Raw genomic sequence first — 288,358 nt, 5'->3', positions numbered from 1 at the left:
GTCTCACTGATCAGACCCTCAGTGTTAGGGACAGTGTGCACTCATCTTCTGCTGATTTCAGCTGCTGTCGATCATCACCCATGAGACCTGATAAATCACTGGTGTCTGTACATGGTTGGCGGACATGCCACTTTCTCAAGTCTTTCTGCACATTAACATTAGAGAATACAGACCACATTCACAGCATCACAGCAGTCTGGAGTCTCAAGTGTCCTGGGGCAGTTAACTCTGTCCACTCTATGGTCTAAACCAATCACGGTCAACCATCAATCTCCATAAATCCCTCATGTTTTTCCGCTTCTGAATGTGCAAAGCTGTAAGCCGTAAGACTGACTGAGTCTCCAGCAGTTAAAACACTTCACAGAGTCCTGGACCAGAAAACAGCTGATCTGGAGAGAATATTCTGGATTATTTTCATCCTCCATGGTCCATGTTCATGCTGTGCTGTCAACAATAAATAGGACTCATAAGTCAGTTATCAGAAATGAAAAGGACACGTTTGCCCAATGCAAGTCTACAGGAGAAGTCTGTAGACAAGAGGTTTTTAAACTGTTTAAATGACAAGCCCCAACAAGGATGTGAGAGAAAAAAATGAAAATTAAAAAATCAGTATCAGTATTATCAATTATTAAACTATTCTCTGTAATATTTCGGTTAACAGTACATCTGTTTAAAGATACACTGTTGGATGTGTATTTATATAGCACTTTTCACAATAAATTATACAAAATTTTTAATGAAATTACTATTATGAGGTAAAATGTTATAGTTGTTTAATCCCATTTTTCACAGAGCCCAGGCTCACTTGCTGCCGATTGTTGAGTTGAGAAATCTCTCAAAGATCTGACATGTAAAGACTTGTCATGAGTTCTGTATCAGTGCCAGCAGAACTCAGAAGATACCTGTCATTCACCAAAGTCCACGCATCTCTTGTGCTTCATCTTTGCTTATTAAAAGACACAATCAAAATCAAAATTGATCTCATATGCACGATATCTAATACATAATGTAACTACCTGACAAATGCAGCCACTTTTCACTACTGAATAAACCAAGACCTCAGCCTGTTGTTCTCATTGAACATCCTCATTCTTTCAGGAAATATCTAATTATTAAAGACCATTATACCCAAACACATTTGACCACATGAATTCTTCACTCACAGAAATATTTCACCCAAAATTTAAGATTTATGTAATTTTATTACATAACAAATTCCCATTTATATTTTTTTCATAATTTTAACACAAATCTACCAAATAAACTTTATACGATTTATTTTCATTAGGATAATAAAACCTATTTATTTTAAATGCATAATCCTCAGGTTTATGTAATTAGTTTATGTAAAGTGTAATTATTCTTAATTAATAATAAAAAGTTTATTTATTTAAAATACATAAAGTTTATTGTATAAATTGCATAATAATTAAGAGAACTAAATCAGGATAATTAAAAAAGTTAAATAACATTTATTTGAATCATGTTTAATGTATGCTTATATACTAAACCAAATTAAACAATGCATCACATTTATCTTATAAAAAAAATAGAATTAGACAAACACAAAAACAACTCTATTAGGTTATTTGTGAACTTACCCACTGTGCAAAGTTACGTCTTGTGGACGTCTTTTTATGTCTTTGCAGACGTTGAAAAGACGTCCACTGAGGAGCCAGAATGAAAGTTTTTATGACGTCTTTTTTTGACGTCTTCTGTACGTCTGATTTAGACGTTCACAGAACCTCCTTACAAGGTTAAAAACTAGTTCAAAAGTGGTCAGCGGAAATATTTCAACATCATTTAAGGTTCATTTAGACATCATTTATACTGTTTCTGGACCAAATCAACACTCTCAGGATGCATTAGATTTAGACTCATGTTATTTCAATGTAATTTCCAGACACTGTGTTTGACCTAAAATCAAGAAAATAAAATAATCTTCATGAAATAATGAAATAACTGACGATTGAGCATGTGGTAAAATCAACTGCAAATCAAAGACATTAAATCTCTGAAGATCTCAGCAGAGGAGGATCAAACATCTTCACAAACAGCTTCACTCATTAGATTGACTTTATTTCTGTCAGACATCTAGAGAAGCTCTTATTGAGAACTAACAGAGGTTTAAATGTTAATATTTGATTCATTTGACGTCACCATTGTGGTGGACAGTGTTTGGTTTAGTTGGGATCTTGGTCTTCATACTTCTTGTGTTAGCTTGTCTCTGGCTGTTATAACTGTGTGTTTGTGAAACACTGTTGTTGTAGTAAAGAAAGACAAGTTTAAGAGAGCTCAGGTGTTATCAGCTCTTTGTTGGTGATGATAAAGTCATCACATTACAAGTATCTGAGGTCATGAAATAAGTGTTGTTATGATTGCATATATCTCCTAAACCTTTTAACTCTGCAGTACAGGCACCAAGAGCGAAATACTTATTTTGAAGTTGGACAAAATGCATGCGTTTGAAATATTTTGAGCTAAAGCATCATGTACTCACACACAGACATCAAGATTTAGCATATGCATCACAACAATGGTGACAATCAAAACACACAAAATCGCTTCATAGCACAAACTCATCCTTATTTTCCAGACCTTTTTAGTTTTAATTGTCACCATTGATGTGATGCATATCCACAATCTTGATGTCTGTGTGTGACTACATGATGTGTTTCTTAAAAATAAGTACATTCTTTTTTTCTACAACGTGTCTGTCCATGAAAATAAATACATAGTTGCAACAAAACATTAATTACTTATTGTGCTATAGTTTAATCAACATTAAAAGAAAGATATTAGCACTTGAGCTCACTGCTCTCTGCTACAATAAGAGTGTTTTATAACACAACGTTATAACAGCCAGAGACAAGCTAACGCAATAAGTATGAGGACCAAGATCCCAACTAAACCAAACACTGTCCACCACAATGGTGACGTCAAATGATGTTGATGTAAATGATGTAAATTGATCCTCCTCTGCTGAGATCTTCAGAGATTTAATGTCTTTGATTTGCAGTTGATTTTAATCTTAAATTTTGGGTGAAATATTTCTGTGAGTGTTCAGATTTCACCCAAAAGCAGTGCAGAAAATACTAAAGGAGTTTGCATATTGCCTCTGGGTCTGTTCATGAAGTCTCAACATCACCTCACCGCATTAGCTGAGAATGAGCCACGCCGCAACACTAACCGCCATCACAGTCTCAAAACCAGCAGACCAGCATCACAGCGACCAGACTGATGCATTAGATCCCTAAACATGCACGTCTGGGTTTCCCCACAGCAGCTGACAGATGCACGGATCTACTTACCATCCCACAGAAGGCTGATACACTCGCTTGGCTCAGCACAAGACGAATGAAGCCTAACACACACACACACACACACACACACACGCACGCACGCCGCAGCAGTGTGAGAGACCAAACGTGGCCAGCCCAGCACAATAGAGTTCAGGAAATACCAGCAGGAGAAGCAGATAAACGGAGGATATGGAAGCAGCCAAAAAAGATGAAGGGAGGCTCTCCAGCGGGAAAAACACCAAGAGAATCCGACTCAGCTTTTTACAATAAATACAGTACAAACAAGAAGTGAAATGCTCTTCCTTTCATCTGATGCACACAGAACTGGACAGCCCTTTCTCAGTCCAGGCTGGTTTTATTGGATTTCCAGGAGTTTGAAGGCATGGTTGTGTTTGCAGGGCACTTATTTATGAATCACACTATTGACTGGTCACTGTACATATTCCTCCTGTCTTTAATTTGTCTCTCAATCTTTAGAAAGGATCTACAGCACCAAACACGAACACTGCGGGAAACACTGTCAAGTCTCATCACAAAGGAATAATTTAATGTCAGCCTGTGTTGGCATGTACGCAAACATCTCGCTAATGTCCCTAAAGGACGTAGCACTATCTGATCACTTCTGTATTTTCTTTGATATATTGATCTCTGCTATCCCTGAATCTAGATCTCGGTCTCTGTCAGAAGGAGATGCATTAACGAGAACACAAGTGTACTATTTATGGAGGCTATATCTTTAACACCAAGCATTTCTGCAGACTCTGTTGATACTCTCCTTGATTCCTTCAACTCAAACGTTAAGAATGTAGCAGAGCGGATGTGGCGGAAGATGAAACTTGAAATTCACTATAGCATCTACAAAGACAGCCTTCATGCTTTTAATGTGAAACTAGCCACAGCTAGACAGAATTTCTTCTCAAACCTTATAAACAGTAACTTAAATAACACTCGTACTCTTTTTGCCACTGTTGAGAGACTGACAAACCCCCCAAGTCAGATTCCCAGTGAAATGCTCTCAGACAGCAAATGCAATGAGTTTGCTTCCTTCTTTTCTGAGAAGATCATCAATATCAGGAAGGCGATTAGCACATCCTCAAGTAATGCAGAGGTCAGACAGATTAGGCCACAATATCAAAAAGATACTATGTCGATTTTTGAAGCAGCACCTAAAATCATCAACCTGCTATCTTGACACACTTCCCACATCTTATTTCAAAAGTGTGCTTAACTGCTTAGAAGCAGATCTTTTAGAAGAGGTGAATGCCTCACTTCTTTCTGGGATATTTCCAAACTCCCTGAAAACTGCAGTTGTTAAGCCCCTCCTGAAAAAGAGCAATCTTGATAACACCATTTTGAGCAATTTTAGACCAATATCTAATCTTCCTTTTACAGGCAAAAATATTTTGGTTTTCGACCACATCACAGCACAGAGACAGCACTCATTAAGATAATAAATGATATTCGCTTAAATTGTGACTCTGGCAAAATATCGGTGCTGGTATTGCTAGATCTCAGTGCTGCGTTTGACACTGTCGATCATAACATACTACTAGAGAGACTGGAAAACTGGGTCGGGCTTTCTGGGATGGTACTCAAATGGTTCAGGTCATACTTAGAAGGGAGAGGTTATTATGTGAGTCTAGGAGAGCATAAGTCTAAGTGGACGTCCATGACATGCGGAGTCCCACAAGGGTCAATTCTTGCACCGCTCTTGTTTAGCCTGTATATGCTCCCACTAAGTCAAATAATGAGAAAGAACCAAATTGCCTATCACAGCTATGCTGATGATACCCAGATTTACCTAGCCTTATCTCCATATGACTACAGCCCCATTGACTCCCTCTGCCAATGCATTGATGAAATTAATAGTTGGATGTGCCAGAACTTTCTTCAGTTAAACAAGGAAAAAACTGAAGTCATTGCATTTGAAAACAAAGATGAAGTGTTCAAGGTGAATGCATACCTTAACTCTAGGGGTCAAACAACAAAAAATCAAGTCAGGAATCTTGGTGTGATTGTGGAGACAGACCTTATGGCGCTTTTCCACTACACAGTACCAGCTCGCCTCAGCTCGCCTCGACTTGGCTCTGTTTGGTTTTCCACTGTGTAAAAGTTGTACCTGTACCGGCTTCCAGGTACTTTTTTTCGTACCACCTCCGGCGAGGTTCCAAGCGAGCTGAGGCGATACTATAATGTGACGTGAAAACACAGCAGACTGCTGATTGGTCAGAGAGAATCGTCACTATTCACTGCATCATCATTACACGCGCCAGCAATAGTATGTGTGGGTAGCGGGTGTGTGTCGCGTAGAAGATTACGTCACGGCAGTTTCCTGCAGCGTCGCTATGACAACCAGGTACTATTGTGGAGGTACTATCTGCAATGGAGAATGGAGCGAAAAGCGAGCCGAGCTGAGTCGAGTCGAGCTGGTACTGGTAATGGAAAAGCGCCATTAGTTTCAGTAGTCATGTCAAAGTAGTAACTAAATCAGCATACTATCATTTAAAAAACATTGCAAGAATTAGATCTTTTGTTTCCAGCTAAGACTTGGAGAAACTTGTTCATGCCTTCATCACCAGCAGGGTGGACTATTGTAATGGGCTCCTCACCGGCCTTCCCAAAAAGACCATTAGACAGCTGCAGCTCATCCAGAACGCTGCTGCCAGGATTCTGACTAGAACCAGAAAATCTGAGCATATCACACCAGTCCTCAGGTCCTTACACTGGCTTCCAGTTACATTTAGGATTGATTTTAAAGTACTTTTACTCGTATACAAGTCACTAAATGACCTAGTACCGAAATATATTTCAGATATGCTCACTGAATATAAACCTAACAGAGCACTCAGATCATTAGGATCGAGTCAGTTAGAAATACCAAGGGTTCACACAAAACAAGGGGAGTCTGCCTTTAGTTACTATGCGGCCCGCAGCTGGAATCAGCTTCCAGAAGAGATCAGATGTGCTAAAACACTAGTCACATTTAAATCTAGACTCAAAACTCATCTGTTTAGCTGTGCATTTATTGAATGAGCACTGTGCAATGTCCAAACTGATTGCACTGTATTTTATGTAAAATCATTTTCTATTTTTAATGGTTTTAAATTCATTTTAAATAAGTCATTTTTTAAATAATTTCCAAAGTTTTAAAATTGCTTGTTTTATTATTTTTCTTCATTATTATTTTACTTTCTTTTATGTAAAGCACTTTGAATTACCATTGTGTACGAAATGTGCTATATAAATAAACTTGCCTTGCCTAAAGAGAAAGTGCTTTAAAAACAGGACGCCAGAGGCTACATTCATGTGCAGAGGTTTACATCTGACCCTGCTTTATAACCATTTAACACTTTACCTCAATCAAATCCAGTAATGATGCATACACGCAGATTGAACTCCAATCACAGCAATCCAGATGTGGAATCACAGTCTACAGGCTGCAGTCGTCAAATAATATACAAATAATGTAACATGTTTTATGAACACACCTGTCTTTATTTTGTTGAAACAAACAGAAAATTGGGACAGGGCATATTGAAAGGCTTGTCTTTCTTAATTGACTTAAATGCCACCAAACTCAGCTGGTCTTTAATACCCGTATTCTATCTCCACACACACAACAAACTGTCAGAGTCATTCATGTAAAAAGTACACACTTACAAATTGTAGCAACTGCTGGAAGGTCTTTTCTTGGGAATGGCCTTGACTAAACTATGTGTATCATTGTCAAACGCAATAGACATGATGCTAATCAGAGATCGGTGTCTTTATATGGAAAGAGCATTTAAAAGGACATTTGAGCACCAACAGGGCTTTAACCTTCTGTAAGGGCCAACCACTGAGTGACATTTCACTACCAGCTGCTTCACATGGCTGCCTCATTACAGGTTAAGAGGCTTCATCCAAGTTCATTAGCTCATAGGACACATCTTAACCTTGATTTCCAGAATATCTGAAAACATGAGGCGTGGGTAGTAACGAGTTACATTTATACCGTTACATTTACTTTACTTAGTACATTTTTTGGGTAACTAATACTTTTGGAGTATACAGTATTTAAACATGGGTACTTTTACTTAAAGTACATTTTTTGTGAAAAAACTCGTACTTTTATTTCGTTGTTGTGGTCGATACTTAATCTTGATGCAATAAATGTTATAAATACTTCAGTTTATTCTAAACCCACTGTCGACTTTTCTCTGGGCAATGAGCGATGCGATGCCCATTCGCGAATGATTCATTCTTTTGAGTCAATTCTGTTCAAAGGCTTGATCAAATCAGTTGGCAAACCAGTGAATTGCTTCGTGAATCACTTTGAATGATTTGTTCAGTTCCCTGCCACGCGCATCGAGTCGTCTGGAGCGGTTCTCACTCACAAAGTTTAAGAACATCAAGATCGTTGAAGACATGACTCTGGATCTACAGTCAGTTGAAAGCAAACCTGCAAAAACTATTGTTTGCTAGTGATGAAGATCATTTTTATTAGATTAACACTGTGTCTGCTGTCTACGGTTCAACAAGTATAGATAGGCTACATTTGATTACAGTACACAATACCACTATGACATTAGTTTGTTGTACAGGTACTTGTAACATTAAATACAATGTATAATTTTTACATAAAATAAGCTGTCACAGAGTATGAAATAAATAACCTCCAAACCCATTAGCTCTGTTCCTTTGCCTAGACTCAATTAATATTGAAATTTCCACAATATTTACGCTTGCAGAAATATACTTTTGTATATATATACATTTTGCGGAACAGACGGAAGAAGATCCATCAGTGCATTTGGTTCGTTATGTTCAGATGTTCGGTAACTTAGCGGTTATGTGAGGAGTTTTCACTCTTCTCTGTGTCAGAGGTTATTTATACATATATAATACTTTAAAATAGAATTTATTTCATTGATGCAAATCCGAATTTTCATCAGCTGTTACTCCAGTTTTCAGGTTTATGATCCTTCAAAAATAATTCTAATATATTGATTTATTACTAGTGCTGGAAACATTTTTTTTGCTTAATATTTTTTGGAACTGGTGACGTTTTGTTTAGGATTCTTTGATGAATATAAAGCTAAAAAGAAGATAATTGATAGTAGATCAACATATTGGAATGATTTCTGAAGGATTATGTGACACTGAAGACTGGTGTAAAGGCTGATGAATATATATATTCACACACACACATAATATTTTATCTAAATATCTAAATAAAAATAGACTATAGATATTCAGTATATGACCCAAAGTAACTAGTAACTAACTACTTTTTTTATCTGATACTTTTTTACTCTTACTCAAGTAAATATTCAGACTAGTACTTTAACTTTTACTTGAGGACAGTTTTTGGGTTCTCTACCCACCTCTGTGCATATTGTCCCAATCAAAAGAGAGTTCAAATAACACTGAAGCAGTGTTGATGTTAAGGAGCTAATTAAGTGATTCATTAAGTGCTGATTGGGCATTAATGATGGACAGCAGCTGTTAACAATCAGAATTAATAAATGAAAGAGAAACACTAGAACTACATCTGACTGTATCTACAGCCTTGGACGAAATCAACTGAAGAAAAAACAAAACAAAAAACAAAATGCCACCATACTTGTGGTCAATGTTTGGTTTAGGTAGTCTCTTGACCCTTTTGCTAAATTAAAATAATTTGTTTCTAAGCAATTGCAATATTGTTTCATAGCTAATGCTTGTGCAATACTGAATCAAACCTTGAAGTAGCAAGCTGAGTTTTCACTTTCTGTCTATAACTCATGACAAATGAACATCACTAAGTGGTCTGTCTTTTTGGTTTATTGTCTGACAGTCAGCTGTTAGTCCCGCTAAACAAATGTTATAATGCTTCAATATTGAAATACAAAAGAAAGCTGTATCAGCTCAGGCTTTTAGATATGAACACTTATCATATGACCCTCAACGGTGGTGACAATAACTTTTCATACTGCAGTGCATGATGGGAGTTTTTACTATGGTGTTACCCAGCATGCATTGCAGCATGAAGCATTTTGTTGATTGTCACCTTTGTTGAGTTACATTTGCTGGTTCTTAAAGTGTCTGTGTATGTGTAAATAATACTGGACTTTATATAAGCATTATATTTAATATTCCTTCACTATTAGACTAATAATAAACTATTAGAGCAATGCTTCACTTGTAAACTTTAGCTTTGCAAGACTGATTATGCAAAAGATACACATATAATTGAAAAACATTATTTTGACTTTAATCAGATCAGCTCATGGTGATTATCTGATCTTTCTGCTTTACAACACCTCATGCATTTTTACAGAGAGAGATCTAATGCAGGAGTCAAGTGTCAAGAGCCCAACTAAACCAAACACTGATCTCCATGATGGTGGTATCATTTTAACCAATAAAACATCAACATCTGATCCTCTGTAATTCTCAATAAAAGAAGGTGCTCATTACACATGCAAAATCTTAATTTCTTAAAATCTCTTAATTAACTCATTGTCTTTAATTCTTTGAGGACCTGGGATATGACTTCAAGACTTGAAAGTCCCACCTCTGGGCTGAAGTCAGATGTAGTTCTTGTGTTTGTCTTTTCTACAGTGATTCTGCTTGTTAACAGAAGCTATTCATCACTAACGCTCAATCAGCACTTAATTATCTCATGAACTTTAAGACTGCCTTAGTGTTATTTTTATCTCTGTAGATCGGGACAATATGCACTCTTGAGCCGAGATGATATAACGCTGGAAATTTTGCTGTATAGGTTTTGCCAGGCAGTTTCTATGAGGTTGCAGGGGTATTGTGGTCTTTGCTAGGGAGCATTGGCTGGTTTCCATGTTAGTTCTTACTACAGTGTTGGATACTTGGGCTTTGGGTCTTTGAAAATCCAGAATAATCCTGAGAAAGAGCAACAGAAACAGTTCTGCTCGCCTCAGCTGCCTTCTGTGTTTCAGCACTCATTCCTGGGCTTGACCTGTCGGTGCACCTATTGTACAATCACACATTTAATTGAGGAGCTGTACACTAAAATGACAACATTTCAGAAGGGAAACAATTTTAGATGAGTTGAGATGAACACTGGTAATTTACAAGCACTGAGTGTTGACAACTGATGTTTTTTCCATCCCAGAAATGAAATGTATAAGACTATTTTTGAGAATATTCGGCCGATTTCAGATGTCAGATAGACGGTGTGAAGGTCTCAACTGAACATGGAGAAGTGGAAGACGAGGTGAGCAGAAGTGAGAGTGAACGGGATAAAAACAACCGTGGGAGGAAATAAGAGCCCTTCTTCATGACAGACCTCAGTCCCGGACACCTTCATGAGGAGCTAGAGCTGAGCCATCAACCAACCAATCAACTGTCATCACATCTTCATCTGAGTGAACGTCTGCACATTCATAGAGAATGGCATTGAGAAGAGATAAATCATTGTCTTTGTCTGAATGAAAAAATCAGTCTAGGAAAATGAATTCAGGTTCAAACATTCACACAACAGACGGATTTGAACAGCACACTGGTAAATGCATCAGCAGCAGAAAATAAAATGATTTGAATCCACCACATCACAGGAGAATGTATTTCATGGCCACTTGGAAAGGCTGAACTTTTTGAGGTGACCTCTGCCTGAATTCTCAGGCTAACTCTAAAAATAAGCCAGAAATCTCCCAAGATGCAATGCCTCACTCTGACCTGTCTAGTTCAAAAGAAAACAATACTTTTTCTTCTCAATCGGTCCCATCACTTCTGCAAGCAGTCCATGCATTCAGGACCAGGTCTAGGCTCTGGATCGGCCACTCTCGGTTTCTTCCAAACACATCCAGTGATCCAGTGAAACATGAAGCACTTCTCCCTGAGAACTTCAAATAAATATTTCCCCTACCTTTCCTTTTAACTAAGGTCCCAAAGCGTTGCATGAAATCCAGAGCCAATTCACTCACTTCTGTGACATTATGAGTCAAACAATGTGAAGAGAAACTAGGCTTTCTTTCTTTGGTGTAAAGTTTGACAGCAGAACAGAGTCAGTTTGCCATCCCTGGATTGTAGGGGCTTCACTCACCTCCTGAAACACACGTTTGAAGAGGCTTCTTGATTGGTACATCAAGGCTAAAGATCAGTCTACCCACCAGAGGTCTCCACTTATCCCAGAGCTTTGTTATTATTGCCATAACCTTTAAGTTAACCAACATGAAATTAATGTTCTAGCTATTAGCAATATTTTCGAAAGGCTTCAAACACAAAATCATTGCAAAGATATAACATTTGGATACACGTTTCTAAAATTCTTTTTTTTATTGTGCACAATAACAAAAGGAATGTATAACAAATTATGTCTCTTACTGAAATATGTAGTAGAAACCCATGAAAGAGTTACGTTATTTAAACAAATCCACAATATTTTGTACATATTTTGGACGATGGGGTGGGGGGGGGGGGGGGTGCATTACTTGGATGATGTGAAATGGTTGCACTCGGTGAGCTACTACTACCTGTTGCTATTTTAATCACAACACAACTGCTACAAATGAAATACTACTACAATGCCCCACTGTGTGGCTTTTGGTTGTAATTTTCAAAGGCCAACAAGAGAAGCGGTGTAAGACTTCACTGCTTTCCTAACAATGAGATGAGGAAAAAAGATGCCTGAGGATGAATAAAAATTCATAAAGACCTGCGTCTTTGTGCTCTCTACTTTATTCCTGATGCCTTTGAGGCTTTTAGTAGATCACAGCTACTGAAAGAGCTTACAAACAGCAGTGACAAGAAGCACCAGATCCCGTCCTGGCAGGATGACATGATTTACATTATATTAAAAATTACAAGTCTAAATACCCGGGGTTCCCTTTAAATAAAAGCATTTCTACCTGCAGAAATGTGTGTGTGCTTCCAGTGGTGCATCTGAGCCTCACTTGAGCAAACAAATCATTTCATTCAGGACACACACATACAGACCAGTCTATCAATGCACCATACAGAAATATAATTGAAAAGAGAAATTTATTCTGAAATTAATTCAGAGAGAGAGAGAGAGAGAGAGAGAGAGATTCACCTGATAAGGTCATTAACTATAATTGTTACCAAGAGTAACGGAACAGGCAATGAATTCATCTGAACCTCAAAATCATGATCCTCCATATCTGAAACACACTTTACACACTGACATGCTGAAGTCATTCACTGTAACTCAAAACTCACCAACTGAAAAATAATGAAAACTCAAAAATGTTCATTCAAAATGTTTTGGCTGCAACAAGATGCTAATCAGCTAACGATGATCAAACACAAAAGCCTAGAGGGAATAAATACTGACTCTGTTCCTCACTTCAGCAGATGAAGGCTGATCTCGCGGCTCGTCTGACGGCTCCAGCATCATATGTCTGTCCCGGTGTGCTGCAGAGAGCTCAATAACTCCACTACACTCAGCTCAGATTTCAGAGCTTTCCTGCTGGTTACTGCTCACTCTACTCGAGCTGAGACAAGCTGATGTTTGTAAAGTAGCCTGTTAGCATGCAGTGCCACCCTCAGGATCAAACCTCACCCAACCAAATGATGACATCATCACGCCTGATAACACATTCCCACACACTGGAGCTTCAGTGCCTGCAATAGAGCATGGATTCAGAAAATGAGTTTATGAGCCTTTGCCAGGGTGCTGTTTCTAAAGTTCTCTGAAAGTTAGGGAGGAGTGTTCCGGTGATTTCTAGGGCGTCGTTAGGTGCTTCGCTGGAGTGTTCAGGTGGTTTCTAGGGCGTCGCTAGGTGCGCGCTGGAGTGTATCGGTGGATTCTACGGCATCGCTAGGTGCTCGCTGGAGTGTTCCGGTGTTTTCTAGGGCGTCGCTAGGTGCTCGCTGGAGTGTTCCGGTGGTTTCTAGGGTGTCGCTAGGTGCTCGCTGGAGTGTTTCGGTGGTTTCTAGGGCATCGCTGGAGTGTTCCGGTCTTTTTTTTTTTAAGGGTGTTGCTAGGTGCTCACTGGAGTGTTCCGGTGGTTTCTAGGGCATCGTTGGAGTGTTCCGGTGGTTTCTTGGGCATTGCTAGGTGTTCACTGGAGTGTTCCGGTGGTTTCTAGGGCGTTGCTTGAGTGTTCCAGTGTTTTCTAGGGCATCGCTAGGAGCTCGCTGGAGTGTTTCGGTGGTTTCTAGGGCGTCGCTAGGTGCGCGCTGGAGTGTATCGGTGGATTCTACAGCGTCGCTAGGTGCACGCTGGAGTGTTCCGGGGTTTTCTAGGGCGTCGCTAAGTGCTTGCTGGAGTGTTTCGGTGGTTTCTAGGGTGTCTCTAGGTGCTCGCTGGAGTGTTCTGGTGTTTTCTAGGGCATCGCTGGAGTGTTCCGGTGTTTTCTAGAGCATCGCTGGAGTGTTCCGGTGTTTTCTAGGGTGTTGCTAGGTGCTCGCTGGAGTGTTCCGGTGGTTTCTAGGGCGTTGCTGGAGTGTTCCGGTGGTTTCTATGGCATCGCTAGGTGCTCGCTGGAGTGTTCTGGTGGATTCTAGGACGTTGCTGGGTGCTCACTGGAGTGTTTCGGTGGTTTCTAGGGCGTCGCTAGGTGCTCACTGGTGTGTTCCGGTGGTTTCTAGGGCGTCGCTGGAGTGTTTCGGTGGTTTCTAGGGCGTCGCTAGGTGCTCACTGGTGTGTTCCGGTGGTTTCTAGGGCGTCGCTGGAGTGTTCTGGTGTTTTCTAGGGCGTCGCTAGGTGCGCGCTGGAGTGTTCCGGTGGTTTCTAGGGCATCGCTAGGTGCGTGCTGGAGTGTTCCGGTGCTTTCTAGGGCGTCGCTAGGTGCTCGCTGGAGTGTTCCGGTGGTTTCTAGGGCGTCGCTAGGTGCGTGCTGGAGTGTTCCGGTGCTTTCTAGGGCGTCGCTAGGTGCTCGCTGGAGTGTTCCGGTGGTTTCTAGGGCGTCATTAGGTGCTCGCTGGAGTGTTCTGGCGATTTCTAGGGCGTCTATGGAGTGTTCCGGGGGTTTCTAGGGCGTCGCTGGAGTGTTCCAGTGTTTTCTAGGGCGTCGCTAGGTTCTCGCTGGAGTGTTCCGGTCATTTCTAGGGCGTCGCTAGGTGCTCGCTGGAGTGTTCCGGTGGTTTCTAGGGTATCACTGGAGTGTTCCGGTGGTTTCTAGGGTGTCGCTAGGTGCTCGCTGGAGTGTTCTGGGTGGTTTCTAGGCCGTCGCTGGGTGCTCGCTGGAGTGTTCCGGTGGTTTCTAGGGTGTTGCTAGGTGCTCGCTGGAGTGTTCCGGTGGTTTCTAGGGTGTCGCTAAGTGCTCGCTGGAGTGTTCTGGGTGATTCCTAGGGCGTCGCTAGGTGCTCGCTGGAGTGTTCTGGGTGGTTTCTAGGGTGTTGCTAGATGCTCACTGGAGTGTTCTGAGTAATTAAGCTCTGGAGCTCGCTGTTCCGGTGGTTTCTAGGGTGTCGCTAAGGTCCAGGTCGAGTTCTGCATTAACTTCATATTCTTTGTGATCTACACAATAAAAAAAGTGTTTCTCTTCTAAACTGTATTTGCTTTCTTTTAAATGTCATTCTCTAAAATGTGCAGCTGACTATATTAAATTACGCAGGCATATTCACTGCTGCTTTTGCCAACACAACATAAAACCATTTCTACCACATGGTGGTGCCAGAATTGTGCTTTGAGAAGGCAGGCAAACCTCCGGAAACCGTCTCAGTTTAACAGAGATCTGCATTTAGGGTGCATTTAGGCATTGTCCAGTGACTGCAGGAGTGAATCTACAGGTCCTGAATGTTTAACACAAGCTGAGATGACTCAGGTAAGGTTTCAGCATACGCGTCTGCGTGTGTGTGTGTGTGTGTGTGTGTGTGTGTGTGTTTGTTTGGTGGCAAGAAGGGAAGGAAACACATATTAAGCACTTTGATGGCTGAATGACAAACACATGTTGGGCCTCTCACACACATTTCTGTCACATCTTTACCTCAATTATTTATATTGGATGCTTAGAGTTATGCTTATAAAGATGAAATAGCAGGAGATAATAACAGTACATCATCATTCATGAAATACTCTGCTGCTAGATTCAGTGTTTAAACCAAACTTTACTTTCAACAACAAACAAAGAAAATCTGACAACCTGAACTACAGTGCATGGGTCATATGATGATGGTTTGTGTGCTCCTGGTCACTGTACTGTATGGAAAAGAGCAGACTGAGTTAAAGCAAACCTCTGCTTCATCTCACTGGGGTTCAGAATGTCATGAGTGTGAATAAACAACTGACTGGAGCGGTTGTAGTTAGGAAGTGAATATCTAGTTTTTGTGAACATCCAAACAGATGTGAAGGTAATGTGAGTCAGCCAGAAGAAACACACTAAAGTGTCATGAATGTCTATGTTAAATTGATTGAGCACATCAGTGTGGCTCCACATTCCACACATAGGTCCTTTGTTTTATCTCACTGCTGTTGAGGACCTAGCAGTCTAGCAGCAGCTGCTGTTAACTGTGGTAAATCACTGTATAACACCGAGCACACTGCAGCAGCTCTTAGTGCGTGTGTCGCTAGTGTCTTCCAGGGCTGGGGTGTAGAATCCCAGGGCTGTCGTCCAGTGTCACATCCAGCACGTTTACTGCTTCCTGTCGCTGCCGGGCACATCTGGAGGCGTTTAGGGCACAGCTGCAGCTCCACACCCTGTCTGTCACCTCCACCAGTCCAACACAATGCCAATCCAGTCCAGTGTTATTCCAACAATACAATCAGTTATTTACTGGAAGAGCAGATCATCTACAACCAGTTTTACCTTTTGGTATTAAAGAGTGAAGAACCTGTCAAACTAGTCAAGCCGGATGTAGCAATAAACATATCCAACAGCAGTATGATGCCAAACTGAAGTCCAGTTTTCAACTTAACATCAAGAATAAAGAACTAAACCTTTAAAAGAATGACATGACTTCCGATTTATTCAGCACACTGTAAATCAAAGAGCTAATGGAGCTGATTGTGGGTTAAAGTCTCACAGGCAGTGTGCTCCACTCCGTACTGCACATGCAGCAGGTGGCTGACGGATGAAAAAATGAAAAAGTGTCATGGGACGATGCGTGTCTGATAGAAGAGGTCAGGATGGCTCCAGTACACTGGATACACTGTATACAGAACATCTGCATTCTGCAGAACAGTAGATCAGCAATATGCGGTTATGAAAATTCCCTTTATCACAGCACATCATTTGTAAGACAAGCATTTCTCAAATGAGACATTTGAAACTCCATTTTGTCTGATCGGTCACTTTCAAACCACATGCCAACAGCGCTTCGTTCCTGCCAGATCTCCTGGGTTCGCACAGGGCCATGAGAACCAGGCTGGGGTGTATTTATAGAAAAGCCTCTGTAAGGCAAGCGTATTTGGGTGTTCACAGGCATTCCAGAGTCATTCCAGACCACAAGACCCAGAATGAGCCAGATAAACCACAGACGGAGGATGGAGCCCTTCTGTGCGGCTGGAACAGGAAGTGAGTTCATCTGTGCAGAGACACACTCATGCATGTACAAGAAATAATCAGTTTTCATTATGATGCTGCAATATGTTAATAGTTCACATATTAAGCTGTAATATCTTAGAAACCCAATTGAAAGACAATAATTTTTAATGTATTGTTTAAAATGTAATACAAATTAAAAAAAGGAAAGACACGAGTTACTGGTGTTTGGAGTGACATGGCCAGCTGTGAAATGAAGGTTGTGGTTGTTTTGCATTGTGTCCATAATGTGATGAGAGTAACAGCATCCTCATTTGATGATGGCAGCACAAACTGGAGTGATGAAGAAGGACCATAAATAACATCATTCTGTCTACTCCTCATTGATCTCAGCTACAACAAAGTTCTTGTTCACCAGTTTCACTTGAATTTTAAGTTTCAAACATTTCATGGATAGAAAGCTAGAGTTCATCAGCTCTGTAATAAGCTCTGTAATTAGAAAGTTATATTGTAATATCCACAGATGTTACTCGTAACATAAGTTACATACTCAGCCTTGAGCCGGTGTTCTGATGATTCAGCAGTTCCCCTAAAGGTGTATAGTGTATACTACAATCCTCCATGCTCACTTAGGTCACAAAATTGTCAAAGAACCCAAACAAATCACCAATCACCATTCTGCTGTTCATTCACAGTCATTTGTAAGAAAATGACCCAGCATGCATTGATTTCACAGCAAATTTTGACTACAGTAATTTATTGTAAATTAATTCTCTTTAATCTTGTAAATTCCTGGCAATTGTTTTTTACAGTGTAGTGAAAGTCTTGAGGAGGGTGGAGAGATTCCATGAGGCGTGACGTCATCACTCATAAAGACTGCTCTATAGGTGCTTTTGTTGTGAGATATTTAAAGCTGTGACTGTACTGGGTACACAGGTTAGAGAGGTTCTGGGAGGAACCGCTGGGTGTTTCCAACACACCCGCTCAACTGAGAACACTTAAAGACAGAGAAACACAGACTGTAAGAGTCTGCGAGTCAACGTGCCAGTTAAAGGCCTAATGAAGCCCAAATATAGGCAGGAACTGCAGGCATCAAAAGACACACTCACGCGGTTGTACAGTAGGCACATATCTGCGGTCAGAAGGCGTCTGCAAGTCTAAAACTGGATGGGATGACATCACAACCTCAGAGTTGGCTTCACTGCAGTTCTGGGCCTTTTTCTGTGTTTACTGCACTAGAAGCACCACAGAGAGATCTCTTCCACACCCAAAACGATCACCAAGATCCATCGTGGAGAGAGAAGAGCACATACTAGACTGCGGATGCTACAAATAGCATGTTATTGTAGAGCGGTTTGTCATCAGTGGGTTCGGCTGTTCTATAGTGGGATGTGATTCCAGCCAGTGGATTGAAAACAAAAACTCCTGTCAGTCTTTCAGACACCCTCAGAACAGGCCGAATCCACAACATCCACTTCCACGGTGCTTTGTTTTCCATCAGAAATGCTAGTGAAAACATGATTTGAAGACAACCTAAACCAGAGCTTCATCAGTAGACACTTAACACAAATGAAAAGCCCTGATTTATTCATCCTCATTTCGATGTGGTGCTCCTCTCTATTCCACAGAATCTAAACGAACTGGGGCGGACTCAAAAATGGGATCTTTTGGGTCTGTTGCTCACACAAAGCCATTGTATGCTGGCTGACGTTTTATGAGGGTAACATTGTTACATAACATGGAGTGAACAGAACAACTTTCATGCTTCCATCTTTGCTTTACTAATGGAGCGGAAAATACAAATGAGGAAACATATAATATTATTTCAAGCAAAGACCAACGACAGCATAGTAACAAAAGATCAGAAAACTGTTTAATAGTTTAACTGTTTGTCCTACTGTTCCTCTAAGAGAAGAAGCCTGCTGGGAGTTTCAGAAGATCTCAATAGTTTCCCAAAGTGTGTGTCCGTCACAAGTCAAATGAGGATCTCAAAATGAGCTCAAACGTTTAACTCTTCCAGGACCAGATGATCTGAGCTGCTCTTCACAGCAGATTCAGGTCTAGCTCAGTGTCTACTAGGATGGCAGTACTTGTGTTTTAGGAGAAACATCTGAAACAGCAACTGCAGCGGGACGCATTAAAACTGCCAGCATGAACACGTGTAAAATTAACGAGATGCTCTTGACACCAACACACTGTTTGTCCACAGATCAACACATTCAAACAGAGCCATGTGTCCCTCAGTCACCAGAGCATGCTGGGAAACAGAGCAGCTCATCATGACAGGTATTGAACTGGTGTTAATGTGAGAGCTAACAGCGAGGTTTGTCTGTCCGGCTCATCATCACTGCACCTACCCTTCATCAGGCAGCATTCCTCAGGAACCCGACCGGACAAGAAAAACTGGGTTTGGTGAAACCAACGACCAAACCCTCTCTTGAGCAACAGCAGGAATGAGAAACTGCTCAGGGATTATTCACAGCAGGAGAACTCCTCTCTTGTCATAAGAATGGCCTGATAGTGGATAACCTTCAACCTCTGCCAGAGCTCATCCCATAATGCACTTATTTTCCTTTACTGTATTTATTTATTTGGGTGCCTGCAGCTGGACACCACTCACTGAATGAAGCAAGCAGTAGAAAAGGTCCAGTGACAACACTGTGGCACGTCTGAACAGAGGTCCTTCATCATGCGTAAGGCCACCGATCTGGTTACAGCATCACTATCTTAAACAGTCTGCAGTTTGAAGTACAGTATGAGCAGTACTGTGTGCTCCTACACACTGCAGTGAGAGATCTTAAGCACATTAACACTGGCTTACCTCATCCTCTGATCAACGGGTCAGTTTGGATCCCACAGCACGACCAACCCAGAGAGAAAGAGAGAAGAGAACAAGATCAACACACTTCAAAACCTATTAGAAATAATGAAAATATGATGTCAAAACAAGACACAATAAGACTGAGATTCATAATGAAGTGAACAGAATGAACGGAGCACTTTGTCTGGATTGCTGTGGTGTGATGTTGGACATGAAAACAGCAGCAGATCCTGAGTCTCCGCTCCGCAGGTAATGCCCTAAAGTGCTTTACGCTGTTAAACCCTCATGTACGGAGAACACATGCTCTTCTGGAGATAACAGACAGCCCTTCACACTGCTTCAGAAAAGGCCCATGCCAGAGTTTTAGATCATTGAGGAACTTTAATCGAACAAGAAAAGGAGAAAAGCATCTGCAAAAAGCACAGACACCTTACAGCTCACATTACGGTTTTGAAATTTGGTAGCACATTATTTAACAGCCCTGACAATACAATGACTGGCTAATAATAGGCTGGTACTAACCACAATCCTAATCTTAATCCACAGTAAAATCATGCAGTTACCTTAGGTTATTCTTTCTTGCATTAGTACACTGTACACAGTGCATGTGCTGTAAAATAAAGTGTAAAAAGTGTACACTTGGCCTAGAGCAGCGGTTTCAAACTCTGTTCCAGTCCTGCTCCAACACACACAACGTGTAGTTTTGACATAAACCTAAAGGACCTGATTAGCTGGATCAGGTGTGTTTAATTAGGGTTGAATGAAACTCTGCAGGGCTCCAGCGCTCCAGGAACTGAGTTTGACTCTAGAGAGTTTCTCTCTAAACATAATTCTACAAAGAATCAGAGTCATTTCTGTAAATATGTTCCTGCTATCGGAGCAGTGTGTGTATGAATCCAGAGTCACTCATCGACCTCACTGCGGCTGCCAGATCAAACCTGGGGCCTGTACCATGATGATAGCTGAACAAATTCAGAGTTACAGGATTAGTTTTGAGTTGACAAAACCAAACCTCTCCAATCCAGCTTTGTTGGTACCATGATGCTGTTCATCAGCTTTCTTTGTCAGCTCAGGCTTTGATCCTGAGTTTGTGGAGCACGTGCACATGAATATGTGACATCACTGGTGAACAGCCAATCACGAGCCTTGCAATTCAAAGCAAGTTTGATTTACTTCTCGCGAGAGACCCAGCGAGATTCAAAACTAAAGGTTTTTCTAAAGGTTAAGAGATTGAAGAATTTGACAAATTTAAAGGTCGTATGAAATATGAAGGATAAATAAAATAAATTATCTTGCTGAAGTCACAAGTGAAACCTTTCAACTTAGTTTATACATTTGAAAATATATAGTGATAGAGACTCGAACGTGTAAGGTCAGATTTTTTTTTTTTTTTAATAGTACAATCTTTTGATACTACAGCTTATATCTGTATCTTATCTGTATACATTAATATTTATTTATGTATTAGGGTTAGGGTTAGGGTTAGGGTAAAATTGCTTGTGTGTAAAAGATAAATAATAATATGAATCACAATAATTATATAAATCATAAGATGATTAATTATCATTAAAGCCAAACTACTATAATTTTTTTTAGCATTAGTGACCTTTGATTTGGAGCAAGATAAACTGGAGTGACTGTGTCAGAAGTGTCACTTTTCTCACATCTGATTGGTCCAGCTTCAGTTTGAGATCTCTAACCCAGAACATAGCCTGACCTGGAGCAGGTTAGCCCTGGAGTCTAAGTTACTATGTCACTAAACGCCGCTAAAAGCCAAGCCACTTACATGGTACCTGAAACCCAGGATTGGTGCAAACTAACCTGAAACTTACCTAGCTAGCCAGCTAATCCAGCTTCATGGTACATGCCCCAGAGCTCTCGCACCCGTTTAACACATTCCTCTATTTCTGCAGTTCAGCTGACATAAATCGAAGCAGAGATGTGTTTTCCGAGCACCGTCTGCCAAACACTAGCCCAGGAATGCTAGCCGCGAGCTCCTCTAAGTGATCTGGCATCTGACCGCAGACTGCAGCTCTCACAACCGTTGATTCAGCTGGACGTCCCCTGTCCACGAGAGGAATCACAGCGCTCGTGCAGGCTTGTGTGGTGGCTCATTCTGATCAGGTTTAGTGGAGCATCTAGTTGGGTGTGTTGGTTCTGTGTTGAGGGTTTGACTGCTATAAACAGCACTGGACCTGATGACTGTGTTCAGAAGAGAAGAGTGGCATGCTGCAATATACTCTCATCTCTGTTCAAATAGTATGTAAAATACTGTACACATTATGCAATCACAGAAACATTCAAACAGCAGTACAATGGCACTGCATTGTGGGATACAGCATCGCACATTCAGCTGAATAGTAGTAGGTCATTCACACAGAACATGGAGTAATGTAGTATCAGTAGTAAGATGTCAACAATCTGTTCTGATCAGACACTAAAGTGTGTGTTGTTCTCGCAGGAGCAGCGTGAGGCTTTATCAGAGGCATGGATCCTGCTGGACAGCAGCGGGACTGCAGATGGTCAACAGTCAGTGTGCTTCCTTCTTCCACTCTTCTCTCCACAGGATCGTGACGTAAACACTGCTGGTGCACGCTCTTCTACAGCATCGGATCATCCAGTGCCTCTGAAATCTCCTTCCTTTACACTGGGATTCCTCTGTGCAACATGGATGGAAAATGACAGCATATGATCAGAGATCCAGCTACAGAGTGCACACACCTGTCAGGGACCGAACACACTCTGTTAAGAGAGCATAGTGAGCGTCGATGCTCCTGCTTTAACGGTGCACTGCAGGAGCTTTTAGGGAGCAATGATTGCAGCACACTGGAAGCATACTGGAACTGAAATGGCCCTTAAAATCAGGGTTGCCAGGTCATCACAATAAAACCCGTCCAAAACCTTCTCAAAACTAGCACAATCGTGTTTCGAGGTTAAAAATCATTCTGGGGGTCAAAATACATGTTTTTTTTGGCAGGGCTGCCGGTTAACATTAACATCTCAGGGGCTAAATATGTCGATATTGGTGTCGCTTCAACCCACGGACATGAAAAACAACCCTCGGCTGCAGTGCCCAGTTCTGCAGGAAAACAGCGGACTTGGCCACACTGCTTAGAATGAGCCGTAGTTTCTGAAGTGTGCAGTCACTGAACACAGGAGAGAGAAAAGGGCAGAGCACTGAAAGCACAATGAAAGAACAACAGTGTTGTCACTCAGTACACACTCTCGACCAATCAGAGCGCTGCAGAGATCACTAGGGCAGATTATTTCATAACATCACGTTTTCTGAATATGGGTGTCATCAATACTTGTGTTATGTAGTAACTGTTTGATCAAAATAACCAGAATATGATTAATTGCCATGCCTAGCAATTGAAAGGTGATATACTACAGCACAGTTACTCATTGCGCGGCTCGTCAAGCTATAACTGGCGGCTCACATAGTAGCTTACGGTATCACACTGCCACTTGCCTTCAGAGCATGTGAGGGGGGAGCGAGCGGGGAGCGCGAGCGGGCGGATCTTGGACAGAGCGCAGAGCGGCAATTTCAATTCAAAAGGACGGTGGACGGAGCGGCGCATTTCCCGCTCCAATTTCGCTCTGCTCACACCACGAGTCTGAAGCATGCTCATTCAAGCCTGACCCTGAATCCATTAGTCTTGCACAGTCATCAACAGTAGACTATTTTCAAGCAAAACTCAAAAGTAAAAAAGCAAAAGTAAAATGAGAATTCATACAGGTGTAGCCTATCAAAGTCGCTCCGGAGTAGCCTATAAGGCGCATCAGTCAAAAAATGCGCCATGAAGAAGAAAAAACATATAGGCCTAGCCTCGCACTGGACTATAAGTCGCATTTATTTAGAAATGTATAAAAAAAAAAATAATTCTTATGGACTGGACAATTCTCCGTTACGGACGTGAGCGCTCTGACAGCGGCACTAAGACTGCTTTAAAACTTTCACTGAGACCTCAAACAGAAAGCACAAAGCCTGTCTTTAAATTTGATTTCGTTTTGTATTAATTGTATCTTAATTTTAATCAAGGTTTCATCAACCAATTGTCTGGATTAATAAGAATTAAATAGAAAATAGATAACCACTATACGAAGGAGCCGGTGTGAACCTGGAGTTTGTCTCACGAATGAACCGAAACTCAGCGTATAGCCTACTTGCCTCACAGACCCGACACATAGGCTACTATAAATATCTAAATATCTACTTTTAAACAAAACAATACAAAACGAAAGAAAACAGACTGCTCTCCCTCCCGTATGAAATGTGCATTTCTCTCAGGCGCGTTCACTACTGCGAAGATCACGAGTCAGCATCTTTCTAGCCGACAGACATAAAAAAAAGGTAAATATCTTCTGCTATATTTTACATATTCATAATCATTAATTTTGCCGGTTCGTTGTGACAGCTTTTAGGTGCCCTTAAATGTTACATGAATGCATCAGCACTGAAAACATAGAGATTTTTTTTCTTTTGGGGGCATTTTGTTTGACATGCATGCCAGCTTTCGCTCATCCCACTATTAAAGTAAATCTGTTCTTAAACGAAAATGTATTGGCCGTGTTATTTCTTTTATGTGGGATGTCCAATTTATATGTAGAAATGCACATTTGCAAAGGTGACTTAGTATGTTGTCGTAAAAGTGCCTCGCCTTTTGATTTTGCTCTGCCAATGTGGCTCTTGTGAAAAAAATAGTTAGGATCACTGTACTACACTGTAAAAAATGACTGTGATTTTAACTGGTTAATTTCCTGTAAACTTTACAGGGAAAAACCGTAAACTTACGTTCCCAGAATTCTCTGCGTTGCATTTCAAATTTTGTTTGAATTTGATGTTTTTTCTTTGAAATAACTATGTTTCTTCTTAATTGTTTCTCATCTGTTATGTTTATTAGGTTTGTATGTTACATAAAATGTTGTTAAATTAATGTTTATTGCATATTTCAGTTTAATGAGTCTCACCATGATGGTGTTTAGTGCTTGTGTGAATGACACCGTGCACCTTCTATGTATCTTATTATTTAAAAGCTGCTTGTGATGGGCTTTGTTTCACCACGTGACTCTCATCACCACCTGCTTTTGGTGGTTACCAGTGTAATACAAAGGTACAAAACAGATTTCAGTGCTTCAATAAGTTCGTATATTAATATTATATCAGTTAAATTATGGTATTAAACTGTAAATATAAAGTAAAACCTTTAAACCATACATTATACAGGATAAAACCGTTAAACCGTTAAAATGGGTTTACTGTATTTTTTACGGTATAATTCTGCCAACTACAGCTGCCGGTTTTTTACCGTATATTTTACGGAATATTTTTAACAGTGTACAGTGTTCTGGCTGGTTGCTGTGGTGTTGCCAAGCAGCTGTGAAATGCTGGCTGGTTGCCAGGTGGTAGCTAGGATGTTACCAGTGCATAGATGATTAGGACTGTTAAAATCAGCACTTGAGAGGGAAAACAATACATGATGATCTCTGAATAATTACAAACTCTGAATAACACAATGTCACAGTGAAGCAAACAGAGGCTGCAGTGAAACAGTGTGTCTCTGTAAGATTGAGTCTCTCGTGACAGCATGAACCAATGAGCTGTGTGACAATGCGATACTTCATGCTTCTTCAGAGAACGCACCAGAAAGCGTTCTTCCCCTGGTCTCAGTCTGTTCGGGTGGCTCTGTGAAGTGCCCTCAGCAGTGAGCAGCGCAGCTCGGCTCCTGCGCAGGGATCACACACAGTAACAGAGAGAGTAATCACTCACCGTGGCTGAAGAGCGCAGTCCTGAAGCGGTTGTTGACAGTCGAGTTTTCCATCGCTATCCTAAAGGTCCACTCGTTTCTCTAAATGCCTTTCTCTGACAAATACAATAGCTTCCTGAGCAAACAGACGGTTGTGTTAGTGCAATGAATGTCTGACTGACTGACCGCTTCCTCACTTCACTGAGCGCTTTAAATGCGGCTCCACGCCGCCGTGACGTCACGCACTGCCTCCCAGCTGACGTCACGCGCGCCATCAAAACAATCGCACATGGACGAGACAAAGCTTTATTTAGTATCCATAAATGTAAATATGGAGGATATAAGACTTTGTTTTTTTATTTTAAGGGCAGAAATTTTGCAATACCTAAATACAATATTGGGGCTGAAAAATAAGAAAGCTGTAAAATGCGTTTCAATCTGTTTCGCATCTTTGTTTTAACATTTAAATTTGTCACTGATTATGTTTATGTATTTTATTGTCTGTTTATTTTTTCTTTACTTTTTGTACCCCCTGACTGCTGTTGTAATTCCTAAAAGTCAAATAAAAAAAATAAAAAAAACATGGACTAGACAAAACGCATCTATGTTTTCAAGAAAATATCTTTTATTCCTCAAATTAAAAAAGCAAAACTAATATTTAACAATTATCTTCATAGACATCTATTCTTACTGGAAATAATTATTTAAGTAATAGCAGAAGGTCTGTTTGCATAATATGTACCCCAATAATGAGATTACACCAAAATTTGGTAATCCTCATCTGATTTGTAATTTCTGTCATTTCAGTATTGAGTCTATTGATTATCATTATTTCAAATATTATTAAGGAATTTTGGTTATTTGTTGACATTTTGTTGAAATGGTTATTTTTTTGTCACTGTAAACATAACATAGAATATAATAAAAGAAAAAAGTTATTTATAGTTTTTTACATGTAGCATTGCATTTAAAAGAAAATATGTTATATAGACAAGTAAATAGTAATAAATGAACAAATGACCATGATATCATGGTACTGTTCAAATTCTAGTCCTTACGCACAAAAGACATTAGCACAAACATGAGTACAAATTTGGACAAGTGGTGCTGCTGAAGGGTTTGAGTTAGAAACCCCAAACTAAGTTCAGAATGTCCTCTGTCTGTGTGAGAGATGAATCACTCTGTACCTCATGCTCCTGTGGGCTGCTATAGAAGAAGAAGACTAATGGATGCAATAGGTGCCTACCGTAACAGATATCCAGTTGTTTTTCTCTTCATTTAATTGTTACAGACTTTTAGTTTGTCTCTTATTAGTTTTCTTTTTCTTTTTTCTAGTTTGCGCCCTTCATTAGCTGTTGTTGATTATAGGATGAGTTATCCTGTGGAGCTGTGTTTCATTAATTAACCTGGTCTGTAGTAGTGCTGTAGGCACCGTGTTGGTAAATTAACCTGTTCTGTAGCGGTGCTGTAGGCGCCGTGTTGGTAAATTAACCTGGTCTGTAGCAGTGCTGTAGGCGCAGTGTTGGTAAATTAACCTGGTCTGTAGCGGTGCTGTAGGTGCTGTGTTGGTAAATTAACCTGGTCTGTAGCGGTGCTGTAGGTGCTGTGTTGGTAAATTAACCTGGTCTGTAGCGGTGCTGTAGGCGCCGTGTTGGTAAATTAACCTGTTCTGTAGCGATGCTGTAGGCGCTGTGTTGGTAAATTAACCTGGTCTGTAGCAGTGCTGTAGGCGCCGTGTTGGTAAATTAACCTGATCTGTAGCAGTGCTGTAGGCGCCATGTTGGTAAATTAACCTGATCTGTAGCGGTGCTGTAGGCGCAGTGTTGGTAAATTAACCTGGTCTGTAGCGGTGCTGTAGGCACTGTGTTGGTAAATTAACCTGATCTGTAGCGGTGCTGTAGGTGCTGTGTTGGTAAATTAACCTGGTCTGTAGCGGTGCTGTAGGTGCTGTGTTGGTAAATTAACCTGGTCTGTAGCGGTGCTGTAGGCGCCGTGTTGGTAAATTAACCTGTTCTGTAGCGATGCTGTAGGCGCTGTGTTGGTAAATTAACCTGGTCTGTAGCAGTGCTGTAGGCGCCGTGTTGGTAAATTAACCTGATCTGTAGCAGTGCTGTAGGCGCCATGTTGGTAAATTAACCTGATCTGTAGCGGTGCTGTAGGCGCAGTGTTGGTAAATTAACCTGGTCTGTAGCGGTGCTGTAGGCACTGTGTTGGTAAATTAACCTGATCTGTAGCGGTGCTGTAGGCGTCGTGTTGGTAAATTAACCTGATCTGTAGCGGTGCTGTAGGCGCCGTGTTGGTAAATTAACCTGATCTGTAGCAGTGCTGTAGGCGCCGTGTTGGTAAATTAACCTGATCTGTAGCAGTGCTGTAGGCGCCGTGTTGGTAAATTAACCTGATCTGTAGCAGTGCTGTAGGCGCCGTGTTGGTAAATTAACCTGATCTGTAGCGGTGCTGTAGGCACTGTGTTGGTAAATTAACCTGGTCTGTAGCAGTGCTGTAGGCGCCGTGTTGGTAAATTAACCTGATCTGTAGCAGTGCTGTAGGCGCCGTGTTGGTAAATTAACCTGATCTGTAGCGGTGCTGTAGGCGCCGTGTTGGTAAATTAACCTGATCTGTAGCGGTGCTGTAGGCGTCGTGTTGGTAAATTAACCTGATCTGTAGCAGTGCTGTAGGCGCCGTGTTGGTAAATTAACCTGGTCTGTAGCGGTGCTGTAGGCGCCGTGTTGGTAAATTAACCTGGTCTGTAGCAGTGCTGTAGGCGCCATGTTGGTAAATTAACCTGATCTGTAGCGGTGCTGTAGGCGCAGTGTTGGTAAATTAACCTGGTCTGTAGCGGTGCTGTAGGCACTGTGTTGGTAAATTAACCTGATCTGTAGCGGTGCTGTAGGCGCAGTGTTGGTAAATTAACCTGGTCTGTAGCGGTGCTGTAGGCACTGTGTTGGTAAATTAACCTGGTCTGTAGCAGTGCTGTAGGCGCCGTGTTGGTAAATTAACCTGGTCTGTAGCAGTGCTGTAGGCTCCGTGTTGGTAAATTAACCTGTTCTGTAGCGGTGCTGTAGGCGCTGTGTTGGTAAATTAACCTGGTCTGTAGCAGTGCTGTAGGCGCCGTGTTGGTAAATTAACCTGTTCTGTAGCGATGCTGTAGGCGCTGTGTTGGTAAATTAACCTGGTCTGTAGCGGTGCTGTAGGCGCCGTGTTGGTAAATTAACCTGGTCTGTAGAGGTGCTGTAGGCGCCGTGTTGGTAAATTAACCTGATCTGTAGCAGTGCTGTAGGCGCCGTGTTGGTAAATTAACCTGATCTGTAGCGGTGCTGTAGGCGCCGTGTTGGTAAATTAACCTGATCTGTAGTGGTGCTGTAGGCGCCGTGTTGGTAAATTAACCTGGTCTGTAGAGGTGCTGTAGGCGCCGTGTTGGTAAATTAACCTGATCTGTAGCGGTGCTGTAGGCGCCGTGTTGGTAAATTAACCTGTTCTGTAGCGATGCTGTAGGCGCTGTGTTGGTAAATTAACCTGGTCTGTAGCAGTGCTGTAGGCGCCGTGTTGGTAAATTAACCTGGACTGTAGTGGTGCTTTAGGCGCCGTGTTGGTAAATTAACCTGGTCTGTAGCAGTGCTGTAGGCGTCGTGTTGGTAAATTAACCTGATCTGTAGCAGTGCTGTAGGCGCCGTGTTGGTAAATTAACCTGATCTGTAGCAGTGCTGTAGGCGCCATGTTGGTAAATTAACCTGATCTGTAGCGGTGCTGTAGGCGCCGTGTTGGTAAATTAACCTGTTCTGTAGCGATGCTGTAGGCGCTGTGTTGGTAAATTAACCTGGTCTGTAGCAGTGCTGTAGGCGCCGTGTTGGTAAATTAACCTGATCTGTAGCAGTGCTGTAGGCGCCGTGTTGGTAAATTAACCTGATCTGTAGCAGTGCTGTAGGCGCCGTGTTGGTAAATTAACCTGATCTGTAGTGGTGCTGTAGACGCCGTGTTGGTAAATTAACCTGATCTGTAGCGGTGCTGTAGGCGCCGTGTTGGTAAATTAACCTGTTCTGTAGCGGTGCTGTAGGCGCTGTGTTGGTAAATTAACCTGGTCTGTATCGGTGATGAAGGTTATGTGTTGGTAAATTAATCTGATCTGTAGCGGTGCTGTAGGCGCCGTGTTGGTAAATTAACCTGTTCTGTAGCGGTGCTGTAGGCGCTGTGTTGGTAAATTAACCTGGTCTGTAGCGGTGATGAAGGTTATGTGTTGGTAAATTAACCTGGTCTGTAGTAGTGCTGTAGGCGCTGTGTTGGTAAATTAACCTGGTCTGTAGCAGTGCTGTAGGCGCTGTGTTGGTTAATTACCTGGTCTGTAGCGGTGCTGAAGGTTATGTGTTGGTAAATTAACCTGGTCTGTAGCAGTGCTGTAGGCGCTGTGTTGGTAAATTAACCTGGTCTGTAGCGGTGCTGTAGGCGCCGTGTTGGTAAATTAACCTGGTCTGTAGCGGTGCTGTAGGTGCCGTGTTGGAAAATAACCTGGTCTGTAGCAGTGCTGTAGGCGCCGTGTTGGTAAATTAACCTGGTCTGTAGCGCTGCTGTAGGCGCCGTGTTGGTAAATTAACCTGGTCTGTAGCAGTGCTGTAGGCGCCGTGTTGGTAAATTAACCTGGTCTGTAGCGTGCTGTAGGTGCTGTGTTGGTAAATTAACCTGGTCTGTAGCGGTGCTGTAGGCGCCGTGTTGGTAAATTAACCTGGTCTGTAGCGGTGCTGTAGGCGCCGTGTTGGTAAATTAACCTGGTCTGTAGCGGTGCTGTAGGTGCTGTGTTGGTAAATTAACCTGGTCTGTAGCGGAGCTGTAGGCGCTGTGTTGGTAAATTAGCCTGGTCTGTAGTGGTGCTGTAGGCGCTGTGTTGGTAAATTAACCTGGTCTGTAGTAGTGCTGAAGGTTATGTGTTGGTAAATTAACCTGGTCTGTAGCAGTGCTGTAGGCGCTGTGTTGGTAAATTAACCTGGTCTGTAGCAGTGCTGTAGGCGCCGTGTTGGTAAGTTAACCTGGTCTGTAGCGGTGCTGTAGGCGCCGTGTTGGTAAATTAACCTGGTCTGTAGCGGTGATGAAGGTTATGTGTTGGTAAATTAACCTGGTCTGTAGTGGTGCTGAAGGTTATGTGTTGGTAAACTAACCTGGTCTGTAGTGGTGCTGTAGGCGCAGTGTTGGTAAATTATCCTGGTCTGTAGCGGTGCTGTGTTGGTAAATTTACCTGGTCTGTAGTGGTGCTGAAGGTTATGTGTTGGTAAATTAACCTGGTCTGTAGAGGTGCTGTAGGCGCTGTGTTGGTAAATTAACCTGGTCTGTAGCAGTGCTGTAGGCGCCGTGTTGGTAAATTAACCTGGTCTGTAGTGGTGCTGAAGGTTATGTATTGGTAAATTAACCTGGTCTGTAGTGGTGCTGTAGGCGCCGTGTTGGTAAATTAACCTGGTCTGTAGCGGTGCTGTAGGCGCCATGTTGGTAAATTAACCTGGACTGTAGTAGTGCTGTAGGGGCAATTTTGGTAAATAAACCTGGTCTGTAGTGGTGCTGAAGGTTATGTGTTGGTAAATTAACCTGGTCTGTAGTAGTGCTGTAGGCGCTGTGTTGGTAAATTAACCTGGTCTGTAGCAGTGCTGTAGGCGCCGTGTTGGTAAATTAACCTGGTCTGTAGCGGTGCTGTAGGCGCCGTGTTGATAAATTAACCTGGTCTGTAGCGGTGCTGTAGGCGCCGTGTTGGTAAATTAACCTGGTCTGTAGCGGTGCTGTAGGCGCCATGTTGGTAAATTAACCTGGTCTGTAGCGGTGCTGTAGGCGCCGTGTTGGTAAATTAACCTGGTCTGTAGCGGTGCTGTAGGCGCCCTGTCGGTAAATTAACCTGGTCTGTAGCGGTGCTGTAGGCGTCGTGTTGGTAAATTAACCTGGTCTGTAGCGGTGCTGTAGGCGCCCTGTTGGTAAATTAACCTGGTCTGTAGTAGTGCTGTAGGCGCCGTGTTGGTAAATTAACCTGGTCTGTAGCGGTACTGTAGGCGCCGTGTTGGTAAATTAACCTGGTCTGTAGCGGTGCTGTAGGCGCCCTGTTGGTAAATTAACCTGGTCTGTAGTAGTGCTGTAGGCGCCGTGTTGGTAAATTAACCTGGTCTGTAGCGGTACTGTAGGCGCTGTGTTGGTAAATTAACCTGGTCTGTAGCAGTGCTGTAGGCGCCGTGTTGGTAAATTAACCTGGTCTGTAGCGGTGCTGTAGGTGCTGTGTTGGTAAATTAACCTGGTCTGTAGCGGTGCTGTAGGCGCCGTGTTGGTAAATTAACCTGGTCTGTAGCAGTGCTGTAGGCGCCGTGTTGGTAAATTAACCTGATCTGTAGCGGTGCTGTAGGCGCCGTGTTGGTAAATTAACCTGATCTGTAGTGGTGCTGTAGGCGCCGTGTTGGTAAATTAACCTGGTCTGTAGAGGTGCTGTAGGCGCCGTGTTGGTAAATTAACCTGATCTGTAGCGGTGCTGTAGGCGCCGTGTTGGTAAATTAACCTGTTCTGTAGCGATGCTGTAGGCGCTGTGTTGGTAAATTAACCTGGTCTGTAGCAGTGCTGTAGGCGCCGTGTTGGTAAATTAACCTGGACTGTAGTGGTGCTTTAGGCGCCGTGTTGGTAAATTAACCTGGTCTGTAGCAGTGCTGTAGGCGCCGTGTTGGTAAATTAACCTGATCTGTAGCAGTGCTGTAGGCGCCGTGTTGGTAAATTAACCTGATCTGTAGCAGTGCTGTAGGCGCCATGTTGGTAAATTAACCTGATCTGTAGCGGTGCTGTAGGCGCCGTGTTGGTAAATTAACCTGTTCTGTAGCGATGCTGTAGGCGCTGTGTTGGTAAATTAACCTGGTCTGTAGCAGTGCTGTAGGCGCCGTGTTGGTAAATTAACCTGATCTGTAGCAGTGCTGTAGGCGCCGTGTTGGTAAATTAACCTGATCTGTAGCAGTGCTGTAGGCGCCGTGTTGGTAAATTAACCTGATCTGTAGTGGTGCTGTAGACGCCGTGTTGGTAAATTAACCTGATCTGTAGCGGTGCTGTAGGCGCCGTGTTGGTAAATTAACCTGTTCTGTAGCGGTGCTGTAGGCGCTGTGTTGGTAAATTAACCTGGTCTGTAGCGGTGATGAAGGTTATGTGTTGGTAAATTAATCTGATCTGTAGCGGTGCTGTAGGCGCCGTGTTGGTAAATTAACCTGTTCTGTAGCGGTGCTGTAGGCGCTGTGTTGGTAAATTAACCTGGTCTGTAGCGGTGATGAAGGTTATGTGTTGGTAAATTAACCTGGTCTGTAGTAGTGCTGTAGGCGCTGTGTTGGTAAATTAACCTGGTCTGTAGCAGTGCTGTAGGCGCTGTGTTGGTTAATTACCTGGTCTGTAGCGGTGCTGAAGGTTATGTGTTGGTAAATTAACCTGGTCTGTAGCAGTGCTGTAGGCGCTGTGTTGGTAAATTAACCTGGTCTGTAGCGGTGCTGTAGGCGCCGTGTTGGTAAATTAACCTGGTCTGTAGCGGTGCTGTAGGTGCCGTGTTGGAAAATAACCTGGTCTGTAGCAGTGCTGTAGGCGCCGTGTTGGTAAATTAACCTGGTCTGTAGCGCTGCTGTAGGCGCCGTGTTGGTAAATTAACCTGTTCTGTAGCGGTGCTGTAGGCGCTGTGTTGGTAAATTAACCTGGTCTGTAGCAGTGCTGTAGGCGCCGTGTTGGTAAATTAACCTGGTCTGTAGCGGTGCTGTAGGTGCTGTGTTGGTAAATTAACCTGGTCTGTAGCGGTGCTGTAGGCGCCGTGTTGGTAAATTAACCTGGTCTGTAGCGGTGCTGTAGGCACCGTGTTGGTAAATTAACCTGGTCTGTAGCGGTGCTGTAGGTGCTGTGTTGGTAAATTAACCTGGTCTGTAGCGGTGCTGTAGGCGCTGTGTTGGTAAATTAGCCTGGTCTGTAGTGGTGCTGTAGGCGCTGTGTTGGTAAATTAACCTGGTCTGTAGTAGTGCTGAAGGTTATGTGTTGGTAAATTAACCTGGTCTGTAGCAGTGCTGTAGGCGCTGTGTTGGTAAATTAACCTGGTCTGTAGCAGTGCTGTAGGCGCCGTGTTGGTAAGTTAACCTGGTCTGTAGCGGTGCTGTAGGCGCCGCGTTGGTAAATTAACCTGGTCTGTAGCGGTGATGAAGGTTATGTGTTGGTAAATTAACCTGGTCTGTAGTGGTGCTGAAGGTTATGTGTTGGTAAACTAACCTGGTCTGTAGTGGTGCTGTAGGCGCAGTGTTGGTAAATTATCCTGGTCTGTAGCGGTGCTGTGTTGGTAAATTTACCTGGTCTGTAGTGGTGCTGAAGGTTATGTGTTGGTAAATTAACCTGGTCTTTAGAGGTGCTGTAGGCGCTGTGTTGGTAAATTAACCTGGTCTGTAGCAGTGCTGTAGGCGCCGTGTTGGTAAATTAACCTGGTCTGTAGTGGTGCTGAAGGTTATGTATTGGTAAATTAACCTGGTCTGTAGTGGTGCTGTAGGCGCCGTGTTGGTAAATTAACCTGGTCTGTAGCGGTGCTGTAGGCGCCATGTTGGTATATTAACCTGGACTGTAGTAGTGCTGTAGGGGCAATGTTGGTAAATAAACCTGGTCTGTAGTGGTGCTGAAGGTTATGTGTTGGTAAATTAACCTGGTCTGTAGTAGTGCTGTAGGCGCTGTGTTGGTAAATTAACCTGGTCTGTAGCAGTGCTGTAGGCGCCGTGTTGGTAAATTAACCTGGTCTGTAGCGGTGCTGTAGGCGCCGTGTTGATAAATTAACCTGGTCTGTAGCGGTGCTGTAGGCGCCGTGTTGGTAAATTAACCTGGTCTGTAGCGGTGCTGTAGGCGCCATGTTGGTAAATTAACCTGGTCTGTAGCGGTGCTGTAGGCGCCGTGTTGGTAAATTAACCTGGTCTGTAGCGGTGCTGTAGGCGCCCTGTCGGTAAATTAACCTGGTCTGTAGCGGTGCTGTAGGCGTCGTGTTGGTAAATTAACCTGGTCTGTAGCGGTGCTGTAGGCGCCCTGTTGGTAAATTAACCTGGTCTGTAGTAGTGCTGTAGGCGCCGTGTTGGTAAATTAACCTGGTCTGTAGCGGTACTGTAGGCGCCGTGTTGGTAAATTAACCTGGTCTGTAGCGGTACTGTAGGCGCCGTGTTGGTAAATTAACCTGGTCTGTAGCGGTGCTGTAGGCGCCCTGTTGGTAAATTAACCTGGTCTGTAGTAGTGCTGTAGGCGCCGTGTTGGTAAATTAACCTGGTCTGTAGCGGTACTGTAGGCGCTGTGTTGGTAAATTAACCTGGTCTGTAGCAGTGCTGTAGGCGCCGTGTTGGTAAATTAACCTGGTCTGTAGCGGTGCTGTAGGTGCTGTGTTGGTAAATTAACCTGGTCTGTAGCGGTGCTGTAGGCGCCGTGTTGGTAAATTAACCTGGTCTGTAGCAGTGCTGTAGGCGCCGTGTTGGTAAATTAACCTGATCTGTAGCGGTGCTGTAGGCGCCGTGTTGGTAAATTAACCTGATCTGTAGTGGTGCTGTAGGCGCCGTGTTGGTAAATTAACCTGGTCTGTAGAGGTGCTGTAGGCGCCGTGTTGGTAAATTAACCTGATCTGTAGCGGTGCTGTAGGCGCCGTGTTGGTAAATTAACCTGTTCTGTAGCGATGCTGTAGGCGCTGTGTTGGTAAATTAACCTGGTCTGTAGCAGTGCTGTAGGCGCCGTGTTGGTAAATTAACCTGGACTGTAGTGGTGCTTTAGGCGCCGTGTTGGTAAATTAACCTGGTCTGTAGCAGTGCTGTAGGCGCCGTGTTGGTAAATTAACCTGATCTGTAGCAGTGCTGTAGGCGCCGTGTTGGTAAATTAACCTGATCTGTAGCAGTGCTGTAGGCGCCATGTTGGTAAATTAACCTGATCTGTAGCGGTGCTGTAGGCGCCGTGTTGGTAAATTAACCTGTTCTGTAGCGATGCTGTAGGCGCTGTGTTGGTAAATTAACCTGGTCTGTAGCAGTGCTGTAGGCGCCGTGTTGGTAAATTAACCTGATCTGTAGCAGTGCTGTAGGCGCCGTGTTGGTAAATTAACCTGATCTGTAGCAGTGCTGTAGGCGCCGTGTTGGTAAATTAACCTGATCTGTAGTGGTGCTGTAGACGCCGTGTTGGTAAATTAACCTGATCTGTAGCGGTGCTGTAGGCGCCGTGTTGGTAAATTAACCTGTTCTGTAGCGGTGCTGTAGGCGCTGTGTTGGTAAATTAACCTGGTCTGTAGCGGTGATGAAGGTTATGTGTTGGTAAATTAATCTGATCTGTAGCGGTGCTGTAGGCGCCGTGTTGGTAAATTAACCTGTTCTGTAGCGGTGCTGTAGGCGCTGTGTTGGTAAATTAACCTGGTCTGTAGCGGTGATGAAGGTTATGTGTTGGTAAATTAACCTGGTCTGTAGTAGTGCTGTAGGCGCTGTGTTGGTAAATTAACCTGGTCTGTAGCAGTGCTGTAGGCGCTGTGTTGGTTAATTACCTGGTCTGTAGCGGTGCTGAAGGTTATGTGTTGGTAAATTAACCTGGTCTGTAGCAGTGCTGTAGGCGCTGTGTTGGTAAATTAACCTGGTCTGTAGCGGTGCTGTAGGCGCCGTGTTGGTAAATTAACCTGGTCTGTAGCGGTGCTGTAGGTGCCGTGTTGGAAAATAACCTGGTCTGTAGCAGTGCTGTAGGCGCCGTGTTGGTAAATTAACCTGGTCTGTAGCGCTGCTGTAGGCGCCGTGTTGGTAAATTAACCTGTTCTGTAGCGGTGCTGTAGGCGCTGTGTTGGTAAATTAACCTGGTCTGTAGCAGTGCTGTAGGCGCCGTGTTGGTAAATTAACCTGGTCTGTAGCGGTGCTGTAGGTGCTGTGTTGGTAAATTAACCTGGTCTGTAGCGGTGCTGTAGGCGCCGTGTTGGTAAATTAACCTGGTCTGTAGCGGTGCTGTAGGCACCGTGTTGGTAAATTAACCTGGTCTGTAGCGGTGCTGTAGGTGCTGTGTTGGTAAATTAACCTGGTCTGTAGCGGTGCTGTAGGCGCTGTGTTGGTAAATTAGCCTGGTCTGTAGTGGTGCTGTAGGCGCTGTGTTGGTAAATTAACCTGGTCTGTAGTAGTGCTGAAGGTTATGTGTTGGTAAATTAACCTGGTCTGTAGCAGTGCTGTAGGCGCTGTGTTGGTAAATTAACCTGGTCTGTAGCAGTGCTGTAGGCGCCGTGTTGGTAAGTTAACCTGGTCTGTAGCGGTGCTGTAGGCGCCGCGTTGGTAAATTAACCTGGTCTGTAGCGGTGATGAAGGTTATGTGTTGGTAAATTAACCTGGTCTGTAGTGGTGCTGAAGGTTATGTGTTGGTAAACTAACCTGGTCTGTAGTGGTGCTGTAGGCGCAGTGTTGGTAAATTATCCTGGTCTGTAGCGGTGCTGTGTTGGTAAATTTACCTGGTCTGTAGTGGTGCTGAAGGTTATGTGTTGGTAAATTAACCTGGTCTGTAGAGGTGCTGTAGGCGCTGTGTTGGTAAATTAACCTGGTCTGTAGCAGTGCTGTAGGCGCCGTGTTGGTAAATTAACCTGGTCTGTAGTGGTGCTGAAGGTTATGTATTGGTAAATTAACCTGGTCTGTAGTGGTGCTGTAGGCGCCGTGTTGGTAAATTAACCTGGTCTGTAGCGGTGCTGTAGGCGCCATGTTGGTAAATTAACCTGGACTGTAGTAGTGCTGTAGGGGCAATGTTGGTAAATAAACCTGGTCTGTAGTGGTGCTGAAGGTTATGTGTTGGTAAATTAACCTGGTCTGTAGTAGTGCTGTAGGCGCTGTGTTGGTAAATTAACCTGGTCTGTAGCAGTGCTGTAGGCGCCGTGTTGGTAAATTAACCTGGTCTGTAGCGGTGCTGTAGGCGCCGTGTTGATAAATTAACCTGGTCTGTAGCGGTGCTGTAGGCGCCGTGTTGGTAAATTAACCTGGTCTGTAGCGGTGCTGTAGGCGCCATGTTGGTAAATTAACCTGGTCTGTAGCGGTGCTGTAGGCGCCGTGTTGGTAAATTAACCTGGTCTGTAGCGGTGCTGTAGGCGCCCTGTCGGTAAATTAACCTGGTCTGTAGCGGTGCTGTAGGCGTTGTGTTGGTAAATTAACCTGGTCTGTAGCGGTGCTGTAGGCGCCCTGTTGGTAAATTAACCTGGTCTGTAGTAGTGCTGTAGGCGCCGTGTTGGTAAATTAACCTGGTCTGTAGCGGTACTGTAGGCGCCGTGTTGGTAAATTAACCTGGTCTGTAGCGGTGCTGTAGGCGCCCTGTTGGTAAATTAACCTGGTCTGTAGTAGTGCTGTAGGCGCCGTGTTGGTAAATTAACCTGGTCTGTAGCGGTACTGTAGGCGCTGTGTTGGTAAATTAACCTGGTCTGTAGCAGTGCTGTAGGCGCCGTGTTGGTAAATTAACCTGGTCTGTAGTAGTGCTGTAGGCGCCGTGTTGGTAAATTAACCTGGTGTGTAGCGGTACTGTAGGCGCCGTGTTGGTAAATTAACCTGGTCTGTAGCGGTGCTGTAGGCGCCGTGTTGGTAAATTAACCTGATCTGTAGCGGTGCTTTAGGCGCCATGTTGGTAAATTAACCTGGTCTGTAGCGGTGCTGTAGGCGCCGTGTTGGTAAATTAACCTGATCTGTAGCGGTGCTGTAGGCGCCGTGTTGGTAAATTAACCTGGTCTGTAGCGGTGCTGTAGGCGCCGTGTTGGTAAATTAACCTGGTCTGTAGCGGTGCTGTAGGCGCCGTGTTGGTAAATTAACCTGGTCTGTAGCGGTGCTGTAGGCGCCGTGTTGGTAAATTAACCTGGTCTGTAGCGGTATTGTAGGCACCGTGTTGGTAAATTAACCTGGTCTGTAGCAGTGCTGTAGGCGCCGTGTTGGTAAATTAACCTGGTCTGTAGCAGTGCTGTAGGCGCCGTGTTGGTAAATTAACCTGGTCTGTAGCAGTGCTGTAGGCGCCGTGTTGGTAAATTAACCTGGTCTGTAGCAGTGCTGTAGGCGCCGTGTTGGTAAATTAACCTGTTCTGTAGCGGTGCTGTAGGCGCTGTGTTGGTAAATTAACCTGGTCTGTAGCAGTGCTGTAGGCGCCGTGTTGGTAAATTAACCTGATCTGTAGCAGTGCTGTAGGCGCCATGTTGGTAAATTAACCTGATCTGTAGCGGTGCTGTAGGCGCCGTGTTGGTAAATTAACCTGTTCTGTAGCGATGCTGTAGGCGCTGTGTTGGTAAATTAACCTGGTCTGTAGCAGTGCTGTAGGCGCCGTGTTGGTAAATTAACCTGGACTGTAGTGGTGCTTTAGGCGCCGTGTTGGTAAATTAACCTGGTCTGTAGCAGTGCTGTAGGCGCCGTGTTGGTAAATTAACCTGTTCTGTAGCGATGCTGTAGGCGCTGTGTTGGTAAATTAACCTGATCTGTAGCAGTGCTGTAGGCGCCGTGTTGGTAAATTAACCTGATCTGTAGCAGTGCTGTAGGCGCCATGTTGGTAAATTAACCTGATCTGTAGCGGTGCTGTAGGCGCCGTGTTGGTAAATTAACCTGTTCTGTAGCGATGCTGTAGGCGCTGTGTTGGTAAATTAACCTGGTCTGTAGCAGTGCTGTAGGCGCCGTGTTGGTAAATTAACCTGATCTGTAGCAGTGCTGTAGGCCCCGTGTTGGTAAATTAACCTGATCTGTAGCAGTGCTGTAGGCGCCGTGTTGGTAAATTAACCTGATCTGTAGTGGTGCTGTAGACGCCGTGTTGGTAAATTAACCTGATCTGTAGCGGTGCTGTAGGCGCCGTGTTGGTAAATTAACCTGTTCTGTAGCGGTGCTGTAGGCGCTGTGTTGGTAAATTAACCTGGTCTGTAGCGGTGATGAAGGTTATGTGTTGGTAAATTAATCTGATCTGTAGCGGTGCTGTAGGCGCCGTGTTGGTAAATTAACCTGTTCTGTAGCGGTGCTGTAGGCGCCGTGTTGGTAAATTAACCTGGTCTGTAGCGGTGATGAAGGTTATGTGTTGGTAAATTAACCTGGTCTGTAGTAGTGCTGTAGGCGCTGTGTTGGTAAATTAACCTGGTCTGTAGCAGTGCTGTAGGCGCTGTGTTGGTTAATTACCTGGTCTGTAGCGGTGCTGAAGGTTATGTGTTGGTAAATTAACCTGGTCTGTAGCAGTGCTGTAGGCGCTGTGTTGGTAAATTAACCTGGTCTGTAGCGGTGCTGTAGGCGCCGTGTTGGTAAATTAACCTGGTCTGTAGCGGTGCTGTAGGTGCCGTGTTGGAAAATAATCTGGTCTGTAGCAGTGCTGTAGGCGCCGTGTTGGTAAATTAACCTGGTCTGTAGCGCTGCTGTAGGCGCCGTGTTGGTAAATTAACCTGTTCTGTAGCGGTGCTGTAGGCGCTGTGTTGGTAAATTAACCTGGTCTGTAGCAGTGCTGTAGGCGCTGTGTTGGTAAATTAACCTGGTCTGTAGCGGTGCTGTAGGCGCCGTGTTGATAAATTAACCTGGTCTGTAGCGGTGCTGTAGGCGCCATGTTGGTAAATTAACCTGGACTGTAGTAGTGCTGTAGGGGCAATGTTGGTAAATAAACCTGGTCTGTAGTGGTGCTGAAGGTTATGTGTTGGTAAATTAACCTGGTCTGTAGTAGTGCTGTAGGCGCTGTGTTGGTAAATTAACCTGGTCTGTAGCAGTGCTGTAGGCGCCGTGTTGGTAAATTAACCTGGTCTGTAGCGGTGCTGTAGGCGCCGTGTTGATAAATTAACCTGGTCTGTAGCGGTGCTGTAGGCGCCGTGTTGGTAAATTAACCTGGTCTGTAGCGGTGCTGTAGGCGCCATGTTGGTAAATTAACCTGGTCTGTAGTGGTGCTGTAGGCGCCGTGTTGGTAAATTAACCTGGTCTGTAGCGGTGCTGTAGGCGCCCTGTCGGTAAATTAACCTGGTCTGTAGCGGTGCTGTAGGCGCCTTGTTGGTAAATTAACCTGGTCTGTAGCGGTGCTGTAGGCGCCCTGTTGGTAAATTAACCTGGTCTGTAGTAGTGCTGTAGGCGCCGTGTTGGTAAATTAACCTGGTCTGTAGCGGTACTGTAGGCGCTGTGTTGGTAAATTAACCTGGTCTGTAACAGTGCTGTAGGCGCCGTGTTGGTAAATTAACCTGGTCTGTAGTAGTGCTGTAGGCGCCGTGTTGGTAAATTAACCTGGTGTGTAGCGGTGCTGTAGGCGCCGTGTTGGTAAATTAACCTGATCTGTAGCGGTGCTTTACGCGCCATGTTGGTAAATTAACCTGATCTGTAGCGGTGCTTTACGCGCCATGTTGGTAAATTAACCTGATCTGTAGCGGTGCTGTAGGCGCCGTGTTGGTAAATTAACCTGGTCTGTAGCGGTGCTGTAGGCGCCGTGTTGGTAAATTAACCTGGTCTGTAGCGGTGCTGTAGGCGCCGTGTTGGTAAATTAACCTGGTCTGTAGTGGTGCTGTAGGCGCCGTGTTGGTAAATTAACCTGGTCTGTAGCAGTGCTGTAGGCGCTGTGTTGGTAAATTAACCTGGTCTGTAGAGGTGCTGTAGGCGCCGTGTTGGTAAATTAACCTGGTCTGTAGCAGTGCTGTAGGCGCCGTGTTGGTAAATTAACCTGGTCTGTAGCGGTGCTGTAGGCGCCGTGTTGGTAAATTAACCTGGTCTGTAGCGGTGCTGTAGGCGCCGTGTTGATAAATTAACCTGGTCTGTAGCGGTGCTGTAGGCGCCGTGTTGGTAAATTAACCTGGTCTGTAGCAGTGCTGTAGGCGCCGTGTTGGTAAATTAACCTGGTCTGTAGCAGTGCTGTTTGCGCCGTGTTGGTAAATTAACCTGGTCTGTAGTAGTGCTTTAGGCGCTGTGTTGGTCAAATAACCTGGTCTGTAGAGGTGCTGTAGGCGCCGTGTTGGTAAATTAACCTGGTCTGTAGCGGTGCTGAAGGTTATGCGTTGGTAATTAACCTGGACTGTAGTGGTGCTTTATGCGCCGTGTTGGTAAATTAACCTGATCTGTAGCGGTGCTGTAGGCGCCATGTTGGTAAATTAACCTGGTCTGTAGCGGTGCTGTAGGCGCCGTGTTGGTAAATTAACCTGGTCTGTAGCGGTGCTGTAGGCGCCGTGTTGGTAAATTAACCTGGTCTGTAGCGGTGCTGTAGGCGCCGTGTTGGTAAATTAACCTGGTCTGTAGCAGTGCTGTAGGCGCCGTGTTGGTAAATTAACCTGGTCTGTAGCGGTGCTGTAGGCGCCGTGTTGGTAAATTAACCTGGTCTGTAGCAGTGCTGTAGGCGCCGTGTTGGTAAATTAACCTGGTCTGTAGCGGTGCTGTAGGCGCCGTGTTGGTAAATTAACCTGGTCTGTAGCAGTGCTGTAGGCGCCGTGTTGGTAAATTAACTTTGTCTGTAGAGGTGCTGTAGGCGCCGTGTTGGTAAATTAACCTGGTCTGTAGCAGTGCTGTAGGCGCTGTGATGGTAAATTAACCTGGTCTGTAGTAGTGCTTTAGGCGCCGTGTTGGTAAATTAATCTGGTCTGTAGCAGTGCTGTAGGCGCCGTGTTGGTAAATTAACCTGGTTTGTAGAGGTGCTGTAGGCGCCGTGTTGGTAAATTAACCTGGTCTGTAGAGGTGCTGTAGGCGCCGTGTTGGTAAATTAACCTGGTCTGTAGCGGTGCTGTAGGCGCCGTGTTGGTAAATTAACCTGGTCTGTAGCGGTGCTGTAGGCGCCGTGTTGGTAAATTAACCTGGTCTGTAGCAGTGCTGTAGGCGCCGTGTTGGTAAATTAACCTGGTCTGTAGGCGCCGTGTTGGTAAATTAACCTGGTCTGTAGAGGTGCTGTAGGCGCCGTGTTGGTAAATTAACCAGTTCTGTAGCGATGCTGTAGAAGCTGTGTTGGTAAAATAACCTGGTCTGTAGCAGTGCTGTAGGCGCCGTGTTGGTAAATTAACCTGGACTGTAGTGGTGCTTTAGGCGCCGTGTTGGTAAATTAACCTGGTCTGTAGCAGTGCTGTAGGCGCCGTGTTGGTAAATTAACCTGATCTGTAGCAGTGCTGTAGGCGCCGTGTTGGTAAATTAACCTGATCTGTAGCAGTGCTGTAGGCGCCATGTTGGTAAATTAACCTGATCTGTAGCGGTGCTGTAGGCGCCGTGTTGGTAAATTAACCTGTTCTGTAGCGATGCTGTAGGCGCTGTGTTGGTAAATTAACCTGGTCTGTAGCAGTGCTGTAGGCGCCGTGTTGGTAAATTAACCTGATCTGTAGCAGTGCTGTAGGCGCCGTGTTGGTAAATTAACCTGATCTGTAGCAGTGCTGTAGGCGCCGTGTTGGTAAATTAACCTGATCTGTAGTGGTGCTGTAGACGCCGTGTTGGTAAATTAACCTGATCTGTAGCGGTGCTGTAGGCGCCGTGTTGGTAAATTAACCTGTTCTGTAGCGGTGCTGTAGGCGCTGTGTTGGTAAATTAACCTGGTCTGTAGCGGTGATGAAGGTTATGTGTTGGTAAATTAATCTGATCTGTAGCGGTGCTGTAGGCGCCGTGTTGGTAAACTAACCTGTTCTGTAGCGGTGCTGTAGGCGCTGTGTTGGTAAATTAACCTGGTCTGTAGCGGTGATGAAGGTTATGTGTTGGTAAATTAACCTGGTCTGTAGTAGTGCTGTAGGCGCTGTGTTGGTAAATTAACCTGGTCTGTAGCAGTGCTGTAGGCGCTGTGTTGGTTAATTACCTGGTCTGTAGCGGTGCTGAAGGTTATGTGTTGGTAAATTAACCTGGTCTGTAGCAGTGCTGTAGGCGCTGTGTTGGTAAATTAACCTGGTCTGTAGCGGTGCTGTAGGCGCCGTGTTGGTAAATTAACCTGGTCTGTAGCGGTGCTGTAGGTGCCGTGTTGGAAAATAACCTGGTCTGTAGCAGTGCTGTAGGCGCCGTGTTGGTAAATTAACCTGGTCTGTAGCGCTGCTGTAGGCGCCGTGTTGGTAAATTAACCTGTTCTGTAGCGGTGCTGTAGGCGCTGTGTTGGTAAATTAACCTGGTCTGTAGCAGTGCTGTAGGCGCCGTGTTGGTAAATTAACCTGGTCTGTAGCGGTGCTGTAGGTGCTGTGTTGGTAAATTAACCTGGTCTGTAGCGGTGCTGTAGGCGCCGTGTTGGTAAATTAACCTGGTCTGTAGCGGTGCTGTAGGCGCCGTGTTGGTAAATTAACCTGGTCTGTAGCGGTGCTGTAGGTGCTGTGTTGGTAAATTAACCTGGTCTGTAGCGGTGCTGTAGGCGCTGTGTTGGTAAATTAGCCTGGTCTGTAGTGGTGCTGTAGGCGCTGTGTTGGTAAATTAACCTGGTCTGTAGTAGTGCTGAAGGTTATGTGTTGGTAAATTAACCTGGTCTGTAGCAGTGCTGTAGGCGCTGTGTTGGTAAATTAACCTGGTCTGTAGCAGTGCTGTAGGCGCCGTGTTGGTAAGTTAACCTGGTCTGTAGCGGTGCTGTAGGCGCCGTGTTGGTAAATTAACCTGGTCTGTAGCGGTGATGAAGGTTATGTGTTGGTAAATTAACCTGGTCTGTAGTGGTGCTGAAGGTTATGTGTTGGTAAACTAACCTGGTCTGTAGTGGTGCTGTAGGCGCAGTGTTGGTAAATTATCCTGGTCTGTAGCGGTGCTGTGTTGGTAAATTTACCTGGTCTGTAGTGGTGCTGAAGGTTATGTGTTGGTAAATTAACCTGGTCTGTAGAGGTGCTGTAGGCGCTGTGTTGGTAAATTAACCTGGTCTGTAGCAGTGCTGTAGGCGCCGTGTTGGTAAATTAACCTGGTCTGTAGTGGTGCTGAAGGTTATGTATTGGTAAATTAACCTGGTCTGTAGTGGTGCTGTAGGCGCCGTGTTGGTAAATTAACCTGGTCTGTAGCGGTGCTGTAGGCGCCATGTTGGTAAATTAACCTGGACTGTAGTAGTGCTGTAGGGGCAATGTTGGTAAATAAACCTGGTCTGTAGTGGTGCTGAAGGTTATGTGTTGGTAAATTAACCTGGTCTGTAGTAGTGCTGTAGGCGCTGTGTTGGTAAATTAACCTGGTCTGTAGCAGTGCTGTAGGCGCCGTGTTGGTAAATTAACCTGGTCTGTAGCGGTGCTGTAGGCGCCGTGTTGATAAATTAACCTGGTCTGTAGCGGTGCTGTAGGCGCCGTGTTGGTAAATTAACCTGGTCTGTAGCGGTGCTGTAGGCGCCATGTTGGTAAATTAACCTGGTCTGTAGCGGTGCTGTAGGCGCCGTGTTGGTAAATTAACCTGGTCTGTAGCGGTGCTGTAGGCGCCCTGTCGGTAAATTAACCTGGTCTGTAGCGGTGCTGTAGGCGTCGTGTTGGTAAATTAACCTGGTCTGTAGCGGTGCTGTAGGCGCCCTGTTGGTAAATTAACCTGGTCTGTAGTAGTGCTGTAGGCGCCGTGTTGGTAAATTAACCTGGTCTGTAGCGGTACTGTAGGCGCCGTGTTGGTAAATTAACCTGGTCTGTAGCGGTGCTGTAGGCGCCCTGTTGGTAAATTAACCTGGTCTGTAGTAGTGCTGTAGGCGCCGTGTTGGTAAATTAACCTGGTCTGTAGCGGTACTGTAGGCGCTGTGTTGGTAAATTAACCTGGTCTGTAGCAGTGCTGTAGGCGCCGTGTTGGTAAATTAACCTGGTCTGTAGTAGTGCTGTAGGCGCCGTGTTGGTAAATTAACCTGGTGTGAAGCGGTACTGTAGGCGCCGTGTTGGTAAATTAACCTGGTCTGTAGCGGTGCTGTAGGCGCCGTGTTGGTAAATTAACCTGATCTGTAGCGGTGCTTTAGGCGCCATGTTGGTAAATTAACCTGGTCTGTAGCGGTGCTGTAGGCGCCGTGTTGGTAAATTAACCTGATCTGTAGCGGTGCTGTAGGCGCCGTGTTGGTAAATTAACCTGGTCTGTAGCGGTGCTGTAGGCGCCGTGTTGGTAAATTAACCTGGTCTGTAGCGGTGCTGTAGGCGCCGTGTTGGTAAATTAACCTGGTCTGTAGTGGTGCTGTAGGCGCCGTGTTGGTAAATTAACCTGGTCTGTAGCGGTGCTGTAGGCGCCGTGTTGGTAAATTAACCTGGTCTGTAGCAGTGCTGTAGGCGCCGTGTTGGTAAATTAACCTGGTCTGTAGCAGTGCTGTAGGCGCCGTGTTGGTAAATTAACCTGGTCTGTAGCAGTGCTGTAGGCGCCGTGTTGGTAAATTAACCTGGTCTGTAGCAGTGCTGTAGGCGCCGTGTTGGTAAATTAACCTGGTCTGTAGCAGTGCTGTAGGCGCCGTGTTGGTAAATTAACCTGTTCTGTAGCGGTGCTGTAGGCGCTGTGTTGGTAAATTAACCTGGTCTGTAGCAGTGCTGTAGGCGCCGTGTTGGTAAATTAACCTGTTCTGTAGCGATGCTGTAGGCGCTGTGTTGGTAAATTAACCTGGTCTGTAGCAGTGCTGTAGGCGCCGTGTTGGTAAATTAACCTGATCTGTAGCAGTGCTGTAGGCGCCATGTTGGTAAATTAACCTGATCTGTAGCGGTGCTGTAGGCGCCGTGTTGGTAAATTAACCTGTTCTGTAGCGATGCTGTAGGCGCTGTGTTGGTAAATTAACCTGGTCTGTAGCAGTGCTGTATGCGCCGTGTTGGTAAATTAACCTGGACTGTAGTGGTGCTTTAGGCGCCGTGTTGGTAAATTAACCTGGTCTGTAGCAGTGCTGTAGGCGACGTGTTGGTAAATTAACCTGTTCTGTAGCGATGCTGTAGGCGCTGTGTTGGTAAATTAACCTGATCTGTAGCAGTGCTGTAGGCGCCGTGTTGGTAAATTAACCTGATCTGTAGCAGTGCTGTAGGCGCCATGTTGGTAAATTAACCTGATCTGTAGCGGTGCTGTAGGCGCCGTGTTGGTAAATTAACCTGTTCTGTAGCGATGCTGTAGGCGCTGTGTTGGTAAATTAACCTGGTCTGTAGCAGTGCTGTAGGCGCCGTGTTGGTAAATTAACCTGATCTGTAGCAGTGCTGTAGGCCCCGTGTTGGTAAATTAACCTGATCTGTAGCAGTGCTGTAGGTGCCGTGTTGGTAAATTAACCTGATCTGTAGTGGTGCTGTAGACGCCGTGTTGGTAAATTAACCTGATCTGTAGCGGTGCTGTAGGCGCCGTGTTGGTAAATTAACCTGTTCTGTAGCGGTGCTGTAGGCGCTGTGTTGGTAAATTAACCTGGTCTGTAGCGGTGATGAAGGTTATGTGTTGGTAAATTAATCTGATCTGTAGCGGTGCTGTAGGCGCCGTGTTGGTAAATTAACCTGTTCTGTAGCGGTGCTGTAGGCGCCGTGTTGGTAAATTAACCTGGTCTGTAGCGGTGATGAAGGTTATGTGTTGGTAAATTAACCTGGTCTGTAGTAGTGCTGTAGGCGCTGTGTTGGTAAATTAACCTGGTCTGTAGCAGTGCTGTAGGCGCTGTGTTGGTTAATTACCTGGTCTGTAGCGGTGCTGAAGGTTATGTGTTGGTAAATTAACCTGGTCTGTAGCAGTGCTGTAGGCGCTGTGTTGGTAAATTAACCTGGTCTGTAGCGGTGCTGTAGGCGCCGTGTTGGTAAATTAACCTGGTCTGTAGCGGTGCTGTAGGTGCCGTGTTGGAAAATAATCTGGTCTGTAGCAGTGCTGTAGGCGCCGTGTTGGTAAATTAACCTGGTCTGTAGCGCTGCTGTAGGCGCCGTGTTGGTAAATTAACCTGTTCTGTAGCGGTGCTGTAGGCGCTGTGTTGGTAAATTAACCTGGTCTGTAGCAGTGCTGTAGGCGCCGTGTTGGTAAATTAACCTGGTCTGTAGCGGTGCTGTAGGCGCCGTGTTGATAAATTAACCTGGTCTGTAGCGGTGCTGTAGGCGCCATGTTGGTAAATTAACCTGGACTGTAGTAGTGCTGTAGGGGCAATGTTGGTAAATAAACCTGGTCTGTAGTGGTGCTGAAGGTTATGTGTTGGTAAATTAACCTGGTCTGTAGTAGTGCTGTAGGCGCTGTGTTGGTAAATTAACCTGGTCTGTAGCAGTGCTGTAGGCGCCGTGTTGGTAAATTAACCTGGTCTGTAGCGGTGCTGTAGGCGCCATGTTGGTAAATTAACCTGGTCTGTAGCGGTGCTGTAGGCGCCGTGTTGGTAAATTAACCTGATCTGTAGCGGTGCTGTAGGCGCCGTGTTGGTAATTTAACCTGGTCTGTAGCGGTGCTGTAGGCGCCGTGTTGGTAAATTAACCTGGTCTGTAGCGGTGCTGTAGGCGCCGTGTTGGTAAATTAACCTGGTCTGTAGTGGTGCTGTAGGCGCCGTGTTGGTAAATTAACCTGGTCTGTAGCAGTGCTGTAGGCGCTGTGTTGGTAAATTAACCTGGTCTGTAGAGGTGCTGTAGGCGCCGTGTTGGTAAATTAACCTGGTCTGTAGCGGTGCTGTAGGCGCCGTGTTGGTAAATTAACCTGGTCTGTAGAGGTGCTGTAGGCGCCGTGTTGGTAAATTAACCTGGTCTGTAGCAGTTCTGTAGGCGCCGTGTTGGTAAATTAACCTGGTCTGTATCGGTGCTGTAGGCGCCGTGTTGGTAAATTAACCTGGTCTGTAGAGGTGCTGTAGGCGCCGTGTTGGTAAATTAACCTGGTCTGTAGCGGTGCTGTATGCGCTGTGTTGGTAAATTAACCTGGTCTGTAGCGGTGCTGTAGGCGCCGTGTTGGTAAATTAACCTGGTCTGTAGCAGTGCTGTAGGCGCCGTGTTGGTAAATTAACCTGGTCTGTAGCGGTGCTGTAGACGCCGTGTTGGTAAATTAACCTGGTCTGTAGTAGTGCTTTAGGCGCCGTGTTGGTAAATTAACCTGGTCTGTAGCGGTGCTGTAGGCGCTGTGTTGGTAAATTAACCTGATCTGTAGCGGTGATGAAGGTTACGTGTTGGTAAATTAACCTGGTCTGTAGCGGTGCTGTAGGCGTCGTGTTGGTAAATTAACCTGGTCTGTAGCGGTGCTGTAGGCGCCGTGTTGGTAAATTAACCTGGTCTGTAGAGGTGCTGTAGGCGCCGTGTTGGTAAATTAACCTGGTCTGTAGCAGTTCTGTAGGCGCCGTGTTGGTAAATTAACCTGGTCTGTATCGGTGCTGTAGGCGCCGTGTTGGTAAATTAACCTGGTCTGTAGAGGTGCTGTAGGCGCCGTGTTGGTAAATTAACCTGGTCTGTAGCGGTGCTGTATGCGCTGTGTTGGTAAATTAACCTGGTCTGTAGCGGTGCTGTAGGCGCCGTGTTGGTAAATTAACCTGGTCTGTAGCAGTGCTGTAGGCGCCGTGTTGGTAAATTAACCTGGTCTGTAGCGGTGCTGTAGGCGCCGTGTGGGTAAATTAACCTGGTCTGTAGCGGTGCTGTAGGCGCTGAGTTGGTAAATTAACCTGGTCTGTAGCAGTGCTGTTTGCGCCGTGTTGGTAAATTAACCTGGTCTGTAGCAGTGCTGTAGGCGCCGTGTTGGTAAATTAACCTGGTCTGTAGCAGTGCTGTAGGCGCCGTGTTGGTAAATTAACCTGGTCTGTAGCAGTGCTGTAGGCGCTGTGATAGTAAATTAACCTGGTCTGTAGCGGTGCTGTAGGCGCCGTGTTGGTAAATTAACCTGGTCTGTAGCGGTGCTGTAGGCGCTGTGTTGGTAAATTTACCTGGTCTGTAGCGGTGCTGTAGGCGCCGTGTTGGTAAATTAACCTGGTCTGTAGCAGTGCTGTAGGCGCCGTGTTGGTAAATTAACCTGGTCTGTAGTAGTGCTGTAGGCGCTGTGATGGTAAATTAACCTGGTCTGTAGCAGTGCTGTTTGCGCCATGTTGGTAAATTAACCTGGTCTGTAGTAGTGCTTAGGCGCCGTGTTGGTAAATTAACCTGGTCTGTAGTAGTGCTTTAGGTGCTGTGTTGGTAAATTAACCTGGTCTGTAGCAGTGCTGTTTGCGCCGTTTTGGTAAATTAACCTGATCTGTAGCGGTGCTGTAGGCGCTGTGTTGGTAAATTAACCTGGTCTGTATCGGTGCTGTAGGCGCCGTGTTGGTAAATTAACCTGGTCTGTAGCAGTGCTGTTTGCGCCGTGTTGGTAAATTAACCTGGTCTGTAGTAGTGCTTTAGGCGCCGTGTTGGTAAATTAACCTGGTCTGTAGTAGTGCTTTAGGCGCTGTGTTGGTAAATTAACCTGGTCTGTAGCAGTGCTGTTTGCGCCGTGTTGGTAAATTAACCTGGTCTGTAGTAGTGCTTTAGGCGCAGTGTTGGTAAATTAACCTGGTCTGTAGTAGTGCTTTAGGAGCTGTGTTGGTAAATTAACCTGGTCTGTAGCAGTGCTGTTTGCGCCGTTTTGGTAAATTAACCTGGTCTGTAGTAGTGCTTTAGGCGCCGTGTTGGTAAATTAACCTGGTCTGTAGTAGTGCTTTAGGCGCCGTGTTGGTAAATTAACCTGGTCTGTAGCGGTGCTGTAGGCGCTGTGTTGGTAAATTAACCTGGTCTGTAGCGGTGCTGTAGGCGCCGTGTTGGTAAATTAACCTGGTCTGTAGAGGTGCTGTAGGCGCCGTGTTGGTAAATTAACCTGGTCTGTTGCAGTGCTGTTTGCGCCGTGTTGGTAAATTAACCTGGTCTGTAGCAGTGCTGTAGGCGCCGTGTTGGTAAATTAACCTGGTCTGTTGCAGTGCTGTTTGCGCCGTGTTGGTAAATTAACCTGGTCTGTAGCGGTGCTGTAGGCGCCGTGTTGGTAAATTAACCTGTTCTGTAGCGGTGCTGTAGGCGCCGTGTTGGTAAATTAACCTGGTCTGTTGCAGTGCTGTTTGCGCCGTGTTGGTAAATTAACCTGGTCTGTAGTAGTGCTTTAGGCGCTGTGTTGGTTAATTAACCTGGTCTGTAGCGGTGCTGTAGGCGCCGTGTTGGTAAATTAACCTGGTCTGTAGCGGTGCTGTAGGCGCCGTGTTGGTAAATTAACCTGGTCTGTAGTAGTGCTTTAGGCGCCGTGTTGGTAAATTAACCTGGTCTGTAGTAGTGCTTTAGGCGCTGTGTTGGTTAATTAACCTGGTCTGTAGCGGTGCTGAAGGTTATGTGTTGGTAATTAACCAGGACTGTAGTGGTGCTGTAGGCGCTGTGTTGGTTAATTAACCTGGTCTGTAGCTGTGCTGAAGGTTATGTGTTGGTAATTAACCTGGTCTGTACTAGTGCTGTAGGCGTCGTATTGGTAAATTAACCCTCGTTTTTTAGTATTGCTGCCTTCTGGCAGTTTTCCTCTTGGATTATTATTATACTCGTTGTATGCTATGTGTGACACCTACAGACCTTTAATGCCCGGCCCGATTAACTCTTTCACAACCGTTCTGTTTTTGCCAATGTACAGTAAATGTAAGACTGTAAATGACCTGTATTGTCAGTCGGTCTCTTCAGATATATGTATTATATATTGAACTGTCATTGTTTTCATGTCATGATTATGAGTCATCAGCTAAATATGCATGGAGAGAGGACACTGAACACAGCAGCAATGAGGAGTCGACAGACAGCAGTGGAACATCAGGAGCGTACTTTATTCTGTCCTGATTTACAGGCGCCTCCATTCACGGCCAGTACGTTTAAAGTGCAGAGTCATTTCACAGCTTCAGTAAAAACATTAAATTACAGGAAACCATAAACCTAAAATATCAAACTGAACAATGGAAACGTGGAGAATATAAATATCAAGAGAACAAAAGGAACCCTCATTGAAACAGGTAAGTGATGACGACACAAACTCATCCGGCTCCAAACACACGACGAGTTGTTGGCAAGGCTAGCGTAAAACAAAGGCACAGCGATGTGGAGAGGTAAAAGCATCGCTCCAGAAGGAAAGCTGCAGCATTCTGTCACCAGATCAAGCTCTGGATTCCTCAGCACTTTCTCATTGATGCGTATGAGTTTGACAGATATGAACGATGACATGACAGCAGCGGGAGCCTGGGTTGGACTCCAGTGTTTAAGTGCTCTGTCTGTGTGTAGGCCAGCAGTGGTCCAGACACACATGGGAATGATGGAGGTGCTACAGGACTCTCAGTACGGCCCCGGGCCCGGCCCCGAGCAGCAGATCACACTCACACAACTCCTTTATACAGCACTGCTTTGGCTCACAGGATACAGGATTTCTGGTCAATTTTTGGTTACAGGAACTATGGACTCTAATTCTCTAAAATGGCTTTCATAGTAATATGGCTTTTTGTTACTGGCAGTAATGATGTTATTGATATCTGATATGATCAACGGGGCTTCATTAAAGGAAAATTAAGCCTATTTTTTGTCTTGATAAACCAAGCCAGACTTGACAACAGTTCTTCTGTCTGGTTGACATCAGCTACTCTAGGGCAGGATACAGATTCATCTCAAACAACAGCCAAATATATATATAGAATCGGTCAAATTGGTTCTGATAGTGAACGCAGTCATTTAATTGCAGCTATATATTAGTAAGTGCACTGGGATCAGATGTTGTCTCTGTCCGTGACACATCTGCTGCTCAGGACCAAAGGCTCCATCAGAGACCACATTCGTACAATAACCAAACGGCTCAAGTTCTGAGTAAACCAGAGAAACAAAAGCTCGAGCGGCAGCCGCTTTCACAAATAGTGCAAATCAAATCATTTCAACATTTTAGAAAAGAGAAAATAGTGGTTCTATTCAAAAAGAGAGAAGAAAAGGCTGTGTTTTTACTTTTCCCCGTCTGTACAAGTGCTTTCCTGGTGAATCCTCCTTCATGTTTTCACAATAACATCTGTTGATCTTTACGAGAACAGCTGGATCAGTAGTGGAGGACGTGACAGTGACACATGCAGCGTGACGGCAGGAGAGACATCGAGAGAAGCCTTTCTGTCAAGTATTTACACCAGCAGTGTTGTGTAAAGCTGAGGCTCCCATGGGGAGTCATACACACACACACACACACACACACACACGGGCTCTCGGCGAGCTGATTCGCACCCGTGCAGTCGTGAGGATCCACCCTGAGACACACCGTCCCACATGAGGGTCTAACATCAGTGTGTGCAACAGTACCGAGCGCTTCGATTGGGACAGGAAATCCTGCCCACTCAGCACAATTTGAACCATTAGTTAATAACGAGTCCACAACATCATTCACCCCGAAATCTAAAGAAACAGATTAGAAACTCGATTTTGCACAAGAACATGAAGCCTGTGAAGATCTTTGATTTTCTTTTAGATCACCATAAAATACATTCATTACAACAAATACTAACGTGATGCAAATTTACTTAACAATTTTAAATAACAAATCATTATAAAAAAAATAGGCTTCATTGTTTTCTGCAAAACACATATATACATATATTTTGGATTTGGGGGTTAGAAGACAGTATTAAGTTAAGAGTTGACGTGTATGACGTTTTATGTGTTGGACACGCACAGGAAGCCTCTCTAGAGTTCATCATTTTCATGATCTTCTCGTGAGGACTGGACTTGCAAATTACAGCAAACATCCAGATGAAAGTACGCCAATGTGCAATCACTATACAAAATAATGTCTGCACATATACAATATGTCAAACATTTACTGTGTGTGTACTGTAACTCTGTTTACACTGCGGGGAGTGTAGCTAAGGAGCAAGAGGACACTGATGATGTGTGAGTCTGGTGTGTTCTGGTGCGTTCATATCTCATCACCAGATCAACCCAAACATCAGTCAGTCAGAGCTTCATCACAGAAGTGGTGTGGACGAGACCTGAACGCACCATCAGTAGCGTATGAAGAATATCACACTGTAAGCCACAGCAGACATGCATGAGTGTGTCAGACTCAAACATCTGTCCAGATGTGTTATGTTGTGAGGTTGCTTGGATTTGCAGAAGCGTGGTGTGTTGGGACGTCCTGTGGTGGAGCTGCTCCTCCGTCTGCAGCGATCGGCTCTGATCTCTGCTCTCACTCGGGCTGCTCTGGGTGCGTGTGAAGCCCGTTCTTGCTGCTCGAGTGTTTCTGCCAGAAGTCTTGATGAATGACTTCCAGCTCGGACATCAGATGAAGTCCCATCTCCATGTGCATCTTCAGGTTCTCCAGCCACGACTCCAGCTTAGCAAACGCAGGCCTGCACAGAGAGCACACACATCTCTAACTAACAGCACAATTTCACAATGTCATTATTTTAGCTTTCTCAGAACTATAGTAATTGCTTCAGAATAACTTTATTGTTATTTATAGACTGTTTATGGGGCTGTGGATTTAACCGATTCAGTTGGTGCAATTAATAATAGAATCTCATGCAGAATGTAGTTATATGAGCTTAAAATTCAAGAAATGAGCACAAAAAATGTCCCTTTTACATTAGTTTAGAGTGCCGCTTTTCAAAAATATTAGCTATAAAGTCACAGAAGAGCTGTTGAGCATCTCTGATTAACACACAGCGTGATTCCTTACAATATGAATCCATGGTCGTTAACCAATCAAGTGAATCAATGATTCAGTGATTCAGTCATGTGCTCCATTTCTGAATCAGTTGTTTGAATGAATCATTTGAATGAATGACTCACTCATTAAGTGACTCCTCGCCACCTATTGGCAGTTTTATTTTGAAATTGAGATGATCTTTTCATTTTTTTTAAACAATTTCATATTTCTTTTTTTTTTTAAATACCCTATTGATATACATTTATTATCATTATTTATGCACTGCTGAATCAGAATATTTCTTTCTCAAGCCACCTTTTTATAATGTCTATTCAGTGCTTTTCCCATTTAACACAACGATTTGAAATCATCTTTTGACTGTAATTTCAAATTATTTGGTTTATTAATCAGCACATTATGTAATAAAACAGACCAAAAATGTGAATCACGTGACCGCCCTAATTGTTTATATTTATGTTCTGTGTAAATATGATGGTCTTTACTAACCGTTTCTCAGCGTCCAGATCGCAGCAGAGTGCAGCCATGGGGAAGAAAGCGGGTGGGCATTCAGGCGGACAGTGATCGTCCAAAAACTCTTTCACGTTCAGCCCGAAATCCATGGCACGTGGCAAGAAGTCGGGATCAGCGTTGACTCGCCCTATGATCTGAGTCAGAGAGGAGAGACGCATTCAGCTTTCTCTAAACCACTGCTGCTTCTCCAGCTGAAGCTGTAACAACACTCACCTCACACAGCATGATGCCGAACGAGAAGATGTCCACCTTCTCATCATAGCTCTTCCCTGAGGAGCAGACGGAGAAACGCCAAACATCAGACTCACGTGTCTACGATATCACCAACTCTTACCAACATTCATAAGCTTATAGAACAGTTTACATTGAGTAACAATATTGTGGGCTGGATTCTAGATTTATTAACTAATCAGACACTAATCCCATCTAGGCCTATATTTGTATTTCTGTATTGTAGAACTAAGACAGGTCTTAGCAATATTATAAAAAAAAATGTTGATGCTAGGAACCTTAAAGCACTTTTATCATATATGTTGTTTAATGTTTGTGGTGTCTGTAAAATGTGGAAGATGTGAGAACTCCTAACACTCCATACTTCGTTTACCTTTGGGTACAAATGAAGTGAACCTGAACCTGAGAGTCTGCTTTGACATTTGAGCATTGTTTTGTGTCTGCATGTGTCGACCTACATGTTCAGATTCAGCAGATGGAATAAATACAGTTTTCAAAAACTTGGCTCTTTTAATAAATCTTCTCTAAAATGAGATTTTTCTTAAAACAGGACAAGAGCATTTTGTAAGAACATTATGATTAACACAGATAATAATTCATTAATAACACATTTGCAGACATGACGGATGCTGAAGCCAGTGGTCTCTGACCGTGGATCATCTCGGGGGCCATCCAGTAGGGGTTTCCCACCACGGTGTATCTCTTTCTCCTGTCGGGTTTCCTCACGCCCGAGATCTGTCCTGACGCCAGCTTGTCCTGGGTCTTGTCCTCCACCATGAGTCGAGACAGTCCGAAATCAGCCACCACAACACTGTTATTCTGCCAAGAGAAGGAAACTACTCACAGATCTGCAGACAAAACACCACACAGCAACAAAAATACAAAACAAAAAGAGAAAACACAACACAAAAATAATAAAATAAAACACACACTGACTGACCTCTCTGACCAGACAGTTGTGTGAGTTGAGATCTCGATGGATGATGTTCATGGAGTGCAGATACGTCTGAGTCAAAGCAGGAGAGAAACTGATGTGAAACACTGCCATCTGCAGGCCACACACTTCATTCACCACAGAGTTCTTGTTTTCAGTTGAATTCATTTTGTTCTTCAGCATTTTAATCAATGGCTGTTTTTTCTTTTCTTTTTGTTTTTGTTTTCTGTTTTTTTGTTTGTTTTTAGTTGGAAATATTTTTCACTGTGTTTAACTAAAGCAAAACAAAAAAAATAATATAGTTTTTTTTAAATAATTTATTTTGGTTTTGGAGTGAAAATTAGTTAATTAGGTTATGATCTTTTTCAACTTCATAAAATAGGAATGTAAAATGGTTTAGTAGTGATGTGATCCTGCAGTCACACAGTAATGTGAAGTGTCCAGATGAGGGCAGCACTGAGAGACACTCACCATTCCAGAGGAAATGTCCTTCGCAAAACTCACTCTCTGTTTCCATGAATAATCACTGTCCTGCACAGAGCACACATTCGGTCAGAAAGAGGAAACCACACACAACCGTACAGCTGTTATACTGATGATGAAGACTGCCCTGAACATCTGACATGCTTTATATGGGCATTTACACACTCATGTTTAATTAAGGGTTATTATACTGTACAAACTGTATTCTCTATCACCCTTCACTAACCATACACCTACATCTGATTTATTTTTATACCAGTTTTATAAATTTATAAAAGGACATCCCCAAAGGGAGGTTTTTGGAGATTTTGTTAGGTTAAGCTCACTTTTGGGTACAAATTTGTCCCCAAAACACACACACACACACACACACACACACACACACACACCATATTCTTGATGATGTCTCTCAGCGTTCCTCCTTTGATGTACTCAGCGATGAAGTTGAGCCGCTTGTCTTTGTAGAGGACACCGATGAACTTGAGCACGTTGGGATGATCCAAACATCTCATGACCTTCACCTGAACACACAGCGACACCACCGCGTCACACACAGCAACGATCACATCCAGACGAGAGCCTAAACTAAACACTAAACACTGAAGAAGTGTCTCAGAGGCTGTAGTCCACACTAGATGTGTGAGTGTGTAGTGAGCAGGCATCACCTCTTTCAGGAAGGTCCTCTGTGTTTCCGCATCGAATCGAATGAGTTCCTTCATCACCATCACCTCTCCTGTCTCTCTGTGAGTCACCTGACAATCACACACACACACACACACACACACCGACAGAGCAGCATGTTACTACAGTACTCACACTAGTACACTCTTACTGAATCTACCACAGACTGCTGCGTGTGTGTGTGTGTGTGTGTGTGTGTGTGCGCTCACCTTTATGGCCTGTCCGAAGCAGCCTGTACCCAGCACCTCTCCGTGGATCAGGTCCGAGGCTCTGAATATTCGGTGTGTGCGGCTGGACACGACTCGCAGCGACTCGGAGCGGCCGATGTCTTTCTTCAGAGACACTGGAGACGGAGTGTTACTGGAGCACGGAGACTTATCGATACTGTAGCTGCGCCTGCACACACACACACACACACACACACACACACACACTGACTGTTAAAATCACACTGCTATCATTAACTCAGACAGCACAACATGCATCAGAACTGCTGATAACGATTACATCTGATCCAGCACAACAGATTGAGCAGGTGCATGCAGTAGCTGATGAATGTTTGGATGTTTGCTGAAACACTAATTACTGTATGAGCAATAGCAATCGATTACAACACTAATAATTCAGAGGAATAATCCAATCCAATCTTCTCAGAAATACAGCGCATCACAGAAGTTAATCACAGAAGCAGATGATATGTGACGCTGTGTTTGTGTTCAGTGTTGTCACAGATGTGCGGTGTGTTCACTGACGTGATGATCCGCGAGCGCAGGTTGTTAATGTCCTGGCTGGGGGGCCGTGTGATGGGCGTGATGGGACTGGGTCCCTCAGACGGGGGTGTCGGCCCGTCCACCTGGTCCTCCGAGGGACTGTGGTCATGAGGGTCGTGTTCAATGGTCAGCTGCAGCAGACGACTGGTCTCCTGGATCAGCAGATCAATCTGACACACACACACACACACACATGAATGAATGCTTGAACTGACGGAGAGTCCGTTTGCAGTCACGCCGACTGAGGCTCAACAGTGAGTGTGAATCCTTTATTCACCTCGTCCAGAGGAACGTTCTGGATTGGGGTTCCATTGATCTCCAGGATCCGGTCTCCAACATGAATGGAGTTCTTGAGGTCTGGACTGACACACTCTGGGTTCACCCTGAACACACACACACACCACAGAGATACATGAAGCCCAGCGCATGACATCAGGAACACACACATGACTTCTAATGGAAACACATCTCTGATCATCTTGACAGCAGATCATCAGTCTTTATTTTGCCCATTCAAATGGTTTTTCTACAAGACACTAAATTCTAAACACAATATCAAACAGACGTGATATGAGTTCTGTTCTGTTCGCACCCATGCATCTGTACATTCAGCATGTTTAACACTCACTCGGAGACCCTGACGGTGTGTGTGTGCTCGGGGCTGAAGCTGTTGGGACTGGAGCCCTGGCCGATGGACACAGAAAAGCCTCGTTTCCCGTCGGTGGAGGCAGGAATGGACACTAGCGTGACCGTGTGAGGAATCCTGGAGCAGGGCGAGTCGGGCAGGGTGACCGGGGTCAGGATGGTCTGGTGATAACAGTGTCCACTAGAGGGAGACACAGCAGATCATCAGCACACTACACACTTCACAACAGTCTACAACAGTATAACATGGACACTTCCCACTGGACGTTTAAGATACAAGTAAGAGAACATGATTTCAGAAGTTCAGGAAACCTTTCAAAGGCAAGAAGCACTCATTATATCATGGCTTCTGGATGATATGGTGACATTTTACTTCTGTTACTGACATTAGCAAACATGTACCTCAAATGCTTAACATAAGAAACTAGTCAAACTGTTCAAATATACGAGCTGTCATGCAATCATTATAACTTTTGGTTATGATTATGAAAGTAAGTTAATAAGGTGCACTAATCATTCTGGGATGTGCAGAGATGTTCTTGGTGATGCTTTATATTAGGAAACACATATTCACTATTAACTAAGAGTTTTCCCTCAATTAACCCTTAATTTGCTGCTTACTGATAGTTAGTAAGGTAGTTGTGGGAGTAGTTATGTTTAGATGTGGTGTGGATTACTAATAAACAGCCAGTCTGCTAGTGATATGCATGCTAATCAGCAACTAGTTAATATTGAACAGTGTTCAGTGTTTTCACAGGGTCTGTTAGTGATTTATTCATGTGTTGTTCTGGCTCAAATCATACACATTCATCATGCTATCAATATATTACAGTAACTGAAATGTAAAAATGCAGTATAGTTTGTTCAGCTGGTTTGCAGAATTGCCTGTTAGTAAAAACAAACCCATTTATTGACTAACTTCTAGACTTCTCATGATTAAAGCTTACTCTAACACACTAATAATCCTGTCAAGAGCAGGTTTCATCTGAATTCACACGTGTGCGGGTGTAAGAGTCACTCACCAGTAGAGTTTGGATCGCTCCACCAGAGCATACGTGTCTCCATCACCGATGAACGCCCGGCAGCTCAGACAGGTGAAGCATTCTGGGTGATACTTCTGTTCTCCGGCGACCTGGAGCACACAGAGGTCAGAGGTCAGAGGTCAGCATCCACCACCAGCTCTGTCACACACTGCTTTAGTTACATCCAGGCTCAATCACACACTCTGGCCTGCACTACAGAGAGATTTACCAGGACATTCCTGTAAGAGAGACAGGTTCTCTCCTGCTGAACTAAAGGTGAATCAAGAAACACATAGCTAAAGGTTCACATATCAGGCCGGTCAGTGTAGTGACGTCACTGGATCAGCCAGAGGAACAGAGAAAAAACAAGCAAAAGAACATTTCACTATGTAATGCGATGATCAGAGTCTGTACGCATTTTAGCAATACATCTCCATAGCTTTTCCATGACTTAAAACCATATTCATGTGCTAATGTTCCATTATTACACAATAAGAATAAAAAACCTTTCACATTTCATGTGAGAATGACATCTTCAGGGGGGAAATGTGACGCCGCTGCCCACCGCTTCCTCAATTCAGTAGCTGCTTCACAAACACTCAACCAACACGGAAAACAGAGCTGAAAATACACATCTCCACCCACAGCTACAGCTCCACTGTTTCCAATGCCAGACATCTACACCACACTCCTGCCCGTAGAGTCCCTCATTAGCATGTGTCACTTATGAGTTTAACACTCAACAGCTGCCTGACGTCAACTATAGACACCCAAATCCCCCATCTCTCCCCATGCTGTAACTGAGCTTTCAGATAAGGACGTTTCCAGAAGATTCCCCAGTGCTTGAGATCTTCTGTTGTGTAATTGATGGATGATCACAATGAGCCATGCACGATTCACTTCAGGACAGAAGACATGGATACAGAAAACCTTGTTCTGAGTCAGTGCCTGGAAACATTTCCAGATCTGAACCAGTCACTTTGATTGTAGACGATGGATCAATGAGTGTGAACGTCATACACCTGCTCTGATGTCCTGTGGTTTTAACCTTTCATTACACAAACCATCACTGTCCTCAAATAAACAGAGACCTGTGGTTTAGACGGGCTGACTCATCCTGTATGTGGCCTGTGTTCATTTAAGTTTGGAAACAACCGGGTTAAAAACAGATGTGGGAAGTGTGATTTCAAAAGTGATATTTAAAATGAGAATGACTGGATTCATCACCTGAAGGTCACACTCACTTCTTATTGTCAGCTGTTCATCTATTCATCGACACGAGTTTGATTAATGCCATGGTTTGAGTCTGAAACACTGTCTTTGAGGAGCTGGACACAAACTACAGCTCACGGGGAAATCCTGAGCATCCTATCCTCGGGGAGGAACGTTTTTCCTGTTGATGTAACACAACAATTGAGCGCAGCACGCGATGATTGATGAATGACAATAAAGATAGATCCGCTCTCGACATTAGACAATAACAAACTACTAAACTGTCTGTACTTCTGTACCTCATTCACATGTATTCCTTTATCCAAAGAGACTTACAAATAATGAAGCTATTTAACCTACTGTGTGCCTGTCCTCACAGCACGGTTTTAAATAGCATCCCATTAAATAAGCGGTCTACCCTGCATAGTAGTTCTACAGATGCACAGTTTATGGTTTTATATATATATATATATATATATATATATATATAAATATCACCAATTCAAACAGCATAGTTTAACTCAAAAGTACCAAAGAATCTCCAGCAGATTAACAGGTTTGATCCTCATAGAGCATGTTTAGCTGAGTCTGTGCTGAATGAATAAATGTGAGTTAGGACCTGTGTAGCTGTGCTGTTAGTGCCTCAGACACTGTGACGTGATGCAGGACCTGACCCAGTTAACTACCCAAGGATGGGATCCAAAGATGAAAGATGCTGTATCTATTCCATTTAAACTGAACCATTTGTCTTACGTTTTTCTCAAGAATTAGAAGGCTTTGTGAACGTTCTTTTAGGTCATGAATTTCCCATATCATGTGGTGTCAGAAGACACGGATTGAACCCTTACAGAAAATAATGTGAGAATGATCATTTGATCTGAGTGTGATCAGATAAACCAGAATAAACCAGCTCATCACGTCTGTGAACATCGATTAAGATGAAAACTGTAATGGGAATTGCTGAGATGCATCTTCTCATCTACACGTGCTTGAATGATATTAAATGATAATGTTTGTTAAATCAGCGTCAAACTGAATGTGCCTTTTACATTATATACTGGCACAACATTATCCTCTAAACTGAACATGAATGAAATGCAGGTCTGCGCTGTCCTTATAAACGACACAGACATGTGTAAACTCCCATCTGGCTTACCTTCTTCTCTCTCTTCCAGAGTCTCAGACAGCAGAAGCCCCAGTAAAACACATCGCCAAACATGACCACCAGCTACAGTGTGTAGATCATTCTAGCGAAAGCGGTATGAAAACATAACACAGACACACACCCAGCACTGAGCTCATCCAGAAAGCTCTGTGTCACTCCCTCTCTCTCTCTCTCTCTCTGAGCGGGTGACTTCATCACTTCCTGCCAAGCGCGCGCACACACACACACACTCCTCCCCCACTCGACCCAACCCTCTCTCTGACACACACAACCTCTCAGAGGAGCTTCAGCCATGTTACTACAGTTGCAGCAAAGCTCAACTCATCTGATGGGCCTTCACCAAAACCCTTGAGCATTTCTCTTTCTGGCAAAGCAGGCTGGTATGACCCTGATCAGTCAATCAGACCAAAACTGCCATTCTCAGTCAGCTCTCAGAACATCCAATGTACTTCCCCAGCTAGAAATATTTCATGTTCTGGTTCAAACTCCAGCGTAAATACTCCAATAACAGTATTAGCAATTTCAGTTATTATAAACAAGATTGACTTTATTTCTGTCATAAATGTGAAAAAGTTCTTATAGAGATTAACAGAGATGTTGATGGTTTATTGAAAACAATAGTTTATTTTGACGTCACCATTATGGTGATCAGTACAGAGGCAGTATGACTCTTTTCGGTGTTACTTTTTGTTTAACTGCTGTAACTATATTTGTTACGGTGAAAGCAGTGATTACAAAAATCATCAGGTGACGTGGGTTACTTGCTGATGTTTCATCATGTAACAATCTGATCAACTGCTTTCATATGGAGTCTAGTCTATGCTATTATTTTACTGTTACTGACTACAACAAATGTGTTGCAATGCATAAGATCCCGCAGATTTATATTGTATATATTTTTTTCTATTCTTTTTAAATTACTTTGTTCATGAACCTTTTTGTAACACAGAATGCTTAGACACACAGAGACCTCAAGATTTAGTGTACGAATCTCAACAATGGTGACATGCTTCAGCCGTAATGCATTCTGGGTGCCATGGATGAGTTTTGTATGAAGTACCCAGAATACATTGCTGCATAAACCATGTCACCATTGTTGAGAGTCATACACTGAATCTTGATGTTTGTGTGACAAAGATTTTTTTTTTTTTTTTTTTAATTCTTGAAATTATATGCTTTATATTCAGCTGGGTCTCAGGCTGTTGACCCTTTGAGTCACTTTAATAAATAATACGCAAGTGAAGCCATACATTAGGTTGGGTGAACCCATGTAACCAGACCACATATGTGGTGATGTCCTATTCATCAGCAAGCAACCAGCGTCATGCACATGTCCCCTTGCTGTTTTTGCCATAATAAAGATAACAGCAACTAAAAAACAACACTGACAAGCCAAGTGTCAAATTGCACAACTAAAGCCAACACTTACCACCATTATGGTGACATCAAACCAGACTATTACTTTGAAACAGACATCAACATCTAAACATCTGCCTAAATCTTAATTAGAATGTTAGGGGATAATGTTCTAATAATGTTATTAATAAACATTTTTAGAATGTTTTTAGAGAACGCTATCCTATCTTTTGAGAGAACGTTCTGGGAACAAAAATAAAACTACCCACTAAAAAACATTGTTAGTACAATGGTAATGTTCTTAGACATTTTTAGAACAAACAAATTCTAGCTGGGTCAGAACTGTGCGTCGAGACTAGGCTGCTACAGACCAACACATGAGGAGGAACAGGTCAGGTAACAGACACAAAACAATGCATTTCCCACAAACAGAACCTTATTCTATAGAATTTTACAGCAACAATGTTCCCAGGAATCAAGATATTACCAACAGTGGCTCTGTGATAAGACTTGTGAGGAATGAGGAAACGCAACAGCACACACATCCAACACTTGAGTTCTTACTACAGATGACTGAAATCAGTCACGGTAGTCAAACTAACAGGGGGGTCCAGATCAGCTGGTGGTAAATAAAGGCAGATCCGGACAGATACGTTTATGAACCTTTATCACTGAGCTCACAGAGCCATGAGTAAATGAGAAACCGATAATATTGAGCAACGGCTGATGGGATCATGCTCTAGATGGCTGTGAATGAGAAAGAAGCACGCACAGGCCTGTTGTGTGTCAGCGGTGGGAGGAGAAATTTCCACAGAATGACCTTGAGTGAAGATTTGCTCATGTGGGATGCATCTCAGTGTCATGTGAAGGGAGTGAGAGTGATTTCATTACAGAACCTCACTCAGGGTAAGTAACTATACTCACAGAGAAAGAGACTATAAGCCAGGAGTCTGTCTGGTGAAGCAGGCTAGCTTTTAAGCCAAATGCAACCTCGTAAGTGAATGATTTGAAACGCACTTCATGGGCAGAATCTCCATTAATGGTCACTCAACCACACCACACAAACAGCACAAGAGCTTGCACTAATGCTCTGTCTGACATTAACATGCTGCTAGCAATTCAATAGTTTTGTAGGCACAAAAACACATAACAAACAAGAGTTGGTTGAAATGGTCAGTGTGTAATTTGATTAACAGTTCCTATCAACACATTTCATAATTTAATTTAATATATTTATAAGTCAACATTTAAGCAAAAAAATCTGCCGACCATCTCAGAAATAAAAAAAATTCTGACCTAGTTGCAATGCATTCTGGGATTGTCTGAGAATCTTATAGAGTCTGGTTTCTCCCAAGGTTCTTTCTCCATTTCTGTCACCGATGGAGTTTGGGCTCCTTTATCTTGCTTAGTTGGGGACGCTTGACTGATTGCACAGAAACTACTGGAAGAGAGTTTAACTGGATGATGACATCACTGAATCATCAATGAACTGACTTTAGCTGAATATTTACCAATTGTTATTGTCTTCTGGCATCATTGACAATCTATTTCCATGTTTAACACTATAAAGCTGCTTTGATCATTCTGCTAATGCAATATCTTAAAACTTCTCAATGTCACATCCTCATTTCTGTTCCTATCAAATGAAACGTGCTGTATACTAAGGTCCTAATCATTAATGTTTTATTGTTTAAGCATCCTTTCTCAAATTCTAAACTGCTAACAAGTAAAATGTATAGCTTAATGCTCTCTTTCTAGGTCTCTGCAGCAAAAACCTTCTCTTTTTCTTCACAGGAGCTGACGCACAGTCTACAGACCTGACCTTCATCTACAGATGGGTCCTCAGAGACCTAATGAAGATGTGTGTCTGTCAGTCAAATGCAGGAAGTGCATGCTGAGCCATCTTTAATTCACTTATGCCGAGCTCAGGGAGTCTGATTATTGGACTGCACAGCCTGAGGTGGTCTGTGTGCCACTAAATCACTCAGTGGGTGAGCAATGCAGCTACAGCAAACCAGATGCTTTAAATATAAAAACACAGACCACAGACTCTGCGTTCTGCTTTATAGATCCATAAGGGGCACATTCAAAGGGTCAAACTTTGGTTTTCATGACTATCATCCCAGAGCAAGGGTCAACGTCCCACCGAGCAACAGAGGAAACACGCTGTTAGTGCAAACAGACAACAGCGTGCCATGTGTGTGACAGGTAACGGATGCGTGAGAGGTTTTATCATTCCTGTGAGTCGTCCTGACAGCTGCACCTGCACTTTATGAGCCAAGTGTGTGGGCTGAACGCTGGCTATAAATGTGTTGATGAGAGATCGCTGACAGACGGACCAACCACAGAGTGGATTTTTGCATATGTGTCTCAGACATGGATGTAATTTATCGATCACAAATTAAACTCTTAACCTAGTAAATGAATGTGAAGAGTGCTGTTGTCACAACCTCATTACTCAGGTGGGTTGTAATGGTTCTAAGATGTTTTGCATCAATTAAGGCCCTGTTCACACACATGTGTTTTTGTTTGTTTTGTTTCAGAAATGCTCTCCGTCCACACTACCAAACGCAGGTCACATGACCATTCATGCAGATACGACCATGAGCATGATGTTACTGTTTACACGGTCATCAAGGATACGCAGACCGGATGTGGGCAGCCATGCCATCATTTTCAAAAGTATCAGTTTTGGTCCATTTACACTGAAACACAACCCCGTCTGCAGCGTTTTCAAAAGTGTCTGTTTTCAAAGGTCAAAAATTTCGGGGTAGTATCAACCACAGGCGTAACCCTGGAAAAAGTTATGTGTTTAAAAACAAAAACGCACAAGTGTATATGTAGCCTAATTGTGGAAATCAAAAGACCTTGTTCAAATAATCATATCATCCTCTATCACAATCTTCACCCACTTCCAGTTCATTAGATATTATTTGAACTCTGAATTTAAAACCTAGGAACAAAGGAGAAACACGCCGTCTCATTTTGTGTAACTTGTCAGGCTCTATAACAACCACTTGTGCTCTATTTCGATCAACAAAAAGATAGAACCGAAGGAACTAAAACTAGGTTACGGTTCAATCTGTATGAATGGTTTTCTTGAGAAGAAATGATATAAATCTGCCACCCCTCGCCCTTAGGAGGAAACGCTGGTCATGGTATCTTTTCATATTTGCAGAAAATATGGTAATATTCATCCTCATATGCAGTTTCTTTTTAAAAATCCAAAACAACAGAGAAGGTTTTGAATTCATACAAAATTGCATACCATTAAAGGAATGTTGTGCTGCAAAAATAGAAAGTAAAAAATACAAATATGCTCACTAACCAGCAAACACAAAATATTTGAGCATAAACAATATCTGCAAAGTTGCAGCGCTGAAGGTTCACTGCAAACGGGGATATCATCTTTTAAAATTCTGGCAGTATAATGCCTACAAAAACGGCTGGTAAGGAACTACAACGAGCTTCGTACCAGGTCCATTACCAGGTTCACCCATAAATTAAAATTAGCCCATAAATTACTCACCCTCAAGTCATCCTAGGTGTATATGACTTTCTTCTTTGAGACGAATCCATTCAGAGTTATATTAAAAAAAGTCTTTGATCTCTCAAGTTGTTTGATGGCACTAAGTGGGTGTTGCAGTGCTTCGGTCCAAAAGGTCTATCCTTAATAGAAAGTGTCTCACACAGCTCCAGGAGGTGAACAAAGGCCTCCCGTAGTGAATCGATGTGTTTTTGTAAAAATAATAATAAAAAAAATCCTTATTGAAATTGTAATAATCACTTTAATGTAGCTTCCACCAACAGTTGTACACTGAATCCTCCGACATTCTTCTTTACAAATCCTCGTTTTGTACTTCTAATTAGTGATTAGTGTTTTGATCTCCCCTATGCTTTTGCGTTCATCACTTCTGAGTGGCGCATGTGCAAAGATGACCTCATACACAGCAAAAAAATCTGAGTGAAATCAACTCTGCTGGGAGTACATGTGAGACCACACTCAAGAGTGTGAAAGTGTTAAAATAGGAGTGTTAAATTAACACTGAAGCTGAGTTAAAGTTAATGAGATAATTAAGTGATTAATTGAGGGATGATTGACCATTATTGATGAGACCTGATGTTAACATGCAGAATCAACAAAGACGAAAATCACTATTTTTATGTCACCATTATAGTGGTCAATGTTTGCTTTAGTTGGGCTCTTGAGCCTTACATTTTTAAAGTCAGATTTGGTTTGGCTGTTACAACTGAATTGTAACAAACAGACAAGAAAAAAATCAAAACATGGGCATTTGACCTGAATCACCAAACTCAATTAACCCTCTCAGGCTCAAATTAAGTTTTAGTAACTTAGTAAATTTAGTAACCTTTAGTAAAGTTTTTAGTACTATGATCTGTATGTATCTGGAGTAATAAGGTTTTTAGTTTTTAACTGTTGCAAATCAGCAACGCCTGCCTTGAGAGGATTAAAGCCTAAACCGATTTGATTGACCTCATTGATTATAACAACCCGGTTATTGTACAGTACCCACTAATTAAAACAATTTCTTGAAAGTTGTTCTGATCATAAGAAAAGCTTGCTTTAGGCACACACATACATCAAAAATTAGTGTAGGAATCTCAACAACGGTGACAAACAGCATATTCAGAAAAATAGAACAACTCTAAACATTAGAAAACAAACTACTAAAAGAAACATAAAACACTAAAATAGAATAGTAAGAATAAAGGAAATTACTGAAACAATTCAGCTAATAATTTATTCATGCCGCAATGCATCATGGGAGCCATGGATGAATTTTGATAGGTGGCACCCAGAATGCACTGCAACATGCTTTTTGGATTTTCACCATTGTTGAGATTGACAGGATGATTCTTGATGTTTGCATGTATAACTGAAAGACTCTTTTGAAAGATTTTTGACCAAACAACTTTTAAGAAATTCCTCAGATTGTATTTAAAATGCTGGAAATACTTTGTTGAACAGTCATAGGGCTGCAATAATCAACGATCTAACTTTAACTCAGTAATTCAAGAATAACAATAGTCTTTGCTTGTCCATCAGTTTTATAACTCAGTTATAACAGCCAATTAAAATCTGACTTTAACACTTTAGGGGTCAAGAGCCCAACTAAAGCAAATATTGACCACTATAATGGTGACATTAAAATAGTGATTTTCGTCTTTGTTGATTCTGTATGTTAACATCAGGTCTCGTCAATAATGGTCAATCATCACTCAATTAATCACTTAATTATCTCATTAACTTTAACTCAGCTTCAGTGTTAATTTAACACTCCTATTTTAACACTTTCACACTCTTGAGTGTGGTCTCACATGTACTCCCAGCAGAGTTAATTTCACTCAGATTTTTTTGCTGTGTACGTCATTCCCCAGAACTGCTTCTGTTTATAACAGTAGTGCAAGCGCAAGTGATTATTATGTTTTAAATTGGTTATTTATTTATTTTTTTGCAAAAATGCATCAGTTCGCTACAGGAGGCTTTTGATCACCCCTGGAGCCGTGTGAGACACTTTTTATTAAGGATGGGCATTTTATTTCACTTCTTTTGGACTGATGCATACCACACCTGCTGAGTGCCATTAAACAGCTTGAAAGATTAGACATTTTGTAATATAACTCTGACTGGATTTGTCTGAAAGAAGAAAGTTATATACACCTAGGATGACTTCAGGGTGAGTAATTTATGGGCTAATTTTCATTTTTGGGTGAACTAACCTTTTAGTGAAAACACATATGTAAATGATTCCTGTCAAATAAACAGCAGTGAATGCATTAAAACAAGAGGCCACACAAACGTGCCCTTCTTGAGCTCTGTGTCTGAATTATAGATGGCAGCTCTTTCATGAATGTAAACAGGAGTGCTGTTGATTTGCTCATGTGTGATACGGCAGCAGTAATGAATGTGTGAATGGAGAATCGCTCAGCAGGACCATGTAACTGGAGCGGCTGTGAGAAACCGCAGGATGGACAGCAGGACTGTGGGGTGAGGAGAGACACACAGATTAAGTTTCTGACCATTTGGACTCACCATGATGAGTCCAGTGGTGATGGGCTCTGAGCAACCATGACACAACTCCCCAAATTTAGCCCAGTAGTCCTTCTTACAGAAGAGACGGCCGTCCTTCTCATAGTACCAGTGTGAGAGAGACGCGCCGCACTCACAGCACCTGCAGAACAAACACAAGGGCAAAGGTCATAATTCGGATCAAATTCATGTACTAATAACATTCTGCTGTCCTCATTCAATGAAAATATGTTATCTATTTTCCCTGATCATTGAAACTTTGTCTCTGCCTGTTTTACTACTTCTTTAATATCAGACCTGAGATTGGACAAAAAGATCTCAACTGAAATGACTGTCATCCTGTGAAATTCTGAGGTTTGTTTGGTAACAGCTTCATTTAACTAGAATAAGGCAATATGGTATGAGAGGTTGTGTTTCAATGGGATTACAGTCATGATACGCAACAGATTCACAATACAGCACAGCTTCAAGAGCCTTAAGCGCTTTTAAAAAAATATCAAGGATGACAATCATCATGAAGACATTAAAAAAATCAAATCGATTGGTGCCGTTCTAACAAAAGAGGATCTAGAGGTGTTATTGAAATGTACATTGTCATGTACAGTCCTGTTACGGATGGATAGACCGGTCAGCATCCGCAGCTTCAACTATGTTTAATAATCTAATGAATAAGACCAGCAAAGAACGTGCTGATACAGCTATAACTCTGTAACATGTTTGAGATGAGCTGACTGAAACACACAAGCATTGGCATGATGTCAGATCACCCATGGTGTGTGTGTGTGTGTGTCATAACAGCAGCCAGACGCAGATACCACACTATCCTCTGTGTGTGAACGAGGATTGATCTGATGAGAGCCTGAGGGAGTCCAGCTCATTAATGACCATCTGCCGCTCAATGACCTCTGAACCTCCGTCACAACCTCTGAATGGAGGCCAAACACCTGACCGAAGCCTCCAACTCACGCCTGCGCACATGGATTTAACTCATTATTACAAAAAGTGCTGAGTGAGCTGTTAATCTGTACAACTACTAGTCCTAGTAGAGAGTATCTATTATGTGCATCATATCATCACATCACAGTGAAGAAGAGGCTTTACCTTCTCGCATACACACCACACGACTTATTTGAGAACACAATGAACTCAAGCAAGGCAAAATAGAAATGCTATCCACCAGATCTCACCTCTGAACTTTGACACATTACAGAAGTATTTTTTTAAGTAGAAATTTTCAATAATACTGCATCTATGCACTTGCGGGTTGTTTTAGCCAAAGAGAATGAAGTGTGGAGTATTTGCTGTAGTTCCTCTGACCCTTCAGACAGACGGATCTCTCCCTGATCTAGTGTGCATTATTCTGGATGATGCTGAAATCACTTCTTGTATTCCTCATTCCTCAAAACACTTTGGATAAAAGCATCTGCTGAAGGAATACATGTAAAAGCAAATGTATTCAAGCTCATATTTTGCCTTGTTACCCTGTCAATAAGGAAGTACTGTAAACTGAACTTGAAGCGTCACTGTATTCATGTGAGACAAGGAAACGCATTTGTCCTGATAACAATGGCTCTATAGACTGTTGAGTAACCACGTTAAAAGGCTTTAGTAAACTAATTCCTGTTTACCAGGCGACAGCTAATGTATGTGTCCTCACAGAATGCAAATAAAGCGGATTATTTTAGAAGAAGAAGGAAGAACTGCAGCGTTCCTATTGTACTGAACTGGGAAGGCCAAAGAATACTGATGTGTGCCATAATGCACCAGTCTTTAGGGAGAGAAGCAGCCTGTTTCAGTGGGTTCATACTTCTTTATAATCGCAGATGCAGTGCTGAAAATAACAGCAAGAGTTTGACAAACCACAGCCGCAGAACACGGTTTCCCCTCACAAACTACAGATATAGAAAGTGTCACAGCAGTCAAACCAAGACATCATCTTCAGAAAGAGTGCAGTTTGCTGTGAGCTTGTTCAATGTAAGCCAAGGCCCAAATCTGCTGTGTAAAATGGAAGTAAAATAAAATAAATCAAGTCAATGTAAGGAATCATTCATGTCTGGAGCACAAACGTTGTGGGTGGTAGTTTAACACTTTGTGTTCAGGTTTGGTTGAATCACTAAGCAACAGTAAAAAAAGTCAAGCTTCCCTCAGCTAACGCACATAAAGCATGGTTCTGAATGAGAGTGATGTATTTGTCAATGAGGGCCTCTCCATTAGACCGTTGAGAACAGGAAAGCGTTTGGTAGGTGCGGGGGATGCCGGGTAATCCATGCCTTGATCCCCAGGGCTCTCTTATCGGCCGCAAATGATGAAAGCGAAGAAAGACCGGATGCTGTGAATCGCTCCTCGATCTGTCTGACTTCACCGGCTCAGATCTCTCCATTAGAGCCGGAGTGAGGAAGTCAACCTCTCTATCGCTTCATCACAGCACATCTCCTACATGAGATGAGCACTTCATTCAGCGCTCTTCTACTGATCCGGGGTAAGAACACCAGAACACTTGACTTCAGCTTGCTGTTTGGACATGCTCCCATCCCTGAGGATTTTCTTTTTGGGATAGTCCAGCGTAGGGATATGCCAGTATCAAATTTTCCTGATGCGATTAATTGCTCATGCTTTCATCACGGTAAACGGTATTATCACGGTATTGAAATTTTGTTTTAAAAAGTGCTCAAAATATAGTATATATAAATTCTGAATAATTTGTAATATATAATTATTTGCGGTAATTATAAGTGCCCACGATAACAATATCGTGCATATTCATTACTGTAATATATTGCGCTTTACCGAATACCGGCACAAGTCTAGTCCAGCGTATAAAGAATTAGAACAAAAGCATGTGTAACTCTTTCAAGATCTTTGGGGGATAGAAAACACTTTACTCTAGATATAAGTTTCACTTGACTTAAACTTTTATTCACCAGATTATTTACATTCAGTTTAATGTAAGAGTGAAGATTTGCAACATTAACAGTAGTTTCCTTACCCACAGAGGGCCCAAACACAATTGCTGCCGTTTTACTCGCACTTAGATCGTAATAAATTTGAGGACATCCAAGACCATATATTGTTTAGACAAGCAGAAGAGTCAGAGAAGATTTGAGTGTCACACTCCATGCCTCCTAAGAAATCGAATCTAGAGGTAACAATAGAGTGAAAAAAAAGTCGGGCCCAAGATGGAACCTTGGGGAACGCCACATGTAAGCGGAGCTACAGTTGAGACCTGAAATATATTCTATACTAATTTCTGCAGATTGGTTATTGGACATATAAACACAAATAATCAGTGATGGTTATAAATAAATATTGATTGATTTCTAGACATAATCATTACGTTAGGGTCAGGAATATGAACATGGTTAATAAAATGTGTTTCATTCCATGGGTCTCCTTCACATTTACCATAGTAAGCAAAGTTTACATTCATTGTTACTAAAGTAAAAGCATAGACAATACAGTGGTGAGTAATGTCCCATCCCCGCAGGTTTACTCTAGTCACAATGACTGCAGTTCCTACAGTGTTTTGGTGTAACTATGGTAATGTTGAGTAAGGGATGCAGTAAAAAGCGAAAGGCTTAGATAAGGCAAGCAGCCCTCTAGATAAACTGCTGTTTCCTCATTCCTTCACACTCAAACACCAGGTCTGTTTATAGCTGTACTTGAGCTTCACAGCTCTGTGAGGGGTTCAGTGTTACTCCATCAACACACACTTCCCTCAAAACCTCAAAACCGTCCATTGGCCTGTCCTGATGAGTTTCCGACATCAGCCGGGTCCTCAGTGAGAGCAGCAGGTCCCGTAACAGCATGAAAAGACCAACTGTGTTGAGTATCAGTTTCACTTCGACTCACCAGTAACCACAAACACAGAGCTGTCCCACCAGGGAAAGTTGTCTATTTGTCATGAAAGCTCATACGACTCAGGGGAGCTGGAAAAAAAACACCCATTTACAGTAAGTGCTCCACAAAACAACCAGATTTTGACATTCTCTGAAGACCAACTGAGTGACGTTTGCTAGAGGGATGTCACTTTTGTGTTTTTATTATGTTGTATTATTTGGCTATGTGAAAATGCATGTTGAAACCCACTCAAACAGAATTCCCCCAAAGGTACTATTACTAGCAACACCAAAAAAATGACATCATCAGAAAATGTTCATTTGTATGAGAATAAAAAAGTGACTCAATACTGCTGGTCTACAAAACAAACCCAGTCATTTCTGACATACCTAAAACACCTCTAAAACACCAAGACATGAAACGAAATCTCATTAGTGCAAAACAGCACATTATTGGACGGTTTTTAGCATGTGAAGCTCAGTTTCCTATAAAAGTCTTATAAAAACATTAAACATTTTTAACATTAAAAAAATGAAACCAAGTAGTTCTGTGTCATTCTAACATGTTCAGGGATAAAAAAATTAGTATTTCCCTTCTTTTTTATGTAACTTAATTGGTATAAACCCTATGTTCAGATTCCTCTCATCAAACAAATGATAAACCAGACTTCAAGCTTCACTGTAAGAGCAGCATGAATGGTGATTTGCCTGCTGTTTTCTCACATTGTGTGCTGGTCTCTGGGTCTCTTTAACACCATTAGATGTGTTTTGCATTTTGAGGGTGTCATGTGGGAATGGTTTTGCATGCCAGCGCTTTCTTTGTGCTTACTAAGCACTTCCCAGAATGCATTGCCCTGGTTCTCATTCCATCAGTATGGAGCAAGAATGACCTGCCCTCACAGTTCAACCAAGATCTGGATCTGATCCCACAGAAGACAAATGAGCCGCTGCACAACACTGACCTTTATTTAGAGATTCAGTGTATTTCTGTTTATATCTAAACAGCAGCATCTAGTGTACAGAGATGAGACTCAGTGAAATATATCTACACTGTTTCAGAAGTGCTCTGGTTTCGTCACTCCTCTTGGTTCCAGTGTAGACGTGATGTAATACAGTTCGGCTTGATGATCACTGGCTTTCAGTGTACACATGGTGTAAATGACATGATGTAACGATTAAAGCAGAACACTTATATTACACAAACCATCCACCATCAAGACATGCAAACATGGTAATCACTGATTGGTGTGTAGAGATGGATATTTGCATATTCATATTCTAACAGTGCCTGCGATCACAGCGAACATCAAACGCTCGACAGACTACAAGAGCAGCCCAGCATGCTACAGTACGATCTAAAAACCAAACAAAGACACAGCATCAGAAGAAAGAAAAACTGATTTTTAGGTCTCTCCAAAAATAAGACTCAAAGGCCAAGATATAAAAGTGCTTCTTCAAGAAGCAGCATTTTGAACAAGCTGTGACTGATTCACCAATGACTGAGAAATTCCTACATGCACAACATTACAACCTGATATAATGATGATAAAACCATAGATGATCGTCTCTAAAACACTACATGAGAGCATTAACCTTAAGTAGTAGAAACTAGTTTTCACCACTATTAACTTGTTTTGTAAAATCCCAATCAAAAATACACCCAGATTTCTCCAAGACGTGAGCTGTGGATTTTATAATGAAGGGTTGTGTAGTTTTAAACCGATGTGTCAGACGTAAGCAGATCCATCTCTGTTGATAAGGACACATCACGACTCTACACTAAAAATACTACTAATAATACAGTTTGACTGGACAGGTTCTGTAATCAAGACTGACTACAACAAGTCATTCCACATGTATAGTGTGATGTTTGCACCACTGTGCTTCATCATGGATCTGATGTTGTTTGGGTGACAAACAGCCTTGTTTTTGTGCCAAATGTACCTCTTAAATTTTAATCAGATCTCTAAACATTTTGCCCATTGACCAGAAACTAAAATTAGATGCGTTTAGATTTTTTTGAGGAATGGCACTCATCCCCAGCACAGATCAGTACAATCACGTAGTTAAACATAACTGTGCTGCTGTGGTTCACTGAAATATAAAGAAAAAAAAGGTGACGCTGTGTGTTGTGATGGTTTGCACATGTCCTGGTCCCAGGGCCTCCATAAGGGGTGGGGGGGGGATGAGGGTTGGGGGTTGATTCTGATTGGTTGGCAATGTTTTTATCGTTCATCAGAAAAAAAAATTGTTCTGAAAGTGATTCCAACGTATCGTTTCTCTTTGCCTTTATCGTTATAGTTGTGGTGTGGACTTCGCTATTCTTTAATATTGAGAACGATTTTTAGAACTATATCTTTATCGTTATCTTTATAGTTATCGTGCTTGGTGTGAATGGCCTTAAGTGTCTCTCAACAACAGCGATTCAGGTGGGAATTACCACACAACTCTGGTGTTTGTCAGAAAAATCTGGAATTTTCTCCAGGATGGAGAAAAGAAAAACATGCATAGCAATCACAGCCTGAAATGACCTCACATTAGCATGGGAAACTACTGAAATATTATTTCAACTAACTACACAGGCAGCACGAGACTCTCTAACTACATGTGTACTCCCATCAAATCTGTGTGTGCAGAGAAAACTATCAGTCATTGTTCATCATAAACACATCCTGAATGGTTATGAATAATGTGAATAATGAAATCAAAAACCAAATCTTTGCATTGCTAAGATCTGCAACAAGCACTCTGTGCTCACGCATCTCAACACACACACACACACTCCTGCTGCTGTTTCTTTAATTATGCCTGCATTTTCATTCCTACTAGCACATAATGATGCATGTTTATTGACCATACTTGTTTCAGACCACACACACACACACACACACACACAAACACACACACTTGTGCAATAAAAAAGTGTCACAGCATGCAAAAAGACTCTCCACTTAACAAAACACATTTTTAAGGAGAATTCAAGATGAATATGTATCTATCCTTGCATATTACAATATTATGATGCCTAGATTCACTTGTAGCATGTACAATCTTATTGTTTAGTCAATTTTATCAGTATTCATGTGTTACTGCTCCTAATTTGAAAGTCTCCTAATAACCCCATCAGTTATACTAGCACATTCCTACAATGCAAAACACCAGAAATGAAGAGTGGTCCAGATGTTGGCAGAAACTATAAGTGATTGCTGCATGTCCGTCTACTGTATGTCTCACAGCCCTGATGCTGTGTCACAAAGCAAAGCTTCTGTTCTGAAAGACTGCAGCAGTAAAAACGACACTGTCACACCAGTCACAATGCAGTCCTGTATCAAAAACTATACAAGGTTTAAGAGACAGTCATCACACACAACCACATCCGACTGAAACACTGTTTGCTGGAAAAAATGGAAGTGAAACTACCGGTTACACACACCCTTCTTAACTGATCATGAGACGCAACGGTCATTCGAAAACGACTTCAACAGAAAGATTGCCTCTCAATGACTGATAAAATGAAATAATAGAGTTCATTACTTTAATAATTCCACACAATCCGAATCACACGGGCAGCTCTACTCCATGCACACACAAATCTGAAGGTCTTACTCTGTGCCTATAACGCGGCGGTAGCGCTGGTTTCTGCAGGAGATCATGTGTCCCCGGAGCGCTCGCACCTTCTGATGGACTGCTGGAGGACCGCTCATGTCTGAACGCTCAGGACTCTGCTCATCTCTACAGCAAGCCACACGGGTCCGTTGCTGAGTGTGCATGTGTGTGTGTGAGAGAGAGAGAGCACTTCCTGTGCTGTGTTCAATCTGTGACCTCATGACCTCTCCTCCCTTCCCCTCAAACAAACACACACTTCCTGTCTGACTGATGCTCAACACACAGCACCAAGGGCACTTTTTTATGGGACAGTACCATGCTTTGTTTTATTTTGTTTTATTTTATTAGATTTTTTTTTTTGAAGATATTAGATGAAGATCTCATTCTTTGAAGGTCTTTACAGTGCCAAGATCACCAGTGTTTTTCAGCCACAAGTGCACAGACACTGAAAAACACAATACTTACACTTCGACAGCATCGAAAACCTAAATCATTTGTGTATGAACAAGATTCATCGTCTTAACAGATGAACTAATCTACTACTGCTGTACTCACAGCTGAATATGACTTCACCAAATTATTTCTGCTAATTCAAGAGCCTTAAAGCCCAACTGAGCCAAATAAGGCAAAAGACACTGATCAAGCAAGTAAATATGATAAAAATTTGAATAAAATATAGCTGCAATCAGCAATTTTGGGGCCAAGCACTCCAGCGGCAAATTGAGGAGCTAAGCATGGCATGGAGCATAAGACAAAATGCAACGATTAATAAAAGCAACTTTAGGATGATTGTAATTTAAATGGCTGAAAAATCATAATTACGACCACTAGTAATATGATTAAATGGCTAATCTCTTTTGACCAACCGGTGGCGCTGTAATCAAATCATTTGGTGTGTTCTGTGTGAGGTGACAATGGCACACACAAAGTTTGTTGTCATTATGTCAAAGCTTTGAAGAGATATAGCCTTAGAATCATTTTGTCACCATGCCTAAAATGTGTAGCAGCGCTGTACAAAAACAGTTCCATCTATCCACACGAAATCAATCATATTTTGTCAGCACAGTCTGAAGATGATTTGACTCGATTTAGGTGAAGATCGGACCAACAGTTAATGGGGTGCAAAAAATATAACGGAATAAATCAAAATGGCCGACAGGAAGTTTGGCTTATTATGACATAATTTATATGTATGTTGTCACCATGACCAAAGGAATATTTTGAGAGCAGTTTCATTACAATAGGTCAATACAATCAAAGGTTATTAGAATTTTAGCATAATTAAGAATTAATAAATAGTTTATTACTCCAGACCAACAGGTGGCGCTGTTAGCAAATTGATGTGGCGTGACCAGTTTGAGGTGACAATGGCACATGCAAAGTTTGGTGTAAATATGTCCAAGCTTTGCAGAGATACAACCTCAGATGTATTTTGGCATACTTACAACAAATTTGTTGATGTGCTAAATGAGAACTGTTTCATATATCAACACGAAATCCATAACTTATTTTGCCAGGGGGGTATGAAGATGATCCGCGTCAAATTTGGTAAATTTGGAAATCGGAAAACGGTCTAGGAGGAGTTTTCAACATGAATCAAAATGGCGGACAGGAAGTTACATTTACATTTATTCATTTAGCTGACGCTTTTATCTAAAGTGACTTACAATTGCTATATATGTCAGAGGTCACACGCCTCTGGAGCAACTAGGGGTTAAGTGTCTTGCTCAGGGACACATTGGGGTCTCACAGTGGATTCAAACCCGGGTCTCTCACACCAAAGGCATCTATCTGTCTTATCCACTGCGCCAACACCACCCCAAGTTCGGTCAAGTATGGCAAAATTGGTATCGATGTTGTCGGCATGATCCAAGGAATCTATCAACATCAGTAACGGAAGAAGAAGAAGAATAACGGCAACGGATACAATAGGTGCCTACATACCTTCGGTGCTTGGCCCCTAAATAAAATTACTTTTTTCTTAATACTGCTTATATCTTTGAGAAATGGATATGGTTACACTATAGTGCACCAATGAGTTACTGTCACTGCACATTCTTTGTTTAGTGATCTAAAATATATATCTGGGGCTGGGATAAACGATTATTTTTTAAACGATTAATCTAGCGATTATTTTTAAACGATTAATCTAGCGATTATTTTTTCGATGCATCGATTAATCTAACGATTAATTTTTCAGACCGATTTGATTTTGATTATCTCCCCATTAATTGACTACTAACAATTTTACTAACAATTGTTGATTTACATATCTGAATGAAAAAAACATCAATTCCTTAACATTGCAATATATGTTTATTGCTCTTAAAATTACAAAATAAAAGACTGACTAAGAATGCATTACTTTGCACTTGTATAGAGATAGCATTCAATAAAACCTTGAAACCTTGAAAACACATAGCTTACTGAAACAAGCTTACTGAACACATAGGGCCTAGCTTACTGAAAAAAGTTCTTCTTTCAAATGAAAATAACAACTTGATTTCTAGCATTCAATAAAAAAGGTCACCCAAAATACTTGTTTAGAGCAATTGAAAGAATACAGTATGTAAATGTAAACTTGAGGGCTTTAAGCTAATACAGAGAGTGCTTTTACAAAAAATAAAAAATAAAAATTAACAGTGGGAGCCAGCAGCCTGTCATGGAGAAAAAAAAATCTCCGAATGCTCCACGTGAAACTTTGGCGTTCTGCCCTTTTCTATCGTGTTTAATGATTTTGGTTAATATGCACGAGGGAGGGAGGGAGAGAGAGAGAGAGCAAGACAGCGCTCATGTAGTTTGAAGGCTGTGAGTGCGCGAGCACGCTTGAAACTTTGGTGTTTCGCCCTTTTTCTATCGTGTCTAATGATTTTGGTTAATATGCACAAGATAGAGAGAGCAAGAAGCGCTCGTGTAGTTTGAAGACTGTGAGTGCGCGAGCACGCGTGAAACTTTGGCGTTCCGCCCTTTTTCTATCGTGTTTAATGATTTTGATTAATATGCACAAGAGAGAGAGAGCAAGAAGCGCTCGTGTAGTTTGAAGACTGTGAGTGCGCGCGCAGCCGGGGCTCTCTCTCTCGTACGCGCCCTGTCACTGTCACTGTCACTCACCGATCAAATAACGCTTTGACAGCCGCCAAAAAAAAAGATAAATGCAGAAAAACCCCTGGATTGGTTATATAACGTTGGACAGAATGTTGATCCGGCCATCGCGTATATTCAGCGCACATAAGGTAAACGTTTTGCAAACTTTTTTTAGAGAAATAAAAACAGGTCGACGAATCGATGCGCATATTTTGCGTTGACGTATTTTTTGCGTCGACGTCATCGATGACCTCGACGCGTTGTCCCAGCCCTATATATATCTATTTAAGGGTAAAAATCTAACTTTATTATAGGGGTGCACAATATATATCGGGCGATAATTAATGCGCATCTCATCAGTAAAGCTGGTTCTGTAATCAGTGGTAAATACCATCAAGTGTGTGATTTCACATAGAGCAGCTGTTACTACACAGAGCTGTTGTTTACTGACAAGCTACGCAAATCCACTTTCATTATCAGCTTGGATTTGCGCAGCTTATTGAAAATAATAATGATAGGATTCCTACATATTTTATGTTTCTAAAGCTTTTAAATAAGTGATGAAATAAAAACACTGCATCAGCAAAATATCAACCACATGAAATACTTTAAATAAATATAGCACTTTTTAAAGGAAGGCACTTGATAAAAAGAAGTATGATACTTTTAAAAGATAAAACAACAGATAAACTGTTCAGACAAATCTGAGAGCAGAAGTACTGTGCTGCTCATATATCCACTAAAATCATCAGTTTTAATGCAATAACAGTCACACATTTTTAAGTATGGCTTAAGCATCCAAAACCTTTTAACCGTATATATCAACGAACCATATGACAGCGTTACTGCCACAGAGCCATATTTAGTGCTGTACATATTGGAGTTGTTGTGTTTATTCAGTCAAACTCCCTTACCTTCCTCTGCGATACTGGAACGCCATCAGAGCTGCTTTGTGTGATCTTTCTGACTGTTGAACGTGATGTGTGTGAATGACAGTGAAGCAGCACATGTAGTTCCTCAGACGGGTTTCGGGTCAGCTGATCTGACCTGTGCTGAAACACAAAGCACCAGCCCATCATTTCCTCCTGTACTTCCCCAGCCAGACATCAGACATTACCGTATGTTAGGATCGGGAATCGAGCACTTCCATCAACTCTTGACTCTTGACAATGTTTCCTGCGCCCCTACTGAATCTCCGAACCCAGTCTCTTGCTGAATCAAATGTGATAAGAAAGAAAGGCAGGACAGTGCATAATCATGAAAGAGAAATATACATAGCTCCTGTGACCATGCATCGTAGTCCATCTGACAAATGAGAGACTGGTGTGAGCAGAGTCTTTTTAATTCATCTTAAAAGCCAAAAACAAGCTTTGAACTCATGATGAATCGATTTCGAAGGCCTGTCTGAGTCATTCTTGACTTCCATCATCATCATCCAACTATGATGACTTTAGGGTTTCAATCCTGATGCTTTATTTCTAGTGTTGAGGCCTGACCTCCTGCGATGATGATAAACCACTAACTTACTGAACACAACACAAGAAACATCTCCATTTGACTGATGGATTGATTCTCCCGGGTCCCTGAGATTCTCACAACACTTTTCCAGCAGCATGGGTGCAAACTCAATTCATTTACATGCTGTTGTTTTTAACTATGGCAATTACCACAGAGCAGCATTACAGAGCAGATTTGAGCTGAAACCCTTTTGGGAACAAAAACAAGGCAACGACGGCAGGGAAAAACTCCCTGAACGTAAGAAAGAAAGCTCAGGAGGAAGCAGGGCTCCGAGGGGATCGCCGCTGTCAGAAAGCTCATTATGTCATTGGAAAACACTGGAAGTATTCTAGCTGCAATGCGTTTAACACCTACAACATGGAGCTGATTTAAGGTGAGAGGTTATTGCTGGAAATAATGAACTGGGCTGGGCTGGTATCATTTTTTAGGGGGAAATGACATGGTGTCTGTGTAGTACAGATGCTCTAATAAAGCCAGCTGTAAGACTGTATTACTGGTGTTGTCTAAGTCCGGCATCATCTTTATTATAGCTCATTCTAGCATTAGAACAAAACTCCAATCCTGAATATCAGCTGGCAGCCAAGCCGCATTGATCAGTCGCCCAATATCAGTCACTCTAGTAACTACTCAGAAAGCTTTATTATATTTCTCATCTGATGTTTTCAGCGTGATGAATGCTGTTTTAAACCACGTTATAAAAGTCTAGGTTTTCTTCATCAGCTCTGATTAGTTTCTCATGGGAAGTCGAGTGATTTTGACCCCTGCTGATAGTTGGGGAACTCAGCATTCTTCATTAGAGATATTTTCCCATGAAATTAAAGCTCTGTTTATGTCTTCCACGGAAAACTGTGTTTTCCCACCCAAGGGACAACTCACAGCCCTCCAAATAAAGCAGGGCGTAAAGCTGTTTTCCACCAGCATTCTTCACTCACTGTCACTCGCGTTTGTCTGGATCGCAGTAGACAATGAATTCTTTAACCATTTAGACTGCAATGACAGCCCATGACTTACAATCCCACCAGAACTATACCTCAGAGAAAAAAAAATTAACTGAAAAAACTGAAACCCCCACAGTCCTCTCTTTCCCTCGGACCGGATGTCCTTCCCAAATGTCCTTCGTCTCGGCAGCTCAGACTCGGCACTGAGACGGTTCACTATCGTGCCAATTTCCAAAGCCAATGGAAATGCTTTTGCTGACTTTGCAGAACAAAGGATGTGCCAATGAAAACACTGACCGTTATTCCGCCCAGCAGGATGGGTGTGTCTCTGGATATAAACTGTTTTATTGGTCCTGGGACAACATTCATGTTCTCTATACCTTACATTTCTTAACCAACCCCTAACCATTAACCAAGTGACCTCATAAATCAGAGGGAGATGGCACATCCTCAGACACTGTCAGACACTGTAATATGCTCTGGTCCCCTCCCTGCTTACCGTGGTGATGAGATGCATAGCAGATTGTCATCACTCAATGGCTGGATGTCTAAGTGGTGCCCACAGAATAACATAGGTTTCATAGACAATTGGACGAGCTTTTGGGGCAGACCTGACCTGTTTAAAAGAGATGGTCTTCATCCCTCCTGGGGTGGCGCCACTCTTCTCTCTAGAAATATGGCAAATAGTCTTAGTGTTTATACTTGACTAACTGGGGCCCAGGTCAGGAAGCAGACAGACTGGCTAAACCGACCGTCTGCTAGCTGCCTCCCATCACAGAGGTCAGTTAATTCTCAGCACATAGAGACTCTTTCACCTAGATATCACACTATAGAGACTGTGTCTGTTCCCCGAACTAGAAAAAACAAAAAACGTCCAAACCAAGTTAAGATTAATAATTTAATTGAGGTTCAACAAATAAAAAACAGAAGCAATATGGATAAACAAATGATAAAGCTTGGCTTATTGAATATCAGATCCCTTTCTACGAAAACACTTTTTGTAAATAATATGATCACTGATCATAATATAGATGTACTCTGTTTGACAGAAACCTGGCTAAAACCTGATGATTACATTATTTTAAATGAGTCCACCCCCCAAGATTACTGTTATAAACATGAGCCGCGTCTAAAAGGCAAAGGTGGAGGTGTTGCTTCAATTTATAACAACGTTTTCAGGATTTCTCAGAGGGCAGGCTTCAAGTATAACTCGTTTGAAGTAATGGTACTTCATATAACATTATCCAGAGAAACAAATGTTAATGATAAATCCCCTGTTATATTTGTACTGGCTACTGTATACAGGCCACCAGGGCACCATACAGACTTTATTAAAGAGTTTGGTGATTTTACATCCGAGTTAGTTCTGGCTGCAGATAAAGTTTTAATAGTTGGTGATTTTAATATCCATGTTGATAATGAAAACGATGCATTGGGATCAGCATTTATAGACATTCTGAACTCTATTGGTGTTAGACAACACGTTTCAGGACCTACTCATTGTCGAAATCATACTCTAGATTTAATACTGTCACATGGAATTGATGTTGATGGTGTTGAAATTATTCAGCCAAGTGATGATATCTCAGATCATTATTTAGTTCTTTGCAAACTTCATATAGCCAAAATTGTAAATTCTACTTCTTGTTACAAGTATGGAAGAACCATCACTTCTAACACAAAAGACTGCTTTTTAAGTTATCTTCCTGATGTATCCAAATTCCTTAGCATATCCAAAACCTCAGAACAACTTGATGATGTAACAGAAACTATGGACTCTCTCTTTTCTAGCACTTTAAATAAAGTTGCTCCTTTACGCTTAAGGAAGGTTAAGGAAAACAGTTTGACACCATGGTATAATGAGCATACTCGCACCCTAAAGAGAGCAGCCCGAAAAATGGAGCGCAGCTGGAGGAAAACAAAACTACAGGTATTTCGTATTGCTTGGCGGGAAAGTAACATATCCTACAGAAAAGCATTAAAAACTGCTAGATCCGATTACTTTTCTTCTCTTTTAGAAGAAAACAAACATAACCCCAGGTATTTATTCAATACAGTGGCTAAATTAACGAAAAATAAAGCCTCAACAAGTGTTGACATTTCCCAACACCACAGCAGTAATGACTTTATGAACTACTTTACTTCTAAAATCGATACTATTAGAGATAAAATTGCAACCATTCAGCCGTCAGCTACAGTATCGCATAAGACAGTGCACTATAGACCCCCTGAGGAACAGTTCCACTCATTCTCTACTATAGGAGAGGAAGAATTGTATAAACTTGTTAAATCATCTAAACCAACAACATGTATGTTAGACCCTATACCATCTAAGCTCCTGAAAGAGGTGCTTCCAGAAGTCATAGATCCTCTTCTGACTATTATTAATTCCTCATTGTCATTAGGACATGTCCCCAAAACCTTCAAACTGGCTGATATTAAGCCTCTCATCAAAAAAACACAACTTGACCCCAAAGAACTAGTTAATTATAGACCAATCTCGAATCTCCCTTTTCTGTCCAAGATACTAGAAAAGGTGGTATCCACACAATTATATTCCTTCTTAGAGAAAAATGGTATATGTGAGGATTTCCAGTCAGGATTTAGACCGTATCATAGTACTGAGACTGCTCTTCTTAGAGTTACAAATGATCTGCTCTTATCATCTGATCGTGGGTGTATCTCTCTATTAGTTTTATTGGATCTTAGTGCTGCGTTTGACACAATTGACCACAATATTCTTTTGCATAGACTTGAATACTTTGTTGGCATCAGTGGAAGTGCATTAGCATGGTTTAAATCGTACTTATATGACCGCCATCAGTTCGTAGCAGTGAATGAAGATGTATCCTATCGATCACAAGTGCAGTATGGAGTACCTCAAGGCTCAGTACTAGGGCCGCTACTCTTCACGCTTTATATGTTACCCTTGGGAGATATCATCAGAAAACATGGTGTTAGCTTTCACTGTTATGCTGATGATACTCAGCTCTATATTTCTTCGCAGCCCGGTGAAACACACCAATTTGAAAAACTAATGGATTGCATAGTCGATATAAAAAACTGGATGACGAGTAATTTCTTACTGCTAAATTCTGAAAAAACAGAGGTGTTAATTATAGGACCTAAAAACTCTGCTTGTAATAACCTAGAACACTGTCTAAGACTTGATGGTTGCTCTGTCAATTCTTCGTCATCAGTTAGGAACCTAGGTGTGCTATTTGATCGCAATCTTTCCTTAGAAAGCCACGTTTCTAGCATTTGTAAAACTGCATTTTTCCATCTCAAAAATATATCTAAATTACGGCCTATGCTCTCAATGTCAAATGCAGAAATGTTAATCCATGCATTTATGACCTCAAGGTTAGATTATTGTAATGCTTTATTGGGTGGTTGTTCTGCACGCTTAGTAAACAAACTACAGCTAGTCCAAAATGCAGCAGCAAGAGTTCTTACTAGAACCAGGAAGTATGACCATATTAGCCCGGTCCTGTCAACACTGCACTGGCTCCCTATCAAGCATCGCATAGATTTTAAAATATTGCTTATTACTTATAAAGCCCTGAATGGTTTAGCACCTCAGTATTTGAATGAGCTCCTTTTACATTATAATCCTCTACGTCGGCTACGTTCTCAAAACTCAGGCAATTTGATAATACCTAGAATATCAAAATCAACTGCAGGCGGCAGATCCTTTTCCTATTTGGCGCCCAAACTCTGGAATAACCTACCTAACATTGTTCGGGAGGCAGACACACTCTTGCAGTTTAAATCTAGATTAAAGACCCATCTCTTTAACCTGGCTTACACATAACATACTAATATGCTTTTATTATCCAAATCCGTTAAAGGATTTTTAGGCTGCATTAATTAGGTAAACCGGAACCGGAAACACTTCCCATAACAACCTATGTACTTGCTACATCATTAGAAGAATGGCATCTACGCTAATATTTGTCTGTTTCTCTCTTGTTCCGAGGTCACCGTGGCCACCAGATCCAGTCTGTGTCCAGATCAGAGGGTCACTGCAGTCACCCGGATCCAGTACGTATCCAGACCAGATGCTGGATCAGCACCTAGAAAGGACCTCTACATCCCTGAAAGACAGCGGAGACCAGGACAACTAGAGCCCCAGATACAGATCCCCTGTAAAGACCTTGTCTCAGAGGAGCACCAGGACAAGACCACAGGAAACAGATGATTCTTCTGCACAATCTGACTTTGCTGCAGCCTGGAATTGAACTACTGGTTTCGTCTGGTCAGAGGAGAACTGGCCCCCCAACTGAGCCTGGTTTCTCCCAAGGTTTTTTTCCTCCATTCTGTCACCGATGGAGTTTCGGTTCCTTGCCGCTGTCGCCTCTGGCTTGCTTAGTTGGGGACACTTCATCTACAGCGATATCGTTGACTTGATTGCAAATAAATGCACAGACACTATTTAACTGAACAGAGATGACATAACTGAATCCAATGATGAACTGCCTTTAACTCTCATTTTTGCATTATTGACACTGTTTTCCTAATGAATGTTGTTCAGTTGCTTTGACGCAATGTATTTTGTTTAAAGCGCTATATAAATAAAGGTGACATTGACATTGACATTGACATCCTCAGGGATGCTGTTCAAGCCCTCAAATCCCTCCCTAATATATAACAAACAGAAATGTTTTACCAGGGCTACAAAGCTTTGTTCCTGATAGTGGAGTTGTGTTATGAATCCATATTTAGCTGACAGTCACATGAGTGATTCGTTATGATGTCAATTAAATCCCCAACCCTAATATCAACAATCACTAAAATCACTGAAGAATCACCAAAAATATTTTACAAGCCTCCAGCTTTAACTTTCACTAAGCCTGGTGTTGAAGCTCTTGTCCAACACATATTTTGATCCAGGAACAATTCCTACTTGGTGCAATATTAAACATCATAACACAAGTGCACAAAGTCAGGCAAAATCACACAAATGGATTATAAACATTCAAGACTCAAGTACTCTGATGTCTTTAACTGCTGTTTGAATCAGACATTTGCCTCAAACATTTGGTATTTGCAAGAACTCTGACAGAATGATATCAAAAGAGCAAATGAAAGTGTTAAACCCAAAATGTTGGGTAATTTCCACAGGTCTCTCAACTGACACAGGCTGCATGCAAACCGCAAGAATCGCCTCACATAAAACACAACGCAGCTAATCACCTCACACTGATGCAATTATTAGCTCGTGATCAGAGCTGATGATTAGACTGCCTAATGCTCACGGCAGCTGCGCTAACAGATCTGACCATTCGCTCAATCACGGGGCACCTAAGCAGATCTGGACTGTTCTGAGGAAGCAAATAAGAACTGATCCTTCATCCGCTAGATTAAAGTGTGCTTGGACAATGACAGACGTGATGGAAAATCACCGGCTCTCAGTCTCACACATGACCTCAGGTCTGCAGATCTCAGTTTCAGCACAATAGGGAAGTTCAGCTTCTGCATTTGGTTAAAGCTTTGTGACTCAGTGACCGACTACAATGTGACACACCAGAAAACAAGAGCAAATCCGCTGTTGTCAGGGAAGAGATGACGCGGTGAGGCATTTCACACACAGACCTCTGACTGTCTGCTTGAGCTCTGGTCCAGGCAAACATGACCAGTGCTCTTCATAAACGGCTGGAAAACACTTTATTCAAAATAACTGATTTCAAAGACACCTGTACTTTGATACAAATTAAAAACGCAAGCCGTTACCCGTTGATAAGCAGCTGCTTTCAAACGCTCCCATGTGTATTTGTGTGAAGGCCATCAACGGTTTCTATTTACAAAATGTTTCTGCAGCGTCCAATCACAGACATGTTTGTGGAGCGCGTGAATGTAATGAGCAGTCAGAAGTGTTTAAGTCAGAATCCACTCAATACACCAGAGTTTGTTCTGTGTCAGCTCTGCTTTGCACTCACGAATCATTTCAGTTTAAACACAATGTAAATATAAGATTAATAGTGCAGCATAGACAGATTTTTGATTATAATGGAAGTTGTCAATCAGTCTACAATTTTCAAAGTATCTGTACTTCACTGGAGTATTTTTATTTTGGGAAACTTTTACTTCACTACATTCCAAATCATAACATTGTACTTTTTACTCCACTACATTTCATAAAATCATTGTTATTCGTTGAGAAATTGTCACACACGAGATTTACGTGTATTATCACGGTATTGAAATTTAGTTTAAAAAAGTGGTCATAAGACAGTCTAGCAGGTTTAATAACTTATATAAAAAAAACACTTAATATTGAAATACAATAAAGCCAAATAAAAAAATATAAAGTTAAATTTTTACACAGATTAAAGTGCAGAAGAACTATAAAGACCCATGGGTATCACTTTACAATAAGACCTCATTAGTTAACCTTAATTAATGCATTAACATTCACAATGAGCAAGAGCTACATTTGCTACAGAAGTTATTAATCTGTGTTAAAAAATACAACTTTCGATTTTAACAACAGGTTATTAAATATCAGAATACCTAAGATTAATGAATGTTCAGAAGAATTTTTCATTGGCAGTTTATGTCAACTAATTAATGAACTAATGTTAACTAATGAAGCCCTAATGTAAAGTGAATAACAATAAAGAATGAACAATAATGAATTAAAAACTTTCAAACAATATCTAGGGCATGCTGAAGTCCAGATTAAAATGTAAAAAAAAAAAAAGTTTGAAAATAAATAGCCTATTAAGTCTAAATATTTAAGTATTTGGCACTGTGATGAACACCATAGCAAATCCGCAAATCAAAGCTATTTAAATACATTTTAGAAAGTAGTTATATTTATGGAGTTTCCAGGGTAACGGCTGTATTTTCTGCAGTTTAGCGCCATCTGCTGTCAGAGAGTGAATGTGCTTTCATTCAGAGTCTCTCACGTATTCATCATGTGCTTCTCATGCTTGTTTACATCAGAGGGCACTCTTTCAATCAGCATACCGCGGTGTTGTGCATTTTGACTAATTGATGGGAAAAGTATTCTTAAAATGTATCCCAAATTCGGAATAATTTATAATGTATAATTATTCACGTTATTTAGAAGTGCCCACGATAATAATATCTTGCATATTCATTACCGTGATACATCGCATTACCGAATACCGGCACGTGTCTAGAACAAACTGAATCTTTTCAATGAGCCTAGTAAATAGGTTCACGAATAACACTGAATGAATCATTCGCAAACTGAACTGAGCGGATTGCAGGTGTTCTCCAGTAAAAACTCACTGATTCAACTGATTAGGTCAGAGCGAGTCTCTTTAGCTGCGTTTACATGGACACTACTAATCCGATCATAATAGGACTAGAAGAACAATCAGAATAAAAAAATTCACATGTAAACACGTCAATCGGATTGAATCGGTTCGATCCGACTAAAATTTCGATCAGATTGTAAGGGGTGGCTAATCTCTTTTGTAATCCGAGCAAGAGGACATGTAAACACTTTATCGGATTGAGAACCGAAAATGGAAAGTACTGCGCATGCGCAGTGACGTAGACATAGCGTAATGATGTATGACGCGTGGAACAAGCTGTTCTTCCTGGAGAATAAAGTGTCATAAATAAGTGTCCTGTCATTATAAATCTCCCCTTTCACTCAGTGTATGTGAAGTTGCACAGGACCACGTTCCACCAGTCCTTGTTTAAGACTCTCTTCAACAGACGACTAGTTTTGGGTGCGGGAAGGGACACTTTTACACCTTTTTTTTAAGTAACGTTAAGCAGCACAACAGTTCATGTGCTGGTCGTCGCCTAATTAGGACCCAAAGTAGATAAATATCATGTGTGCTTTTTAAAACAGCATGCGACAGCTGCGGGAAACTGTATATTTATGCAGTGTGCGCATGTGAAAAGAGTGAATCCGATCAGAAGCTTGTGACATATAAACGCGCGTATAAACCCGATCACTTTATTCAGCGTTCATGTAAACACTACATTTGGATTCGTCAATCAGAATGAATTAAATCCGATGGAAGCAAAAAGTGTCCATGTAAACACACCTAGTGAATTCACAAGAACAGGAGATCCTCGGAGCTCGAGTATGCACATGAATGAAGGTGGTTACTAATGCTGAATTTTAGCATTTATTTTTGAAAATGAATATCATATGTAGGTAATGATTGTCCATTGTTTAAGAACTAAAGCTGCATTAAAAGGGCAGTTTAAGCCTATGAAATGCTTGAACGTGTCCATTTTTGTGCATTATCATCTGAATGGGCTAGGTTTTATTTGAAAACTAAACATAATGTTAATGAATCTTCCCCGCTGCCGTAGCACTTTAAACAATGTAAATGCTAACACATTTTGCCCAATGTGACCTCTGTTTTTATATTGTATATTTCTATTTGGCAACACACTTGTTTGCATACTTGAATTATCAGCAATTATCAGTAGTTTAATCAGTGTATGACATACACAAAGGGTTAGTTCAACCAAATATTAAAATTATGTAATTAATAACTTACCCTCATGTCGTTCCAAACCCGTAAGACCTCTGTTTATCTTCTGAACACAGTTTAAGATATTTTAGATTTAGTCCGAGAGCTCTCAGTCCCTCCATTGAAGCTGTGTGTACGGTCTACTGTCCATGTCCAGAAAGGTAAGAAAAACATCATCAAAGTAGTCCATGTGACATCAGAGGGTCAGTTAGAATATTTTGAAGCAACAAAAATACATTTTGGTCCAAAAATAGCAAAAACTATGTTGATGTGAATGTGCTCAAAAAAGACACGGAAGAGAAGACAATGCTGAATAAAGTCATATTTATTTGCTATTTTTCGACCAAAATGTATTTTTGATGCTTCAAAATATTCTAACTGACCCTCTGATGTCACATGGACTACTTTGATGATGTTTTTCTTACCTTTCTGGACATGGACAGTAGACCGTACACACAGCTTCAATGGAGGGACTGAGAGCTCTCAGACTAAATCTAAAATATCTTAAACTGTGTTCAGAAGATAAACAGAGGTCTTACGGGTTTGGAACGACATGAGGATGAGTTATTAATTTTTGGGTGAACTAACCCTTTAAGGACATTAAAAATCAAGTACACTCAAAAAATGTTTCAGTCTAAATTAAAATTGTATGTAATTCAATTACATAACAAATTTTCATCCATTTAGATTACATAGTTTTATCATAAAAGAAATCAATAAATTTAATCTGATTCATATGCGTCAGTCATACGTGAATGAAACAGGTAAGATTTATGTAATAGTTCACAGCAAAGTTTAGCATTGTAGCATTGAAGCAGTGCTGGAGTTAAGAAGATAATTATGTGCTGATTGAGCATTAATGATGAACAGCTGCTGTGAACCAGCAGAATCACTGAAGAAAAGAGAAACACAAGAACTACAACTGACTTCAGACACAGACGAAGATGAAATCAACCGAAATAAAAGATATCACATTTCTCAAGATCTGATTAAATAACTCATAAAACAGCTTTACCAGTTTCTCATCATTAGCCTTTATGATCTTTGACTTTATTTCTGTCAGACGTCTAGAGAAGCTCTTATTGAGAATTAACAGAGGTTTAGATGTTATGCTGTTTAACTTGAAATCACCATCATTGAGATCAGTGTTTCATTTTGTTGGGCTATTGACCCTTGATGTTTTGGTGGTAACGTTAAATTGGTTGTTTTAACTGTGTTTGAGCGGTTCATCATTAAAGCTCAATCATCACAATTATGTTCATAACCCCAGCACTGCTTCAATGCTACTTTAACACTCTGTAGTGTGAAAACACATGAACACTGAGCTGTGTGGGGGCTTTTAACAGTCATCTCTACTCACAGAAATACCACTAGATCCCACACACGCTTGTTCAGAGTCACACAATGAGCTATTATGAGTGTTTTCCTCCACTGCCACTGATGATGAAACGGCCTTATACACTGTTGTTGAAAAGAATTGTGCAACTCAGTGTTTTTCCCAATCTCAGATCGATTGCATTAACCTGAGCACATTTTGACAAAAAGCTTCCAGTTATAATCAATCACTATCATGTGCTGAAATGTGTTGGGATTCTCCCCATCAGCACGGACAAACAGCTGACCAAACAATTGCCTGACGGATTATTGGGAAAGAAGCAATTATAAAGAAAAAACCCAAAACAAGAGGTGAACTTAGCAAACAAAGACAAAAGCAGCTCTGTTCAATACTGAGAGCCGCTTATCTGTCCTGTAAGCGTCTTACTCCTTCTGCTAGGGCAAGAATGAGTCCCTCAGCATTAGTCTGACTCTGAGGACCTTTCAGCTTCAATGTCCATACTGTACCTGAGTAACTGAGGGATTTGAGAATGGTTTAATAAAAAACACATGCAGAGCAAAAGAACACACTAGTGCGGTTTCAAATCGCTGTGTGCTGCCTACATAGTGAGTGAAGAAAAAAAAATGACAGGAAACTCAAATTAGCTAGCAATGTCTTAAAACTCTAATAAGAACACAAACATTCGGGTTATTAGAACAAACCAAGTTATATTTATTTATTTTGTTCATTTTATTGATAAACATGGTATCAAATGAAATGTATTTCCTATTGAATGGCATTTATAATCAACATTTCTCTGGACTTGCCCACCATCCCGGATGTTTTTATCAGCATGTAAACATGTACTGCTCTGATGGAGTCAGTGAGTCAGTGACAAGCAAGACAAGGTTTGTACCCTTATGTTGTGGTACAGAGTTTTTTATTTTATTTTATTCTTTTTTAATCTTATCATTTGGACTCTAAATTCACAAGTCTTGTCAAAGTCGTGTAGATTGTGTAGAAGCAGCCCTACTGAAAAGCGGTTCAGGAAGCAATGCAAACAGCTTCGGTGATATGCAAACTCAGAAAGATGAGCTCCAGGTCAGAACAACAGTGTCCTGTCACGCTCACGGCTGGCTCCTCCAGACACACGAGAGAGAGAGAGCTCTTACCTGAAACACAGCGTGTGCCAGTCCGTGTCCAGGGCCTGTAGGTACTGCTCATCACAGATGTGCTGTCTGCAGCCCGCACACTCCGGCAACCTGCCACCGGCTGCACACACAGACACAACACACTCACGTCAGCTCACACATGTGCAACATATACTTCTTATCAAAAACACAAATTGTGCATTATCCACAGGAAAGACTGCTCTCAGGTTTCAGGGCTGTTAACCATTGCTGATCATCTCAAAATCTGGGAGTCAGTTGGAACAAGTTACTGTTTAGTGACTGACATGACTTTAGGGGCAGTCGTGGCCTAATGGTTAGTGAGTCAGACTTATAACCCACAGGTTTGAGTCTCAGGTCCGGCAGGGATTGTTGTGGGGGGGGGGGTGTATGACCAGCGCTCTCTTCCATGTTCAACACCACAACTGAAGTGAGACCCTTGAGCAAGAACTGGACCCCATATGTCCACTGCATGTGTGTGTGTTCACTGCTGTGTGTGTCCACTGCATGTGTGTGTGTTCACTGCTGTGTGTGTCCACTGCATGTGTATGTGTTCACTGTTGTGTGTATCCACTGCATGTGTGTGTGTTCACTGCTGTGTGTGTCCACTGCATGTGTGTGTGTGTTCACTGCTGTGTGTGTCCACTGCATGTGTGTGTGTTCACTGTTGTGTGTGTCCACTGCATGTGTGTGTGTTCACTGCTGTGTGTGTCCACTGCATGTGTGTGTGTTCACTGCTGTGTGTGTCCACTGCATGTGTGTGTGTTCACTGCTGTGTGTGTCCACTGCATGTGTGTGTGTTCACTGCTGTGTGTGTCCACTGCATGTGTGTGTGTTCACTGCTGTGTGTCCACTGCATGTGTGTGTGTTCACTGTTGTGTGTGTGTTCACTGTTGTGTGTGTCCACTGCATGTGTGTGTGTTCACTGCTGTGTGTGTCCACTGCATGTGTGTGTTTTCACTGTTGTGTGTGTGTTCACTGTTGTGTGTGTCCACTGCATGTGTGTGTGTTCACTGCATGTGTGTGTGTTCACTGCATGTGTGTGTGTTCACTGCTGTGTGTGTCCACTGCATGTGTGTGTGTTCACTGCTGTGTGTGTCCACTGCATGTGTGTGTGTTCACTGCTGTGTGTGTCCACTGCATGTGTGTGTGTTCACTGCATGTGTGTGTGTCCACTGCATGTGTGTGTGTGTTCACTGCATGTGTGTGTGTCCACTGCATGTGTGTGTGTTCACTGGTGTGTGTGTCCACTGCATGTGTGTGTGTTCACTGTTGTGTGTGTGTTCACTGCTGTGTGTGTCCACTGCATGTGTGTGTGTTCACTGTTGTGTGTGTGTTCACTGCTGTGTGTGTGTTCACTGCTGTGTGTGTCCACTGCATGTGTGTGTGTTCACTGCTGTGTGTGTCCACTGCATGTGTGTGTGTTCACTGTTGTGTGTGTGTTCACTGCTGTGTGTGTCCACTGCATGTGTGTGTGTTCACTGTTGTGTGTGTGTTCACTGTTGTGTGTGTCCACTGCATGTGTGTGTGTTCACTGCATGTGTGTGTGTTCACTGCTGTGTGTGTCCACTGCATGTGTGTGTGTCCACTGCTGTGTGTGTTCACTGCATGTGTGTGTGTTCACTGCTGTGTGTCCACTGCATGTGTGTGTGTCCACTGCATGTGTGTGTGTTCACTGCATGTGTGTGTGTTCACTGCTGTGTGTGTCCACTGCATGTGTGTGTGTTCACTGCTGTGTGTGTCCACTGCATGTGTATGTGTTCACTGTTGTGTGTATCCACTGCATGTGTGTGTGTTCACTGCTGTGTGTGTCCACTGCATGTGTGTGTGTGTTCACTGCTGTGTGTGTCCACTGCATGTGTGTGTGTTCACTGTTGTGTGTGTCCACTGCATGTGTGTGTGTTCACTGCTGTGTGTGTCCACTGCATGTGTGTGTGTTCACTGCTGTGTGTGTCCACTGCATGTGTGTGTGTTCACTGCTGTGTGTGTCCACTGCATGTGTGTGTGTTCACTGCTGTGTGTGTCCACTGCATGTGTGTGTGTTCACTGCTGTGTGTCCACTGCATGTGTGTGTGTTCACTGTTGTGTGTGTGTTCACTGTTGTGTGTGTCCACTGCATGTGTGTGTGTTCACTGCTGTGTGTGTCCACTGCATGTGTGTGTTTTCACTGTTGTGTGTGTGTTCACTGTTGTGTGTGTCCACTGCATGTGTGTGTGTTCACTGCATGTGTGTGTGTTCACTGCATGTGTGTGTGTTCACTGCTGTGTGTGTCCACTGCATGTGTGTGTGTTCACTGCTGTGTGTGTCCACTGCATGTGTGTGTGTTCACTGCTGTGTGTGTCCACTGCATGTGTGTGTGTTCACTGCATGTGTGTGTGTCCACTGCATGTGTGTGTGTGTTCACTGCATGTGTGTGTGTCCACTGCATGTGTGTGTGTTCACTGGTGTGTGTGTCCACTGCATGTGTGTGTGTTCACTGTTGTGTGTGTGTTCACTGCTGTGTGTGTCCACTGCATGTGTGTGTGTTCACTGTTGTGTGTGTGTTCACTGCTGTGTGTGTGTTCACTGCTGTGTGTGTCCACTGCATGTGTGTGTGTTCACTGCTGTGTGTGTCCACTGCATGTGTGTGTGTTCACTGTTGTGTGTGTGTTCACTGCTGTGTGTGTCCACTGCATGTGTGTGTGTTCACTGTTGTGTGTGTGTTCACTGTTGTGTGTGTCCACTGCATGTGTGTGTGTTCACTGCATGTGTGTGTGTTCACTGCTGTGTGTGTCCACTGCATGTGTGTGTGTCCACTGCTGTGTGTGTTCACTGCATGTGTGTGTGTTCACTGCTGTGTGTCCACTGCATGTGTGTGTGTCCACTGCATGTGTGTGTGTTCACTGCATGTGTGTGTGTTCACTGCTGTGTGTGTCCACTGCATGTGTGTGTGTGTTCACTGTTGTGTGTGTTCACTGCATGTGTGTGTGTTCACTGCATGTGCGTGTGTTCACTGCTGTGTGTGTTCACTGCATGTGTGTGTGTTCACTGCTGTGTGTGTTAACTGCATGTGTGTGTGTCCACTGCTGTGTGTGTCCACTGCATGTGTGTGTGTTCACTGTTGTGTGTGTTCACTGCATGTGTGTGTGTTCACTGCTGTGTGTGTCCACTGCATGTGTGTGTGTTCACTGCTGTGTGTGTGCACTTGGATGTGTGTGTGTTCGCTGCTGTGTGTGTGTTGTGTCTGTGTGTGTCCACTGCATGTGTGTGTTCACTGCTGTGTGTGTGCACTTGGATGTGTGTGTGTTCACTGCTGTGTGTGTTCACTGCTGTGTGTGTGCACTTGGATGTGTGTGTGTTCGCTGCTGTGTGTGTGTTGTGTCTGTGTGTGTCCACTGCATGTGTGTGTGTTCACTGTTGTGTGTGTTCACTGCATGTGTGTGTGTTCACTGCTGTGTGTGTCCACTGCATGTGTGTGTGTTCACTGCTGTGTGTGTGCACTTGGATGTGTGTGTGTTCGCTGCTGTGTGTGTGTTGCGTCTGTGTGTGTCCACTGCATGTGTGTGTGTTCACTGCTGTTTGTCCACTGCATGTGTGTGTGTTCACTGCTGTGTGTGTGTTGTGTCTGTGTGTGTCCACTGCATGTGTGTGTGTTCACTGCTGTGTGTGTGCACTTGGATGTGTGTGTGTTCACTGCTGTGTGTGTGTTCACCGCTGTGTGTGTGCACTTGGATGGGTGTGTGTTCACTGCTGTGTGTATGCACTTGGATGGGTGTGTGTTCACCGCTGTGTGTGTGTTCACCGCTGTGTGTGTGCACTTGGATGTGTGTGTGTTCACTGCTGTGTGTGTGTTCACCGCTGTGTGTGTGCACTTGGATGGGTGTGTGTTTGCTGCTGTGTGTGTGTTGTGTCTGTGTGTGTCCACTGCATGTGTGTGTGTTCACTGCTGTGTGTGTGCACTTGGATGGGTGTGTGTTCACCGCTGTGTGTGTGTTCACCGCTGTGTGTGTGCACTTGGATGGGTGTGTGTTCACTGCTGTGTGTATGCACTTGGATGGGTGTGTGTTCACCACTGTGTGTGTGTTCACCGCTGTGTGTGTGCACTTGGATGGGTGTGTGTTCACTGCTGTGTGTATGCACTTGGATGGGTGTGTGTTCACTGCTGTGTGTGTGCACTTGGATGGGTGTGTGTTCACTGCTGTGTGTGTGCACTTGGATGGGTGTGTGTTCACCGCTGTGTGTGTGCACTTGGATGGGTGTGTGTTCACCGCTGTGTGTGTGCACTTGGATGGGTGTGTGTTCACTGCTGTTTGTATGCACTTGGATGGGTGTGTGTTCACTGCTGTGTGTGTGCACTTGGATGGGTGTGTGTTCACTGCTCTGTGTGTATGCACTTGGATGGGTGTGTGTTCACCGCTGTGTGTGTGTTCACCGCTGTGTGTGTGTTCACTGCTGTGTGTGTGTTGTGTCTGTGTGTGTCCACTGCATGTGTGTGTTCACTGCTGTGTGTATGCACTTGGATGGGTGTGTGTTCACCGCTGTGTGTGTGTTCACCGCTGTGTGTGTGCACTTGGATGTGTGTGTGTTCACTGCTGTGTGTGTGCACTTGGATGTGTGTGTGTGTGTGTTCACTGCTGTGTGTGTGCACTTGGATGTGTGTGTGTTCACTGCTGTGTGTGTGCACTTGGATGGGTTAAATACAGAGCACAAATTCTGAGTAAGGGTCACCATACTTGGCCACACATTACTTCACTTCAACTCACACACATTCTTCAAAATATATTTTGTGTTCAACAGAAACAGGAAATCATCATACAGGTTTGGAGCAACTCTAGGGTGAGTGAATGATTCCTCATGTTGGGTGAGCGATCCCTTTAACAGTGTTTCATTCGCGAGAGACCTTCATCCCTGTTGGTAAAAGAGCAGATGCTGGTTAGGGTTGTTTTGAAGCATGGCAGCTGGTTGATCTGGTTATAAGGTGGTTATGAGCTGGAGCTAGTTTCTTAGGACCAGTTTAAACCAGCTGCCATGCTCCAAAACATCCCTAACCAGCTCTTTTTCCAACAGGGATATGCTTCTGATTTTGCCATTTATGTTTGGACTGCTGTAGTTCTTGTCTTTGGGGTCTCCTGTGCCAGTTTGTAGTAATTTTGTAGTTTGTTTTTCTTATTGGTTGCCCTTGATTGTCTCCAGGTGTCCCTTGTTTCCTTGTCATCTCTTGTGTTTTTAAGCCCTGATTTCCCTGTGTTTTATTATCAGCTGCTAGATTTATGTATTCTGGTTCCCCGTAACCTGTTGAGCTTCAATGAAATTCTACCTTACAACAATTGCAATGACTTTACTTGTGTTAAATGTCACATATAAATTCAGTTTATAAATAAAATCTCTGTTCTTTTACTATGACTAAAGGTGTTTTTGCACAACAACAATGCATTAAAAAGATTTGGTTTTCCTTCACCTTTTTGAAAAGTTACTGAATACTGTCAGAAATCACACAGATGAACTGATGAGGAGGAGATGAGGCTCTGACGTTTCCCTGACAAACTCAACTTTTAATAAAAAAAATAACTGTAATATTGGACAGGTCACTGTAGCAGAGCTTCTGAAACCCAGTCAAACAAACACTCAAGACTTTGCTAAAAATCAGCTTTCTGCACTATAAATAAATAAATGATATAATAACAATAAAGGGAAGTTGTGGGAAGTCATGGCCTATTGGTTAGAGAGTTTGACTCCTAACCCTAGGGTTGTGGGTTTGAGTCTCGGGCCGGTAATACCATGATAGAGCTGCCCTTGAGCAAGACACTGAACCCCCAACTGCTCCCCGGGTGCTGCAGCATAAATGATGAACACTGCTCCGTGTGTGTGTGTGTGTGTGTGTGTGTGTGTGTGTGTGTGTGTGTGTGTGTGTGTGTGTGTGTGTGTGTGTGTGTGTGTGTGTGTGTGTGTGTGTGTGTGTGTGCACTTCGGATGGGTTAAATGCAGAGCACAAATTCTGAGTATGGGTCGCCATACTTGGCTGAATGTCACATCACTTTTGTCAAATGTACTTAGGCTTTGAGCATCTGTTCTCTTGTGTGAGATTCTGGACAGCATCTACCAGAGTCAAACAAACACTCGGTTTGAGGTTACTGGGTTGTCCTGAGTAGACAAACTGTCCTGTATTCATCTCTATATTCATCTCTGTGTGATTCATGGATAAACTGGAGGAATGTCTGGACTGTGGCAGAGAGCGAGTCGATGACAGGTGTGTGACAGATCAAACCTCATTCACACATCCATGGGTGAGTGTCTCTCACACACACACACACACACACACACACACACACACACACACACACACACACACACACACACACACACACACACAGGTGTTAGCCGGCTGCAGCTCTCTCACACACACACACACACACACACACACACACACACACACACACACACACACACACACACACACACACACACACACATTCAGCCCAGTTTCCTGTAATACCGCACACACATTTACTTCACATGAGGGCAGATGAACACAGGAAGAGCCGTTTGTCATTTTCCAAGATAACATCACATAAAATATGCAAAATATAAACAAAAACACTTACCATGGCACTCTGGACCTAACAAAGAGTGCTCTGGAATAGCATGTGAACAGGTGTATCTGTAAGTACTGGAGCATTACTGAACCACTGCACATTCCCAGACTTTCTGGCTACTTCAAATTTTACAAGTTGATTACGAGTTGATTTTCATTGGAATTTCAGGTACTAATAGATTTAAATGATTTCTGGTGTCCTCAATATGACCCTTTATGGACAGACTGAAGTTTCAACAAGTTATTATTATTATTATTATTATTATTACCTAAAAATATTAACAATACTTCATCACGCGCTAAAAACCATAGTAGACAAACATAAACATGGTAATGGTACGTTTGAGAACCAATATCAACAAACCCAGACCTTGAAATCTAACAGCTGCCGTGACGTGAGTCAGAAATGAACACAAGTGAACGGGACAGTTTACAGTTGAGCCCTAATGAGCGCATGTTTCCCGCACGCGTGTGCGCGCACTACTGCAGCAGGACAGCGCGCGAGCTACAGTAACACATCACGCAGCCTCACGGCGGATATTAAGTGTCATCAATCAAAAGCAGGTGCTGTTGTTGTGCGCAGAGCAGACAGACCGCATCAGAGAGGCGCAGCATCCTCACGACGTCTGATGAAGATGCGCTTCATACACATACTCTATTAACGCGATCCAGAAGACAGACTAACCTTCCTCCTCTCCCATGCGTTCGGCCTTCCAGGTGCAGCAGAGCAGCATCAACCTCATTCAAGCCTCAGACCGGGAGCGCCGCAACAGAAGCCCTTCCGCGGTAAGACACACTGGAGAAATGCGGCCGATGGAATCAGACCTACTATGGCGAGGGCTCGCCTCATGAATATTACACACGCACCGTTACTCTGCTGTCTCATTAGCTGAGCCTCGGAGTCGGTTGGTGGGCGGGAATGCGCAGGAGAGGTGCGGGAGCGCGAAGCTTTCCTCACAGGTCGCGCGCCTGGGCGCTTCCCGACGAACCTCTGAGCGCGCGCAGCCTTCGCCATAGTAGCATTCCTGCTGGACAGACACCGGGAAAACGGGCAACCGAACACTATCCCTGGAATCATAGCGGGAGCGCGGTGATGTGTGCGCGCATGATGTATCCATCTGGACTTTTAAATTGCTTTTATCTTGGAAAATGTCATATTTTTAAGAACAAACAACAGAGTCTTGTTTCATTGAAATATAAAGCACCTGTTTAAAGATGTCACAGATTATTTTTTTTAGATGTTTTTAGTTAGTTAGTTTGCTTGTTTGTTGTGAATATAGAATATTGGATTTATGAGTCATACACTCAGACTGCTGGATCTAATTCTGTAAATTGTTTTATAAAAGCTCCCGCACTTGATTTTGAATGCCTGGGCCTCTTTGGACAAAATACTCTGCAAACCCATGCCTGGGACCTCATTACTTTAATAAGCAGTTGCTGTTTTTATTTTTTTAAATTTATGTGGGTAAAGTGTTTTACTAAGGGAATAAGCCACATGAAGCTGTGCTTCACAGTGATCTGATCTCAGAACAGCTAAGGGCGTTTTAGACATGACCCAACATTCATAATCACAGTGTGTGTTTATCATTTTACACAATCATGCACACCAATAAATGCGTGTTGGGGGTATATTTTATTTCTTTTTTTTCACTAGAGCAGGTAAAAGCCGGGACTTCCGGGAACTAGTCAGGATATAGGTTGTGGAAAAGTGCAACAGCCCCGCCCCTTTATTTAAATAAGATGGAAATCCCACGGCACAATAGAGAAGACCTGGTAGGGCTCACAGGCAGGTCAAATACAGCACCAGGTACACTGAGACATGATAAAGTGTCTCCAGATGGATCCAAAAACAGTATCAACTGAGTATTGTAAAAACTGACACATTATATGTTTGATAATACATTGGCTGGGGAGGCTCTCTGGACACACACACACACACACACACACGTTGAGGGGATTTACATACATCGCCTTCACACACAGAGACACATCTTAAAATAGCACACACAGTTCCACAATGACTACAATGCTGAAGCTATTTAAAGCAAAGAAGTTACTGTCATATGATGTGTACAAACTCGATAATTGGTCAACATGTCAAGTTCAAATGGTTCACAACAACATAAGGCAAAGTAACCTCTTGTTAAATGATCCAATCCACTGTAAGTGTATGATATATATTAAAGATTAAATAAACACATTCTTGGTCAAACAGGGAAAAACATAAGCACATCTTTTAATCTTACAGCTTTAAACATACATAATGTACTAGTCAGAACTATGCTTACTATTTTACAGAGTTACTTTCAGTTTGACGGATCCAAAACAGATGATTGATATTAGACGTAAGGCATCATTCACTTCTGCTTGTTCTCAGCATAATCAGAGCAGAGCTCTTCATACTTCACACAGTGTGTAAGAATGAATGCTGCGATCGAGCCGCACACTGTCCCTGTCAGACCTTCTGTCGTTCACAAAGCTCTCTTAGCCTAATATGTATTTCTATGCTAGTAACATGCATATTATCATGGCATGTTTACAAAAGCACCCTTTCTAAAGTGTCTCAAATCAGGAGATGACATTCAAACTGAAGACACTCACTGATGCTTCATGAAAGCCTAAGTCCTCCAGAGGGGGTGAATCTCACAAAATGTGGCAAGAACATGTCACGGGCCACATTTCATCGCAAAATTACAAGAAATTATATTTTCATGAAGAAAATGAAAATAATGTTAGAAATGAAAATAAGTTTATTATAAAAGTATTTATACATACTTTTAAATAAGACACTTTTTTAGCATACTGTTTTACAGTAATGAAACTAAAATATTGTCACAGAGAACAATTAATAATTACAAATAATTGAAGTACCAGATATCTTTAAATTTTAGCTGAATATGTGTTTAACTGCCTACATAAAACAGGCTGAAGTTTCTTCATGCAAAATATAACTAGCGTGTGTGAGAGTGACACCCATAAAGGACTGTAATCGTAAAGCTGCTGGAAGGTGAGAAGCATAGTAAGATGTGAAGTATTTAATCAGCAGTCTGACGCGTTCACTTACTCTAAACCTGCACCGCTGATGTGTTGAGAGGACGCTGGATGATGATGTGCAGGCAAGAAATGGCATTACTTTAAGAGTCTAGAGTGTGAGATCATGACTGCAACTGAGCAAAAGAGCTTCGGATGGTCTCGGGAACATCCACAAATTAGAGGTCGTGGTTAAAACGTTGACAGTTACACAACAGCAGTGCCAGCTAATCAACCCGGTTATAATAGGAAACAGTAACAAGATGGAATGTGCCATAAGGATTGGAATTATTTTCACAAAACACTAGATGTTTCAGGGATCTTGGATTTGTTACAGATATTTACGATTAGTACAAAACATAACACTTGTGCATGTTGGGATTGATTGTTTGAGTATCAAAAGTACATTCTGGAGCATGCAGTAGCACCACGTTTCTTGAGGTCACTTCACATCTCAAGAGATCCTTTACTTTCTCCTCCTCCCGCAGTATTTTCCTTGGCAGCCGGCTCCTCCTGCAGAACAACACCACAGACAACACCTGATCACACATGAAACACTGCAGAACAAACATCTCCAGCTGGGTCAGAGAAGGGTGGGTTTGAATGAGGATGATGACAGTTTTCATTCTTGGGTGAATTATCCCTTGTATCGATATCATTTCTTGATATATAACAAGAAAAAAATGTAAACAAATTTCATCCATCAGAAATGTGCCTGACCCATATCCGAACGCAGAGTGATCCTCTGGGGAATCTCGACTACTTTAAGATGTCCAGCCGTGAGGATCCGCTGTATAAACTCACATATGTTCAGCGAATCATGTAAATGCAAACTTCAGAAGTAGGCTGGTGTTTGGTGGGATTTAGGATCAGGACATTTAGTTGAGGACATCAGAAATGCGAGCAGTGATTATGTGGTGGCAGGATTAATTCTGTCTCATCGGTTCACCTCAGACTCTCGTACCTTGATAACCTGCTCCCAGGAATCCCGTCAGTCCACCTCCGTATTTGGCTGCTTTGGCTGAGGAAAGAAGCACACATGAAATACATATTAAACAAGTACTGCTGAAATCTGCACCTTGATTGCAATGCAAGTTGAACTGGTTAAGAAAAAGTCTGCCATATGCATCAATGTAAGTATAACGCTGGATGTGCTAACACTGCTAATCGTACTCTTTCTTCACACGTACTGTCAAGAAAGTTTGCATTAACTGAAAAGTTTCAGAACTGATGTACAGGCTTTTCTCCTGTTGAAGCTCCATATTTGAAATTAATGCACTAAGCTATTGTATGAGTTCAAAGGGTTTGGAAAATAGTGCCTGAGTTGTATGGATGAATTTTATGATACTTTGTTTTACTTTCATTTAGCAGCTTACTTTCATTCTGCTGAATCTTCCAGTGATCTTTTAAGGCTTGTAAGAGTTTTTACCTTGTTGTAGTGACAGTCCTGCTCCATATCCTCCTATAAACACAAGAAATCACTGATTTATTATTATGAGCTTTTCTAATCACATGAGCCACTAAGAGAAATGTGGCATTGTGTCTAATTATGTAAGAAATAGATGCCTACAGGAACTGTGAGTAAACCAACAGACAGCATCAGTTCCAGCAGGAGATTTACGACCAGCTGTGACTAACAGCATCTGGACGGAAATAATAATAAAGCCACCATGCGCCTCTATGTTGTGATTATATAATAGCTAAGACATAACAGCATGTATTATGACAGCAGCTTGGGTGTGAGTATTAGCAAACGGTGGGACTGGCATTATGGTCAGAAAGCAAATACACTTTGTATGATATTTGTACTTCAAGTCAACGCTTTTAATAGCGAGCAGATTTCAGCAGTCAACATGTCCTTCTGCAATGTTCAATGACTTTTTTCAGCTTATTATGTGTCAGGACATTTTGTTAAAAGAGGTCCTATTATGCTTTTTTGCCTACAATTTCAAAACTTCCTTACTGTTTAACGGTGCTGTGAATTCATGAAAAAGATCTGCAAAGTAAAAGCCCAAATTGTCTTTTTTGAGAATGTACACATTGTCACGGTCATGGACTTTTTGTTCCTTTTGTGTTTCCCTATTTTGTTCATGTTCCATTCCTTGTTTTGACATCCTCCTGTTTCCATTCCCATTATTACTTTCCTTGTGTTTAAAAACCGGTTTAGTTCCTCCTTGTCCGCTATTAATGTGATGTATTGATGTTAAGTTCTGATGTTTCGAGATTTGTGTTGGATGTGCCCTTATTCTCCCTTGAGCATTAAAAGAACTCTTTTGATATATCTTCCTCGTGCTCCTCAATAGATATGATGGGTTTGTTGTTGCTGGAGTAACTGAGGAACAGTCCCCACCCTCTTCTCTCTTATGAAAAATAACCATGGTTTTACTACAAATGAAGCCAAAAAAGCCATGGTTATTGTAGTTTACTAACCATAGTCTAACCATGGTATTTGTAGAAAACTGTGGTTGTACAAATATGGTAATCAATGCCTGCGATGTAGCCACAGACCCATTGCTGTATCAGAACAGCAGTGAACGTACTGTGATTATCAGCCTTATGTGAATAGCTGTGATAGTATGTGTGTGAATAAAACTATATTTTCTTCCTGTTCCTGTTCATAATCTATTCCACATCTTCTGATCCTCTGTTATAAACAGCTCATTACTTGGAGCTAAAGACTACTGAGACCTTTATGAAACAAGCAATGGCTCTTGAAACTTGAAATATTTGTCTACTAGTCTGATACAGAGGCGCTGAATGTCAAATGGAGATAAAATAGGAATTAAGATTATTTCAATAAAATGCTACCTGGATATGTTTGTGGATATCCTCCATATCTTCCTGGAGCTACACCACCTGTAGGAAGAAAAGCCAAAATGATTTAGTGCTGTGACTCAACTGATCTAAAACACAGTACTTAATCGATAGAAAATATTAGTAGACATTATAACTTCCAATCTCATAGAAATTGTAAAGACTTTAGTATCTTGGTCAATTTAAGCACATACTGAAATCATGTAGATCTCTTCTGAACTAACAGTGGAGACAAATGTAAGAGTTTCTCAGTATATTTCTCAGGAGAAACACCTGTCTGTGAAGTATTGTGAATACGGCAAGTATTCTAGCAGATGGTTATGGCTGGGTTTGCTATCTTTTATTAAGATCTGTGTGAAGCAATCATTTTTTGTCCAGTTAATGTTGGGCCTCACCTGGCTGTGCTAATCCTGTACCCAAAGAGCCGTAGCCTGTTGATAGAATTAGATGGGAAACACTCAGGACAATCATAACTCACTCATTTAATATTTTGAATTGTTAGATCCTTTACAATTCCCCAGCAGAGAAGATGTGCAGTTAAACAAAGCTTCTGTGTCAATCTATGGTCATGGGGAGTACATTTGTTCTTGGGTAAAAACTTTGAAAATGAATTTAGTGATGCTTCTAAAATGCTGTGTGGAGTTGTGACTTGTGTTGCAATTTTGTATGCTTTATTTTGGTACCTGGTTTAGGTGGTTTAGCACCAGCTCCCACACCCACACCTACTGGAAACCCTCCACCTGCAACAAGATGGTCGCATGGTCTTTAACAACAGTCCAGTAACATAACAAAAGCTAATTCAACCATATGTTCAGTATTTTGAGAGAAACTGTGCGTGTCATGTTACAGAATCAAGACTGTCCCTGCAGAGGATGTCACAACTGATGTAATGTCCTAGATTATCATCACTTTCAGTCTGGAGTTTAGATTACTGAAACACATACAGTACCATTAGTTTGATGCTATAGCAGTCACTGAGCTGTTGAAAGACATATTTTCGTACAGTGTCATCTGTTAGGTGAACTTTGATATCAAATTTGCTAATTGTGGTAAGAAATTGTAATGATGAAGCTTATACAACATCATGTTGATAATACACAGGATAATCCCGTCTATCCTCGACACTCTGCATAATATGATCTGCACTCCACACTATCCTTTGGAGTATCTTGAAGGGCAGTCTTAAATTACATCGATTATACATTACGACTGGGGTACTTCAGGGCTCGATGCTTGGCCCCCTTCTCTTCGTGATATACACAACATCTCAGAGACCTATTACTATCCTCATAGAAAATTTTGTCTTAGCACTGCAACATTGATGACATGCAGTTCAACTTTTCTCACCAGTCTTACCATTCTAATATGGGTGTTTGGATCTCAGCTTACCATCATCCTGGGTGGAAAAAACATGGTCCAGCAAAGATAGAGCTCTTTCCAGGTCAGTACATCAATTTAACGCAACATCAATGAAAATGCCAAAAGTTTTAAAACTTTGCATTCAAGTAATTAAGTGATTAACTAAGTGCTGATTGTTAATTAGTGATGAACAGCTGCTGTTAACAAACAGAATCACTGAAGAAAAGAGAAACACAAGAACTACTACAACTGACTTCAGACACAGCCTTAGATGAAATCAACTGAAATAAAATACATGAAATCTCTCAAGATCTGATTAAACAACCCCACAAACAGCATCACCAGCTCCACTTATTAATAACCAGACTGACTTTATTTCTGTCAGACGTCTACAGAAGATCTTATTGAGAATGAACTAAGGTTTAGATGTTGATTTATTGTTTCATTTGAAGTAACCATGTTAGAGATCAGTGTTTGCTTTAGTTGGGCTCTTGACCCTTGACTTCTGTCTTAGTGTTTTCTCTGCAGAGCATGCTGGGAGCCATGGATGAGTTTTGTACTACAGTAGTACCCAGCATGCATTGCAGCATGTTTTTTTATGGTCACCATTGTAGAGGTTCATATTCTGATTATTGATGTCTGTGTGTGACTGTTTGACACCGTAGAAGACCACACTTTTTAAAAGTCATTCAGATTAACTGATTATCACAGAACCACTGGCTCTCAGAATCACTTTTACTATAATCAATCAAATTACACAACACCTATTTCATCAGAGATTAGACTCCGTACAATTCAATAATTGATGATTATCATCTCCAATATAAAGTATAACAACCTACACCTAGATACAGGGTAACACCTGATGGCATTTCTTCTGGGCTTTTGAGATGCAAGAAACATGTTTCAGAAACACACAGTTATAACAGCCAGAGAAAACACAAAGACTGAAGTCACGGGTCAAGAGCCCAACTAAAGCAAACACTGATCTCTAACATGGTTACTTCAAATGAAACAATAAATCAACATCTAAACCTTAGTTCATTCTCAATAAGATCTTCTGTAGACGTCTGACAGAAATAAAGTCAGTCTGGTTATTAATAAGTGGAGCTGGTGATGCTGTTTGTGGGGTTGTTTAATCAGATCTTGAGAGATTTCATGTATTTTATTTCAGTTGATTTCATCTAAGGCTGTGTCTGAAGTCAGTTGTAGTAGTTCTTGTGTTTCTCTTTTCTTCAGTGATTCTGTTTGTTAACAGCAGCTGTTCATCACTAATGCTCAATCAGCACTTAGTTAATCACTTAATTACTTAATTTCAATGTATATCTTCTTTCAATGAACTCAACTGAATTAAGTTCAGAGTACTCATAACTGTTAGTTTTTTCAACTTAAATGGTTTAAGGCAATCGGTTTCCTCAAATGGTTTGAGTTAACATAACTTAAGGATATCTGTTTACTCAAACCGTTTGAGTTAAGATTACTTGTCGGGTTTTACAGTGCACTAAAATATCAGAAATATCACAATCTTCCTAACTGAGCACAAAGGACATTATCCAGACTTTTGTATGCAAATGTACCAGAATGCTGTTCAGTCTTACACCTCTGTGTAAAACATCACATCCAAGCCACTGATGCTCCGATCAGTTTCTGGAGCACCCTCCTCCTTTCACTAACTAACTGCAAATCCTCCATCAGAAGTCTACGGTTGGACAGCTAAGTGCCTCCGTACCTTCAAGAAAAGTGTAAAAACCTTGGACTGTTAATGCACTTGGCATGCATTTTTATTCAAAGAAGGGCCATAGGTTTGATTTTGACATTGGTGAGGACATAACAGCAGACAACTCCCCCCCCACACACACACAGACCACCATCCAACTACCCCAACATTTATAATTATATATACTGTATATATATATATTAGGGCTGGTCAAGTTAATGCTTTATAATTCCGTTAACGCATTAATTTATTAATGCCGATAATTATTTTATTGCGCGTTAACACAGTTTTTGTAATTATATAAGTCTGTTGCACATTGGCTTTGAATAAACAGACAAATCATGGGTCATAAAAGCTCCCGATCAAATTATTTAGGCTAAGCATCAGCATTCACAAACCACTAACGGAAAAGAATGCCACGAGCTTGTAATCAAAACTTCATAAATGGGAAAGCGATAGCACGTAAAGACAGCAGAGAAGCATTTGCTCAGCACAGTGGACTGCATTGTTTTATTAACTTTGTGGTTTGTTATTTTGAGTCGTATGATGCGGTAACACACGGCCCTCTCACAATATATTGCTGTACACATCTATCGCTTTTGCCGCTCATAAATATTCACCCAATCATGCACCACATATCAGAAGATCTGTGTTCCAGCATGGTTAACGCTCACTCACTGTCAGGGACAGTCAGGGACTGCTAAACGTAACGATCACACTAGTCAAACGAATCAGGCTTTTGGGGCCAAATGCGCTTTGGCACGGTTAAGATTGTCTAGTGTGAGCACACACTAATTATTCTCCCGCATCCCGCACACATGAGTCTCTACCCGCACATCAAGTGTTGTCCCGCGGTGCACTCTGCTGCAATGTTTCCTGCGATCCTGCAGGTCTTTAATAGGAAGATGCCTGTTATAATGTTATAATCGAGGCTCTGGACTCTGGAGCATAACTTGTTTTTCTAGAACAAACTATTAAATATTTTCTATAAAAACGTTAATGTCCTGGCATTGACAAAAATCTTGTTTTATATTTAATTTAATTACAATAATGTTATAAGTTAAGATTTGAAAAAAGAACCTTATTTGTTTAAAGTGTTTGCAAACCATATTGCACTTTTGTTCATATAGCAATACTTTTAAATGAAAATAAAGTGCACAATACACTACTTTTGAATGCATTATTAGTTTTGTGCATAACAGTGCGATTAATCGTAGACAATCATGCGATTTAAAAAAACTACAAAATTGTACCAAATACTGTATATATACACAGCAAAATACCCAGTGTTAATTTAACACTCTGAGTGTGGACTCATATAAACTCTGAAGCAGTGTTAAAAGTAACACTGAAGCAGAGTTGAAATTAATGAGATAATTAAGAAATTAATTGAGTTATGATTGACTATTATTGAAGACACCTGATGTTAACAAGCAGAATCACCAAACGAGAAAATCACAATTTGTGTGCACCAATCAGAATCTATTTGCACGCACATGAGCAGCTTCATCTCGGAGACACATTCTGTCTTTGCGCTTGCCAAATTCCGCCATGTAAATAGCAAATCCGTCACGAGTGCAACTGCCTCTTAAAGGGAATGGAAGATGAGAATCTGAGTGGTTTATTGCACGTTATGCCCAAAAAACACCCATTACTCATTAAGAGAATAGGGACAACCCGTTTAGACCATGCGCCCGGGCGCGCAAACCATTTTTCCGTCATTAAAATAGCAAAAGTGGATTTGGACACGCCCTGAGTGCACCTGCGCCGTGCTCTTTACACTTTGTGTTTCGTTAAAATAGGGCCCTAAATGTGAAATTGCATTAATTCATCCCACTCGCAAAAAAACAGATTTAGTATTCATCCAAATGAATTTTGAATTATGAATATGACGCAAACCTACAATAATTAAATATGTTAAATAACACAAATGTATCTAATCCCATTTTATTCAACCATACCAATAAGCACAAAGGCCTTTAGATAAACGAACAATTGTGCTTCATTGTTTTTTGTTTTATTTTTGTTTTTTCATTGTTGAAGAGTGTTGAACCTTCTTCTCATGGGTTCTATTGTACAGATGTGAATTTACTTTTCCTTCAGCCTGAGGTTTATTCATGACACTTTTTGGTCTGAAAGGGCTTTTACATTTGCTATAAAAAGAACTTATCAAAATCGTAATTACTTTTTTTAGGGAGTAACACAATATTGTAATGCATTATTTTTAAAGGTAACTTTCCCCAACACTGTATATATATATATATATATATATATATATATATATATATATATATATATATATATATATAAATGTTACACCCTTTGTTCAAAGTGATAGTGATATATACTGTATTGCTTTAAAAACATGGATTTCATCAGTTCATGTATTCCCTGGGAGACGCAGGAACATAGTATTGTTAGTTCCATGCACTACTTTTTAAACCACAGGAACACTGCTAAATGATCAAATATCAAGTAATGTGGATTTGAATGGCATCTCACCTGTACCAGGTACGAGTCCACCTGGGACACTGCCTGCTCCTGCAATACCTGTACCAAACACAGTAGGGCACTTATGGGATCAGAATCCAGCAAAAATGTATTGCAGTCACAGATTGAAAAATAATAAGCATAAATCTAATATTTTAAAACACATGTAAAATAATAACGCAAAAAAAAGCGGAAAAAAAAAATGCAATTTAAAAAAAATAATAATAAACAGCGCGGTCATGGATCGAAAATTAATAAGCATGAATCAAAAACGTAAACACATTTAAAATTGTATTGCATAAAACTGAAACATGAATTTAAAATTTTCCAAATCGCAAACTAAAACAGGTTTCCTGCTCATATGTTACTTTTTTGTGTGCTTACGGTCTTTTCCCCTTTGCTCTTGTTTCCACGTTCTGTGACTGCAAGAGACACCCCTCGCTGCAGACTGTAGCCTGTCACGTCATGTATGTGTTTACCACGCATGCGCTTGTAATTTGCATTGCGTGATGACGTTAGCTGTTTTCGCGTAGTGCGTGCATTAAAACGATGCGCATACTTAACAGAAAACTCTAATAAAATGTTAAAGTATTAAAGAACATTAAGTTGTAAAAAAAGACGGGAAAAACAACCATGTTTAACCATGTTTCATCTGAGGTAAAATTATACGGAATTAAAGTTTATTCTGTAATATCTGTGTAGTATCTTACAATATATTAACATTGCACTTTACTTCACTGTGTATATTGTAATATTACACTTTAATGGCACCTTATATTTCTTATTGAGCTAGTCAAAATTACAACAGATAAAGTACAGTAGTCGGCTCTAATAGTGCAGATGGTAAAAAGTCAGTTGTTCACAATTTGATGCAATCGATCCGGGTCCGAATCTGCCTTTTGACAGTTTTTTTCACCCTTTTCAAATTTCAAATCACATCAGGAAAGCATTTATTTTAAATAAAAACGAAGGAAATAATCAAACAGTTTTGAGGGAGGGCTTTATTGTCCTAATATGCTGGCATCCATTTAATAATTAGAATTAAAATTATAATTTACACTCAGTCATTATTGCTTACTGTTTTATAATGTACTACAATACTGAGGTGCAGATAATTGCCACTATTTGCAATAAGTAATATAAATAGCAGAAAATCCTGCTATTTTAACATAGTATAAATAAAATCTATAGCCATTTGCTCTAAGTGTAAACCACTGCCTTTCTTATTTTAATCTTTCCTTTGCTATGGTTCTTGTTTATCTATTTTTTAACTAGAAATTTGGACATTTTTCTTTTGCTTTAGCAATACTGCATGTGAAACATTTAAGCCAGTAAAGTAGTTTTAAGTTCAGTTGACTACATACAGTATATTTTCACTGTCTGCATCCCATTTTATGCAAGGTGCCTCCAAAAAAAACAAACTAATGACAGTGATCTTTTTTTATTTATTTCAAAGAACAAAACAGAAAATATAATTGTATATACAAATATAGATTAAGACTATAGACATGACACGAGAAAAACATATCTGAAATTCACCTCCATCACTGATAAAACAATAAGTCAAGCAGTATCCTTTGAATGAATCAAACCCACACAGGACGCTCCTCCTGCGACTCCTCACACACAGGTGGACAGTCTTTAAATATCTCACTGCACCGGAGGCACTGGGTCAGAGAACATGACGCCCGGACACTCAGGTTGTATTGTTCAGACAATGCACTCCAGTTCACCTAATTTACATAAAATAACAAACAATACCTAAGCAATATTAAATCATTTTAAAGAAAGGCAGAAGAGCCATACAAGGAAAATATTCTAAATGTATTTTTAAATATATTATAGCATGGTGTTAGAAAAAGTGTTATTTGCTTTGTCTGTAAACTACCTAAGAGATTTAATTTATAACCAGCATTAACATCAACTAAATTAATAAAGTTTGTCAAGTCAAAATTTAGGTTGGCTTGGCTTGAGAAAGCATGGCCTGAAAGTTTGAAGTTTTTGTCAATTTGAAAATGTTAGAGTTGAGGGCTATACAGTGTGTCAGAGAAAGAAAAACAGATAATTACAGGACTCTAGCCACATGAAGTGGGTCTCTTCTCTGAATTTCTTCTCACTGACAATGTCCCCAAAAAGTCATATTAAAGACATACGAAGGTCAGTTTAAGAGGTAACACTTTACAATAAGGTGTCATTGGTAAACACTAGTTAATGTATTAATTAACATGAACTAACAATGAACAATACATGTGTTACAGTATCTATTAATCTTTGATAATGTTAATGAAAAAGTATTGAAAAGATTGTATTGAAGAATTACAAATATTATATTTTTTTGCAATGCTTGCAACCATCAATGGCATTACTTACATTAATAAAGTATTTCTGCTCTATTTTAATACATCTTTAATGGTTCATTTAAGGTGAAATAAGACTTTGAAAGACCAGCATTCGACAACTATATCATAAAACTTGTCATAAATGTTTGAAATCGCACACATTTGCAATGACACTCTCTATGATTATGACCAAAGCATTCTTACAATTAAAAGCAATTTAAATGCAATTTTTTTAGAAAACAAAATATCTCATATCCACCATACCTTACGAACATCCGGAAGTGAATGAACCTGGATATGCGCATTAATGACAGTCAGTACGGCGCACAATCGTATTTACGGTAAATAAATATACGTTACTGCGCATGCACGGTAAACACATACGTGACGTCACCGCGCTACAGTCTGCAGCGAGGAGTACTTGGATTGCAATTCTAAAAGTTGCAGTTAGAGTTTCATGTAAATCAGGGCAGGCTTCAGCCTTCATTGGAGTGACGTCAACTCCCCCTTGGACTGATTGGATAGGGGGCAGCTGTCAATCTAGAACTTGTGGGCCAATGGTGATGCTGAAGCCTGCCCTGATTTACATGAAACTCTAACTGCAACTTTTAGAAACGCAAGCGCAGAACGTGGAAACGAGCAAAGGGGAAAAAGACCACAAGCACACACAAAGTAACATATGAGCAGGAAACCTGTTTTTGTTTTCATATTTGGAAAATTTTAAATTAATGTTTAAGTTTTGTGCAATATAATTTTAAATGTGTTTACATTTTTTATTCACACTTATTATTTTTCGACCCATGACCGCGTTGTTTGTTATTTAAAAAAAAATTGCATTTGTTTTTCGGTTTTGTGCGTTATTATTTTACATTTTACATTTTGGATTTATGCTTATTATTTTTCGATCTGTGACTACAATATATTTGGCAGGATTCTGATCCTACACAGCAAAAAAATCTGAGTGAAATCAACTCTGCTGGGAGTACATGTGAGACAACACTCAAGAGTGTGAAAGTGTTAAAATAGGAGTGTTAAATTAACACTGAAGCTGAGTTAAAGTTAATGAGATAATTAAGTGATTAATTGAGGGATGATTGACCATTATTGACGAGACCTGATGTTAACATGCAGAATCAACAAAGATGAAAATCACTATTTTAATGGTGTCACCATTATAGTGGTCAGTGTTTGCTTTAGTTGGGCTCTTGAACATTACATTTTTAAAGTCAGATTTGGTTTGGCTGTTACAACTGAATTGTAACAAACAGACAAGAAAAAAATCTAAACATGGGCATTTGACCTGAATCACCAAACTCAATTAATCTTCTCAGGCTCAAATTAAGTTTTAGTAACTTAGTAAATTTAGTAACCTTTAGTAAAGTTTTTAGTACTCCAGATACATAAAATATGTATCTGGAGTAATAAGGTTTTAGTTTTTAACTGTTGCAAATCAGCAATGCCTGCCTTGAGAGGGTTAAAGCCTAATCAGATTTGATTGACCTCATTGATTATAACAACCCTGTTATTGTACAGTACCCACTAATTTAAATGATTTCTTGAAAGTTGTTCTGATCATAAGAAAAGCTTGCTTTAGGCACACACATACATCAAAAATTAGTGTAGGAATCTCAACAACAGTGACAAACAGCATATTCTGAAAAATAGAACAACTCTAAACATTAGAAAACAAACTACTAAAAGAAACATAAAAAACAAAAATAGAATAGAAAGAATAAAAGAAATTACTGAAACAATTCAGCTAATAATTTATTCATGCCGCACTGCATCATGGGAGCCATGGATGAATTTTGATAGATGGCACCCAGAATGCACTGCAACATGCTTTTTGGATTTTCACCATTGTTGAGATTGACAGGTTGATTCTTGATGTTTGCATGTATAACTGAAAGACTCTTTTCAAAGATTTTTGACCAAACAACTTTTAAGAAATTCCTCAGATTGTATTTAAAATGCTGGAAATACTTTGTTGAACAGTCATAGGGCTGCAATAATCAACGATCTAACTTTAACTCAGTAATTCAAGAATAACAATAGTCTTTGCTTGTCCATCAGTTTTAAAACTCTGTTATAACAGCCAATTAAAATCTGACTTTAACACTTTAGGGGTCAAGAGCCCAACTAAAGCAAATATTGACCACTATAATGGTGACATTAAAATAGTGATTTTCGTCTTTGTTGATTCTGCATGTTAACATCAGGTCTCGTCAATAATGGTCAATCATCACTCAATTAATCACTTAATTATCTCATTAACTTAAACTCAGCTTCAGTGTTAATTTAACACTCCTATTTTAACACTTTCACACTCTTGAGTGTGGTCTCACATGTACTCCCAGCAGAGTTGATTTCACTCAGATTTTTTTGCTGTGTATAGGCACTGAGTCAGCATAAAGTCAGACCCAGTTTTGATAATTATTCTATGCCTGCATGAACATGACTTTACTAATAATGTCTAGGTTGAGACATTATTCCATAAAGTCTTACATTTACATGTATACCAGAAATTCCTTTCCATATGGTAATCAGCATTTTCTGATTAAACTAAAACATGCATGTTTACATGCACATTCTTTTACAATGGATCTCGGAAATTCTGAAGATGTTTAAATGAACTTAGAATTTCACTAGGTTTAATGCAACTGCATTTCACATATTTGACATCTGGGATATTGTTTTAATTTGCTTATAGCAGTCAAGATTTGATCAAGATTTTGACCAATTAATTCCAATATCTGAATATCCTTGTTCATGTAAACTTTGTTACTGATGCCTGAGTAATCTTTAGCAAATATATGTTGTATGAGTTTATATCTGATCTTACCAGGGGCTTTTAGAGGTTTGGCTCCAGGTAACACACCAGTTCCAATCCCAGTGCCTCCAGAAAATGGGCCTAAAACAAAAGGAGGAAGAAATATTTAGCACGATTTTGACTTTGGTCAGTCTTTTATGTTTTTGTCTTTAACGATAGACTAATAAAATTTACCATAGCCATAGGGGTAAACCCCACCAGGACCTGTAAACACAGAAGTGTACTTTACACTGAAGTCAAGGGCAATGGTAATATTTCAGCATATTTACTCAAAATTTGTGTTTGTTGTTAGCTTTGGGAGCGTTTGTATATTTACTGCCCTTTTCATATGTCAGAAGTTATACTTCCTGAGTTTTACCTAGGGGAAGATTGTATATATTTCTGTTTTGACACACAACTATATTTATCTGTTGCTACAGCAAAACTATGTTTGCTGAGTGTATATATCAGCTTTTGATTTGCTTTGATTTGAAAGTGCTTTGGAGGATTAAACATAATATCAGATGTATCATGGCACTCCATGAGACCGTAGAACTGAAAGATTAATTTATTTAAATGGTACACAAAATTGTCCAAAAATAAATAGATTAAAAATAATTATATATATATATATATATATATATATATATATATATATATATATATATATATATATATCTGATCTCTCATTAAATGCAACTTAAACTTCACCACTGTGTGTGTGTGTGTGTGTGTTTGTGTGTGTGTGTGTGTGTGTGTGTTTTAATATTTCCCTGAAATCATAAATATTATGAGGACAGAGAATTTTATCACAAATGATTTTGCCCTGCACCCTAGTGGTACAACTAAGTAATGCACACATAAAAAAAATACAAAATTATTTCCTGAACATTTCCCCTGTAGAGACTGTAATACAACTATACATCTATGGACTGTGAATTTGGTCTTTGATTGTTTTTGTTCATAGCATGATTACAAGTAAAGGGGTAAATTTAAAGTTAAAAAAAGGCAATGACTGGGCTAATTCAACCTTTCTCACTGCTCAGGATGAATGGTGTATCTGCACCCTCGGACACATAATTCTAGGTAAGTCACACCTCCATTGTCTAATGTTGTATACTGAGGACTTACCCACTCCATGTTTAGGTTTAGAGACACCTGAATTCAAAGAGAGAACACAGATGTGTGAGCTATTGAACACATACTTACTGATGCTGGTAAAACTGCATGCACACTCTCTATTTATACTCACCAGCACTAGGCACTCTTTGTGCTCCACCTGAGTAACAGAACAAGCCATGATTATACTCATACATCAACAGTCAGATGAATGCACGAACACAAGCTACAGCCCAACAATGTTCACAAACCCTAGTGTCTCCAACAGTGACCCCCATCTGGGTCATTCTCAGGAAGCAGCATCCTCTGAGCCCCAGTGACTGACTGATAGAATAACATTGCAGATGCTAATCAATTGATAGATTTAACCCCATTCGTGACCACTGGCATTTAGTTTGTTACATTTAAATTAAATTCAACAAATTTCACCTAAATTGTACATTTACTGAAAGGAAATTATCCCTGTGTCTTTATTAAATCCATTTTTGAGCAAATACAGAATTGGTCTTTGTATATGCACTTTTTGTTCAACCCTGTTATGCTGCAATATTTACCATTTAAAAATTATGACATTTAAAAATAGTCTTAAAGTCTTTTAACAGCATGGATCAAATAAAAGTAAATGTCTCTTACAGTCTTTATCAGTGTGTCCTTATGGTTACACTTAGATTGGCCTGGTCGAGCTCCCCAGTTTAACACTGTGACTGGGATCATGTTGAATAATTATTGTTCTTATCTCAAAGAATACTGAGTGTAAAAATAAAGGTGTGCTGAAAATATATTTGGTAGCTCAGGCTGTTATTAATCACTCCAACACTGACTATTAACCACATGACAAGGTTGGCATGAAAAATAAAAATTTCACAGGTGTTCTGTCACAGATGGTGTTTAAAAAGCACCTGCACAAATAGCACAGCATCCTGAGAATGACCCATCCACAGCTGATGAACAACAGATTCTGAATACGTCTCAACAAACGCCTAATTTAATACAGAGAAGACTTGCAATCAGGGTCAAAATTAACTTTTAGCTTCATCCACCAATGGAGGGTGAAGTAAGAAAAATATCAGCCAATGAAACTGCATTTTGCATTCAATTTGTCTGAATGGCAGTGGGAGTATTTCATGTTTTTGTATTTGTCTGTATTTGCATATTCGTGTCACTCGCATTGCCATATTTAAGATGATCACACGTCTATCTCAGATTTTGTGTCACTCAGATGTCACCACATGGAGTTCTGGAAACTAACTGATGCAAGATACAGTACATGTGTGTGATATTTCCACTGGGTTGTTCATGACAGATATGTTCATCTTTGAGTTGAATAATATTTTAAACTAAACAGTATATCATGTTGCAATTACTAATAAAGACACTTGCCAACTCTATAGAGTTCAGTTCCAGCCCTGCTTCAACACACCTGTCTGTAGTTACAAAGTCCATTTTGCAGTATAGCATAGTAGGTATACAGTTCCTAATGGTGTCAACAGGGAACATCCTGGATATGTATATGTCACCACATGGGGTGGTGTTGGCGCAGTGGATAAGACACATGGCTTTGGTGTGAGAGACCCGGGTTTGAATCCACTGTGAGACACCAGTGTGTCCCTGAGCAAGACACTTAACCCCTAGTTGCTCCAGAGGTGTGTGACCTCTGACATAATTAGCAATTGTAAGTCGCTTTGGATAAAAGCGTCAGCTAAATGAATAAATGTAAATGTAAATGTATATAATCCTGGTTCCCTGAGTAGGGAATGAGACACTTCATCTCATTGCCATACATCAGGTAGACCTACTTGTCTTCCTTCAGACAATCAGAATTTGAGGATGTGATGATGCAGAAGGCCTTTTATGGTCTAGATGATGCAGAGCACTATGTCAGCTGACCTCTCTGTCCGCCAGTGGTGTGATTGCACACATGCATCAGACACTGTCATGCAGAGGGCATTCCCCATAATGTCATCTCATGATGCAGCATCTTGTTCCCTACTCAGGTTTACATATTTAACCTTTTTACTTTTGTACATACGCAACCATGGCCTAGTGGTTAGAGAGTTTGACTTCCAACCCTAGGGTTGTGGGTTCGAATCTCGGGCCAGCAATACCATGACTGAGGTGCCCTTGAGCAAAGCATCATACCCCCAACTGCTTCCCAGCGCCGCAGCATAAATGGCTGCCCACTGCTCCGTGTGCGTGCACTTTGGATGGCTTAAATGCAGAGCACGAATTCTGAGTATGGGTCACCATACTTGGCTGAATGTCACGTCACTATTATTCTGACCCCAGTTCACCATAATTTGTATATATGATTCTTTGCAGAAAATCGTTGCAAACAGTTACATTATTTTAATGAACTACTTTCTTTGGCAACAAACTGAATTGTAATTAACAGTGCATAGAGATTGCCCATTTATCAAACAGAATCAGTTTATTTATTTATTTATTTATTTTACCTGGTACAGCAGTCCCTTCAGGGGCCAGGGTTGGAAGCTTTGCTGTGGAACAAACACATTAGTTCAAATCAAACATGACATACTATGTGCTTCACGGCGTTTCACAAGTTCACCCTTACATCTAATCTGAAGGCGAATAGTAGGTATATTTTGGCGTGCTGTCCTGGGGGAGGGGTCTGGGCCCGGAGCAAAGCCCGAACCCAAATAACTCCCCCTATCCCTAATTTGGGATAAATAGATTAGAAGTGAGGAGTTGGGGTGGAGGAGGGATGACGAAAAACTGTCGTGGGACAGGAGGTAGGAAGACTGAATATATACACGCTTGTGTGGTAGTTAAAATTATTAGCTAAACGAGATGCACCTGTGCCAAATTGCATGATTATCTGATCGTGCTCCTCCCGAACTTTGTTAATAAAACCACATTTGGTGGAGTTAGGCTATTTGTCATACCTGGTTTTCCATTTGGTGCAACGGGGAGACCAGTACCACCAGGAACACCAATGCCTGTGCCACCCGGTACGACCACTACATCACCACCAGGTGTTGCACCAGGAGCTGCTATACCAGTTCCAGTGATCCCAGCGCCTAGCAGACAATGGGAAAAAGTGTTTCAGGTGGTATCCATTATGTTGCATTACAATAGGCATGACAAAGGGCAGATAAACACAGGTTTAGATGGAGCAGCTTATAAAGAAATATATGAACTACTTTACCAGTTTTAGGAGGTTTGACTCCACCAGGATATCCTACAAACATTAAAATAAGTCTTATTGATTGCTAGTGATTATAATTTCACATTACTAGTGACCTGATCATGGGTCTGTTGAATCAAGTACGTCCAACCCAGTGTTCGAACTATACCGTGTTCTTTGGGGGAGCCCACTTTTTTTTATTTCTGGGGGGGGGGGGGGGGGACTTACAAAGATACATGACAGCTACAATTGTATATGCACTATTATACTTTATCGACACAAATTGATAGGTCAAACAGCAAACAAACAGCCACCCACAAAAAGCCTATGTGTTTATATATAATTTTTCGCAACTAGTTCTGAGCGCTGCTTATTTCCCCTTATTTATATTCCCCTTATTTATATTTTCAGCTCTTCCAGTCTCTCCACTGTTGGCTGTTCCAGTTTAATGGAAGAGAGGACTCGTAGTGATGGAAATTATGATTCTTTCAAGAGATTCGTTCATTTTCAGTTCGTTCACCAAAATGATTCATTCAGTGATCATTTCTTCGTATTACACAAAATATGCCAGCAGGTGTCAAAAAAGAGTGTATTATCGTCAACATATTCACTTGTGACAAAAAACTGATCTGGCTTTATTAAAATGTGTGCATAATCGCATTCAATATAAAAAGTCTTAGTTGTTCAGATGAACAAAGCACAAGGTTTTCTTGCCTAATTAGCATTTTAATTCTTTGACAGGATGAAACAGTTCAAATAGCTACCCGGTTCACCGAGCTGCGCATGCGCTGCTAATAGCGCCGTGCTGCTGTGGAGGGAGGAACTTCAGTGAACAAGAAATATGAGTCAGTGGATTGCGTGAACGAGAACGATTTGTTCACCTAACAGATTCGTTCAAAAATAACGATTCGTTCACGAACGACAGATCTAACGCGGAGCAAGAGGGGTTAGGATCGTGACCGGCCTCTGACGAGCTGTTACCATCTTCAGCCAGAGATGACTTTTCTTCAGCTTCTTGCATTGTCACAGTGGGCGCGGCGGGAGGTCTAATAGTGTTTGCGCAGCAGGTGTATCAGTCATGCTATTAACTTCATCACTACACAATTTCTTAATAAAACCAAAATTAATTAAACTGACTTGTTTTCTTTTTACCATTGCTATGATGCTATAACTGCAGAATGAATTAAGGACTTTGCGCGTGATAAATGGCCTCCAACGTTTATTTTTTTCTACGAATATATGACGTACTAACATATGTGGATTTTGCAGCGCAGCGTCCCCACACCTTGATGCTCATTACAAGAATAGCATTTATAGCAATCTTTATTGAAGTAAATTAGGTTTTAATCGCCCTCATGCATGAATGAAGAATATTTTAGCTATTTTACACTTAATAATCCATCATGATCAGATTAGAAAACTGAAATTGCACTTCAAAATATTCACATTGTCAATATTTTTTGAGACCCCCCAAAATTTCACATTTCTCGTTTTCAGGGGAGCCCATGTCTTATTAAGGGGAGCCGAGCCCCCCCCCAGCTCCCCCGTAGTTCGCACTATGCTCCAACCCCAACACCTGGTGTCAGTCCTGTCCCAGTTCCAGGCAGTGGTGCTCCTGCTGCACCTCCTGCAACTCCTGCAGGCCAACCATGCCACCATGCAAATTCAGTTAGCTTTTATTAGGCTATTGACATGTTAGGAACCTAGAGTAAATATATATGATTTGAATTTTTTTTAAATGTGCTATTCATTTGTTTTTGTGTAAACACTTAAAGCTGCAGTCGGTAACTTTTGACGCTCTAGTGGTAAATAAACAGAACTACTTGCGTGTTGCGGAAGGACATTGTAGCCGGAGCTACTTCTCTCTGTTTATGTCTATGAAGAATCACAAAGGTACATATATATACATTTTTTATACTTTGAACACAAAAAAAAGTTACGGACCGCAGCTCTGATTGGTTGTTTCTTACCGCTCCCGGTAAAGAAACAACCAATCAGAGCTGCGGTCCGTAACTTTTTATTGTATTCAAAGTATACAAAATGTATATAATAAGTGAGTACACCATGAATCCATTTTCCAAACCATGTTTTTTTTAGCCTGTCCTGAATCACTAGGGTACACCTATAATAAGTGTTTATATTCGGACTATTTTAGATTGCTTCAGGGGTACCGCGGCGGAGTAACCCAGTACCGTTGTGATTCTTCATAGACATAAACAGAGAGAAGTAGCTCCGGCTACAATGTCCTTCCGCAACACGCAAGCAGTTCTGTTTATTAACCGCTAGAGCGTCAAAAGTTACAGACTGCAGCTTTAATAAGTATATACAACCTAAATATACAATCTTAAAATACCTTTTTAGATAAACATACAAAATGTTCATGTCTCTCACCATATTTCGGAGGTTTAACTCCTGCTGGATACCCTGCAATAGCATAAATCCATTTTAGAAAAATCATCTGTTACATCACAATTAATGTTATGTGATGCTTGCTTAACATGAGAATTCAGTTAAATTTAAATATTTGAAATGTAAGACTTTTAGGATTTAAGCACAAGTGAACCATGATTTTAAATGACAAATAGACTGAATAAATGATGCAACAGTATGTATAATAAAAATGAATGGAGACTTCCAGGAACTCCACCTGGTACTCCACCTGGAACACCTGCCCATGGATAAGATTTGTAATAAACTCCGCTCCTGAAAGCTAACACTCATCTGCATTGAAAGCCACACCCACATCTCAACATCCAATCAACAACCAAGGCATAGAACCAAACCACACACAACCCCCCCCCACCCCCACAAACACACTTGGATGTGAATTATGGTGAGTGAGTGGGGGGGGGTCTACAAAATAAAGAAATGCATGAAAATGAAATGCATATTCAGCAGTAAAATGAATTAATATCACCAACAGCAATGTCTATGAAAGGTTAATATTTGTGTTGTTAATCAAAAAATTTATCCCACATTTTCTGTAATTAATCGTACTAATATATTGTCATAATTTCACACTGAACCTCCAAATGATTTCAGGAACAACATAAAGAGGGTATATTTATATTGACATCTTTTTACAAAGTCTCATTATTAAATTTTTTTTTTTATAATACTGCTGATGAATTCTCTATTAAACGCATCTTCCTCTCAGTTTTATCCATTAATTATAGTAATTCAACATTGCAGTGTAATTTTTTTTTCATTTATGTTCTGAAAAATATAACAACTTTTAATTTAATTGAATGCAAAACAATCTTTACATAAACTATAAATTCTTTATGCATAAACTGTATAGATTAATCTTTATTCAAGCAACAAAAGTTGATTTCTGAAGAGTGATTTCCATCAATTAAACTTCAGCAAGATTAACTTTAAAAGCAATGCTGTCTCTTTAAAATCTGACATGCGTGAGGTATTTCTGACACATATCAGGTTTCTCCCAGCTCTTTATGATTATTTTGGACTTTATAACTCATTTAAGGCCGTGTTTTGTCATTTGAAGTGTTACTGGCACGCTTGTCTGAAGCAACTATAGCCAGCATATGTTCAGCCGAACGCGCAGACTTTTAAACTATCAATTTAAACTGCAATCACCTTCATCCAGTCTGCGCTATTTCTGCATATAACACTGTCTTTATACTCATTTTAAACTAGAGTTGTGGATATCTCATAACTCCCTCACACAAGCCTTTGTCAACGTCGCTGTTAGATTGTAGTTGCCATGTTTTCACAAGAAAATCCGCCCAATGCTACTCAAAATAAGCCAAAAACTAGCCCAATCGCGTTTCGATGGGGTTCCCAGTTAAAATATATACATATATATATTTTTAAAATATATACATATATATATTTTAAACCTGTGTGACATGAAAAAACAACCCTTGGCAACATTGTTAAAGTAGCCGCGGATTTGGCGCTGTTGCGTCTCTGCCTTTTCTTTTTCGGCTGGCCCAGGCCAGTGTTGCCACCTTGTGGACAAACTACCTTAGGTGAAAACACAATTCAAGGCATATATGCGATCTGCACGTACTGTTCTCACGGGCCGGATAAAGATGATTGGCGGGCCGAATTGAATAGCCCTGCCTTAGAGGTAAGAGGTAAGGTAAGAACAGTCGAGCTACAGAGAAGGACAGCAGCTTGTGAGTGTTTTGCCTTGTTTTCTCATCAGACTAGTGTGTGATCGTCATTGCTAGGAAAGTTTTTGGTTTAAATTGTGTGTGTCTTACCCTGGTTAATACGTGCTGAAAGTGGCGCTTGGTTTTGCGTTTGCCTATCGCGGGACTGCCTGGTTTCGATCTGCTAAATAGTGAGGCGTGGCCAGCTGACTTCAATCACAGGTAATCAGGCTAATACAAAAGCGCTATGTTTCACCGCGGCAGCGGTCGCGGCAGCCCTCGTGTGAGCCCTCCTCGTGTGAAGACGGACAAGTGTAAAGACTATCGACTCTACCTGCACGACTGCACCGAGCAAGGACACCGACAGGGCACTTGAGTATTGCTTTTCTCCTCTTTCGTTACTTTTTGTATACCTTGTTCTCAAATATCTTACACTTACAGTTACAGTAGTCACTATGTGCTTTCAGATCTCTACTATCACTACTAACACTCGGAGAGCACGCTATGTACGTCGCAGGAAGGCCTGTCTGACAAACCTACAGCCTGTCCCTCTGACCTCTACTACTACGCTCTCTATTCCAGTTGGTCTCTGGAACTGCCAGTCTGCAGTTAACAAAGCAGACTTCATTTCTTCTCTTGCTACTCATTCCGGTCTCAACCTCATGGCACTGACAGAGACTTGGATCAAACCTGAAGATACTGCCACCCCTGCAGCCCTCTCCACTAATTTCACTTGTTCCCACACTCCTCGTACCACTGGGAGGGGTGGAGGGACAGGTCTCCTTATATCAAAAGAATGGAAATTTGATCTTTAGCCATCACCTACAGGTACTGGTTCATTTGAATCACATGCCATTACTGTAACCCACCCTGTTAAAATCCACTTTGTGGTCATTTATCGTCCCCCAGGTCAATTGGGAAACTTCTTGGAGGAGTTGGATGTGCTGCTATCAAACTTTCCTGAAGATGGTACTCCTCTGGTACTGCTTGGTGACTTCAACATCCACCTAGATAAACCCCAGGCTGCTGACTTCAAAACTCTGCTCGCCTCATTTGATCTCAAGCTAGTGTCTACTACAGCGACTCACAAATCAGGCAACCAACTGGACCTCATCTACACGCGCTGTTGCTCTGTGGACAACTCTTCAGTTGCTCCACTGCACACCTCAGACCACTTCCTCATTACTGCTAACCTAGCACTTACTCCTGAAGTGCCTCACACTCCAACGCAGGTCACCTTTCGACGGAACCTACACTCACTCTCTCCATCTCGCCTATCTTCTGTGGTTTCATCCTCGCTTCCTGCACTCTCTCAGTTCTCTGCTCTGGACACGAACAGCGCTACGGACACTCTTTGCTCCACTTTAACATCTTGCTTGGACAACTTTTGCCCACTGTTGTCTAGACCAGCACGCACTGCCCCATCTGCCCCCTGGCTGTCTGAGGTTCTCCGTGAACATCGCTCTAAACTCAGGGCTGCAGAGAGGAAATGGCAGAAATCAAGAAACTCTACAGACCTCAGTGTGTATCAGTCTCTCCTCTCTTCCTTCTCTGCAAATGTCTTCGCGGCTAAAACATCCTACTACCACAACAAAATTAACAGCTGTTGTGACGCTCGGACACTCTTCAAGACTTTCTCTTCTCTTCTTAAGCCGCCGCTACTACTTCCTCCATCGACTCTTACAGCGGACGACTTTGCAGTTTTCTTCACAAATAAGACGAGATCCATCAGCGGCCAATTCTCCACACCGCAGACTGAGGACAACTTCACAATGACCGATGCACACTCTTTCTCCTCCTTCTCCCCACTCTCAGAGATGGACGTCTCCGAACTTCTCCTGTCCAGTCATCGTACTACTTGTCCACTTGATCCGATCCCCACTCACCTCCTTCAAGCGATCTCTTCTTCAGTCATACCTTCGCTTACTCGCGTTATCAACTCCTCTCTTCACTCTGGAACATTTCCCTCAGCATTCAAGCAGGCTCGGGTAAGCCCACTGCTCAAGAAACCATCTCTAAATCCAGCGCTGCTTGAAAACTACAGACCAGTATCCCTTCTTCCATTCATTGCAAAGACACTTGAGCGAGCTGTGTTCAACCAGTTTTCTATGTTCCTTGTACAGAACAACCTCCTGGACAGCAACCAATCTGGCTTCAAAAGTGGCCACTCAACTGAGACTGCTCTGCTCCCGGTTACTGAAGCCCTGCAACTAGCAAGAGCAGCTTCAAAATCCTCGGTACTCATCTTACTGGACCTTTCTGCTGCTTTTGACACTGTTAATCACCAGATTCTCCTGTCCACCCTCAGAAAGATGGGCATCTCTGGAACCGCACTCCTGTGGGTGAAGTCCTACCTCTCTGACAGATCCTTCAGTGTGTCTTGGAGGGGTGATGTTTCAAAGTCACACCACCTTGCTACTGGGGTTCCTCAAGGCTCAGTACTTGGACCACTTCTCTTCTCAATCTACATGACATCATTAGGATCTGTCATTCAGAAGCATGGCTTTTCTTATCACTGCTACGCTGATGACACCCAACTCTACCTCTCATTCCAACCAGATGACCCGACGGTAGCTGCTCGCATTTCAGCCTGTCTGAGTGACATCTCTAGCTGGATGAATGACCATCACCTTCAGCTTAACCTTACGAAGACAGAACTCCTGGTGATTCCAGCTAACCCATTGCTTCATCACAACTTCTTTATACAGCTGGGCTCATCAACCATTACTCCTTCGAGGACAGCTAGAAACCTAGGAGTTGTGATGGATCATCAGTTAAGCTTCACAGACCACATTGCTACAACTACCCGGTCCTGCAGGTTTGCCTTATACAACATTAGGAAGATTAGACCCTTCCTGTCAGAGCAAGCAACCCAACTTCTTGTCCAAGCTCTTGTTCTCTCCAGACTGGACTATTGTAATGCTCTCCTGGCTCTTCCTGCAGTTACTGTCAAGCCTCTGCAATTGATCCAGAATGCAGCAGCGAGGGTTGTCTTCAATGAGCCAAAGAAAGCTCACGTTACTCCGCTCCTCATCAGGTTACACTGGCTACCAGTAGCTGCTCGCATCAAATTCAAGGTACTGATGCTAGCCTACAAGACGACCACTGGCACGGCACCAACTTACCTAAACTCATTGGTTAAATCTTATGTGCCCTCCAGAAGTTTGCACTCTGCAAGTGATCGACGCCTTGTGGTACCATCCCAAAGAAGTTCAAAATCACTCTCAAGGACCTTTTCCTAGACTGTCCCCAGCTGCTGGAATCACCTCCCAATCTCAATTCTTACAGCTGAGTCTTTACTCATTTTCAAGAAACAGCTAAAGACTCATCTTTTTCGCCTGCACTTAACCAACTAATACTAGCACTTTTCCTTTTCTTGTCTTTTAATTAAAAAAAAAAAAAAAAAAAACCTACCTATGCGTTCTATACTAGACTAACTGAGACTTGTCATGGCACTTGTATACTGTTGTTGTTCTCTTGTTGACCTGACTGCTTCTATTGTTCTCATTTGTAAGTCGCTTTGGATAAAAGCGTCTGCTAAATGATTAAATGTAAATGTAAATGTAAATGTAAGGGATGTCTAGGTCATCCCAGTTACCTACTGGCATACCTCAGGGTTTGGTTCTTGGCCCTATCCACTTCTTGATATTGTGACAGATCAGCTGCCTTCCCCTTAATTATAATCATCACACCCCCTTAGTCCCTTAGTCCCTTAATCTCCACCCTTCACCGGGTTTCTGAGAGCGGAGGTGCGCAAAAACAGCCAGGTCTGGCAGCGTGTGATGAGGCACACCTGTAGTGGATGAAGCTTCGTCACTGCTGCTGTTGAAACCAGAGTGTGCCTCTCCTCAAGAGACTGGTCTCTTCCCCCTGTGCATGCACGCTGATGTCCTTGTGGGTCCAGAGAGGGAAGCGTGTGCGGTGCCAGATCCCCTGTTTATTTTGGACACTATTACCACTTTGGACACTTTATTCCCATTTTTGACATTTTATGTTTATTTTCTGTTAAACAAAATCCTCTTAGAGAACTGATGCCACATCCACTGTGTCTGCCGTTTGCTTCTCCCGCCACAATATACACAACTACACTGACACCTATCATCAAGTTAGATGGTTTTTCCTTCCACTCCACATTCTGAAATGCAGTCTTATGATCACATTGACTTTATATTAACTTGCCTCAGCCTGGATGCAACTTCACCATCACCAACTAGTGCTCCAACTACACCAAATCCAACTACTAGTGAAGAATGAGCTCCTTGTCTTCCTGGACAGTCCAATGCAACACACCATCATCATTCATCTAGGCTTGTCAACAATATAAGGTAACTTTACAACAAAGGGAATATCAGACTCTCAGACTCTTCCTATCTGAAAATACCTTCCTACCTACCCTTCTTATGCAGTGGTACATTTGGTGTTCAGTGAACTCAAGAGAGAGACAACGCTACACCTCTTTTGTCTCATTCCATGGGGTGCCAGTCTCTGCCTGCATTGAGTGAAAGGTCTGATGCTTAGCTACTTGCTTGTACATTTCTGAGCAGGTTTATAAGCACATCATGTTGTTGTCTTATGAGGATTAATGTTGTAGCATATTGGCTGAATATTTGGAAATGTAATAATTTACCTCCATATCCAGTTCCTGTTCCAACTCCACCTGGGAGTCCACCAGCTCCACCCAAACCTAATGACAGCAATGACACAAGGAAGGACATTTAATCATAACTTGTACAGTATACTGTATTCTAGAGAAATTAAATATATAATTAAAAGTTGTGGATAATTAAAGTCACGTTTTAGTAAAAGCAGATAAGAGTTGAAAAGAAAATGTTCAGGAAAATTCTCTGCTTTAAAATTTTATACATAAAATAAAAAATGGGTATTGAAAAAATTTAGTAAACATACATTGTATAAACCAAAATAAAAGATCAATCATTTCCAAATCTCAAGTCTACAGTATGTAACTGCTCTTTAGGTAGTCTATAATTAATAATGTCTATTACAAGCCACAAACATGCCACAGAACTAAACAAATAGTGCTGATTTCCATGCCTGTATAGTTTGAAAGTCAATTTGTTACACCTGAGGATAATAATCCACGTCTGTTTTTATCTTACTTGGGACTTTTAATTGTGCTCCAGCCAAAGGTTCCATTCCCACAGCCCACAAAACAAAATGGTGCAAGTACTTTCAAAGCAGAAAGCTTAATTTGAGTGAAGCCATGTATAAATAAGAAAAATATGCTCGGTCATGGTTTCAGTCCATTGAACATCAGATATATTTTTTTAATTTTTCAAACATTTAAAATAAATCAAGACCAAACTGTTTCAGGGAATACATTTACAGTACAAAAATGGATTTATGTTTTCAAATATGAAATAAATTTAACAGGCTATTTGATTTGGAGTTGCAACATACTACTCGAATATATAAAAAAAAAAAAAAAATAAAAAAAAAAAAAAATATATATATATATATATATATATATATATATATATATAATGTTTGTACAGTGCAAACCAGGTAAAATAAAATTACTAAATAAAAAATTTTATCCAAGCATTCTCTAAATGAAAACACTGTTAATCACCTCAATTTCAAACTCAATAACGTCTTTTGTCACTTGTTTTAATTACCATATTTACTCACATTATAAACAGTTGTTATAGTCATAGTAACTCTGCTCAATGAGGGCCATTTTTGCTTACCTGGTCTCTGGAGTCCAGACACAACACCAGTCCCTCCTGGTAAACCACCACCAACACCCAAACCTAGAAAAATATTTTTTATTATTTTTTATTTAGAGCTAAATTCAAGATTCCTAAGATCGGATTTACAGTATATTTATAATCATCTAATATAAATACCATATTTAAGAGCCTTTGCTCCAACAGGGAATCCTTAAACACAGACATATGAACAGTTGAGTATAAAATAGCTGAGGTCCATGCACTTTAACCCCCATCCCACATGTCTGCTAATTCTTTTGACTTTTATATTTCATCATGCTTTTATGCGTAATAAAGGCGTGATACCTCCTGCTCCAGTTATTTGTACTCCTCCAGGCACTCCTAAGGTAACAATAACATGACCATTGACCAAACAATACTCTACTGACAATCCTGTATATACAGTACGTACAGGATTATAGCTTAAATATTAAATATTATAATGTCAACACAATTTATTAAAATTGGCAAATGGGAAGAATAAATAAAAATAAAATACACAAACAATTTGATTTATCTTACATAGCATTGCCAATGCACTTAAATCAGTGTCTTAGAATATAGTCAGACCATACCATATTTAGGAGGTTTGGCTCCAGCTCCTAGCCCTGAAAACATGTATCACTATTACTGAACATCAACAAAAAATAAACTACCATGAGAAACAAAATTAGATTAACTGACAAACAACAGTAGTGAAAAACTGAGATAGTTGAACATATACAGACCTCCAGACCCAGGCACAGCTCCAGGAACTCCTCCGAACCCAGCAACAGAACCATAGCCTGGGACAACACCGGCCCCTCCTGCTCCTCCTACAGACATGACATGTAGAGCCATGCAGTTTCAATTTATTTCTTTCGATTTTTTTTATAACGTACAAGATGTGTAGTAACAGTATTTTGAAACTGCTATTTCAGAATAATAGCACTTTCTACTTACTACCAACTATCCCAAGTGCTCCACTTTTGCTGATTCATTTTTGAAAAATATACTTCCCTTATCTTACTCCATCTTTCAAAAGTAGCATGACAAACCATGTTTGTTATTTGTTTTCATATATAATATAAGTCATTTTACGATTGCCTTATTCATGTACCATTGAATTTATATGATTCTTCAGGGTACTTCAAAGAACATTATACTAAGATTGAAGCACTAGCATCCCACAACACCAAGCTCTTGCTATGGTCCAGGCTCCTCAGTCTACCCAAGCCTGTACTGTACATGCAATACCTGAATCAAGCTACAGTATGCACATATAAACTATAACTGGAAGATAATTAGATAATTAAAGATAATTAGATTATTATTACTAGATTATTAAATTAAATATACATGTTTAAAAGCTCTAACCATATTTAGGAGGCTTCACTCCACCTAGATAAAAAAAAAGGAATTTGTAAAGCCATTTCTAAAATTATAATTTAATTGATTTTAACACTTCATTATTAACAAAATTTTAACCTGATGACATGAATTGTAGGTTTCATCAGATGAAATATTAATGTAGTGGAAAACTCACCTCCAGCCCCTGTTGCTGTTCCAGGAATTCCTCCAGCTCCCCCCACTACTCCACCAACTGGTGCACCTTTTCAAAATATTTTAATAAAATAAGCAGTGAACCAATCTACTACTTAGGGATATTAAAATCTATTCAGTAACTTTTGAGTGACCGGATCTTAAGAGCATCTAGTATGTGTGTATGTATAATGGCCAATTTTGGAACCATCATAGACAGAAAGAGATTGCATGACCAAAATGTAAAGCTTTTAAAGTGATATTTTTTATGTGATGTTTAGGGGTATGTACATGTGAAATCAGATACATCTGAGATATGAAGGCAAAGCACAGTATACAGGTGCATCTAAAAAAATTAGAATATCATGGAAAATGTCTTTATTTTTTAATTCAATTTTAAAAAAGCAAACTTTCTTATATTCTAGATTTATTTCACACAAACTGAATATTTCAAGAGGTTTTTTTTTTTTTTTTAATTCTGATTGCTACGACTTTCAGCTTAGGAAAAAAAATCAGTATCTCAAAAAATTAGAATATTCAATTTTGAGCTTGATTTGTTTGATTAATTTTGAGTATACTTCTTGGGCTAGTTTAGAACATGCAACTGTCACGGTTCATGAATTCACTCTCTCTCTTTCGTCTAGCGTGCTGTTGTGTGTGTGTGTGTGTGTGTGGGCGTGGTCACTGATCAGCGATGATCAGCAGCGCCAGCTGGTTTCAATTGTTTGTCCCTATATAAGTTCAGTAACTGGTGTTTCATGTTGTCAGATCGTTGTTTATCCCCGGTGTGCTCCCGTGCTGTTCCTGCGTCCTTGTTCCTGCCTAGTCTTCCTGTCTTCGTCGTTCATTCCTGGATCGTCACGCAACACTGGATTACAGCTACTTCACGTGGATTACTCACTCACCGGGATTCAAGGGATCGTCACTGGATCGAGCACCACCACCACCAGTTGTCCACCGAAGTCCCTGCGTCATCTGACCATCAGCCTTGTGTCCGCCCGCCTGTGTCTCCTGTGATCGTGCTCATTTACCTGACCTTCTTGCTGTTTGTCAATAAATACGCCTTGCATTTACATCCTGTGTCTGTCATACGTTACAGCAACCACAATCATGTGAAAGACTACTGACTTGCTATTTGTCCAGAAGACAATCGTTGACACCCTCCACAAGTACTGTAAGCCACAGAAGGTCATTGCTGAAAGGGTTGGCTGTTCACAGAGTGCTGTATCAAAATATATTCATAAAAAGTTGACTGGAAGGAAAAAGTGTGGTAGGAAAAGTTGCAACACGGATGACCACAGCCTTGGCAAGATTGTCAGGAAAAGCCGATTCAAGAACTTGGGAGAGCTTCACAAGGAGTGGACTGAAGCTGGAGTCAGCACATCAAGAGTCACCACACTCAAACGTCTTCAGGAGAAGGGCTACAGCTGTCACATTCCTAGAACCAAGCCACTCCTGAAGTTTCTGAAGTCAGTGTTGATTTGGGATGCCGTGGCGTCTGCTGATGTTGGTCCATTGTGTTTTATCAAATCCAACGTCAATGCAGCCATCTATCAGGAGATTTTGGAGCACTTTATGCTTCCATCTGTTGACAAGCTTTATGGAGATAATGATTTAATTTTGCAGCAGGACTTTAGCTCCTGCTCACAGTGCATAAAACACTTCCAAGTGGTTTGCTGACCATGATATTATTGTGCTTGATTGGCCAGCCAACTCACCTGACCTGAACCTCACAGAGAATCTATGGGGTATTGTGAAGAGGAAGATAAGTAACATCTGACAAACAATATAGGAGCTGAAGGCCACTATCAACGCAACCTGGCCTTCAATAATGCCTCAGCAGAGTAATTGAAGCAGTAATTTGTGCAAAAGGAGCCCCAACCAAGTATTGAATGCATAATTAAACCTCCTTTGGAGATCTTGAACATTTCTGTTTTGTAAATATTTTTTTGTTTGATCTTTGAGAAAATATTCAAATTTTCCTAAGCTGTAAGTCATTACCATTAGAATTAAAACGAAAAAACTATTGAAATATTGTAGTTTGTGTGCAATGAATCTACAATATAAGAAAGTTTGCTTTTTTTATTAAATTACAAAAAAAATAAAGCACTTTTCCATGATATTGTAATTTATTGAGATGCACATGTACAGTTGTATTAATAGATATTTTGTTTAGTGGTACCTCAGTTGAATGTCTCAAAAAGCATTTCAGTTGTTTGTTCCCACTCACCTCCAGCTCCAGGGTACAGTACTCCAATACCAGGTACAAAACCAGTACCAGCTGCCCCACCCAAACCTAGAAGATCAAGGGGCAATCCATTAAACGTTGCTTTTGACAGCATCTATGGTGTAATAAACTATACAAATCTCTGTGAAGTTTCACCACATAAAAATAACTGTTACCGTATTTTGCAGCTTTTGCTTGAGCAGGAGTAAGACCTTAGAAAGAAATGGATGGTTTTGAGACCATATAACCATTATAATATTTTTATATTCTTCAAGATATTTTGCATAGACAGATTTTATGTTTTTACCTCCCGTTCCAGGATAGACCCCTCCAGCTCCTGGCACAATCCCAGCAGCACCAGGAACTACTCCTGCACCTGGAAAAAGGCAGGACAATGATCTCTCAGTTTGACATTTCCAAAACTCTGCAGGACAGTGGTCCTCCAGAAGCAGAATTGAAGAACCATGCTATAAATCTGAATAAGAAGGATCCTAAATATGGTTACATGATTACCGTATTTAGCAGCTTTTGCTTGAGCAGGAGTAAGACCTTAGAAAGAAAGAAATTGTTATGAGACTCTATAACCATATAATGTTTTAATATTCTTCAAGATATTTTTTATAGACAGATTTTATGTTTTTACCCCCCGTTCCAGGATAGACCCCTCCAGCTCCTGGCACAATCCCAGCACCACCAGGAACTGCTCCTGCACCTGTAACAAAGCAGACCCTGATCTCTCAGTTTGACATTTCCAATGCTATATCTCAGGGTTCTTCAGTTCGGCTTCTGGAGGAACACTGTCCTGTAGAGTTTAGTTCAGTTCCAACCCTGCCTGTACTTTTCTAGTAATCATAAAGGCATTGTTTGGCTTTTTTGGGGTGTTTGATTTGGGTTGAAGCTACAGTACTTGGGTTGAAACTCTGCAGGACAGTGGTCCTCCAGAAGCAGAATTGAAGAACCATGCTATAAATCTGAATAAGAAGGATCCTAAAAATGGGTACATGATTACCGTATTTAGCAGCTTTTGCTTGAGCAGGAGTAAGACCTTAGATAGAAATAAAGTGTTATGAGACTCTATAACCATATAATGTTTTAATATTCTTCAAGATATTTTTTATAGACAGACAGATTTTATGTTTTTTTACCTCCCGTTCCAGGATAGACCCCTCCAGCTCCTGGCACAATCCCAGCACCACCAGGACCAATCCCAACCGCACCAGGAACTGCTCCTGCACCTGGAACAAGGCAGGCAATGATCTGTCAGTTTGACATTTCCAATGCTATATCTCAGGGTTCTTCAATCAGGCTTCTGGAGGAACACTGTCCTGTAGAGATTGGTTCCGACCCTGCCTGTAATTTTTTTTTATTAATCATGAAGGTATTGGTTGGCTTTGTTTGGGTGTTTGATTTGGGTTGAAGCTACAGTAATTGGGTTAAAACTCTGCAGGACAGTGGTCCTCCAGAAGCAGAATAGAAGAACCATGCTATAAATCTGAATAAGAAGGATCCTAAGTATGGGTATTTGATTACCGTATTTAGCAGCTTTTGCTTGAGCAGGAGTAAGACCTTAGAAAGAAAGAAATTGTTTTGAGACTCTATGATGACCATTATAATGTTTTAATATTCTTCAATAAATTTTGTACAGACAGACAGATTTATTTATTTATTTTTATTTTTACCTCCCGTTCCAGGATAGACCCCTCCAGCTCCTGGCACAATCCCAGCACCACCAGGAACTGCTCCTGCACCTGTAACAAAGCAGACCCTGATCCCTCAGTTTGACATTTCCAATGCTATATCTCAGGGTTCTTTAATCCGGCTTCTGGAGGAACACTGTCCTGTAGAGTTTAGTTCAGTTCCAACCCTGCCTGTACTTTTCTAGTAATCATAAAGACATTGATTGGCTTTTTGGGTGTTTTATTTGGGTTAAAGCTTCAGTAATTGGGTTAAAACTCTGCAGGACAGTGGTCCTCCAGAAGCAGAATAGAAGAACCATGCTATAAATCTGAATAAGAAGGATCCTAAATATGGGTATTTGATTACCGTATTTAGCAGCTTTTGCTTGAGCAGGAGTAAGACCTTAGAAAGAAAGAAATTGTTTTGAGACTCTATGATGACCATTATAATGTTTTAATATTCTTCAATAAATTTTGTACAGACAGACAGATTTAATTATTTATTTTTATTTTTACCTCCCGTTCCAGGATAGACCCCTCCAGCTCCTGGCACAATCCCAGCACCACCAGGAACTGCTCCTGCACCTGTAACAAAGCAGACCCTGATCCCTCAGTTTGACATTTCCAATGCTATATCTCAGGGTTCTTCAGTTCGGCTTCTGGAGGAACACTGTCCTGTAGAGTTTAGTTCAGTTCCAACCCTGCCTGTACTTTTCTAGTAATCATAAAGACATTGATTGGCTTTTTGGGTATTTTATTTGGGTTAAAGCTTCAGTAATTGGGTTAAAACTCTGCAGGACAGTGGTCCTCCAGAAGCAGAATAGAAGAACCATGCTATAAATCTGAATAAGAAGGATCCTAAGTATGGGTATATGACTACCGTATTTAGCAGCTTTTGCTTGAGCAGGAGTAAGACCTTAGAAAGAAAGAAATGGTTTTGAGACTCTATAACCATTATTAATTTCTAACATTCTTCAAGATATTTTGCACAGACTGACAGATTTTTATTTATTATTTTTTCACCTCCCATTCCAGGATAGACCCCTCCAGCTCCTGGCACAATCCCAGCCGCACCAGGAACTACTCCTGCACCTGGAAAAAGGCAGGACAATGATCTGTCAGTTTGACATTTTTTTTGGTCAAAAACAGCACTTAAATCGTTAATTTAATAACTCTGAGTATGCAATTATTACACGTTTTTAATACTTGAGGACCAAACAATCAGTGACAGCAACTTTTTTAAATTGTCACTGCATCTGATTGCAATGAAATTTCAGAGACTACACACAGAGCTACTTTAATACGACATAGAGGTGGCTACAATATGATAACCACATACACAAAGACCATAATATTAACATACAAACATAAGACCAAAACAGTGGCACATGCACATCACGGGGCTCAGTGTCTCTCCAGGTTTTGCAATATTGAAGTATTTTTCCTGCTCATCTCGGGCCTCCATCCAACTCCAACATCAAGTTTGTAGATGACACCCCGGTGACTGGCCTCATCAGAGACAACAACGAGACTGCCTACAGGGCTCCTCACCGTGGTGTCATCTGCAAACTTGGATGGAGTTGGATCCATGCACAGGCTTGCAGTTGTGGGTGTAGAGGGAGTAGAGGAATGGGCTCAGCACAACGCCATATGGTACGCCAGTGTTGAGTGTGATGAATAAGTTTGAAATGTATAAGACTATGAGCCAAGTTTTTAAAAGTTAAACTCAGGTTAGACTAGGGCTTTGCAATTTATTGAAAAAACGGTTTGATTTAGATTTTGGCCTCCAACGATCATGAAAATACAATAATCGAGATAAAATGATTATTACGCCCCATTCTGCCCCCTTTTTGCAGCGCTGCGCTTTCGTTCATCCATAAAAGCCCAGTTTCCCGTGCAAATTAGTAAAATCATGTTACATGACATTTGCATAATGAGACATGCTTTATTTATAAAAGTATATTTATTCATGTTTTTAAAAGCGTGAAAGAGAACCTTCGGTGCTCCTCAGGAAGAGATATGCGCTTAGAGACAGAGCAGAACACGGACATGTAAAGTCATCTTTTAGCTCAAGGTGCATGCCTAAAGACTCAAATACACGTAAAAATTTGTCAAAATGCTGCGCTTAATGAATATTAATGTATACCTTCATCAGTCATGTAATAAATGAACGTAAAGAGTTGAGAATGAAAATACGTGTGTTACGGTAATTTGGATCTGTGCGGCTCTTAAAGTAACAGCGGGCTATTTTCCTGCTGCGACTGTGTGGTTATTAATCAGACAACAAAAGACAAATTTATAATCACAAACTGCTCTTGAGTGAAGGACTTCTGCTGCTTTAAGAAACAAAAAAAGTTTAATTCTTACAGGGAAGACTGCTGTTTATTTTACATTTGATTATTAATTTCTTTAGTAGGTTGTAAACTGCTTGAGACTTGCATAAAATAAACATTAAAGCACAGTTTGTTTCATTTGTATCTTTTTAGTCTATTGTATTTGTCCTTTGCTTTTTTTATACAGTTTAATTATTTTCAGTAATTTTCAATAATTTTTTGGATTTTTTGTTTGTTTGTTTGAAATTTCCCTGGTCTCTACAATGTCATAGCAACTGTATTTACAGAAAATACATATTTGATATGTATCACTTTCTTTAAATAAATCACTCATATTAAGTTTTGGTCATATGGCCCCCTCATAATCGTGTTAAATAATCGTGATTACAATATGGACCAAATTAATTGTGATTATGATTTTTGTCATAATCGAGCAGCCCTAGGTTAGACTACACTCTCTCTCCCAGTTGACAGATAAATGAAGGTCAGATAGCTCCTGATTCCAAACAGATTTGATAGAAGGAGGTTTTTAAATATGATCAATAATTTTACTATATATTAAGGAAACAGTTGGTCGACCAGAAGATGATGCAATCCATTCTTGCATAGGATGATAGGAAATAGCTCAAAAAAATGCTCAAGGAACTCCATATGATTTGAAATTTTACTTGTATTTTAATTCTGGGGTGCTTACCATTTCCCATAAAACATGAAACTATAGAATTTATCTCCTTAAAAGTAAACTGAAGGGGGAGAAAGTGCCAGCATAGAGAAAAGAAAGTTAAGCCAAATTAATAGATCCATTTTAACTGTGGAGATTTTACCTTGAAGAGAAACTTTAAGAGTATTCCTTCAGTGAATGTAACTTTTTGATCTTAACTAGTATTATAATCTTATGTATGTTTTTATATATGGTAATGCCCATATAAGTGAAAGAATCCTTAATAGAAATAAATGGGAGACTAGAAGAATTTAACTTAACATTGTTAATTGGCATTAATGCAGATTTGGTCGCATTTACAGTATCTTGTATCCTGATAAACACTAAAATGATCAAATTCCTTAATTATATCAGAAACTGAAATATCAGAGTGATCTAAATACAAAATAATGTCATCTGTGTACAATGAAATAATTTGATTGTGATCATGAATCTTAAATCGATGCTACTTCAGACTTCCTGATAAACAAAACAATAAGGGGGAAAGTGGACATCCCTGCCTCATTCCCTGTTGTAAAAGGAACGGGAAATAAATAATATTGCCATTTCTAGAATTACATGTAAAGCCATTTCTAGAATTATAATTTAATTGATTTTAACACTTCATTATTAACAAAATTTTAACCTGATGACATGAATTGTAGGTTTCATCAGATGAAATATTAATGTAGTGGAAAACTCACCTCCAGCCCCTGTTGCTGTTCCAGGAATTCCTCCAGCTCCCCCCACTACTCCACCAACTGGTGCACCTTTTCAAAATATTTTAATAAAATAAGCAGTGAACCAATCTACTACTTAGGGATATTAAAATCTATTCAGTAACTTTTGAGTGACCGGATCTTAAGAGCATCTAGTATGTGTGTATGTATAGTGGCCAATTTTGGAACCATCATAGACAGAAAGAGATTGCATGACCAAAATGTAAAGCTTTTAATGTGATATTTTTTATGTGATGTTTAGGGGTATGTACATGTGAAATCAGATACATCTGAGATATGAAGGCAAAGCACAGTATACAGGTGCATCTAAAAAAATTAGAATATCATGGAACATGTCTTTATTTTTTAATTCAATTTTAAAAAAGCAAACTTTCTTATATTCTAGATTTATTTCACACAAACTGAATATTTCAAGAGGTTTTTTTTTTTTAATTCTGATGGCTACGACTTTCAGCTTAGGAAAAAAAATCAGTATCTCAAAAAATTAGAATATTCAATTTTGAGCTTGATTTGTTTGATTAATTTTGAGTATACTTCTTGGGCTAGTTTAGAACATGCAACTGTCACGGTTCATGAATTCACTCTCTCTCTTTCGTCTAGCGTGCTGTTGTGTGTGTGTGTGTGTGTGTGGGCGTGGTCACTGATCAGCGATGATCAGCAGCGCCAGCTGGTTTCAATTGTTTGTCCCTATATAAGTTCAGTAACTGGTGTTTCATGTTGTCAGATCATTGTTTATCCCCGGTGTGCTCCCGTGCTGTTCCTGCGTCCTTGTTCCTGCCTAGTCTTCCTGTCTTCGTCGTTCATTCCTGGATCGTCACGCAACACTGGATTACAGCTACTTCACGTGGATTACTCACTCACCGGGATTCAAGGGATCGTCACTGGATCGAGCACCACCACCACCAGTTGTCCACCGAAGTCCCTGCGTCATCTGACCATCAGCCTTGTGTCCGCCCGCCTGTGTCTCCTGTGATCGTGCTCATTTACCTGACCTTCTTGCTGTTTGTCAATAAATACGCCTTGCATTTACATCCTGTGTCTGTCATACGTTACAGCAACCACAATCATGTGAAAGACTACTGACTTGCTATTTGTCCAGAAGACAATCGTTGACACCCTCCACAAGTACGGTAAGCCACAGAAGGTCATTGCTGAAAGGGTTGGCTGTTCACAGAGTGCTGTATCAAAATATATTCATAAAAAGTTGACTGGAAGGAAAAAGTGTGGTAGGAAAAGTTGCAACACGGATGACCACATCCTTGGCAAGATTGTCAGGAAAAGCCGATTCAAGAACTTGGGAGAGCTTCACAAGGAGTGGACTGAAGCTGGAGTCAGCACATCAAGAGTCACCACACTCAAACGTCTTCAGGAGAAGGGCTACAGCTGTCACATTCCTAGAACCAAGCCACTCCTGAAGTTTCTGAAGTCAGTGTTGATTTGGGGTGCCGTGGCGTCTGCTGATGTTGGTCCATTGTGTTTTATCAAATCCAACGTCAATGCAGCCATCTATCAGGAGATTTTGGAGCACTTTATGCTTCCATCTGTTGACAAGCTTTATGGAGATAATGATTTAATTTTGCAGCAGGACTTTAGCTCCTGCTCACAGTGCATAAAACACTTCCAAGTGGTTTGCTGACCATGATATTATTGTGCTTGATTGGCCAGCCAACTCACCTGACCTGAACCTCACAGAGAATCTATGGGGTATTGTGAAGAGGAAGATAAGTAACATCTGACAAACAATATAGGAGCTGAAGGCCACTATCAACGCAACCTGGCCTTCAATAATGCCTCAGCAGAGTAATTGAAGCAGTAATTTGTGCAAAAGGAGCCCCAACCAAGTATTGAATGCATAATTAAACCTCCTTTGGAGATCTTGAACATTTCTGTTTTGTAAATATTTTTTTGTTTGATCTTTGAGAAAATATTCAAATTTTCCTAAGCTGTAAGTCATTACCATTAGAATTAAAACGAAAAAACTATTGAAATATTGTAGTTTGTGTGCAATGAATCTACAATATAAGAAAGTTTGCTTTTTTTTATTAAATTACAAAAAAAATAAAGCACTTTTCCATGATATTGTAATTTATTGAGATGCACATGTACAGTTGTATTAATAGATATTTTGTTTAGTGGTACCTCAGTTGAATGTCTCAAAAAGCATTTCAGTTGTTTGTTCCCACTCACCTCCAGCTCCAGGGTACAGTACTCCAATACCAGGTACAAAACCAGTACCAGCTGCCCCACCCAAACCTAGAAGATCAAGGGGCAATCCATTAAACGTTGCTTTTGACAGCATCTATGGTGTAATAAACTATACAAATCTCTGTGAAGTTTCACCACATAAAAATAACTGTTACCGTATTTTGCAGCTTTTGCTTGAGCAGGAGTAAGACCTTAGAAAGAAATGGATGGTTTTGAGACCATATAACCATTATAATATTTTTATATTCTTCAAGATATTTTGCATAGACAGATTTTATGTTTTTACCTCCCGTTCCAGGATAGACCCCTCCAGCTCCTGGCACAATCCCAGCATCACCAGGACCAATCCCAACCGCACCAGGAACTGCTCCTGCACCTGGAACAAGGCAGCACCATGATCTCTCAGTTTGACATTTCCAATACTATATCTCAGGGTTCTTCAGTCCGGCTTCTGGAGGAACACTGTCCTGTAGAGATTGGTTCCGACCCTGCCTGTAATTTTTTTTTATTAATCATGAAGGTATTGGTTGGCTTTGTTTGGGTGTTTGATTTGGGTTGAAGCTACAGTAATTGGGTTAAAACTCTGCAGGACAGTGGTCCTCCAGAAGCAGAATAGAAGAACCATGCTATAAATCTGAATAAGAAGGATCCTAAGTATGGGTATTTGATTACCGTATTTAGCAGCTTTTGCTTGAGCAGGAGTTAGACCTTAGAAAGAAAGAAATTGTTTTGAGACTCTATGATGACCATTATAATGTTTTAATATTCTTCAATAAATTTTGTACAGACAGACAGATTTATTTATTTATTTTTATTTTTACCTCCCGTTCCAGGATAGACCCCTCCAGCTCCTGGCACAATCCCAGCACCACCAGGAACTGCTCCTGCACCTGTAACAAAGCAGACCCTGATCCCTCAGTTTGACATTTCCAATGCTATATCTCAGGGTTCTTTAATCCGGCTTCTGGAGGAACACTGTCCTGTAGAGTTTAGTTCAGTTCCAACCCTGCCTGTACTTTTCTAGTAATCATAAAGACATTGATTGGCTTTTTGGGTGTTTTATTTGGGTTAAAGCTTCAGTAATTGGGTTAAAACTCTGCAGGACAGTGGTCCTCCAGAAGCAGAATAGAAGAACCATGCTATATATCTGAATAAGAAGGATCCTAAGTATGGGTATATGACTACCGTATTTAGCAGCTTTTGCTTGAGCAGGAGTAAGACCTTAGAAAGAAAGAAATGGTTTTGAGACTCTATAACCATTATTAATTTCTAACATTCTTCAAGATATTTTGCACAGACTGACAGATTTTTATTTATTATTTTTTCACCTCCCATTCCAGGATAGACCCCTCCAGCTCCTGGCACAATCCCAGCCGCACCAGGAACTACTCCTGCACCTGGAAAAAGGCAGGACAATGATCTGTCAGTTTGACATTTTTTTTGGTCAAAAACAGCACTTAAATCGTTAATTTAATAACTCTGAGTATGCAATTATTACACGTTTTTAATACTTGAGGACCAAACAATCAGTGACAGCAACTTTTTTAAATTGTCACTGCATCTGATTGCAATGAAATTTCAGAGACTACACACAGAGCTACTTTAATACGACATAGAGGTGGCTACAATATGATAACCACATACACAAAGACCATAATATTAACATACAAACATAAGACCAAAACAGTGGCACATGCACATCACGGGGCTCAGTGTCTCTCCAGGTTTTGCAATATTGAAGTATTTTTCCTGCTCATCTCGGGCCTCCATCCAACTCCAACATCAAGTTTGTAGATGACACCCCGGTGACTGGCCTCATCAGAGACAACAACGAGACTGCCTACAGGGCTCCTCACCGTGGTGTCATCTGCAAACTTGGATGGAGTTGGATCCATGCACAGGCTTGCAGTTGTGGGTGTAGAGGGAGTAGAGGAATGGGCTCAGCACAACGCCATATGGTACGCCAGTGTTGAGTGTGATGAATAAGTTTGAAATGTATAAGACTATGAGCCAAGTTTTTAAAAGTTAAACTCAGGTTAGACTAGGGCTTTGCAATTTATTGAAAAAACGGTTTGATTTAGATTTTGGCCTCCAACGATCATGAAAATACAATAATCGAGATAAAATGATTATTACGCCCCATTCTGCCCCCTTTTTGCAGCGCTGCGCTTTCGTTCATCCATAAAAGCCCAGTTTCCCTTGCAAATTAGTAAAATCATGTTACATGACATTTGCATAATGAGACATGCTTTATTTATAAAAGTATATTTATTCATGTTTTTAAAAGCGTGAAAGAGAACCTTCGGTGCTCCTCAGGAAGAGATATGCGCTTAGAGACAGAGCAGAACACGGACATGTAAAGTCATCTTTTAGCTCAAGGTGCATGCCTAAAGACTCAAATACACGTAAAAATTTGTCAAAATGCTGCGCTTAATGAATATTAATGTATACCTTCATCAGTCATGTAATAAATGAACGTAAATAGTTGAGAATGAAAATACGTCTGTTACGGTAATTTGGATCTGTGCGGCTCTTAAAGTAACAGCGGGCTATTTTCCTGCTGCGACTGTGTGGTTATTAATCAGACAACAAAAGACAAATTTATAATCACAAACTGCTCTTGAGTGAAGGACTTCTGCTGCTTTAAGAAACAAAAAAAGTTTAATTCTTACAGGGAAGACTGCTGTTTATTTTACATTTGATTATTAATTTCTTTAGTAGGTTGTAAACTGCTTGAGACTTGCATAAAATAAACATTAAAGCACAGTTTGTTTCATTTGTATCTTTTTAGTCTATTGTATTTGTCCTTTGCTTTTTTTATACAGTTTAATTATTTTCAGTAATTTTCAATAATTTTTTGGATTTTTTGTTTGTTTGTTTGAAATTTCCCTGGTCTCTACAATGTCATAGCAACTGTATTTACAGAAAATACATATTTGATATGTATCACTTTCTTTAAATAAATCACTCATATTAAGTTTTGGTCATATGGCCCCCTCATAATCGTGTTAAATAATCGTGATTACAATATGGACCAAATTAATTGTGATTATGATTTTTGTCATAATCGAGCAGCCCTAGGTTAGACTACACTCTCTCTCCCAGTTGACAGATAAATGAAGGTCAGATAGCTCCTGATTCCAAACAGATTTGATAGAAGGAGGTTTTTAAATATGATCAATAATTTTACTATATATTAAGGAAACAGTTGGTCGACCAGAAGATGATGCAATCCATTCTTGCATAGGATGATAGGAAATAGCTCAAAAAAATGCTCAAGGAACTCCATATGATTTGAAATTTTACTTGTATTTTAATTCTGGGGTGCTTACCATTTCCCATAAAACATGAAACTATAGAATTTATCTCCTTAAAAGTAAACTGAAGGGGGAGAAAGTGCCAGCATAGAGAAAAGAAAGTTAAGCCAAATTAATAGATCCATTTTAACTGTGGAGATTTTACCTTGAAGAGAAACTTTAAGAGTATTCCTTCAGTGAATGTAACTTTTTGATCTTAACTAGTATTATAATCTTATGTATGTTTTTATATATGGTAATGCCCATATAAGTGAAAGAATCCTTAATAGAAATAAATGGGAGACTAGAAGAATTTAACTTAACATTGTTAATTGGCATTAATGCAGATTTGGTCGCATTTACAGTATCTTGTATCCTGATAAACACTAAAATGATCAAATTCCTTAATTATATCAGAAACTGAAATATCAGAGTGATCTAAATACAAAATAATGTCATCTGTGTACAATGAAATAATTTGATTGTGATCATGAATCTTAAATCGATGCTACTTCAGACTTCCTGATGGGTTGTGCTAGTGGATCAAGAGATAAACAAAACAATAAGGGGGAAAGTGGACATCCCTGCCTCATTCCCTGTTGTAAAAGGAACGGGAAATAAATAATATTGCCAGTCAAGACTTATGCCGCAGATGAGTGGTATAAAGTCTTAATCATAGAAATGAAATGTTCACCGAAGCCAAAACATTACAGAACTGCCCACATATAATTCCACTCTAGCATATCAAAGGCTTTTTCTGCATCAAGTGAAAAAACTGCACATGGGTTCTGATAAGAGTCTGCAAAATCAAGTATATGGAAGAGTCGACACATATTGTAAGATGTGTGGTGCCCCTTTATAAAACCAGTTTGATCCTCCTTGATCAAACCTTGAATTACCTTCTTCATGTGAAAGGCAAGAGCTTTAGTGTAAACTTTTTAGATTACACATCACTATGATCTTTATCATGCAGACCAGACCAGAAACTGACCTTCAAAATTACTAGAGGACTACATGTAAAACACACAAAGGTCTGGCGATCTAAACAGCTCAATTATTCAGTTTTAACCTTCCTAAAGCAACTAAAGTTGTTCTCTCGTTGGTCTGATTTCTTCTATTGTTCTCATTTGTAAGTCACTTTGGATAAATGATTAAATGTAAATATAAATGTTTAATATGTTTTTGACTCACATTCCCTCAGCCTGAGAGTCAATAAGTGACTAGGTCTTTCTAATTCAAAATTATATTTTTGCCTAGTCCTATGCAAGATAAACTGTCTTTGAACGTGCAAGTAAATCATGTTCTTCTTTCAAGGGGGGCAATTGTGTGTCCCGTTTATCAGTAAAATGTGGCTTTTGTAGGTTTTGTAATGATTGGATTTTACTTTCTAATTGTGTAAGCTGATGAATTTTCACTTTTGCAAGAGTGGAAGAAAAAGCTATGCAGAATCCTTGTATTGCAGACTTGTATTGCAGACATTATTTGAAGATCTACATCACATTTCGTATTAATTTCAAGAAATTCCTTTGTATGTTCTTTTAGTGAATTGATGAAAGTCTAATTGCTAAATAATGATATGTTACAAGCACCATCAAGAGGCTTTGGCTCTAAAAAGATCAATTTTACACAGCAGAATGATCAGACAATAAGATTGGTAATATAGAGATGGAATAATTAGTTGAAATTAGAGATGGACTGAGAAATATTTTATGTATCCTAGAGAAGTATTATGCCTATTAGAAAAAAAATTAAAAATAAATTCCTTAGAGGTGGTTTTCTGAATTCATCAAAGATCAGTTATATTGAGTTTAGTGACAAATTTATTAAGCAGCTTAGAAGACGAACTGGCTGTTGAGTCAAAGTGAGATTTATCCAAAACAGGATGTATGACAGCATTAAAATCACCACCCACCACTAATGGGCAATAAGTCTGCTCAAGGAACGTAATGGAAGTCATGGCCTAGTGGTTAGAGAGTTTGACACCTAACCCTAGGGTTGTGGGTTCAAATCTCAGGCTGGCACTGACACGACTTAGGTGCCCTTGAGCAAGGCATCGAAGCCCCAACTGCTCCCCAGGCACTGCAGCATAAATGATGAACACTGCTCTGGGTGTGTGTGTGTGTGTGTGTGTGTTCACTGCTCTGTGTGTGTGCACTTCTGATGGGTTAAATGCAGAGCATGAATTCTGAGTATGGGTCACTATACTTGGCTGAATGTTACGTCACTCACTTTGATTTACATTTTTGTAAAAAATGCCTCATTCAGACCATAAATAGAAACCAATGCTATCCTGTTATTATATATTTTGCAACAGATATAAACAAATCTCCCACATCATCACTTCCGGAGTGATGGAGCACAGGAGAAGGTTGCCAATTTTTAATAGTTGTTCTGGAAACATACCACGTCAGATTGTTTTAGATTGTTTTAGATGTGTCTCTTGTATCAGTGCACAGGGAATCGATGTACGGTGTAAATATTCTAATATACGGGTATGTTTAATAGAATAATTTAGGCCATTTACATTCAATGATAGAATATTCAGAACATAAATTGTATATTTGTAATCCCAAAATTGAATCTTGTAAATTAAGAAAAGCAATTCCATACTGTAAATGATATGTAAATGATGAAACATACTCTATATACCAAACCATCTGAATGATTAATCATTTAGAAAATAAAATAAAATAAAGGTCTGTTGTAGAAAATAAAAGTAACCCATAAGAAGGAACGACATACAACTTTGAACAAGAACCAAAACAGGCCGTACATTATAGAGAATATAGGTCTGACTAAAGAACAGATAAATGTTTTGATACATGACCAGCCCACATTGTCAAGAACTATTAATCAAACCTTCTCTCCATTAGCCCCAAGAAAAGATTTTAAAGCACTAGACAAGTTTACAGGATAAAGAGTACAAGATAACAGTAGAAACTTATCAAGTGTCCATGTCCAGCTTGTTATTCTCCTCTCCTGGGCAGTTAAGATCACCACCACCATGGTCATTAAGTTCCCCCTCGCTGGGAAGAGGAGATGAGACGGTATCTGTTGCCTTCTCATTGCTCTGCAAAGCTGTAGCATATGTCTTCTTCTGTGGCAGTGAGCTGATATAATCCTCCGCATTCTGAGGATAGTTGAATATCAGTATAGTTGTAAATTAATTGCCGCCGGATATTTGAGTCAATTGTCATCATCTTCTTCAGGATTGGGCTGAAGCTCTTTCTCTTGACTGTTGTGATTTGACTAAAATTAAGAAAAAACAGAAGACGAATGACGTTGTCCTGCATGTATTTCACAGGGTACGCCTGCTGTGCACCCTTCTAGATCGCTGACCTGTCTTGCCATCTTAGTGTACCAAAGATGAGAGTACCCAGCCGATCAGAGTTACTTTTACTTCCATCATAAATGCGGAGAGCATGATCAATTTCAATGTTGCAGTCTGTCAGTGCAGAAATCCACTTTGTTAGCAAGTTTAGCTCCGAGAAAGCTGACTGTGTCAGAGCCCTCCGCCTCCCTCTGGTAATCCCACAAGTCATACGTTGTTTCTCCTGTTTCTGTCCTCTGTAACTTATCTGAAAGTTACTCTAGCTGTTTTCTCAAGTTTGCGTCTGTCCTATCCTCACATGCAGCTGCCTAAATGGAATCTACCCGGTCACGTGTCTGTTTTGTCGCGCTAGCTAACTTTTCAAGCTCTGCTCTTAGGTCTTTAACAGAATTGTTGGTTGCTTGTATGTCCGCATGTAGGTCATATAATGCTGAGGTCAGTACAGAGTCTATCGCATCTCTTACTGTTGAGGCCACAACTGAATACAAAGCACTCTGTTGTTCTTTCAGTGCAAGCTTGAAGTATTAGTAACCATTAGTAATGGGGCCGTCGAGGTCCTCTTGGCAGATGATGGAACCATTGAATTTTTCTTTATTGTTGATTGCTCAATATCTCTTTTCTGATTGTTGTTGACTGTTGAAGTACTCATGATGGGTTAGATAGAGAGTGGTTTGAATATTACCTTCAGGATTATAGAATATTTGACAGAGTGAGCAGAGAGAAGGACTATGCATGCATCGCCGTCGAAGGGTCACGTGATCCCCTCGCCACCAGTAGTTTTGACACAGATGGTTTTTCTTTAGGACTAACAGGAAGTGCAGACTTTTTAACAGCCGCTGTTGTATTTGTGGACCAGGAGAGACTGTAACATAAATAGATTCAAATAGAAATTTGAAACTGCAACATCTTTCATAATAGTCTCCGTTTATAATGATGACAAGGGGGTCAGTTTTGCACTTCCTGAAGTCCACGATGACTTCTTTAGTTTTCCTTGTGTTTATCACCCGGTGGCTGTTTCATAAAAAATACCAAATACACCAGGCTTATTTAATTTAGTATGACTTATTTTCACTTGACCTGGTTTCATAAAGCAAAATGACCATCGCTCAAGGTCAGTCACTGTGGCAACTTGTGCTGTGAAACTAACCTGGTCGAGAGCAGGCTAACCGTCAGGCTAAGCTGAGCTCCTCTAACACTGACCAATAGGAACGCATTAATATTGTAATGAACCAGAACTCGACATGGGATCCATAATGCAGGCTTTATTGTAAAGGCTCGTAGTCGTACAGGCAATGGTCAGAACCAGCAATATCAACAGCGTGGGAAGAACAGAGAATCAAAATCCAGTAACAAGCAAGGGGTCGGTAGGTAGGCAGCAAAGGTACATAGAGGATATCAAGCAGGATCGGTAACAGGAAATCAAACACGGGTAATAACGCTCAGAAATGGCAGACACAGCAAATCAAGACTTCGCGTTTGAACTCTTGTGGAAGACCAGCTTATATGCACAGTCCTGATGAGTGGCACCTGTGTAGGTGATCAGAGTCCAAGGACGGGGCTTATGGGAAATGTAGTGTCGTCAGTGTAAGTGAATGAATGGATGCGTGTGTGTCAATATTCAGGTGAGGGTGGTCTCTGCTGGCCAGCAGAGGGAATTACGGGGTTCGTCTATTAAGGCAATGACTTTCTCACATACGATTATTTGACGTTATACAGAAAGTGCAAATCAAATCAATCAAATAAAATAACTAAAAAGGCTACATGTGCATTCAGTTGATCAGCAGTTTCTAGCCATGCAGCCTTTCTCTCTGGTTTTATGACAGTTGTGCTTTATAGTTATTAGTAAAACATTTAAATTTCACAATATAAAATTGCTTTTTAAAGCATTAAAAAAATCACTCAATTAAAAATGAAAGTAAATAATATAAAAAATATTTTATTTTATATAATAAGAGGAATACACATTAACTCATTTGAGCTAGTAATTAGGGCTGTATTAGCAAGCTTACATTTGATTTACAGTTACTGCTATCATAAAAATGCACTTATATGTAGAATTAAAATTCTGCATGTGTCACATTTAATGTACAACAACAAATATTTTAGCAGAATGCATAATTTATTCAGAATTATTACGCAATTATTCTATTTAGTTGCATCTGTTTAGGCTGTATGTGAGCAGCAGTGCTCATTCACTCAGCCTTGCCCACTCCTGACAGCAAAATTGATATATTTGCATGACTTTCTAACATTTTCAGATGAAAAATATACCTGAGGCGTGTCAGTTATGCACTGAGAAAAACAAAATGTCTCAAATGCATTAAATGGCACAAATATTTGCTGTTTGTCGTGGTGGATTGATTTGTAAAAGTGAAAGTCATGACATTTGCCAAGTATGGTAACCCATACTCAGAATTGGTGCTCTGCATTTAACCCATCCAAAGTGCGCACACACAGCATTGAACACACACCCGGAGCAGTGGACAGCTATAGATCCAGCGCCCAGGGAGCAACTGGGGGTTCAGTGCCTTGCTCAAGGGCACTTCAGTTATGGGTATTAAGGGTGGAAGAGAGCACTGTTCATTCACACCCTCCCACCTACAACTCCTGGCAGCACAGAGACTCAAACCTGTGACCTTCATGTTACAATGCCAACTCTCTAACCCAGTGGTTTTCAACCTAGTGGGTCGCGGCGGTATTGCAGGTGGGCCGCCAATTACTATTAAAATAAATAATAATTTTGTTAATATATGTAAAAATGTCTAAGTAATAACATAAATAATTTCATATATAAAATTAAATAACAAAAAAATAATATTAAACTGTAACTATGCTTTCACTATTCGAGCTTGGTGATTAGTTTAAGAATAAACCACCAATTAAAATTTTTGCTGCATATGCTACAGAACAACAAATTCAAACATGCATATATAGCTGTCAACATGTTCCCTCCTGACTGCTTGCTCCGCTGTCTGTCTACCCGCTGCCGAGCTCTGGCTGGATCTGGTTTTCCCGTTTTGCTGAGCGGTGCCAGCCCAAGTTATTTTCGGTTATTTGCCAGTTCATTCTAGGGCTGTGCGATTAATAGAAATCGTCACAAAATTGGCGATTTCTAAATTTATAGCACGATTTTCTGGGGCCCTGACCTCCCGCAGTATGCTATCCGATCCAATCAATCAGTATGCAACATGCCTAGCGCGAGAACAGAACAGACCGGGCATATGCCTAACTCCAGTTTCACACACTGTCTGTGATGCGCCTTTTTTCCGAGCCCATATTAACGGATCAGAGCGTTCACTCTCCACGTGGTAAAAGGCTAGAAATAAAAACGTGCGAAAATAATTCATATCTAACACATGCACATAGAGAGAGTTGTGAGTGCACAGGACGCAGTTTAAGTGAGAGGAGACATGCGAGAGCAGTGTGTATCGGAGCAACCACGTCTGGTTTTGTGACAGAGCAAAGGAAATCTGTAAACAGAGATTCGCACTCGTGCATTATTTTAATGTGCTTTCGCGTTACATTAATGCACTCTATCTGCTGCTTCTGCACCGCTTACACATACTGTATACTAGTGTTGTCAAAAGACCCGGTACTTCGGTACCAAGTCGGTACTAAAAAAAATGTAAATGTGGCGGTACCAGGTTTCTTTAAGTACCGGTAGTACCGAGGTCCCGTTCAAACCCGGTTCAGCGATATGATTTCCGCGAAGCAGAAAACGAGGACGGAATCTCAAAATCCAGTCATGAAAATGAAACTTACATTTTAATATGGACAGTCATGGAATTTGTCAAAGTTAGCATAAATTAATCCAATCAAATCTCCATATGGACCAGTATCTGTAAATGTTAAGCCACAAAAGTTGTTTGAAATATGAATCCATGTTCTGCATGTCTCTGTGAATTAATGAATGGCAGAGACGTGCGGGTTTGTTTACTACATATAGACTGAAGCACATGACGCTTGCATTAATTTCAGCATCTGAACTTCAGAGTTCTCTCTCCATCAAGCGATCTGAACTTTTCAGTTCATCTCAATGGACGCACAGCGCATCTGTATTTGATGCTCTGTAAACTCTTTGTGAAGGCACACGACTCACCGTCGCTTTACTGATAGCGCTGTTTCTCGCACATGCAAAGAGAGAGAGAGAGAGTCTTACCACACTGAATCGACACGCTATATGTAAACTATTCTTTGTTGTCTTCTCCTGTCAAAATAATGGAGTTCATTTAGAATTATTCATATTCATTTTCGAACAAGCAGAAGACACAGAGCCGTTAAATATGAGAGTTGCGACACTCTTTGATCTCGCCTCCACGCTGTCACATGGTTCATGTAGCTCTCAATAGTTCCAAACAACGGCTCTGAGAAGACATACCGGTTTCTCCGGTAGTGGGCGGAGCTAATGCGCAAATGACAATTTCATTGGCTGGCGCTGATCTATTTCAGCAAATCAGTTTGACCGAACGCAGACAACGTCATTAATATTCATAAACCCAGCAGCTCATCAATTCATAGTGCATTGTATTTACATTAGTATGATAGTAGAATTAGTAGTAGTATTATCTTTTAATAATAATTAATATTATCTATTACTATTTTTTTTAAAGAAACCCTCAATGACCAAAAATATCTTAAGCATCACCACCAGTCTTAAGTTCAGTTAAAATGACAAATATGCATTCATTAGGCCTAAAAGTAAATTGTTACATAAAGGCATTGTGCTAGAAATATTACTATTATGTAGTAAAATGTATGTGATACTGCTACTACTGTTGAAAAAATTTATAAAATTTATTTTTTAAAGAAATAAATCACAATATTTCTTCCATGTTTTAATTTTAATAGCAAATCCCCTTTATTTACCAAAAATAAAATGTTTAAATTTCATAAATTAAAAGACAAATTAAATTTGGGTGAAACCTGTTTACTGTTTTTCATAATTATATAACTTGTAGAAAAACTTTAAACACAATTGTAAATAAGTATAAAGAATGGCATTGGTTTTATTTTTAGTGCTAAAAAGTTATTTTTTTTAATTAGCATATTTTTGTGTTTTGCTTTGGTTCAGAAATTGGTACCGAGAACCGTGAATTTTCACTGGTATCGGTACCGAATACTGAAATTTTGGTACCGTGACAACACTACTGTATACGCACTGCAAACGGAGTACATGTGAACCTGTATAATGTATAACAAATCTATTTCAACACCTGAGGAACAACTACAATTAATGAGCAAAAAAGAAAAAAATCGAATTTGCAAAATTGATCAAAGAAAGCGCGATAGATTATTATTTTTTTTTTGCAGTGGGCCGCGCAAACATATGTGTTTGGTTGTGTGGGCCGCGAGTTGAAAAAGGTTGGGAACTACTGCTCTAACCATTAGGTCACAGCTGCCCCTGATTCATGATTGACATTATGGGCTGCTTCAAATGCACTTCAAATTATCCTTAATCATTGAACCTGGATCGAATGAGATTGTGTGAACTTAAATAGTCATTTATGAAACCGCTTTAGTCACAATTGATTTTTTAGGGTTTTTCAAAACAGGTTTTGGGCTTTAATCCATGCTTTTCTTGGCGTCTTTTATGAAACAACCCCCAGGTTTTTTTCATAGCACCACAACGTCAATTTCCTAACTTCATTATGATGAAGATTCATCATTTCCAGATTCATCACTTCCAGAAATTAGTCCAATCACTGTGGTGTCATATTCAAATTTTATAATGTGATCGGAGGAGTGTATGGAGGTGCAGTCATAGGTATAGTGGCAAAAAAGTAGTGGGCTCAGCATACATCCATATGGTAAACCGCTGCTGAGAGTTAGAGTGGAGGAATGGTGAAGACCGAGCTTAACACACTGAGGACGTTTAGTAAGAAAGTCCATAATCCAGGTACAAAGGTGAGCAGAAAAGCCCAGGTGAAGGAGTTTCCTGATAAGAATGTCCGGTATGATGCTATTGAGCGCAGTACTGTAATAGATAAAGAGCATCCGGACATATGTACCTCTGTGTTCCATGTGCTCTTGAGCTTTGTGGAGTGCTGTAGCAATGGCATCCTCTTTAGAACTGTTGTCCCTATAAGCATATTGGTAGTGGTCAAAAGTGGAAGGGAGGCTGGCTTTAATGTGCTTCAAAACCAGTCTCTCTAGACACTTTGCAACAACAGATGTAAGTGCAATTGGTCTGTAGTAATTTAAACTATCTGCAGCAGCCTTCTTAGGGACGGGAATGATAATGGCTTATTTAAGGCAGGCAGGTACGATGGCTTGTGACAGGGACAGATTAAAAATGTCTCTAAAGACAGCAGTATGTTCGTAGGCACAGGCCTTGAGTACCTTTCCAAGCACTCCATCAGGGCCTGCAGCCGTTCTTGTATTTACTGACCTGAACACCTGTCTCACCTCATATTCCTGTACAGCCAGTGTCAGGGTGCCTGTAGCACAAGATGTATGTTGGAGTTTAGACAAAACGGGCAAAGAAATTCCTAGCTCCTGTGCCAGTGATGTGCTGGTGTTACAGCTAGTGGTGGCACTGCCCTTGAAGTTCATAATGTGCTGAACTCCTTGCAACACCTGCCTTGTGTTGTTGCCAGAAAGAAGGTGTCACGCATTTCAAAACCTTTTAAAAATGGCACGAAAACAGCAAAAATCAACAAAATTATAAAATACATCCATCGGCATGCTCACAGCTGTTAAACAACAACAGAGAACAAAACAGTACTGATGAAGTGGATATTCACAATATACTTAAAATAGCCTACACAGCAAAATCACCAGTGTTAATTTAACACTCTGAGTGTGGACTCATATAAACACTGAAGCAGTGTTAAAAGTTACACTGAAGCAGAGTTGAAGTTAATGAGATAATTAAGCAGTTAATTGAGTTATGATTGACCATTATTGAAGACACCTGATGTTAACAAGCAGACTCACCAAAAAAGAAAACCACAATTTGTGTGTCACCATTATAGTGGTCAGTGTTTTCTTTAGTTGGGATCTTGACCCTTCAGTTATTTACTTTAGACTTTGTGGGCTGTGGTAACTGAATTATAACATACAGACCAGAGCAAAGGCAACCATGTGTGCTATTGATTGTGGTTTGAGCTATTTGTCATGGAGTGACCTGAATGTGTGAGTTCAGGTTTCTTTACTGTATACATAAAGTGGAAAAAAAAGAGATAGCAATTCAGCATTTTTGGCATAATATGACATGTTTTTAAAAGTAAGTTCTACATAAAGAAAAAATTATTTAGTTTAGACACACAGACATCAAAAACCAGCGTGACCATCAAAAAAGCATGTTGTAGCCAATAAAAACACATTCATGGCTCCCATCATCCATTGCTGCATGAATAAATTATGAGCTGAACTGTCTTTTTAACTTTTTATTCTAACTATATTTCATTTTTGCTGTTTTTATGTGAATTTTTAGTATCTAGTTTTGTGATGTTCAGAGTAGATCTGTATGAGATTCATACGCTGATTCTTGTTATCTGTGTGTGCCTAAAATAAAGACTCTTTAATTAAAAAAATAAATAAAATCAGAATCACTTGCAAGAGATGGCTACAAAATGTATAGAAAATGCAGACATTGTGCTTTCATTGTGGAATCAAAGCGTTTACAATCAATAATGGAAGTTTTATTTAGAGAAAACACTGTAAATTAGTTAAGTAATTCAGGTCAAACAACGATTACATTAAAACATAATCATCACCACCCGATGACTCTTGCTCTTGGCTTGTCAAACAAATTTTAAAAGTAAAAAGCCACAAGCCAAGATCACAACTAAAGCAAACACTGACCACTATAATGGTGACACACAAATTGTGATTTTCTCGTTTGGTGAGTCTGCTTGTTAACATCAGGTGTCTTCAATAATGGTCAATCATAACTCAATTAACTTCTTAATTATCTCATTAACTTCAACTCTGCTTCAGTGTTACTTTTAATACTGCTTCATACTGTTTATATGAGTCCACACTCAGAGTGTTAAATTAACACTGGGGATTTTGCTGTGTACTGTTTGTGCGAATGCTTATTCATTTCACTGCATTTTTTTTTCAGATAGCCTCTCAATAAGTAGCATTTTGTTTCAGTTATTTGTAGGTGTTGCTATGGAGTTATTAAAGAGATAGGGAGGAAGAGAAAGAGCATGTTTTATTATTTTAGTCGCTTGCGTTTAAATTTAAATAAAAAGACTTTAAAAAGTCTTGTGTGTGAGAGAAATGTGCTGTCCACAGATCAGAGGTTTTTCAAAAAGTTTGATGCCAAGGGTCCGCAAATATAATAATTCCCTTCAGGTCTGGTTTTATGGAGGTGCTAAAGATAAAGCTGTAATACTAACATTGGCAAAACAGATCTACCCAACTACCCAGTGAATATTTGTGTTTGCATTCTAGAGAGAGTAAAAAGTTTTCATTTACAAGGTTTTTCCTGCCGTTTAGAGTTTAATTTAATTCATTCAACGCTATTAGTTATGCAATCTTAGGTATTTTGATACTGTTTGTTTTACTGATGGAGGAACACAATATATGATTCATATGGCTCAAAATAATGATTAATCCATTATTAGTGGCATGGCTAGTTCACTTGACAGAAATACGGTACAGACATCTTAATTGCTGAAATATTTGCAGGGCAAATGGACAGCTCATATCAGCCGAAGCACTCATGGTGTGCACACTGCATACAGCCATACACCTGCAGGCATCACTGTCTCAGGGTTCTTCAATCCTGCTTCTGGAGGACCACTGACCTGCAGAGTTTAGTTCCAACCCTACCTATACATTTCTAGCAATCATAAAGGTATTGATTGACATTTTTGGGTGTTTGATTTGGGTTGAAGCTACAGCACTTGGGTTGAAACTCTGCAGGACAGTGGTCCTCAAGGAGCAGAATTGAAGAACCATGCTATATCTGAATAAGAAGGATCCTAAATATGGGTATATGGTTACCGCATTTAGCAGCTTTTGCTTGAGCAGGGGAGATCACAACAGGATCTTGACACATAGGAAAATACAAAAGATTTATCAGTGTTGGGTCATTCCAATAAAGTGACCATCATTTAACACTACTACATACAATTTTATCTCACCCCCTGCCTCAGGAAAGAGTCCACCTGCGCCTGGTACACCACCAGTACCAGTAACACCAGGACCAGCACATAGTCAAACCACGAATAAAAACACATTTACAAGTCAAAAAAGTGTGCCATCAGCTTTGCTTTCTTTGAGATTATTGGTTGACTGTGTAATACAGTATGGAAGCCTCAATTACCCATCAGTCAATTATTAGCCTGATAAAAAATCAAGGTAATCAGTCAATGCACTCACCATATTTCACTGCTTTAGCTTGAGCTGGTGTAAAAACACCCACACCTGCTCAGAGAGAACAATTACAAAAGTTGCTTCAAATTTAGGAAACAGAAAACATGTCATAGTATTGAGTTCCATCTCATGCCCCATGTAAGGATACATGCCCCATGTGCATTGACCTCAGACCTATTGCAAGGTGTCTTGACATGCAATATTTGAAAGAACAAAAAAGTACACTTTGAAATGACATATGGGTGAGTGAATTATTTCTTTAAAAGCTAAATTATTTAGCAAAATGATTTTTCACCTCCTGCCCCTGGATAAAGTCCAACAGCACCACCTGCTCCAACACCACCTAAACCAGCTCCAACACCCAAGAAAATATGTAAACACTAAACTATCCACTTGAGGAAATGGCTTGCATTTCAATACAGACTATTTCTTTAATATAAAAATGTTTATTGTGGTTTTAGGATATTGCAAATTAAATGTATCCTTACCTCCTGCACCAGGGTAAAGTCCCCCAGCACCACCCGGAAAAGCTCCGGCCGCACCAAAACCAGCTCCAGTACCCGACGAGTAGACAAATAATGAACTGTTAATATTAGCTCTTGCAAAAGAACACAATTGTGTACAAATGACTGAAGCCCCATCTCAATTTCTTTGCTCCATGGATAAAGCTTTGGGCATGTGGCCTTTAAAATAATTTAATAAATTATTATTACCATATTTAGCAGCTTTGGCCTGTGCAGCAGACACCCCTAAAGTCCCAACACCTGCATACAGAGACAGCAGATCAGCTACTGGTCATGCATTTGCAGTGCAGGTGTGCATTTGCAGCCATAGAAAACACAATTTTAGTAGCTTGTCTAGGGTGAATCTCATGAAGTCAAGATCATGTGTGGGTATTATTTAAACACACAATCTGGTTAAGTATATCCCATCACATTAATGGTTTTGAGTAAAAATATGACATGTTCTTTACAGATTCGCCCTCTAGTGTACAGTATTACAGTTATTCATTCATAACAAACCAGTCCCAGTCGGATAACCCGGCTTAGATCCAGCTCCTCCTTTCCCACCAGGGAGCCCAGTACCTCCACCAAAACCACCATAACCTTTGGCATAGCAGGTGAGAATCATCATGCAAGCTCGTACATTTCATAGACAAGGTATTCAGCACATGCTTGTAATGGAGGTCGGCACTGCAGCCTACCGTATGGAAGTTTACCACCAGTATAGGGTAACCCAGCACCTGTGGAGACGAGTCATGATGTAAGACTTGTATTTATCAAGCTGTTATGTATGCATGCAAACTTAGTTCAATTTAAATCTTTAACAAATATCCTCCTCTTTAAACAAGCCTTTTGCTTGCCTCCCCCTCTATGTTATGTTCGTAAATGTAACAGAAGAAATACTAAAGATATACAGAAAATACTGTGTCATGAAATGTGATGTACAGTATACATAGCAAAGCTATCAACGACAGTAGTGCTAGGGGAGAACTAACACCTGGTCAGTGTTTGACCAAAGATTACATAGATTAAATACTACAGATAAAACTGCAAAAAGTTAGATGATAAAGAAGAATCTAAATTATTTCCATTGATGTATGAACTCACTTTGTGAAGCGCTAAACCATTGAAGTTGACCACACATTTTTATCAACATTGTATCCTGTTTTTATCAGAACAAATGTGAAAGTTTGGAAAAGCTATGTTCCACTAGAGGCTCACATATTAATACTGCAATCAATTTCTCCTAATTTCACTGGATGTATTCCTAGTCCATGATTAAGGTTGATAACGCGCCGATAAGAGAGACGTGAAAATATGTACTTTACTTCAAGCTACAAATGGAAAAATGGATGAAAATATTTGTTTGTGAAGACTGATAAAAATAATAAAATGTTCCACCTGGGGCTTTGGGAGATTTGAGAGGGTATCCATGAAATACTCCTTGTTTCAGTGGTCCATATCCACGCCCACCTACAGCAAAAAGATCACTTGTTTGTATGTCAATAGACAACGTCAACTTTTTAAACACAGCTTTTGTTCAGTTTTGCTTCCACACTATCCAGATATTATTATTAATATCCGGTTGCTCTATGCTCATGTACAGTCATGGCCAAACGTTTTGAGAATTACATAAATATTGGAAATTGGAAAAGTTGCTGCTTAAGTTTTTATAATAGCAATTTGCATATACTCCAGAATGTTATGAAGAGTGATCAGATGATTTGCATAGTCCTTCTTTGCCATGAAAATTAACTTAATACCAAAAAAACCTTTCCCCTGCATTTCATTGCTGTCATTAAAGGACCTGTTGAGATCATTTCAGTAATCGTCTTGTTAACTCAGGTGAGAATATTGACGAGCACAAGGCTGGAGATCATTATGTCAGGCTGATTGGGTTAGAATGGCAGACTTGACATGTTAAAAGGAGGGTGATGCTTGAAATCATTGTTCTTCCATTGTTAACCATGGTGACCTGCAAAGAAACGTGTGCAGCCATCATTGCGTTGCATAAAAATGGCTTCACAGGCAAGGATATTGTGGTTACTAAGATTGCACCTAAATCAACAATTTATAGGATCATCAAGAACTTCAAGGAAAGAGGTTCAATTCTTGTAAAGAAGGCTTCAGGGCATCCAAGAAAGTCCAGCAAGCGCCAGGATCGTCTCCTAAAGAGGATTGAGCTGCGGGATCGGAGTGCCACCAGTGCAGAGCTTGCTCAGGAATGGCAGCAGGAAGGTGTGAGCGCATCTGCACGCACAGTGAGGCGAAGACTTTTGGAAGATGGCCTGTTGTCAAGAAGGGCAGCAAAGAAGCCACTTCTCTCCAAAAAAAAAAACCTCAGGGACAGATTGATCTTCTGCAGAAAGTATAATGAATGGACTGCTGAGGACTGGGGCAGAGTCATATTCTCCGATGAAGCCCCTTTCCGATTGTTTGGGGCATCTGGAAAAAGGCTTGTCCGGAGAAGAAAAGGTGAGCGCTACCATCAGTCCTGTGTCATGCCAACAGTATAGCATCCTGACACCATTCATGTGTGGGGTTGCTTCTCATCCAAGGGAGTGGGCTCACTCACAATTCTGCCCAAAAACACAGCCATGAATAAAGAATGGTACCAAAACATCCCCCAACAGCAACTTCTTCCAACAATCCAACAACAGTTTGGTGAAGAACAATGCATTTTCCAGCACGATGGAGCACCGTGCCATAAGGCAAAAGTGATAACTAAGTGACGCGGGGACCAGAATGTTGAAATTTTGGGTCCATGGCCTGGAAACTCCCCAGATCTTAATCCCATTGAGAACTTGTGGTCAATCCTCAAGAGGCGGGTGGACAAACAAAAACCCACTAATTCAGACAAACTTCAAGAAGTGATTATGAAAGAATGGGTTGCTATCAGTCAGGATTTGGCCCAGAAGTTGATTGAGAGCATGCCCAGTCGAATTGCAGAGGTCCTGAAAAAGAAGGGCCAACACTGCAAATACTGACTCTTTGCATAAATGTCATGTAATTGTCGATAAAAGCCTTTGAAACATATGAAGTGCTTGTAATTATATTTCAGTACATCACAGAAACAACTGAAACAAGGATCTAAAAGCAGTTTAGCAGCAAACTTTTTGAAAACTAATATTTATGTAATTCTCAAAACGTTTGGCCACAACTGTACTAACCACCACCCAGTACCAGAACCTGCCCTCCACCAGCAGCTATGGGAAAAATTCAGTCAGTCATAAAGGTACAGTATGGTATATAATTTATTTCACTGCAATGACTGATGCCATTTTCATTGAGACTTCACCTGATTTAGGTTTGACTCCAGTTCCTGTGGCTACACCAGGAAGAACACCCCGCCCATTGAATCCTGTAATCATTTAAATCCAAGTGATCAAGACCAAATGAAGGATATGTGTGCAATTTTAATTTGGTGTTTTATACAAATGACTGATTAGCAGGCCTGCTCTAAATATGTGAACACAGAAAACTCCACAGATGTATGCAGAAATCATTTAATTTCTACACATGCCTTTGTTCATGAGATGTTTTGGCTAATTTGATAATGGCCAAAATATATTCTATGCACCAATGCACAATATACATTTCATGTGTTATTGCTGTCTGTTTCTATGCCAGTATTGTAGTCTTCTACATTGTGTTTCTTCATTTAGGTCAACTGCGTTTATGGAGGAGCAAAACTCTGAGGTAAACCTTGCTGAGCAAGACAAAGAAATTAAAGTGAAGTTAAACAATGCTCAGCTAGCTACCCGAATAATCCATTGCACAATGTGAAGGTAACTCTATCGCCCCTTTGAGTGTACCAAGAATTTGTAGGTTTGACTAATTGCATACAATATGTTTCTGGCCTAAGTGTGTAGCATCCTCAGCTCTGTTGAATATGTTTTGCCAAGTGTAGATCCATTTCACAGAATCCAGCATATGTTCCCCACAATCCACACAATAAATGTGAAAAATGTTTCCAGATTCCTTGTGGGCCTTGTGGCCATATTAAAGTATATAAACAGAGGGAAATAACAAACCTTGTCCAGGAACAAGACCTCCTTGATATGGTCCAGGCACTCCCACTCCTGCAAAAAAAAAAAAGATTAAAAAGTAGATCTATAATCATTTCCATTTTTACATGCAAATTAAAAACCCCACATTTACCTGGCACTGGAGCTTTTCCAGCCTTTGCTGCTTTTCCGCCAGGTCCAACCACACCAGGACCCAGTCCTTGTCCCCCAGTCTGAGGAATCACAAGACCTAACAAACAATTGAAAGATGAGACTATCTTAGACCGGACTATCACTGCTTGTTAATTAGGCGAATTTACTCAAGCCAGTATTTGCTAAATATACAGTATACATTCACTGCACCTGGAAGACCAGTACCAGTTCCTCCTGCACCTGGCCCTGAACGGACACAAACACACACATTCAGTCACATCACTAAACAAATGGGTGCAAATCTAAACTGCATATATTCCATGTGTCTCCTCAGTGATTTAGTTTGCCTCACTTGCTCCATTCCTCTGATATGAAACAAATCATCTTATCTGATTTCAGTGCCTGGAAACTGAGGTTTCAGACTGTTCATTCATTTGTTTAACCCTTTTCCAACCGATATCAAACACAGAAGAACAGACATTGCATGCTGCTTTTAGATTCTGCCAAGGACACACTGAAGTAATATGCTGGCTTTCAGTACATGAACACCACCAGGGTCCCAGAGGGGATACATTTGTTGAATTGGCTCATGATCTAAGGCTCCTTAATTCAACTTCAAGCCAACTGGAGTACAATGAAAAGTCATAGCCACATGAACAATAAAAGAGCAACTTATTTGTTAAGGTGTTAAAAAGGGACTTGTATGATCTCACTGTATGAATGTTTCCTCTGTAAATGAGGTCCCCACCTACAGTACTTTTTCCATTTAAATTCTTCCCAAAAGATGTTTAATTTACAATGTGTTTGTAAACTGGAAATTATGGACTCCGAAAAAATTTATATTACCTTTAGCAGGCTTTCCACCAGCACCTGAAGCAAGAGAATTAGACTTAGAAGAGAGCTGTGTAGTTTTTGTTACTTAGCCACTTAGAAAATCCAAATCATCAATACACTTGTTGAATAAATGGCACCTCCAGGAAGACCTCCTCCAGGTAGACCTCCTCCAGGTAGCCCAGTGCCTAAATGAAAGACTAATGGTTATATGGAATTACTCCACTGCACTTTAACCATTGCTGTCTATTCATTGGATGGTAAGCACCTGATTTAGCCGGTTTCAGACCTCCAGACACTGGGTAAAATCTTCCAGCACCACCATATGTGCCATAAACCCCATAACCACCTACAATAGAAGAGACAGCAACGAATACAAACTGTATTAACATGATTCATTTTCATTGGAATATTTTGGGTTCAGTACAACTTTTCAACTATTTGGTAACACTTTATTTTGAAAGTCCACTTTATTATTTTACTACCTATTAGTAACTTTGCAACTACATGTCAAGTGGCAGTTATAAGAGTATTAGTGGACTGTCTGTATAGTATTTGTTAACATTTGGTTTCAGTTGTCCACCAAGAGACATTCTACTGACTACATGTGATTTTGCAAGTGTTTTTTTTACTAATCCTAATGAAGAGTAGAGAGAGGACAATGGCATTATAGGGAGCAGCATGGAGGCTAGCACATATCTAGCAATGTAGCAAATGTTTGTCTATATATACAGGTGCACTTAAAAAAATTTGAATATCATGGAAAAGGTCTTTATTTTTTTTTTTTATATATCCATTGCACACAAACTTTTTTATTATTTTTTATTATGATGGTTATGACAGCATAGGGGGGGGAATTAATTATCTCAAAAAATTAGAATATTCCATTTTTAGCTTGATTAATTTGATTAATTTCAGAATAAATACTGGGTACCTCTTGGGCTAGTTTAGAACATTCAACCACAATTATGTGAAAGACTACTGACTTGACAGTTGTCCAGAAGACGATCCTCAATACCCTCCACAAGGAGGGTAAGCCACAGAAGGTCATTGCTGAAATGGCTGGCTGTTCACAGAGTGCTGTATCACAATATATTCATAGAAAGTTGACTGGAATTAAAAAGTGTGGAAGGAAAAGGTGCATAAGCAACAGGGATGACTGCGGCCTTGGGAAGATTGTCAGGAAAAGCCAGTTCAAGAACTTGGGACAGCTTCACAAGCCGGAGTCCATGCATCAAGAGTCACCACACTCAGACATCTTCAGTAAATGGGCTACAGCTGTCACATTCCTAGAACCAAGCCACTCCTGAACCAGAAAAAAAAAAAAAAAACCTTCAGAAGCATTTCACCTGGGGTAAAGAGAAAAAGAACTGGACTGTTGCTCAGTGGTCCACAGTCTTCTTTTCAGATAAAAGTAAATTTAGCATTTCATTTGGAAATCAAGGTCTGGAGTCTGGAGGAAGACTGGAGAGGCACAGAATCCAAAGTCCAATGTGAAGTTTCTGAAGTCAGTGATGATTTGGGGTGCTGTGGCGTCTGCTGGTGTTGGTCCATTGTGTTATATCAAGTCCAAAGTCAATGCAGCCATCTACCAGGAGATTTTGGAGCACTTTATGCTTCCATCTACAGACAAGCTTAATGGATAAGCTGATTTAATTTTGCAGTAGGACTTTAGCACCTGCCCACAGTGCCAAAACAACTTCCAAGTGGTTTGCTGACCATGATATTACTGTTCTTGATTGGCCAGACAATTTGCCTGACCTGAACTTTACAGAAAATCTATGGGGTATTGTGAAGAGAAAGTTAAGTAACATATGAGAAACAAAAAATAAAGGATGAAGGCCGCTACCAAATCAACCTGGGTTTCAATAATGCCTCAGCAGTGCCACAGTCTGATCACCTCCATGCCACACTGCACTGAAGCAATCATTTGTGCAAAAGGAGTCCCAACCAAGTTTTAAGTGTATAATTTAACCTGCTTTTGGAGATCTTGAACATTTCTGTTTTGTAAACCTTTTTTTTTTGATTGATCTTTGGGAAAATATTCAAATTTTTTGAGAGACTCAATTTTTTTATTTTCCTTAGCTGTAAATCATAACCATCAGAATTAAAACCAATTTTTAAATTTTTAGTTTGTGTGTAATGAATCTAGAATATAAAAAAGTTTGCCTTTTGAATTAAATTACAAAAAATAAAGCACTTTTCCATATTACATTTTTTTGAGATGCACCTGTAGTGACTATTGTGACCACTAGTATGCCTCTCTATAGAGCATGTGAATTCATAACTTTGGATAGTGGAATAACAAGTTAAGAGTGGTATCTAATGGGAAGGATATCACAAATTAATCATTATGAATTATGAAGATGATCTGCCCCAATCCCCAAATGGCTTGGATGGTAAACACTATGGAGTGATTTAGCAATGATACTGGGAAGGGCTGGATGGGAAAGAATGAAGAGAGGGAGAGAGAGAGAGAGAGAGAGAGAGAGAGAGAGAGAGAAGAAAATATTTTTTGAAAGGAGATTGAAAGTAAGGGCTCAGAGACTACAGTGGAACTTTTTGGCTAAGGAGTTAGCGTGATTAAAAATTATTGCTACTTTGTGTCCTCCTTCAACACGGAAACCCTAAACAAATGAGGTCATGAAGTTTGCATCCGTATTTTATGGTAGAGGGAGGAATACAGGAATGGAAAGGATGTGCAGTAAAATGCTTTCCTTGTGAGTCTTTCTGTTGCCTTGTTGCCATTATAAATCTGAGAGTGGCTTTAAAAGGCCTCTAAATCTGGATGTTTGAACTTCTGACACAAGAGAAAAAGATGAAACTTTTCACAGTGGCTGATGGCAAAAGGAAGCTACACACTCCCAGAAAACAGATCATTAACTTAGGAAAAATCCACATTGCTCTGCGGAACAATGCCACAACTGTACAGAGCTGAAGATGTAACAATATTTTGGCTTGTTATAGACTTGGCTACATTTGGCTCCAACCTTTTGGATCAGTTAAATGTCTAGTATTGACTAAAGAAAGATCTCTGCTGATCTCAGTCTCAAGCCACATACCCATAGACAACTTCAACTCACTGAAATCATTGAGACCTAATGCTGCACTAAAACAGAGTGAATGTGTTTTTCTTTTGTATCTGGTGTGAGCCACTTGATTATCACTACTTCTTTGACTTGGCCATCAGGAATCATTTAATTTCTTCTGCTTTAACTTTTGAGTAGTAGACCTACTTGAGTGTGTTTATGGACACCCTAAAGACATTCTCCTGAAAACGTTCTGATATAACACAGAATACATAGTTTCATTAATAAAGGCAAGCTGTCCTGGTCCAAAGACAGCAAATCAGCCCCAAAACATTATACTGCCCAACTGTGCTGCACAGTTGGGATGGGGTGAATGCAGTTTTGTTGTAATCAAATCCGACGGTTCTCATTTAAATTCAAAGTTCAATCTACTAATCGGTCCACAAAACATTCTTTCTCATCCACATGGTCTTAGGCAAAGAGGTTGGTAGAATTGTTCTTCTTATTGAGCTGTGACTTCCTCTGTGCTGTACTGCCTGATTGTGAAGAAATGACTTCTAACTTTACTGCCAGTTTACGAGAGGCCTCTAGATTGATCCTTAAATGCTGTGCTCTGGGGTTTTACGACTTCCTCTACCTGCTCTTGGAGTTATTTTTCTTTGGATAAGCATGCCTAGGCAGAGAAACTGGTGGTAAATTTATAAAATGTTTCCATTTGAACAGTATCTGCCTGATTGGTGGACATTAAACTCTTTTTTCACTTTGAAAAGCATCAAACACTTTTTTTCTGGAAATCAATATTGTGGTGACAGGATTTTATGATGATGTCATTACTACCATGCTTTTCAGTGCATGCAGAGTGCTTCCATATGCGTTACATATTTGTCTCTTGGCTGTTTACCCTCATGCAGTTGGCTGTTGTGCAATTGATCAGGTTCAACATTCATCTCTCCTTAATACCAATGCAATATATCATCATCATCATCATGTGACTCACAACAGCATTTTCCCTTCAGGAACTCGAGCTGCAACGATAAATGCTTTGGGATTGCCCCTACTTGACCACATTATGAAGTACGTGTAAAATCAGCCCAATAAAGCAGCAAGACATCATGAGGAGGGTGACGTGAGCAACCATGAAGTGCAAGTTAGTTTCTGCTCTTCAGTAGCACTCTGTGTATGTGTCAGTCCTATTTACTGTTGTCTGTCAGTCCACAAGCACTTCATTCAGTATTTCTAAAGCAAAGTCAAAATCTTTGGGGGGCCCCAGTGTTCAGTGTGATGGTGTTGGATGTGTTGCTGCCGAAACGTACTGAGTTCTTCCAGTCAGAAAAATTCTAACGGTCAGTTGCACAGTGAAGTGTTGAGCTCCAGCTGGACCAGATTGTTAAAAAGCTGTTGAGGGATGATTGTGTTGAATGCTGAACCGAAATCTATGAACAGCATTCTGATATTTGAGTCTTTGTTCTCTAGATGTGTGAGTGCTGAGTGAAGGGTAGGGGCAATGGCATCATCAGTCAAGCGGTTGGTACACATAGATTGGATATCTATGTGTACAAGGCTGCACATTTATGAGACTTGATTGGCGTCGCAATTTTGGGATATGGATAGGGAGCCAGTGCAGTGTTGACAGGACCGGGCTAAAATGGTCATACTTCCTGGTTCTAGTAAGAACTCTTGCTGCTGCATGTTGTACTAGCTGTAGTTTGTTTACTAAGCGTGCAGAACAACCACCCAATAAAGCATTACAATAATCTAACCTTGAGGTCATAAATGCATGGATTAACATTCCTGCATTTGACATTGAGAGCATAGGCCATAATTTAGATATATTTTTGAGATGGAAAAATGCAGTTTTACAAATGCTAGAAACGTGGCTTTCTAAGGAAAGATTGCGATCAAATAGCACACCTAGGTTCCTAACTAATGACGAAGAATTGACAGAGCAGCCATCAAGTCTTAGACAGTGTATTAGGTTATTACAAGCAGAGGTTTTAGGTCCTATAATTAACACCTCTGTTTTTTCAGAAATAGCAGTAAGAAATTACTTGCCAATCAGGTTTTTATATAGACTATGCATTCCATTAGTTTTTCAAATTGGTGTGTTTCACTGGGCCGTGAAAAAATATAGAGCTGCGTATCATCAGCATAACAGTGAAAGCTAACACTGTTTCCTGATGATATCACCCAAGGGTAACATATAAAGCGTGAAGAGTAGCAGCCCTAGTACTGAGCCTTGAGGTACTCCATACTGCACTTGTGATCAATATGATACATCTTCATTCACTGCTACGAACTGATGGCAGTCATATAAGTATGATGTAACCATGCTAATGCACTTCCATTAATGCCAACAAAGTGTTCAAGTCTATGCAAAAGAATGTTGTGGTCAATTGTGTCAAACGCAGCACTAAGATGCAATAAAACTAATAGAGAGATACAACCACGATCACATGATAAGAGCAGGTCATTTGTAACTCTAAGGAGAGCAGTCTCAGTACTATGATACGGTCTAAATCCTGACTGGAAATCCTCACATATACCATTTTTCTCTAAGAATGAATATATTTGTTAGATATGTAACCAAGGTTCCCTGAAGGAATGAGATGCTGCGTCTCTTTGCCATACTCCCTGTTTCCCTGCAGGCCCTACTTCATCGAAGCTAACTTGTGCCCTGCCGGATGCGCTTTTATACTTCCTGGTTGCTCACATCACCCTGCTCGTGACATCTCGCTGCTCCATTGGGCATTGGGCTCCATTGGGCTGCTCCATTTTACATGTACTTCAAAATGCAGTCACACAGGGGATTTCCCAAAGTGTTTCTTGATGCAGGGTTTCATTCCCTTAGGGAACAATGGTTACATACGTAACCTGGAGAAATTATGCTTTATATTTATTTTTTATTATAAGCATTATTAAACGCATTAACTGAATTATGATTAAATATTTTGATTCTCGCTTTTATAGATTATGTTGCTCTATAGTTGGCAATGGTCAAAGTAACCTAATAATGCAATCTATATTAACTATGCATAAAAACCTTTCTGTTTACTCAATGAACAGTTGTGGGTGTCATGCCATAACATACAGTATTTTTAATAGAACTGATTTTAAATTTAATTAGATTTCAACATTTAAATTTAATATGAATAAAATATTGCAATATTAGACTACTAATGGGAAGTCATGGCCTAGTCGTTAGAGAGTTTGACTCCTAACCCTAAGGTGTGGGTTTGAGTTTCGGGCTGGCAATACCACCATGACTGAGGTGCACTTGAGCAAGGCACAGAACACCCAACTGCTCCCTGGGTGCCGCAGCATAAATGGCTGCCCACTGCTCCAGGCGTGCGCGTGTGTGCGCGTGAGTGCGCGTGTGTGCGGATGGGTTAAATGCAGAGCACGAAATCTGAGTATCGGTCACCATACTTGGTTATATGTCACGTGACACGTCACTTTTTTTTCACTAAGATTCATAACACATTCATTGTACAGAAAGAGAGGAAAGAACATTTAAATTATCAAAGAACATTTTCACTGACAGTCTAGTTCAAGCACTCTCAAAAACTCCCATTGAAATCACTGAAGCTGTTTACACTATGAAATTAATATCTTACAGATTCATACACAGATTTGCACTTTGTTTCTGATGAGACAATCACCAGAAAGAGGTATTCAGTCAGCAAGTGACTGAATACCCGTATTTTAGTGATGACTCATCTGAACATCTGATTGGTCATTGCATTCATAAGCTCAACAGCATCTTATGTGATTGGTTATAATATGCAGTGCTGTAAAAACATTTCTATCTCTTGCTTAGCGCCAGCCAGCAAATGCAGATTTGAATTTAGCAGCTGATGGTATGAAGCACTGAACGTTCTATATAGAAAATACAGAAAATATGAATTGCCTATTTTTTGTCTTTTGGAAGTTGCATTCAAAATCCATTTGGCTTATAGAACTTTGAATGCGCATGATGCCGCTGATCTTGTCTATACAGTAATACATATTTATATATTATAGGGCTGCCCCCTAATAATTCACTAACTGTTAGTCAAACAAAAGAGGCTTGCTCGACCACATTTTTTTTCAACCTGTCCTCCAACCAATACGCTCGTATAGGTCGTTTGTCCAAATCCTTGAAATACGACCCATCAGAGCGTATACTACAATTGCGCCCCTATCGGCAAGAAGTCATTTTCATATAAATGTTTTGTACTGTTTTATTTGCACTCTGATTTGCATTTCGTGTAGTTCAGTTGGTAGATTATTGCGTTATACCTTGATATGTAATCATGCTATCGTGGGTTCGATCCCAGGGAACAGATGTGCACGAAAATGTATATGCTCAATAAATCATAATTTAGCATGATTTCTGCAAGGGTTAGATTTAGGGGTGGGGTTGGGTGTGGTCATTCGAATGAATAAGCCACCTAGTAAAATATGTACAAATTACTGTGAGATCAGTGTAAAAAGTCCACACATTGCATTTAAATAAACGTGTGATTTGATTTGTAATGACGTTATACGTCATTTCATGACGGCAGACACAACGCGATACTGTCATTATTTTTACGCCCGCTAGAGGCCGCTTAACTTTAAAACGTAAATATAGGTCATACTATGGTGCTTGCACAAACGACCTATATGGTCGTTTTTTGTTGGAGGACAGGCTCTTTTTTTTAGTCTCTAGGTCGCAAAAAACTCACAATAAAAACTTCCAATCTTATTAGGATGTAGGCAATTATAGGCTCATTATAATGATTTAAATGGTTTATTAACGTGCGATTAGTCAACTAATGCTTTAAATGAAAGACTTCTAGTCGACCAGAAATATCCTTTCTCCAGGACAGCCCTACCATATAAATAAGTATTTGATGCATATTGTGTTTTTTACACCGTGAAACCTGCATTGGTTTGTCTGAAATTCTAGAATTGTCAGTGTAGCAACGTGGTGTTACCCAACGAAACTACTGTAGAAACGACTATGCCACCCTACACAGCAAAATCCCCAGTGTTAATTTAACACTCTGAGTGTGGACTCATATAAACACTGAAGCAGTGTTAAAAGTAACACTGAAGCAGAGTTGAAGTTAATGAGATAATTAAGAAGTTAATTGAGTTATGATTGACCATTATTGAAGACACCTGATGTTAACAAGCAGACTCACCAAACGAGAAAATCACAATTTGTGTGTCACCATTGTAGTGGTCAGTGTTTGCTTTAGTTGGGATCTTGATCCTTCAGTTATTTACTTTAGACTTTGTGGGCTGTGGTAACTGAATTATAACATACAGACCAGAGCAAAGGCAATGATGTGTGCTATTGATTGTGGTTTGAGCTAATTGTCATGGAGTGACCTGAATGCCTGAGTTCAGGTTTCTTTACTGTATACATAAATTAAGTGAAAAAAGTAAGCAGTCCAGCATTTTTGGCATATTATGACATGTTTTTAAAAGTTAGTTCTAGATAAAAAAAATAAAAAAATTAATTAGTTTAGACACATAGACATCAAAATTCAGCGTGAGCATCACTACAATGGTGACCATCAAAAAAGCATGTTGTAGCCAATAAAAACTCATCCATGGCTCCCATCATGCATTGCGGCATGAATAAATTATGTCACCAATAAATAAAGTCTTTTTAACTTTTTATTCTAACTATATTTCATTTTTGCTGTTTTTATGTGAATTTTTAGTATCTAGTTTTGTGATTTTCAGAGTAGATCGGTTTATCTGAAAATGCTGTTTGTCACCGTTGTTGAGATTCATACGCTGATTCTTGTTATTTTTGTGTGCCTAAAATCAAAAATTTTAATAAAAAAAAGATCAGAATCACTTGCAAAAGATGCCTACAAAACAGCCAGTATAGAGAATACAGACTCTTTCATTGTGGAATCAAAGCTGTTACAATCAATAATGGAAGTTTTACTTTGAGAAAAGAGTTTAAATGAGTTTAGTAACTCAGGTCAAACAACGATTACATTAAAACATAATCATCACCACCCGATGACTTTTGCTCTTGGCTTGCCAAACAAATTTTAAAAGTAAAAAGTCACAAGCCAAGATCTAAAGCAAACACTGACCACTATAATGGTGACACACAAATTGTGATTTTCTCGTTTGGTGAGTCTGCTTGTTAACATCAGGTGTCTTCAATAATGCTCAATCATAACTCAATTAATTTCTTAATTATCTCATTAATTTCAACTCTGCTTCAGTGTTACTTTTAACACTGCTTCAGTGTTTATATGAGTCCACACTCAGAGTGTTAAATTAACACTGGTGATGTGGTAACTTTGCTGTGTATGGCTTACACCCAGGGAAATACCATGCACCTTCAGGTGCTACTCAAGGAACAGGTTTGAGACTACTAAAGAGAGCAAGAGACGGGACAGGACCCAGATAAAACATTTAATTTTACAGTCATTAATCCTTAAACACTCAAGAATGGTCTCATCAACAGTTTACCAGTTAAATACCCACAGTCACAAAGAGAAAATAGTAAAGCTTTACCATTTAACAGAAGGGACAAACCCCACAGCAAATTAGTGCATACAAATCCTGAAGCAAGTGACAAACCAAAAAGAAACTAAAGTAAAAGAAACACATACACTTCCCTTCTGTTAAGCTTCAGTATCACAGCTCATCAACACATTCACCTGTGGATATAAATGCGCAGAACACTCAGGGGAGCACCAGTCTGGTACCATGGTGGCCCACTGTTAGCTGCATGCAAAGGACAATGAAACTGTAGGATCAGATAGTATTCTTCAAAACAGCCATAGATGAAGCCAGTGTGAGAAACAGCCGTAGATACAGGCTTATGAAACAACAGCTAATGCTCAGGCTACACCTAAATACAAATAAAAACACAGACATCCACTTTAAACAATCTCCTCCCTTTAAAAGGAAGGAAGCCCACAAGAAAAGGTATTGCTTTTCCTCATTCTTAGACCACAGTAAGCTTTATGCTACCTGTGCTCATCACTTCGGACACACACGCGCACACACACACACAGACACACACACACACACAAGGGAAAGCAACAGGACATAAACCCCTGGACTCATACACACTCACTCAATGGATGGACGATCTTACAGGAGTGGCCTGACACAGCTAACAGATAGAGAAACCGAGGGTGTATAGTAAATATAAACTGAGGGCATATAAATCTTTAGATGCCTATAACTATGTACTAACAGTGGCAATTGTAAGAAAATGCAACTACTATTTTTTTTTTTTTTGACACATAACATGGGCCTTTACTGCTCCCTCGCTCTACAACTGCACTTATGGCAATTGTAGAAAGCGAGACGACACAAACAGTTTCCTTTAAGTCATTAGTTAATTTCTCAAGTTCTGATTACGTGGGCATGCATGAGAAATCTTTAGACTTGTAACCAAACCATAATCCATTAAAGACAAGACTTTATTTAACCTTAACTGATATTAAGTGCGTGCTGCAAATGCAAGCATTTTTGATGGTCGCTTCTGTCCAGTCTCCTTGTTTTATTATTATTTTTGTTTGGCAAAAGTAGCAGGTATGTGATAAAACTTCGAATTGGAGCCTGTACTCCATCAATTCTGACACTCAAAGATGACATTTTAAGCTCGTAATGTAGCCAACTCTATGCTGGTTTGTACTGGCCACCTCCAGTTATTCCTTTGTTTTGCCTCAAGCTAATGCTGTGACGCAATTGTGACATCGGCACAAAAGGGTCTATACTGTGGTATCAGTTATTTCCAGCATAGGCTCATTGGAAAATCATGTTTTCTCTAAGAATGTACTATACTGTATATATAATTCAGTGCAGTTTCCCACTAGTGGCAGTAAAACACCAATAACTTTTATTCCTTTTCACAAAAATTATGATTAAAGTGGGAGATTATCCATTAATAACACTTATTTTTGCACAGTATGACCTCAAATCCCTTTTAACTAAAAAAACAATAATAATAATAATTGCTTGATTGTATAATATAACCAGTTCCATATGTATGGCTTTTATGATGTAGTAAGCATGCTCAGTAACTCATCTGGTATAGCATTGCACTTGCGATATTGAGCACTGGGGTATGAGCCCCATGAAACGCAAGTCAAGATAAAACAGCTCAAAGACTTGTAGAAGCAGGATAAAGGTATGTGGCTGCTTTAGCAATTGCATGTTAAAATAACATTCATGTTTTGGAGATAATCGAACACTCTTTTAGTGCCATCCACTGGGCATTTCGCTCTGAGTTACACAAAATGTGCAAGAAGCAACGTAATTTCATGAGATTTCGTCACATAAATGTTTTTCAAATTGAGTGGCTGCTTTATTTGTTGGTCAGCCGGACATGCCTAAGTGGACATTTCTGGGCCAGAATAAGCTGTAAAATGGGCCAGACTTTATACTAAACGTTTGGTTTATGTGACACTTACCAAAAGTCCCTGCTAGCACATCTGAACTCACAGAGGCTCAAGAAATAATGTGGAATGCTCTTGGACTAATTGTGGCTAATTTCCTTTTGTTTATCATGAACTCAAATCTTTAGATGGACCTGTTAATCCATTAGTTTCTCAGTACATATAATCTTAACTAATATATCAATTAAAGTGACTCTCAGACCTGTGGATCAGACACCCAGACAGGTGAATCTGCCATTAGTTAATGATTTACTCCCCTGGTTTCCCGGTGTCAGAAAGCAAACTTCCCTCAAGAACTGTAAGTACTGCTCAGGCAACACAGCTATTCCTGATGAATGTGAAGACAGTCCAAGTACAGCTGGAATATATTACTGTAATCTTATTCTCCCACTTTTCCAAAAAGCCCTGAGTGCATGAAGGTTATCGAAACATAACTCTACCCACTCACAAAAACAAAAAGAGGATGACAGAAGAAGAAACATAAACTTTTTTTTTTTGAATGGATGTTTGAGAAGGTGAAAATGTAAGATGAGAGAGAATTTGAAGAACTTAAAGTTCAGTTATTTAGAAGTTATCACTGCTGTTGTGAATTATTGCCCAGTGTTTTTGAGTATTTCTACCAAAAATGGTAATGTCATGGTACTGGTAAAGTCTGAAAAAAAAAGTGAAACAAAATGATTAGTACGTTAGGATCAGGTTTCCAAGTTTTCATCTGATTCACTAATTGATCATGCACCACACTGATCTTTTCTCATTATGTTACTTGCCAAATGACCATCAATTGTGCATACAAACAAAAAACCTGTACGAAATGTTAACATGCCACAGTTAAAGCTATTATACTAATCTAAAACAGGGAACCTGGATAAATTACAGCTAATCTGCAAATGGATTTTCACCAACCAGTGCAACAATACTAGTCAAAATGAAAGGAATGGCAGAACTTTGTATGGATGCATTTGGATGATGAATGTGAACACATTTTCACTGGTTTCTGAACATGTTGAAAAGTAATCTGATATATAGGACAGGTTGTTAGATACTAGGGATGCACCGAAATGAAAATTCTTGGCCGAAACCGAAAAAGAGAAAACCAAGGCCGAAAACCGAAACCGAAACACCGAAAGAAATTATGCCAATTATTAGTACCATTGCATTTAGTGCTATGACCGTGTACTAACTTTACTAAAATTAAGACATTGCAATTGCATAAATTAATATTAAAGTTTCAAAGATAATTACAATTACATAAATTATTAAAAAAAAAAAACATAAAAAAACATAATTACAAATTATGCAAATATTTATTAAGCACATTGCAACAATGCACAGTATTAAAATAAAATTCAAACAAAAACATTATCCCACTCATGTGTATATTAAATAATAATGTACAGGCCTACTGGCCTGCAGAAAGGTTTTAAAATTAACTGTTCTCTCATAAAAACAAAGTGCATTTAGGTGAAGTGCATTTTAAATTTTTCTCTGTAGGACTAGAAAGTGCATTACTTCTCCAGTAGGCAAGACTGTTATCACTTCTGCGGATGGGGACTTCAGACAGATAACCATCTAGCTGTTGAGCAGTTGAGCTTGTCATCTGCCTGACATTTGAGAAATATTTGAGAGAGTGTATTTAAATAGGGCCAGGCATAAATAAACATTTTTATCAAATTAATTATATATATATATATATATATATATATATATATATATATATATATAATGTCACATATATAGTAGCCTAAGAATAAAATAGCCAACGTATTATTATTATTTGAGGCACTTTCTTGCAGAATTTCTCTGAACATATCAGACAACGAGGGTGCATGCCCCTCATCTGTTGCAGAGACGAGTCGTTTTTTCTGTGCTCTGATCTCAGTCTCCTGCGCTTGGCGCTTCTCCGTCTCCACGCGGGTTCTGCGCATCCAGCGCGGCCTGGATCATTTCTCGTGCGAAGTGAATGTCGCGGGGAGCTCGTGGTCTGCGCTATGCAGGTGCACGTGCAGGTCGCGGTTTCTGTTTGCGTCATCACAACATTTCGGCCGTGTTGTTTCGGTGATAAAAGTCTATCGGCCGAAAACCGAAAATGCCATTTTCAGCCGAAGATTTTCGGTGGCCGAATATTCGGTGCATCCCTATTAGATACCATAGATTTCACCAGTCTATAGCAGATAGTGGAAAGATGCCGCCTCTTTGTCATCATAAAACACGAAAAAAGTAATTCAGTTCTCTCTCCCGTGATGTCTGAATTTTTTTTTAAGCAAGACTTAGGTACTAACAACTAAGCATAGTAACATTTGGAGATTCTAACAGATTTATCAAGTATGAAATGATCAAGACAGCAACAAGCCTTCGATTTTCAAAGCTTGTGGCTATCCAATCCATTTTGTGCTAAAGCATGTGTTTGTACAGCTGGGTGCCAATTATGTGAATGACTGGTTTACACATTCCATATTTGAAAGAACCATTCATCAATGATATCTTTTTGAATAAAAAACATTTGAGCAGAGTCCAGATGAGAGCTGGATTGTTAAAAGCATCAGATAGAGGGAGTCTGGAGTAAGGAGCAGAAGCAAAGCTTAATCCACACCCACACATCCCCTCAAATCCTCTAAGAGTCCTTTCTGGAGCAGCTGGACAAGCCTGAAGATTTAATTTAAGAGAGCAGAGAATTCTGTGGCCCTCGTCCATGTAACTGACTGCAACTGCAGTGAACCAACTGCAGCATCCTGGAATTCAAATAGCACGGAATTCCTGTGAGATTATTGGAAGGATCTCAAGCCCAGTCATTTCCACTGACCTGTGAGTTTGATATACCTTGTGAACCCTACAGCAAGTAAATGGCTTGCTACTAAATCAAAGAAAAATAAAAACATGCATAGTCTTTTCCTTTTCACATGGCAAAAAAGACAGTTCTTCTGTAAGATGGTCCAAAGATGACATCAACAGCTGCACACTGGCTCATTCACTCTAGGCCTCGGTGCTCAGTTAAGTAGCCAACATAAAATTTGTGTTCAATCTGTTTCAGCTTCAGAAAGATGTTTATTGTTGGCTGGTAGAGGGTCTCCAGATCTTATTGTTCATTTAAGTTTGCATTCTGGGTGCATTCTTATACTGCTAACATAAGTAAAAATATTGCTATCTCTCTTCAGCCGTTTCAATTTCTGAAGGAATTCTTCAACTCCATTACACATTCTGTAGATATCATATGCTTTGGAAAAGCTGTGATTGGATCTGGTTCATTTAGCCATCCAAGGTAACATAAAGAGAGCAATTTATACTTTGCAACCAGTGTTTTTAATAAAAAAAAATTAATACCGTGTGGTGTTGTGTTGATACACAAGCATTTCATCTGAGATTCCATTCTTTACACTTCCAGCCTTTGGAATCCAATGTAAAAGAAGCATAATAAGGATGCCATGTATGAGCAGCATATTGAAATATAAAACACTCACCCCTGTGTAGTGACAACAGAACTGCTTTCTTCAGACCTTTATGTTGGTATTTCCCTTGGAACATGGAATGCTGTATTTGATAAACCTCCAATATATATTTTTCTCCTTCTGCAGAATTTCCTGCAATCAATTCAGCTTGACGGTTTAAACTACAGACTCCGTTTTCACTTTGTTTTGAAGATAAATTTAGTGGTAGATGTGCTATCTGCTCTGAAAATCTCAGCTTGACTTAAACTCTTTGACTCTTTGCTATTCTAGCCTACAATTGTTTGCTTTCTGAGTTGTGAATGATCCGTTAAACCACCTATAACCAATGTTGCATTGTGTATTAATTTTCAAGTAAATTCAACGAAAAAGAGACAAGAGTCATGATAACAGCAAAACGCGCTGATGCCGGATTTAATTATGGGAAGACTTACTTTAGACTCCAATGCTGTTCTACAAGCACTGCTGTTTCCTCAGGAAAGGCAAATCCTCAGACATCCCATCTAAGGAGCGGTTACCAGACGCTCCACCAGATATCAAAAAAGTTGTGGAGGGAGATGAAAAGGAGGCAGATCAGAGAGAGAGATGGCGAGTCAAGGCCCGTGTAGCAGAAGATGGCAGAAGAAGTAGACAAGGGTGCCAGGGCGGGGCTGACAGGGCAGGATGCCAGGGCAGGTCGGGCAGAGCAGGAGGCAAGGGTGGGGCCAGCAGGACTAGGAGCTTGGGCAGCACCGGGATGACCTTCTGGCTGGCAGCTAGCTCTGTAATGGACTGTGAGGACTCTCGGACTGGAGTGGACTCTAAAGGCTCCTGCACTGGAGTGGACTCTGGAGTGGACTCTGAGAGCTCCCGGACCAGAGCAGGCTCTGGAGTGTACTCTGAGAGCTCCCAGACTGGAGTGGGCTCTGGAGTGGAGTCTGAAGGCTCCTGGGCTGGATCGAGTTCATGAGTGGACTCTGAGGGCTCACTGACTGGAGAGGGCTCTTGAGTGGATTCTGAGGGCTCCTGGACTGGAGCAGATTCTAGAGTGGACTTGGAAGGCTCCCAGACTTGAACAGGATCTGGAGTGAACTCTGAGGTCTTTTTGACTGGAGCAGGATCTGGGTAAGACAAAGAGAATGGGCTGCTCAGTAACTTTTGGGACCACGAGAGTTGAGTCCTCCAAGACCCCCAGACTTTGGACCACCAGAGTCGGGTCCTCCAGGAACACCTGACTTGGGACAGCGGAGTCGAGTCCTCAAGGACCACCTGACTTGTGACCACAGGAGATGGGTCCTCCAGGACCACTTGACCTGGGACCACTGGAGTCGGGCCATCCAGGACCACTGGACATGAGACCACCAGAGTCTTTGCTGCCCCCTTTCTTCTTGACCTCTGCTTGAGCATGGGAATCAATGAAGGATCCTGGTCTTGACTAGATGAAGGAAGTGGGGATAGAAAAGCCCCTGCAGGTGGACTCTGGTGGTGGTGGTAAATTACCTTTCCCTCCTTTCGGAGATGCAGGTACCTGGAGAAGTTCCAAATATCCAGTGACTTCATCAGTTCCATCTCCCAGTGCGGTAAGGATTCATCCAGACAGTAAAAAAAATATTTAATGGTCTCACCCTGACAAACTAGCCTCTCTGCCCTTGTCAAGAACTTCAGGGCAAAGGCCCCTACCTCCATTCCCTTTTGTTGAAGTTTCTCCAGACCTTGGATGGATTTGTCTTTCTAGGAGCAGATCTTTGTCCTTCATGCTGCTGGTTCCATAATGGCTGCAATATTCTGTCACGGAATCTCAGGGACAAAATAATAGATCCAAGTGCAGCTTTATTCCTTGTCACACATAGATCCAAAAACAAGAAGGGCAAAAACACAAGGTAATCCACAAAAGTAGTCCACAAAGCAAACTCCAAGAATACAATGAAACATAAAAACAAAACGTAACAGGTTCAATAGTGCAGCAACAAAAGTCAAAGTGAGCATGGATTATATAAGGATGCGTTATTAGCTAAATGACCAACAGCTGATGATAATCAGCAACGAAAAGACTGGGCAAAGAGCTATGGGAAATGGAGTTCATGACAAGAAACATTGGAAGGGGAGAGTGTCATCCAGTGGCCAGTCCAGGGCACCACCACTAGACACAATGACAAAGTATGATTGTAAATCAATCCATTGTAATGCCATATGGTCTCATTGTCCTAGCTAGACTTTCTAAAACTTGAATCATTTGTATTGAGTTTCCTTTATGTTATAGAGGAAAATTCATATCTGCTACTGAATTTTTTTATGCCTTAGTTTACATCAAAGAATATCTGAACATCTCATAAACTTTTACAATGTAGGTTTATCCTATTGTGGTGTTCAGTGGACGTACTGTATATGGCTTCATCTACCTACTCACAAGCTTTATAATGGAAATCACTGTTGACAACCCAACACTGACATCATGGCTTCAAATCAAGACATCATTTGTCATAAACAGAAAGACATGCTTTGGAAATGTTAAGTAGGATTTGTGACAGAGTGCACCGGGGTGAAATGCCATCTGCTTCTGTAAAGTTTTGTTTCTCATGTGATTCCAGAAATATGCCACAAACATGTTTGATCCGTATCATCCCCCTAGGAAGAACATGAACACATCGCCCCCCAGATCTGAGCTGGCACAGACGACTTGATCATTTGTTTCTATTATTTATCACATCTCAAAGAATGGTATTGTGCAAATCAAAGTAAAAAATGTCAGTGTGAGAGCCAACTGTGGCGGTCTGATCAGTTGGCAATGTGTGAAACATGTCCCAGCTTGCATATGCATGGTGTTTGTGCAAGCTGAGTACTTTTTTGACAAGTCAGGGCTGAGATATGATATGACCAATAAACAGAGCTCACAAGAGCTCTTTATTCTTGCTTCTGACAGGCCTCAGGGATACTTTTAATGTTAACCAGAAAGTTAGGAATATCAATGTTGATCATGAAAATCCACCTTCCTGTTCAGTGCCAGAACGTGGCAGAAAGGTAGATCTTCAGGATTGGGCATCCCTGTTCTAGTACAATGGTTTCTAACCTGATTCAGGTCATCAGCACATTAGAGTGTGGGAGTGTCAGAAGAAAGAGGTATGCTATATTTTCAGTATTGGGGGCCTCCATGAACGAGGTTGAGAACCACTGCACTAGTATAGTGTGTGTGTGTCTTAGAGAACAATAATGTGGAAGGACCATGGTACAGTTATGGTATCCGATGGTAATACAGTGATTCTTTGACCAAAAAAACAAAAAAAAACAAACAAACATGTGTGTGTGTTCATATGTTTTGGGAATGTCCTATTGTCAAGAATCTGTGGACACATGTACACTTTGTTTTATTTTCAATAAAATTCATTGCCCTTTCTGTCGAAATGGACCTACTTTTCGCTCATTTCATTTGGCTTGCTCAGCTAAATATGTCTGTAGGCGTGTGGTTACGTGTCAACGCGCCAAGTGAGTTAACACACACACACACACACACACACACACACACATACACACACACGTTTGTTTTTGTGAATATGGGTTCATCCCATAGGTGTAATGGTTTTTATACTGTACAAACTGTATATTCTATGGCCCTACACCAACCCTAGACCCAACCCTAACCCTCACAGAAAACTTTGTGCATATTTACTTTCTCCAAAAAAAAACTCATTCTGTATGATTTAATGGTTAACGGATCCTCTCCAGTTCTGTCAGGTTGGATTGTAAACGTTGGACAGCAGCGTTGCCAAGTCCGCTTATTATACGAGACTTTGGGCTTGTTTTTCTGTAAAGTCGCTTACAAATATTGGTAGTCGCGAGTCACGTTTTTTTTGGGCTTGTTTCTAAAGTGTAGTTGCTTATTTGGGCTTGTTCCCAGCTCCATAATAAGTTATCAAGCATATATTTTCTATATGTTATTTAAACGTAGGAGTTCTAGCCTGTTCTCTGTCCCTCCCTTTTTCCCATACACACAGGAGACAGTTTCTTCCCACCCACATCCTGCTTCTAATTGGCTCTGACCCAGATGGCAATGAGTACTAGCCAATCAGAGGTACAGCAGGGCAATCTGTTTTTTTTTTTCTGGTTAGGAAAATGTCGTCAGTGAGTGACGTAAACTTTAAATGAATGCGCGCAAGTTGCGACTGATGGTGACTGACTGGACTGTAGGAGAGTTTTTATTATGCAATATTAAATAGAGAATTTGTGAATTGAGGATGATATTTATTTGTGTGTGCAATTTTTAATTATCAGATGTTTACTGTGTATATAATGTACTCGGTACATCAGTCTATATTTGATATCCCATCAGTTTTCTAATGTTAAATTATGTTAAAAGGTGGTTTAACTCCCTCTTGTGGTCATTGTCCTGAAGCTCAGGGGGGAGAAAAATAAATAAACTGTACCGTGTGTGCAGTTTTGTAAAACTGCGCAGTTTACCAATCTGTCCACATGGATGTAAATTGACAATCTGTACCCACAGTTTAAAATCCGTCCCCACGAATTGTAAAACCGTGCACACAGTTTGTTTATTTTTCTCTACCCAGAACCTAGGGGGGTTTCGTAGAAAAAGTCGCTTGTTTTGGGCTTGTTTTCACAGGCCTGGTTGAATATTTGTCTCACGAGATCTGGTAACACTGGTGGACAGCCATTTTCAGGTCTCTCCAGAGATGCTCAATTGGGCTGGGCCATTCAAGAACAGTCACGGAGTTGTTCTGAAGCCACTCCTTCATTATTTTAGCTGTGTGCTTAGGGTCATTGTCTTGTTGGAGGGTGAACCTTCAGCCCAGTCTGAGGTCCTGAGCACTCTGGAGAAGGTTTTCGTCCACGATATCCCTGTACTTGGCCGCATTCATCTTTCCCTTGATTGCATCCAGTCATCCTGTCCCTGCAGCTGAAAAACACCCCCACAGCATGATGCTGTCCCCATCCTTGCTTCACTGTTGGGACTGTATTGGACAGGTGATGAGCAGTGCCTGGTTTTCTCCACACATACCGCTTAGAATTAAGACCAAAAAGTTCTATCTTAGTCTCATCAGACCAGAGAATCCTTCAGGTTTTTTTTAGCAAACTCCATGCAGGCTTTCATGTGTCTTGCACTGAGGAAAGGCTTCCGTCGGGCTACTCTGCCATAACGCCCCGACTGGTGGAGGGCTGCAATGATGGTTGACTTTCTACAACTTTCTCTCATCTCCCGACTGCATCTCTGGAGCTCAGCCACAGTGATCTTTGATCATCCCAAGCGTCTTCCATTTAAGGATTATGGAGGCCACGGTGCTCTTAGGAACCTTAGGTGCAGCAGAAAGTTGTTTGTAACCTTGGCCAGATCTGTGCTTTGCCACAATTCTGTCTCTGAGCTCTTCAGGCAGTTCCTCTGACCTCATGATTCTCATTTGCTCTGATCTGCACTGTGAGCTGTAAGATCTTATATAGACAGGCGTGTGGCTTTCCTAATCAAGTCCAATCAGTATAATCAAACACAGCTGGACTCAAATGAAGGTGTAGAACCATCTCAAGGATGATCAGAAGAAAAGAGTGTTACAGCAAAGGGGCGAATGTGATATTTGATATTTCATTTTTTCTTTTTTAATAAATGTGAAAAAATGTCAAAAATTCTGTGTTTTTCTGTCAATATGGGGTGCTGTGTGTACATTAATGAGGAAAAAAAAAACTTAAATGATTTAAGCAAATGGCTGCAATATAACAAAGAGTGAAAAATTTAAGGGGGTCTGAATACTTTCCGTACCCAATACATATATATATTCCTTTCCTTTCATTGGAATATGTAAATTGATTATATGTCTGTTGTTTCTGTTTTTGCATTTTATTCTCAATGGATGTTATGAGGTTATTTGTTATATGTACAAAATAATAAAACGTTGATAAAATAAACAACAACAGCAAAAAAAAAAAAATATATATATATATATATATATATATATAGCTGCAAGCAGCGATTACCGGGATTCAAGCACTTTAAGGACTTTGAGGTGGTCTTGGCCAACCTGGATGTATGGCTGACAGTTAAATGGATCCAAAATGAAGAACAGGCTCACAGACACACATAAACACACACACACACACTAAAAATAAATGATTAAACTAGTATATTAATACTCTATAAGCATACTCACACAGACTCACATACACACAAAGACACACACATACACAGCTATACATGCACACACATTTAGTTGCAGATATAGATATTTGAAGTAAGTAATAGGTGATACAAAACTTATTGCAAGTCTTCTCTTTAAGAGTTTAGATGTCATTTTCAGGTTTCACTGTAATCAAAATGTGGCAAAACTGTAAAAACAAATATATCTGTATGAACAAAATGGTTAACTTTGAATCAATGAGATTTAAAATGTTACAACAGTGATTTTATAATGTTTAAGCATCCAAATGAATACAAAAGGAAATCTATGAAAAAAAGTTTAATAAGCCCATTAGTTGTCTTCCGCTGCCATCTAGTGGTTATAAATTGTAATTTCTCATACATCACTGTGTTTAACCTTTATAACTATTAAAGTGTTTTTTTTTGCCCAATCTCTTTTAAATTTTGCATGTTTGTTTAGATTGAAATTATGCATTATTTTGCACAGTTTTGAGACTTTGTGGGCTTTCTTTTTGTATTAATAGGTCTTTGGGTACACTATGTAAAGAACATATATTAAAATATAGCTGCAAGCTGCAATTACGGGGCCAAGCACTCCACCGGCAAATTTAGGAGCTAAGTATGGCATGGAGGACCATACCAAATGCAACAGTGAGCAATTTTAGGATGATTGTAATTGAAATGGCTGAAAAATCATAAATACAACCACTACACAGATAGCACACATAAGTCTACAAGATCTCTGTTAAAGATCTTTTGAACTGGAAAGCATCTGTGGTCTACAAACGTCAGACAGACGTCTTTCAGATGTCAGTTTTACTACATTCCAAATCATAAACATCTTATAGACATCTAATAGACATCTATTTGACATCTAAAAGGAAATGTCCTATAGACGTATTGCAGATGAGCAAACGCTTTAAAAAATACGTCTTGCAGATGTAAATGCACAGGTCAAATAGACCTATATCACTTTTGACCAAGAGGTGGCGCTGTAATCAAATAATTTTGGCATGTTCTGTGAGAGATGACAATGGCACACACAAAGTTTGCTGTCAATATGCCAAAGCATTGCAGTGATACAGCATTTTAAAACACAATTCAAAATTGGCCGATGCCTAAAATGTCTGACACGGGAAAGTTGGATATCATTTGACTCGACATGACTCACTGAATCTAAAGAGATCAGTTGTGTGATTTTTGGCCAAACCATTCAGAAGTTATAAGCAAAAATAGTCATTTTTCATATCTCCTGACCACTAGGTGGCGTTAGGCCGACATACTGCAGGTAGTCTCAGGTCATGGTTATTATAACATGCATCAAGTCTGGTCTTAATACGCCAAACCGTTGTTGAGATATAGCCTCACATGCATTTTTGAGTGTTTTCGTCAAATTTGTTCACATGTCATTCGAGAACGGTTGGAGGAATCAACTTGAATTCTATAACTTTTCGCCAGCATTGTCTTAAGATGATATGAGCCAATTTTCGTGAAAATTGGACTAACTGTCTAGGACGAGTTTGAAAAAGTAGGTTTTTCGAAAAATGTAAAATAGGGAAAAAACTAAACCATAGACTTGCAGCGGAAGAAGAAGAAGAAGAATAATGCCAACGATTTCAATAGGTGCCTCGCAATAGTTGTCCAAATGCAAATGTTCAACCTTTTTTGATAATTATTGACAAAGAGTCTAGAGAATTGAACTGCAGTGGTTTTATTGATCTTCAGACTAAACTCTTGGACTAGTTTACAAAAGTAGTTTTTTTTTTTAATCTTGAATATTTAATTAACATTTTTATTGACAACATTGTTCCCAGAGGCAAAGTTGTTCAGAATGAGATGGTCTATCATATGATATGAAGATCTAGTGTTTGTGTGAATATATGAGCATTTTCAACCAATATGAGGCCATTTACCATATAAATCTTGTGTTTTTGAGGCCTTTTTAACTGTTACGCCGCCACCTGTGGTTATATCTCTATGAAACTTTGCAACATTGTTAAGAGTCCTCTCAGACATATTTTAACCAAGTTTCGTAAAGTTTTGAATTTTTCGTTTAGGTTTTATAGGCTTTTGGGTATTGTAGCCACACCCCTTTTAAAAAATTAAACTGTTATAGCTAACAAAAGGACAAAATTCACATTTTCTTTCATAACTATTGATCTAGAGTGTCCAGAAAATATTACTGCAGTGGTTTGATTGAGATTAAGCAAAAAACCTAGAACAAACTAGAGCAAGTTTGCAAAAGTAGGTTTTTAACACATTTCTGAATATTTAATGAATGATTTGATTGACAACATTAGTCCAAGAGGCAAAGTTGTTAAAAATGGGGAGATCTGTCATATGATCTCACTAGTGTTTGTGTGAAACTATGAACATGTTCTTTAACTTCAGGTCATTTTCTATTTAAATTTTGTGTTTTTGAGCCCCTTTTTACTGTTATAGCACCACCTATGGTCAGATCACCATGAAACTTTATATGCTTCCAAAGATTCATCTGATATATTTTTTCATCAAGTTTCATAAAGTTTTGAGTTTTCATTTAGATTTTATAGGCTTTTGGGTATATTTGGCCACACTCCTTTAATAAAAGACACTGTTACAAGTAACCGAAGGACAAATGTCCAATTTTTTTGATAATTATTGATCTAGAGAGTCCAGAGAATATTACTGCAGTAGTTTGGTTTAGATCGGGTAAAAAACCTAGGACTAGTTCGCAAAAATACGTTTTGGATATAACACAATTTTGAGGGAAAACCGTGCGTTGTAGAGCAAAAAATATTTTTGTTCAGGCTGAGCCAAGGATCACAAGGATGTAAAGTTTTTGAGTCTACGACAAACAGTTAACGAGCTATGGCCAAACATGTCTGAAATTTTAGTTTTTTGCACTGTAGCTCCCCCATAAGGCCGATTAGGGCGAGCCATTGGATCTGAGTAGCGGTCAAGGCTACTACGATCTCACCAAGTTTCAGCTCTCTAGGCCTTATGGTTTGGGCTGCACGATCAGTTCTAGGGAAGGAGACTAATAATAATAAATTCTAAAAATCAGATGTCCAAAACATGTCCAAAAAAGTAGTGCTGTAGTAAACATATTTTATTCAGGTGTTCTGTGGTATCCATGCTTGAACATTGCAAATTTAAAAAAAAATGTGAAAAGCACCATCAAGAGTAGCTCTTAGAAACTGTATTTGGGTAATTAACTGCCAAATTTTTGCATCCACATTTCATTGAGAAAGGAAGTCCAAATCTGAGACAATAAAGATCTGTTGCCTTCTTCCCTTCTTTTAATAATTTATTTATGTCAGTGTTTCCTGTTATTTCCTGTCTTCTTCCAGTAATGATTCATCTTTGTGTTTTGTAGCTGTGTGTTTCACTGAAAACTTCTTGTTTTATGCTAAATCATACTCTAAAAGTAGAGCACTGTTTTGATGATGACCGCATTGTGGTTAACAGCATTTTTTTGGAACTGCGCTCTTCCAAAGCGGATAAGCAAGACTGTTGAAACAAAAAGCAATCTTCAGCATCTTAAAAAAGTTTGCCTGTGACATGGCTAAATGTAATCAACAGACAAGCATAGCATCAGAAGTGAGAATGAAATCTAAGGACTTGTTTGCAAATTTTGACTTCGGAACATATTGTCTGCACCTGGGGACAAGCACAGGAATTTATGCATGGCTGCTGTGGGAAGTGAAGGATGTCAGAGTAGACTGCGACATGAGAATTGGTCGTTATTCAAAATCAGAGTGCAGAAGCAAGCAGTTTGAGGACAGGTCTGAGCCCGCTAATGAAAAGCACATGTGCTTCACAAGACTCGATGGCTCTTCCCAGCTCATCTGCCTGGCCCACACCCTTCATTCTCTCTGCGTTCAGCCCTCGCTCCCTTTCAAGTCTGAAACAAACTGGCTCCTTTAACTGAGACAACATAGAAAAGCATGTGGAAAGCAAAAGCTGACATACTTTCTTAGCGTTGTGCTGCTCTGGTTTCTGTACAGATCAAGAAAAAAAAAAGTCTGGTTCTGAGATCAGGTGGCTAAATAAAATGCAGCTGCCTGTTTAGCCATTGCAGAATTAATACAATAAATTCAAAGGGAAAGTCTTGTGAGCCAAATCTTTTCTAGTCACCTCCAATCTAATCATGATGTTCATGAGACTGAACTCACGCACACATAACAAAGAAAAATGTCCACAATTGCACGACCCCCAAGCTAACTGTTTGTGACAAGAAGTTGCTATTCGTCCAACATTTTTGGGAAAGTGAGCCTTTTTGTGCAGCGTTGTCAGCAGCAAGCAACACAGAATCCACCTTTGCTTCAGGCACTGGGACTAGCTGATGGTTTCCAAAAGTCCTCCCCAAATTCAACAGCACATCACAGCAATGATGACAGACCTCACAATCAGCTCTGTTGTACAAGGGCTCGCGGGAGCCAAGCTCGTGACTCACATGGAGCATCTCAGCCATCACCTTGCTTTAATTAAACACCAGGTATCCTTTTTGCAGTCTAAGTGTTTACAGGGGCATAGATATTTTTTTCAGTACTGTCTGCTATGGTTTATAATTAATCCTGAGATTTTGTATGTACAAAGAGACTTTGGTAGATTGGAAACTATAATATAGTTTAGTTACTAAGTACACTGAAATAAATTGGTCATTATACCAGAGCTACAGTAATGCCCAAAAATATGGACACCCTTCGTAAATATGATCAAAAAAGGCTGTGAAAATTAATCTGCATTGTTAGTCCTTTTGGTCTTTTATTTAAAAAAAATCACAAAAATCTAACCTTTCATTGGACAATAAGAATTTAAAATGGGGGGAAATATCTATGAAAATATATGACTTGCCTTAGTTCATGAAGATCAACTGTGACTTGACTTAACTCAAGGAGGTTAATGGTGACTTGACTTGACTTATGAAGATCATTGGTGACTTGACTTTGCTCATGAAGATCATTGGTGACTTGACTTTGCTCATGAAGATCACTGGTGACTTGACTTTGCTCATGAAGATCATTGGTGACTTGACTTTGCTCATGAAGATCATTGGTGACTTGACTTTGCTCATGAAGATCATTGGTGAGTTGACTTTGCTCATGAAGATCATTGGTGAGTTGACTTTGCTCATGAAGATTTTTGGTGACTTGACATTGCTCATGAAAATCATTGGTGACTTGACATTACTCATGAAGATCATTGGTGACTTGACTTTGCTAGTGAAGATCATTTGTGACATGACCTTGCTCATGAAGTTTAACTGTTGTATTACTTGACTCATGGGTGTTAATGGTGACTTGACCTGACTCACGATGGTCAATGGTGACCTGACTAGACTCCAGGAAATCAACATGTACCTGATCAACGGTGACCTGACTAGGCTCTGGGAAATCAACAAGGACCTGATCAACGGGGACCTGACTTGACTCATGAAGTTTAATTGTTGTTTTACTTGACTCTTGGGTGTTAGTGGTGACTTGACCTGACTCTGGACGGTCAATTTCCCATTTCCACGTCGATTATTACCGACATCTGTAGCTTGTCAGATGCAAGAGGGGTCAGCTCCGGTGTCCCCTTTCCCCCACCCGTGGCAGACACACTCTGGCGATGGAGCGCTAGACGTTTTTTTGCCTCGACTTTGATGTCCGACCATTTCTTTCTTATTTTGGCCACGGTCCGAGGTTGTGAGGCTACAACATTTACGGCGTCTGCCACCGTTTGCCACTCAAGTGCCTTTTTGGCATTAGTAATGCCCACACTATGCCCTCCAAACAACATTTTTCTCCTCTTTTCCAACTCGCCAACGATAACTTCTACTTCACATTGAGTGAAGTTATGTTTTTTTGATTTCCTCTCTGTGTTTGCCATGATTTCGCAATCAATGAATATTAACTTGTGGGCATTTCACGGACTATTTATGGGCAACTATGGGAGTGTCATGAAGCCGCAAAAGCTGCGCTACATTTAGAATTGATTGTGATTTATTAAGGGAAAAATGCGTAGGATGTGTGTGCGCACGGTTTTATAAATCCGAATATTTCTGTGCGTACGGACGTCCTATGTTTCATCCGTACGCCACTTCTGACGCAAATCCTACGCAAAGTTTTATAAATGAGGCCCCTGCTCTTATCATCTGATCGTGGTTGTATCTCTCTATTAGTGCTATTGGATCTTAGTGCTGCGTTAAACACTATTGACCACAACATTCTTTTGCATAGACTAGAACGCTTTGTTGGCATTAATGGAAGTGCATTAGCATGCTTTAAATCATACTTATATGACCGCCATCAAGTTGCAAGTGCACTTCCTATAACACCGATGTACTTGCTACATCATGAGAAGAATGGCATCTACGCTAATATTAGTCTATTTCTCTTATTCCGAGTTCACCGTAGCCACCAGATCCAGTCTTTATCCAGATCAGAGGGTCACTGCAGTCACCCGGATCCAGTACGTATCCAGACCAGATGGTGGATCAGCACCTAGAAAGGACCTCTACATCCCTGAAAGACAGCGGAGACCAGGACAACTAGAGCCCCAGATACAGATCCCCTGTAAAGACCTTGTCTAAGACGACCACCAGGACAAGACCACAGGAAACAGATGATTCTTCTGCACAATCTGACTTTGCTGCAGTCTAGAATGGAACTGCTGGTTTCATCTGGTCAGAGGAGAACTGGCCCCCAACTGAGCCTGGCTTCTCCCAAGGTTTTTTTTTTCTCCATTCTGTCGCAATATCGTTGACTTGATTGCACAGACACACAGCAAAATCCCCAGTGTTAATTTAACACTCTGAGTGTGGACTCATATAAACTCTGAAGCAGTGTTAAAAGTAACGCTGAAGCAGAGTTGAAATTAATGAGATAATTAAGAAATCGAGTTATGATTGAGCATTATTGAAGACACCTGATGTTAACAAGCAGAATCACCAAACAAGAAAATCACAATGTGTGTGTCACCATTGTAGTGGTCAGTGTTTGCTTTAGTTGGGATCTTGGCTTGTGACTTTTTACTTTTAAAATGTGTTTGGCAAGCCAAGAGCAAAAGTCATTGGGTGGTGATGATTATGTTTTAATATAATCGTTGTTTGACCTGAATTACTGAACTCATTTAAACTCTTTTCTCTAAGTAAAACTTCCATTATTGATTGTAACAGCTTTGATTCCACAATGAAAGAGTCTGTATTCTTGATACTGGCTGTTTTGTAGGCATCTTTTGCAAGTGATTCTGATCTTTTCTTTTTTTTTATTAATTTTTTTTATTTTAGGCACACAAAGATAACAAGAATTAGCATATGAATCTTAACAACGGTGACAAACAGCATTTTCAGATAAACCGATCTACTCTGAAAATCACAAAACTAGATACTAAAAATTCACATAAAAACAGCAAAAATGAAATATAGTTAGAATAAAAAGTTAAAAAACCGTTCAGATCATAATTTATTCATGCCGCAATGCATGATGGGAGCCATGGATGAGTTTTTATTGGCTACAACATGCATTTTTGATGGTCAACATTGATGTGATTCTCATGCTGATTTTTGATGTCTATGTGTCTAAACTAATGAATTTTTTTTTTATCTAGAACTAACTTTTAAAAACATGTCATAATATGCCAAAAATGCTGGATTGCTTACTTTTTTCACTTAATTTATGTATACAATAAAGAAACCTGAACTCAGGCATTCAGGTCACTCCATGACAATTAGTTCAAACCACAATCAATAGCACACATCATTGCCTTTGCTCTGGTCTGTATGTTAAAATTCAGTTACCACAGCCCACAAAGTCTAAAGTAAATAACTGAAGGTTCAAAATCCCAACTAAAGCAAACACTGACCACTACAATGGTGACACACAAATTGTGATTTTCTCGTTTGGTGAGTCTGCTTGTTAACATCAGGTGTCTTCAATAATGCTCAATCATAACTCAATTAACTGCTTAATTATCTCATTAACTTCAACTCTGCTTCAGCGTTACTTTTAACACTGCTTCAGTGTTTATATGAGTCCACACTCAGAGTGTTAAATTAACACTGGGGATTTTGCTGTGCACTATTTAAACTGAACTGAGATGACATCACTGAATTCAATGACGAACTGTCTTTAACTGTCATTTTGCATTATTGACACACTGTTTTCCTAATTGATGTTGCTCAGTTGCTTTGACGCATTGTATTTTGTTTAAAGCACTATATATACAAAGGTGACTTGACTTGACTTAAAGCAAACACTGATCTCCATGATGGTGGCATCATTTTAACCAATAAAATATCAACGTCTGATCCTCTGTAATCCTCAGTAACAGCAGGTGTTCATCACTAATGCACATTCATCATTTAACTAGTCACTTAATTATCTCATTAACTTTAACTCTTAAACGTGACATCATTGCTAAACAACTGCACATGGTTGTGTCAGAAAGGAAAAAGAAGTGGTCCCAATCTACTTGGGTTACAATGCTTTTGGAAAATGGGGGCCAGATCCAGTCAGAATGTGCAGATTTTTGTTTTTTCTTTGGAGGCACATGTGAATTTTGTGGAATAGAACTGAAGTATAGTAACATGCACACTCTCATCATCATTAAATAAATGAACACACTATGGACAGGGAGTGTGTACAGTTGGGTTGTCAATGAATGAATGAGTGATCAAAGTCTGTGAAAATCTTTGTGTCTTTCTGTAGAGCTCTGCTGGCACAGATCGTGTGCGGCCTTAATGATGAACTGCAGGCATGGACTGAGCCTATTCAGATACTGCCTTACAGCTAATCTCAAATACATTCATTCGTCTTATCTGAGGATTGTGTTCATGCTAGGTCGTATGTTGCATATCAGCTAAATGTAAGGCCTGGGGTCTGAATGTGTCTGCTTCACCTCACAACCGCTAAGTATTTTTACCTCAAAGATGAAATGCGAAAGGTTAGACAATTATCTCCTGCTTTGCGCCAATGATCACAGCCAAAGACAACTTCCACTGCAAAATCTGATATCGTGGAGTTGAGTAGCTCTTTCAGAGAGAAAAGGTCTTTCTCAGAGGAGCCAGAAAACTGCTCCAAAGTTTATTGAGCCTGGCTACATTTGTTTAATTACTTATCTCTCCAAACATGTCACTGGAATCGGCACTGCTTTAGGAAATTCAATTATACCCAAATGGTGCTAATGCACCAATAGTGCTTGGTTTGACAGAGAAAGCAACAATATTTATATTACAGTATCAGAATGGGTCCAGTTGCACTTGGTAGGTTCCAAGATTTCCACTTATTGTACTGCCTGTGTTCAGATAACACATTCAGATCTGCTGGCCGATTGATTGTTATGTGAAGTAAATCTCTGCATCCATGGTAGAATTAGTGCATCTAAACTAATATTTGACAGTAGAGACAAACAAGAAAATATTTGTAGCCAACTGTCAAAGTTAGGATTAGTTCTGTTAAAAACAGCTCTTTATTAATTTCGAGTCTGTCAGAGATGGTCCAACTTAATTTCAAGATTACAGCATGACATGGCAATATTCAAGGACTGGAAAGGAGACACTGACCTGTCATAAGGGTGCCAGTTCGAGCTTGACAGATAAAAGAGATTGAGATACACCCGAAGTGTCACCGAAGTGGGTTAAACACCACAATGATAGGTTGGACTTTGGCCTCACCACTTTCTCGCTGATGATTGGTAACATTTGATTAATAAAACTTTTCCCAAATCCTGTCAGGAGTAGAGCTGTAACATCATCTCCATTCAAAATATGAACTAAACACTCTTTTAGTTTGGGCTTCAGTTGGCAAATGCCAGGAATATCCTCCACAACAGAGTGAATAGCATCCTGTGTCTCCATGTCCGCTGTCATTTTAGATTTCCCTAACCTATATTACAATCTTAAATTTGGCACTTACCGTCTATGTCACAGCTCTCAGCCCGCCCACTGTTAATTGGTTGGATAGTTGGTGAGGAGCTGGAGATAATCTTAGAGCTGTTTTGCTATGTCAGACTGAGTACTGAAGAGAACTGAAATTGAGCTGAAGTACGAAGTGTAAAGTAGTCAGGCTAAAAACAGGTATACTAATCAAATGTTTGGGGTCACCCTTATGAAAATTAACCATGGTTTTACTACAAATAAAACCAAAAAACCATGGTTACTATAGTTAAACCATGGTAACCACAAATTAACCATGGTTTTGCTAAATTAACCATAGTTTAACCAAATGGTAGTCAACACGCCAAAAAACCATGGGTTACTACAGTTTTACTATAATAAAACCATGGTTATTTTTCGTAAGGGCAGTGTTTTTTTTATTTTTTTACTTTTATTAATCAAGGAATTATATTTATCAAAAGTGATAGTAAAGACATTTATAATGTTACAAAAAATTTCTATTTCTAATAAATGCTGTTCTTTTGAGATTTATATTCATCTGTGAATCCTAAAAATAAAATGTATCACAGTTTACACAAAAATATTGGAGAGCACAACTGTTTTCAACATTGATAATATTCAGAAATGTTTGTCATGTCAAAGCAGTAACTAAATCAGCATACTATCATTTAAAAAACATTGCAAGAATTAGATCTTTTGTTTCCAGCCAAGACTTGGAGAATCACCAGCAGGGTGGACTATTGTAATGGGCTCCTCACCGGCCTTCCCAAAAAGACCATTAGACAGCTGCAGCTCATCCAGAACGCTGCTGCCAGGATTCTGACTAGAACCAGAAAATCTGAGCATATCACACCAGTCCTCAGGTCCTTACACTGGCTTCCAGTTACATTTAGGATTGATTTTAAAGTACTTTTACTTGTATACAAGTCACTAAATGACCTAGGACTGAAATATATTGCAGATATGTTCACTGAATATAAACCTAACAGAGCACTCAGATCATTAGGATCGAGTCAGTTAGAAATACCAAGGGTTCACACAAAACAAGGGGAGTCCTCCTTTAGTTACTATGCCACCCGCAGCTGGAATCAGCTTCCAGAAGAGATCAGATGTGCTAAAACACTAGTCACATTTAAATCTAGACTTAAAACTCATCTGTTTAGCTGTGCATTTATTGAATGAGCACTGTGCAATGTCCGAACTGATTGCAATATATATTTTCACTGTTTTTTTATTTTATGTAAAATCATTTTCTAACTGTTTTAAATTCATTTTAAATAAGTACAGTTTTATTAATTTCAATAGTTTTAAAATTGCTTGTTTTATTCTTGTTATTATTTTTCTTCATTACTATTTTACTTTCTTTTATGTAAAGCACTTTGAATTACCATTGTGTATGAAATGTGCTATATAAATAAACTTGCCTTGCCTTTGTTGAGCAGCAAATCAGCATATTAGAATGATTTCTGAAGATCATGTGACACTCAAGACTGGAGTAATGATGCTAAAAATTCAGCTTTCATAGCAGACCAATTACAGTTTACCAGATATTCAGATCTTTTTAAAATAATTTTATTGCTTTGCTAATTCAGTATATGGATTGGCATACTAGTGAGCGTGCAAGTGAGTGTACTGGTGTGGTTGACCTTGAATAGCTCTTACCAGCTCCATAACCTCCAGCCCCTAAAGCTCCTGTCCCTGCAGCACCTCCATATCCTCCTGCTGAACAAGAGATTGCTTCATTATCATCCGTCTCACACTTATAACACACTTATCCGCATTACACATTACATCCTATCAACTTCCTTACAGCATCTGCATATGGCAAGACGTGACCTCACCGAGTGCTGCTGCCCCCCCCCCCAAAAAAAAGAAAACACAGCTGAACATTTCATACTTGACTCTTGCCTTAATATAGTTATATATATCCATGTGGTTTTTAGGTGTTCACTTGATAAACCACTGATACTACAAAAATGTGATCATAATGGAATTTTTATTTTAAAGGATGGAACTCATGAAAAACATTATTCGGATTTAGAGGATTTGGAACAAGGCACTTGTACTGCAGCCAAACGCATACATGAATCTGGCTGATTGATCATTGGGCTGTTTGGATGGTTGGTTGGTTGACTGAGTGAGTGAGTGAATAAGTGAGTAAAAGAGCAGATAATAAAATTAGTCAATGAGGTCTGAAGGATGGGAAGCAATACAGGTTTCTGGTCTCAATGTACTCAAATCAACCTACAGTGTTTATACTCGAAGCAAAATGATCTTACCTGCTGCTTTTGCTGCTTTGTATTGGGACGTCCCAGCACCTGTTAAAACCAGTAAAGTTATAAAGAACTATCAGTGCACATGAGTTCGCATCTTGTCAAATGTAAGATGAAGATGGTTCAGCTTTACTCTCAGATACCACAAAGCTTGTGAAATGCATCACATCTTTTAAACTTTCAAGAGTTTTGTTTGAGACACATAGTAGCAAGTCAACAAGATATTCACTTGAGTACACAGCAAAAAAATCTAAGTAAAATCAACTCTGCTGGGAGTACATGTGAGACCACACTCAAGAGTGTGAAAGTGTTAAAATAGGAGTGTTAAATTAACACTGAAGCTGAGTTAAAGTTAATGAGATAATTAAGTGATTAATTGAGTGATGATTGACCATTATTGATGAGACCTGATGTTAACATGCAGAATCAACAAAGACGAAAATCACTATTTTTATGTCACCATTATAGTGGTCAGTGTTTGCTTTAGTTGGGCTCTTGACCCCTAAAGTGTTAAAGTCAGATTTGGTTTGGCTGTTACAACTGAATTGTAACAAACAGACAAGAAACAAATCAAAACATGGGCATTTGACCTGAATCACCAAACTCCATTAACCCTCTCAGGCTCAAATTAAGTTTGAGTAACTTAGTAAATTTAGTAACCTTTAGTAAAGTTTTTAGTACTATGATCTGTATGTATCTGGAGTAATAAGGTTTTTAATTTTTAACTGTTGCAAATCAGCAATGCCTGCCTTGAGAGGGTTAAAGCCTAAACAGATTTGATTGACCTCATTGATTATAACAACCCCGTTATTGTACAGTACCAACTAATTAAAACAATTTCTTGAAAGTTGTTCTGATCATAAGAAAAGCTTGCTTTAGGCACACACATACATCAAAAATTAGTGTAGGAATCTCAACAACGGTGACAAACAGCATATTCAGAAAAATAGAACAACTCTAAACATTAGAAAACAAACTACTAAAAGAAACATAAAAAACAAAAATAGAATAGTAAGAATAAAGGAAATTACTGAAACAATTCAGCTAATAATTTATTCATGCCGCACTGCATCATGGGAGCCATGGATGAATTTTGATAGGTGGCACCCAGAATGCACTGCAACATGCTTTTTGGATTTTCACCATTGTTGAGATTGACAGGTTGATTCTTGATGTTTGCATGTATAACTGAGAGACTCTTTTGAAAGATTTTTGAACAAACAACTTTTAAGACATTTCTCAGATTGTATTTAAAATGCTGAAAATACTTTGTTGAAAAATCATAGGGCTGCAATAATCAACGATCTAACTTTAACTCAGTAATTCAAGAATAACAATAGTCTTTGCTTGTCCATCAGTTTTAAAACTCAGTTATAACAGCCAATTAAAATCTGACTTTAACACTTTAGGGGTCAAGAGCCCAACTAAAGCAAATATTGACCACTATAATGGTGATACAATTAAAATAGTGATTTTCATCTTTGTTGATTCTGCATGTTAACATCAGGTCTCGTCAATAATGGTCAATCATCCCTCAATTAATCACTTAATTATCTCATTAACTTTAACTCAGCTTCAGTGTTAATTTAACACTCCTATTTTAACACTTTCACACTCTTGAGTGTGGTCTCACATGTACTCCCAGCAGAGTTAATTTCACTCAAATTTTTTTGCTGTGTAGTATCAGATGTTGTATTAGAAATCCATTCATTGAGCTCTGATCAAAATCACAATCACCATCATAGCCATTGTCATTTCATCATTTGGTATGAAACTATGAAAAAAGCAGTGAGCGGGTCATGGCTGTAGTTGTTTATACCTGGGTAAAGTCCAGCGCCTGGTAGTAATCCAGCAGCTCCTGGTCCTGCTCCAGCTGAACCCGGTGGCACATACACCCCTGAAACAGAAAAACAAGCATCATCAGGGTCTGTCTTTCATGTTTCCCAAGCCTGACATGCAAGGAGAAGAATTCAGACAAAAGCTGTGTCTCTGAGGAAATCTAATTCTGAAAATACTGAAGGTCATGAAATGCATTTCTCTGCACATTTAGCTGATGTAAGTCACTCCTTAGTAGTTAAATAATTGTATACGGCCTTCAAGTGAAGTCAAAAGTGGGTTTTTGGTCAGAATCAAATAAACTCGTTTTGGTTTCACATGTCTTCTCTGACAAAACAGGAGGCTTTAAAGCACTAATACCAGAATAACGAGTAATGGATGGATATCATGTGCTTTGTCATTCTTCAGCTGCTACAGAGGACGACAGTGCATGTAGTTGTAGCACAAGCCTTATAAAGTAGCTTAATAAGAGGTATTTTACATTTATATTTATGCATTTAGCAGAAGCTTTTATCCAAAGCCACTTGCAAAAGAGGAACGATGCAATTTGTCAAAGTGCCAACAATATTGTAATACACAATTCCAGGTTTATTAGACAATTTGATTCGGAAGTGAGCTAGAGAAGAGGAGAAATGCAGAGAGCAAAAACAACTTTTTTTCAGAGTATGCATGTGTGTATGTCTGGGCTGGTTAAGTGCTTGCGGAAAGTGCTTTTTCCTGAAAGCTGTATCCTTATGTAACATCAACAGTATACCAAATGTTTACAAACCAAATGCTTTGCACAGTCAACTTAATCGTTTGTGAAACAAATTGGTTAGACTCTACAAGTTTAAACTAATTGAGTGCTTCATAAAGCATTTAGCAGACACTTTTTTCCAAAGCAATTTACAGTGCATTAAGGATATACATTTTTTTTACCAGTATGTGGATCACAAAGAGGTTAATGATGGAACTGCATCCCTGTCAAAATATCTTTAAACTGAAAGACAAATACAGACTTTATCTGTAAATCCATAAATGAGTTTTAATTCATTGCTCATTGTATTTATTAAAATATTAATTGCAAGATATAGCAATAGTATAATTGGTATTTATTGGTAGTACTATGTATTTGTTGAAGTAATATGTAAATATGTTGAAACACCAGGTGCCTGTTCTTCGTAAGTCGCTTACTCAGTTAGATGGTTTTGATTGTTGATTATTTGGTTCTTCGAAACTCATCCTGGAGTTGCTGTCATAGCAACAGGTCCGTAAGCGTAATTCTGATCGGAAGCATCTTATTTCATGTAAACAGAATTAGATTGCATCTTTTTATTTGGAATTGATATTTAAAATCTATCCCAGCCACTGATACTCTATCACAAGATTACCTTACTAATCCAGGCACAATCACTTAAAAAAGTAATAATTAAAAAATTAATTTGAAATAATATTATAATGTTGTGTAATCTAAAATACTGTATAGACACAGCCCGATTTACTCACTGAAAGATTTATTAGTGCTAAAATAATAACTTTATATATATATATATATATATACATATACAGCAAAATCTCCAGTGTTAATTTAACACTCTGACCCCTGTTTCACACCGCAAGCGTGAGCGGCGAGCGAGCAGCGCGTCCGCACAACTACACTGTCACTGCAGTAGCAGACTCTCGCGAGTATTCACACTGGAAGCGTATAAGTACAGCGTCAGAGCAGCGGCTGCAAAGCGTGTTCGGCAGAAAATATAACCATTTCAAACAATGGGTATAATTCTTTCAACATTTGTTTTTATAACAATACACCATACTTTCACCCAAAACGATTAATTAAAAAGTTTAAATGGGTAAATACATATTTGTTATACTTAATTTTCTTTTCTGGCATAATTGTTAAAACTCTAGACATTGTCGTTGTTGTTAAAACTCTTGACATGCTTATTCTGTGCATTTTGAACAAGTTTTGTGTAAAATCATATTTATTTTTCCATCAAAAGTTTGCTTTCACTTTAATTGAGCGTGAGCAGCACGGCAAAAATAGACCGGACGCTGAAACCCCCGCTGCACTGCTGTTCACGCGACGCTCCTGCTTGACGTTCACGCGCTGTTCCTGGTCCCGGTGTGAATGCACTCATTGATTAACATGGACGCCGAAACAAATACGCTCTGCTCGCGAACCGCTCACACTTGCGGTGTGAAACAGGGGTAAGTGTGGACTCATATAAACTCTGAAGCAGTGTTAAAAGTAACACTGAAGCAGAGTTGAAGTTAATGAGATAATTAAGAAGTTAATTGAGTTATGACTCAATTATGACTCAGCATTATTAAAGACACCTGATGTTGACAAGCAGAATCACCAACCGAGAAAATCATAATTTGTGTGTCACCATTATAGTGGTCAGTGTTTGCTTTAGTTGGGATCTTAGCTTGTGACGTCTTAATTTAAAAAGTTGTTTGGCAAACCAAAAGCAAATGATTAATTTAATGTAATCATTCTTTGATCTGAATCACTGAGCTCATTTGCAATCTTTTCTCTAATAAAATTTTCCACTATTCATCTTAACAGCTTTTCTATAAATGTTGTAGGCATCTCTTCCAAACGATTCTGGAAGGTTTTTTTTTTTATAAATGAGCTTTTATTTTAGGCACACAAAGATAACAAGAATCAGTGTATGAATCTCAACAACGGTGACAAACAGCATTTTCAGATAAACCGATCTACTCTGAACATCACAAAACTAGATACTAAAAATTCACATAAAAACAGCAAATATAAAATGTAGTTAGAATAAAAAGTTACGACAATTCAGTTCATAATTTATTCATGACGCAATGCATGATGGGAGCCATGGATAAATTTTCATTGGCTACAACATGCTTTTTTGATGGTCACCATGGTTGTAATGCTCACATTAATTCTTGATGTCTGTGTGTCTAAACTAAAGATTTTTTCCTTTATGTAGAACTAAATTTTAAAAACATTTCGTCTTATGGCAAAAAATGCTGGATCTCTTTTTCTTTCACCTAATTTATATATGCAATAAAGAAACCCAAACTCAGACATTTGGGTCACTCCATGACAATGGTCCTAACAACAATCAACACCAGATGATTGCCTTTGCTCTGGTCCTTCTGTATGTTTTAACTCCGTTAACACAACCACACAATATCTAAAGTTAACAACTGAAGGATCAAGATCCCAACTAAAGCAAACACTGACCACTATAATGGTGACATACAAATTGTGATTTTCTCGTTTGGTGATTCTGCTTGTTAAGATCAGGTGTCTTCAATAATGCTCAATCATGACTCAATTAACTTCTTAATTATTTCATTAACTTCAACTATGCTTCAGTGTTACTTTTAACACTGCTTCAGAATTTATATGAGTCCACACTCAAGAGTGTTAGATTAACATTGTGAATATAAATAATTGGGAATCATGTAAAATAAAATACAATAAAAGCATTTTAACATTTATGTAGTTTTGGCTGTATCCTTATAAAGTGTCTTTTTTAATTATATGATGTCATTACGTTGCTGTCTTGCCGCCAGCCTGAAGGTCTGGAATCTATGGCAGCTTTAACTAGGCAAGGCCCGCCCATGAGAACGACATGTCAAAAAAACAAACACAGTTCGTTTCATTCATCGTCACGTTTCAAGGCATGGAAATGTCGCCACAATAACAGACTGGTAAAACTCTCTGACATATTTTAAAGATTCTATGCTGCGAACTTTAAATATTTTACATTCTTTTGAGAATCCAGCATTTAGTTGATCCTGATAAGCACTCATCATCACAGTAAACATGATGGCTTTCTACTTTCGTGAGGGGGTATGGTGCCACGGTATCTTTGTTTCCAGTTGGAATGTTAAAGAACGCGACACACACGTTTCCCAGAAATCCTGTAGAATTCAACCAATCCGATGGCGACTTCGACACTCCTGAAGTGTTTCCACTTTTGTATTATGCATCAGACGTTTAGCCAACGGTCTGTGGACTGACGTCTGATGCTGAGAATACCACCAGCCAGTTGCTGCATTGCTGGTTTTGAGTATCGATACATCTGCCCTTCACAGAGAACACTAAAATGCACAGTAATCTTAGACAACTTAATCCAGATATTTCAATTAGAACCACAAATTCGTTTGAAGAACCAAATTAGCCAGGGATCATTTATCACGATTAGAAGATCTAGCATCTTTTAGATCGTCTCAGATGTATTATGCGAGGTACAAAGAACGGGTCCCAGTACCATGATATGTAAGAAACCCTAACATTAACAATATTGCAAGGAAATGTTAGTCTCATGTACACTGTAAAAACCGACAAGTTAACTTAACTCAAACCGTTTAAGGTAAACAGATTGCCTTGATTTAAACCATGTAAGTTTTGAAACTTTGCATTCAAGTAATTAAGTGATTAACTAAGTGCTGATTAAGAATTAGTGATGAACAGCTGCTGTTAACAAACAGAATCACTGAAGAAAAGAGAAACACAAGAACTACTACAACTGACTTCAGACACAGCCTTAGATGAAATCAACTGAAATAAAATACATGAAATCTCTCAAGATCTGATTAAACAACCCCACAAACAGCATCACCAGCTCCACTTATTAATAACCAGACTGACTTTATTTCTGTCAGACGTCTACAGAAGATCTTATTGAGAATGAACTAAGGTTTAGATGTTGATTTATTATTTCATTTGAAGTAACCATGTTAGAGATCAGTGTTTGCTTTAGTTGGGCTCTTGATCCTTGATTTCTGTCTTTGTGTTTTCTCTGGCTGTTATAACCGTGTGTTTCTAAAACACATTTGTTGTAACTCAAAAGCCCAGAAGAAATGCCATCAGGTGTTAACCTGTACCTAGGCGTAGGTTGTTATACTTTATATTGGTGATGATAATCATTAATTATTGAACTGTACTGAGTCTAATCTCTGATGACATAGGTGTTGTGTAATTTGATTGATTATAGTAAATGGATGTTAAGAGCCAGTGGTTCTGTGATAATCAGATAATACCCAGATAGCAACATTGTGTCGGCCCAGATCCGGCCCACATCTGGCACCCATGCAAAGATGATCTGGCCCACATGTAGCGTGGAATGATGGCACTTGGGCGGACCGCTCCTGTTTGCCAGAACTGAGCCACAAGCAGGCCATAGCAATGCCACATGTCAGCCAAGAGTAAAGAAATTAACTAGAACTGGACCTTATCTGAGCCACAAAATCTGTTTATATATTAAATATGAATTTCAGCCTTAATAAGCCTGTTAACAAGCAGAATCACTGAAGGAAAGAAGATAACAGAAAAAGAGATAAGCAGAAACACAAGAACTACAACTGACTTCAGCCACAACCTTAGATGAAATCAACTGAAGATAAAAAAAGACATGAAATCTCTCAAGATCTCAGCAGAGGAGGATTAAACAACTCAACAAACAGCTTTACCAGCTTCTCTTATTACTAACCAGATTGACTTTATTTATGTTAGACATCTACAAAAGTTTTTTTTGAGAATTAACAGAGGTTTAACTCTAATGTGTTTCACCATAACAGTGATTAGTGTTTCCATTAGTTGGGCTCTTAACTCTTATTATATAGTTTTTTTTTTTTTGGCCATTGTGACAGTGTGTTTGTTAAACACATTTGCAGCTTCAAAGAAAGCTAGAGTGACATGATATCAAGTGTCAGCTGTTATCTGTTGATGGTTTTTTAATCATCATGAAGCACACTGGTTCATTGATGTTTTTTTTTAATCGAACAGTTATGTTGTTCCAGTAATACATTCATATTACAAACCCTGTGTTTCTGCCGCATGAGATCCAGCAGTATTATAACAATCAGTTAAAATCTTTTAAAAAACGTAACCTATGCTGACACACACAGATATAAACAATCAACACATGAATCTCAATAATGGTTACAGTCAAAAATATTTATATAAACTGATCAATTCAGAACTTCACTGAAAAGCTACTGTCACAACAAAAACAACAGCAAAATATAAGCAAATATTTAGAATTAAACAAAATAATAGGACAATTCAGCTGCATAATTTATTCATGTTGCAATGCATGCTGGGAGCTTTTTGTACTATGCTAATACCCAGCATGCATTGCAGCAAGGTACATTTGATTGTCACCATTGTTGAGATTCATGTGCTGATTGTTGATGTCTGTGTGTGGCATCATATATTGAATTCTTTAGAATCGTTTGTGATGTGAATATATTAATGAAACAATTGCTAGATTTAAAAAAAATTAGCAAATCAGCCTGTTTCATGAGGATTATAAAATCATCAACAGATAACCACCATCACCTGACCTCAATTCTCTTTAGCTTTCTTTGATGCCGCAAATGCGTTTAACAAACACACCATCTCAGCAGCTAAAAAAGACTAAAGATAAAATAAGAGTTAAGAGTTCAACTAATGGAAACGCTAATCACTGTTATGGTGACACACATTAGAGTTAAACCTTTCTTAATTCTCAATAAAACTTTTGAAGATGTCTAACAGAAATAAAGTCAGTCTGGTTAGTAATAAGTGAAGCTGTTAATGCAGTTTGTGGAGTTGTTTAATCCTCCTCTGGTGAGATCTCCAGAGATTTAATGTCTTCTTTTATCTTCAATTGATTTCATCTAAGGTTGTGGCTGAAGTCAGTTGTAGTTCTTGTGTTTCTGCTTATCTCTTTCTCTGTTATTTTCTTTACTTCAGTGATTCTGCTTGTTAACAGGCTTATTAAGGCTGAAATTCATATTTAATATATACACAGATTTTGTGGCTCAGATAAGTTCCAGTTCTGGTTAATTTCTTTACTCTTGGCTGACATGTGGCATTGCTATGGCCTGCTTGTGGCTCAAATCTGGCAAACAGGAGCAGGTCCGCCCAAGTGCCATCATTCCACGCTGCATGTGGGGCCAGATCATCTTTCCATGGGTGCCAGATGTGGGCCGGATCTGGGCCGACACAATGTTGCTATGTGGGTACAAAGACTTTCCAAACAGTTTGGACTTCTATGGTGTCAATTAGTCACACACAGACTACAACTGACTAAGAAAAGACTAAGACAGAAGTCAAGGGTCAAGAGCCCAACTAAAGCAAACACTGATCTCTAACATGGTTACTTCAAATGAAACAATAAATCAACATCTACACCTTAGTTCATTCTCAATAAGATCTTCTGTAGACGTCTGACAGAAATAAAGTCAGTCTGGTTATTAATAAGTGGAGCTGGTGTTGCTGTTTGTGGGGTTGTTTAATCAGACCTTGAGAGATTTCATGTATTTTATTTCAGTTGATTTCATCTAAGGCTGTGTCTGAAGTCAGTTGTAGTAGTTCTTGTGTTTATCTTTTCTTCAGTGATTCTGTTTGTTAACAGCAGCTGTTCATCACTAATGCTCAATCAGCACTTAGTTAATCACTTAATTACTTGAATGAAAAGTTTTAAACTTACATGGTTTAAATCAAGGCAATCTGTTTACTCAAACGGTTTGAGTTAAGTTAACTTGTCGGGTTTTACAGTGTATAGTGAGCTACAGTGCATGGGCTTGGGAAAGGCTCACGATGGGTGGGCCGTTGGGGTGCAATGTTCTGGGACTGCTAACAGCCTCCCAGGAGGTCGTGTTAGCCCAGGCAGAAATTATGATGTAAAATTTTCGAAGCCAGACCCAGTTTGCATTACAAAATTGTGATGGAGAATGCGAACAGACCCTATGATGACAAAGCTTTTTAATATCTTTTGCATGTTCCTCGAAGGCCATTTAATCAAGTCCATAGATCTCAGCTTCTTTTTTGTTCATTATCAGCAATGCAGTAAGCATGGTCTTTTATTATGGAGCTGCACGAAAACCCTGTCATTATTCAGTAAAAGAGAATACATGCCTTATTTTCATTATTATATATTGTTATAAAAAAATAAAACAAAACAGCTACTCAAGGCCAGTGTTGTCATGTGAAAGAGAAAGCCACACATGGGAAGAATCATTCATAATCAGCAGATCAGTTACTGCGATTAAAACTACAAAGGCAAGCTGTGAATTGCCCTGGCACTGACTTGCAGATGAGGCAGTGAAGAAATGGAACAAAGATCTTTAATAAGCTAGTGGAAAGTTTACATATACTGTCATCTTGCTGAAACCTTCACACTCTTTGCAAGGACAGAACATTATCACACAGCTTCAAAACATGATTAGGGGTGACACAAAATGTTTAGTCTGAGGCAGGATACACTTTTGCTCTTGGAAATAAACGTCATCTTACAAGCCGGGTTTTCATTTGCCTTCACAGTGGTGCAAGTTTTTTTGAAAGAAACCTGCAGGAAATGGTGCCATTTGTGTGCTGTATGTATCTCCATGACGTACTGATATGAGTAACAGTAAACTGAATTTTATCATATTGTGGGGAAGAATGAACTAGCTTTAGTGTGTAATGCAATATAACATATTTTTAAATACTAATAGGAGCCAATTTGGCACCTGCAATCACCTATCTACTTTAATAACATTAATATTCATAGAGGCACTTGCAAAATGGAATGATTTTCCAGAAATTACTATTTTCCATTCATTTTATAAGTATATGAGCTTATCATTACTGTGCTGGTGTACACCATATAGGTCTTTAGGGTAAGCAAATAAATTTAGGAAATTTGACAATTTTCATGAGAGGCAAATTGTATTATTTCATTTAAATGACTGGTTATGGAGGGTAAATTATTGATTTATTGAATTCTGAGCAGTTTGAATTTAAAGTGGGCTTCAGAATCAAAATAAAATAACACTTGAGTATCAAGCATTTGTTCTATATTATATTTTTTTATAAAACTCGATGCGATGTTACTCAACTTCTTAACAGAGCTTTATTTATACATGTGGTTTTAGCCAGAGTTTGTAATAATGTAAAGGGCATATACAATCAAATGGTATGTTTCTGTTAGGAATACTCATATCTAATTCATTTACAGTGAATTATTATTATTAGTTTTAAACACTAATGTCAGGTAAAGTTTTTTAAAGAATTATTGTTTAATGTAACTGGGAACAGAAACACACACTCTGTCAGATATTCAAGAGGGAAAGTGTCGATGCGTGCGTTCAAGTCCGCTGGAACATTTGAGTAAATGGACAGCCTGATGCTGATCCCCATTGAAAATATAACCACCTTTTAGCCGGCTGCTGAGTGCAAAGAGAAATCCACACTATGGACAGGAAGTGAGTGATCACCACGGTAACCATGTCACAGCCTGGTATCGGCCTCAAACAGAGGATTTCCTCTCTCTGTTGGAGTGGTGAGAGCAGATTTTGTTCTTAGATACCTGTCTGCAACAAGCTGTTAGCGTCTACAGTGAGTTGGCTGTCCTCAGTGACCTTTAGAGCCACCGCTTACAGCCTCACCTGATCATCTCTCCAAGGAAACCTGAATTACCAAATGATAAAAGGCAAATATGCTTTAAGTAAGCTATGTTTAAATTTACATTTGCTGAAAAACCGAAGATGTAAACAAACAGTTCAAGTTTTTCACTTTTTTCCTATGTCAAGTGTTTAAGTCAGTGCAGTAGCTCTCATATTTGTGACCATGGACCACAAAACCAGACATACGGGTCAATTTTCTGAAATTTAGATTTATACATCATCTGATTTTCTATATAAATCTAAATATTGTAAAATCTATATATTGAGAAAATCACCTTTTAAGTTTTCCAAATGAAGTGCTTAGCTATGCATATTACTAATAAAAAAAAATATATTTTTTATATTTACAGTAGGAAATTTACTAAATATCTTCATGGAACATGATCTTCGCTTAATGTCCTAATGGTTTTTGGCATAAAAGAAAAATCTATAATTTTGACGCATACAATTAATTTTTGGTTATTGCTACAAATATACCCCAACGACTTGAGACTTGTTTTGCGCTCCAGGGTCACATTTAGTCAGTCATGGGGAAGCTCATTTTGCTTTCCTCTAATAGTTAATGACTTTAGCTCTTCTAATGGCATTCAGTGTTTTCATGCAGACAAACAGAAAGCTGTCATGAATAGTTGTACAAATAGGAGCTTCCAGTAGATCTAGAAGATGGCAACAGGACAGCTTTGTGTTTAAAGGAAGAAAGAGTAACATTTATGACTGTAGTCGTAGTCCAGTGCAACTGCTGTTTTGCCATTTTATCAGGGCCCTTCATAAAGGCACCAATTTATTAAGGAATCTCTGATGAAATATTATGATTTTGAGACATCTAATCATATCAGTAAGCTTATAAATGAATAACAAACACCCCTCAAAAAGAAAAAGGGCCTGCTCTTTTCTCCCACTGGGGAGCACACTCTTGCTGCTACAACTACAGGTGTCTGCTGTTCTATCCCTCAGCTAGGGACAAACACCCCTCAAAAAGAAAAAGGGCCTGCTGTTTTCTCCTGCTGGAGAGAACACCCTTTGTTGATTTGACTGCAGGGGCCTGTTGTTCATCGTCAGCAGGGGATGAACACCCCTCGCTACTTAAATTAAAGAGGGACCTGCTATTCTCTCCCTCCTTTTGAGGGGAGAATACCCCTCTGCTAGCCAGTAGGCTGCATTAAGAATATCCCAATAACATTGTCTTTTCTCTTTTGCAGGAATGGAACAAGGATGGTTTTGGGGGCTCTTCTTCAGGCAGTACTACCTCTCATTATGTTTGGGGGGTTAATGTTTAAGCTTTTGTATGTTCAATTAATTTGGGAGCAAGAACCCCCATAAGGAACCATACCGCCAAAGATAAATTTCTAAGATAAGTGTTCAATAAACTCAAGTAATGTGCCAAAGTGGTCCTTAATTATGCAGAACTTTAAGCCTTAAAAAAATCTAAATGGATGTGTTATAAAAAATAAAATAAAAAATAATCCTCCTAACAGCTTTTTATGAAGGGCAAAACTAGCTATATAGACCAAAACCAATTTTTGTACCAGGCAGTAATAATTTTTTTTTTCTGTAAAGTTGGCCATTTTAACATGGGACTGTGTCTATGGTACTGACTCCCTTTTGGAGCCAGCCTTTAGCAGCCAGTCGATGAATTGCAATTTTAGTCACTTCTGTGTTGGATCCACACGAGATACTGGAAGGCTGCCGCTCGGTGCTTTCAAAAAATATAAAAACAGATGTCACAATGGTCTAAATGCATAGCATTTTAGTAAAACTGCTAACATTACAGCAGCAGAGAAAATGAACATGCATGAGTTATTTTATTTAATGTTTTTTGACCTAAAACGGTACTCTGATGTTAATGTGATTGTATTCATGCATAGCAGTGGGCTTAAACAGATCACCCTTTGCAACAGATGTAGTTCACAAACAAGCTTTTAATTAATTAAATATGATTTTCAGTTACAATAATTAATTCTAAAATTCAACATTAGTAACTTACTTTTAACAGCATCAGATGCGCGTTTGCTTATAAGATCTCCCGGTTCTTACGTGTGAATTTAGTTCACTGGCATCTCACATTAAATCAGGGGGTTGTCGACTCGAGAACATCTGCAATCGGATCATTCCAATTCATGAATTAATCGTTTTGTGCGATTTGCAAACTGATTTAATGGGTACATTGAAAATAATCAGTTCATTCATGAATCAGACACCGCTTCTGTGTATCGGAGCATGTTATATATTATAAGGAGTAACAATAAGTTTAATGAAATGTAGTGAAGTAAAAGCTACTCCAGTAAAGTAAAGATACTTGAATAATGTACTTAACTGAATATCTCTAAAATGGAGACTGGATTTTCCAGGCTCACTTTGTGAAAGTGAAGTGACATTCAGCCAAGTATGGTGACCCATACTCAGAATTTGTTCTCTGCATTTAACCCATCCAAAGTGCACACACACAGAGCAGTGATAACACACACACACACTGTGAGCACACACCCGGAGCAGTGGGCAGCCATTTATGCTGCAGCGCCCTGGGAGCAGTTGGGGGTTCGGTGCCTTGCTCAAGGGCACCTAAGTCGTGGTATTGAAGGTGGAGAGAGAACTGTACATGCACTCCCCCCACCTACAATTCCTGCCGACCCGAGACTCGAACTCACAACCTTTCGATTGCCAGTCTGACTCTCTAACCATTAGGCCACGATTTCCCCTTAAGTGGCCTCTGAATTATGATTGAATGAAGACCAGATATCAGATCAAGACCTAACCTCATGGCCAAGCACAATACAGTAAGAAACCCTGTCCATGCACTCTCCCGTCATTGGCTGTTATGAGCTATCAGCTATCTGGGCTGGTTTCGGAACAGATGATTTGGTTAAAGTGCAGGTCTTTGTTTAAATCCTGGCTCCGTCTTCTCTTGGTGGAAGTAGACAGGACTCACACTTTGACATTTACCCACACTGGAATTTGTGGTTATAGAGCACTCTAAAGAGCCCGAATTTAAATTTAAACTCATGTTACATATGGTTCACAGCACCTTGCTTTAAGCAGAATGGCCTTGATATCTTGTGTTTTCCCAGGTTGCTGTGATTTTGCCAAGTAAGACATGTTCCTGGATCAACATCTTCTGATGATACTGGATCAACATTATTGTCCAAAAATAGACTTAACCCAATCCCTACCCCTAAACCTAACCCTACACATAATTTATTCCTAAAATAAGTAAGAAATGATACACTGTCAGAAATAGGGGTACAGTAGGAGTCCATTTCTGTCCACCAAGGTACAATCTACACTAACGTACCCCATAGGGCTTATTATTGGACCTCAAAGTACATGTATGTACCTTTTTGAGGGTCAAAAACATGTCAAGGGTCAAGAGCACAACTAAACCAAACACTGATCTCCATGATGGTGGCATAATTTTAACCAATAAAACATAAACATCTGATCCTCTGTAATTCTCAATAACAGCAGGTGTTAATCACTAATGCACAATAATTATTTAATTAGTCACTTAATTATCTGATTAACTTTAACTCTTTGAGGACTTGGGATTTAACTTGAGAGTCGTTTGTGATTTGGAAGGAATTACTTGGTTCCTCTGGTGAAATCGGCTGCTGGACTTTTACTCTTTGGCCCCTGGACTTCCCACCTCTGTACAAAACTGGTCTCTCAAGGTACAAATCACAAGGGTACAAATTTAATGGTACATCCCCAGTGACAAACTATTGTACCCCTAAAGGTACAATTATGTACTTTATTTTCTGAGAGTGTACCCTCAAAGGTACAGCTTTTGTACCCTTGGCATAGGGTACATAAAACATCACTAATGCACAATCATCATTTAATTAGTCACTTAATTATCTCATTAACTTTAACTCTTTGAGGACTTGGGATTTGACTCAAGATCTGTTTGTGACTTGGAAGGAATGACTTGGTTCCTCTTCTGGTGAAATCAGCTGCTGAGTTCATGGATGGAACAAACATATGGCAGGACTTTTACTCTTTGGCCCCTGGACTAACCACCTCTTGTTCTTACAGGGCTTTCAACCAAGGTGGTCCTTTAAAAAATATCAGAAGCAGGCATAGAAGTAACCAACGTCGAGATGTACTGCATTCTGAGTCTATTCCATTGTTTTGGCAAATCAAGTATCTCTTTAACATAGACACCATGTGGATCCTTTGTGGAAAAATGTTGAATTCTTTGTCCTATGAGCATCACTTTCATGCATGCAGTGTCAAGGCTGATAAAAAAAGGACTATACTAAAACCAGGAGATGAAATGGATTTTCAGGCAAATTACACTCACTCAGTAGAAGATAATTTCTATGTTATAGTTAGACATTGTTTTTAAAATGAAAAGGATTTAGCAAATTCTGATTTTAATTCAGCGTGTGTGCTAATATATATATATATATATATATATAATCATATCTCATTATAGTCAACGATTGTACCCTTTTTGAAGGGTGAATTTTTGTACTGTTAAATAAAGGTACAAAATTGTCACCACAGGTACAAAACTGGTCTCTTGAGGTAAAAATCACAAGGGTACAAAGCTGTACCCTTGACGGTACAGCCCCAGTGACAAGCTATTGTACCCCTAAAGGTACAATTATGTACTTTATTTTCTGAGAGTGTAGCTGATTAACAAACACCTAACTCTGGTTATAAGCCTAAAACAGATATTTCCTGTGAAGTTATATCTCTATTCTGATTGGTTGACTGGAACGTTGTTCCAAGATCAACAAGGATGTTGATCCAGGAACATGTTGTACTTGGTGAAATCACGCTAGCTGATTTCCCAGCAATGCCATACCGTAATTGACCTGCGACCATTGGGTATTTGAGTGTGCGGCAAGTGAGCTGTGTTTTAAAATGCCAAAGATATGGGAGATAAACTGTCAGATCTCTTAACGGCCTCAGACTGTGAATGAGGGGGAGGTATAAATTAATGTAGCTAAATGAAGCCACTTATCTTTGCTAGCATTCCTACAGAGCCACAGCCAACTCTGCAGGAGCACAATAGAGCATGGCGTTGAGAGCTGAGGTCATGATATAACGCTCTACAGATGCTTTCTCTCTGCAGGTCTGTGCTATTCTCTCAATACAAGGCCACTTAGAGAGTATCACATCAGTCAACAAGTGCTGTATGCTGGATTACTAACTGAAGAGCAGGAAACATGGGAGGTAGTTCAGGCTACCCCCACCAGGGATTCAGATGAGATGAGCATGATTCATATGTTGAACTATGCTTTTGCTCATCTCTATTTCAGACCTGCTCTGTTACTTTTTTTAGTGTCCATCTGTTATCTTTCAAAAATCCCAATATATAGCTGGTCTCCAGCATATGCATTAGATGATGTCCTAAGAAAACTACCTTAATAACAAGTATAATATTGCTGGTGAAAATCATGGCTGTACTGCAACCACCCACCTAGAAATGTTTAATGTTCTAGGAATGTTTTCAGCGGCTAGTTTTATTTTAGTTCCCAGAGTGATCTGCTAAAAGGTAGGATAACATTCTCTAAAAACATTCTAAAAATGTCTATTGATAACATTGTTACAACATTATTCTCTAACATTCTAATAAAGCTTCCCATCACACTAGATGTAGACTGACATTGCTCAGAAGTCATATGTTGGTTGAAAGTGAAAACCCAACCTCTGATTGGTGTCAAACTCTAGCGTAAATACTCCAATAACAGTATTACCAACTTAACTTATTATAAACAAGTTTTATAAACAACATAAAAGTTCTTATTGAGATTAACCGAGGTGTTGATGGATTAGGGTTAGGGTTAGGGTTGTAGTTGTTTAAAATCTGTGGTTTATTTTTAAAGACAGCGCCTATTTAAAAATGTGTTTCGCCGATCTCAGAGGCGGTCAGCTCCACGTGATCAGCCGGAGCTCAGTGATCATCTATCCGCCGAGAAGCAGCCTCACCTCGGCTAGACCTTCTGATATGTGCCGCTGGCTCTGATGTTTCTTTAGTGGTTAAACATAAAATATAATTCATTTTGGGTAAATCTAACCGGTTATCTTTGGTCTGTATTCAATTTATCTATATGTTAAAATGAAAATAAAAAAGGCAAATATATATAATATTTCGTTTCATTGTATACTTTGCACAAAATGATTGGTTATCATAAGGTTACATGTATCATAGATGTCTGAGTGATAAATTACCACAGGAGGGTATAAGAGAGTGAGGGAGAAAACTGTTACATGATAATTGGTACTTCCACCAAAGGCTTTCCATTGTGTATGATGTGACTGCCAACAGCTTAGGTATGCTTACAAAATCAATCAACAGTTTAGATACACTAGACGTAACAGCAGTGATTGCATAATTTTTAACACTATATGGTTTAACATGAAGTCTAACGGTGAGTGCTCTTGTGCCCCTGAATAAACATTTTATGGGGTAATGAATTGTACAACCCGAATTCCGGAAAAGTTGGGACGTTTTTTAAATTTTAATAAAATGAAAACTAAAGGAATTTCAAATCACATGAGCCAATATTTTATTCACAATAGAACATAGATAACGTAGCACATGTTTAAAATGAGAAATTTTACACTTTTATCCACTTAATTAGCTCATTTAAAATTTAATGCCTGCTACAGGTCTCAAAAAAGTTGGCACGGGGGCAACAAATGGCTAAAAAAGCAAGCAGTTTTGAAAAGATTCAGCTGGGAGAACATCTAGTGATTAATTAAGTTAATTGATATCAGGTCTGTAACATGATTAGCTATAAAAGCTTTGTCTTAGAGAAGCAGAGTCTCTCAGAAGTAAAGATGGGCAGAGGCTCTCCAATCTGTGAAAGACTGCGTAAAAAAATTGTGGAAAACTTTAAAAACAATGTTCCTCAACGTCAAATTGCAAAGGCTTGCAAATCTCATCATCTACAGTGCATAACATCATCAAAAGATTCAGAGAAACTGGAGAAATCTCTGTGCGTAAGGGACAAGGCCGGAGACCTTTATTGGATGCCCGTGGTCTTCGGGCTCTCAGACGACACTGCATTACTCATCGGCATGATTGTGTCAATGACATTACTAAATGGGCCCAGGAATACTTTCAGAAACCACTGTCGGTAAACACAATCCGCCGTGCCATCAGCAGATGCCAAATAAAGCTCTATCATGCAAAAAGGAAGCCATATGTGAACATGGTCCAGAAACGCCGTCGTGTCCTGTGGGCCAAGGCTCATTTAAAATGGACTATTTCAAAGTGGAATAGTGTTTTATGGTCAGACGAGTCCAAATTTGACATTCTTGTTGGAAATCACGGACGCCGTGTCCTCCGGGCTAAAGAGGAGGGAGACCTTCCAGCATGTTATCAGCGTTCAGTTCAAAAGCCAGCATCTCTGATGGTATGGGGGTGCATAAGTGCATACGGTATGGGCAGCTTGCATGTTTTGGAAGGCTCTGTGAATGCTGAAAGGTATATAAAGGTTTTAGAGCAACATATGCTTCCCTCCAAACAACGTCTATTTCAGGGAAGGCCTTGTTTATTTCAGCAGAACAATGCAAAACCACATACTGCAGCTATAACAACAGCATGGCTTCGTCGTAGAAGAGTCCGGGTGCTAACCTGGCCTGCCTGCAGTCCAGATCTTTCACCTATAGAGAACATTTGGCGCATCATTAAACGAAAAATACGTCAAAGACGACCACGAACTCTTCAGCAGCTGGAAATCTATATAAGGCAAGAATGGGACCAAATTCCAACAGCAAAACTCCAGCAACTCATAGCCTCAATGCCCAGACGTCTTCAAACTGTTTTGAAAAGAAAAGGAGATGCTACACCATGGTAAACATGCCCCGTCCCAACTATTTTTATATTTTGAGACCTGTAGCAGAAATCAAAATTGAAATGAGCTCATTTTGTGCATAAAATTGTAAACTTTCTCAGTTTAAACATTTGCTATGTTATCTATGTTCTATTGTGAATAAAATATTGGCTCATGTGATTTGAAAGTCTTTTAGTTTTCATTTTATTAAAATTTAAAAAACGTCCCAACTTTTCCGGAATTCGGGTTGTAATTGTAATGAAAATAATGAATGATGTGAGCCTTTTGGCTCCAAAATGACATTCCCAAAGCTCCGACAGAGACTGTTCCATATGTCAAAACTGTCACCATTTAGCAAGAATGGAAGAAGAGAGACATTTAGGCTTGACTAACTCACTCACACCAGTAGAGAAAACATTCCACCTGCACGAGCAGTCCAAACAGACTCACAAGCACTGAACTTTGCTAACTGTCCAGTACAGAGGTCATTGGATAACAATGCACTCAAAAGACAATGTGTGCATTGTGGAAAGCAATGAAAAATCTCTCAATGAGTTAATGGGAGTTGACTTCAGGCTCATTTGTGTCAATTCATCTGACTGAATGTTTGTATATGATTTATCCTACAAAAAGCATTACCTTATGCTTAACGTTGGGCCTTAAGTCGGAACTGTGACACTTTTCACTCTCACTGCGCAAATATCACAGATGCCCTACAGACAGTTCTGAGTCTAACAGACCAGCAATTTGTCATGAGATGTATGGAGGAAATAGTTGAGCTGTTTTTGGCCTCAAGTACAATTAGTAAAATGAAAATGGCAGACTGCTGAAATTAAGACGTGGCCCTGATGGCTTTTATGGAAAACTTATCACAATTGCAAATCCTACTAGGCAACAAGAGCAGAATTTCTCCATAAATGTATTCAGCATCAGTGAGACGAGCTGGGAGAGCTCTCTTTTAGGAACAGCTTGGAAACCCATATATCAGCTAGTGCCGAAGAAATTATTTTTGTGAAAATAAATAAATAAATTGTGAATTGTGAAATACACTGGCTTTGTTTGGAAACTGGGAACAGACCCACACATCCTTTCCAATCACGACTAAACACTGCACAAGAACATTAAAACAACTGCAATTTAATGATGGGGCCAAAAAAATAACAACAACAAAAAACTAGTTGGAGATTTTTGACTTCCTTGTCTTATACTGCATCGCTCCATACCACAGTTTGTACTTGCTAATCCAGGCTCTAAGCAGAGCGTAACATCACACAGCATAGGCTGCTGGTGTCTGCGGCCAAAGACACCGACCTAATGGCCACTTGCGCGGCTCACTGCACTCAAAGAAAATTATATATTTTAGTAATTTGCTCAGTCTACTTAAAATAAGCTAAAACAACATAAATCTCAGTTTTTGCACTCAATTTTATTATATTAAATGAAATTACATTTGTTAAATGTTAACTTAAAACATTGAAGTTAAGTTGGGCTGACATAAATCATTTATGTGCATTGACTGAAACTGGGTATTGGATTTCTAGTTCCCAGCATGCCTTGCATAAGGATAGACCAGGAGAATGAATTTTGATATTAAGTGCGGTTTAATGTGTTTTTGGTAAAGGGAAAGACCTATTAAAGTTTGTTGTTTAGTTATTTTGACATTTAAAAGAGTTTATGTTTATGTTGATTATTGAGGTTACCATTATGGTGAAGTATAGACCCTGTGGTTAAGCTATAGGCTACATGAGCTGTATATGTGTTGTGGTCATGTGAACATTTTTACATGATCATTACTTGCATGCTGCAAAATTTTTACTTATGTAAGGAAGTGTTATATTGGCTGTTACATTCTCATAGCAGTAAATAAAATATATCAGTTTGAGGGACAGCATGTGATTTAGGAAGTTTATATTGTCAGCTTTTCTGTTCTTAACAATCAAATTATCCTAAAACTTTTACGTGCATGTATGACAGCTATTGACAACCTAAGCACAGGCTCCACTCTTCACCACAGTGTTTTAGGTTTAATTTTTAAAAAAAGCACCAGTCTAAACAGCAACAACACTATTTAGATCAACAAGAGTGAATTGTGTTCAGAGCACATTCACAGAATATGTCAAATGAAATTGGTGTGATCTCATAAAATTAGCATGAATTTTACTCATCAGTACATTTAACTTAATTTAAGTTAAAATAAATCGGTTTAAATGTGTGGAAATGTGTGTCATAATTTTATTATGTTAGACCAACAAGCTGTTTTTTTGAGTGTGGACAGTGGTCCACCATAAAGTTTTATATTTGTCAAGGCTACACAACCTAACAGAAAGAGTCCAACTGTAGTCTTCAGAAATGCAGTTGTGTTTTCGATTAAAAAACTCATCACCCTCCCCATCAGCTAAGCAAAGCATTCTACGATTGCGGGGAATGGCCTTCAAGAGAAACAACTCTCACCACATTCATTTTCCCATTTGAGCACTCTGGCACAAGAAGACGGAGAACTTCAGCTAACATCTGTAGCTGAGTTAAGGTTTATGACATTTCGTTATAAAATCTCTGCAGCCTGCATTTGGTGGTTTGTACTACGGTATTTGCAAGCTTGAACTCTTTTAATTTGATTGAAAAAGACAGGACGTTGTAGTTTGTAAACCACCTAAATAAGCATTTACAATCAGTTCTATGCCTCTCTTAAGTGAATTTATATTACCACAAAGGTTTATTATGGGAATCCTGTGACTTACTAGACTTTTTAAGCTATCCAAAGCACTGGTTATATCATGTCTTTATTTTCTCACATAAATGTTTTCTCAGAAATAAAACCTCCTTCTTTCGGTTCGAAAATGACCTGGATGCTATTGGGCAAAAGCAAAACATACTCAAATATGAATCATGTGAATGTCACCACTCCAAATGTTTCTCATTAATGTGAACCAGATTCCTCAGCAAGCAGGCTTGGTGGTAATGCTCAAGATCTGAGAGATTTCTCTGAATTGCAATTAGTTTTTTTATTTTTGAGTTATGCATCATAGGTATGAATATCATATGTATAAGATTGCTTTGTAATATTCCATGTTATGCCAGCATGCTCACATATTATTACTATACTTTAACCTCCAGTGAAAATTCACAACTAAAATCAGTAGTAAACATGACCACCTGCAGAACCCATCGTTTGCACAAGTCCTCTAACTTTACTCTCTGCAGAATTCACACTTCTGGTTGCTACAAAATATGCAGAAAAAATAGCCTATAGAGTCCCTTCTACACCAGTAATGTTTCTCAGGATATACCTCCTATACGAGGCATCAAAGTGCACACCTACCTCCTTGCAGTGAAGGACTCAGCTGTATTGTGAGGATGAATCCGAGAAGGAGCAACACAACCCTCCTTTTAGCCATCTCTCCCTAAAATGCACTGGCCCTCCCTGAATCAGCTGGTTTTGTTCTCCAGGAGCTAATTACCACTTCAAAAATGTCTCAAAAAAAAGTGAAAGGGGGAGGGGGTATGCGGAAGAAAATGATACAGGACACAACGTAATTAGGAAAGGGCAAAACATTTGGTTCGATGGATCATTGCACTTTTTTCTATTCTATGTCTGGTGTTGCTGCTTTTATTCTGGTCACTCCTGCCAAAAGAGCTGAGTGCTGCCAGAGAAAGAAAGAGAGTGAGTGAGAGAGAAATAGAATGAGACATGCAGGGAGGAAAGACAGGAGAGAGGGGAGGGAAGAGAAGAGACCCGCTTTCCCACTCTCTCGTCCAAGAGGAATTTCACTTTTTTGCCAGACATTCAAATGGACTTTAAGAGGACTTTACTTTTTTATGTGAGCAGAGAAATAAAACAAAATCAGTTTTCAGATAATGATGTTCATGCCATAGCTGGGTTTCTTCCTTACAACCACTCACACACAATGCATCATTGCTCAAGTAGTTACAACAGTTCTCATTCCTTTAAAATGACGAGTGTTTTTTTTCCAACGGCCGCTCAGTAAATGGGAAACTTGACCAATGTTTGTCTAAGAGATTTGGGGGAAATAAAGCCCATTGTTCTGAGAAAGTCATGTTGAATGTTTTGTAATGCATCTGTTACACCTGCCAGAAGTAACTGTACTGACATTCATTACAGATGAAAGTGTGACCACTTGCATGTTATCAGAAATAAAATATCTTCATGAAGCATATCAAAAATGCATGTAAACTTGTTACAATCAGAAAACAAAATAATATAAATGACAGGCTAGGCATTAGTGGTCAGGTAAAAAAGAAAGAAAGAAGAGCATCTCTTGCTCAAAAGAGGAAAATCTGGGCATGCTACAAGAAAGCGATCATTCTCATAAACATGAGCATTGTGCACTTGTAATGAGTGAACGAAATTCAACAGAAAGAAAGACAACTGATGGGACAGACAGATGCTCTGGGATGGCCAAACTCGGTACAGCTCAGGTACTGCACTCTTCTGGAACATAATCCTGAGCTCACTGCTTACCCTGCATTCACAGCGATGATTCAGCCATGACCAGAGGCCCCTCGTGTACCTATTATATCTAAAGACATGTCTCAAGCAGAAACATACATACAGGACTCCAAGCAGCTTGAGACGGCCTGAATCAAAAAGAAAATTAAAACCTCTCAAAGAAACCTGTATTAAAGCAACAGTCGGAGGAGCCCTTCAAAGTATGGTGAAGATGATTTCCACAAGGAAGCTTTGTCTCTACAGATTTGAATGGCTCCAGTGTAATTTTTCCCAGAAATTATGTAAGATGGAAAGAAGAGGGTCACACTGAAATCCTCACAGCTAATGAAACAGATAGATAAATACATAATAAAAAAATCATTATTTTTCCCAATAGAACATTAACTTAACATTAGTTCAGGACATTGTCTACATGTCTGCTGTAGATTTACCCCCAATGCTTGGTGTTCACTAGACAGATCTTTAAAAGCCTCTTTAACCATTCCATACAACCATGACTACACTGTAAAACATTTCCACATATTTCCTTAACATTTTAAGTATTATCAAATTGGCTGTACAAGTCATTTCAACCAATAATATTAAATAATTGAAATTTGTTAAATAATTTTGATGAGTAATGGAAAAAACATATGTTGCCATGACATATTCATCATGACTTTTTGAACAAGGAAATATGTCTGCAAAATGTATACAGTATATCATTATCTTACACTCAAAACTGTATAAACCCTTTTTTCTGAACCTTTCTCCACATCCTGCACAACCGCATTAGTCATGTGTTTAGCTTATGGTTAATAACTTTTGCCTAATGTGGCTGTGTTAAGGCACTGATTGCATTTCTTTAACAGTCAAATGCCTTTTACTCTTTTTTTTTTTTTTTTGGCTTTACTGTTTTAGCTCATGTCTGGTGCTTGTCCTTTCTGCATTTTGGAGATGCCAAAAGACTCAGCTTGTTTACTCCAAGGAGTATGTGAATATTATCCAGATCTGCATTTGTCAAATAGTTAAGCTGTTAAAACATTCAACACTTAATTCTAAAAGTTTGGACACATCACAGAATGTTTGTGGTTATAACTTAGAAATAATAGGACAAGTTTAGTTCACTCTTGGTATTACACACGGGATTGCACATTTTTGCAGTAGAAAATGAGCTTGCTTTAAACATTATTCCTTGTCTTTTATAATGAAGTTGATAATTAAGATAGATAATCTTATATTTCTAGCAACTAATTGCTGTAAATTCATAAGAAATAATATATAGATGAAGTACAGTTATTTTTAATGTAATAAAGAACTGTGTTTACATAGCAGTACTACTGTGAATACAATATCGTTGTTACAGTTAAATGCTGCATTTTGTATTGTTGTCATACAATCCTCAACAATGGTGACAATAAAAATAAAATAAAAGTAATGATAATAATAATAATAATAATAATTGCAGCAATGTATGCTGGGAGCCATGAATGTATTTTGTATGTCGGCAGGATTCATGTCACCATTGTTGTGTTTCATATGCCGAATGTTGATGTCAGGGAGTGTATAAAATAAATAAAGAATGTATTTAAAAAAAAGTTAAGTAACAATGTATGTATATGTTTTTAAAAGTCAATATTTTGTGTAAGCAACACAACAACAGTTTTCCAGTTTGTTTTTTAAAATGTTTGGGGAACATCATATCTTTTAGAAGTGTTCCTCTAATGTCAAGAAAGCTGGAAGTTTTTTATGTTCCCAGAACCAACACTCAACCATTGGAGAACGTTCTTATAACAACATTTTATTCACTGGGAAAGTACTCCTTTTAATACTATTCCACAATGCTATATGGTGGCTATACAATAATGTAAATAATTACGTCAATTGCTAACAGTGTAAGTAGGCAGGTGTAGTTTACTTTAGACATGGATAAGGCTGCGTCAACACATAATAGTCAAATCTAACATTACTTGGTTTTCCAGCTGACTGATAACTACCAGTGCATTCTGACTTCAAGTAATTGCCTTAAGTCAGCCAATCAGACTGAGAAAGATCAGTGAGCATGGCCACCCAGGGGCGTAGCTGGAGTTTGCGGGGCCCCGGTGCAGGTTGTACTAGTGGGCCCTGTTTGAAAGTTTTAATTTGTATGTTCGTTCTGTTTGTTTGTTTGTGCTATTTACACAGTGTTTAAATTTTTTCAAGTTTGTAAGTGTCTAGGTACTGAAACCAAAAAATTAAATGTAAAATATCACTGCATAGTCATTACTGTAAAAATTTTATATACAGTCAAACCAATATTTATTCAGACATTTTCAACATTTCTCACATTATCACAGTTTATTTGCTCTAGTTTAGAAAATGGTAATAAAATCTGACAAGAACTCAAAGTTAGATTGTCAGAACAAATTAAACTTAATATCATATTAATATCAGATAACTTTGTAGAAAGATATGTAATGGATTACAATCAAACGAAAACTTCAGACAACTGTCAATACTTTGTTGACCAATTACCAAGCAATGATTAATTTTGTTCAGTCTGTGGTGTTAAAAGGTTACATTAGCAATTCCGGGAAAAAAACACGTAAGCAAAACATGGTGAGGTCAAAGTGTCTGAATAATAATTGGTCCCAAAAATGTTTTTTTTTTTTTAATCAATTTCTCTAGTAATCCACTGTATGAAAATTTATTTGGTTATATAATACGCCACAGTTCACTTTGTAGCGTATCTGACAAGAATCAGACAAATTAAAGAGTCGATCAGGACTGTGGTTGAAACACAAGCTGAATTCCTCAGAAAGGCAACAGGAGGTCATAAATCATTCCATGCCACAAGTCCGAAGCAAGATAACCAACCAACCAACTCTTTCACAGAACAGCTTTCAACATTAACACCACTAGAACAATTATTGACAATTTCAATTCGGAGAAGAGATTGTCAAATTTGGGGCAAGTAATTGAGTTGCAATGCCGGACATCACATGTAAACCCATGAGAGTAATACACAAGATCCTTGGATTGACTTCCCCCACCTAGCAGAACCAGACTGAAATTCCTAAGGGGGGGGGGGGGGCTTTTAACCTCTGGTCTCCACAGAAATCTTTATGTCAGAGAACGGCACAGAAACTGTCTTTTCTAGATATAAATGGATAAAAATGACTTATAAATGAATATCAGTCCATCGCTTGACTCCATATTCATTTATATGTGACCCACACATTTGACTATCAGGTTATAATCACTTATTGTGTATGTCTTTTAATAACTATTGGATAGCTTAAGGATTCATATCCATGTTTAGTATGTTTGTGCCTCAATCTGCTTGCTTGAGACATTCCTGGCCATCAGTTATTTGTCAGATGTATCATATTCTTGTTATAGGAATCTTGTCCAAAATTGTACCCTGCAAGAGCGGGAAAATTCGGACCCCGTGCTTGATAAGATAACATATGATTTATAATACCCCGAGCCAAGACAATATCTGATTGGTCAAGACAACATTTGAGGTGTGGCCAACAGGCCAGTTTAAATACTTAGGACACCATAAAATCTGGCTTTTAGCTTCTAGCGCTGCTTCTTAGCTTTTGCTATTAGTCATGTTTACTTTTGGCTTTTAGCTTTGCTTCTGCTATTAGTCATGCCTGCTTTTAGTTTGCTTTTAGCTTTGCTACTAGCTTGGGAAGTCGTAGCCTAATGGTTAGAGAGTTGGCCTGGCAATCGAAAGGTTGTGAGTTCGAGTCCCGGGCCGGCAGGAATTGTGGGTGGGGGGAGTGCATGTACAGTTCTCTCTCCACCTTTAATACCACGACTGAGGTGCCCTTGAGCAAGGCATCGAACCCCCAACTGCTCCCCGGGCGCCGCAGCATAAATGGCTGCCCACTGCTCTGGGTGTGTGTTCACTGCTCTGTGTGTGTGCACTTTGGATGGGTTAAATGCAGAGCAGAAATTCTGAGTATGGGTCACCATACTTGGCTGAATGTAACTTCACTTTCACTTTACACAGGAGATGCAAGTAGTACTTACAGACTCTGATCTATACTGGTGTATCTAATATAATTTTAACCTCATTGAGTAACTCAATGCGAGGGTTAATTAAGTGATTGATGGATGTTCATGTCTATGCAATTTCACTTATTGCTGTAAACTTGGGATTCCACATTTTCGTTCTCTTAAACTCATTCTTCCTTAACTTTCTATTTTCCTGCAACTTGTGTGAATGTGTGAGTGTGTGTGCTTATGTGTTAGATTAGTTTATATGTCTTAGATTTATATAATAAAGCCTTATTCATATTGAAAGGAGAAGTATCTTGTGTTTTGTGCTTACAAGTTAAGATCTTGTTACTGTGCTAATTTATAGTGTTTTCACTATACTTTGGATATTAATATCCAGTGCAGATTTGATGTTAAACGGCTCGTTCAGTGAATCGCAGGGCATCTCAGTGATCAGCCGTGAAACAGTGATTCTGTTCAAATTCCCTTTAAAATCTTAAATGATTCACTTTGAGCTAAATTGACCTGTTTCCCTTACAACTTTATTGGGCTATCAAAAAAAAAACAATATCAAAAATGAAATCTGGTGTCTGAATATTTGTTGGTTTCACTAATGCATTAATTCTTGCTAAAACTACAAAGTAATTCAGTAGAGAGCAGGGAGTGGTTTTCTTTCTTTCATTTTCTTGGATTAACATTACAACAGCAGTAGCTAAATTAGGCGCGGTCACTTTAAGAGACAATGAATGCATCCGATATAATACACATCCAATTTTTTTCTCAACTGTTTACTTTCACTTAAGACAACCGATAATTTTTTCGAACATACTTTCCAAGACGGGTATTTTGACATTTTTATTTCAGCGTGCGAGTATCCAGCTACTCAGTTCAGCTTTTCCACGTCTTGTGTTTAAATGCTTTAAACGCTTTTGAATGTTTAAATTGGCAAGTGGCAAGGCTTAAAAAAACATGGAAATTATAAGCTTTCGAGACGACACGCAGCAGTGTCCTGTCAACTGTCCTGAGCGTCTTTTCAGACTGGCCTACCTAATACAGTAGCTCCTAAACAAGGTTGTTTGAATACAGAGGTGGTCTTGCATCATGTTGGGCTGCATTTGGTTTATACTAAATACAAGACTTTGCTTTCAAGCCAGCTAATCAGACCATATGTTTCTTTTACCAAAAGGTGTAAGGTTTTGTATCAAGATTCAAAAGCAAACTACTGGCATAACTTAATGCTGGCATTTCTACGAAGTGGCTGTTGCTCAATTTAGATGTCCTTATCTTCCTATTGGTCTAGATTTATGGCACATATTTTTTGTTCTTACAATAGAGTTTTTTCCCAAACCACTGTATTCCAATTACACTGAGTCCAAATACTTATCAATTAAAGTAAAAAATCAAAATGTATATATAGTTTTGTCATTCAGTTTTTATCTAGGCTAACATATTCTTAGTAGCGAAAGTTTTAAATATCCAAATTTTGCTCACACTTTCAACAATATTACAGAAGTAATTCATATATAATTATTATTCTGATATTCAAATTACTCGTCTTTCTCAATTTTAAGTTTTCTCTCTAATCCAGCTGTTTGAGTCACATATTGGTTCATTGCTTCTCCAAACAGTGTTATTTCAACAGCGAGTTTGTACTACAGTGACTCACTAATCAGGCAACCAACTGGACCTCATCTACACGCGCTGTTGCTCCATGGACAACACTTTAGTTGCTCCACTGCACACCTCAGACCACTTCTTCATAACTGCTAACCTCGCACTTACTCATGAAGTGGCACACATTCAACTGCAGGTCACCTTTCGACGGGACCTATGCTCACTCTCTCCATCTGGCCTATCCTCTATGGTTTCATCCTCACTTCCTTAACTCTCTCAGTTTTCAGATCTGGACACAAACAGTGCTAATGACACTCTTTGCTTCACTCTAACCTCTTTCTTGGACAACTTTTGCCCACTGTCATCCAAACCAGCATGCACCACCACATCTGCCCCCTGGCTGTCCGATGTTCTCTGTGAATACTCTGGGCTGCAAAGAGGAAATGCATAAATCAAGAAACTCTACTGACTGTGTATCAGTCTCTCCTCTCTTCCTTCTCTGCAAATGTCTTCAAGGCTAAAACATCATACTACCACAAGAAAATTAGCAACTGTTCTGATTCTCACACACTTTTCAAAACTTTCTCTTCTCTTAGTCCACCTCCACCTCCTCCTTCATTAACTCTTACAGCTGACTTCTTACAGCTGGCTTCAAAAGTGGCCACTTAACTGAGTCTACCCTGAGTTCCGTGCAATTCCCCATAGTCTATATTAAATATTTGGAATATATATTTTCATATTTCATTAGGTTTTTTGATAAGGTTACAATACGAAGGTCTACATAGTAGACCATAACTTGCGTGGGTAACATAACTTGCGTGGGTCGTGGCAGGGCTGGTAAAGAAGTAAAGAAGTCCCAATGCTACACAATGAAATCAATTTACCAAGTTTTCTGTAGAAAACCAGCAATAACAAAAAAATAGCAGCAATATTTTAATACTTTTTGTTTTGTTATTAAAATAATAACATTAAAAATTATTTAAAAAAAAATGATTTTAACAGAGTGTCTTGCAACGTTATCTACAATGCACAAGTTTAAATAGAGTTTTGACAAAAAAGTTTTATAAAAAGATAAAACACACATATTTTAGCCTCTAAATCAATTTTATAAAAGTCAAAAAAGATAAATTACTGACATTTACAATGCACATTATCCTTTATTATTAATAGTATGTGGTCCGGTTTTTTGTGATTTATTAATCTGTGATAAATAACCGATTTATTAATCTGTGATAAACTCAAAATGCCCCAGAACCGACTTGTGTCCCTACTTTTTGTGATTGGTCACAAATATCAGGCACAATGATGTGCTGAAATAAAACAAGAAATTTTTATGGATGCTTCCACATAGACGGCGAACATTCACACACTTAAAATGCAAATGTACCAGTCCGATGAATCTTTTCAATTCTGCAAAGCAAAAATATGTGCCGTCCAATAAGATTTAAGCTAAGATCACATGACCGGAGCAGCTGCTGTTGCAAAAAAGCATGAGAGTGGTGGTGCTGTTTGGAAAACTAGTCAAAATAAACATAAAAAAAAGAGTATCCCGGATAAGCATGGAATTACATTTGTTTCAATAATAATGAACGAAACTTTATAAAACTGAACGTAACTTTTTCAGAAAATATCAAAAATATGCCATTACAAAAGAAGAAAAAAACAATGAAAACGAAAAAAATGAACTCAGTGGCAAAAATTTAACAGGCTCTTCAAATATACTTCATTCTTTGTTAATGTTTTTCAAAGATTTGTTTTTGCTAATCGTGAATTCTGAATTCATTGCCACAGATTATGTTTCGCAGTTTTTCGTTTGGTGTTTTGACAAACCTCTCATGGGGGCGGGCTTAACAGTGATCTACTCTGATTGGATAGTGATGGACAGGTGCTCTCTGACAGGGAAGTACACAGACGCCACTCAGTGGCGCACATATTGGAAAGCTCTCGTAATTGTGATTTGTATTACTAAATATGTAAATAATATTTGACCTTCGATCGTCTCAGTCTTTAAAGATGAGCTCTTGTCCTTCAAGGCAGCCTGAAGTAAGCTTGTGTTACTGAATGACAATAATAACCCGCAACAAACTGTAGCACAATGTAACATGAAAAACTTGTATCGATGTTATTGGTTACTTAAGTAATACAAGCTTACTTCAAGCTGCCTTGAAGGACAAGCAGAGGAGGAAGATGACGCCGCTCCATGTCTCCTGAGAGCTGATCTTTACAGACTGAGATGATCAAAAGTCAAATATTATTTACATATTTAGTAATACAAGGCACAACGTATTGCATACAAATCACCTATTTTTATTAATGCAGAGAACAAAAACATACAAAGGTATAAACATACATCACATAATATCCACCACAAAAAAAACAGGCTTGACTCTGGTGATTATGTTTTGGTTGCACCAGCAACTAAAGCAAAGTTTGAGGTATGGAAAAGTTTTGACCATGTTTATAATGAGAATAATGAGTGAATAATGACGCACCATCAGTGAGCACAGGAACGAAACCATCTACAGTGGATTCAATAATTTTCCTCCACAAAAACATGTAGGTTTAGCCTAATCTCTGTGAGTAAAGGTTTTTCAAATGATAAACTAAATATTCATTGAGTCTTAAATGCATAATGTAGACAGAGTATATATGCATTATATTTGCATTATTCTTTTATTAAATGTCAGCTGCTAGTGGCGAAGCAAATCCGACGGAGCCTTTATCTTAATTTCGTTATTGCCAAATACCCATCTTAATTTAAAATGTATCATAATTTGTTAAAAAAGACCTGTTTTTATTGGTGCGTTGGTCTACTTATAGGCTAAATGAGCCTATGTCTATTTTGAGTGCTGAGATGTTACGATGTTACAGAGGACTTATTTTATTTCTTTGTTAAAACTTCCAAGTGGTCTAGTCTAGGTTAATTATGAATAAATTATGTTAAAACATGGATAAATGACTCATTCTTGACAAAAGCCAAAAGAGCTGTGTGCGTGCGCACATTTGCTCTAGCCTGCATATAGAGGCGGGGTTGCAAATGTCAACCCACCCAATACCTACTCTGATTGGTTTGATTGTCTTTCATAGTCAGACATGATAGGAAATGTGTGCGTAGTTGGTGTACACTAAGAATAATATACTATATTTACTTAATTAAATTGTGTCAACAGATTACAAGCAATATTTTTAGTTAAATTTAACATTTAACAAAAGTTCATTAGAATTAATCAAATGAGATGCTTAGAAATTAACAATTCAAAATGAGCCAAATAGCACAAAAAATAAATAAAGTAAAAAAAAAATTATTTAAGAAAAAAAAACAAGCAAAACACTATGCTAATGAATACTATGTTATGCATGCCAGGCCAGTAGTTGGTGACTAAGAAACACAGCGCAAAAATGTAATACGCATGCACATGCCTTTTTCACAAATTCATGATGATTACATGGAGATGATACAGGCAGGCATCGTGGTCAAAAGTTTATGTTTTCAAGCCCCCAAAACAGAGTTATTGAAGACACCTGGGGTGTATTCCAGAATGCAGGGTTAACCTACCGTGAACTAAACCCTGAACTCTCGGTTGATTTACCCTAAACCTTGCTTACTCGAGGTACGTGGTTCCAAAAACGCATCCGGGAGTAAGTTCATTCAACTCAGGGTATGTTCCTGGTTAAGACTCAAGACATTCTCTCTCTCTCTGTTTAAATCTAGATTAAAAACGCATCTCTTTCGCCAAGCATTTGAATAATGTATCTTAAATTGTGAGTATAGTTGTATCTGATCAAATGTGCATTCTTATTCTTTAGCTTGGGTTAAACTAATTAATTTTACTTTTTTGGAACAGCAGCTATGCTAATGATTTCTCTATTTGTTTCTGTTTTGCCACGTGATTTACATCCCGTGGTAACTAGGATTTACACAAGCTCCAGTCTGGATCCAGAACACCTGAGAAGAGATGATGCTGACCCTCAGAGGACCTCAGATGATGCTAACCCTGAATCAACAACAGAACTAACAAATATTGCTACAAGTGTGACTGCATCATATAATAATTATTAATTATTAATAATATTAATAATGTTCATCATCTGGCTGACTACGAATTGTATAAATTTTTCTACAAATCCTGTCATACGTGCACAAACTGACAGTCACCACTTATAAGCTATTACTAAATATTGTAGAAACATAATTTTCTGTAAAGTTGCTTTGTAACGATTTGTATTGTAAAAAGCGCTATACAAATAAACTTGAATTGACATGAATTGAATTCTCAACAGAGTGACGAATCGACGAGTCACTATAGAAACGGACGCTAAGAAAAAGTGTGCCAAGCTGTTTCTTTCTTCTTCTTTTGTTCATTAGTTGTTTACCTGCTTAGTGCATATCGCCACCTAGCTGATGGCTGTGCAATCATTTCCTTTTTTTCCCCATTTAATTTTTAATCCTTAAGAATGTGAATTATATTGTTTGTTTTATGCCAATTATATATTAAGTCATATCAGAAATGTATTTTGATTTAGAATTTATACATTATAGAAAATGCCTCTCCATGTGTGAGATATAACATGTAATAAATAAAATATATCAATATATATATACAAGTTAAACATTACCTTGTCATAGTGTTTTATAATTTATACATACCTCTTAATACATAATTTATAGATAACTCTTATATATGCCAATGAAAGAAATAATCATATTAGAATAATATTACCTTATTTATTACTTATATTAGCGCTTCCTCATTAACATATCATATATATATATATATATTGTAATATTGTAATATTGTAATATATAATGTTTTGTGCTATCTGTCACACCCACTGAAGGCTCGCTGAAGTGAACTAACCCTGGAACAGAAGCTGCTTCGGAGCAGGTTAAGTTCAGAGAGTGAGTTGCTATGACTACTAACATACCCTGAAAGTTACCTCCATTTTTGGAACCAAAAGTTGAGGTTATCCGCTTACTTACTCTTAAACATACCCAGGTATGTCACATAACCTGCTTTCTGGGATACCCCCCTGATGTTAACAAACAGAATCATTGCAGGAGAAAAATCTACATTTTGGTTACCATTACAGTGGTCAGTGTTTGCTTTAGTTGGGCTCTTGACCCTTAAATTTTTTTAACAGATTTTTTGTGGTTGTTGTTGTGTCAAAACTCATTTATGGCTCCCATCATGCTTTGCGGCATGAATAAATTATGAGCTGAATTGTCTTATTTTTATTCGTACTATTTTCTTTCTTTTTACTTTTTTATGCAATTTTTAGAAGCTTGTTTTGTGATGCTTACAGTTCATCTGTATATGCTGTCTGTCACCGTTCTTGAGATTCATATGCTGGTTCTTGATGTCACTGTGTGCCTAAATCTGTTTTGTTTTTTTTTTAAATCTGAATTCTTAAACTCTGGATATAACTGAATTTTTCAGGTCTCTTATTGTTTAGTAACAGGGGCTGCTTTTATGAATGTTAATTTAACTCAGAGATCAGGCTCTAAACAAGTTCAGACATCCAGGTCAAATGATGATTATGTAAAATCACAGCCAACATAACCTGACGAGCTTCTCTCTTTATTTGTCTAGCTGTTATAATTCAGTTACAAGAGCCATATAAAATGTAACATTAAAAAAAGTCATGGGTCAAGAGCCCAACTAAAGCAAACAATGACCACTATAATGGTAACCAATAATTTACCCTTTTTTCTTTCAGTGATTCTGTTTGTGAACTTTAGGTGTCTTCAATAACTCTGTTTTGGGGGACTGAAGACACAAGCTTCTGAACATGATGCCTGTATTATATCTATGTAAGATATATATGTATATATACGGAGCCCCGCACATGACATGCAGGAAAAATCATCGTGTGCATGCTTTACTAATTCATTTCCTCAATGTACTAAATGTGCACACAATTACTATTGCATTCCCTCAATTTAATATTTCGTTCACTCTATTTATAAAATGAATTGAATCCTTTTTTACAGTGTAGTAAATTTTATATTATCATCGCACACATGGATCGGCACTTTCTATGATGTCTAAATTCGAAATCAATGTATTTTATTTTTAATTACATATCTGTAATTAGTTGGTGATATGCTCTATGCATGTAAACAACCATTAAACAAAAGAAGAAAGAACCAGCATGTCACACTTTTCCTTGGCATCAGTTTCCATAGTGACTCGTCGATTTCTCGCTCTGTTGAGAATGTATTGAGTCTTAACCAGGAACATAGGCTGAGTTGAATGAACTTACTCTCGGACACATTTTTGATACCACATACTTAAAATAAGCAAGGTTTGGGGTTAATCAACTGAAAGTTCAGGGTTTAGCTGATGGTAAGTTAACTGTGCTTTCTGGAATTCACCCCTCACATCTTTCTTCAGCTTTTACCCACCCTCCACTCATTCACCCCATCTAAATTCTCACAGAACTCTCAATTTCATTTAAGAAATACACACACATGCTCATCATGTGCAAGGATGATGATGACCTTATGACTGCAATGCTTGGCAAAGCTCAGCTATGACATCAGAGTCATAATAATAATATCAGAATGTTATTGGAATGCACCAAGACTCGGCAGCCACTTTTCTCAGAGTTCAAATGCACAAGGCACATTAAACCATAGAAACTTTTAACAGGAAATTGGCAACCTTCATTTTGTTTAAAATGATTGAAGATAGGGGGCTTAGCTTATCTCTGAATGTCTGCAGCTGATTAGGAGAATTGTATCCATTTTTTGCTGGTGGAATGGGTGTCCCTTGAGGGTGTTAATGAAGAGGTCATTCTTTTACTCCTCAAAATAACATAAACTCAGCTAAGATAATTTTGTTATAAGAATGTTCTCCAACTATTTTAGTGTTGGTTCAAGGAAAAAAAAGTCCAGTATTCCTTGACGTTAGAGGAACATTTTTAAAAAGGTATGATGTTCCTCAAACATTCTTTGAACTTAATTTTGGTTTAAAATTCAACATTCTACACTAGGGCTGGGCGATATATCTAACGATATGATCATGCGCATCTAATCAGTAAAGCTGCTTCCGTGATCACCGCTAAAATCTCCATCACATAATTGGAGTGGCATTTAATAGACAGCAGAAGTGGGACTTTCAAGTCACAAGCAAGTCTTCAAGTCATACCCAAGTCCTCAAAGGGTTAAAGTTAATAAGATAATTAAGTGACTAATTAAATGATGATTGTACATTAGTGATGACCTTCTGCTGTTAACAATCAACATCACTGAAGTAAAGAGAAACACAAGAACTACAACTGAATTTAGCCACAGCCTTCAACTGAAAAAAAAAAAAAACACTATGCCACCATAATTGTGGTCAGGGTTTGCTTTAGGTAGTCTCTTGACCCTTTTACTAATTCAAAGCAATTTGATTCAAAGCAATTTCAATATTGTTTTCGCAACAAACATGTATGCATTGCTGAATCAAACCTTGTAGTGACAGATGATCTTATGCTTTTTCTGCTTATAACTCATGTTGACTTGGACATCGTGAGATAGTCTTCTTTGGATTGTTGACTGACATTCAGCTTTTACCAGAGTTGGGACTTTCAAGTCACAAGCAAGTCTTCAAGTCATATCCCAAGTCCTCAAAGGGTTAAAGTTAATGAGATAATTAAGTGACTAATTAAATGATGATTGTGCATTAATGATGAACACCTGCTGTTGTTGAGAGTTACAGAGGATCAGATGTATATGTTTTATTGGTTAAAGTGATTCAACCATAATGGAGATCAGTGTTTGCTTTAGTGGGGCTCTTGACCCTTGACTGTCATGTTAGATCTCTTTATGTAGCATTGCATGAGGTGCTGTAAAGCAGAGAGAAGAAATTAATCTGTATGTGATAGGTGGTCAGATTACAATCAAATTAACATTAGCTCTTTTTAAGTTTAGCATAATCAACCCTGTAAAACTACACTATGGAAAAAATTAACTCTGTAGACACACACAGACATCAAGAACCAGCATATGACTCTCAACAGTGGTGACTATCAACAAAATGTTGCATGCTGGGTAAAACCTTAGTAAAAACCCCCGTCATGCACTGCAGTATGAAAAATTGTCACCACTGTTGAGGATCGTGTGATAAGTGTGTTTGTCTAAAAACCTGAACTGATTGTCTCTTTTTGTGTCTTTCAACATTGAAGCATTGTGATTTTTTTTTTTACTTCAGTTCAGTAATAGCTGAGTGTCAGTCTACTATCCAAAGATAAACACAATTTCATGATGTTCAGTCATCATGAGTTATAAGCAGAAAAAGCGTAAGATCATCTGTTACTGCAAGGTTTGATTCAGCAATGCATACATGTTTGTTGCGAAAACAATATTGCAATTGTTTTGAATCAAATTGGTTTGAATTAGTAAAAGGGTCAAGACACTACTTAAAGCAAGCCTTGACCACAATTATGGTGGCATAGTGTTTTTTTTTTCTTTTACTTTTTTTTTCAGTTGAAGGCTGTGGCTAAATTCAGTTGTAGTTCTTGTGTTTCTCTTTACTTCAGTGATGTTGATTGTTAACATCAGATGTTCATCACTAATGCACAATCATCATTTAATTAGTCACTTAATTATCTCTTTAGCTTCAACCCTTTGAGGACTTGAATATGACTTGAAGACTTGCTTGTGACTTGAAAGTCCCACCTCTAAAAGACAGAGCCATAGATCACTGACAAGCCACGCCATATCGCGTTCATTATCGAAGGCGATTCATCTGCGATAATGAACGCGATATGGCGTGGCTTGTCAGCGATCTACGGCTCTGTCTATTAAATGCCACTCCAGTTATAAGCAGGTGATGGAGAATTTAGCGGTGATCACGGAAGCAGCTTTACTGATTAGACGCGCATGATCATATCGTTAGATATATCGCCCAGCCCTACATTCCACTACCATTAAAGAAACTAGAAATGAATATGTTATTGGAATGTTACAAATTAATGTTCCTAGAATGTAAGAATGTTTTAGCAACATCAAACCTTTTACAAATGTTCCTCTAACATCAAGAAAACTAGAATTTTTTTTATGTTCCCAGAACCAACACTGAATATTTGGAGAATGATCTTATAAAACAATTCTGTTAGCTGGGATGGTTCTTTTTTTGAAGGGATAATTAACTTGAAAAAGGAAAATTCTGTTATGAATGATTTAATGTCATGTCATTCCAGACCTATGTGCTACCATCATACTCATACTCTGTAAAAAATCTAACTCACAAAAATTTTGACTAATAATTATATTTTAGTTAACTGGACAATTAAATGCAAAAATGTTGGCTCAACTAGTGAAAAGATGCTGGTTCAACGATCGTTGGACCAATCTAGTACACTGTAAAAAATAATTTGTTGTCAACTAAAAATATTATGTTACGCCGCTGCCTAAAATTTTTTTGTTATCTTGACAAAATATTTTTTGTTGAAACTACTTGGAATTAGTCCAGGTAACAAATTTCTTTAAGTTGACTTGACTATTATTTACTAGTCCAGTCAACCTAAATCATGTTCTGTCAACAGGGATTTTTTTTTTTTTTTACTTTGATCAATAATTATAAACAAATGTTACCCCACTGCCTTATAATTTAAGGTAACATATTTAATGACAGAGACAACACTTTCATTCACATTTAAATTGAACAAGAAATTTGCTGTCAACACATAAACAGATAATTGATCAAATAATTTAAAAATACACACAAACACACGTCTAAAGATCTGAACCAACACTTGAAAGTGTGATGTTTAATAATTAACATTGGCATGGGATTTAGAAACAAATAGCTGCATTTCAATTCATCCGATCAGAACCACATGGATTGTTTTTAATTTCATAACTCAGTATGAAAATCAGAAGGTTAACTCTGCATACACTCTCAGAAAATAAAGTACATAATAGTACCTTTAGGGGTACAATAGCTTGTCACTGGGGCTATTGTACCTTAAGAGGCCAGGTACTGGTACCTTAAGAGACCAGTTTTGTACCTGTGGTGACAATTTTGTACCTTTATTTAACAGTACAAAAATTCACCCTCCAAAAAGGGTACAATTGTTGACTATAATGAGATATGATTTTATATATATATATATATATATATATATATATATATATATATAAACCCACGCTGAATTAAAATCAGAATTTACTAAATCCTTTTCATTTTAAAAACAAATTGAAGAAAAATGTTCATCTACTGAGTGAGTGTAATTTGCCTGAAAATCTATTTCATCTCCTGGTTTCAGTGTAATCCTTTTTTTTATCAGCCTTGACACTGCATGCATGAAAATAACGCTCATAGGACAAAGATGTCAACGTCGGTTACTTCTATGCCTGCTTCTGACATTTTTTGAAGGACCTCCTTGGTTGAAAGCCCTGTAAGAACCAGAGGTGGGAAGTCCAGGGGCCAAAGAGTAAAAGTCCTGCCATATTTTTGATCCACCCATGAACTCAGTAGATGATTTCATCAGAGGAGGAACCAAGTCATTCCTTCCAAGTCACAAACGAGTCTTGAGTCAAATCCCAAGTCCTCAAAGAGTTAAAGTTACTAAGATAATTAAGTGACTAATTAACTGATGATTGTGCATTAATGATTAACACCTGCTATTATTAAGAATTACAGAGGATCAGATGTTGATATTTTATTGGTTAAAATGATGCCACCATCATGGAGATCAGTGTTTGGTTTAGTTGTGCTCTTGACCCTTGACTTGCTGTGCTAGATTGCTTTCTGTAGCCATGCATGTGGTGTTGTGGAAAACACAGAACTGTGACATATGAAGAGCATATAGTTACAATGAGCTGATTTAACTATATCTCAATATTTTTTTCCACATGTTTAGGTTTTGAATAATTCCAGTGAAACTACAGCATGTCCACAAAAAATGTATTTCTCTAATATTTAAAGGGTATGAATTTTTTTTTGTAACACATATAGAACTTTGCACTGCAGTGCTTTTTAGACACACACATATATCAAGAACCAGTATATGAATCTCTACAATGGTGACAATCAACAAAATGCTTCATGTTGCAATACATGAATTACTCCCATAATGCACTGCAGTATGAATAATAATTTTCACCACTGTTGAGGATCACATGATAAATGTTCATGGCTAAATGCCTTATTCCAAAATGTGTTATATTTTCCTTAATATTGAAGCGTTATATGGTGGAATTTGCATAATGAGTGCATAATGATCTTTGTGAAAGTGACATACGGATAAGTATGGTGACCCAAACTCAAAATTCGTACTTTGCATTTAACCAATCTAAAGTGCACACACAGAGCATTGAATACACCGCAGTTCTCTCTAAGAACTAAGCCACAAACTCTTCTCTTTACAGTTTTTCTCAGTTGCTTTGGTAAATTTCTCTGATCAGAATTGAAATTCTCAAAACTACCTGTTCAATTCTCACATCATTGTGTCACTTGTTCACATCAAAAAAGCAGTTTCTCATTTCTTTGAATAAGTTGCAAATGCTTTGGTACATCCATGCAAATGATTATGTACAATTCTCTGTTGTTTCCTACATTATCAGTTGCTAATGTCATGTTGCTCAAAATGTATTATATAGTTTTCTGTGCAATAGTCTTACCCCCCAAAACATCGGGTCTTTAGTTCATCGTATAAGTCATTAAATGCAAAATGGTTATTAGTCATAAACTGCCAAGCACACTTTTTTTTTTTTTTACACATTATTATTAGACTTTTTGTCAAACTGGCATGAATTGTGCAAGTGAATCTTTACTAATGAATAGAATGTAGATGATAAACCAATGATAAACCATTTCTCTGAAATAGCTGAAAGGTTCATCTCATAAATCTTCAGTTGGAAAGCTTATACTGTATAGACAGAGGACAACACAAGAGTTACAAATTCTGACAATGGACTTATTTTCATCTTTGTGCCCATATTTCTTTTTCCTTTTCTATATCACAATGACATTGTAAAGGTTTTTGTTTTTGGCCAGACCACTAGTAAAAGTGTAACTGGGAATTCTATCCAGTCTCTTTCAGTCAATATCCCACATACAGTAATGTGTAAATTTGTACTTTTGAAATGGATATATGGCATTACATAAGCATATTGCATACTGTTCAATACCGTAACTGTCATTCAAAATGTTGCCATAGTTTACATCATACAGTTTTTCTCAATTGCTTTGGCTCAGTTCTCAAATGATTTTTTATTTCCCAAAACATTAAGTTCAGATCTCTGAACAATTCGCTTCTTTTTCACATCAGATTGGAATTTCTTATTGATTTGAGCAAATTGCAAATGCTTTGGCACATGTGTGCAAAGAGTACATACAACTGTCTGCAGTTTGAACAACAAATAATTGCATATGGCTTGTTGATCAAAACTGATGACTCGATTCTCACTTACACTGTCAAACACTTCAGAACTTCTTTTTTATTGTCACCATTTTTTATTGTGTAAGCCATCACATTCAAAACGATCTATTCAATTATCATAATTAGTATACATGAATGTATATTCTAAAATATATCTGACATTGACATTATTTGTAATGTCTGCTAAATTGGCACATGACCTCTAATTGCATTCGCAATCTAATTGCAAATTACCTCTAATATGAATCAACCATTTCACCATTTAACCAATCAACTTTGGGAGTATATATATATATATATATATATATATATATGTAGATTGCCCACAGCACAATCACTGCTGTAGAAGTTTTTGAGAATGGAGGACGTTCAAAACCCTGAACTGCAGCAACATGCTCGTGGAAGAGAAATTGGAAGGCATGTAAGAATACGTGGTGGAGGTAGAGGAAGAAATAATCGAGGAAGAGGTGGAAATAGAACAGTCAGAGTCTCTGATGAAATCAGAGCCACACTTGTGGATCATGTCATAAATCATGGTTTTATAATGGAAGAGGCTGGTTGAAGAGTACAGCCTAATGTAAACAGGTCCACAGTGTCATCAATTGTGCAAACCTTTCGTAGGGAAAACAGGTAAATATGTTTTTTTTTGTTTTACAGTATGTAAAGTATTTTTACAGTATAAACAACAATATTGTAAAGGTAAATGCAAGTCTATTTGTTTATTCTATAGAACTGCACGACAACCTCGCGCTGGTGGCAGAGCAGTAGTATTTAACCAACTGCAAGAACAAGAAATTTGCAACATGGTCATAGCCAACAATTCCATCAGGCTAAGAGAGATCCAAAGTGCAATCATAAATGACAATAAAGACTTTGCAAATATAAATTCTGTCAGCATTTCCACCTCCATTTGAGAGGAACAGTGAAAGAGTCAAGGCGTTGAGGTACCAGTATGTCCACACTGTAAAACCCGACAAGTAAACTTAACTCAAACGGTTTGAGTAAACAGATATCCTTAAGTTAACTCAAACCATTTGAGGAAACCGATTGCCTTAAACCATTTAAGTTGAAAAAACTAACAGTTATAAGTACTCTGAACTTAATTCAGTTGAGTTCATTGAAAGAAGATATACATTGCAATTAAGTAATTAAGTGATTAATTGACTGATAATTGAGCTTTAGTGATGAACACCTGCTGTTAACATACAGAATTACTGAAGAAAAGAGAGAAAGGAACTACAGCTGACTTCAGACACAGCCTTACTCAAACCTGACAAGTTATGTTAACTCAAACCATTTGAGGAAACCTATTGCCTTAAACCATTTAAGTTGAAAAAACTAACAGTTATGAGTACTGTGAACTTAATTCAGTTGAGTTCACTGAAAGAAGATATACATTGCAATTAAGTAATTAAGTGATTATCTGAGTGATAATTGTGAATTAGTGATGAACAGCTGCTGTTAACAAACAGAATTACTGAAGAAAAGAGAAACACAAGAACTACTACAACTGACTTCAGACACAGCCTTAGATGAAATCAACTGAAATAAAATTCATGAAATCTCTCAAGATCACATTAACACCTGATGGCATTTATTCTGGGCTTTTGAGTTACAACAAATGTGTTTTAGAAACACACGGTTATAACAGCCAGAGAAAAGACAAAGACAGAAGTCAAGGGTCAAGAGCCCAACTAAAGCAAACACTGATCTCTAACATGGTTACTTCAAATGAAACAATAAATCAACATCTAAACCTTAGTTCATTCTCAATAAGATCTTCTGTAGACGTCTGACAGAAATAAAGTCAGTCTGGTTATTAATAAGTGGAGCTGGTGATGCTGTTTGTGGGGTTGTTTAATCAGATCTTGAGAGATTTCATGTATTTTATTTCAGTTGATTTCTTCTAAGGCTGTGTCTGAAGTCAGTTGTAGTAGTTCTTGTGTTTCTCTTTTCTTCTGTGATTCTGTTTGTTAACAGCAGCTGTTCATCACTAATTCTCAATCAGCACTTAGTTAATCACTTAATTACTTGAATGAAAAGTTTCAAAACTTACATGGTTTAAATCAAGGCAATCTGTTTACTCAAATGGTTTGAGTTAAGTTAACTTGTCGGGTTTTACAGTGCAGGTAAACCATTGGTGTGCACTTAGTGAGTTTTCCTGTTTTACTAAGATGCCTGTATTACTTTACTGTACGTTTCAGAAACCCATAAGAAAATACATTTACTGTTACATTTTTTTCTGCGTTTCTTCATAGAGAATCATGGAGTTAGAAGTACATGAAACAACCCACATTCTAGTTTTTGTGGACGAGACTGGGTTTAATCTGTCCAAAGGCCGGAGACGTGGTCGCAATCTCATTGGACACGGAGCCACAATTGACACCAGGCCAACATGGGGCCAATATTACAATGTGTGCTGCCATTTCAGAGAACAGGGTGAGCACACATATTCCACACATTGGGCCCTATAATACCCAACTTCTCCTGGCCTTCCTAAATGCACTTTACAGAGATCTGATTCCAGAACAAGAAAGAGGTTTAGGTAGACCACATTTGCCTAATTATGTTGTTGTCTGGGATAATGTCAGCTTCCACCGAACCAACAGTGTTAGGGACTGGTTTGCTGCACATGAAAGGATAACAGTGGAATTCCTTCCACCATACTCTCCATTCCTAAATCCATGGAGGTGGAAAGTGTATGATCATAGACCACAAAATAAGATGTCTTTGTTGGATGCCATGAATGCTGCATGTGAGGACATCACAGGGCATTGCAGGGGATGTGTGCGGCATTTTTTCCCACGGTGTGTGGTAATGGAAAACATCAGATGTGATGTTGATGAAAATCTTTGGCCTGACCAACGTGAGTGACAAGATGTCCACCAAGAAAAATTTGTTTGTTTTTTTTTCCCCATGAATGTTATTTGTTGTTTGTGTATTTGTGGTAATACACAAATATGAAATGTAAAGTGAAATCTTGTTACTCTTGTCAGTTACTTTACATGTACAGTAAATACACTTGTATTGTGTATATACACATGAAGTACAAAAATAAACACTGTAAAAATGCAAATGTTCATAGACTTTTTTTTTTCTACATACTATTGACTTTTCTCAACAAATATGAGATTTTTGTTTAAACCCTTAATTTTCATGGTTGACTGTTGTGGTGAAAAAACAACTAAACATTTTGACCAGTGTGGGTCACACAATGACAAAAATACTTTAGATTTTGGTGGCCTTTGCCAAATTATTGACACAATAACTAGGTTTTGAAGCATTAATTAAATGTTCTGGGTGAGTAACTACATTTTGCAGACATGCTATAAAGTTTTGAAGTTCCTGCAAACAGTTGTGACATTTGCACTCACAGTTTAGAGAATGTTAAGACTGTTTCGAAAAATGTGCCAAAGCAATTGAGAAAAACTGTAACATCCCTCTAGAGTACACTGTTATATTGACAACATGATTAAGGAATTTGACTGTCTTATCCATAAACTGTGACACAAGGACTTGTCATTCGATGGCACTGACATGTTCATTGACACAGATATTTATTTTTAAAAGATGAACTAATGATTTTTTGAGCAAGAGACTGGCTTTTGCAGGTAATCCATGGTGTTTTGCTATTTGTATGAGTTGTTTTGAGAAATGCACTTACTGTTTTACAAATTGTGAGTATGATTCGAGAAAAGTACCAAAGCGACTGAGAAAAACTGTAAACGAATAATCAAGAAATTTAATCAAGATCATACAGTCATCAAAAGCATAAGTCACCTGCTAGATCAAGAGTTGTATCAGGATTGCACAAATGTTTGCTGCAAAATAATAATGCAATTGTTCAGAAGCAAATTTATAAAAACTGCTTAAAGGCTCAAGAGCTCAACTGAAGCAAATACTCACCACAATTATGGTGGAAAAGATTTATTTTTCCCTTTCAATTGATTTCATCCAAGGCTGTGCTTAAAGTCAGTTGTAGTTCTTGTGTTTCTCTTTTCTTCAGTGATGTTGATTGTAAACAGCAGGTGTTCATCACTAATGCATCTTCATTTAATTAGTCACTTAATTATCTCATTAACTTTTACTCTTTGAGGACTTGGGATTTGACTCAAGACTTGTTTGTGAATTGGAAGGAATGACTTGGTTCCTTCTCTGATGAAATCATCTGCTAAATTCATGGGTGGAGCAAAAATATGGCAGCATTTTTACTCTTTGGCCCCTGGACTACCCAAATCTTGTAATAACCATGCATAACCGTGATATGACTTCGTCTCCGCCAAAAGAAAGAAACCGGACGTTCTTTTAGATTCAAGCAGCCAATCAGGGCTGGCTCTACAAATTGTACCTTAACCTTTTAAAGAAACAATACATATATGTACCTTTTAATGTCTGTGAACATATATGTACCCTTTTGACCCTCAAAAAGGTACATACATGTACCTTGAGGTCCAATAATAAGCCCTATGGGGTACGTTAGTGTAGATTGTACCTTGGGGGACAGAAATGGACTCCTACTGTATCCATATTTCTGACATTGTATTAACCCTGCACAAGTTCACATGCATTCCCCCCACCATAATGCAAGTCATGGTCAAAATGAGAAACCAAGATATAATATGTATATAATATCACATTTAGTTACAAAAAATGAGTGTACTGTACTTCTGTATAATAAGATATAAATGGAATGCACATGGAAGCACAAAGATCTAAACCTTCAGATTCTAAATTTCATAGGGCAACATGACCAGAGAGAAGTGTTAACATCAGAAGGATCTTGAAAGTTTCCAAACTCTCCCCCCTCAAAATGCTATTTAGTGGTCATAAAACAAGAAACAGAAAAAGGAAAACAAAAGCACTTGTCAATTTGAAGGAAAATGTGTAAATACTGTATAAGAAAATGAGACGTGAAACAACATTTGTTTACATGAGAACATGCATATTCCAAATCATGACATGATAAACTTTAATTTACATTCTAAAATGTAGTGAAAGGCTCAAAAGAACCTAAAGTTCCTTAAAAAATAAAAAAATACTACTTTTTATGAAAGAGTGCTGTGGAGGCAATGGACACATCATGAACACTGAAAAGTGAAAGTGACGTGACATACATTTGTGGTCTTCATTTAACCCATCAAAAGCACACACACACACACACACACACACACACACCGTGAACACACTCATTTGAAGGAATGATGCTTCATATAACATTATCCAGAGAAACAAATGTTAATGATAAATCCCCTGTGATGTTTGTACTGGCTACAGTATACAGGCCACCAGGGCACCATACAGGCTTTATTAAAGAGTTTGGTGATTTTACATCTGAGTTAGTTCTGGCTGCAGATTAAATTTTAATGGTTGGTGATTTTAATATCCATGTTGATAATGAAAAAGATGCATTGGGATCAGCATTTATAGACATTCTGAACTCTATTGGGGTTAGACAACACGTTTCAGGACCTACTCATTGTCGAAATCATGTGCAAACTTCATATAGCCAAAATTGTAAATTCTACTTCTTGTTATAAGTATGGTAGAACCATCACTTCTACCACAAAAGACTGATTTTTAAGTTATCTTCCTGATGTATCCGAATTCCTTAGCATATCCAAAACCTCAGAACAACTTGATGATGTAACAGAAACTATGGAATCTCAATTTTCTAGCATTTTAAATACAGTTGCTCTTTTACGCTTAAGGAAGGTTAAGGAAACCAGTATGACACCATGGTATAATAAGCATACTCGCACCCTAAAGAGAGCAGCCCGAAAAATGGAGCGCAGCTGGAGGAAAACAAAACTAGAGGTATTTCATATTGCTTGGTGGGAAAGTAACCTATCCTACAGAAAAGCATTAAAAACGGCTAGATCCGATTACTTTTCTTCTCTTTTAGAAGAAAACAAGCATAACCCCAGACTGTTAAAAATGTATTGTATTTTTACAGGAAACTCCTGGCAACTAATTGCCGTGAATTTACAGCAAATAATATACTGTTGATTTAATACAATGAAATTCTGTGTTTATACAGCAGTGTTGCTGTGATTACAGTAGCATTAATACAGTAAAATGTTGTATTTTTTATTGTTGTCGTACAATCCTCAACAGTGGTGACAATGCTGGGAGCCATGAACATGTTTTGTATGCTGGCATGAAACATGTCACCATTGTTGTGTTTCATACGCCAAATGTTGATCCCTTTGAGTATATAAATAACTTAAAACATGTTTTAAACAAAACAGTTAGCAAAGTCAATTTTTATACTGTTAAACATCAGTGTACAAACCACAACAATGTTTCAAGTTATTGATTTTTATATCAGTTGGGTCATTTAAACCATTTTAGTGCAGTCAGTTGGTTGCTATTAAAACAAACTTGTTGATCTGCTTTATACATGCAGATATGTTTTCTGAAAACAAACTGCTGCAAACTGTAACTGCTGCATAATAAAGTATTGCAGCAAAAGTTGAGGGTCAAGAGCACAACTGAAGCAAACCCTGATCTCTATGATGGTGATCTAAAAAAAAAAAACATTTTCAATAAGACATCAACATCTTAACCTCTGTGAATTCTCAAAAAGGACTTCTGTAGATGCATGACAGAAATAAAATAATTCTGGTTAGTATTACTATAAGTGAAGCTGGTAATGCTGTTTGTGGATTTGTTTATTCAGATCTTGAGAGATTTAAAGTCTTGTATCTTCAGTTCACCTAAGACTGTGGCTGAAGAAATTTGTAGTTTGTTTGTTAATTTCTCTTTCTTTCTTGCTTGTTCACAGCAGGTGTTTGAATGACTGAGAGAATGTTGCAGGAACATTTTACTAACCTTACAATAACATTATACTAATATGGAAACTGGACCTTTTTATGTTCTTGGAATGTTACAAATCAACATTCCTAGAATGTTGCATTTTTAAATCAAAATTAAGTTGAAAGAATGTTTGAGGAACATCATACCTTTTAAAAAGTTTCTTTTAACGTTAAGAAAACTGGACTTTTTTCATGTTAGAAAGAATAATGAAGTACCAGTTTTAATGCTATCCCACAATGCTTTGTGGTGTCTGTAAAATAATTCTTCTACAGTGTAGTTACAATAATATTACAGGACTGTCCACCAATTTCCCATCATGCATTTGCATTTACAATAAAAACCATGAATACAGTGTATTGTTGTAAAATGTATTGTAAAATTACATCAATTGCTAAAAGTGCAGGTGTTTATTCAATACAGTGGCTAAATTAACAAAAAATAAAGCCTCAACAAGTGTTGACATTTCCCAACATCACAGTAGTAATGACTTTATGAACTACTTTACTTCTAAAATCGATACTATTAGAGATAAAATTGAACCATTCAGCCGTCAGCTACAGTATCGCATCAGACAGTGCACTATAGACCCCCTGAGGAACAGTTCCACTCATTCTCTACTATAGGAGAAGAAGAATTGTATAAACTTGTTAAATCATCTAAACCAACAACATGTATGTTAGACCCTATACCATCTAAGCTCCTAAAAGAGGTGCTTCCAGAAGTCATAGATCCTTTTCTGACTATTATTAATTCCTCATTGTCATTAGGATATGTCCCCAAAACCTTCAAACTGGCTGTTATTAAGACTCTCATCAAAAAACTTCAACTTGACCCCAAAGAACTAGTTAATTATAGATCAATCTCGAATCTCCCTTTTCTGTCCAAGAAACTAGAAAAGGTGGTATCCTCACAATTATATTCCTTCTTAGAGAAAATGGTATATATGAGGATTTCCAGTCAGGATTTTGACCGTTTCATAGTACTGAGACTGCTCTCCTTGGAGTTACAAATGACCTGCTCTTATCATCTGATCATGGTTGTATCTCTCTATTAGTTCTATTGGATCTTAGTGCTGCGTTTGACACAATTGACCACAACATTCTTCTGCATAGACTTGAACACTTTGCCGGCATTAATGGAAGTGCATTAGCATGGATTAAATCATACTTATATGACCGCCATCAATTCGTAGCAGTGAATGAAGAGGTATCATATCGATCACAAGTGCAGTATGGAGTACCTCAAGGCTCAGTACTAGGGCTGCTACTCTTCACGCTCTGTATGTTACCCTTGGGAGATATCATCAGGAAACATGTTGTAAAGCTTTCACTGTTATGCTGATGATACTCAGCTCTATACAGTAAAAGCTAAAGTGTTAAATTAACACTGCTCAGAGCATATATGGTCCCACTCTAAAAGAGTGTTAAAGTAACACTGAAGCAGTGTCAATATTCATGAGATAATTATGTGATTAATTAAGTGCTGATTGATCATAAGTGATGAACACTGGATGTTAACAAGCAGAATCACCAAACGAGAAAATCATGATTTGTGTGTCACCATTATAGTGGTCAGTGTTTGCTTTCGTTGTGATCTTGGCTTGTGACTTTTTAAAATAAATATTAGTAATTATGATTTAATGTTGTTTGACATGATTAGCTGCATTCATTTGCAGTCTTTTCTCTACAACTTCTGTTATGGATTGTAACAGCTTTGATTGTACAATGAAAGAGGGTTTTCTATACATTTTGTACAAAGTGTCTTGATTTTAGGCACACAAACATAACAAGATTCAGCGTATGAATCTCAACAACGGTGATAAAACAGCATATTCAGATAAACTGATCTACTCTGAACATCACACATCTACACTATTAAAAATCGCTGTAAAAAACTGCCAAATTTCAACAGTAACATACTGTTTTTCATTAAAACAGTGCATTCTGGGTAATATTCATCATTTTCGAGAAGGTAGCCTGCTGTTATATATCGTAAATTAACAATGTTCAAAGTCGACACTCAGCGGCTGTGTTTCAATTAACCCCATCACCCTCATTCACTATTCCTTACATGAGTTTACTAATATAGTCCACCTGACAGAGAGAATGAAAACTAATGAGTGAAATCAGACACTGATCAACAGCTGCTGTTAACAAGTAGAATCACTGAAGAAAAGAGAAACAAGACACACACAAGAACTACAACTGACTTCAGCCAAAGCCTTAGATGAAATAAACAGAAGATTTTAACAATCAACAAACAGCTTTACCAGCTACACTCATTACTCACCAGACTGACTTTATTTCTATCAGATCAGAGATTAGATATCAAAAGATCTTATTGAGAATTACAGAGATTTAGATGATAATGTTACTGTTTCGTTTGATGTCACCATTGTGGAGATCAGTGTTTGCTTTAGTTGGGCTCCTGATCCTTGACTTTTGTACTTTAAATTTTGTTTTAGTTGCTATATTTGTATCTTTATGATACACCTGTTATAACAATATTAATTTTGATAATCAAGTGATTATGGCTGCTTCTGTCAGGCATCATCTACTAGACCGACTTAAAGTGTTGCTGTAGTAATCAAATATTAATCTGTTGTTGAAATATGAGTTACACAATTTTTTTGTTTCTTCAATTTTATAAGATTGAACAGTAATGTGATAACAATTACTGACAGTAATCACTAACAGTTCAGCAAAGGTTTTTTTATGAGTGAAATTGTCTTAACAGTCTTAACTTATGGCTCAGCAGTGTTCCTTCTTTTGCTGTAGTATCAATATTCAATAAGAGAAGGGACACGGGATTGGATCAGAAATAATAGTGTTCATTCTTGTCAATCTATAAACAACAATACCAGACTTTTTTTTCTTCTGTTTACTTTTTTTTTTTTTTTTGCTATAACAAGTTCCAAAGAGGCATTGTTACAGCATGTAAAAAAGTCTCGTTCAAGAGTCCAACTAAAGTAAACACTGATCTCCATCATGGTAGTGAAAAAAACACCTAAACCTATTTAACTCTCAATAAGATCTTCTGTAGACGTCTGACAGAAATAAAGTCAGTCTGGTTAGTAATGTAAATCTGTTGAAGCTGTTTTAGGAGTTGTTTAATCAGATCTTCAGAGATTTGATGAATTCATTTATTTCAATTGATTTCATCTAAGGCTGTGGCTGAAGTCATTTGTAGTTCTTGTGTTTCTTTTTCCTTTAGTGATTCTGTTTGTTAATAACAGGTGTTCATCACTAATGCTCAATCATCAATTAATCACAGAATTATCTCATTAACTTCACTGATTCAGTGTTACTCAAACACTCTGTAGTGTGCATACATTATAAGTGTTCATTTCAAACTGAGGATTTTGTTGTGGGGTTTAAAGGGTTAAAGATTTAAGATGAAGAAAAAAAACAGCATGAAACATAATTTAACAGTAAAAAACTGTAATTAATTTACAGGAAACAAACTGTAGAAAAACAGTTATTTACTGGCACCCACAGTTTCTACAGTTTGTTGCCGTAAATTAATGGTTGCTAGAAAAAAAAGTGTTTTTCTACAGTTTGTTGACGTTAAATTAAGGAAAAACAGTAATATACTGTAAAATGTAAATGTCAGATTTACCAAATGAAAAAAAAAGTTAATTTAACTAAAATATTTGTGAACATCCATAGGGAAAAATGTATGCAAAGTCATACACTGATAATGAGATGTAAATGTGGAGTCGCTGATACAGTGGTGATCTCTGTGTTAAGTACTTCAGCACATACATGTGTGCTATAGCTGACAATGAACTGCAGCGATTTGAGTAAAAGTCATGTATTTAGTTACTTTACTACTACACATTAAGTGTTTGCATTTTTATATTAAGAAATATTCCTTCTCAGTGGACTCAGATGAAATAAGTTCATAGTACTAACATCGTAGGAATGCTAGCTTTTAAACTCGAGCTGTTTGAAGCAGTGGGAGTGGAGTTAATTTCCATGGTAGAATTTACAGTAAAATACTGTAAAAAAAGAGTGGTATATATTAATAGTTGAAAGCTGTAAATTAACAGTACTTTACTGGCACCCCTGCTGCCAGTAAATTACTGTTATTTAACGGCACAATTTTTACAGTGTAGATACTAAAAATTCACATAAAAACAGCAAAAATAAAATATAGTTAGAATACAAAGTTTAAAAGACAGTTCAGCTCATAATTCATTCATGCCGCAATGCATGATGGGAGCCATGGATGAGGGTTTTTTTGATGGTCACCGTTGTTGTGATGCTCACGCTGATTCTTGATGTCTGTGTGTCTAAACTAAAGAACTCTTTCTTTATGTAAAACTAACTTTTAAAATTTGCCAAAAATGCTGGATCTCTTATGTTTTTTCACCTAATTTATATACACAGTAAAGAAACCTGAACTCAGGCATTCAAGTCACTCAATGACAATTAGGTCACACCAACTATCAATACCACATGATTGGCTTAGCTCTGGTCTGTCTGTATGTTACAACTCAGTTACCACAGCCACACGAAATCTAAAGTAAGCAACTGAAGGGTCAAGATACCAACTAAAGCAAACAGTGACCACTATGATGGTGACACACCAATGGTGATTTTCTTGTTTGGTGGTTCTGCTTGTTAACATCAGGTGTCTTCAATAATGGTCAATCATAACTCAATTAACTTCTTAATTATCTCATTAACTTCAACTCTGCTTCAGTGTTACTTTTAACACTGCTTCAGAGTTTATATAAGTCCACACACAGGCCCTGTCCACACGGACACGGGTATTTTTATAACCGTGACTTTTTTTACGCGGTTAGGCCTTTCGTCCACACGAAAACACAGTTTCAGGGCACCGAAACCGAACATTTTTGAAAACTACGGCCAGGGTGAGCATTTTCAGAAATGCCGGTTGTTGTGTGGACAGTATAACCGGGGTTTTTGCCTTGCGACGTCAGAGTGTGCGCCGTTATCCGCTGTGTTTGACGTCAGATTGTGCGCTGCTGCCTGCTTCTAATTGGCCAAGGTGACTTTACAATTTGGGTTATATCGCCGCTTGCTGGTGTGACATGCTCTTGACGGCGCTTGATAGCATGTTTTGGCGTTTTCATGTGGAAGGGATTTTTTTTTAAACACAGGAGGAAAAACTCCGGTTATAAAAATACCCGTGTCTGTGTGGACTAGGCCTCAGAGTGTTAAATTAACACTGGAGATTTTGCTGTGTAACATCTAAACATACTCTATTAATTTGTAATAATATTTTTTTTTTAGACACATACAATTCAAACTGGTTAGTATTTGCGCAAAGTTGGTGACGCTGTTTGTGGAGATGATTTATCATCTGCTGGGATCTTGAGCGATTTAATATATTTTATTTCAGTTGATTTCATCTAAGGCTGTGGCTAAAGTCAGTAGTTCTTGTGTTTCTTTTTTATTCATTGATTCTGCTTGGTAACATCCAGTGTTCATCACTTATGATCAATCAGCACTTAATTAATCACATAATTATCTCATGAATATTGTCATTGCTTAAGTTTTACTTTAACAATCTTTTAGAGTGGGACCATATATGCTCCGAGCAGTTTTAATTTAACACTCTGGCTTTTACTGTGTATATTTCTTCGCGGCCCGGTGAAACACACCAATTTGAAAAACTAATGGAATGCATAGTCGATATAAAAAACTGGATGACGAGTAATTTCTTACTGCTAAATTCTGAAAAAAAAAACAGATGTTTTAATTATGGGACCTAAATATGTAAATATGTAATAACCTAGAACACTGTCTAAGACTTGATGGCTGCTCTGTCATTTCTTCGTCATCAGTTAGGAACCTAGGAGTGCTATTTGATCGCAATCTTTCCTTAGAAAGCCACATTTCTAGCCTTTGTAAAACTGCATTTTTCCATCTCAAAAATATATCTAAATTACGGCCTATGCTCTCAATGTCAAATGCAGTTTTGGATTAGCATGTTAATCCATGTTAATCCACTCAAGGTTAGATTATTGTAATACTTTATTGGGTGGTTGTTCTGCAAGCTTAGTAAACAAACTACAGCTAGTCCAAAATGCAGCAGCAAGAGTTCTTACTAGAACCAGGAAGTATGACCATATTAGCCCGGTCCTGTCAACACTGCACTGGCTCCCTATCAAACATCGTATAGATTTTAAAACATTGCTTATTACTTATAAAACCCTGAATGGTTTAGCACCTCAGTATTTGACTTAGCTCCTTTTACATTATAATCCTTTACGTCTGCTACGTTCTCAAAACTCAGGCAATTTGATAATACCTAGAATATCAAAATCAACTGCGGGCGGCAGATCCTTTTCCTATTTGGCGCCTAAACTCTGGAATAACCTATCTAACATTGTTCGGGAGGCAGACACACTCTTGCAGTTTAAATCTAGAATAAAGACCCATCTCTTTAACCTGGCTTACACATAACATAGTAATATGCTTTTAATATCCAAATCCGTTAAAGGATTTTTAGTCTGCATTAATTAGGTAAACCGGAACTGGGAACACTTCCCATAACAACCTATGTACTTGCTACATCATTAGAAGAATGGCATCTACGCTATTAGTCTGTTTCTCTTATTCTGAGGTCACAGTAGCCACCAGATCCAGTCTGTCTCCAGATCAGAGGGTCACTGCAGTCACCCGGATCCAGTATGTATCGAGTTCGAGTTCGAGTCTCGGTCTGGCAGGAATTGTAAGTGGGGGGAGTGCATGTACAGTGCTCTCAATACCATGACTTAGGTGCCCTTGAGCAAGGCACCGAACCTGCAACAGCTCCTTGGGTGCCGCAGCATAAATGGCTGCCCACTGCTCTGGGTGTGTGTTCACAGTGTGTGTTTCTGTGTGTTCACTGCTCTGTGTGTGTGCACTTTGGATGGGTTAAATGCAGAGCACGAATTCTGAGTATGGGTCACCATACTTGGCTGAATGTCACGTCACTTTCACTTTCATCTGGTCAGAGGAGAACTGGCCCTCCAACTGAGCCTGGTTTCTCCCAAAGTTTTTTTTTCTCCATTCTGTCACCGATGGAGTTTCGGTTCCTTGCCGCTGTCGCCTCTGGCTTGCTTAGTTGGGGTCACTTCATCTACAGCGATATCTTTGACTTGATTGCAAATAAATGCACAGACACTATTTAAACTGAACAGAGATGACATCACTGAATTCAATGATGAACTGCCTTTAACTGTCATTTTGCATTATTGACACACTGTTTTCCTAATGAATGTTGTTCATTTGCTTTGACGCAATGTGTTTTCTTTAAAGCGCTATATAAATAAAGGTGTCTTGACTTGACTTGACTTGACATGACATGACATGACTTGACTTGACACACCCGGAGCAGTGGGCAGGCATTTATGTTGCGGCACCCGGGGAGCAGTTGTGGTATGTTACCTTGCTCAAGGGCACCTCAGTAGTGGTGTTGAGGGTGGAGAGAGCCCTGTACATTCACTCCTGCCTACTGCCATTAAATAACTTGGAAGACACAGGACAGTTTTTAATTAAATTCAGACTGGATTCGTCTGAAAGAAGAAAATCATATACACCTAGTATGATTTGAGGATGAGTGAAACATGGCCTAATTTTCCTTTTTGGGTGAACAGACCCTTTAAGCAAAGTTGCTAATGGCCAATATGCCAGCACTGAACATTTTTCAGGATTCAAAACAGTATTCAGCAAAATAATAAAGAATGGCGATGTCCATAAACATGTCCATAAATTCAACACTTTATAAAGACCCTTTAAATACCAATTATAGAAAATTCAAGGATTAAAACTGAAGGGAAAATAATGTCAAATTATGTTCTCTACATTTTTAAGCTGTTTTCCAATGCAAATATCTACATTTTCGTAAAGGGTTCAACCAAAAAAGAAAAAAGAAAGAAAATTGTCATTTACTAAACCTCAAGTTGTTTTAAACCTGAATGAGTTTCTTCTGTGACAAGTCCCAGCTAGTCTAACACAGTACACAACCCCATAACGTGTTGCAACCCCAGATCACCAAGATTTCTTCTTCTTCTATTACCTGGACCACATCACTGCAGATTGATGGTGATCAGTTTGGTCATCCACAACCCTAATCCCAACAATCATGTCCTTGATGAATTCCTGCTCCGAGCCTGTGTGCTTTAATAAAAACAAAGGGAAGCATTAAACAGTGCCTTATAATCGTAAAGCTTATAGACTCCAATAAATGTGCAATTATAAAGTAAATAAATTTACTTACAACTTTGTCCAAGCTCTACATTGAAAACGTTATTTTGTCTGCATAACATTTTGATGGAAACAACTGAAGAAGTCCTTGCTGCGATCCATCCACAAGATTATCGAATTCTGCGCTGATCTTCAGTCATTCCAAAACACATAAACATGAAAAATACAGAAACACATTAAAACACTGTAAAATAACAAACATAAACATATAAATAAATCTTTACAGAGAAAGTCAAATGTATTGACAAGTTTGTTTTAAATACCAAAGACAAACTGTACCATGCAGACCATGCTTTTAAATGACAAAACACAGAATTATAACAAAATAAAAGGAAATTGAACACATCTGTGTCGATCGTTATTGTATGGCTATTTATACAATATATAGCAATGCTATTATTACTTTTATTTTAAAATATATAGTTTTGAATGTATGCAATTTACTTATGACCGTATATTCACCATAGACTGTATAATAACAGATATTCACGCAGCATTACAGTGGGTTCTGGTGAGGCACTTGAATGGCTAACGTACTTTAGAAAACTGAAAGAAGAGTTGGTTACATTACCTAACTTCAACTGAACCAAGCTTTTGTCAGCAATATCAAATGTAATGTTAAGTTACGCACTCCAAAAGAATTCTGAGGGAAGTGCTCATTCGTTTCCCTTATAACATGCAGAAAATAGACAGTTCGAGTAGTAATCTTGTTTTTTCCATAATTTTCCATCAATGTATATTCTGACGGATGTCTTTATGCTGTCAGGTTTAAAGAAGTTCCTTTTTTAAAATTCCTGCCATTCTGAATCCTCACAGTGATCCGTTGAGCTCTCGCACTGTTTGAACGGTCTCTAACGCAGCACTGGGCTCAAATAATACATACCAAACTGTATTTTTATAGTTCTCCATTTAAGCTTAGCTCAGTACCACATGGGAGAATATTTGTTTTAATATTTACAAGGAAAATACTGGGAAACCGCCTGTATTTTGAGGCTTCAGAGTTCTGCGAAACGAACATTTGCATACTATATACAGAAAATATGACTCTTTAAACCATACTTACTCTTCTGAGACAACAAATGTAATTTTACATATTAAGCCAATAAATACAAATATTTACTTACCAAATTTGTATTCTGGTAAAATTTCCAAACTTTTTGGAGAAGCTGACCAAGATGGCTGACGACCGTCTTCTGCCTGCAATGGCCTTCACGAGAATGACGAGATCTCGCGATAAGTGATGTGGAGAATGTGATATTGCTAATGAATTCAACACATTTTTTTTTGAGAGGACAAATAATCTAGTTCAGTCAACTTTCAAACTAGTTAAGACACTGAAAACTTTTTTGTTGTTGTTGAATGAACAAATTCAGTAACTGCAAGTTGTGTCAACATAAAAAAAATCATTAAAACAACTAAACTGATAAATGTTGAATGTAATAACACTTTGAATGTTAAAGTACTCTTTAAAAATACATTTTTTTTCTTTTGTCTACTCTTTTAATTACTAAAGTGTTGAACATTGTTTTTTCCATTACCAATGTGTTGCTGCTGGTTTGAAATAAATAAAATCTGGACCAAAATATCAAGCATGTAGGCATTTTTTTAACCTTGTAATGTTGTTTAAAAGCACATTTTTAGTTAACTGAACATACTTTATTAAGTCAAGTGAAAATAACATTAAAAGTTGAAATTGTATTATTTTCTAAGTTTATTTTTTATTTTTATTTTTTTTTACTATAAAAACTCAATCAGCTGAACAAAAGATCTTAAAGTGATAGTTCCCTTTCAAATTAAATTTTGGTATGTTTTAGCTTACCTCAAGGACATCCAAGATGTAGGTGTCTTCGTTTCCACAGTAGTTCCCATTTTGATATTTTTAGGTCAAACCATTCTTTTCTGTGACTCATATAAAGGAGGTCTATGGTCAACACCTCAAAGAGCATGCACAGAGAAGTCAAAATTAAACAATTCCCCATCGTAAGTACACATCGATGACTTAAGAACCAAAACAAGCAGTTTGTGTAAGAAAACGAACAGTATTTATATAGTTTTTACCTCTTGTACACAACCACGTCCAACTGATCTGAGGGCACGCGTGCTTCCTGTTGTGTGACGTGTTCGCGGGCTCTGGTCTGCGGAAGCGCGGAAAGCGATACTGTCAATGTCCTTGTCGTCATCTTGTAGTTGTTCCATTCATGACAACATATGCTCTCCACTTCTGTTGGCATCTCACAACACTTGCTACTAAAACATCACCAATTTTGAAGAGATATCTTTCTCTCTGAGGCTTGAAGACGTGCTGCTGTAGCTGATGCATCGCTCCTGAGTACTTGATCTGTGTATTCTGGTTCAAATAAATATGGTTGTGAAAAAAATTCAACGTTGTCTGTTGATATATTGAAATTGTCTTCCATTGCAATTTCCTGTACGTCTAAATATGTTTAGATCTTCACAGTGAAAGGTAACACTTCCGAAATCTCTGTATAAACCATAGACAGTAAGTGTAAACAATGATTGACGTACACGCGCGAGAGATCACATCCGGGGCTTTCCGCGCTTGCACAGACTAAGCCAGAGCACACACACACGTCACACAATAGGAAGCACGCGCGCCCTCAGATCAGTTGGATGTGGTTGTGTACAAGAGGTAAAAACGATATAAATACTGTTCGTTTTCTTACACAAACCGCTCGTTTCGTGTCTTAGGTCATCAATGTGTACTTACGATGGGGAATTGTTTAATTTGGACTCCTCTGTGCATGCTCTTTGAGGTGGTTACCATAGACCTCCATTATATGAGTCACAGACAAGAACGATTTGACCTAAAAATATCAAAATGGGAACTACTGCGGAAACGAAGACACCTACACCTTGGATGCCCTTGAGGTAAGCTAAAACATACCAAAATTTAATTTGAAAGTGAACCATCCCTTTAAGTTGGGAGACGTGACCTTGTGAACTACTTCATTTAAAAGTTGATTAAACTCAAAAAAGCTGTGCAGCAAGTTGTCTTGTAATTTTAAGTTATGTCAACTCTTCTTGTTTTTTTACAATGTAGAACACAAGGGAGTGTTTTTGTAGAATCTTTACTATACTGAGTAGTTCATCACAATGCGATGGTTTAATTATATGTGATGAACTAGTTAAAATTTGACTAATTTCATCACCTTTAATTAGTTGTTAAATTACGAACTGCTGCTAACTCATTTAGATCAGTGAGTGGATCATTTAAGCCAGCTCTTTTTAATGAACTTCAGTGACTCGTTTTGGTTTGCAAGCTAAAGATATAATTTTTTTTGTCTTACACGGACTTAACATTTCCTTCTAATAACAGAGATATTTCAAATATAAAGCTGCAACGCTGTTAAGTTTTTTATTTATTTATTTATTTTTTATCAGAAAAGCAGCTGCACACTTTATTTCATGAGTGAAATGACTCCTAACAGTTTGTTGTGCAGACCAAAGTGCCTTTCTACAAATGACCCACTTCATAACTGGGCCATCATGGATAAGATGAAGACCAGTAACAAAAAAAGAGGGTATTGAGCACCTTACAGCTCTCCTCAAGCATTTGTCTCAATCTTCAAAGTCTGTATGCACATGAACCTCACATATTTCTAAACCAGGTTTTACCCAAACTCCAGTCATTTACCCCCCCTTAATTCTCACAGAACTCTCAAATTCGCTTAAAAAAATACACAAATATGCTTGTCATGCACAAGGATGACCTTATGACTACAATGCTTGGCAAAGTTTAACCATGACATCAGTCATAATAATAACATCAGAATGTTATTGGAATGCACCAAGACTCGACAACAATTTTTTTCAAAAGAGTTCTTCAAATGTACAAGGCACATCAAAACATAGAAACTGAGAAAAGAAACTTGGCAGCCTTCATTTTGTTTAAAAGCAGTGAAGAAAGAGGCTTAACTTGTCACTGCATGTCTGCAGCTGATTAGGAGAAATGTATGTATGTATGTAATGTATGTAAATGTGTGAGTTTTGCTGGTGGAAAGGGTGTGCCTTGAGGGTGTTAATGAAGAGGTCATTCTTTAACTCTTCAAAATAACATAAAGGTTCTTTATTGAAGGGATAATTAACCTGAAAAAGCAAAATTCTGTTAAGATTTACTCAATCTCATGTCATTTCAGACCTGTATACTATCTTTATACTCATAGAACACAAAGGGGAATTTTTGTAGAATCTTTACTTCACTGAGTAATTCATAGTTTTATTTAATGAACTAGCTAAAATTTGACTAATTTCCTCACCTTTAGTTAGTTGTTAAATTCTGAACTGCTGTTAACTCATTTAGATCAGTGAGTGGTTATTTTAAGCCAACTCTTTTCAGCGGTGGGAAGTCCAGGGGCCAAAGAGTAAAAGTCCTGCCATGTTTTTGCTCCACCCATGAACTCAGCAGCTGATTTCACCATAGGAGGAACCAAGTCATTCCTTCCAAGTCACAAACTGATCTTGAGTCAAATCCCAAGTCCTCAAAGAGTTAAAGTTAATGAGATAATTAAGTGACTAATTAAATGATGATTGTGCATTAGTGATGAACACCTGCTGTTATTGAGAATTACAGAGGATCAGATGTTTATGTTTTATTGGTTAAAATGATGCAACCATAATGGAGATCAGTGTTTGATTTAGTTGTGCTCTTGACCAACTTGTTGTGCTAGATCTCTCTTTGTATCTCTGTTTATGGTGTTGTGGAGATAGGAGACCAGTTATATAAATTAAATGTAGTCACAATTTGGTGGTTTAATTATATCCAAAGTATTATTTTTTCTTTAGTTCAAGTTCAAGTCTGTTTTATTGTCAATTTCCACATGTACAGTACATACATACAGAGAATCGAAATTGCGTTACTCTCAGACCCCGGTGCATACAGATTAACTTAACATTAAAGTCTAAAAATCTAGATCAAATATAAAATGTAGATACAACTATACAATAAGGGAATGTAAAAAAATAAAATAAAATAAAAATAAAAATAAAGGGCATATAATAAAATTAAAAATAAAATTAAATAAAGCAGCGGAAGGCAAATGACAGATATAGTGCAATCAATGAAGTGAACAACAGTGCAGATAAAATATTTTTAGTGCAAAAAAATCCCTTATTAAAAATACCTTATTAAGTCTGATTAAAGTGACAGTGACAAAGGGCTCAAGAGCAGTCATTTTATTTAACTGACTGATGAGGTAGTGGAATGACGTCAGTTCCATGCTGAATGAGGTAGTGAGCAGACCAATGCTGCACAAAGTGACTAGTGCATGCCATCATATAATTAGTGTGTGTGTGTGTGTGTGTGTGTGGGGGGGGGGGTTCATAGTTCAGTGGTGCCTGGCGCAGAATAGGGGAGGGGGGGCAAGTTCGGGAGGGAGTTCAGCTTCCTGACAGCCTGGTGGATGAAGCTGTCCTTCAGTCTGCTGGTCCTGGCCTGGAGACTCCTCCCTGATGGCAGCAGACTGAAGAAGCTGTGTGATGGGTGAGTGGGATCACCTTTGATGCAGAGGGCTTTGCAAGTGAGACGGGTTCCATAAATGTCCTGGAGGGAGGGGAGAGAGACACCAATGATCTTCTTAGCTGCTCTCACTATGCATTGCAGAGTCTTTCGGCAGGACGCGTTGCAGGCGCCATACCACACAGTGATGCAGCTCGTCAGGATGCTCTCGATGATGCCTCTGTAGAAGGTGTACATGATGGGGGCCGGGGCTCTGGCTCTCCTCAGTTTGCAGAGGAAGTAGAGACGCTGTTGTGATTTCTTGGCCAGTGCTGCGGTGTTTTCAGTCCAGGAGAGGTCCTCTGTGATGTGCACACCCAGGAACTTGGTGCTGCTCACTCTCTCCACAGTCACACCGTTGATGGTCAGAGGAACGTGCTGAGTGTGTGCTCTCCTGAAGTCTACAACAATCTCCTTTGTCTTCTCCACGTTCAGAGAGAGATTTTTGTCACTGCACCACTTGGCCAGGCGGCTAATCTCACTCCTGTAGTTTGTCTCATCTTTGTTGCTAATGAGACCCACCACAGTCGTGTCATCTGCAAACTTAATAAAGAGGTTGGAGTTGTGTGAAGGTGTGCAGTCATGGGTCAGCAGAGTGAAGAGGAGTGGGCTCAGCACACATCCTTGGGGGGGCCCAGTGTTCAGTGTGATGGTGCTGGATGTGTTGCTGCCGACCCGTACTGCCTGAGGTCTTCCAGTCAGAAAGTCCAACAACCAGTTGCACAGCGAAGTGTTGAGCCCCAGTTGAATCAGTTTGTAAATAAACTGTTGAGGCATGATTGTGTTGAATGCTGAACTGAAGTCTATGAACAGCATTCTGACATATGAGTCCTTTTTGTCTAGATGTGTGAGTGCTGAGTGGAGGGTAGTGGCGATGGCATCATCGGTCGACCGGTTGGACTGATATGCAAACTGGAAGGGGTCCAGGGAGGGGGGGGGGGGCAGACATGATGTTGGCATGACTAGCCATTCAAAGCACTTCATGAGGATGGGGATAAGTGCAACAGGATGGTAGTCATTGAAGCAGGATGGAGATGGCTTCTTCGGAACTGGAATGATGGTTGTAGTTTTGAAGCATATGGGAACAACAGCCTGACTCAGTGAGATGTTGAAAATGTCTGTGAAGACATCAGTGAGTTATGCTGCACAGTCTTTCAGTACACGCCCAGGGATGTTGTCAGGACCCGGAGCTTTGCCTGCATTGAACCTGCTGAAGGATCTCCTCACGCTGTCTGAGGTCAGCGTCATCACCTGGTCGCCGGGAGGAGGTGTAGTCTTCTGTGCAGTGGTGCTGTTTTGTTGCTCAAAGCGAGCGAAGAAAGTGTTCAGCTCGTTCAGTAGAGAGATGTTGCTGTCACAGGTCCGTGGTGGGGGCTTGTAGTACGTAATGGTCTGTATCCCCTGCCACAGGTTCCTAGTGTCTCTGCTGTCACTGAATTGATGAGCTATCCTCCTGGAGTGCTGTCTCTTAGCCTCTCTGATGCCATGGGACAGGTTGGCCCTGGCTGTTCTCATGCCCACCTCATCTCCAGCTCTGAAGGCAGCGTTCGTGTCTTCAGGAGTCTGTAGACCTCCCCTGTCATCCATGGCTTCTGGTTGGCCCGGACAGTGATGGTTTTTGTGACCGTTACATCATCAATACACTTGTTGATGTAGGCAGTGACAGTCTCTGAGTACTCCTGGAGGTCAGTGGTGTTATTGCATGTGGCAGCCTGCTTAAACATGTCCCAGTCAGTTGTGCTGAAGCAGCCTTGAAGAATCTCTGATGATCCTTCTGGCCACACTTTAATCTGTTTGTAAACTGGTTTGGCGACTTTAATGAGTGGTCTGTATGCAGGCATTAGCATGACAGTGATGTGGTCTGAGGCTCTGAGGTGGGGGAGGGGAAGGGCTTTGTAAGCTCCTCTCTGTGTGGTGTAAACAAAGTCCAAAATGTTATTACCTCGTGTTGGAAGTTAATGTGTTGGTGTATTTTTGGAAACACACTCTTTAGGTAAGCTTGGTTGAAATCCCCAGCTATGTTGAGAAAAGCATCGGGATGTGCTGTCTGCTGCTCACTGATGTGCTGGTACAGTTCATTTAGTGCGTCGTTCCTGTTGCTGATGATGTTGAACGGGGGAATATACACCGAAATGAGCAATATAGCAGTATATTCCCTCGACAAATAGAACGGCCGGCACTTAATAATCATAAACTCCACCAGGGGTGAGCAGTGTTTGCTGATCACAACAGTATCGCGGCACCACGCATCATTAATGTAAACACAAAGCCTGCCGCCACAGGTTTTTCCTCCCGCGACGAAAGCTCTGTCCGCTCGATAGCACGTCAGCTGGTCGAGCTGAATAGCGCAGTCTGGAACACTGTTGCTGAGCCATGTTTCCGCGAACACAAAAACACAACAGTCTCTTACAGTCCTCTGAGTTGAGCGTAGTAATCGAATGTAGTCCAGTTTATTGTCCAACGAGCGTACGTTAGCGAGTACGATGGTGGGGATAGATGGCTTGTGTGGGTTAGCCGTTAGCCTAGCCCGGATACCTCCGCGCTTACCCCTCTTCTGCTTCCTCTCACACCGATTGTGGCACCTCAGCTGTGGGCGAGATGCAGTAGTGGGGGTCGGTGATGGTGAAGGCCTCCTTAGCAGACCGAGATCCCGCAGCTGTTCTGTGTGCGCGGAGTTTAACTGTAAAAATGCGGTTCTGCCGACATCGAGCAGAAACTCACGACTGTATTTGCGCTTACAGACAGGTAGACGCGACGACGACGTACAAAAACACTGCGACTCACAAGACAAAAAACACGAAAACACTGTTCTGTCGGGACAGAGAGAAGCCGCTGCGTGTGGACGCGCCGCCATCTTGGTTCTATAATATGTTCAATAATATGTTCTTCTTTATATATTTAGGTTTTGAATAATCATCCCAGAGAAACTACAGCATGCAAATAAAAACACTGCACTAATATTTACAGGGGATGAATTTTAAATCTGTGTAACACATTGAAATTTGAAGTACAGTGCTTTTTAGACACACACAGATATCAAGAACCAGCACATGAATCTCTATATGATTGTGACAATCAACAAAATGCTTCATGTTGCAATTCATGAAAAACTCCAAAAATTGCACTACAGTATGAATAATTATTTTCACCACCGTTGAGGATCATATGATAAATGTTTATGACTAAATGCCAAACCGATTTTTTTTATTCTTAATATTGATGCATTATGTTTGCATTTCCATAATGAGATTTATCTTTATTAAAGAATAATCAAGAAGTTTAAATCAAGACCATACAGTCAGAAGGTCCCTGCTAGTTTAAGATTTGTTTCAGCATAGCACAAATATTTGCAGTGAAACAATACTCACCACAATAATGGTGGCAAAGGGTTTTGTTTTTTGTTTTTCTTCCAATTTATTTCACCTTTGCTCTTTTCACTTAACTTCAATGACTGTTTTTGGTTTGCAAGCTGAGGATATAATTTTTTGTCTTACACAGACTCCACATTTTCTTCAAATCACCTAGATATTTTAAATACAAAGCATCACTGCTGTCATGTTTTGTGGATCAGACATTTTTTGATGGAAAGGAAGATGTGTTTGGAACAACTTGAATGTGAAAAGTGAAAAATGTGTTTTCAAACATCTCATAGTGAAAAACATCCCCAGCTCCACTACTGAGCACTCAAATCCTTGACCTACTTCTCAGGCCTCTATACAAACTCTAATTTCTGATAGTGTCCACACACTTGCTGGACAATGGCCAGATCAGCCCTCCACTCCCCCACTGAATAATTCTCACATTTACCCATGCCAAGTCAGAGTGGGTCCCCATTTACAGTGAATAATTGCCAGCAAACCCACTTGGTACAATTGAGTCGGATAGGCGATGTTCACCTTGGGAACCAATTATGTGTCAAATCAATCACTATGAAATGCAGCACTTGGCTAGAATCTGTAGTTTAACATTCAGCCATTACCCCAGCTCAGTCCGCAGGGGCTGGCACTGCACTGGGATAATGGAGGAAATGTACAACACAATGCTTACTTGAATGAAAACATAAGGAATTATTTAGAAAGTGAAAGAGCTTCCTCCCTCTGTGCTTACAGTTGGCAAAGGAGAAACTAAGCATAGAGGGCTTATTGGATCAAAGATTGAACATGTTGCATCTGCATTGGGTGAATATTTTTGTGAAAGTCTGAGGTGAGAGGTCAACGAAAATACATTTGGATAAGCATTGAATAAATAAACAAATAACATCATTCTGAAAATTAAGGCTTTTAAAGTGCACAATAATCATGGTACTTTCCCTTGTGAATTCATAATAACATCATGGGGAAACAGGGCATAATACATAGTAAGTGGCCAATTTTTGGGCATTGTAAAAATTATTACTTGAATAATGTTGTCCGTTAAGCCAGGGCCCATGTTATACACATAAAAATATCACAGTGTAATGTTAGGAGTGGTCACACTATAGGAGATGGCTTTTGTGATATCTGCTAATGGAGCTTTTACAAAGCCTATTCAGACCCATTCAGTGTAGTCAATTTTCTATTAAAATTTTTATTTAAGTTCCCCCTAAAAGTATAATGCTTTAAGATATCTAGTTTGGTGAAATCCAAATAGATTCATAATAATAATAATAATAATAATAATAATAATTATTATTATTATTATTATTATTATTATTATTATTATTATTATTATTATTATTATTACAGTATAAATGAAGAATCTTGGTAAGAACATTTACTTAGCTATGGGAACAGGGTGAAGAAACAAATCTGTGAAATATGAAAGAATTGACAAACAATTTTGCAAAAGATGATGGTAATGTTCAAAAAAGGGTAAAACAAACCACAAGAAATTAATGCAAGAATTCCTCAGTACACACCTTTGCTTGTACTGGCCCACAGAAGCCATAACTTTGCCACTTTGTTTATTTAAATGGGGAGTCATCTCATTTATCACCAGTAAAATATGGAGTGCCACAAGGATCTGTCTTAGGTCCTCTGGTATTTTTAATATACATGTTGACCCTTGGTAATATTATTAGAAAATGTGAGTTTAGTTTCCACTGTTATGCTGATGATACTCAACTATATATCTCAACAAGACCATAATAATTAATAATTAAATTATTTAAGCTAACAAAGTGTTTTAAAAATGTAAAAGATTGGATGACCAATAATTTTCTCCTATTAAATTTGGAAAAGAAAAAGATATTACATATTGGATCAAAAAACAGTACACAGAATCTTGTAGATTACAATTTGCAAATAGACGGATGTAACTTTACTTCCTCTACAGTCAAAATCTTGGTGTTGTATTAGACCAATTTACCAGGTCAAGAAAATATTGATCATATTAGACCAATTTTACAGTCTCTGCACAGGCTACCTATTAAGTTCTGTATCAGTTACAAAATATTATTGCTTACATATAAGGCCCTTAATGGTTTAGCTCCTGCGTACCTAACTAGTCTTCTACAATGCTACAATCCATCACGTTTGCATAAGGTCACAAGACTCTGGACTTTTGGTAGTATGTAGGATAACAAAGTCTACTAAAGGATCGATCTTTTTCATTTTTGGCTCCCAAAATCTGCAATAGCCTTCCTGATAACATTCAGGGTTCAGACACACTCTCTCTGTTTAAATCTAGATTAACCCTATGGAGTCCTATGGGACTATGAACTCTAGGGAAGTCGTGGCCAGGGAAGTCGTGGCCTAATGGTTAGAGAGTCGGACTCCCAATCGAAAGGTTGTGAGTTCGAGTCCCGGGCCGGCAGGAATTGTGGGTGGGGGGGTGCATGTACAGTTCTCTCTCCACCTTCAATACCACGACTTAGGTGCCCTTGAGCAAGGCATCGAACCCCCAACTGTTCCCCGGGCGCTGCAGCATAAATGGCTGCCCACTGCTCTGGGTGTGTGCTCACAGTGTGTGTGTGTTCACTGCTCTGTGTGTGTGCATTTCGGATGGGTTAAATGCAGAGCACAAATTCTGAGTACGGGTCACTATACTTGGCTGAATGTCACGTCACTTTCACTTTTATGGGTTTTTTTGGGGGCCTGGAGAAGTTTTGACATGCCCTGATATTTGTGCTTTTTTCAGTTGCTTATAGAATAATATGTAAATAGCATGTACATGACTGTGTTTTTGAGAAGACAACGTTTATGCATGGTTAGTGAAAAACTAACATTTTGAAGTCACTGAAATAAGGCCATAAAACACATACAGAACATTCGTTCACAAGACTGTCAACCCTGGATATGGATTCTGAAACAATAGATTGGTTTACATTTTCTAAGACACTTTTTGTTTCAAAAGGGCATATGTGAGTAGGCATGAATGATCATGAATATTAGTATGATTACCACCTGAAAAGACCCGCATAATGAGCTGCATAATGAGCCTTTACAGTCAGGTCTGTGACTGAGAGGGAAGAGTTACAAGAAAGAATGTGAGGACAAAATAATGGATATCTAAATATTTGTAGATTATTTAGAATATATTTAATTATCTTACAAAATAACTTGAGATTCACTTACGAGTGCAGTTAAACAGTTTATTAGGAACAATCAAAGCTGAATTTTTAACATCATTACTCCAGTCATACAATCCTTCAGAAATCATTCTAATAATCTGATTTGCTACTAAAAAAAAAACATTTATTATTATTATTATTGTTGTTGTTGTTGTTGTTGTTAGTTTGAAAAGAGCTGAGAAGAATTTCTTCAAGGTTTTTTGTTTTTTTGGTTTGTTTGTTTTTTTGATGAATTTACATTACATTTACATTTAATCATTTAACAGACGCTTTTATCCAAAGCGACTTACAAATGAGAACAATAGAAGCAGTCAGGTCAACAAGAGAACAACAACAGTATACAAGTGCCATGACAAGTATCAGTTAGTCTAGTATAGAACGCATAGGTAGGTTTTTTTTTTTTTTTTTTTTTTTTTTTTAAATTAAAAGACAAGAAAAGGAAAAGTGCTAGTGTTAGTTGGTTAAGTGCAGGCGAAAAAGATGAGTCTTTAGCTGTTTCTTGAAAATGAGTAAAGACTCAGCTGTACGAATTGAGATTGGGAGGTCATTCCACCAGCTGGGCACAGTCCAGGAAAAGGTCCGTGAGAGTGATTTTGAACTTCTTTGGGATGGTATCACAAGGCGTCGATCACTTGCAAAGCGCAAACTTCTGGAGGGCACATAAGATTTAACCAATGAGTTTAGGTAAGTTGGTGCCGTGCCAGTGGTCGTCTTGTAGGCTAGTACATTCACAATTCAGTACCTTGAATTTGATGCGAGCAGCTACTGGTAGCCAGTGTAACCTGATGAGGAGACGAGTAACGTGAGCTTTTTTTGGCTCATTGAAGACAACCCTCGCTGCTGCATTCTGGATCAATTGCAGAGGCTTGACAGTACATGCAGGAAGGCCCGCCAGGAGAGCATTACAATAGTCCAGTCTGGAGAGAACAAGAGCTTGGACAAGAAGTTGGGTTGCTTGCTCTGACAGGAAGGGTCTAATCTTCCTAATGTTGTATAAGGCAAACCTGCAGGACCGGGTAGTTGTAGCAATGTGGTCTGTGAAGCTTAACTGATGATCCATCACAATTCCTAGGTTTCTAGCTTTCCTCGAAGGAGTAATGGTTGATGAGCCCAGCTGTATAGAGAAGTTGTGATGAAGCAATGGGTTAGCTGGAGTCACCAGGAGTTCTGTCTTCGTAAGGTTAAGCTGAAGGTGATGGTCATTCATCCAGCTAGAGATGTCACTCAGACAGGCTGAAATGCGAGCAGCTACCGCCGGGTCATCTGGTTGGAATGAGAGGTAGAGTTGGGTGTCATCAGCGTAGCAGTGATAAGAAAAGCCATGCTTCTGAATGACAGATCCTAATGATGTCATGTAGATTGAGAAGAGAAGTGGTCCAAGTACTGAGCCTTGAGGAACCCCAGTAGCAAGGTGGTGTGACTTTGAAACATCACCCCTCCAAGACACACTGAAGGATCTGTCAGAGAGGTAGGACTTAACCCACAGGAGTGCTGTTCCAGAGATGCCCATCTTTCTGAGGGTGGACAGGAGAATCTGGTGATTAACAGTGTCAAAAGCAGCAGAAAGGTCCAGTAAGATGCGTACTGAGGATTTGGAAGCTGCTCTTGCTAGTCGCAGGGCTTCAGTAACCGAGAGCAGAGCAGTCTCAGTTGAGTGGTCACTTTTGAAGCCAGATTGGTTGCTGTCCAGGAGGTTGTTCTGTACAAGGAACATAGAAAACTGGTTGAACACAGCTCGCTCAAGTGTCTTTGCAATGAATCGAAGAAGGGATACCGGTCTGTAGTTTTCAAGAAGCGCTGGATTTAGAGATGGTTTCTTGAGCAGTGGGCTTACCCGAGCCTGCTTGAATGCTGAGGGAAATGTTCCAGAGTGAAGAGAGGAGTTGATAACGTGAGTAAGCGAAGGTTTGACTGAAGAAGAGATCGCTTGAAGGAGGTGAGTGGGGATCGGATCAAGTGGAAAAGTAGTAGGAAGTAGTAGCGGCGGCTTAAGAAGAGAAGAGAAAGTCTTGAAGAGTGTCCGAGCGTCACAACAGCTGTTAATTGTGTTGTGGTAGTAGGATGTTTTAGCCGTGAAGACATTTGCAGAGAAGGAAGAGAGGAGAGACTGATACACACTGAGGTCTGTAGAGTTTCTTGATTTCTGCCATTTCCTCTCTGCAGCCCTGAGTTTAGAGCGATGTTCACGGAGAACCTCAGACAGCCAGGGGGCAGATGGGGCAGTGCGTGCTGGTCTAGACAACAGTGGGCAAAAGTTGTCCAAGCAAGATGTTAAAGTGGAGCAAAGAGTGTCCGTAGCGCTGTCCGTGTCCAGAGCAGAGAACTGAGAGAGTGCAGGAAGCGAGGATGAAACCACAGAAGATAGGCGAGATGGAGAGAGTGAGTGTAGGTTCCGTCGAAAGGTGACCTGCGTTGGAGTGTGAGGCACTTCAGGAGTAAGTGCTAGGTTAGCAGTAATGAGGAAGTGGTCTGAGGTGTTCAGTGGAGCAACTGAAGAGTTGTCCACAGAGCAACAGCGCGTGTAGATGAGGTCCAGTTGGTTGCCTGATTTGTGAGTTGCTGTAGTAGACACTAGCTTGAGATCAAATGAGGTGAGCGGAGTTTTGAAGTCAGCAGCCTGGGGTTTATCTAGGTGGATGTTGAAGTCACCAAGCAGTACCAGAGAAGTACCATCTTCAGGAAAGTTTGATAGCAGCCCATCCAACTCCTCCAAGAAGTTTCCCAATTGACCTGGGGGACGATAAATGACCACAAAGTGGATTTTAACAGGGTGGGTTACAGTAATGGCATGTGATTCAAATGAACCAGTACCTGTAGGTGATGGCTGAAGATCAAATTTCCATTCTTTTGATATAAGGAGACCTGTCCCTCCACCCCTCCCAGTGGTACGAGGAGTGTGGGAACAAGTGAAACTAGCGGAGAGGGCTGCAGGGGTGGCAGTATCTTCAGGTTTGATCCAAGTCTCTGTCAGTGCCATGAGGTTGAGACCGGAATGAGTAGCAAGAGAAGAAATGAAGTCTGCTTTGTTAACTGCAGACTGGCAGTTCCAGAGACCAACTGGAATAGAGAGCGTAGTAGTAGAGGTCAGAGGGACAGGCCGTAGGTTTGTCAGACAGGCCTTCCTGCGACGTACATAGCGTGCTCTCCGAGTGTTAGTAGTGATAGTAGAGATCTGAAAGCACATAGTGACTACAAGTGTAAGATATTTGAGAACAAGGTATACAAAAAGTGAAGAAAGAGAAAAAAAAAAAAAAAGCAATACTCAAGTGCCCTGTCGGTGTCCTCGCTCGGTGGAGTCGCGCAGGTAGAGTCGATTGTCTTTACACTCGTCCGTCTTCACACGAGGAGGGATCACACAAGGGCTGCCGCGACCGCTGCCGTGGTGAAACTAAGCGCTTTTGTATTAGCCTGATTATCTGTGATTGAAGTCAGCTGGCCACACCTCACTATTTAGCAGATTGAAACCAGGCAGTCCCGCACGCCACTTTCGCCATTTTCAGCACGTATTAACCAGGGTAAGACACACACAATTTAAACCAAAAACTTTCCTAGCAATGACGATCACACACTAGTCTGTAAGACTAGTTCAGATCACACTAGTTCAGAAAGTTTCTTCAGAAAGTTCAGAAGAACTTTTGTATATTGTTACACTTGGAGTGAGACTGGAGTAATGATGCTGAAAATTTAGCTTTGATCACATGAATAAATTACATTTTAAAATATATTCAAATAGATATATTCAAATTTTAAATAGTAAAAAAAATATACAATCCAAAAACTATAGTTATAAACATATATGGCTATATTTATTGAACTGAGAATAGCCTATCACAGTGAAGTTTTGTCTAATCATTCTTACTGACATTAGGCTATGTTAAAGAAAAAAAAACCCTGGCATAGTGAGACATCTAGATGCTATGAGTGAAACTTCATAATGTTTCACTTGATTAAACATTTAGTCAGGAATTATAGTTTGGAAAAAAGTCTAACTAGTAAAATGTGTTCAAGTTATGTGAAAACTAATACAATTAGATTAATAAAAAAAAGACTTAACTCATGTTTATGATCTCTGCTGGATCAAGCTGCTGCATTTTTGCCCAAGGTAATCCAAAGCTTATTCCTCTCAGTACATCTTTTTGAGGTGAATTCTATCTTATTTGTCACAGCGTGAAAGAGACGTGAAAGACTGGACATTGCATGGTTTTCACATGGATTACTTTATCACAGAATATTTTTATTCGATGAGACTTGCTTAGTTTCAAAGTAGACATGTTACGCTTTCTATATATATATATATATATCTATATATATGTCTCTTTGTTGAGTATTTGCTGAGTTACAGTTCATTTTAATGACGTGTTTCTAAATGAAGATCACAGAACCAAGGCGGCAGACATCGCACCGTTTGTTTTCTTTATTTTATAAGTGCACAAAGTTTTGTTGTTATTATGCATGTATACAAATAAAAGTAGACCCTTTACAGATTCAATTGATGTGTTGCTCTTATCTGTACTATCAAAACTGAAAGTGTAATTTAAGTTATTTTCGGCGTTATCAGGAGAAGATCAGCGTATCAGCGTTTGTCGACCCCAGAGGGTTAAAGACACGTCTTTGGCCAAGCATTCAAATCATGCATCTCAAAATCTTGGACTGCAGTTATATCTGATCAAATGCACATTATTATTCTTAGCTTGGGTTAAACTAATTCATTTTACTTGATTGGAACATCAGCTAATTATGTCTCTATTTGTTTCTCTGTTTTTGCCATGGGATTGACATCCCGTGGTAACTAGGATTTACACAAGCTTCAGCCTGGATCCAGAACACCTGATAAGAGATGATGCTAACCCCTCAGAGGACCTCAGATGATGCCAACCCTGAAGCAACATACAACTATCAAATTTAGCTATAAGCTTGATTACGTTATAATAATTGCTGTTAATAGTGTTTGTGGCCTGTTTGATTACATCTTTAATTGATTTCTCAGTACATTTCTGCCATATGTACATTAACTGACATTCACCACTGATAAGCTACTTCTAAATATTGTAGAATCTTAATTTTCTGTAAAGTTGCTTTGCTACGATTTGTATTGTAAAAAGCGGTATACAAATAAAATTTAATTGAATTGAATAATGCTGTCTCAATGACAAGCCAAGTGGGAGTTAAAATATGCCATATGTCCAATATTGTAAGGAATATGTTTTTCTATGAGCATATACAGTACCAACACAATAGACACATTGTGTTCGAAGGACGTAGAAGCTGATCGAAAACTTTCTGGGACAATCTAACTTATTTGTTGCCCAAAAGTGTTAATTTAACACTGCTTCAGTGTTTATATGTGTCCACACTCAGAGTGTTAAATTAACACTGGGGATTTTGCTGTGTTCTCTGTTTGCAAACCAATAATTACATGCAGTGTCCTTAAGTCACTATTGAATATTGCGTATGGTGAGATAAAATACTGGTGTTTACTAACAAATTTATACCATCAGCTGTTTAGTCCAAGAAGCTTGAATATCTGGAGTAAGCTATCCAATATCCATTCATCATTCTCAGTGGTATATGTGATGCTGGACCCCTTGAAAGTACACTTTTTTTTGCCCTCCTTGATCTCACAGCCACAAGAACAATACACGACTACTAAATAACTGTCAATGTAATACAATGTTTTTGGAACATGAGGGTATACCCTTAGCAAAAAGTAGTATACTTCAAGTTTTTTTATTAAGTTTACTTAAGTAAAGTTCAAGTATACTTTTAAGTATACTTTATGTAGCAAGTATACAAAGTGTTCTAGTGTTTTAGTAGTATACTTGTAAGTGTACTGTTTCAATACTCCTTGGGACTAAATCGGCCCACTTTCTAGCATATAAAATATACTTTTAAATATACTTTAAGTATAACAGTAGCAAACTTTGAGTACACAACTAGTTTACCTCTATGTTTGTAGTTTGTACTGCAATTATAATAAAATTTGATTTACTGAAAGTTTACTAATTAAATACTTTGTACACTTATACTGCAAGTATACTCATAAGTTTTCTTTAAGTGAAATGTATATCATACTTTAAGACTACTATGTCCCTATTTAGGTTTGAATTTGTATAAATTTTGTTACATGAATATCTGAGCATGCAAAACATACAAAGAAAGAACAGTGTATCTGCTTGTAAACAAAAACATTTCTTTTTCACTTCATGCATTCTTTTTTTAAACACTTTAATGTGGGTAAGTTACAAAAAAAAAGTTGATAGATGCAGGCTATGCACACTTTAACTACACAGAAATCCTTGCAAAATTCCAATCAGACAACGGATGAGGAGATTTCGCTCAAGAGCAATTGACGACATGGCTGAGAAGAAAATATTTAAGTGTAGGTATTATTACGGTTTTTATGACCTAGATATACATTTTACCAGTTGTTACCTACAGTTTATACAAACATTATGGTCATCGACCAGTGATTGATATCTCAAACATAATAATAGCGGTTAGATGTTGGATTTTGGTTGAAAATGAAAATCGGGTTGACGTCTAAATCCAACGACTGTTTGACGTCAAGCTCCAATGTTGGGCAGATGCTGAATTTTGACTAGAAAAAACATAATTTGTTATAAAAGGAGCCATAAACAAAGATAAGGTGATATAGTTTTCATCATCATGAAGAAAAATGATTGAGGAAAATTATTTTTATCGTCATAGACCCAAAGTGGTTATTTATTATTAATGAACAAAATTCAAGAGACAATACTTCCCGCAAGATCAGACATTCAGAATTTTTTTTTTTTTAAATACATTTTGGGAGAAAAAGTTTTCGAGACACATAGACATCAATAATCAGTATATGAATCTCAACAATGGTGACATGCTTCATGCAGCAATGCATGCAGGGAGCCACCATAGTATACAACTCATGGCTCCCAGCATGCATTGCTGCATGAAGCATGTCACCATTGTTGAGATTCATACGTTGATTGTTGATGTCTGTGTGTGTCACCGTAGGTTAAGTTTTTTGAGCTCTTGTTTGTTAAAAGATTTAAACTGATTGTTATAATACTGCTGGATCTCATGTGGCAGAAACACAGGGTTTGTAATATGAATGTACTAACGGAAGAAAGTCTGCATATTCATAATAACATAATAACAACTCCAAGGTTTCAACAGAGATCCTATTTACTCTAGCAATATGTTCATTTTGATAACTGCCTAGAGAACCATTAACGACCCACCCCAATAGGGTTCGTATGGCATAGGGACCATCTCCCTGACTATTTACTACTTCCCACGGTTCAAGTAATTTGGAGGCATTGGTACCTATCAACAACTCTACTTCAGCTTGAATCTGTGGAATGTGAATACCATCAAGATATGGCCATTTAGCTAGGTCTTCCTGATTGACCATGTTAACTTGGTTTACAGGCATTTGCTTCTGTGTGTAAACTTCTGGTAACCCATAAAAATCTTTTCCAGAAAGACTTGAAATCTCCAAGTTGTTTACCACATAGCTTGAGACCGTTGTTTTGGGACTCATTGTAAGCAAGCATATCTTTGTCTTTCGTCCATACAGGTGAAGCTTCTTCATCAAACTTTCAGAACAGAATGTAGAGGTACTGCCTGTGTCCAAAAATGCATAGGTCTGAACAATTTTGTTGCCCATTGTAGACTTTACTTGGACTGGAAGGACAGGTATACCACTGCTACCCCCGGCCCCTATATGAACACATGTTTGGGCAGATACAAGCGTGTTGTTGATAGTTGGTCCTACATACTGCTCATTGGTTGTGTTGACAGCTTTATCAACTTTGAACTCTTTAAAATGAATGTGAAGAACACTGGGGTGTTTTTGGTTGCACACTTTGCAAGTCAAGCGCCTTTTACACTCTTTGCTCAGGTGTCCAACATGTAAGCAACCAAAACAGACAGCTTTTTCCTTTATAAAGTTGACCTTTTCCCTATGTTTCTTCTTTTCAAACTCTTTACATTGCTCTAAAGAATGATTTTGTGAACAGAACAAACAGGTGGTGGAGATACACTTGAACCGGCTGATTGACTGTTCAATATTTGCCTTTTCGATTTCACCAACAATGGTTTTGTCAGCGTTGGTGACACTGGTAGCAAAACTGTCCCCTTTCAACTTAGGCTTTGACTGGCATTGTGATTTCCATTTGTAGACATCTTTGGGCTTACCAATTGTTCTCATCTCTACATTTTGAATGGACCCAAATATTGGATCTGAAATGATTTTAACTTGGTATTCAATGAAGTTGACAAAATCGCTAAATTTGGCTCTTCGTTTCTGTCTTTCCATGATATCACAAGCAGTTGTTCTCCATTTTTCACTGAGTTTAAATGGAAGCTTTAAAATTACTGCTCTCATATTTGTTGGCATGTCTAGTTCTTGCATGTACTGTAGATCTGCCATTGCATTGCAACATCCACGTAAAAAGAGTGTATAATCTTGAAGAGCTGTAATATCTTCGTGCCTGATCATAGGCCATCCAAGCACTTTTTCCATATATGCAGCAGAAAAAAAAAATCCTCCCCAAACTGCTGTTTAAGCATAGCTTTAGCTGTATCATAACCTCTTTCAGGTGCCATGTTATTAGTTTTTTCCTCCACACAATGTTTAAAAGCTTTGGTAAACAAACTGAATTGCAATGGATCCCCTTCATACACTGGAATCTCACGTGGTGGCAAGTGTTGAGACTTTTGCTGCTGTATTAGCAGTTCTGTTATTTCTTGATGTTTTTGAAGCATATTCTGTGTGAAACTAAACCTACCACCATCTACTGAAGCAGTTGATCTAGGTCTTGAAGATGCATGTTGCTGTACATGATGAGATGAAGCAGGTTGTGAGGTAACATCTGTGCTGCTTTGCATTGTAGTCCTTGGCTTTGTCTCAACTTCTGGTTAAAGAGATGCAGTTGCTGATCTTGCTTGTCTGTTGACATAGGATTCCATTCCATCTACTGCAATGCGTTCTGCTCGCTGCTTAAAAGTCTTAAGCACAGATAGCTTTGCATTGGAGGCTGCTATTTTTGCATCGATATCCATTTGTTTCTTACGTTTCGGTAACATTTCCAACTGTTGCTCAATATCATGCTTCGCTTTTAAAGACTTTGCTTGAGTGACAAAAGCGGCCTTTTCTGCTTCAAGCTGAATGCGTGCAAGAGGCATTGGACTTGCTGGAGCGAGAACTGTGGTGGCTACTTTTGTGGCTTGAAGTGCGACTGCTAACCCTTGTTTCTACATTTGAAACACGATCACTGGGTTCAATTTCACTAGCAGCATGCTCACATTCCTCCTGTAGCTTATCCAACCATTTATTTACCACAGTGCTGAATTCCGCAACCCATAACATTTTTGCTTTAAACCAGGTTTCATGCCTGTTTTTCTCTTCATCAGGCAATGAAACAATCAGAGACTCGTGTGCTTTTTTTGCTTCTTTGCATAGTGTTGTAAACTTTTCAAACATACTTTTGACTTCATTTTCATTTTCTCTGTTACCCATAAACCCTTGTATAGTCTTTTTCAATTGGGATGCTTTGTCAAATTTTGACTTTCTTTGTTTTTGTAAAATATCTAGTTTTGCCATTAGCCCCTTTGCAGTAAGCTTAACCTCTCATTTTCTTACGGATGATTCAACATTTTCACACGCTGCATTCTGAGTTTGAGCCTCTTTTCGTTCGGATGATTCAACATTATCCCCCTCTGCATTCTGGGTTTGAGCCTCATCATGCTCGATTTCAGAACTATGAAACTCCTTTTCATCTGCCATTTTTAAACCTTTAAATACTCACTGCATAAATGTCTGACATAAACATCACCTCAGACATCATAAACATGGGTAAATAATTATTTTATAGAAACAGTTTATGGTTTCACCAACACCCTTTTTCAACCCACCAATGCATTGGATTTTGTTTGTTTTTTTTGTGTGCACACCTTTTTTTTTAAATTTTATTGCCATTTAAATGAAGTTCAAGTACTAGCGCCTTTCGTACCTCAGTTCCCAAAATGCTGAAGGCTGCAAACTGTGGTGTTCGTGTGTGCGCTGAATCCTCTTTGTTTACGTATGCGGTTTTGTAGTCCTTTGAAGTGCGCGGTCAATCAAAGCAATAATCCACAGTAAATTCATCAAAAAAACGATAATGAATGAGCATCATCCTACTTGAGATCAGTCGTCCAGTTTGTGATCATCGGAGACTCCATCGTCCGACACGTCCGTGCTACGTTAGCCGAAGGTAAAGTGCACACTCATTGTTTGCCTGGTGCTCGTGTTCTCGATATTTCTGCGCAGATACCCGCGATCCTGAAGGCCGACGAGAGCCCCAGAGCGGTCGTGCTTCACGCCGGGGTTAATGACACCACGCTGCGGCAGACGGAGACGCTGAAGAGGGACTTTAGCAGCCTGATCGAGACGGTTCGCAGCACGACGCCCGCGGCGACGATCGTCGTGTCAGGACCACTGCCCACGTATCGACGAGGACACGAAAGGTTCAGTAGACTTGTTGCTTTAAATGAATGGTTGTTGTCATGGTGTAAAGAACAGAAACTGATATTTGTTAATAACTGGAATCTTTTCTGGGAGCGTCCTAGGCTGTTTCGCGCTGATGGATTACACCCCAGAGAATCGGAGCGGAGCTGCTTTCTGACAACATCTCCAGGACACTTTGCTCCATGTGACTAGTAAGACAATTCTCAGATAACTATTATGATGAGTTTTGTTCCACCCGCTTAAATGATAAAAGTACTTGCGCTGTAAAAACTATTAAAGACTGTGTCTTTTCCCCGAATAGTGAGGTCAAAATATAATGTAGGATCTAGAAAAAATCTTATCGTAATTAAACCAGAAAAATGTAAAGTAAATGAACAAAACAATTTTTAAAGTTTGGGCTCATAAATATTAGATCACTCACACCAAAAGCAGTTATTGTAAATGAAATTATCACAGATAATAGTTTTGATGTACTCTGCTTGACTGAAACCTGGCTAAAACCAAATGATTATTTTGGTCTAAATGAGTCTACTCCACCAAACTACTGTTATAAGCATGAGCCCCGTCAGACTGGTCGTGGAGGAGGTGTTGCAACAATATATAGTGATATTCTCAATGTTACCCAGAAAACAGGATACAGGTTTAACTCTTTTGAAATACTTCTGCTAAATGTTACACTGTCAGACATGCAAAAGAAATCTAATGTATCTCTTGCTCTGGCTACTGTGTAAAGACCACCAGGGCCGTATACAGAATTCCTAAAAGAATTTGCAGATTTCCTCTCAGACCTTCTAGTTACAGTTGATAAGGCGCTAATCATGGGAGATTTTAATATTCACGTTGATAATACAAATGATACATTAGGACTTGCGTTTACTGACCTAATAAACTCCTTTGGAGTCAAGCAAAATGTCACCGGGCCCACTCATCGTTTTAATCATACACTAGATTTAATTATATCTCATGGAATCGATCTTACTGATATAGATATTGTACCTCAAAAAGATGATATTACAGACCATTTCCTTGTATTGTGCATGCTGCGTATAACTGATATTAACTATATGTCTCAGCGTTACCGTCTGGGCAGAACTATTGTTCCAGCCACCAAAGAAAGATTCGCAATTAACCTGCCTGATCTATCTCAACTGCTATTTGTACCCAAAAATACACATGAATTAGACGAAATTACTGACAACATGGGCACTATTTTCTCTAATACATTAGAAGCTGTTGCCCCCATCAAATTGAAAAAGGTTAGAGAAAAACATACTGTGCCATGGTATAACAGTAATACTCACTCTCTCAAGAAAGTAACTCGTAGTTTTGAACGCAAATGGAGAACAACTAACTTGGAAGTTTTTAGAATTGCATGGAAAAACAGTATGTCCAGCTATAGACAGGCTCTAAAAACTGCTAGGGCAGAGCATATACACAAACTCATTGAAAATAACCAAAACAATCCAAGGTTTTTATTTAGCACAGTGGCTTAATTAACAAATTACCAGACGCCACCTGATTCAAATATTCCACCAACGTTAAATAGTAATGACTTTATGAATTTCTTCACTGATAAAATAGATGACATTAGAAATACAATAGCGAATGTAGATTCAACAGCGTCTAACACTTCAGTTTCATCCATCGCACCCAAAGATAAACTGCAGTGCTTTACAACTATAGGATAGGAAGAGCTAAATAAACTTATCACTGTATCTAAACCAAAACATGTTTATTAGATCCTGTACCCACTAAATTACTGAAAGAGTTGTTACCTGTAGCCGAAGAACCGCTTCTCAATATCATTAGCTCGTCGTTATCTTTAGGTCACGTCCCAAAACCATTCAAGCTGGCGGTTATCAAGCCTCTTATTAAGAAACCAAAACTAGATCCTAGTGTACTGGCAAATTATAGCCCTATTTCATATCTTCCATTTATGTCTAAAATTTTAGAAAATGTTGTGTCTGCTCAATTGAGCATCTTCCTGCATAAAAATGATCTGTATGAAGAATTTCAGTCAGGTTTTAGGCCCCACCATAGCACAGAAACTGCACTTGTTAAAATTACAAATGACCTGCTCCTTGCGTCAGATCAAGGCTGCATCTCATTTCTAGTCTTACTTGATCTTAGTGCTGCGTTCGACACCATAGATCATGACATACTCATAGATCGATTACAAAACTATACAGGTATTCAAGGGCAGGCTCTAAGATGGTTTAGATCATACCTGTCTGATCGCTACCATTTTGTTTACTTAAATGGGGTGGCATCTCATTTATCATCAGTAAAATATGGAGTGCCACAAGGATCCGTCCTAGGTCCCCTTCTATTTTCAATATACATGTCGCCCCTTGGTAATATTAGAAAATACGGAATTAGCTTCCACTGTTACAACCCGAATTCCGGAAAAGTTGGGACGTTTTTTAAATTTTAATAAAATGAAAACTAAAGGAATTTCAAATCACATGAGCCAATATTTTACTCACAATTGAACATAGATAACGTAGCAAATTTTTAAACTGAGAAATTTTACACTTGTATCCACTTAATTAGCTCATTTAAAATTTAATGCCTGCTACAGGTCTCAAAAAAGTTGGCACGGGGGCAACAAATGGCTAAAAAAGCAAGCAGTTTTGAAAAGATTCAGCTGGGAGAACATCTAGTGATTAATTAAGTTAATTGATATCAGGTCTGTAACATGATTAGCTATAAAAGCTTTGTCTTAGAGAAGCAGAGTCTCTCAGAAGTAAAGATGGGAAGAGGCTCTCCAATCTGTGAAAGACTGCGTAAAAAAATTGTGGAAAACTTTAAAAACAATGTTCCTCAACGTCAAATTGCAAAGGCTTTGCAAATCTCATCATCTACAGTGCATAACATCATCAAAAGATTCAGAGAAACTGGAGAAATCTCTGTGCGTAAGGGACAAGGCCGGAGACCTTTATTGGATGCCCGTGGTCTTCGGGCTCTCAGACGACACTGCATCACTCATCGGCATGATTGTGTCAATGACATTACTAAATGGGCCCAGGAATACTTTCAGAAACCACTGTCGGTAAACACAATCCGCCGTGCCATCAGCAGATGCCAACTAAAGCTCTATCATGCAAAAAGGAAGCCATATATGAACATGGTCCAGAAGCGCTGTCGTGTCCTGTGGGCCAAGGCTCATTTAAAATTGACTATTTCAAAGTGGAATAGTGTTTTATGGTCAGACGAGTCCAAATTTGACATTCTTGTTGGAAATCACGGACACCGCGTCCTCCGGGCTAAAGAGGAGGGAGACCTTCCAGCATGTTATCAGCGTTCAGTTCAAAAGCCAGCATCTCTGATGGTATGGGGGTGCATAAGTGCATACGGTATGGGCAGCTTGCATGTTTTGGAAGGCTCTGTGAATGCTGAAAGGTATATAAAGTTTTTAGAGCAACATATGCTTCCCTCCAAACAACGTCTATTTCAGGGAAGGCCTTGTTTATTTCAGCAGAACAATGCAAAACCACATAATGCAGCTATAACAACAGCATGGCTTCGTCGTAGAAGAGTCCGGGTGCTAACCTGGCCTGCCTGCAGTCCAGATCTTTCACCTATAGAGAACATTTGGCGCATCATTAAACGAAAAATACGTCAAAGACGACCACGAACTCTTCAGCAGCTGGAAATCTATATAAGGCAAGAATGGGACCAAATTCCAACAGCAAAACTCCAGCAACTCATAGCCTCAATGCCCAGACGTCTTCAAACTGTTTTGAAAAGAAAAGGAGATGCTACACCATGGTAAACATGCCCCATCCCAACTATTTTGAGACCTGTAGCAGAAATCAAAATTGAAATGAGCTCATTTTGTGCATAAAATTGTAAACCTTCTCAGTTTAAACATTTGCTATGTTATCTATGTTCTATTGTGAATAAAATATTGGCTCATGTGATTTGAAAGTCTTTTAGTTTTCATTTTATTAAAATTTAAAAAACGTCCCAACTTTTCCGGAATTCGGGTTGTATGCTGATGATACTCAGCTATATATCTCAACGAGACCAGATGAAACTTCCCAATTATCTAAGCTAACAGAGTGTGTTAAACATGTAAAAGATTGGATGACAAATAATTTTCTCCAATTAAATTCGGATAAGACAGAGAAAATAATTATTGGACCAAAAAACACTACACAGAATCTTGTAGATTACAATCTGCAACTAGACGGATGTACTGTTACTTCCTCTACAGTCAGAAATCTGGGTGTTATATTAGACAGCAATTTGTCTTTTGAAAATCATATTTCCAATGTTACAAAAACTGCATTCTTCCATCTTAGAATCATTGCCAAGCTACGAAACATGTTATCTGTTTCTGATGCAGAAAAGCTAGTTCATGCATTTATGACCTCTAGACTAGACTATTGTAATGCACTTCTAGGTGGTTGTCCTGCTTCGTCAATAAACAAGCTACAGGTAGTCCAAAATGCAGCAGCTAGAGTCCTTACAAGGTCAAGAAAATATGATCATATTACCCCAATTTTACAGTCTCTGCACTGGCTACCTATTAAGTTCCGTGTCAGTTACAAATTATCATTACTTACCTATAAGGCCCTAAATGGTTTAGCTCCTGCATACCTAACTAGCCTTCTACCACGTTACAACCCATCACGCACCCTAAGGTCACAAAACGCTGGACTTTTGGTAGTTCCTAGGATAGCAAAGTCCACTAAAGGAGGTAGAGCTTTCTCACATTTGGCTCCCAAACTCTGGAATAGCCTTCCTGATAATGTTCGGGGTTCAGACACACTCTCTCTGTTTAAATCTAGATTAAAAACACATCTCTTTCGCCAAGCATACGAATAATGTATCTCTTAAATTGTGAGTGTAGTTGCATCTGATCAAATGTGCATTTTTATTCATTAGCTTGGGTTAAACTAATTTTACTTTGTTGGATCAGCAGCTATGCTAACGATGTCTCTGTTTTGTTTCTATGTTTTGTTAACTAGGATTTACACAAGCTCCAGTCTGGATCCAGAACACCTGAGAAGAGATGATGCTGACCCTCAGAGGACCCCAGATGATGCTAACCTTAAATCAACAAACAGAACTAACAATTATTGCTACATGTGTGACTGCATCATATAATAACTATTAATTAATAATATTGATAGTTCATCGTCTAGCTGACTACGTCTTGTATTATTATTATTATTTTTATTTATTTTTTTCTAAAATCCTGTCAAACGTGCACAAACTACTAGCTACTACTAAATATTGTAGAAACATAATTTTCTGTAAAGTTGCTTTGTAACGATTTGTATTGTAAAAAGCGCTATACTAATAAACTTGAATTGAATGAATTGAATTAAAGCAAGCTTTTCTTATGATCAAAACAACTTTCAAGTAATCATTTTAATTAGTGGGTACTGTACAATAACAGGGTTGTTATAATCAATGAGGTCAATCAAATCTGTTTAGGCTTTAATTGAGTTTGGTGATTCAGGTCAAATGCCCATGTTTTGATTTTTTTCGTGTCTGTTTGTTACAATTCAGTTGTAACAGCCAAACCAAATCTGACTTTAAAAATGTAAGGTTCAAGAGCCCAACTTAAGCAAACACTGACCACTATAACGGTGACATAAAAATAGTGATTTTCATCTTTGTTGATTCTGCATGTTAACATCAGGTCTCGTCAATAATGGTCAATCATCCCTCAATTATCACTTAATTATTTCATTAACTTTAACTCAGCTTCAGTGTTAATTTAACACTCCTATTTTAACACTTTCACACTCTTGAGTGTGGTCTCACATGTACTCCCAGAGTTAATTTCACTCAGATTTTTTTGTTGTGTGGCATTGCAAACAACAAAATAAAACAAAGGAAAAATATAACTTAAACGTAACTTCGTTTCTACATTAATAAACAAATATTTCATTTAAACAAACTGTTAAGAGGTACGAGCACACTTTCCTCTACCTTCATCATAGCACGCACAGCACGGTCAAAAAGTTTGTTTGACCTTCCATTGCGCACCTGTAACTCATCAGCGGTTGGCTTAAATGTACTCAAAAATACTGATATGCCCTCTAGTGTCACTACAATTCCTACAATGTTATTACTATGAACATTTCATTTGAGTCCACTGAGTTGACAGTTGAGTTCAGTATTTACTCTCTTTATCAATGTATGACTTTGCATAACTTTTTTTCTATGGATGTTCACAAATATTTTAGTCAAATAAACTTTTTTTCATTTGGTAAATCTGACTTTTACGTTTTACAGTATATTACAGTTTTTTCCTTGACTTAACGGCAACAATCTGTAGAAAAACACTTTTTTGATTGCAACCATTTATTTACGGCAACAAACTGTAGAAAAACAGTTATTTACTGGCAGCAGGGGTGCCAGAAAATAACTGTTTTTTCTACAGTTTGTTTCCTGTAAATTAATTACAGTTTATTACTGTTAAATAATGTTTCATGCTGTTTTTTCTTCATCTTAAATTTTTAACCCTTTAAAGCCCACAACAAAATCCTCAGTTTTAAATGAACAATTATAATGTGTGCACTACAGAATCAGTGAAGTTAATGAGAGAATTCTGTGATTAATTGATGATTGAGCATTAGTGATGAACACCTGCTATTAATAAACAGAATCACTGAAGGAAAGAGAAACACAAGAACTACAACTGACTTCAGCCACAGCCTTAGATGAAATCATTTGAAATAAAAGAATTCAGCACATATCTCAAGATCTGAATTAATAACTCCTAAAACAGCTTCACTAGATCCACATTACTAACCAGACTGACTTTATTTCTGTCATATGTCTACAGAAGATCTTATTGAGAGTTACAGAGGTTTAGGTGTTTTTTTCACTACCATGATGGAGATCAGTGTTTACTTTAGTTGAGCTCTTGAACAGTGACTTTTGTTTAACACTAAGGTTTTTTTTTTTTTTTTTTTACATGCTGTAACAATGTGTCTTTGGAACTTGTATAGCAAAAAAGTCTGGTATTGGTGTTTATAGGTTAAGAACAACAAACATTCTCTTATTTCTGATCCAACCCCGATCTCTGATCATACAGAAATAAAGTTAGTCTGGTTAGTAATGAGTGAAGCTGGTAAAGCTGTTTGTTGATTGTTTAAATCTTCAGTTGATTTCATCTGAGGCTGTGGCTGAAGTCAGTTGTAGTTCATGTGTGTGTCTTGTTTCTCTTTTCTTCAGTGATTCTGCTCGTTAACAGCAGCTGTTCATCAGTGTCTGAATTCACTAATTAGTTTTCATTCTCTCTGTCAGGTGGACTATATTAGTAAACTCATGTAGGAATAGTGAATGAGGGTGTAGGGTGTGATTTGAAACACAGACGCTGAGTGTCGACTTTGAACGTTGTTAATCTACGATATATAGCAGCAGGCTACCTTCTCGAAAATAATGAATATTACCCAGAATTCACTGTTTTAATGAAAAACAGTATGTTACTGTCAACATTTGGCCATTTTTTTACAGCGATTTTTAACAGTGTGTACATTAAACTAACAGATCTCTCTTGTGCAAACACACATTAATACAGTCGAGTTCAGTATTTACTCTCATTATCAGTGTATGACTTTGCATACATGTTTTTCTATGGATGTTCACAAATATTTTAATAAAATTGAAGAAACAAAAAAATTGTGTCATTCACTCACATATTTCAAGACCAAATTAATATTTGATTACTATAGCAATGCTTTAAGTCTAGTAGATCATGCCTGACAGAAACAGCCATAATCACTTGACCATCAAAATTAATATTGCTGTTACAGATGTACCATTAAGATACAAAAATATCATCAGGTGATGTTAGTTACTTGCTGATTTGAAAAATTTTCAAAGTGACTATCACAGATGTGTTTTAATGCACAATATTCTGCTGATTTATGTCACATTTTGTATGTACATTTTAAATTATATTGTTCATGAGTCACTTCAATCCTCAGAATGCTTAGACACACAGAGATAATGTTATCCTATCTTTTGAGGGAACGTTCTCTGAACAAAAATAAAACTACCCACTAAAAACATTGTTAGAACAATCCATGGGAATGTTCTTAGAACATTTTTAGAACAAAAAAAATTCTAGCTGGGTAGACAGAGGCAGGATTAGCCCTGAAATGTAGGTACTTTTAGTTTCTACCTTTTTTTCATTACTGTAATTCTGTAAATTACAGACTATTGAAGCAAACTGCTAATTTTCATTTACCTTAAAGAATTATGTTCTAAAATGTAAATAAATCATGTGAAAGAATGTCACTCTTTGCTTTGAAGAAAATATGACTGTATGAAGTCACTGAAATTGTTCAAACTGTAAGGATGAAGTGAGTATTTTCTGTGTTGGTGTTTGATGCTAGTGTTTTTCCTCTCAGTGTGTTTTGAGTGACAGTGTGTGTTATCTCAGTGAGGGTTGTGCGTAGTGTTTGGCTGCTCTGAGCCTCTTTTGAGCCATGTGTTAAGAGCTGTGTTTCTTGGTGGGGTGGTGTTGGCTCAGTGGATAAGACACACGTCTTTGGCGTGAGAGACCCGGGTTCGAATCAATGTGTCCCTGAGCAAGACACTTAACCCCTAGTTGCTCCAGAGGCGTGCAACCTCTGACATATATAGCAATTGTAAGTCGCTTTGGATAAAAGCGTCTGCTAAATGAATAAATGTAAATGTAAATGTTTCTTGGAATGAGTTATGCAGGCGATGTGAACTGTTTAACTCAGGTGACTATTGGTAGTGCATTCTGTAGTTAGAGTTTTGCACATGTAGCTCCAGTTGTGCTCATCTACGAAGGGAGTGTTGAGGGGTCTCTGAGCTGTCAGAGATACGTGAGCTGCTGGACCTGCAGTTTGGATGAGAACTGTATCTGTTACATAGCTGTTGGGCCAGAATGCTGGGTCATCTAGCCCCTTTGTGCACTGTAGGCCAAGGAGGATGAAGAAGCCACTGCTCTTCATGCCCCGGAGAGGGGAGTGCGTGTGGTTACCTTTGGAAACTTTTGTTCCAAGTTTTGGATGTTTTATATAGATTTTTGTTGTTGTTAATAAAAGCCTCTCTGAGACCTGATGCCACTCCCGCTGTGTCAATTGCTCCTCTAAAAATAACGCAAACTATTCTTAAAGTAGGCATTATTTTCTCTATACAATAATTTTAGGGTGAAATGTGTCTAGAATGTGTTTTTGCAACCCTACAAAACATTTGAACTGAAACTTGCTGTTCAATTAGGCTGTAACAATTCCATCATCCTTTTCTCTCCCAGGAATTTTTGAATGATCAGTTATAAACAAGATTCAGAGGTTTTACCTATAATTGTTTCAGTTCCACATTTACATCCCTTGTAGCTTTAGGACATTGCAGTGGAAATGCAAGCAGGTTTATCTTACACCTGGGAGCTCTCAAAGATCATTTTGCGGGGTGATGTCATATTGTGCAGCCTCAGGGTATCAGTCCTTCAGCAGGTAATGAGTGAGAACAATGACTTCTGTGCTCAAGCATGCCAACCTTCAAAACTCCTGCAAGCAGCATGCCAGTACCTCCTGAAGAGAAAGCCTCTCTGTGTGAAACCTCTCTGTGAGAGAGCCAAACACCTGTGTAAGAAATTTAAAAGACTTAAATGACATTGCTGGAAAGAGAAGTGAATCAATTCATTGCTCTGTGTTTGACTTTGCTAAAACAGGAAACTTTAATCATCCTTCAGATGTATGTACTTCTTTTTAATCTTTTGTTTTTATTCTGCAAAAAAAAAACAAGCCATTACGATATTAAGGAAAAGTAGTGAAAAACATATTCCAAATTTAATGTGACAAAGGTACTACAAAAACAGCACTATAAATCAAAACACCAAAAGTATTTAAGACCACAGCATACTTCTGCTTGTGGTAAAATTAATAGATAAATACTCAAAACCTTTACAAGTCAGTTTTCCCAATAAATCATTTTGGTTGGCATTCTATCTCCAGTTGAATTGCCAAAGAAGCCCAAAGGTTGCCCTTGACAAGTATATGACATTCCATAATAATAATAATCTGGCTACCAATTCACACTGTGTTCAAAATCTTTTGGTCTGCTCTTTGATCCTGAAAGAACCCAAGTGTTTTGTTGTTTTTCTTTAGATCCCATTCTGCATCTTCTACAAACTGGTCTCACTTTCTCCGCGCAGCTTGATGGACTTTGGCAAACTGGACTTTACTTTTTTTCTGCTTCACTTGGCTAATTTTTCCTTTTGCCATTGAGAACTTTAGATTGTTGGCCTGCTGCAAGTCCTCTCACCCATCTATCCTCCATCTATTGGGCTGACTGTGAGGTGAGTTAACATTCTTCTTACCAGTCATTTTACTGGCTTACTGTCTGGTCGAGTAGCTTTCTTCTCTGTAAGCTTTTTAGAGAAGTTGCAATAGTTGTGGAAAAGGATCTGCCGCCCACAGTTTATTTAGATCTTCTAGGTATTATTAAATTGCCTGAGTTTTGAGAACGTAGCGGACATGGAGGATTATAATGTAACAGGAGCCTATTCAAATACTGAGGGGCTTAACCATTCAGGGCTTTATAAGTAATAAGCAAGATTTTAAAATCTATGCGATGCTTGATAGGGAGCCAGTGCAGTGTTGACAGGACCGGGCTAATATGGTCATACTTCCTGGTTCTAGTAAGAACTCTTGCTGCTGCATTTTGGACTAGCTGTAGTTTGTTTACTAAGCGTGTAGAACAACCACCCAATAAAGCATTACAATAATCTAACCTTGAGGTCATAAATGCATGGATTAACATTTTTCATTTGACATTGAGAGCATAGGCCGTAATTTAGATATATTTTTGTGATGGAAAATGCAGTTTTACAAATTCTAGAAATGTGGCTTTCTAAGGAAAGATTGCTATCAAATAGCACACCTAGGTTCCTAATTGATGACGAATAATTGACAGAGCAGCCATCAAGTCTTAGACAGTGTTCTAGGTTATTACAAGCAGAGTTTTTAGGTCCTATAATCAGTGGCGGCTCCAGACAATTTTTATTGGGGGGGGGTCAATGGGGGGTCCTGGTCATTTCAAGGGGGTCTCATGAAAACCAACAAAAAATACAGTGGACACGGCTAATAACTGCATATTACTGCTACTAAACAACAAAAAGAACACAGCATATCAACTACTTTGTTTTTAATTAATTAATCAATTGTAGTTTGCAAACAATATGCTCAAACTTTAAAGGGTTGGCGCTTTAAATGGTTCGCGTCACCAATATGCATAGATCCAAAAAAGACTTAAGCGGTTAACTTTTTTAACGTGGCTGACACTCCCTCTGAACAGGGCCGTGCAGAGACCTTTGGAGGGGCAGGTGATCAAAGTATAAAAGGGGCACATGGAACAAGGCTTTAAATGGCCCTATTCAGAATATCAATACAGCAATATATTGTGATGCATTCCTTGCTGATTTACGTATAGATATGGATGATTATGTATTGATACAGCAGCAAATGCTTTGATGCAGTTTTGAAAAAGAAACAATAGAGAAGACAATTTTAAGTTTAAAATAATAATAATAGCTCTGGGATTAGAAACTAAAATGTCTTCTCTGTTCTACAGAATAATTAAGAACAGCGGTTATAGTAAAAACTATAGAAAACAATTGTGCCTCTACATGTTCCTCTTTCTCACCAGCCTCTGTCTCCTGGCTTGCTGTTCCCTGCTCTCTTTCTGTCACTTGTACCTCTACATTTCCCTCTTTTCTTCCTCTATCTCCATCTCCTCGTTTGATCTATTACTTTCCCCTCTCTGTCCATCTAGGAACAAGGCTCAATTTACTATTTCAGCATTAATCTATTATTTTAACCATCACTAGTACTCTTGCACCTAATCAATAAATCCACCTTAAATATTGATACAAAACATTAAAAAACTGATAAACTGGAATATAGTGATTAATATTATTATTACTGTTGTAGTTGTCTAAAATTGAACACCTTTGCAATGTAAACAAATGACAGGCTACATGTGTTATTCATATCCTTCACACTGCACTTTGATGTCATGTATATTATGCATTTTTTATTGACATTGATATTTTAAAATTTATTTCCAGAGAGATATTATTGAGTTTACAGGCTAAAGTGGTCTTGATGTTGTGAACACTGTTGCTATTTTAGAAAAAAAAATATTTGCGTCACATTTAAAATATAATTATATTTTAATTCATTTCTGAATTGTTTTTATTTTTATAATTATAATTCAGAGAATGAGAAAATCTGAATAAGCCTTACCAGTGTTGTGATAATTATTTTTAAGGCACTCTATGTGTTGAAAAATAAATAAGTACTGTAATATAATAATAGTTTAGTCAAATAACATAAAACAGACCGGACCCTTCGATGCCTGTGAAACTTTTCTCCCTCAAACAGCACGCTTGTGTTACTTCTACACTACAGACTACACACAGCAATATAAACACCATATCTGCATGTTCCCACATCACATCGTTCTTGTAAAATAATAATAAGTAAATAAACATCAAAATCACTTCGCTGAGAATGAAACACCACTTACCAGCTGCCGCGGTGTTGAAAATATCCTTTAGCAATTAAAAAATGCATGTGCGGCATGAGGAATCGTCCCGGTCAGATGAGGTCGTCGTCGTCAGGTGAAAGGTCATCATGTTGGTCATTTTATTTATGGCTAAATTATTATTAATAAATGTTACTAATATTATGATTGGGCATGGGCAGGCATTCACAAAAGGGAATGTTATTACAAAAACAATTCGAGGAAATTTTGCTTTGACAAAAGGGCACTTAAGGAGCAAAGGAGCAGGTTCTCAAGTGAACCAGTTCTTTCGGACAGTTCGATCAAATAAAACCAGTTGAAGAAAAAAAACGGATCACCGGTTCTTTTGCGCTCGATGTAATGTCATTGGTTATGACTGCCCTTCATTCAAGCCTTTGGTTTACCCGCGCTTATAATATTAGCACAGAATCAGTTCAGAATCAATCATCAAAAGAACCAGTTCGGTTCAAACGAGCTGTGAGTCAGTTTGCTTCACACTGAATCACACATGCGCAATATCATCGGCTCCGCGGTTCTCGAATCGGACGCGTCCAACAGAAACGGTTCTCGTTCACTGTATGAATAAATGTCGAAATAATTATTATTTATTATTGTTCTGCGTAGTTTGAAGATATATATATATATGTATATATATATATATATATATATATGTATATGTATATATATATATATATATATATATGTATATATATATATATATATTAATCAGGAAAAGGGTGGGGGGTCAAATGAGGGGTCAAGGCGTTTTTCGGCAGGGTTTTGAGACCCCCCCAGGACCCCCCGTGGTGCCACCGGTGCCTATAGTTAACACCTCTGTTTCTTCAGAATTTAGCAGTAAGAAATTACTCGTCATCCAGTTTTTTTTATATCGACTATGCATTCCATTAGTTTTTCAAATTGGTGTGTTTCAC

The 288,358-nt window shown here is 39.4% G+C and overlaps 4 protein-coding genes across 8 annotated transcripts in view; all 4 read right to left on the bottom strand.

The window, feature by feature from the left end:
- Window positions 1-12,719, bottom strand: part of LOC132123136 (septin-4) — a 39,307-nt gene extending 26,588 nt beyond the window's left edge. Inside the window, exon 1 of one of the 2 annotated variants that reach the window (XM_059533685.1) lies at window positions 12,610-12,719. In XM_059533685.1, the coding sequence (XP_059389668.1) occupies window positions 12,610-12,660 (51 nt within the window). In that variant the 5' untranslated portion in view covers window positions 12,661-12,719. Of the gene's footprint in view, window positions 1-3,311; window positions 3,384-12,609 lie in introns of those variants that run through there. The other variant, XM_059533688.1, reaches the window with a different exon arrangement.
- A 38,015-nt stretch (window positions 12,720-50,734) lies between these two features.
- Window positions 50,735-99,994, bottom strand: LOC132123134 (LIM domain kinase 1-like). 4 transcript variants are annotated; one of them, XM_059533680.1, is made up of 16 exons: window positions 99,871-99,994; window positions 92,618-92,717; window positions 68,681-68,819; window positions 58,893-59,002; window positions 57,854-58,051; window positions 57,503-57,608; window positions 57,208-57,395; window positions 56,665-56,851; window positions 56,440-56,526; window positions 56,164-56,295; window positions 55,763-55,822; window positions 55,298-55,363; window positions 55,008-55,176; window positions 54,340-54,395; window positions 54,103-54,260; window positions 50,735-53,296 (listed from the first exon to the last, which is right to left on the bottom strand). In XM_059533680.1, exons 1-16 carry the CDS (start codon window positions 99,926-99,928, stop codon window positions 53,134-53,136), a joined length of 1,977 nt encoding a protein of 658 aa, XP_059389663.1. In that variant the 5' UTR covers window positions 99,929-99,994; the 3' UTR covers window positions 50,735-53,133. The 4 variants fall into 4 exon arrangements, with proteins under 4 accessions (XP_059389663.1, XP_059389664.1, XP_059389662.1 ...); XM_059533681.1 differs by lacking the exons at window positions 92,618-92,717; window positions 99,871-99,994 and adding an exon at window positions 80,118-80,265; XM_059533679.1 differs by lacking the exons at window positions 92,618-92,717; window positions 99,871-99,994 and adding an exon at window positions 76,120-76,375.
- Window positions 99,995-116,981: 16,987 nt separating this feature from the next.
- On the bottom strand, window positions 116,982-142,672 carry LOC132123271 (elastin-like). The gene is made up of 31 exons (XM_059533832.1): window positions 142,588-142,672; window positions 142,445-142,480; window positions 142,081-142,149; window positions 141,932-141,967; window positions 141,546-141,635; window positions 141,415-141,450; window positions 136,305-136,373; window positions 136,162-136,197; window positions 135,798-135,866; window positions 135,649-135,684; window positions 135,285-135,353; window positions 135,136-135,171; window positions 134,751-134,840; window positions 134,615-134,650; window positions 134,249-134,317; window positions 134,119-134,154; window positions 133,913-133,975; window positions 133,782-133,817; window positions 133,609-133,674; window positions 131,383-131,448; window positions 131,214-131,237; window positions 130,586-130,666; window positions 130,433-130,465; window positions 130,164-130,199; window positions 129,996-130,028; window positions 122,399-122,431; window positions 121,571-121,634; window positions 120,029-120,063; window positions 119,766-119,900; window positions 119,316-119,357; window positions 116,982-117,022 (listed from the first exon to the last, which is right to left on the bottom strand). The coding sequence occupies exons 1-31, from the start codon at window positions 142,592-142,594 to the stop codon at window positions 116,982-116,984; spliced, it is 1,608 nt and encodes a 535-aa protein (XP_059389815.1). The 5' UTR covers window positions 142,595-142,672.
- Window positions 142,673-147,499: 4,827 nt separating this feature from the next.
- LOC132123269 (elastin-like) lies at window positions 147,500-218,506 on the bottom strand. Its single transcript, XM_059533831.1, has 20 exons — window positions 218,185-218,506; window positions 197,657-197,734; window positions 195,844-195,882; window positions 195,227-195,283; window positions 162,979-163,059; window positions 162,851-162,898; window positions 162,726-162,749; window positions 162,090-162,125; window positions 161,881-161,976; window positions 161,754-161,801; window positions 161,018-161,080; window positions 159,121-159,192; window positions 158,421-158,459; window positions 158,239-158,322; window positions 157,930-157,980; window positions 157,705-157,767; window positions 157,512-157,568; window positions 157,223-157,267; window positions 154,226-154,323; window positions 147,500-147,685 (listed from the first exon to the last, which is right to left on the bottom strand). The coding sequence occupies exons 1-20, from the start codon at window positions 218,258-218,260 to the stop codon at window positions 147,500-147,502; spliced, it is 1,341 nt and encodes a 446-aa protein (XP_059389814.1). The 5' UTR covers window positions 218,261-218,506.
- Between the last annotated feature and the right edge of the window lie 69,852 nt (window positions 218,507-288,358).

The sequence above is a fragment of the Carassius carassius genome, chromosome 41 (genome assembly GCF_963082965.1).
Source record: "Carassius carassius chromosome 41, fCarCar2.1, whole genome shotgun sequence".
In the NCBI taxonomy this organism is placed as follows: Eukaryota; Metazoa; Chordata; class Actinopteri; order Cypriniformes; family Cyprinidae; genus Carassius; species Carassius carassius.
The sequence above is the reverse complement of the archived record's forward strand: the minus strand, read 5'-3'. Positions and strand labels throughout refer to the sequence as shown.

Coding starts and splice junctions, on each gene's coding strand:
- LOC132123134 (XM_059533679.1), bottom strand. CDS start 76,340: ATGAGGTCACAGATTGAACACAGCACAGGAAGTGCTCTCTCTCTCTCA. Junction 54,261..54,339: donor TCGGCATCATGCTGTGTGAG/GTGAGTGTTGTT, acceptor TCTCTGACTCAG/ATCATAGGGCGAGTCAACGC. Junction 53,297..54,102: donor GATCTGGACGCTGAGAAACG/GTTAGTAAAGAC, acceptor CTCTCTGTGCAG/GCCTGCGTTTGCTAAGCTGG.
- LOC132123269 (XM_059533831.1), bottom strand. CDS start 218,260: ATGGCTAAAAGGAGGGTTGTGTTGCTCCTTCTCGGATTCATCCTCACA. Junction 157,768..157,929: donor GGCCAAAGCTGCTAAATATG/GTAATAATAATT, acceptor CGGGTACTGGAG/CTGGTTTTGGTGCGGCCGGA. Junction 147,686..154,225: donor CTGATGGAGTGCTTGGAAAG/GTACTCAAGGCC, acceptor AACTATCCTCAG/AATGCGGAGGATTATATCAG.
- LOC132123271 (XM_059533832.1), bottom strand. Junction 136,198..136,304: donor GGTCTATCCTGGAATGGGAG/GTGAAAAAATAA, acceptor TTTCTTTCTAAG/GTCTTACTCCTGCTCAAGCA. Junction 130,667..131,213: donor AGTGAAGCCTCCTAAATATG/GTTAGAGCTTTT, acceptor CTGTAGGAGGAG/CAGGAGGGGCCGGTGTTGTC.